General features: G+C 38.2%; 2 protein-coding genes across 4 annotated transcripts; both read right to left on the reverse strand.

The window, feature by feature from the left end:
- Positions 1-92,205: 92,205 nt before the first annotated feature.
- On the reverse strand, positions 92,206-197,623 carry AUH (AU RNA binding methylglutaconyl-CoA hydratase). Of its 2 annotated transcripts, none has more exons than XM_066340055.1 (10): positions 197,356-197,623; positions 188,365-188,432; positions 188,180-188,267; positions 159,527-159,613; positions 143,449-143,541; positions 142,455-142,511; positions 97,964-98,041; positions 96,095-96,145; positions 94,293-94,340; positions 92,206-93,399 (listed from the first exon to the last, which is right to left on the reverse strand). In XM_066340055.1, exons 1-9 carry the CDS (start codon positions 197,582-197,584, stop codon positions 94,312-94,314), a joined length of 780 nt encoding a protein of 259 aa, XP_066196152.1. In that variant the 5' UTR covers positions 197,585-197,623; the 3' UTR covers positions 92,206-93,399; positions 94,293-94,311. The 2 variants fall into 2 exon arrangements, with proteins under 2 accessions (XP_066196152.1, XP_066196151.1); XM_066340054.1 differs by having other exon boundaries at positions 97,854-98,041.
- A 29,467-nt stretch (positions 197,624-227,090) lies between these two features.
- NFIL3 (nuclear factor, interleukin 3 regulated) lies at positions 227,091-241,809 on the reverse strand. 2 transcript variants are annotated; one of them, XM_066339282.1, is made up of 2 exons: positions 241,596-241,809; positions 227,091-231,073 (listed from the first exon to the last, which is right to left on the reverse strand). In XM_066339282.1, the coding sequence occupies exon 2, from the start codon at positions 230,881-230,883 to the stop codon at positions 229,510-229,512; it is 1,374 nt and encodes a 457-aa protein (XP_066195379.1). In that variant the 5' UTR covers positions 230,884-231,073; positions 241,596-241,809; the 3' UTR covers positions 227,091-229,509. The 2 variants fall into 2 exon arrangements, with proteins under 2 accessions (XP_066195379.1, XP_066195380.1); XM_066339283.1 differs by lacking the exon at positions 241,596-241,809 and adding an exon at positions 232,559-232,948.
- Positions 241,810-249,285: the final 7,476 nt, after the last annotated feature.

Consider the following 249,285-nt stretch of genomic DNA (forward strand, 5'->3'; position numbering starts at 1 on the left):
CCAAAATATGCACACTGTTTTTGCACCTAAGTCTTTTCAAAGTGATTTACAATAATACTGTGCTGGATCTGGAACGTGAGAGATGCCAGGATTCAGTGCAGTGTATCAACTAGACAAGAATTTCTGCCTTAGAGATGTCAGCTATGTAGGATTTAAGTCACATTATATGACATGGAGCCTCTGTCCAATGCAGACTGCTGTGCTAGGTATTCTAAAATAAAACCAGCAACATCTTAGTCTTTAATTTAGCTTTTCCTGCATGCTCAGGTTCCCAGGACAGCTAAGGCTAGATGGGTGTGAATGTGACAGTGGACACCTCTTCAAGCAGGTACTTAGGTCTGAAGGAATCAGTCAGTGATCTGTGACCAACCAACTCTGTTCTGCTGTGGTTGTTTGCCTGCACAGCAAATCTGGCCTAATTGCTGCGCCTTCCCACTTGTGGGGCTGCACCACCAGCTGGTATGAGGGAACTTTTTGTCTTTTCGCTGTCTGGATTTGGTTTTCTATTCTTAGGTTAACTTGTCTCAGAAATGCTACTTGGCCCACAGGTGATTGTCATGCCAGAGTTAAGGGGCAGAAAACTACAGCATGTAGTTAGGGAAGCTGGTGGAGAAGAAGGACAACATGCTAAGGTGATAGAGAAGGTGATAACATGCTAAGAGGGCTTTTCACTGGAGAAAAACTCTGTATTTATACTTTTGATTAGGGCTCAAATTTACAAAATCATTGAGTTTTTTGAAGTATGGGAAACGTGCCTTTTCCCATGAAGACACACCCAAACATCTTTTAAAAGCCCTGGTCCACCTGTCCTCGCTTCTAACTGTGCAAAAAGGGGTCTTTTAATCAGACAGTGAGATATACCCATAATTTTCACCCCTGAAATCATCAGTCAGCACTGCTAGTTTGCCAGAGAGCCCATCTGCAGGCAGCCTGGCCTGCACAGCCAGGTTGCTCACCAAGGCAGCAGCTGAGTGTCCTGGCCCCAGCCCTGCCAGGAGGTGGCAATGCCTGAACACGGTTGGAGCCAAGCACTTTTCAGGCCATTTCTGGCAGTCTGCACTCTGCCCCGGCTCTTGTTGTGCCTGCATGTTACCGAGGACACACTCTCTTTGCTCCTTACTGTGAAGCAATGTTGCATGTGAGGACGAATCATCATTTATTTATATGGTGAACAGTCAGCTGTGGATGATTAACAAAGGCTTCTGAGACTCGGTGTCCCCTTGTCTTTTAAGTGATTGCTGCAGTGAGAGAGTGCACGCAGAGTACACCCCACACGTACCTGGAAGAGAGTGAGGGTGGCATATGGATTGAATAACGTAGGGAAACATTAAGCAAGCACTTGTAATTACCAGCCCTAAGTTTACTGTGGACAGAAAGACTGCAAGTCATGCAGAAGAAGAAGAAAAAATAGATTCCTGTTAAAAAAACAATCAGAGAGATGTAAAGCTAATCCTGAGAACAGTCCTCCAATCACTCAGAGCTCCCTAAAGCCAAGCTAGAGCTGTGCATCTATCTCCAAATAAGTATTTTTTTCCTTTTCCATCATATATGTGATAATTGTGACAAAGACCCACGGGGTTTCTTGCCATATAATTAACTATGCATGGAGGATAACGACTGCTTCCCTGAAGCAGTGGAGATATGCACATTTCTTTATAAGCAGAGAAGAGAGGAAACAAGGAGCAGTGGGGGAAAGCATTACACTACTGTCCATTAAAATTATTTATTTCAAATGTAAATAGTCCCTGGATGACCAGTCCACTGTAAACACGCAGAGATCATTAACTCCCCTCTTCTGTCCACCATTGCAAATGCCTTAAAATGTCACATTATGAAACTTTTAGGTCTTGCTTAACTGTGTCAAAGTGCTTGTGGGGGAATGCCACTGCTGTGCACCTGCAGCTACACTGCCGACCTAGCACACTCCACGTGTCAGAGATTCAGTCAGCTGAGTGCCAGGCTCACTGTGCCTCTGCCATGTTGGAAATGCAACACATTTCTACAATGATGGAAAAAAAATAGAAAAAAAAATTGCAAAGAACAGTTCAGTGACGTTTGTCCTGTTACATTGTCACCTGCCAGTGGCTGCATTGATATCAACATTTGTTCTTCCTACTTCCTGCTTTAATAAAGATAAATTGGGTCAGTTTCAGCAACAACAAGAGTGCCAAGACTGTAATTGCATGACTGAGCAGCAGAACAGGTAGCAGAGAACTTTAATCGCTCTCTTCAACAGCTTGAAGATTTTCCTCTAAAAATATTACACACTCATGCACATATGCACATGTATTTCTTGTCATTATTTCATACTTGAGTTCAATTATGACTTGTTCCTCACTTGTTACTGCACAACCATTGTAGCTGTACTTCATACCTTGTTCTAACTTATGTGCAGATTTCACCAGTGTTACCAAACCATTTCCCTATGGCTGGTGTGTCAGGCTCCACCTCCAGTAATCTGAAGCTGAGACCAGCTGGCAAGAACTAGTAATGTCAGTTTTCAGTGATAGTTCTAGAAGATAACAAAACTGCATGGAAGGAAATGGCTGTGGGGAACACGGATACATCAAGAAATGCATGAGGTACAAGCTCACTGAGCTTGTCAAAGAGCAGCACTTTGGGGCATTTTTCACTCTCTACTTTGGAGCAGATGTAAATTGACTGTTTGGCTAGGTTTGCTATTTCTTTTCCTAAAGAGGCATATTTAGAGTAAATGTTTCCTAATTTCCCCCAGTAATTTTTATACCCGTATTTGAGTAAAAACCTAGATTATCAATGTCATTATTTTTAGCAATATTTCCTCTGTTGCCAGTAAGTGCCCCAAACTGGGCTGCTTCTATGCATACAACTACATTTCTGTTCTAGCAGCTTCCATGGGCCTCATTCTTCTGACTACTCTGCAAACACATGCTTAAGTTAAACAGGAGCACCAGCAGAAGGTCTCTCCCAAAGCCCTCATGCTGCCTCTGACAATCAAAGGGCCATGCAGAGAAGCAGTGCACAATAAAGTTCACACCACTAGAAAGTTCGCAACCTCCTCCCAGCATGTCTGTTTTATTTAGACAATATTACCTCTTTAAGACAGCAAATGCAAAATGGTACAGATATTTATTATCAGATTGCAGTTGTTTCAGGACCCCTACACACACCTTGAACTCAAGAGCCACTTCATGTTTTGCAGACTTCTAATGCACTAGAGCACAAAGTCTTTATTTTTTACTTTTTCTTCTGTAAACATGTTGTTGACTCTGTCATAAATACACACATATCTTTGGATATTTAAAATTTGTGTATTCACTGGTATTACTGCTTCCCCAGGGGCATGCAGCAATGAGATACTATTTTTAAACTCCTCAGTCAGCCATGACTTCCTTTTTGTCTGTCCACTCTGTAGCTGCCATAGGGAGTAAGCATGGCATTCCTCATCTTTTTGTGGTTTCTACTTATAAGGAATAAGTAGAACAAGCAGTGGTTCTTGTTGGTGCTGGAGTAATACACAAGTCAGATTACAGGAAAAAGCACAGACTGAATCATGTCTCAGAAATTCACCCTCCAGTGTCATATTGTACCCGAGTTAATGGAAACCAGAACTCCTGCTATACAAGCACAAGTACAAAGCTCACAGTTTGTTCCCCAAACTCCCACAGCTTTTTCCATGCCAGCTATTAAAAAAAAAAAAATACCCAAACACCAAAACCAAAAATTATTTAAGAATATGACACATTTCCATGTTTGTTTGCAAAACTGTGTGTGAACAATTTTATGAGTCATTTAATTACAAGGAAGCCAAGACCTGGACAAAGAAATACACTCAAGGTTTTCTTGGGTTCAGGACAGTCTGTGTCTTTCTTCCCCCCAAAATTAAAAGGTCCCAATGTATTTGAAATGTAGCTAGAAGGAATGAAGACATCAGATGCCACACCAAAACTGGACTCTGAGACAGCTGTGAGACCAGTAGTACCGACATCTTTTGTTGAAAACTGCCTTATATGGTGGTAGTATGCTGCCAGGCCCACAAAGCCAGCATGTCCCACTGCTTGGCTCCCAAACCTCAGCAGGAACTTGCTGATTATTACACATTAGCAAACATTTGTGGAGAAAACACCCAAATACTGCACCCTCTTCACTTAACATAAGCATCATACACTGAAAATGTCATACAAACTGGGACACATACTTGAAAGGAAAATAACATTTATGCCTTTAAATATATTTATCCCAGTAAATGCAGCTAGTCTTTGCTCCTTCTTACCCAAGGAGCTGATCTGCTCCCAGCATGCTTGTGCCCTGGCTAGATGTCATTGCATATCTTCTGGAGGTCAACAGCAAATCGGCTGATTTTGAATCAATTGGTTTTGAAGCAAATCAGCTTCAAAAGCTGGGGTGGGATGGGAAGGGGGACAGATACTATATTCAGACTTGAAAAAAATCCTATAAAACACACTTTCACTCATAGGCTAAGAAATTTAAAGTAGCTGGAAACTAGGTCTTGAACATTCAGGTCACCAATAAGCTCAACGTTTAGCCTAGCAAGTAGTACCATGCCAAGTAGAGGCAAAGTGATAGAGCACAACTCTAAAAGAGCCTTTCATTTTTTTAAAAAATGCCCATGTAAGATTAAATTCATGGGCCTTCTTTGGTTGATTTATTTATTTTCCTTAACCTGTGCTTAGCAACATGTATAAATATGCCTTACTTCAGAAATATTTTATTCTGACCACTAATTAACAGGGAAGTACCTTCTAGTCTTGCTCTTGGTTCCAGGAAGTCCACAGCAGCAGGACAAACTTTGTCCAGATCTTCCCATTTCAAGGAAGAAAACTTGCAGATCCTGCTGCATGCTTACTGCTCCTCTGCTTCTGCATGGCCATTTTTATCCTTATTGGGCTGACCATAACTTGTCAGCAGTTCCTCTGCCACCCAGAGAAACTCCTCTGACCCTAGGAAAGTTGTGTGAAGGGTACTGGACAGCTGCCAACCATAAGAGATTTCTGTGGGAAAATGCTCCAGACAATGGTGAAATGGCAAAGAACACCTGGTACCACCTTCTTCTGCTGCTGGGGAACAGGATCTGGGATCCTGTTCCACTGAGGTGGCAAGAGCCCTGGCACAGCCATGTAGCACAGCTATTCTGCAGTACCACTAGCTGCTGGTGAGCCAGGGACAGAGTCTGAGGATGCCAATGCAAACCTCACATGAAGGGTTGGTAGCAGTTTCTACTGTTTCTGTCTTTTAGACAAGTGCTGATCAGCCTAATGAATTATTTCCTCTTCCCACATTTCAGACAGGCTCTTTTGTGGCTCTCCCAGCAGGAATGCCACTCTACTGAGTACAGTTTACAATGCAAAGAAAGCAAGGGAAGAAATGAGGCTATCGATGTCATCACAGGAATGATGATGTACAGAGCAAGTGTTCATGTTGGTGGGGATCTTTTGTTGTATTCTGGAAATGTGCCTCTTTTCTGTGGCAGAGTATGTGTTTTGAGCTGAGCTTCCCCCCCCCCCCCACCACCCCGCCCTTTTAATTTAGGTTGAAAAACATACATCTAGCTTAGGTGACCAAGGGAAGCTGAAGGACACAGAAGGAAGTCTTGTACAGAATAACCAAGTGCCCATAAATTTCAAGGTACTTTTTTATTATTATTTGAGCTGTAACTCAAAACCACTTCAAATTGGTTCTATAATGCTTATTCGTTTCTGTTCCTAACAGTCTGCGTGTGACAATGAATAAACCAAAAGGTCACTACCTTTAAAGCTCTCCAGGAAGTCCTCCCCAGCCATAAACTCAACAAAGCCACAAATAAAACCAGCTCAAACAAGCCAAGCTTCCAGAACTGCTGAGATTGACAGGCAAGTTGGGGCACACACCTGTAGATCAGAATGGCCTGAGCAGGTAGTCTCATCCAACCTCTCTCAGACCCAAGGGACAAAAGTCCCTTCCAGCTATTCTACCAGAAAAATACTAGGATGAAGTGAGTGTGCAGGAAGCTCACCAGAGGTCACCAAAATTTAACAAAAAAAGAGAACCATGTTATTTCAGTCTTTGTATGCATGCACTCAAACACACACACAGAAGCGTCCCTGGTCAGGGATACTTACCAGCCAACATGCCTTATTGATACAAGGCAAATAGCAAGACCTGATTCTGAATTTTCTTGCTTTCTCGTACTTCTCTAGCAAATCTCTGTTTCTATTGTAATCTGCAAATTTTATTACAAGCAATTTTTCCTGTATTTTCAGCTCTGCAGTAAAGTAATCATAAGGTATTGGGCCTAACATGAAATACATCAGATTCCCCCAACAAAGATGGAAAAGCATCCCCTGTCATCTGTCACTTTGCAATCACAAAACTCATTTAACCTAGAAGAAAGGGTTTTAAAGACCCTAGAATAATAGCACAGAACTGACAGATCACACAACAAAATTGTTTTAATACATTCCAGATGTATTGCTTCAGTGAATTTAATACAAAGACTAATCTGAATCACTGCTCCTATGGTTGTCAATCTTCAATTCTCTCAGGGCTACATGCCAAATTTTTTCTGCTTTCAACTGCACAGCTTTCAACAAAGTCAGGCCAAGGGAGTACACAATTTGGTCCCAAGTAACTAGTTAAGTATTTGAAGCTGTTGCCAGTCTTTTATGAGCTCAGTTCAAAGTGACATTTAAGGAGGTTTGAATTATCTTAGATAAGAAAGATGCTGAAGAAATAGAGGAAAATAATCATCAGAAAAATCACTATCCTACTGAAATAACAGAAATTACATATATAAACAGACATGCACACATGTTATTCCTCTATTCCCAAAGTAAGCATGCACCAACAGAAATTCTCAAATCATGAAAGGATATGCAAAGTTGTTTAAATCCTAAACTTCAGTTGTAGGGAAGTGATTTATTCTGTATCATTAAAATGTTTAGCTGCAAAACAAAGAACAGAATTGGATGTTCTGTTCAAGTACTTACATAAATCCGTAGTAAATTTGGAAGACAGCTCTGATACCATCTTAATGGAATCAGTATTATTTACTTAAAGAAAAACAGTATTTTGAAAATACTAAAAAGGAAACAAACAAACAAACAAACCAAAAACCCAAAACACCACCAGAACAAAAACCCCAAACCAGAGGTTTGGGCTATGGTAATGGTGAAGCAATCCTAACTACCTCTGCAAAAACAGCAGAAATTCAGAAGAAAATATTAATGTCAGAAAATCTTTTGTAGGCAAGAATATTAACTTCTGCTGTTATGAATAAATGAATTCTAAATTATTCTTTGTCTGAAGGTTTTTAAGAAGCATTACTGTAATCATATAAACTTCCTTCTTTCATATAAAGCTATGTGTAGCATAAGACTTCCCTTTCAGTGCCATGATCAGAAAAACCATTTGAATGAAGACATTAAAGCAGTGAGATTCCAATTAGTGTATGAAACATTCTAAATCTGTCAAAATGAGCTGCTTGGATTACTGCTAAACCCAGAAATCCCCAAATGATGGAAGATGAAGGTGAATAGAAACTCATATGTGGAGCTGTACCCATTCTACAAGCCTCTCTCCCCCACCCTCTTTGATCCCAGAGCATGTCTTTTTGCAGCCAGATTGTCCTTTTCCTGGTCTACAGGTAGATAAAGAACAAAGTTTTATTCAAAATAAGAGTCAAGGACAATATGTTACATAGCGCAGGTTTGAAAGGCAGTGACCCTATCTGTCTTGCTGAATGAGTATAATCTGTCTTATGTAGATGTACATGGAAAGAGGAGAAAAGAGAGCAGCGTTGATGCCTGGGCTTAAAGGGGAAGTTTTACATAATAGCTGGAAGAACGAGATTGTTGCGCTGAAAAATTTGAAGCTTCTTATCAGAAATTAACATAAAGCTAAAGAGACCTGACAAACAGCTGTTTCATGTAAAAGTGTTTTATGGGATATCTTTTCAATATCTTCAGTTCTTTACTGCTTCTTTCATGCATGTCAGGCATGCACACACACACCATTAGGAAAACTTCTTTGGACCTATATATCAAATTGTTGTTCAAAGGAGTAAATTAAGACAAATTTACCAACCCTGCACTGAAGTGACATTCTTCATGCCTCAGTGCATCCCACGCAAACTCAAGGGTTGTATCCTTTACTTGAAAACAAACATATGGAAAGTTATGTTTCTACACTGTCCTGGGGTCTCTGGTGAGCCACAGACCATTCAGTGAGCCCCCAGAAAAAATGAAGACAATACCCACTCTTACCCCTGTGCTGAACCACTGACCATACTGAGAATATCCCGCTAGTAAAAATAAATATTTACAAAAAAGCAGATTACTTCTCTCTGAAAATCAGCTGTCTCTCTTTTCAGAGGCCAAGAACCAATAGTGCTGATGATTTCTTCTTTGACCTGTCCAGAAAATACATGCTGTGGGGGGCAGACATGAAAATGTCCTTCTCCTGGGAATTTTTCTGGGCTGGGTGATATTTTGTGGTCGTTACAGTGGGAAATGCCCGCTCCTGGCTGAGCAAGGCTATGTGCCAATGAGGGCAGGAGCCAAGGTGTCCCAAGCAGTGACAGAATGGATGGCAGAGGACAAGCACCAAAGCCCACAGCATCCGTGCCAGGAACCATGTGGCAAAACTGCCTGTCAGGGGAAGCTGCCCCTGTGGCTGCTGGAAGCCCTCTTTGCCTTCCTTGGCTGTCCAACACATGACACTCTGCAGCTGCTGCAGCCACTTCGGCCATAGCAAGGCTGAAAAGGAGGAAGGCCTGGTGTGGAGGAAAGGTAATGCTGCCCAAAGCAGTATTAGACTGCATTTCTTTCACATTTCTCATTCATTACTATTTCCTTAACAGAAACATGCACTCTTTATGTGTTTAGAGGGGCCTGAAGAAAAGTGAAATAACCATTTTTCACTATCTTCCCTTCAGAGATTCTGAGTACTTATGTATTTTTCGTATTTTCTCCATGTTGCTACTAGTCTGCCTGGTAGTCATGGGCCTGACAGCTCATCGTGGCGCTAGGCAAGATCATGATCGGTGCTTGGTACAGACCCTCCAGAGCTTCAGACAGTTCCTCACAGTTTCCAATTTTATCCTATTTTCACTTCAATACACTCCTCAAGCTGTCTGTAAGAGGAAGAGGACTAAAAATGTACATAAACATAAATAGAAGAGTAAACCAGTTATCTTAGTGAGTTTCAACCACCACTCTTTTGTCTTCTTAGATACTCTTTGGATCAATGTGCTGACTGGAATGGACCTTAGCTGGACAAATTCAGAAGATTTGCCCCCAAGCACCATTCCCACATGAGGGATCTGGCACAACCTTCTCTCTTGATTTTTGATCTTAACGTGTTTCCTTCCTTTGGTTTTGTCTGACTGTAACACCAGTGTCAAATCATCTGATGGTGTAGATGCACCTCATAATCTTCATCTCTGTGAAGCTGTTTGTTGGTTTAGATTGAGTAGTTTTACACAATTATCTCATTATTACACATTTTTTTTCAGGAATCACTGTTAAGCCTAGACAATGTATTCTGGTCAGAGCACAAAACTTAATTTTAGGGACACTACAGCTCTACCTTGAAGCTGGTTTTTGTTATGGGGATATTAGCAGAATAATCATCCTCTCTCAAATTAATTCAGAACTTATATGGTCTATAGTATTACTTCAAAATTCTGTAGTAATAAGCAGGTGTGCACTTTGCTGCATTTTTTTTTAAAAATCCTTAGATAAATGCTTTTACAACACACTAGGTAACTCATTAGGAAATATGTCATTTAATAATAGCATTATTGAAAGTGATTACTAACATACAAAATTTTATTTTTCATATATATTGAAAAGGTTGCAGTCATATATCACTTCTATAAGACAAGTTGAGTCATATTCATTGCAGGGTAATATCTACCAATTCCACTGAAGCTATATTACGAATTAATTTTGCTCATGACATCTTGTGCTCCTATTCTATATTAGCTACATTATATTATCTCCCTCCACAGGCACAATTACATGTACATCAAACTTGATTTGATGTAATTATCTAGGAATAAATGATCTGGTTTTGGCTTGTTTCAACAACTTGAGCCATTTCCACTCTATTCCCACAAGATTTTTCTACCTTCAGAACTCTCTTGGCACTTCTTCAACTCTAAAACTCAATCTGAAAAGGTACAAGTCCTTTGTGTGTACCTACTGTACAAACACAGTTGTTACCTTTTATTTCCCTACAGCATGTCACAGTTTTTGCAGGTGGCTGACAAGAAACATTGTTTTAAAGCATTTTTTAGGACTAATACACTTGCATATGAAAAGCAGGGTGTCAATGACACTTCAGGTGCTTGTGAGAAAAAACGCCTTCAGATATATATTGCAGCTTAAGCTCCTAAATCACTTCCATCCTTATAGAAAAAGTATTTGTATGCTGTCGTTAGTGTGTGGTTGTTCAGACATATTCTGGTCTATTGAATTTTTTTTCCCTAAAAAAAATGGGGAAAAAAAAAAAAGGTTAGATTTTAATTACTATTAGGGAAATTGGCAACCTACTTCAAAACACCCTGCAGCTAGCAGAGGAAGAAGCTGTGTTTTCTTCACTGTCAGGCAATGGTTCAGACTTGAAACATCTTGGAGAAGGCAAAGAGCAAAGACAGTGATTTGGGCATCCTTCCCTTTATACTCCTCCACAGGGAAGCTCTCTGTTGGCTAGCATGCAGATGCACACTTCTGCTGCCTTTCTGAAGGTCTAGTACTGGCAAGAAAAGTTTCAGTTTTGATTGAACTAACACCTTCCAGGCATATCAGGAGGAGAAATGAATATTGCAGATACATCATACAAAGGTCTGTACTTCGTCCCAGGGCAGAGGGTGTTTCAAAGTGCATCACAAGTTGTTAAGAAAGCAACTCGTAGTCCTCATTTCTCTGGTTATTGTCTAACAGACGTTTGTAAAACCTTCACAGTCTAGCATGAAATCAGGCATCCAGCTAATATAGAAACAGCTAAAGAAATGTAGGGGCTATCAACAGCACCCACTGAAATCTGCCTGCTCTTCTTCACTAAGTGTTCGAATGGCCAGCTCCAGTGAGTTGAGCTGCCTTTTTGCTGCATTTGCACAATGCAGATCAGATCCAAGACCTTTAGGTACTGCTGGACTAAAACTGATGAATATTACTGATATCCTGGTAGTCAGGAACTCACCTAGGACCAGGACCTGCTGCCAGCCCTCTCTACCATTCTAACCTAGAAGGAAGCTAGGAAGAACATCTACTTAGTAGATGTCACTGCTTCATGGCACAAGACAAATCCCATTCCACCCTACATCTCTCATTTTCACATCAGTACTTGAGGCTGATATCCAGCGGGCTTCCCTGTGCTCTCTGTGCTTCTATCCTCTTGCAGTAGGCTGAGGAATGACAGCACCTCACTCTGTCCTCATTTTGTGAAAGGGAGAAACTCACCACCACAAGACACTTTGTGTAACAGAACTATAAAAAGTTGCAGAAAGACATTAGAGAAAGCCAGGGATGAAAGGTCCTCAAGAAGAGAGGCGACAACCTCCAGCATGGCAAGTCTCTGAGCCTGGCTGGTAGTTAGGAAGCTTTATACCAGAGAATGCTCTAGGGAGCATTTGTTTTTTCTGGCCTAAGCATATGTCAGAGACAGGACATGTGAGCTGATGATTTTTTCTTCTGATCTCATGTGGTGCTTCTGTACAGTCAGTTTAGTTTTCCTGCTTTCCACACCTAGTGAGATATTGCAGGAAGAAAATTAGAAGGTCCAAAGGCCAGCTAGAATTTTATCTGGCTGCAGATGCAAAAGAAAATGAAAACCGTTTCTGTAATACCTCAGCAACACAAGGCTAAGGAGAATCTCTATTCTGTAATGGATGCAGGGCAAAACCACAGAGACTGAGGATGTAGAAAAGCCTGAGATGTTTAATGCCTTCTTTGCCTTAGTATTTAATAGAAAGGCCAGTTACGCTCCAAGTACCCTACCCTCTGGGTTGGAAGAAAGGGATGGGGAGCAGAATGACGCTCCATAATACAAAAAGCAGAGGTCAGGAACCTGCTACACGATTTTCATACACAAGCTTGTGGGACCAGATGGAATCCACCAAATAATAGTGGGGGAGCTGGTGAAGCTTTCACTGAGCTACTGTCAATCAGTCCTGGCCAACCAAGAAAGTCCCAGGTTAATGGAGATTCGAAAATGTGGTGTCCATCTATAGGAAGTTGGGAAGGGGCATCTAGGGAACAATAGGCTTGTCAGCCTGATCTCAGTGTCAGGCAAGGTCATGAAACAGATAATTTTGAGTGCCATCGTGCAGTAAGTACAGGGCAACTAGGTGATGAGACCCAGACAGGATGGACTTAGGAAAAAATACAGATCCTCATTGACCTACATGATCTCCTTCTGTGACATTATCCTTGTGGATAATGGAAAGGCTGTGAGTGTTGTCCACACAGAGATTAACTAGGCATTTTAGACCATTTCCCAGATGTTATCCTGGAGGAACTGGCTTCTGACTTGGGCAGGTGCTGTCTTTGGTGAGTTAAGAGCTATCTGGATGGCCAGACCCAGAGACTGGTGAGTGGAGTTATATCCACCTGATGGATGGTCATTAGTGCTATTCTCTAGGGCTCAGTATCAGAGCTAATCCTGGGTGAGCGAATCACTCTTAGTAAGTTCTCAGATGACACCAAGATGGATGGGAGTGTTGATCTGTTGGAAAGTAGAAAGCATCTGCAAAAGCATGAGAGCAGGCCCGATCAATGGGCCAAGGCCAGTGGTATTAGGTTCAACAAGACCAAGAACCAGGTCCCACGCTTGAGTCACAACAACCTCAGGCAGTGCCACAGATTTCAGGCAGTGTCTGGAAAGCTGCCCAGTGAAAAAGGACCTGGGGGTGCTGTTCAACAGTGACTGAACACAAGCCAGCTGGACCCAGGTGGCCAAGGAGGACAATGGCATCCTGGTCTGTGGCAGCAATAGTGTGGCCAGCAGAACCAGGGCAGAGATTGACCCCTCTATACTTGGCACTGGTGAGGCTGCATCTCACATGCTGTGTTCAGTTCTGGGCTCCTCATTACAAGAAAGACATTGAATTGCTGGAGCAGAGAAGGGCAACAGAATCAGTGAAGGGTCTGGAGCACAAGTCCTGTGAGGAGCAGCTGAGTGAGCTGAGGCTGTTTAGCCTGGAGAAAAGGAGTGACTTTATCACTCTCTACAACTCCCTGAAAGGAGGGTGTAGTAAGGTGGGTGTCAGTCTCTTCTCCCAGGTAATGAGACAGGGCAAGGGGAAATGGCCCCTATTTCCACTAGGGGAAGTTTAGATTGGATAACAGTAAAAATGCCTTCAGCAGACAGGTTGTCAAGCAGTGGAACAGGCTGCCCAGGGAAATGGTCAACTCACCCTCCCTGGAGATATTTAAAAGACACAGTGCTCAGAAACGGGGTCTGGTAGTGGACTTGGCAATGTTAGGTTAACAGTATTACTCAATAATCTTAAAGGTCTTTTCTGACCTAAAAGATTCTACTACTCTATTAAACTACTATTTTTTTTTTCCTGTTGCTCATACTCCCAGTCTTGTCCTGTAGTGCTTCTCATGCAAAATGGAAAAATCTGCTGTGGTTAAAGATTCCTCTGAAAGAAATAAACAAACAGACTGCTAGAACACCATAAAGTTCTGTGTCTTGTAGGCCGTGAAGGCTGTAGAAGCCATGTGCACATGTGGCTGCACCACATTTGAACTTCTCAAGGGGAAGTTCAATCTGTCTGCAAATCAAGAAAAATAGTTTTGTCACACACAGAGGCACAAGGGGGCTGTGATGCCATCACTTTGCTGATGAAGGTGCCAGGTTATTGCTTTTCTGGGTGTGGTGCTTGGCCAATTTTCAGAGCTCAGTTTGACAATACATATCCCATAAAGCCAAGAACAATAAAAACACCAGAGCCAGATTTCAGCCAGGTCTGAAGCCTCCTCTGCAAAAGAACTTTCTTTTCAAAAGCAGCACTTTCGCATGATCTCATTGATTTGAATGAATTTGGGAGAATTCATTATATGATTATTATAGTGAGATTATCTGAAAAATATGGGTATGTGGTGGTCAGTAGTGGTCACCATCTTCAAATTTTGCAAAACACAGCTCTGCCCCCTGGCAAGGCTAGGAAAAGCCACAGGTGGGAGGCACATGACACTGAAAAGAGGGGAATGACCAACAGCAATCTTGACACTAAAAATACTCTTGAGTGTGCAGGCTTCAAATTATCTCATATTCTGCATTGCAAAACACTCCTCTTCTGCAGGGCCATGATGCCCAGACAGTGTAAATCATCCTCCCAGTGCTGCCATCATTGATGTCTGCCAACTGGCATCAGCTATGGATTTGACTATGGGTCCTTATTTTCTTGATGCCAAATACCCCTAAAAGCAGTCAGAAGACTTAGGCCTTGCTGTTTTCCTTCTCCCATCCCTCCTGGTGGCAAACCTATGTGCCAGCAGTGTGCTAGGAAAATGCATGTCAGTTTCTAAAAGCACAAATACAAAAATGAAGGGAAAACTCTCATATATCTCTTCCTTTTCTCATTCCCACACAGAGGAACCTCGCCATCTCATGGACAAAGAAGGCTTGCTGGACAGAAGCCCCAGCCCAGCTGGGATATTTCAACCCAGTCAGTGAAGGGGAACAATCCCATTGCTGTCAGGTCAGAGGCAATGCACAAACATTCTACACAACTATTTTTCTGGTGGGATCTAATGGATTGACATCTGAGACATCCACTGAAAATCAAACACCCTTTGTACACAGCTCAGCCAGCCTCCCACTGCTGGTTGCTGAATCCACAGCTCTGGACTGATTCTCAGGTTTTCTTAACAGCAGAAAAAAAAACGACAAACCAGCTTGCTATAAATTGCTATTAATCATGCTTAGTGTTACTGTGTCAGGTATATTTTGTGCAAAAACCTGCAACATCCCCCACATGTCTCTCTGCTTCCCCAAACTCTACTTTTGAGAGAGGAGACAAAGTAGAAGCATGGTTATGGCAGGACCTCACGACTTGCAGCCTCCAATTGTAGGGGAGTACTGATCTGTATGAACAGGAAAACACCCTGTGCCCCACCACGCCCCCACATGCACACTCACTTTCTCAAATACTATCATTCAAGTGCCAATTTCAGGCACTGGTTCCTTCAGGGAACACAATACAAACATAGAGTAATAGCCTCAATTAATTTTTTTCTTTTTCTTCACTTTATCTGTTGCATTATTTTCATGATCCTTAAGGTCAGTTCTGTGATGTGAAATCTAATACTTAGGTCCCCTGTCCTAAACCAAGGTTCCCATACTTTAAACCAGTATCTGTCAGCATCAATGAGTACTCCAAGCACAAAGGGTTTACAAGAAAGCAGTAAATGTTTTTTCAGATTGACCCACTGTACTTTTGATGTGAGAAGGAAAACTCTATCACAATCTAATTGCTCCACTTCTTGCAGAAATGAACTTGTCACTTGTGCTTGCAGTAAGATACAACACACACGTTTTGTATTCTGAGTAATGCTGTTTGAGACTTTGAGAAGGTAGTGTGCAGTCAAGATCTGTAAGTCCTCCTAAGGCATTTTGCTTTACCTATGGCACATATTCTAAACAAAGTCAGGAGATTATCTCTGTAAGAGCTGGAGCACCCAGCTCTTACATGTATATGAATATTAAGTGAGAAAATAACAATCAAATTCTAAGCTGGACATTTTGTAAAATTCCTCAAGAAAGGGCATCCCAATGTCTCTGCAAAATTCTAGTTGTGGAAGCTATGATTTAGCTTTTCAACATCACAGGGGAACAGTGTCCTTTGGTTTCAGGACTCAACCACTTGGCTTCAAGTGACATGGTTGAAGGGAAGAGTGAATTATGTGGTTTACTTAACATGAAAAGAAGTAGTCTTCCACTTTTTCACGTGCACATCTGCCAGATGAGGATTTGCATAGTCTGTAGATCAGCAGGTTGAGGTATGAAGACCACCCAGATCACAACAAAATTTTGTTTTGTAACAACAAAAATGTACTTGAAAAATCAAAGAAAATTATTAACAGCTCGTTACACTCAAATATCAGCAAATACATGTGAGTCCTCCATAATACACAGTTAATAAAATAGGAGAGGGCAGGCAGAAACTCCAAGGAAATGTAAATCACAAGGAAAATACAAGGGAGGATGGCAAGACTCTGGAAGAGATTTCAAGAAGCCATCCACTCTTTTTCCTAGGACAAAATCACTATCTCTTTAATTCTCTACAATTTTTATTTTATTTTATTTTTTTTTTATTTTAGACGAGATAAGACAAACATCAAATACCAGTACTGGGGATTCCTCAGCCTCTCCAGGAAATCTGTCCCAGCACTTCACTATCTCTGCTTCAATGTCTTGCCTAAGTCTTTCAACACTTACTTTGATTCTGTTCCTTCATGTCATAGCTAACAGGGACAGGAAAATGAGTAGAAATCAATTTAGAGAAATTACACTGTGTTTTGAACAAGGGACAACAAATGGTTTTCCTTTACAGGTTCACTGTAAGTAGTTCTGGTTTACAACTATGGTTTTTTGCCTTTTCTTTCTATTTTAGGGCCAAATTCATTTCCAAATACTGGCAAAATTATCTGCTTCAGAAAACCCATTAGTAACAGTGAATCTATATACAGATGTGAAGATGAGTACGGAAATCTTTCCTGAACCTATTTAATAGTGTTCCTGTTAGAGGTCTGAATCAGTAAGACCCAGAGGAATGTTGGGGTCTTCAATGCCAAAACCTTGAAAAGTGATTTCATAATCTTATCTGTAAGGATATATGCCAAAGTTTTTAGATGTATTCTGGTTGGGCCAGATAGTTCCTCCCAGACAATAGGAGTTTTACCACTGATGTAATTTGAGGGCTTTTAAGAAGATACTGGTAAGAGACAGAGTCTAAATGCAGGCTGTGGCATCATTGTATTGCACTGCCAAAAAGAAACCAGTTCCTATGCAGCACACAGCAACTTTGCAAAAGTTATGGTTTCGACAGTGGTGTTCTATTCCCATGGGAAGGCATTAGTCACTGTGGATGGCCACATTCAGCTTCTGCCACATTAACCATACAAAGACACATTTGCAGAATCCAAAAAAGCAAATCTGCTGCAGGGAATGAGATGTCATAGCTTCACCAACTTCCACTGGGCAGCAGTGAGCCCCGTAATTTAAGAAACTTGTTCCCTAACATCTGCATGTTTGATTTCCTTCTCTTTTCACAGAAATATGTCCACTAAATATGCAGGCTGGTGTCAGCTCTTTTTATATGTGTTCCTGACAATCTTATGGCTGTTCAGCTTGGCATGATTATAAACATTTCACTACTGCTAGTAGGTACAGAACAGCCAGATCTTTAGCAACTGAATTAGAAAAAAAAAAACCCTATGCCTTACAGTCATGTTAGTTCTGCATTGAAAAGAATATATTTAAAGTAGAATTACTACAGTTTGTATGGAACAGTTATAGCAAGTAAACAGTGTGATGTAAATTTTGACATGCGTTTGATACTTTGAAGTGCATAGAATATCTTCAGACTTTAATATATATATTGCATACCAAATGAAGACTAATATTGAAGACATGACATTTGTCTTTTATTGAGATCCTGCCCAAAGATTTAAACTATGGCATAAAGGTAAGACTGCAAGATAAGGCTGCCAGTCTGTGTGCAAACCTGAGCACTTCCGACTTTGTAGATCAAAATTCCGCATGCCGCAAACTCTCATGTTGATGCTGCAAGGTTCAGAGCAGTTGGAGACTCTGCTTGCCAAAGCTTCCTGATAGAAATTTTCTCACACCACCTAAATACTAACTGCATGAAAGTTTGATGGGGCAGGATACAATCTGCTACTAATCCCTGATCTATAGAAACATGGAAGTACATGTACAGCTTACCACTCATGATCAGATCATGTGCAATGTCAAGTCAGTTCTCCTACACAACCCAACCTGAGTTTTGTAAGAGCTGGCTTTTCATCCTTTGATATTGTAAAAGCAACATATCCATCACCTGTATTGCACAATATTTCCCTGGACTGAGATAAAGAATACCAGACACTAAATAGGCCATTTTTCAGAAGCATATATGTCTTCCTTTCTCTTCTCCATGACTTAATGCTATTAACTTTGTAAAAGTCTAGGGGAACATATCCAAAATCCCACAGCCCTGAGAGACCTTTCTAAGCAAACTGCTCCATTTTATTGTTCTTCAGCATATTGTCTCTGTCCAGCTGGAGCAGAATGCGGCCTTGAGTCTCTTACCTCCCATCTGTGTGTGTGATTCCTCATCACACACAGGGAAAGCATTGAAAGGTACAGTCAATGCAGCTTTGATTTTTTTCTCATTCCCTGTCTGACACATTTACAGTGGCAAAACCTCTAGATGCAAGATCAATTTGGCAAAAAGCCAATAATTGTGAACACAGTCAAAAGAAAAAACTTTATACAAAAAACTTCCTTGTTATATTAAGCAGAGGCCTTAGAAGAGGTTTCATTTTTCCTTCGTTTCAGTACAGAACCCCTGTTTGACCACTCAAAGCAGCCAGATGCTCTCATACAACTTCCCAGCTCCATGGAGAATCCCTTGTGCCTGTGCCCTACAGCATGTTGCAGTGGCATGGGACAGCACATGCCCAGGAGGCCCTGCTCCTCCAAACTGTGGTGCCGGAACCCAGACTGGGCTTGGAAACTAAGAGAAGGAATGCCCCAAAAATCTCAGGGGAACTTCCCAGCATTGGTGAGCCCATGGGAAGTTCTGCCAGCCTCTCAGGCATTCATAGCAACAGGCAATAGAAAGCCAGATCTAACAGCTTATTTACTACATTAAAATGCAAGGTTTAGTAAATATGTTATAAGGAAGCAGATGTTGCAAAATAAAAGGTATGAGTTCAGCTCAGTTTAGCTTGATATGGTTTCTCTTTAAATTTAGACAGTAGTTCCAAAGCCAGACTAATCTTTGGGACAACCACTGCAGCTCTAAGCAATATTAAAGTCTTTCTTTATATTACTTTTCTCTTTCGTAGTTTTGTCAGTGCACCTGTTTACACATCCCTAAGTATTTTCTCTAAGTCCCAGCTCCAATAGCTAATTCAATTTGCCTTACTAATGACATCTTATATTTCACCTGGCAGCTCAACCACTGGCAGGAAAATGGCTTTTGAAATATTTCTTCACAAAGGACAGGTGTAGAAGGGTGGCAGGTGTAGAAAGTCATAGAAAGTTAGAGCTCATGTAAGTTTATGTGCATAACATCTCTGAGAAAATCTAGTTATTTATAAACCCACAGACAGAATTAAGAAAGAACCTTATTAAAACTGTATAATGAAGTTTAGACATAGGGCAAGTAGCTAAGGCTTGAAGAATAGTATCACTGGAAAGGTGATTTCCAAACATAATTTGCTTAATACGGAACAACAACTAGTAATAGGCAACATTCTCTTTTATTCCCTGAAATCATCAGGACTTCCTCCCAGGAAACCAGAACAAAGCAATTTCTGACCCATGGATATTCTGTGCTGCTCCCTCTGCCCAGGTCTTAGTCACTACTCTTACTCAAAAGGCAGCAAAACATGCAGTTGCCATGTAACCTTAAACTTGAGTGGTCTTGTATTAAATTACCCGTAATTTACTATCGAGCTTTTCTTTTCCAGGTGTAATCAGGACTCTCTTCTAAAGTAATCAAATTAATTAAGTTCACCAATAATGTGAGAAGTTTTCTAATTTACCTTCCCCACAGCACAAACAAAACATCTTTTTCATTCTGTCCCCATAATCCCTGCCCAAGAGGACTTCAGCAGCATCTTGAGCAGGTACACCTGGGGAGAGACATTGAGCACCTTATTATAATTAATATTTTATGACACTTTAAATGGAGGTCTCTGACTAATGGCATTAACTGCCACGAGGTAAGTGTTATGGAGAGCTAGAGGAAAGCTACGTTTTGTCCCAGGGAATATTGTTTACTTCACCTGAGCAGCAGGGGGTATCCTGTTGCAGTTTGTTTTATGGTTACTGGACTGTTCTGTACTCCCTTGTTTTTTCTGAGTTCATGGTTTTGTCCCAAAAGCTATTTTCTCTGCAGAAGCTGTCAGTTACACAGACCCCAGACCTTTTTCTGGAATGTTCTAAATCAGTCTTTCACTAGACCAACCTCTGTTAAAACCTGTTTCAGGGGTTCCTCTAATCCCCAACACATCATTCGTCTGTATAATTTGTTTTCCTTCCACTGGTTTCCTATTAGCTCCCGAAGTAGGAGCCTCTCCCATGTTCTCCTCCCATACCTCTCCCTATTGGTCGAAAGTTGCTACTTGCCCCTTGAATCCCCTCTGTTCATAATCTGCTGTGCCTGGCACCCAGGGTCTCTCTGTCGCTGCCGATTTGGGGAATGAATCTCTCTGGATCACAGACAGAAGACCTCCCTCTCATTCCTTGTTCACAGCCTGCACCAATCGAAAGACCGCTGAGCCGTAGGGCAGAGAGCGCCAAGCTGTGCAGTGGCGCGTCCCACACAAACCATTCCACTGCAGTGGCTGAGCTAGCTCAAAGGTTCTGCAGTGGCGATAGTATCCTGTGGGAAGCCTTGCCTATAAGGAAAAGAAATCTGAAGAGCGGCCACACAACCTCTTGTCATTTTACAATTAACAAATCACATTTAGATGTTGTCCCTTAAGTCAGAAACAAAGTATAAATGTGCAAGACAGTTTGGGAAAAGGAAGATGTCAGTGCCCTAGAGCACTTGTCCATCTCTCCCTGTCCATCATCCTCTCTTCCAAGTGACACATTGTCCTTTTTTGATCTCTTCTCTGATTTGGAAATCCTTGCATCTCTTCTCTTCAAGAAGAAGGGCCTGGAACGGGAAGGGAAGTACAGGCATATCACTTCTGTTGTGAAGGTGTTTCAAGACATGAAGGAAATGCCAGGCCTTGTCTCTTAGTTTTAAATCTGGGAGAGGTTAAGAGTCTGGCAAATGCCCAAGTGTGGCTGCTACACAGTTGCTCCAGGTACATCTGCTATGTACCAGCTTTATCCAGCCATTGGCACACAGATGTATTGAGTCCAGTTAACATTTCCGCACTTAGCAATACAGGAATTTTTATTTTTTTTTTACTTCTTTCCTCATTGTTCTTTACATTCAGCTGGATGTGTCTATGGAACAGACTCCTTTCTAGTAGTCCATTGCAGAAGACCCTGTCTACCTTAGTCGCAATAGAAGGAGTTGTAAATCCAGTCAGATCCCAGATACCAACTCTCCTTGTGTTGTGTCAGCTTGCATATAAGCAAAACTGACTTCAGCACCATAACCCCACTAGGCTGTTTGCCCAAGCTTAAAGCATCTCCAATCTTTAAGCAGGACCAACACCTGGAGTCTTTTAACAGCTGCGTAAATTCCCACGTTAGCATGACAATGAAGGCAAAGGAGTTTTCTCCAACACAGGTATTCTATCGAAAATTTCTATGCCATGAGTCATTAGCACTATAAACTGTAACCATAACTATGAAATAAACTCATCTGCTGAATTCTTTCGAGAGCATGCCTCCCACACACACACCTTACCTGTAAGGCCAAAGTAAACCAGCTTTTAAGAAATTCTGTTAGTACTTCACAGTAAAGAGTGGTACAATTTTTCAAGGAAGTAATGGCAGCTTTCCCTGTGGCTGAATGAAAAACTAATGTTACTTTCCTAGGAAGCAACCTTGAAAGAACCAGTGTCTTACATGCAAAGATGAAAAAATACTGTGTAAGATGCAGCTGTTCATTCACAGCCTTGTAAAATTTAATGATATCATGTAGAGTGTGGCTGCTAATGTAAACTGTAAATAATTCATTGGAGGCAATTTATCTGAAAGGACCTTCCAAAAATCTTCTGCGGTTTTTTCCCCCCTAGTCAGTGACACTGACTGAGACCAGAACAGTCGTGCACAGGCTTGGGGTTTTACTGGGTTGAGGAAGACAGGCCCAGAAGGAACACTGAGCTACTGATTTTCAGGAGTTTTAAGGACGGGGCTATTGGTGCATTGCAATACCTCTCTGTGTCAGTAAGTCTGTTTGATTTGGGGTTTTTTTCCACTTCTCTTCTAGTAGGGAGAAAAGTGCTTCTAGTAGGGAGAAAAGTGCTGATTGGCCAGCTGCTTCATGCACACATACACAAGACTGTCATCTCCTATTTATCCACCCATTTGCCATGGCAGACAAAGCCAAGCCTTGGCCATGCTAGCAGCACTGATAGCCCCACGACTTCACCATAAAGTTGCTTCACTTTAGAATTCCTCCTTGCTGTTAATTACAAATAACCCTTTCTCTCACAAATCTTCAGTTTGTGGCTATACTTGCCCTCCATCACCAACAAAAGCAGCTCCATGCTGGTTTTAGTTCTCCTTCCTGCTGTGGTATTTATAACCGATGGCAATAAACGTCCCTCTGGAGCATTCTTTATTCATATTTCTGTAGCTGTAAATACCACCCAGCATGCAGTCAGGGCAGCTCTTACCTCACCGTTGCCTATAAACCTCTTAGGGTTTGCATTTTGTGGTCAGAGGAGAAACAGAAGGTGGGATTAGTTGTCTGTGCTGCCATTGTTAGCCTAAATCTTCCTTGTGGTGACCATTAAAGCCCTGTTTCTAAAACTGGAGGTTTTAATAGCAAAAAGAGGTATATTTCAAACAGAGGTGGGTTTTTTAACTTCCTCTCTTCTCCAGAGCAATACGGCCTTAAGATCTACCTTCCCCCCTCCCCAGCATTTTAACCAACAGAACAAGTACAGAGCAGAAGTCAGCATACCAATATTGTTTATCTCTGAGACCATCTTTGCCTTGTAGGGAGACACCTCATTTTTCCTCTGTGCCTGAGCCTCCCCATAATGGCTGTTCAGGTTTCTCAAAGATTTCCTGGGAAAGCACTCTCTGTGTGTTAAATATTATGGTAAAGGCTCTCTGTTCACATTCACTGGAGAGCAAGCTGAGCAGGCTCATCTTGCAGATGGTGCTTTTCATCTGCCTTGACCTTGGTCACCCTCCTTCAGCTTCAGTCCTAGGACTTGAGTCCTTTTGTTTTCCCAAGAGGCCTCATTTCATAAGCAGACTTTATTTCTTAAGAGATGTCACAACCAAAGTCTCAAGCATACCAAAGTCAAAAATGACATTTTGAAAGCAAAAATATTTTTTCCTGCTATGGTTTAGCCCTAGTAGGCAACTAAATACCACACTGCCACTCACTTTCTGTACCCTAAACACCTGTGGGGGAGTGGAGGTGGGTTTACATAAGAACATTTTAATAACTGAAATAAAATATGCTTACATAAATATAACACTTACTGGATTTAAAAGGGAATCAACAGAAACAGAAATAAACCCCAAGAAAGACAAATTATGTACAACTAGGTTGCTCATCATGTGCTGACTGATGTCCAGCCCATGTCCCAGCAGAGATCAGTAGATCCCAGCCAACTCCCCCAGTTTGCACTGGGCATGACATTCAACCAGTTCAGGCCAGCTGTCCTTGACTTAGAGTTAGCACTACCTAGCAACAACCAAAACATATGTGTGTTATCAACATTATTATCATAATGAATTCAAACAGCTACTAAGAAGAAAAATAACTGTATCTCAGGTGAAACCAAAGCATTCACTCATAATTTTAAGCCTCCTGCCTGTGAACAATGAATAGATTTACATATTTCCTTTTGCAAAAGGATAGCAAATGGATATTTCATCTATTTTCAACTGGTGAAACTTAATCACATATACCTTAAATGCCCCTTTACACCCCAACGTGAGGTTAATCAGCTAGACCTATTCTGACAATTTTGGCAGGTCCCAGATGTTCTCAAAAGGATGAACTGCCACATCTCACTTGCCTCTGAACTGGCTTGTTCACAGGGTGAAAGTTGCTCCCTGAAGTCTTCTCCTTCTTTCCACGTTACATCCTCTTCTGATGTTCTTCTCTGCCTCGGTCTGGAAAGTGACTACTCAGATCCCTAGGGCTGTGGCCTCAGCCAGGGTCCTCATCTGCCCAGTCAGTGCCTGCACCTCTGCAGTAAGAGTGCAGGAGGCAACTGTGGGGTAACCTCATTTACTTGACATATAGGGTCATTCAGCAACTGGGGAGAATTTTTAAAACCATGTTTATGTTTATGTATAGTTATATCTACTGAAAGCAACATAAGAAAGATTCTGGCTGGAAGATTAGGTATGTAGAAGCAGGATGAGAGCTGGCAGGAAGAAATAGAGGGAACGTATAGAGAGGGAGGAGAGTAAAGACTTTTCCGTTCACTGTAATGAGCATCCTCAGCTTTTCTGTTTGTGTATGTCTTAATTTCTAAAGCTAGAATTTTGGAAGGAACAGTAATAAACTATTAATGTTGTTTTACATGTAAGTGTTTAAATTTAATATATGCAAGAGATATGTAAAAACAAGGTGGAAGTGTATAAATGTAATCTCATTTGCTAAGACTCAAATCATCAGATCATCCTCAAAATTTAAATATTTTTCACCTCATCAACACTGCTGAGCTATGTCACAGACTGAACATTTACAACAGCAAAATTTAATTCTTTTCATACTTAGGAATCATATCAAGAGAGCTTCAACTACAAATTCCTGGCATCTCAGATTATGTGAAATCTTTCTTCCTAAGTGTACCCAGAAAAAAACCACAGTAATAATTTGAACCGATATTATCCTGCTATATTACAACTCTTGAACCTACTGAATGTGGTACTGACATTATGGGCAGAAAATATCCAGTTCAAGCCCGGATGCTGCAGTCCTCACCATGTACCTTTTTCTTTGATTTTCAGCAGTTTTAAAGGCCATAAATAAGCTTACATGAAGTGCTAATGAAGCTCAGTGCAACAGACCAGATGACATTTCTTATTAAATGAGGTACTGAACCCAATGGTGAGGAGGGGAAGAAAGAACAGGAGAAGGAGGGACATTTCAGACAATGAGTTTGCAGAGAGAAACAAATGCTCTCCATATATCTGTTCAGAAAGCTGCCAGATTTCCTGCAACATGGCATTGATGTGTGGATGGTAAGCAACAGCCAAATACCAAGAAGCAATCTAGAATGGGGAGTCTGTCCTGGTGTGTGGCTTAAACCACCAGATACATCAGCTTTACTGAGGTTAGACAATACATAGGAGAAGCAGTACCCAGCACTGCCCTTATTCTGTTTTCTCCACACATCTGATACTCTTTGCACTAGCGTGGGGTTATTTCTTTGCCAGCATGGTTATGCCCTCAAATGCTGGTGCTCACCAGGGCAGGAAGCCTGGTGCAGAATAGGAAAACTATTCTAGGAGGCAGAGGAAGCAGCAGAAATCAGAGCACCAGCTGACTGATACCACACCTGTGAAAGAAAAGGTCTATTAGAAGTTTAGACAAGGGAATAATTACTAAAGTGAAACAATTTAACATCTAAAACTTAATGCTTAATTCATAACATTGGTGACAATGTTTAGGAATGCCAGTAAGAACTAAATATTTAGAAATAAATATATAAAAAAATATTTCTGCATGAGCAGCCCAGTTAATTAACAGTGTAATTGGGTCAGTAGTTAGGATTTTAGTTCAATAGCCAATGACTGACATTCATTGCTGTGTAGGCTGAATGTCAGTTGCAGATAGCCATGCACCAAACTGTTGTAAAAAGCCCAAATACTCCAGCAGACCCAGAAATAAAGGGAAAAGAGGACATGGGTTTCATACAAATACAGGGATCTTGTTTCCACTTCAGAAGGTCACCATGTGCCTCCAGAATGAAGCCCAGCAGGGCTCCCCTTCTAGGAGGCCATGCAGTGGAGAAGGAGATGGATATGGGGTTTGAGTTACTTGGCCATTAGCTGAACCCTTGCTGTCATTGGCCATACAGAGTTCTGAGCTCCACAAGCTGCCTTCAATTTTAGCGCTGTTTCCATCCAGGTGCAATTCAACACATACAAAGCCTGAGTGAGGCCCAGTGCTGCCTTTACTCACAACTGTGCACCGCCCTTCTCCTTGCACTTCTATGAGCAACTACTATGAGCAAAATGAGCAACATCTATGAGCATTGCATACAAACCTGTCTACAGTGCATGTGGAGACGTTCACGCTCCCTAGACTGATTATTTACACTGTTTAAAAAACACACACACATATTCACAAAATCCTTATTTTTCCCAAGTACAGTATTCAAATTAAATATTCATCTCCCTTAAAAACCAATTAAATTTTAGTCTCTAGCAATTTGCAAATCTAAACAGCAAATGTAGAAAAATAATTAGCATAGTAAGAAATAAGTTATTTCTCTGATAAGCTCATAAACCCTTTTAATTAAAGTCGCAATATTTTTAATTGCTAAAGGGAATGTTTTGTTTATAATAGCAAACATTTCTAAGTTTTAATTTAGGTTTCAATCTAATATTTTGATAACTGAGAAATGGCCTCCAGGGGGCAACAGTACCCACCAAACAAAATAATGCGCATTTCAACTTTATCAAAGGATTTCCTTGCATGTATCTTCTAGGGATACAGGAAAGTTAAGTTAGCCTATGTGAACTCTGTCTGGCCTCCTGTGAGAAGACGCTGAAGAAAACAATCACCACTCAATCAAAACTCCACTTACTAAAAAATACATTCTTAATCAAACGACAAGAGCATACTTCCAGTAACTTTATGCATGCAATCTAAAATTCCTAATAAAATGTATAAACAGGCATTATTTGTTTTTTAAGCTTTTAGACATGCTATTATGAAGTTATCTGAAATATCTTGGAACTGTTGTATTATGTCACTTTCCCTGCTGACAGCAACCTATTGACATGCAAAGGATTTACAAAACTTTGGGACTGACAGAGCTGATGCCCTGATAGAGGTCAGGGCAACACCACCCCATGTGCCCCAGCACAGCCTTTGTGAGGGCAGGGCCAACTACACAAGCAGGCTTGTTCAGCCCTTACACAAACACAAGTGCTATAGGTAACCTTGTCTTGTTCCCTTGCTGGCTAGTTGGGATGACTGTCCCTTAGTGAGAAATATATCCCTGTACACACACAGTATGGATCCTTCCGGGAGGTGGCTCCTGGAGCAGCCATGGGGAGATGGAGCAAGGTCCCTCACAGAGTTCTTGGGGTTCTTCACCACCCCAGCAGCACACTGGCCTGCCTAGTCAGGTTGAGGAGTCACACAGAATCACATAATCTAACAATGAGCACATACAAGCTGTACGTGTTGGATGACAAGAAGCACAAGTGTCAGTGATAGGCCACCAATATTCATCAACCAGAAGGAGGATTCTAAAAAATGGCATTGAGATTCTGCCTTTGAAACTGCCACTCCTGGGGAATTGATCACAAGGTGTTGCTATCAGGCCACTACTTACTGGCAACTTCCAGACAGTAACTTTATAAAATGTTGTCATCCTTATTTCAAGTAACAGTCACATTAAAATCCAACTTTTCTATTACAGATAAAATAAAAAGCTGTTAATTATTCACTATTTACTGTGCTGTTATGCTTAAGCACTTAGTCAAGATCATGCTGCCCATCTTTTTGGGAATTATCCCAGAAAGCCTGTAGACTAAAACTTCAAGAACACACTGGACTGAGAGTAAATGCAGGTGTCACCTTGTGAAGCAGTATGAGACATGAGGTTAGTAGCTGGGAAAAAAAAGGAAGGCACCTAAAGGAGGAAGATTATTGTGATATATCCAGATGCCATTTCTTAAAAAAAAATTAAGAAAAATGTAATTAAACCAGAAGACTGAATGTACAAGGAAATCAAAGTAAACAGAAACCTCACATTCAGGGAGGGAAAACTCCCATCTTCCTTCCAGACACTATCCACAGAGATCTGACTAGAGGCACATGATAGGAGGAGAAACAGGAAATATACTTTAGTCCAGGAATGTTGTCAAATATCACTTTTCTTTTAACTTTTCAAGATGCTTGAGCAATGATGAAATCCAAAGGTAACATTGCTTAGCCCACTTGTTGATCTGTCTTGCTCTGTTTGATTTTTCTCTTTAGTGTCCTCATGGCAGTCAGAACACAATCTAAAATTAACTTAGTCATGTTTAACTTGGCGGTTTTATTCTGGATCTGAGGTGCTGGTGGAATATTTTCTTTCATTTTGATGATAAAGAAGGAACTCTATTTTGACTTACATTTTAAATTTCATTCATCATGTTGCTTTTGTAGTTTACCATGTCCAGGTTTGACAAAGTGTTGATCAATCACCCATTGAGAACATGACTCAGATAGGAGAAAGCATAATGAAAGCTGTGTTTCTCCAACTGCAGATTTTAATAAAAGGAAATTGCTCTTTGAAGGATGCCATTTTTTTCAGCCTACAGCCAAAGGGACGTCCAATAAACCTTAGGAAAAAAGTCAGAATAACTATCTTCCTCCATATGAACCAGTATTTCAAAGTCTATTCAAAATGCCTTCACCAGAAATAACTCAAATGATGTTGGATTAAGCATCAATTAGCATGGTGTTAGTACAGCTGTCCTCAACAAAATAAACAGTTCTTTATTGTTGCCCTTAGCTAGAAATTGAAGTATTTTCATTGTTAAAGGAGGGAAATTCTGTGTCATGTAATTATTTAAAATATTTTTTTATGTTTTAACATAGTTCTGTTTAATAAAACACAAACAGTATTTGTCTTGGGGAAAAAAATTCTACAAGGACATATAAAGGTATAATTGCATTAAGAGAAATGTGGGAGAATAGAGTCACAAAATCAGTATATTCCTATGTTATTTAATCAAAATAAATTAAACTAAAAAATTAAAATTTTAATTTTAATTAATTAAAATTTAATTTAAAAAACCCAACGTAACCATAGTTTTTTCCAAGACCAAAAACATACCGGCCATTTCAGTTTGAGAAGCATTCTATAGCTTTCTAGTCTGGTCAATTGTGCCCAGTGATCTATAATTTGGCCATTTATTTGTTCACAGGTAATATTTCTTCTAGCAAGTTTTGATGAGCACAAGATTTCACACTGAAATAAAAATAGGACTTATTTGGGCATCAGCTATTCATGAACTGTTTTGTATCATTTCTGACCTTTAGTAGCCAGATATTAAGATACATTAACATAGTCCTTCACACATGCAATGAGAAAACCCACACTGTTAGAAGACTAAGAATCAGAAGAAAACCCAGCCTCAACAGCCAGCTAAGCTCAGTAGAAAGATGAAGAAGTGCTGATAAGCAACACAGAAAACCAAACACCTGAAGCTGTGTGCATTAAGGAGGAACTTATCTGGTAACAGCTACAGCTGTGAGGTCATTATCCTACAACTGTTGAGCTGGAAAGTGGAAGCTGAGAACGTCCTTTGCTAGCAGGGCATGTCTGCACATATCACACATTAGTTGTCATGACAACACGAACTTTCCTTGCGTCAAAATGCACCATTACTGTGGGTTTTCCACCTGATTCTCGCCAACACAACACGTCCAATCAACTGTACAACTTGTTTAAGTGATTTTCCACGGACGTTATTAAAGTAGAATGTTTACTATAAATTCAGGTCCTGTGCAAACCTTTTCCTCTGGAGAGTGTTCTCATTCATGTTTATTAATTATACTGGCTCTTGAAGCTCTTATTTTGTTGCTCTGTCCTTACTTAGCAAACTAGCATTGTTGGATAATAGAAGAATATCTATCTGATAGTTTCCTTTTGAAAATCATCAGTCCAATTTAGCGGGTGTGTCCTTTTTTTTTCTTTTTTCTTTTTTTTTTTTTTCTCTTAAATTCTGGAAGCATATGGAATTGTTCCTTAGCAACACTTTTTAGTTTGCCATTTGCTTTTTATTCAGCTCCCCAAAGTGTGCTTTTAAAGCTGTAGTAAGGTTGGCCATTTCAGAGAAGATTTTATTTTTCCTCTTGAATGAATGGTGAGATCACACCCAGATATCACAGCCAGACAGCAACATTCTCCAGTACATTAAAAACCATACTTGATACAATGAAATACTTTTAAACTGACATAATAGGCGAATTACCAGCAAGAATACTGATAACTTTGTCTATTGTGCTTGGGAAGGGCACAAGAGGAAAAGGACAGCTAATTACTTTATGTTCTGTATAGAAAGTTAATTTTGACTAAATGAAAGTTAAGACTTTTATCTGAGCCTCCAAAGGTACTTCTCACCTTGTTCACATACATCTAGCACCTAGCTTTGCCTAGCCACACACAGAGGGCAGTCTAGCTATGCAGCATACAGCAGAGGTGCTGAGATACGTCCGCATACTAGTCAATACCAAGTCAACAGCACGAATTTTACATGTAGTGAGAGGAAATCATTTGAGAGTTGTCCCCTTTGGACACGATGGGTAGCACAAAACATACGCCACCAATACAAATAATGAAAGTCCTTCCAAGTAATTCAAGGACAATATGTTGATGGCTGCCTCTGTACTTTGCAGTCCCACCCTTCATCCCAAAAGAAGAGTTATACACTGTTTCAAAGGTGAGTTTTTTCAGAGCATGCTCAGACAATGGTAAACCTGACTCTTCTATGTTAATTTATAGTGAAATAGCAAAACAGAGCGGAACAAAGAGTGCTACAATGAAAAAATTGTGCCAGCAGAAGTCTGTTCACCCATTAACTTCTGTAGAAAGGCCATGAGACATACAATGGGTTGCTGGTTAAACAGAGACTCCGCCTGCTCACTCACTGCCCAGAGTCCCCAAAAGGTATGGTGCTCTCTTTGCTCCCTGGCACTCCTCCAAGTTTAATCAGTACTACAGACTGATCAGTTTATCTATCAATAAATATATTTCAGGAAAAAAAAATGTTCAATTTCTGTATGCAGGCTTCAGAACATTTTGTGACCTAAACTATTTCTGTCCACATAAGTATGTTACCAATACTCTGCAATAAACAGTCTCTTTGGCTAGACCCTTGTCCTACTCTACTCACCTTCTGCTGTTTAACCAGAAAAAAAGGCACTTCACATTTCTGAGGACAGATAATAAGTTTGCTACCCACTACAATTCTTCGTGTAGCTGCTTTGGAAGTGGTTTCTGGCAGCAGTGTGGAAATTCAGGCAATGAACTCCAGCATGACAAGGAGCAGCTATTATTGGGTGCAATGTAAAATGGCTTTTTGGCATCACTCTTTTGCCCTAACATACAGCATAGAGAAATGCAACTGGCATTTCTTATTTCTTGAATCAAACTGAAATTCAGAAGGTTGTAAGACTGACATATATCTTCCTTCTTTAGACACACTGGTGTGTATGAACAGAAAATCTAAAAATCTGTCAGGAACTTTCAGTCTACAGGGAAGCCAGGATGAAACTCTCTTGGAGGACATCTGACAACACCTAGCTTGTTTTTTCTGTTGAATCTCTGATGTTCACACACACAAGTCTCAGACTTGCCCCCAGGGCAGCTATTAATGTGGTCAGCATTGGGATCAATACTAGCAGAAAAAGGGCCAGAATTGTGTTGTTAAAAGCCATATCTGTAACATATGTTACCTGTTAAGAGGTCCTGTGACACCTTCCAGCCCTGCTAAAGAGAGATAAGGTGTGTCATATAATCATCTGACACAGCACAGACAGAGATAGCTCAGTGTCAAATCTGAGCACTCAGAAGATAAGCAAAATGGAACAGAGAGACAAGCTGGATGGATACCCAGCATTATGTCTTTTTTTTCTACCCCACCAAAGATATTCACCTGTATCAGCTTTTCAGAGTTTGCTCTTGCACTTCAGTGGAATAATAATTATACCTCTTCTTACTCTAACAGAATTCACTGCCTCTGAGATCTCTCACTTAAAATGACAGAATCTAATGGTGCAGTCTTGGTTTTGCTCCCATTTAAGACCTGGGCTTTCATATTCTGCAGGAAGACACTTGGTGGCACTCATTCAACATAATTTTTACTTCCCATACCACATATTCTCTGGGTTAACCTAAAAACATGGAAGAAATCCCCTTAGTAAGTGTATCCTATGAATGCTAATTAGGACCAACTTTTGCAGTCATTACTCACTTTTTGACTTAATCATTCATGATGTAAAGAAATACTTCTTTTTTTGTTATAAAAAAGATTAAATATCATTTTATGATAGTAAACTGCTCACTAAATATGAGCTGAGATGTTTTTTGCCTACCAATTACGTTGCAGAACCTTCATGTTTCTGCTCTGGTGGGTACGTAAAATTTAGTCCCTGTGTAAAGTGCAAATTCTTTGTCCCTTAACATCACTGTTCACTGCAAATTGCATACAGCTCTTTGAAAACAAACAAGACAAACAAACCCTGACTGAACCATCTGGTAACCAGGATAGTTACTCAAAGACAACTGCAAAGGCGGCAGAGAGTTTCACTGGCAGTCCCTTGTAGTCCTTCTAATTTACACTTCTGAGTGACAGCCCTTTGCAATCCTGTATTCATACCGTGTTTTGAGAAAGACATAGGGAAACCAGCAGCACCCTGACCCACTTAGATGAACAAATATCTACAATCCCTCTATAAAATCCAGCTTTTCCAGGAACCACCCCAGTAGTTCCTCATGGACAGTACCCTAACGTGCTGCCAAGGACCACAGCCTTATCACAGCCACCTGGCAGTTATTCTTATCAAAGCTGCTGAAAGATCTGACAGTCAAAAGGGGATTTATTTATTTATGACCCTTAACAGCAGGACAGTATGACATTAGCTAAGGATAATCTAACACTGTTAGATAGCCCAAAGCTTGACTGAAGGTGCCTCTGTAGAAGGGGGAAGATCATGCCCAGATGTCCCTGCAACTCTCCACTTACCACACTCAAAATAAAACTTCTGCGAAAGAGATTACAAATATGTCAGTGGACACTCAGTGGAAATGTAAAGCAATGAAGCACAGCTAAGCACATTCTCAAAACACAGATAATGCTTTCATCAACAGCGTAAGTGGTCTTCCTCTAGAACAGAAACAAGGTTCATTGCCCATCCCCACCATCCTTCAGCAACAGCCAAAAGAGTGACCCACAGCTGTTACTCCACGGTCACAGTGACCACAGAGCCGATTACTCCACGGACACCCATTGGTCCTGAACCTATGAAACCCGTGCTGCTAGGAAACTCCTTTTCCAGCAGTTTTACTTTTGTTCCAAGTCTTACCAGGGAAACTTGTTCCAAGTCTTACCAGGGAAAATTTAACTTTTTTGAACAAAGTGACCATGCCATTATCTTCATATACTTGAAGGCAATTTGGTTGTATACCCAGCAGTGTTGATGTACTGGAGGAAATGTTTTGCTGACAAGTTCCAGAGTTGTCTAATCATCTTTAAAAACCCAGGAGGCACTTTCCAAAGCAAGCAAAGATTTTTGCCTGTGAAAAGGCGTGTACCCAATACAATTTGTTTATTTCAGAACATTTTATTTCTGGCCTTTCTAGAAAGAGTATTATATTTTAAAATGTGAGAGTATTATCTTCCCCCTTTCCAGACTTATGTGCAGCTACAGGGCTTTTGCTCTAATATTCTTCTAAAAAGAGCAAAAGACAACCCACTGTTTTAGCAAAAACACAGGGAGGCAAAGCACAGTCCAAAAGTGAGTTACAATTAATCAGCTGAATATAATACTGAGCACTATTTGACCACATTAGGCACATCAAATACAAAGCACTTACATGTGCTCTTCACACCAAGCCAGTATTCAGCGTATGCTGTGTCAGACGTGTTTTGTCACCATAATCATAGAGCCTTTTCCCACACCAGGTGCCAGAGCATGAGCCACAAAGGGCACAGCCTTTCAAAAACGCTTTGATGACCTGTCCCTTGCAAGAAGGTGGGGCTGCATTGTACAGAAATGCAAACAGCGCCATTTCTGTGAATTCTAGGTACTTCGTATTTCGTTATTATTTGGTTATTATTTTTTTGTTGAAGGTTCGTTAATGGTAGAAATAGGGGAAAATCACGGGGAGCCGAGCCGACCCCGGTCCCGGGGAAGCTTGGGGCAACAGGAGAGCGGACGGAAGCGATGGTTCAGCTCGGTGCCGGCGGTCCGTGTCCGCACACTGCCCAGAGGGTGGTGCTGCGGGCACAGGTTGGTTGGAGGCCCAGCCCGACGAGCCGCATCCCGCGCCCCCGGCTCCCAGCCCCGGGGCCGGCCGGGATCGGGGGCCCGCTGCGCTGCCAGGGCTTAAAAGCCTTCGAGCCCCATGCGTGGGAGGGGTCGGGGCAGTGTGGGGAGAAATGCAGAGAAAGTAGGTCAGGTGCGCCCAGCGGCGGGGCGGGACGGGGCGGCAGGGGCCGGGGGCTGCCCCTTGCCGGGGGCTGCCCCTTGCCGGGGGCTGCAGGCTCTCTCGCCCTGGCTCCAGGCGCCTGCAGACGATTTGCTCCCTGCCATTTGCTGGTACTCACAGTATTTACAACCCGATAGCTCTGCCACTCGGTACACATTTGTATTTTGGTAAATACACAAACACATTCAAGGAATTTCGGAGGGGGAGGGGAAAAAGAGGGGGAGGGGGGGAGGAGGGGAGGGAAGGGAGTTAGAAATTAAAAGTGAAGCACAATTTGAAACTGTGCCTACACCCAACTTTTATAATCAGCTTGTGACATGCTTGGCACTAAACACTGTTTATGTCCACAATTAATGCAGTTAATACTAGGTTAGTAACTGTGGCAGCCAGCCACGTGCGTCGCCTGGCACATGGGTGCCTGCTCCCAGCCGAAGAGGCAGGCTTTGCTCTTCGGTGCACACAGCCAGGCCAGTTCAAGCACATCTGGAGCCAGTTTAACTGGGGCCTCCCTCCAATGCAGTACTCAGCACTGCCAGTGTATTCTTCCACACAAAACGCTATAAAAAGGGGAGATTAAATTAGGACAAAAATGGGAGTAAGAGAGGATTTAAAAACACGGGAGTGCAAGCTCCTTCCAGTGGAAGCCAGCCTGTCAACACGGGGCTTCATAGCCTGCCCGAACAAGATCCAGCATCAGGGAGCCCCTAACGGGGCCTCCAGAACCAGTTTGACCAGTTCCTCTTACTCCTATCTCCATGCAGTTGGACATCTCAGCGAGCATTACACACCTGTAGCTGCTTCTAGGCATCTGTTGTCTCCACCTGGGTGAGGGTAAGCGGCAAGGCTGTTCTTGATAAAAGGTGATTCATATAAGGTCTGAACACCTACAAATCATAAGCACGCAATCCCAAGTAAAGTCTTCCAAAAACGTCTTTCTCAAGACAGAGTCACCATGTTGCAATGGGAAGACTTTATAAGCTGGTTGCAAAATTAATTTGTGCTTTTTGGGTGGGAGGTGAATTTTGAAACTGAGTTTTTACAAAGCTCGAAAGCTCTAACAAGGCTTCTGCATCAAGTTCAGGGCTTCCTCAGGAAATCCAGTAACTTCAAACATTCCATCTTTGTCAAGGCATTCACCTATGGACTAATACACCAGGCACAAAGTGTTACACCTGTAACATGACCTGTTTTTCTTTTGTGGCCATTTACAACTCCAGTGAGAGCACAATATACGTGCAAATCGGTCACGCATTAAGTAATGTCACTATCATCTGTCACGTGTTTGTTCACTTATCTGTTCCCCAAGGAGAGGAGTGTTTGTTTTGAGATTTTACATGCCTCTAAACATTTATTCCAGTAATGTCAAGGTCAAAGAAAGGTGTTCTTCACTTGCAGTAGGAGGTGGTGTAATCTGAGATAAGGTCCCAGGGGAAAGGAAGCCTACTTCACAGTCACAGTTTGGCCATCAAAAACAAATGCATTCTACACAGACACACATCACCCTCTACCTGGAGGGCTACCTCATGTTAGAAGAACATCCCTGTCAACCCTCATGCTAAAAACCCAGTTCTTCATATAGTCTGAAATGATCCGTCATATCAATTCCTGCCTTCCTTGGCATGGTAGCATTAGAGGCAAACTCTGTATCTCATTTCTGTTCAAAACAAGTCCACAAGTACTAGAGTCATAGCTTCTTCAGTAATATTTTAAACAAAATTATTAGTATTCTCTTACTTTTTGCTGAGCAAAAGGGAAAATTCAGCTTGATTGTTATTTTGGGTTTGTTTGTTTTTCATTGGGGTTTTTTTGGGGGTTTGGGGTTTTTTGTGTGTGCGGGGTTGTTTGTTTGTTTGTTTTAAGCTACAAATTCACTAAAGGAAATTAATACTTCTCAGGACACAAAGGAATACAAAGACCAAATGTGTTTGCTCTTACTGTTCCCCAGACTTCTTTCCTTTATTGCATTCTTAGTCACCCATTACTGCTTTTTCACCTGCTGCAAGCTATAACCAAGATGGTAAAAAACACATGGCAATACATGCTTTGAAGTGTGCTATTCTTTCCTGCTTCAAGGTTTTAGAAGCGACTTTAATGCACATGCCTCCAAAATGCACCAAGAAACCCCAAATAACTGTCTTACCAGTAAAAACACTGAAAATTATCTTCAGCTCAGACACTTTCCATTTAGCCATGCTTAAATATCACAGAATCTGCATATAGACAACAAAAGGGTCAGACACTCATCAGCAATTTAAAAAAATATCATCTAGCAATGCAAAAAATGCAAATGTATGAAAAAGGATTGTGTTCAAACAATGCAAGGATTATGAGGAAAGAAACTTCTATGCCCATTGAAGAGAAATGGCATCCTATGGCATGTGCAATCATTTGGTGCACTAGAGAGTTATTTTATCTCCTAAATAATGAAGAAGAGGGATTAGCTGGAGTCCCTGTTCATTGCTGAGTAAAACTATTTTAACTATATTTTCATCAATGCAAACTTGTGTTTAGGAAGACAGCATAGTGTATGACAAATATTCCCTCTCCTTGCTCTTCAGCTCCTTACTATATCAATTCAAGTGGGGAGACTTCCCCTGTTTAAAATGTCTTTTCTATTCATTTGCCTGCTGAGGATAATTAGAGTGTTTAAGCATGGTGCATAGCCCCCACTCCTGGGGACAGGGAGGGGCTGACCAAAGCCAATGGAGGTAGCATTATTTAATGGATTTATAAGTAGAATTCCCTGGACTCACTGCTACTCATATATTTTAAAACGCTGAAGATGGAAAAGCACAAAGTGGAGAATGGACATGGAGTACACCTGGTCTTATCGACTGAAATCATTGTGTGGCAATTACCATGTCCATACTAACTAATTAAGTTAGTCAGACACGCTTTTCTACTTGCAGCTGGAGGGCACTGATTGCTGGTGTAGCTCTTTTGGATAACTCTTCATGGGAAAAAATGTGTGGGAAGCCCTGGTTTCAATACAGGGGTGAAGACTATGGAAGTCACAGCAAACAACTAGCAGAGAGGTCATTTTAATTTATAGCAAAATCTAAAAGTAAGTCTGATGTATTTATGTGCTCACAGGGAGTCTTTCTCTCTGCCCAATTGGCTGCAGCATGCTTTGTTTCTTAGCAGCATGTTCAGGAAGAATCAAAGAGTCGGAGAGTGAGCTGAAGGACACCTAGGCAATGGTCAGTGGAAGTGGAATGTAAATATGGAAGGCAAACAATGCCACCACTCACAGCCAGGTATCAGACCCATGAGTAGTCATCAGCCATCAGAATAAGTACCGCCGGTGGTAGTGCACAGTCAAACCACATTTCACCAGCTGAAAGAGGAAGAAAGTAGAATTTTACTCACTTTCTGCTTCTTCATCCTGTTTCCTTGGACATGCAGGAGTTACAAGAGAAAGGGATCATTTTAAGATAGTTTTGACCCACAATATAGATTAATTGCCCTGTTAGTTACAGTTGCAACTGGGTTCTGCTGTACACTGTGTGGGGTAGAGCTGACTAAAATGTGTGCCTTCAGTCATTTGTTGACAAACCCAGTCTCTGTGGCCAACTAATGCACGTTCCACTGCAAATGCTTTTGATAATGCTGCTGTAATGGCTTGTGAATGTCAGTGTAGGAGGGCAAAATATTTTGAGCTGCTCAGCTTCACTTTATAAATATTTTTGGAAGCCACCAGTGTGAAATGCTCCATTCATATTCAGCACTGAAAAAAATAATGGCTTCTTCTAAAACAAAGACACATCTGTCAGTGCAGTAGAGTATATGAATTTACATAATCTGCAGCACAGAAAAAGTACTTTCTCAAACAAATTAAGTCAAAGCAGGCAGAGAAAGAACAGCATGAAGCTCTCTATGCAATGTCAACAATAATTAACAGAGTACTTTATAGTCTGCCAGTGCTTCCCGTGAATAAGGTACTCTCAGACATTTGGTATGAACAGACTGCCCTCCTGTTTCTCTGCTGCAACCCAAAGCTGCAAGTCTTCGCTTTTACTGGCTAGCCTATCATTAACTTTTAAATGTTGTATGCCACCCAACATTTCCCCTTAGAAGGACAAAGGACAGAGGGCATGAAAATTCTGTTGCAACTGCTGCAGGGATTCATGGGGTTTGATTTGCCATGTCATACTGGGAAATTCAGGGAATGTTCTTCTTTCTCAGATGCATCAAAAGAAAATTAAAAAACAAACAAACCCAAACACGTTGCACCATGCACAGGACTTGTTAATGCCTTTATTCCTCAGTTTCCCTGTTGCTACTTTGGGAGAAGGCAGCATTCTTGTTTCCCTCACATATGCATAAAACATTTGGAAGTTTTTTTCAACTCCTACTGATTCTCCAGGGACACAGACTGCAGACATTTTGAATCATGGCGTCTCTTCTCCTAGGCTGCCCGTGCACAAAATGAAGAACTGATGTGAGCCTTCTTTTGTGCACAGAATAGTATTGTATTGCTCTTGTATCTCTGATTTAATCACACTGGCTTTGCATGTACTTACAGATTAAATTTTCAGAATTGCTACAGAATGGAACACTCCTGACATCTTTCTCTCTTTACAAATGGTAAAACTGCAGCCTTGCTTAGAGGAAAGGATTTCCACAAGTTTTTTCCTTATAGACTAATTTTGACTGATTTCTTCCACGTGTAAGAGTGCTCAGAAGGTTGTCAGGGAGACAACTGTTGACACAGCTTTACCCTGATATTTGAAGGGCTTGGGCAGTTGAGTGCTTTTCAGCAGAGTGTGCATTCATGCAGATGCAAGCACACTGGCAGACTACAGACCTGACTTTTTCATTTGCTGGTCTGAGCTCATGAGCAAGCACTACCTACAAACTACAGCTCTAAGAGGAGACCAGCATACCTCAGCTAGCGTTATTTGAATTGGTGTGAACAGAAAAAACCTGGTGACCAAAAGTCAAGTGCAGTCAGTGTGAGATACAGGACTTATTTGGAAGGTTGGCCTGCACTGTGTACATTGCTGCTAGTAGCTCAGCTAGTTGTTTAAACTCATCCAGACCAATATAAAACACTGTAATAATGCTTCTCTGATGCCAGCATCCTTTGTAAAGTACATCCCTAAGCCCAGAAATTCCCATCAGCCTGCAGTCTGTGTCATTGCCTCCAGCTCCTCTGTGGATCTCAGCTCTTTCTTCCTTTCCTTCCTGTAAGCTGCAACCAAAATTAAATCAAATGCAGCCATCATGTTCCCTGAATTGGTGTAAAGGTTGAAAACAAGTATAATAAACTTTGCACTGATGTGGCTAATTAGCACACAGGCAATCATTTATGATTAAGCCATATAAAATGTTTGTTATTAGCACAAGTGCTGAATGCTACAGTACACAGCAAACGTCCAGGGCACAGAGAAGTTAAGTGACTTGCTCAGGTTGATCCAGCAATTCACTGACAGAGGTAGAAATAGGCCACTCAGTTTTCTCTCTCAAACAGGACTAATCTCTAGATCATACTTTGATCTCCCTTTAGCAGCAGAAAATAAAACCCCTCTGTTCACAGTATAAGCCTTTACAGAAATTACTTTCAAGTTACAGACTCACCATTATCACATCACTGCAAGATCAAACAAAGAGAGGGGCAGTAGGAGAGGAAAATAAGGGTTACTTTGTGTCATTTACTTCTACAGTCTGCTCAACAAAGCCAAAGAGGAAAAACAATATTTTTTTCAGACAGATGTCTTTTACAGCACATCAAACACTTCTCATGGGCGTGTGTCAGAGACATTTTACTACAAAGGCTTTGTCCTTTGCATTCACAGCAGCCCGGATGTTTATCAGGATTTTCCATTCCCTAAATTCAAGATTGCACTAGGATATGTGTTAAGATGGCAGCAGAAGTACATCAACAGAGTCCAAAGTACAAAATTCTTAGTAAAAAGAAAGCACTAACAGAACTTGTTCCTGCTCTAAGGCTGTGGTGGGGCAGTTCTTGTCATCTCTAAAGGAATGTCTGGAGAAGGAAACCGTCTATTTTCAATGCAGTGGCTTGGAGAAAGTCAGTATGAGGGAAAAATTGTCATTCCTAATGGATTTACTTCCAGTAAATGTAAAATTAATAAATTCAAAAATTCAGTAAATTAATCTAAATTTAGTAAACTAAAAAATTTCTAGTAAATAGTCCTCCATGCAAAGCATGTGGCCACAGTAGCATGAAGACAACATCCCATTATTTAATACATAACATCTCATGCATATATTGTGCTCTCAGTATGCCTGCAGTAATCTTCTGATTTGTTTAGTCATAAGGGCAGTTTATAATTCTTTAAGTTATCTAGCACAACAAGAGCATTACACAGAGACGAACTAAATTTAAAATTGCTACATACTCTTCCTCTATTAGGCCAAGACTCAACAGCGTAGTGCATTTCCTCTCTTCTCACCCCATGCTCTGGAGCGCATAATCTCAGTCCACAAATTACTACAGGATCCTTTGAAACACTCTTGTATCCTTTCTTGGTGAAGTGCTCTTCTTTCTAGGAACAAACCAGGTCCCAGAGTGTTGCTCTGAGACAGTACTCTGAGCCTCCCTACCAGCAGAACGGCACAGTAGAGGATGGTGCATGCTCCCCTAGCAAGCTGATCTGCTCCACGCCGTGGGAATGGCCATACCTGAAGGTTTTCAAATCATCAAGAAACATCAGCAACAGTAGAAGCACCTGTCCCCAATCCAAATACTTCACTCTTTTCACTAAGGATGACACTGAGTTCCTGCAAGAGCTGTTCCCTGGCACGACCATAGATTTAAATGCTTCAGTTGAGAGGAAATTTCATTGTAAGCCAGGACAGCATGCTCCAACACTTACTGCAGAAAAGGAGGATACACAGAAATAGCAGAGATGTCTGAGGTGTCCCTTCATTTGCTCCTGTTTGGAATAGAAAAGATCTCACAATCTTCTCTATGCCAATTTTCTTGTAGGTTGAAGTAATTCTTTTCCTGTTTTAGTGATCCTAGTTTCTCAAGAAGGTAAGACATCAGGTAATCCTATACTTTAGTGTCTGCCTACCACCACTGATACTGTGTAGTTTCACACAGCATTTGTGCATTGCCCTTGCATTCACCAGCATGAACAGATCCATCCATCAGGCTCCAGCAAATGTGTATCTGCAGACAAGGGAACTCACATCTATTACTGGTAGCAGTAACTCCTTCCCAGTGCGTCTGAACAGCCTCTCTCTCCAGGTTAAACCAAATGGTTTTGGTTGTCTCCCGGAGATGTGAGTGACTGGATGTGTCACCCCAAAACTCACACCTATAAGATCATATACTACTTATGTGAAAAAAGTGGGTAAGCTTCTGGCAGGTCTTCCTGTTTAAAATGGGCTGGGGAAAAGCAGCATGTAATTTTCTGGCAGCAACACTGGAACAGTAAAACTAATGAGTCCCCACAGCTATTCCCACCTGTTCTTAGAGTAATATATATGTTGGACATGTACCCACCCATTAATCTATCTGTGATGTTAACTAAAACTTTAAACCCGCCCCCGCCCCCCCCCCCCCCCCCCCCCCCCAAAACCCACCCAGACCCCAGACTTTCCTGCATAGGAAAAAAGATGTAAAAGAGCAGGTGGAAATTTCACCTATTTTAACATCTAGCTTAAGTTGGGTCTAAACTCCTTCCACAGGAAGGAATAAAAGCAAGACAGATGTCAGCAGCAGCACCAACCCAAGGGTGATACTGACCAGAGATACTGTAATACATGAATATGGAGCAAGATGAGGGTGAGTCAGCATAAGATGTTTGTCTTCTATGCAGAGTCCTAAAATTTGGCTGTCTGTTACAGGAAATTACATTAATACTGAATCACAGTTCTGTACGCATCATCATCCTGTACAGATGTTTTCCATGGTGAGGAAGTTGTTGTTAGGTAAGTTTTAAAATGTTATGCAATAATTTCATTTCAAAATGTGTCCTAGACCATCCAGTTTTCCTTGTGCATGAAAGTATCTGCAGTATTTATGATATCTATTCTCTCCAGCAAAAACTCTGACCAAGACACTCCAAGGATAGGTGCAACAACCCTTCCATATTTTACAGAAAAGACAAATAGTTTGCAACTATTCTCTAGCAAAATACACAGAAGAGAAAATGAAAGAACTGAAAAGGATCAGTGGAACACTCATTAAAAAAAAGGAGATTGATTTCATGACAAATGCACTAGGACTGCCTGAGATTTTTCTGAGATATTTTTAATTTTTTTCCACATAATTTGTTAGTGGACATATCTTCAGATGGAATATACTAATTTTAAAATGCTTCCATTATGATTAGAATAGGCAAGCTTTCTGTGCTCCAGAAGTCTTTTAAAAAGGTGTGGGAAATAACTCTTTAAGAAGTCTCAAAGATTCTAGAGGTTGACAGGGAGTTCATTTAACTTATCTGTAGCAAAGCATGTTTAAATTTATTTCTTTTAATAGCTTTAGATGTTGACAGTGCAGTAAAGAGATACACTGATAATAGAAAAATCATCGCTTTTGCAAATAATAACAGTAATGAGGCATTATTGCACAAGGGGAAAAAGAAGAAAAGCATTTCATCCTGGATAGTCTTTCCCCTCAGACAATACGGCCTTTGGCAAAACCATGATGTTATCCAGGTCTTTAAATAGTGAAGTTTCCAAACAAAAGATTGGGTAAAAAAAGATTTGAAGATATATTTATAATTAATGATGGAGCTTGGAAGAAATCCAACAATTAAAGCAATTCTTGTTTTCTAACCTGGAGAACAAGCTTTCTATAAACACACAGAAGATTACTCCAGTAAAGAAGCAAAGTGATGAAGTAAAACAGGGTACACATATTATACTTGAAAATGTTTCAGGCTTTCAGATATTCTCAACCGAGATGCAAGCTATCTATCACAGACAGATGCAACATCACTGGAAGTCTATGGAGACAATTTTGCTGCTACATCAATACAGCTCCAAATGATCCTGCTTCCTTTCATAGCTACTTTTGGGTAGAAACAGTTCTACTGTCTTTTCAGTAGCCCTTAAGTCAGCATTGCATAGAGTGAAGCAGCTGAACTGCAGTTGTTCTTTTAGTGTTTAGTGTTTTGTTCTCCTGGTGTGTGCTGTTTTTATAACTGCTAGTTCTCTGATTGAGGTTTTAGCCTAAAACAGCGGGGAAGGGGAAGAGGTGGTTTGGTCTTTGCAACAGCCAAACCAAAGCTGTTTCAGTTCCAGGTTCCATTTTTTCTGAACCCTCAAAGTTAAAGCCGGGATGGCTTGGATAAGTGCTTCTAATTCTAGCATACCCCTATTTAAAACAAGAGGGAGGATGTGTTTTTAAAAAGCTAAAACTAGTATGGCCTGTAATGAAGTCTCTGAAGACATTTAGGGAGGATTCAGATAAACAATTTCATTGCTCTCTCCACCCCTTATATCTTTCATTAATTCTTATCCTATCTCTTCCTTGCTTTCTATCTCTCAGATATTGTTTGCTTCCCCTTAATTTCCAATGGAGCTTGAAATTAGATTTCCTTTACCTCCTTGCTAGTCAACAAACTGTGAACCACACATCCTGGTGAAAGTTAACTCCCAGACTGAGTTCACTGAGTTATCTTCCACCTGTGTACCTGAAACCACACAAAAGAAATTTTGGTGTAGTCCTGTGTCCATCTCACACCATCTTTATTTGATTGTTGGAAGTATAACTCTGAGTTTAGCTTGACAGAAATAGAACCATCCAATTGTAATGGTTTTAGTCTCCATTTACAACAGCAGAAATTGGGCCACACTGTTACTTAAGATAGAAACAGTGCTCATTGTCACAATTTATAACTTCATCAGGAGTTAACTTAGGAGCTTCAAGTTCGCAGCAATAATTCATACGTTGCTGCAAACTGTATTTTCATAATTTCTGTTGATACTGGCAAAGTGCTTGTTTTGACTTTCTGCATGTTGCAGTCATTAGTATAATATAATATAGCCACTCAGATATATTTAGGGGAAGGTCATTTTTATACAAAGTATTATGTACTGGGAAGTTAAATAAACAACCAAGTTAAAGATATCAACAATCCCGTTCCTTGATCCATGCCAAAGTGAATTTTAAACACTAGTTTGTTCAATTGGAGGAAAAGTGAAGCAGTGAATATGTCAGCTGGAAGAGCAAGGACATTGAATTCCCTTTTATTTGAGGACTTACCTGGAATACTACTTGAAAATGGGTAAATATATCTGCAAAGCTAGAGGTGTTCAAAGACAAGCTCGAACACACGTGGTCACTACCCCATTAGCAAGATTACTCATCCTGTACACAATAAGGAAAATTCCTACTGATACTTTACTGAGCAGAAAGTACAGTATCCTGACTATTTATTAACAACTCTTTGGAATGTGTTTCCAAGGCACAAAAAGGACACTGACCTTGAAAATAGTATTTGAGTGGAAGTAAAGGTCCAGAGTTTTCATTTTGCAAGTTTGTAATGATAAAAGTTACAAAACAAGTCACTTTTGAGAAGTACTCATCTTTTACGCTCATTAGATTGCAATCCAGAGATGACTGAACATGATATTTAAACAGTAGTGTTTTTGCCAATGAGTTGCATGATCAACACGAACTGCTAATGTTTTCTATTCTAAACCTTCTCAAAATGTCAAGTGTTCTTGTCAGCTGAGTTTAAGTGGCATAAAAGTAACTTTTGAAGTTGTTGTTGATGAGATACCCTTGAGAAACTCAGTATATATACTAAAATGATATTCACAATATTCTCTAATCTCCCCTGCTGCAAATGAATTAGGCTCCCAACTCACATTTCCATTGCTGGTAATGTGGTACAGTCTGGGTCCTCCTTGCAAAAAGACACTGAGCATTCTTAAATAGCACAGGTCTTGTGTCCTGAATTTTCTCAAATGGCAAGCAAATAAAAACCTAAATTAAAGAAATTTCTTTTGAAAACCTAGACCTGATAAATAACTCCATTACAACCTTTGTAACTGTAGCACTGTTAATTTTTAAATAGTTTTTTTAACACAGGAGTTCACTAGCACAGCAGAAAAATTCACAGTTGTCTGAGTCACAGTGGTTGTAGCAGATTCACAGATTTCTTCAGTCCCAGTTTCTTCTGTGCCTTGAGACATCAGAGAAAGGTAAGGAAACTGGTGCATTACCTAAGGTCCTTGCCAAGGACGTGAAAGACCTGGGCTCACTCCCTGCTATTCATGATTCTCATGTGTGAACCTGTACAAGCCATACAGAACTATTTCCAATTACAAACTGAGGTAGAGCTTTGATGTGCTTGTCCAGAGGTCTTGCAGCATCAGCCAAGCACCTCCAGAGCTCTTCTGGCTCTTGGAGGGGCCTCCTTGATGTCACCCTACTGCAGCAGAAAGGACCAGACTTTTGGTCCAAACCACTGCTGATGATGTTTGATACACCAATTACAGCAAAAGCTATGAATTAATTTGTTTCTGAAGTTCCAATTAAGTCAAGATCATCACTGACGCTGTATTTCCAGTGCCATGGGTTTCATGTGTTGCAGATCAGGTGTTTCTTGGAGTCCCCTTTTAGACTACCAAACAAACTTTTTTACTCAAGGTATTTCCCAAAAGTTTAGTTGGACGGGTGGAACTTTATGGACTACTAGCACAGGGACTGCACACTTGTTGGTCAATTTTTATCACACATCAGAGTCACAGAATGGGCCAGTTTGGAAGGCACCACACTAGGTCATCTGGTCCAACTTCCCGCTCAAGAAGGGCTGCCCTAGAGCACATGGCACAGGATTGTGACCAGAAGGTTATTGAATATATGAGATCTTTTACTCAGAAGGTGCTGAAATGCCTTAAAGTCTCTGTTCCCTTGTTGAAAGGCAGACTGGTATTTTATGTTGTTGCTCCATGCACAAGTGTCTGATTGCAGTAATTTGGACTGGGAATTAGTATTTTGGACAGGGAAACGCAGTTTTCAGTTTTAGCACACCACAACTACAGTGGTACAAAGCATAAGCATTTATAAAGATGAGCTTTTGTAAATGGCACTTCATGGGTAAAGTGAAAATAAGCATAAAAATCTAAAAGCAGGCTAGAATTTTTTATGTATATTTATTATCTGATTTTGTGTCTGCATTTTTCATTTGACCTGTAGCAAGCATTAGTTAGGATATCAGTTCCATTAAATATAAATTTCAGAATTTGAGTGCTTTCAAGTTGCTAACTGCTCATTTATGATCATTTAGTAACACTCAGTGATGATGTCTCTGTAACAGGTAATTCATGTCTAAACTGGCTTTTACACTGCTGAAATGTAAAAGTTCAAGCATGCTGGTAGAACAAGTTGGCCTCCTAAGAACATTTCAGGGTCATTTCACATGTTAGATCACATCTGGTCTTTTAACTATATTATGACACTCGTGGATGTAAAAGCCTGTTTTCACCCAGGTAATATACAGTACTGCAGCCTCATTTGCATTGTATTCACAAACTTAGAGAGTGGGTTGAAAAATGCACAGGGATATTCAGCAGATAACTGCAGGATCAGCAGGTTAACCCACATCCAGAGATATCCAGAATGTGGGTTACGTGCAGGCAGAAGAGGTAGAAGAGTACAGCTGCCACATCCAGGTCAATGAGATGCATCTGGGTTCTCAGCCCATCCTTGCCTCAGCTGGCTTCCTCTGTAAACCAGGCAACTGGGCCAGTTGGTGATGCTGCTTAGCAGCTCACCCTGCAAGGAGGGCACTTTCACTATTAGCCCCAACTGCTCACACAGCCCTGACAGTCATAAAGCCCAGCATTTTGCAGTATCAACTCACTGCCATGAAGTAGGAAGTTAATCTTTAGAACATCACATAAAGTAGGACCTTTCTTAATTACTAACAAGGATCAAAAACTCCTCAGCAATGTACAGAGCCATAAATGCAGCAAAAAATGGCCTATCAGTATGAATTTTTAACAGAAACATCAGAAGCCAGGGGACTGATTAGAAGCAACAGTATACCGGGTTTTGTATAAAGTAATAGTAACTCCAGTGTTTATACTTTTCAGGTGATTTATTTAATCCTCACATATACCCACAATGAAGGATGGCAAAATAATTCTGTCTGTACTACATGGACATCACAAGGCAGCAAGAATACAGACTCTGCCCAAGACCAGCACGAGGAGTCTGGAATGCCTGGCTGCCAGCCCCATTCTCAAAATGCATCGTTCCTTTCTAGAGACAGCAGCTGTTTGTTCTCTGACACTTACAGAGCATTTAAGATTATTTCCATTGAAGTTAATAATCTGTGCAGTCCAGTGAGAACAAAATTGGGTCATAGATATTTCAACTGGCCCAATTTCACTGAAGGCTCCTGGTAAACTCATGGTTACACACAACTCTATAATTATCAAGTGCATTTTCAGAAGCTGAGTGGCACATGTGGAAGACTGGGGCAATAACACAAAAGCTTTTCACTCAGCTTTGTTCTGCCACAAGCATGGCCAGTCTTTTGGCCAGAGCAATTCCTGTGGCCTGAAATGAAGCTGAGGGTTGTATGCACTCTGTGTATCATATGCTATTGCTAAAGGTGTGTACCTTCTGAAAGGAAAATCCAAGCCTTTCCCCAGTCTGTGACCAATGCAGACGCCAGAGATGTGAATGCACAATACCTCGGGCATAAAGGCTTCCTCAAGGATATATCAGCATCCATCTGCATTTCAGTTGTGTGATGGGCTTGTCCCTCCCATTACAAAGAGGGGACTGTGGGGTTCTAGGCTAGTAAGGGTGTATAGACAGGAGAATTGTCCCAGCAAAGCAGGATCCAGATTTGAAGCCCCAGGTAGGATGTCCTTGTCATGCTCTAGTCTCTTTGTGCGATCTTGGGTAAAACATAAGCATTTAAACTTTTTTTCCACAACAAAGCTGAGGATGTTTTTGTTTGTTTGTTTGTTTGTTTGTTTTTTTATGCCATGTTCACCAAAATTTGATACTTTTAAAGCAGCAGAATTCCATTGAAGCTTGTGATTGCAAGAAGTGCTTCTGACTTCCTTAAAGTTTCTGCACAAGCAGGACAGAGAAGCCAGGAGCCATGAGCCACTGACATCTGTATATCAGTAGCATTTAAATGGATGTCAATCTGACTGCTTATTACAAACTTTCTCCTGCGTTTTGTACCAGATTTGGCCCTTACTATATGTCCAGAGGGCATACTGAGACACTACAGGCATTTCACTGGGGCAATCCTGAGTTGCTGCATAGTATTTTGGACATCCTTACTGTCACTGAAGAAATGCAGGTACCATGACAGGATAATTAAGCCCACACCTAAAAATCCCAAAGTGTGTCAAGCAGCTAACACTGCATCTTGTGTAATAACCTACAATTAGTATGTAATGCCCAAGGCATTTGCACATTGACAGCATGGTTTAATCCAGCAATAAAGTAGGCTAAAATGATTATTATAGCTAATAGTATTTTTAACAGAAGTGAAACTACAGAAAAGGAGCTACAGAAACATATTGATTTCAGCTGTGCCTCTCTGACAAGTCTGTATAGATTTTGTTATTTATGGTCCATTTTTTCAAAAAGGACCCAAGGCAAATGTAGAAATCCCTGGTTGTATGAAATGGATGGTTGTGCATCAGAATGAGGGATTTGCATGTTTAACTGCCCATATTTGTATCTTTCTATCCAGTTTGCATATGCAAAGGCAAAGATTGTTATATTTATCAGTGCATAAATGAAAGGAGAAGAGATAAATGACCTGGTTTGCAGAGGTGCTGAGCACATGCAGTTTCCATTTATTTCAACCGGAGTGTGAAAAACAGGCCCTAAGTGACTGGCTCAAGCTCACACAATGCATGATTGTCAGTGCCAGGAAGAAAACCCAGAAATCCTTCCAGTCTAATCCTCCCAGTCTAAATCCTCCCCAGTCTAAACTCCAGACAGAGTCTCTCCAAGAAATAAATAATAAAAATAATAAAAAAATAAACCTGTCCAATAGCCTGACCACACTCTTATTCCTACCTTAATTTGTTAAGAGAATTTAAAATTGGGTCGTGGAAAACTCCTGCATAATCTTTAATGACTAGCAAATAATGCCAAGTAGGGCAAGTAAATATGTGTGAAGCATTGCTCACACACCCATCAACTTGCATGTGTGTCACAGATGGTTTTAGTGAAGAGCCAAAAAGAGAAGGAAAGAAAGGAAAAGGAAAACAAGTCCAGATAAAGAGTAAGCTAGAAAGAGAGACAAAGACATTCTCTGTTATTAAGAAAAAAACCCAAAACAAAACAAAACAAAACAAAAAAACAACAAACAATCAACCAAAACCAAAAAACACAAAACAAAACAAAACAAAAACAAAAAACCAAAAAAACCCACAACCAACCAAACAAAAAAAACCCCTTAAAATGCTACAAAAACTAACGATAAAGAAAAGCACCATTTCCTTTCCTTGATAACGTGTAGGCTAATCTCTACATAAATAGAAATAACAGCCCTTTGAAATGGCAATGATTTGCTTGGAAAACATTCATTAAAAACGTCCTGCAATTATTGACTCTATCATTATTTCTTGGCAGCAGCTGAGTCTCACTACATCTTGTGTTGTTTTTCCAACGAAAAGCAGAGCATTGTTTGGGAAAAAAACCCTACAAAAACAGAAACAAAAAAAAAATCAGACCAAAAAAGAACCCAGAAGGACATTGTATTTGAAATATGTGCTTGGTGACATGAATCTGATTGCCCAAAGGAATCAGGATACAGATATTTGTATTATTGTACACGTGAGTAGCTTGAATCATGTACTGCTCGCTCTCTTTGTTTGGATTATGCAGCTTGGCTGGGCAGCCATCCAAAAGATTCACATTAAATTCTAGCTATATTCAGCACAAAAGTCATCTAGCATCAGAGAATCAAAGTTACATCAACCAACAAGCACTAAGGAATTGATAAGCCACTAAAATTAGGTCATCTCCTAGCAGCTGCTTTTGATGGATGAAGTAGAATTTAGCCTCAGGTTTTCTATTTAAAGATCTGTTACAGCATCTTTTCCTGCAGCTACAATGAGAACACAACAAAGTATAATGCTTCTGATTAAATGTTTAATCATTACTCTTTTCTCTTCTGATTGTTTCTGCCATGGCACAGATTTACAGCACATACTATTTGCAGCTTTCCTAGCCCTTCTTAAGCTAACATTAAAACAGTCAGGATTTTTATTTACTTACTTGAAAAATCTAATAAATTATTTTTAAAAAATGTGGATAAAAATCTTTCTTTTACTTGCCACACTTAAAGAGACAGACTGTCATTTGCTGGAACTGAAAATGAGTATCTAATCAATTGTCCCACCACTGTGCCCTCTGGAAGAATCAACAAATCACTCGAAACTGTATGAATATAAAAGTACATATCTGTGCACATGTACATGGCGGGGGGCTAAGAAAATTCTTACGCTTTTATGATTTTATTTGTGGCTACTTTTTGGGAAATGATCTCATTAATCTAATTAACACATACTTTTAAAAGTACTAGCTAGTGCACTAGGCTATCTCTGGTCATTAGCAACAGGCATTATAATTGCTAAAGTACAACATATGCCCTACCAAGACATGCCTGTGGTATCAGGGTAATATAAATACTGCCTTCACCATTACCATCATTAGCACCAAAGCCATGACACAGCTTTAGAAGAGAGTTCAAAAGGAAAAAAAACCCAAAAAACCTGAATTACTTTCAAATGCATAGAACCTGCCCTTGACCTGCACAGAAAGTTGTCTGGCTGCAGCCTGTGTAAAGCACTGTTGTGTCATCATTTCATAAATGAAGTTAATTCAGGACTTCATTGTGAGGGTTTTCATGTCTGTTAAAATCTTATTTAAACAACCTTGAGAAACAGGAAGGGAAATGAAACTATACCCATCCAATGGAAAAAATGAAGTAAATAATCATCTGCCTTTTCAAGTAAAAAAATGATAGAGGAGGAAGACTGAAAAGTATAGCACATGAAAATGCCACATAAGACACATAACTTTCTACAAATGACAGACACATGCATGCTGCTCTATAGCAGTCATCCTCTGTGTTCCCTTCTGCCAGCCTTGTAAGTGGGCTGTTGCTGGGTAAGTCGTAAGAGGTTGAAACTGTCATTTCCATTCCAAATTTGGTGTGCCCAGTCTTTATTAATTGCGAAAGCAACATTATGCACTGTAACTCAAAGTCTAAATCTAGCTTTTTTCAGCTACATTCCTCTTATTCAACAGCCTAGCTGGGGTGGGGGGAGGGAGGGGGGAATGTGTAATAATATGTCTGGAGTAGACAACACATCTGAAACTTCTTCTTTTCACCAAAGACTCTTTACAGTAAGAATGTAAATGAGTTTAATTTATCAGTTCTACTTAGTACTGTATTCTGCTTAGATCTCAAGCTAATCAGCTTTGTCTTTTGCTTGGGGCCTCAGAGAAAAAGCCAGCCAGGAAGCAGCTTGTAGGTGCCTATCTGGCTCATGGAGTAGGACATCTGGTAAGATGGGGATGCTTTAATGCCACATAAATTTCTGACAACCTCAGCTGAAGGCTGTCTGTCATAACATCTGCTGTCTTACTGTGGTATGACCATGCTATACATTGAGCATATCTGATATTACACTATGTAAATCTTGGGATTTCAGTTTTGACTGGCCTAGGTGGAGGTAGGACAAAAATGCCTCTTCTGTGCTCTAGCTGGCCTCCTTGACATATCTTAGCATTAACATCCTTTCTGTTCATTTGTTTACTAACTGTTTCCTCATCACCTCTCAGTAACTGTGTGCTTAAGGCAAAACTGGCCAAAGATACCAGAATGCAAGAAGAGTTTGCTTAATTTGCGATATTGCATCTCTGCATCGATCTAAGGAAATAAACATAAGGTCCTCTATTGTTAAACAAAATACCCAACCATTTTTCCTGAATAAAATAATGTATTTTCACTAGGTCCACAAAAATTGCTTAACTGAGGACAGAAAGGAAGAATAACATCTTCAGGAGAAACTTTATTATCCTGGTAACTTTTTCTGGCAGTGGATCTCATTTAAAGTTAAACCCATTATTGAATATTTCCTGCTTTCAACTTATTCTTATTCTTGACAGTGACAAACACGTGTAAGTGACAGTGGGAATTTAGTTTACATAGCATACTGAGTCTGAGTAGCTATCTCAAGGCAATGTAACATTACTTAACCCATGACCATACACTAAAACTTGATTGTTCCAAAACGGACCTGAGGCACTTTTGAAAAATCCAATGGGCCAATTTATAATTTCACAGTTTGAAAAATTAGTGGGTTTATTATTGCTTTGAAAAAACTCTTTCTTTCACCTGTTTCTTTTCCTAGGGCCACTTGCTTCAACAAATCATGTGATGATCAGAATTTGGGGATAATCTAAGAAGGAACAGCTGCCCTTCTTTTTTGTGCCATTACCAGCTTTATCAACTCTCAATACCCTTGAAAAGGTAAATGAAAATAGAAATAAAGCACCAGGAAAAAAATTAAAAAAAAAAAAAAAGTCAGTGCAGTAGTTTCTCATATTTTGGGCATTTGTTTGGTACACCACACTTCCTAGTTTTGATTAAATGCTGTGTTTTTAAATATTAGATTTGTCATTGTGATTGTGAGAAACTGTACTTTGTTAAAAATATTGTGAATAACTGAAAACAGATCAAATCACATTATTATGAGCTGTAGCTCTATTCACCAGGTATGAAAGCTCTGATAGTTGTAGCTCTTCTTGCTTACCCACACACGGTTGCTATGCATTATGTTCCAAAACACAAATGCACAAAGCTGCTGGCAAGAGTCAGTAAGAAGAGGAAAATTGTGGTTACACATCTTAGATGAGAATACCTGCTTCTTTTAGGTCTCTTTGCCTCTGATTATGTTGCGAAGAGTTGTGCCATCCTATCTGTGTCTTCTTGGAAGGGCAATATGTCCTATTTCCACTTAAAGGTTGAGGGTTTGGCAAGGAACGTTCTGATCTTCTAAGAGTGAACAAACATTGTGCAAGATCTCATTACAGAGATCCCAAGTTGCCAGCCTAAAATGCTTTACCAGGCAATCACTATTTCCTGGGTATGCTCATGAACCACAAGGAGTTTGATATTTATGCAGCTTGCAGTATGCTCCACTTATAAAAATCAGCTACAAGAGGGAGAAAGTGCTTATGGAAGAAAAGGTTGGTATACACTGACATATTTTGATGGGTCACTAATCTAAACAAGCCAAAGAAAAGATTAATTTTGGTTTGTGGTCATGTCTGCTGAGGAACCAGGTGTACCAGCTGTCTTTCAGAAAGTGTTCACGTTGTTTTCCATACCCACGAACTGCACTGGAGAAGAAAACTGTGAAAAGAATAATTAGACTCACAAAATCAAGCCCTTCAACCTGGGTAAATTAAGCAACAGGATTAAGGTTTTTCTCTGCCTCTTAACTCAGCCCCCCCACCATGCTCCCTAAGCTTAGTTCCCATGGCCAAGTTCAGTTACATGCTTCATACCTACAGACAAGTAAATAATATAAAGCCCGGTCAGATATTCTGCTGGAACCTTTCCTTCTTTCAGTTACTCAACACTTATATCTATCCTGCTCATTCAGCATGAGATCTCAGGTGTCATTTGCTGCATCCTTTTCAAACCCTACAACCAAAAGAGAAATTTTCTCAGGCTTTTATCTGGCTTCTACATCATAATATGTTCACACTGTTTTCTGTTTTGGTTTTTCATTTCCCTTTAAATAAACTTGAATTCATTTACTAAAAGTGTGGTGTCATTACTAGCATTTTTAGATGCACAAAAAAGATGAGTTTCACTGAGAAAAAAAGTTACATTTGTCTGCACTGTAAGCTGATTTGTGTGGCCAGTTTGTGTTGCCAGCTCCAATTCTCAGTACTCGAGAGCACTCCACATTTGCCAAATATCATTCTCACTGCCATCAGTTTCTGCTGTGAGAGTTTAGTATTTCTACATATCAGATCAACACCTCTAAATATGGATATTCCTAAATCAAGAACCTACTGTTCTTTCCCAGCCACCTAGGTCCTTCTCTTCACCTGCTATTTCTTACCTTTTCACTGACTGCATTGCACCAAAGCTGCCATCTTCCCCTCCTACCAGGTCAGTAAGATTTGGATTGCAACAATGTTAGGTAGCATCTTTACTCTTGTGTCTAGTATTTAGCTCCAGATAACTGCTGGCAGCAGCAATTTCAAGGGAAATTTGAAATGAAAAGTCTTCATTTGTGTATGTACATGCATGTGTAGCAGAGGTGACTGAAGTAGAAAATTATGATTTTCCCTTGTCTTTATCTAGTATCTTGTTTAAAAGCCTTTGATCACATCTCTTTTTCTGCCCTGCAGCTTGTTGCTGAAGGTATAGAATGCAGTTTGGGGTGCTCTACCCCTTTAACCTTTCCCCCACTGCTTCCACAGAGATTTGGGCTGGGGTTGCTTATCTAGGGCCAAGACCCATAGCTGTGAGTGGTTTAAAAGATATAGTGAGAATAACATGAACAAAAAAAAGAAAAAAAGAAGAATGCTCACTAAATAAAAAGGGAAAAAAATCCCACTCAGGAATTTGTTTAAATCCAGACCAGGCTTCTAAGTGCATTGGTGGAAGACCCACATCTCAGAGCTGTGAAATTAAATGGACAAAACCCATTTTATGTGTGTTTGTAGGGGATAATTAGAACACATTGAATCAGTCCTTCTCCTGCTAAGATTTCTAGAGTTAAAGCTTACCCTCGTAATGCTGCCAGCAGCCCGTGTAAGCTTTGCCTAGCTGAAGTGGTCAAGAAAGGTACATTCACAGCTACATCAAGGCCTTACCAGCTTAATTACAATAGCAGTAATGAATATACAAACTAGTTTACTTCCATTTTCCTTGCCATATATAGCAATTATTCTGTCATTCATCAAATGTACACAAATTTCTTTTCATATGTAAATAGACCATTTGCTTCTCAGCTCTAGCCAAACAGTTGTGCAGCTCTTTGTTAAGAAGATAATATATCTAATGACGGAGTGCCTTGTTTCCATTGTATAGAACAGGTGTTTTTTAATGGCACAGGCATTGTAAAATTATATTCATTTATTAATGTGAGTGTAAAGAATATATTGTAGAAACATGAATGTACTGGTCTCATGGTTAGGGTTAGTGGTTTCTTATGATGTGGTAAGTGTAGGAGAGCAGCTTAGATTCAGACTGCAGAGAAGCAGGAGTTCATTATAGCAAATCCAAGTGATGTGGCTGGTTTTGGCCCTTGTTCACTTTTGAAAAGCAGAGAATACATTAAAGACTTCATTGAAAATGTGCAAGTTATTTAGTGTGGTTAATTCTACGTTGGCTCCGCTCCCACCTTCTTTCAAGAACTGTGTATGTGAACATGCTTTCTGAAACAGCAAAATCAATCTGCAATGCATTTATGTTGCTCTTGGATACATGCAAAATCCCTAGTATCCTATTTCATTAAGTAACCTGTCTTCAAATATGAGGGAAGAAGTCTTGTAGGTGATCCACTAATGCCATGAAACAATGCTTGCTTGGATAGTGCAGCTATAGAAAGTCGGTTTTTTGCTCTTTTTCACACATGCTGTCACACTTTAAGAGTTTCTGCTCCGAGTGTTACTTCCTAGAATTACTGTTCAGCCAACTGGCAAGCTAGCTACAGCTGCACAGGCAAGTCAGGTGAATGAGTAAAATAACTAAGGTATCTGCGTTTTCTCATTGTGTGAAATTACTAATTTAGTATCTGCCAGAGGGCCAAAGCAGACAAATGCAGATAAAGGCCGGCAGTGTCCATTTGCTTTATGGAGCTCAAATGCCCGCTTCAGTTTCTTTGGACACATCTAATCTTTTTTCTCAAGTGCCTCATGCTAACTTTGATGTCCAATATCACCATTATTCAGTGCCTGTTTTTTAAATCTCTTTTTTATACACCATTTTGGAAACAATGCCTTTAAAAATCAAGGCATGTAATGCAGTGATTCTATTTATTAGAGAAAAGTTAATAAATGTGACTAAATCCTCACCTCTCTAATATATGACATAACTGAGTTTTTGTTTCATCTGACAATTTAATAATCTTAATCATGTTAATCAGTATTTCACTTCCATCCATAATGCCAACAGGTCCTTTCAGAGCACTTTGTATATGTCAGCTACAACCACTTTCCTAGTAAAGCAAATCACAACATCCTATTAAGGATTTTCATTGCTACTTTCTGAACTCCATCAGTTCCCAAAGTTTTACTTTTAGTGAAGGATCAGCATGAAAACAAGGTAGCTATGAAATAAAGTGTTAATGTTATTCAAATATTTTCTTCACTGTTCGTCTGAATCTTCTTTATATTTTTAAAAGCAACTGAGCAAATGCCCCCATGAAGTTGCCCAGCTTTTCTTACTGCTTAAACTGAAAAACATATTTGCCTTATTTTCTTCTCACTAACACAATTTTTGCAATATTCCATTTCCAGCTGCAGCTGAATTTCTTTTCATTTACAACTCAGTAAACAAGAGGACAGATTAATTATCTGCTTTCTAATTTTCTTCCATGAGTTTTGGGATCAAGACATGGAGTTTAATTCCAGCAAGCGAGAAAATCACTTCTGTGTTCATGGTCAGTCACAAACTGGGGAGAGTGAAAAGCCCCCATGTATGATGATCCCTAAACCCTGGAAGCTTAGCCCAGATAACTGTGCTTGAGCTTGCCACGGGTATGTAGTACAGACAAAACATTTGGGACCTTTATTTGAGCCACCTTACAGATCTGCTGCCATATGTTAAGTCAGTTGCAAACATTGTGCCTTTGCTCTCAAACCAGGCTCTGCCCCACATCCCACATCTCATCATATTTCATCCTCTTAACCTGGGCAACAGCATCAATCACCTTGTCCATCTAATTTCACTCAGTCTTCCCTGAAGACCTGATTTCTTCGATGAAAACTGGTTTTGCTGAGCCACCTCCCAAACCTACTGCAGATTACAGACAGCAAGGGAGTCATCATCCAAGGGCACATTTTGCACTGTAATAGTGAAATGTAGTACAGATGTTTATACACTACAGGGGTTCCTGTCTCAGCCATGGCCTATATGGACATTGTAGAAGCACACCCTGAAATACAGCCTCTTCCCAAAGCAATTTGTCTGCCCAGCAAGCAGGATTGGCAATGGATTTGTATTGAGTGGAGGCAAGGGCTATTTGCCTACTTGTTACAAAACACAACAGAAAAATGGGAGCAAAGGCATCTTTTGGCTTCCTGACACAATACTGTATCTGAAAAGCCATGTCAGGCTGTTTTACATAAATAGTTTTTTAACTGAATTTATTATTAACCAGAATGAATTCTATAACAAGATGGGAATAGTAGCCAGCAGTCAGCTGTGGCAGACCACACAGCTTTCCTAGAAGCCTGGCTGTTGCTCATTCCTCTGAGGACACAGATCACAGCACAGGATTGATCACACAGGTTGCATTATCAGCTCCTCTCTTTATTAATACCTGTTTCGTCACCTGCTGCCAGAGATGTCAGGACAGATGCCTGTCAGGTAAATCAGATTTTTAAAAAATCACCCTCTCCAGGGTGAAACTGACAACACAGCCAGGTTTACCTACCAAATCACTCTGCACCTGGAATACAAAAGGAGTGGTAGCAGGGACAATTAAATCTATACATGGCCATGTGGACATTTTTGCTACACATCTTTGCTCAGACATCTTTGCTACACAGACTTCAAGGCTACAATATGACAGCTTTAAACCTGAACTGGAACCAGTGGGCAAAGCAGTTCTACCATCTCTTCCATGATAAAGATAGTATAAAACTTTCAACAGCATCCTCTGAACTAGCTGTCCTGTGAAATACAAACATAATGCATTACATGCCAGTTAGAGACGCATGAGGTATCACATTCAATATTAATTTTTCACAGAGGACACTTCTACCCACATCAGGAGATCACACTGTTATCTGCAGTGAGAGGTTTTCTTAACTGATGGAAAAATCTGATGTTGGCCAAGAGAAACACTACTTCTCTACATAAGAAAATGGGAAGAATATATTCTTAAATGGACAAAAAGAAATCTCTGATTGATAGAAAAAGGCAAATAAATTCTGTTCACAGTGATAGTGGCCAACTTACCCTGAATTGTTGGCAATGCAGTTTAGAGGAAATTTTGACCAGTAACTATGTTGCATTTTTTCTTCCTATAAAAATAATTACTAGCATGTAAAGTGATACCAAATCACTGCAGCATGAAAATAGCAAAGAAGGCAGGTAGGAAAGACAGGTGATACAAGGTTTTCCAGAAATAATTTTCCCTGAACAATAGAAGTTCTCTGTGGGAAGCTTTCTAGTGGAAAGATCAGTATCTTTCAACTATTATTTTGAAAACACTACTCCTCCTTAATAGAATAAACCTATTAATATTGCCCTGGAGCACTCAAGCGACAATAAAGGCATTTCAGTATTTTTTTCTCCAAATTTCTGTTTTGCACCCTAAAATGAACAATATTAGTAAAAAAATCAGTACAGACTTCCTTTTAGGAAACTTCTAACATTTTTTCTTCGAAGGTTTACAAAGAGTAAAGAAGGCTCAAGCATCTGCATAGTGAATCTAGAGCCTATACAGCTGAGGGAATGCAGTAATCAGTGACAGTATAATTCCCTCTTTCTAAAAATTTGACTGTGCCTGAAATGATGTGACATATATTGGTAAAATGCAGCTGTTGTATGGCAGAGTGCAAGGGAGAGTCAAGTCATATGGGTGCTAAAATGATGTCACTAAACATAGCTATCATTAAATTATTTTTAAAGTTTTAACACAGAAACACGATATTACTAGACAGGAGTAACTGGACAGACCAGCTGGGGGGATCTACCTACTAGCAGCATAATTCAGGATGTAGGCATTAAAGACATTGCACACAAGTATACGCAAAAAGAGGGGTAGAATTCCAGAATTATTTTTAAAAACCATTTCATAACAAACCTGTCTCCCATGCCAGCAACTCAATGCTTCAGAACAGTCCCTATTAACTGCTGTGGTCTTGCTATCATGACCTCATCTTGAATTGTCATTACATAATGAGCTAAAAAATAGTATCTTGTTATCACTGCAGAAACACCCCTTATATTCTAAACAGAATTTCTAAACAGAAATGCACTCACAATTTATAGATATTAGTGGCTGTGTTTTCTTCCATCAACTTCCTAAAAAAAACCTACTTGCTAGTGACCTCATGTGATTTAAATTTCCTTCTTTGCCTGTTGACAGCTGCTGGATGGCATACAGGCTAGAATGGGCCAGAATGGAGCACATGGCACAGCAAGAATGATGTTGTATTGTGAGAACACTACTTAAGAAATACTGCTGGTGGTTTTTTTTTTTGTTTGTTTGTTTTTGTTGGGTTTTTTTGGTTGTTTTTTTTTTTTTTGTGATAATAATCATGTTTATACATTCTCACACTACAGACTTCTAGTTAATGAGCTAATCTATTCATCAACTTATGCAACATTCCCATAAGATTTTTCAGATTACAAATGGATTTTTTTCTATGTACCATATTGCCATGTAGCCCGAAATTATCAACTGACCTGCATTAATTCAGAACTTCTGAAAAGTCATTATGCAACATAGCAACAGAGGTACAGAGCAGAGGTTAGTCATTACCATGCCCCTAATTTAGGTGACAGCACTAAAACCACATTAGGGAACAATTTCAAAAGGCTACACCTACAGTGTCTAAGTAAAGAATGTAAATGAAGTGTTAATTGAAAGTCAGAGAAGTAGCAAGTTATGAAAATAAGATAGTAAGAGTTACAGAGGAAAGAGAGACTCTGTTGATTGAAGAGAAATTATTTATAAGGACAACTGTTGTAATTTGGATAAAATCCCTCCAGGAGCAGATAATTTGATATTACCTTATTTATGTTGAATTGAACACCATGAGAAATAATTCCTAAAGATGTTAAATCCATACACTGGAGAACTCACCAGAGAAAACTGACCGTGCCTGACATTTAGCATAAAATGCCATGAGGTTGCACTGCTCTTTTCATTTGCCCTCTATACTCCTCCATTACTGCCTGCTGGTGATATGCTCAGAAGGAAACCTGAGCTGCCCTCTACAGTAATGAAGTGCCATTGTGTTATAACAGCATGCTTAACTTACATGTTTCACTGTTATTTTTGACAGGCATGTGATAAAACCCAAAAATTCTGTGTGTGTGTGTGCAAGTACATTAAATGCAATTCACACGAGCAGCAGGCATAGTTCTTTCCCAGAAATGAGTGTAGTATCAAGGCTTAAGTTTTCTAAAAGTGTTTTTCCTATCTGATGCTTATTTGGGCTAAGAGAAATCTGCTTGTCCTACTGGGAGACACAGCAGCAATTCACAGTAGTACATCTGCCTTCCCTCCCACCTCAACCTTTAGCATTTTCTCAGTGCTGCTGCACTCTTATATGCAAACCACAGTACTGGAAGCAAATCTCAGTCCTTGTCTCATGCCTCCTCTACCCCAGGACCCAGAATAACCTACAATGGATCGCTGGGCTTCAACACAGAGCTTCAGTGGTGCAGAAGGTTTGAAGCAGTGCTCTACACATAAGGATAATGTAATTTCAATTGCAAATACAAGGTGTTTGCAAACCCACCTGCACCAATGCTGAGAAACTCAAGCTGCTAATAAGCGTTCATCCAGACAGGGTAGTATCTGAAGAGAAAACATGGAGCAACTCCCAATTACTCCTCCCCATGGTCTCCAAGCATCCTTCACATGATGGATGGGTCTTCCAGAGAAGAGCAGTATGAAAAGCATTAACTATCACCTGCCATATCTAAGGCAGGTGAAAGGAGCAGGATAATAAGGACAACCTCAAGTTAATTTCAAACAAAGCCAACTCAGATATCAGGCTGCTTTGGTCAATGGAGCTCTCTGCAGGCTGGAGCTCTCTGCAGACTACTTTGCAATTCTTCTTCAGCAGCATGGCCTCATTTCTGGCAAAAACAAAACAACCAGTGGCATTTGAAAGATATTTTCTTTGTCATGGCAAACACACAACAGCCTTTGTGGATGGTAAGAGATCACTGGACTTGAATAGGCAAGGCTCTCCTGCAATACTAAAAGATGAAGATTTAAAGTTCCCAAAGAGCAATATAAAAAGAGGAATGGGGAGCAGTAATATGCCTTGAGGAAATACAGTATTTGGCATGGCTAGGACATGTGGTGGGTGAAAATCTGGGTAAGATATTGGCCACATTGGCCATGACCAGAGCAGAGATTACCCTCTTGTACTCACCACTAATGAGGCCACACCTTGAATCCTATGTTCAGTTTTGGACTACTCACTACAAGAAGGACATTGAGATACTGAAGATTGTCCAGAACGGCAATGGAGCTGTTAAAGGGTCTGGAGCACAAGTCCTGTGAGGAGTGGCTGAAAGAGCTCAGTTGTTTAGCCTGGAGAAAAGGAGGCTCAGGGGAGAATTTATACTGTCTACATCTGCCTAAAAGGAGGTTGTGGCAAGTTGGGGGTCAGCCTCTTTCACAGATTATAAGTAGCAAGATGACAGGAAATAGCTTCAGGTTGCACCTCAGTTTGGGGAGGGATTGGATATGGGAAAAAATGTCTCCAGCAAAACGGCTATTAAAGTTGGAACTGGCAGTCCAGTGGTTAAATCACCATCATCCCTGGAGGTATTTAAAAGATGTGTAGGTGTAGTGCTTAGGGGCATGATCTACTGGTGGGCTTAGCAGTGTTAGGAGTATTTTTGGGCTTGATGATCTTAAGGGTCTTTTTCAAACTAAATGATTAAACAATTCTAAGCTATCTGAACATCTTATGCTGTTGCTGGTTGCTGCTGATTTATTTGGTGCCTTTATGCAAGTCAAAACTCTGTGAAGAAAGTGCCTCAGATTCTTCCCTTTGAAAGCAGAATAATGTTTACTTAGCAGAGTAAACCTCAGAAACACCAAAAGACTGCCCTGCACTTTGAAGCTTACAGATACCATTTTACAATACAGAGTCATTCCCTTTTCTCCTGCTGCTGTTTTCGATATGAAAATTAAATTATTCCATGAACACTGAAATGTAACCTGGTTACTAATGGAGGTCAAACCTTTGTCCCTTCAGATTTCTTTCCCCAGTCACCTGTGCCCAAGCTTTCCTCACCAGACCCCACTGTGTTCCTTTACACACAAAAGTGTGTATACTATTCCAAGGAGTCCCCTGTTGTCTGCCTTCCCCTCTGCAGAGGTACCATGTCTGCCTCTCTTCTTCTACACAGAGAGCAGTTTCTACAAATCTAGTTAAAACATAATTATTGCAAACACTCTTCAAATCCAGCTGAAGACTGAACAAGTTCAGAAGCTGCTTTTGAGGGCAAATAGCAGACAGACAGACTAATCATAAAGAAAGATTGCATAAGCATAATTTTCGTATGAAACCAAGCTATAGTAGAATTAGGAGATTCAACATGATGTTCCACAAGGCCTGTAATTCATTCATCTTATACAATTTATTATACACCAACATTTTTCATTTCACAGAGCAACACAAAATATTACACAGGAAAAAGAAGAGTTGATCCCTCATTGTAGTTGCTCTAGGGGTCATGTACCTCATTATGGGTTTTGCAAGCAAATATAAAAAATTAACTACTGCACTGAAGAATTGCACTTAGAGTTAATATCTACAGAAAGTTGAATAAATCGGGATTTGGATTTATCATCAAATCACTATAAAGCTAAGTTACATTATTTTAACTAACTAAAACATCAGTAAATCAGAGACATCTACAGGAATACTGGTTACTCTTCTAAATCTCAGTAGATACAGCACAGTCTTCCTCACAAACAGCCACATCTATATACCTAAATGTAGTTCCCACAGCTGAGCTCCATTCTCTGGTTGTTTTGCCATGGTGTACGTGCTTTACATTTTGGTATTATGCACATTTCACTTTATAATGTGCGAGCTTTCTCTTTAATTTAGGTTCCTCATTCCATTTGTGGTTACCATCAAAGTATTTAACCTTGTTTAAAACTCACAGAACTGAGGAGTTACTTCAACAATATTGCAGCCTATGCCTTCCTGGTGACCTGCATCCAGCCATTTTAAATCAACAAATATGTCTTTTTCCCTGACCCTTCTGAGCTTTTGTTCAAAAGTTTGAAGGCTGCTTACTGACAAGTGATTTGTTTCCATTAGAACATGCCTCATTCCAGCCATCCGTGACCATTTTGTACTTAGAGCTTTATAACCAGCACGTCTCAACATTCCTAAAGTCCCAGAGTGGATCTGAAAATAGAATAAGAAATGAGCATTTAAATTAAAAGCAACAGCACTTGCATGAAGCTGCCAGGTTTTTATGGTAGATAGTGTCTTTTTGCCCACCCCCACTCTCTCTACGCCCCTTTTTTCTCAGGGTTGTAAGCCATGTTTTCCATAATATTTTGCAATGCCACCTAGGGTTACATTTACTCTATTTATAGGGGCCTGTTTCAAAGTGAAACAGGTGTCAGATTGAATGAGGCTGTTGTCAGCATACAAGTCCTCTTGGGGAGGGGATGGGAGGTTTACAACTTTCTGTACTTGGGGAATTTACAGTTTGATCGCTAATCTCTCTGCAGGGCTCAGTAGGAGGAGGGGAAAAGTCAGAAGAACAGTGGAAGGAAAGGTTAAATTTCTGCTATGTACCGCTGCCTCTCCCCCAGATCCACGCAACCAGACCTTTGCTTTTTTCATGTGCTGAAACTGATCTAAGTGTTTGTAAAAGGGGCCAGATAGACAGCCTGTCCTGAGGAATGAAATCCTTCCAACAGACACAAAACAGACAGACCTCAGATGTGAATGAGACGTGTGAAGACCCTTGTCCCACCTGTATCCCCCCCACCCCTTTCTGTTGATTACACAAGGGACCAGTCCCAGGGAACAAAGATCGGCATAATGCTTCCATGCCTCTCCATCTCATGCCACTTTTGCAATTATTATATCCTGAATAGCAATCCATTAACATCACAATCAGGGACGCTGCAAGGACACAAGCTACAGAACACTGTGCTAATAGTGTGTAGCAGTAAATACCAGCATAGAGTCCCTGGCACACTGAGCTGAGAGTCAGGCCAAGAGGGCAATGAATATGTGAATACATGAAGGGGGTGGCATGGGAAGATGAGGTAACACCTAAAAAAATAGTTTAGAGAAAAGAAGTCACAGCTCATTGATCACCTTCACTTCGTTTGCAGGATAACCATGCTTATTCCTAGGTAGTGATTCGTAAGACTTAAATAGACACTAAGATAGCCAACACAGACCAGTAGCAGTTCATGAATTGTTGCAACTATTCATCATTACCTATATCAAAACTAAGACTCCAGAACATGCCAGACATGCTACAGTGGTAAGGAAAAGAGTTGCTACTTATTCAGGAACACATCCAAACTGCAGTAGTCAACTCAACACACAGATGGAGGACAAAAGGTAACATGATGAAAGTGAGAGAGCTGACATGAGGAAGGAGAATGGAACAAGAGAAAGCATGACTGGTTTTTCTTGCTGAGAACATTTAATGCAGAAATGAGTGTCTTTCTGGCACAGTATAGAAAGCAGGTCTTTGGAAGTGCAGGAATGAGAATCTCACAAATGGCATGAATGTGTAGGAAGAACCCAAGAGATGCCAGAGGCATGGTGTGCACCATGAAGACTGGAAGCAGAGGTGTCAGGGTGAAGACTCTGTGTGGAAAGACAACAACAGAGAACATTTGATGGGTAAGATGACACTGGTGACATTGATTTAGAGGTATCTTGGATTTATCTGGCATCACTTGCATACTAGTCTGATCATATGACGTACATTTTTTTAAGTATTCATAGGTATTCATTAGGAATTGGAACAACTTCTGTAACACCTGAAACTGAGAAGATCTTTAAATAATCCTCTCTTCCTGTTTTTTCTTGAATGTGGGTTAAGTCACCATACTGATTTCCATTGCAAGAAAGTCATCTGTAGTTCTTGGAAAGATGTAAGTCACATAAAACTGCCATATTTCTCCAAGGAACAAGGCGTTAAGGCAAATGGATTTACATGTGCAAAAATCCCAGTTCAGCATGTGTTTGTGGATTTACTGTGATTCATCATTCATTCATGTTAATTGGCTATACAAATAACAACTTACATTTTAAATTTAGTATTTGTACTTGGAGTTATCACTACTGTATAACTCATCATGGTATTTGTGGTTTCTTTTGTGTACTTATTTATGAACACTTGGGTTTAAATATAATGAAAATCACAAAATATGAACAAATAATCACAAAAATATGAAAATCCCATTGCACAGAAATGCAGTGGGACTCTTGTAGAACTATTTAGTTTTGTTTATTAAGCAAAGAAACAAACTCCAAAAATAACAATGAAAAAAATATCACATAACTTCATGGAAAATGGGATTGTGAGAAAACACACAAATATTAAGTACAAAAGGTTACATTTTCAGAAGAGCCCACCAACTTCCATTCCTGAAATGAACACCAGACTCACTGGATGCTGAGTGCTGACAAAATCTAACCACTTCACTGAAGAGCCTAACTGGGAGCTGAACTGTCTTTGTAATCTGATCCCATTTGGGAGATGTGGCATAGCAAATTCTTTGGAAAGAACTAGACCTTATCACTGCCATTCCTGAATTAATAGAACACAGTGATAGAGCACTTTGTGCAATGTAAGTAATTAATTTTAATAATTTGCATACAGCAAAAACAAGCAAACAAACCTCTGAAGAATCTAAGGGGCTTTAGCAGGTTGTTCTTAAATTTGCTAGGGAACTTCAAAACAGACAGCTGGATAAATCCCCATGTGCTCAGAGACCCCGAGCACAACTTCAATGGACTTTGCCCTTTCCTAACCTCCAGGGCTTCTGTTACGTCTCATAAAAAAGAGCGGAGGGAGAGTGCTGAAGACTATTAAAACCACCAGGGCTCTCTTGCCTGCTGCACTATCTTCCAAAGGATGGTGCAACCATTTCTTCCATTCCACCATCGCTGAGGCTGTTGTGCCTAACTCCTCCCTTACAGGAGGATTCAGGTGTGCAGCATGTCCATACACATATATGTTTATTTATATATACGTACAAAAATACAAAAACTGAGACATTGCAGACAGGTTATCCAGATGGGATTACAAAACCATTGCTTCCACTCCCTGGAAAGTGTTTAGGTCTTGAATTCAGCAATAACAATGGAAATGCTTTTTAGGCAAGGTGCATCCCTTCAGCTTTTGTCAGACCTCATACCTCTAAGGAAATGTTAATATCTTGAATTACAGGAAATAGAGATGACAATCACTGTATTCTTTCTTGTCATTCTTAGGTCCTTATCCTTAATATTCTTGGCAACTGAGCACTTCAAAATGATCACTATCTCTATCAACTCAATAAATCTGCTACCTGCTAGCTGTAGCTCTTTGTTTTGCTTTATCCTCCTACAGATTCAGTTCATTTTGCATTTTTTTCTCAGACACAGTTCTTTCAATTATTTCCGCAAAACATCCTTCCTGTCTACAGCATCACAAAATTCTGCATAATATTTTCACTGTGTGACAGGCCTTCATTCTTGAGGGTCACCAAATCTGCATTTGAAAATTCCTTGATGGCTAGAGCAGAAGCTTGTACACACTCCTTGTGCTGTACAAGTTACAAAATAATAAAAGCCTCACTGTGCAGCAGGAACATCACATTCACCTTTCAAAGGGTTTGCCACCCTTATGGAGTTAATTTACATAACATAAATATTCCATTAGTAGAAATGTTATAACATACTTCTCTCTCAAGAGGCATTCTGCAACAAGATTCTTCAACCACTTATGTTTAACTAATGTGTATCACATTTGGATAATATAAAAAGACAACTGAGTTAAGTGATTGAATGCCTGGAGAAATTCAATGTTAATTTCCACTAAAAGCAAAGCACATTCCCTTCATTTTGCCACCTAATTACTACAGTATTTGGCCCACAAATAAAAAAAATGGTTCAAGAAGTCTCCAATAATAGGTTGCTGACGCTTTTTTTTTGCCCTTCCACATACCTCTAAAAGGATTTTTCCATATGCATTATTTCAAGCCTATTCCTGTGACCCAGAGCAAGGCTGGTAAGGTTGAATAGCTGCTTCCCAATATGTTGATGTAATCTGAAACCTTGCAGGTGCTTGGCATGGAGAGGCTTCTGCAATCCCAGGCCACAGTAGTCCCAAAAAATCCACCCAAAGAACATGGAAAACAATGTTCTTCTCATCAATTCTGATAGAATATTCTCCATGGTTCTCCGGAAGTTTTCCAAATAAACTTATAAGTAAACTTCCCCAATGAACTGATCCCATGCTGTTCTGCTACAACTTGTTGGCCACGTACTTTTTAAAACAGTAGCAATGACTTGCTCAAGGTAGTTAGTTAAGATGAAAGATAGACTGTTTCATATAAATTTCAATTCACTGGTATCCAAAATATGTTGAGTTAGTTTTCCAACCATATAAAGGCAATCTTAAAAAATTCCATTAAAATGAAGGCGAAGGCGAAGGCAAATGCAAGTCAGTAAGTACAGCATGAATTAAAAAAAGCTTAACCAGCCTTCTAGTTTATGCAGAGAAAACATATCACTGACAAACTTCAGACAAGCTTCAGAACAAACTAGGGGCCATGAGCAGGATCACTCCTTTTGACTTTGGTAGGATGAGGGCAATTTAATTTATCTGGAATAAAGCAGTGTACAGATGTCTTACATCTTTGCTCAGATTTCTAGTTCAGGCAGCTGGAAACTTACCATAAGAGTCACTTACAGTGTAATTATTCCTACTTTATCACAGTTATAGAAAGTTAACTTGTTTTGTATGAATTTCTGTGAATTTCTAAACCCAGTTGCTAAAACTTTAGTTCTAGAGATTGGTTTTCAAGCAGTCAGATGAGTAAGAGAAAACCGAGAAAGACTAATTTGAGCCTTGTAAAGCTTTAATTCTTTCCTTTAATGCTCTGGCTGTTAATTATTTATTTCTGTAAGTAATAAAATCTTTGATTCTTCACTAAAGTATGTGAAAAAAATCTGAAAAATGGCATTAGCAGGAAGCAAATGTTTAATTTCAACTCAAGCTTCAATGACATTTAAGAAAGAGGGTATATTTCTCTGAATAGAACATATGATCGATCTCCTGCATGCTCAGCCCACCTCAATTCTCTAGTCTTACTTTTGTGTATAGAGTGCACACAAGTGTAAGACTCTATTCAGTCTTACAGGACCACCCTTTAATGCAAGTGGACATTCACCTTCTGGCAAGAGGGAAGAGAAGGGGAAGGGGAAGGGGAAGGGGAAGGGGAAGGGAAGACCTTACAGCAGCCTTCAAGTACCTAAAGGAGACCTACAGGAAGGCTGGAGAGGGACCTTTCACAAAGGCATTTAGTAAAAGGACAAGGGGGAATTATGTCCTTAGGGTGAAGGAGGGTAGGCTGAGATTAGATATTAGGAAGAAATTCTTTACTGTGGAAGTGGTGAGACACCAGAACAGGTTGCCCAGGGAAGTCAGGGTAATCCACCCCTGGAATATTGAAGATCTGGCTGGATTGGGCTCTGAGCAATCTAGTCTAGTGGAGGGGGTCCTTGCCCATGGAAGGGGGAATTAGAAGCAGATAACCTTACCATCCCTTCCACTCTAACCATTCTATGATTCTAATTAAATTTTTATTCTCATGTATAATGTTCACTTTACACTACCATAGACAATTCAAAACAGTGCCCTACTGTTTCACAACACTTCTGTGGACCCCAGATACTTATCTGCTAGCTAGGTAGTAGAAGAATACATATTTTGCAACTGCCTTATTTTGCAGCTGCAAACATCTCTGTATTGGACAGCAAATACAGTTTTTCTGTTTTAGTGATTACCAGAGTCATTAAAATGTTGCCATAAGAAAGAACAATGCTGCTTTCTTCAAATGCACTGAAATAAAATAAAAACTATGATGTGTGTTAATGGAAATAAAAATTGGGTTATAAAAGAAAGAAGTCCTCTATCTGATTTGGTAAAACACAGAGCAGTAGAACAGAGTGAAGGCATTTCTGAGTGTGCATGGAAGTAATCAGCACGAAGCTGCTGTGGAGAACTTCTGATGCCAGTGGGGATTTCTAGCATGGACAGAGAGGATGCATATGAGATCAGAAAACATGATGGTACAGCAGAGAGCTGAGGAGAAATGTGGCAAGGCTCAGAAGAGCCATAGGGCAAAAAGACCTATGCACCCACCTCTGCACCATGAACCACATTCCTCCTTTCTGGGAAAACTACAGTGAGTTCCATGCCATAGTCACAGCATCATCCATCAGCCATCAAAGAAAAACACAACTGAAACATAAAACCACAAAACAAATAAAATAACAATTCTAGCACTTAAAGAGTAGTGACACTTAATACTTGTAACTGCATTCCAAACAATAGACTCTTAGCAGCCAGATGTTCATGGTACACTTGATCATAAAGACCAGAGAAGCAGTGTCAAAAAGATTAAGCCCTCCAGCTTCTTTGTAAGCAAGCCTGTTGAATGATGTCTGTCTAATAGCTATGTGTAGGATTTAAGCCTCAAATTTATTTCAGCAATACATAGAAGTACGCTGCTCTGGAAGTTCCACTCTTCCCTAGATGGTAGGAATGGTAGGAAGCAGAAGCTACAGTTGCTGAAAAAACTATGCACACTTGAAACTTACATGTATATATATATATATATATATTCATTTCTTTCTCTATATATATATCTATATATGTATATAGATATATACACACAGATATACATAAATACATATATATACATACATACATGTAAAACCACCATTTCATGTGTAATTACTCTCCGCTCTGCTCACAAAAAGTGAAGCATAGAGCTACCTTAGCCTTACATAGCGTTCTTTTTACACATCATAAACTTTGTCACTGGAGAACCACAGCCTTAGGAAGAACCACCAAAGTGCCTTCCTAGAGAAAAGTATCTATGAGGAGACATCACCAAGATGTAGCTACCTTCCAAACAGGCATATATGTATATTTTTTTTATTTTATAGGACAAATATATTCTTAGCATTCACAGTAGTACTTTCTCAAAGACAGGTTATATAAAGGAATACAACACGCACACACAGAAGCACGCAAAAATAAAATACGAATGACTCACTGCACTTATGCAAACTAAGTTGCGTAAGCCTGTTTTTCTCAACTCTTAAAAAACCCCAAAACAGCACATACACAACCCTACAAAATTAGCTGAAATGCTCAGTTATGAAAGCTAAAATTGTTGAATAAAAGCAGAACTCCCTCAGCTTCTCAGGGTCCTTCACACCCACATCTGGTATAGTGTTTACTAACGGATAAAAAAAGAAAGTTGAAACTTAACAGATCCTAACATTTATCACAGTATTTAAGAATCAGAACAGAAAACATCTGAGAATGGCATTCACTTCCCAGGCAAAAGAAACCTAAAGAGGAAATATCAACAGCTGCATTTGAAAGGAATCTAGTTAACCTCTCACTGAAATACTACCCTCTAGGTATTTAGCAAGGACAAACTAGAAAGAAAATAATCAACCGTACTTCTTCATTTCAAGAGGTAGGTAATTTTTATTGTAACCTGAAAAGAATTTGATATTTTTAAAAAATCTTGCAGAATTTCCTCTAAACCATTACATTCAACCTGTTGTTGGCAGATGACATCACAAGACATGATTTCTTTAGACATGTACAAAATGCATTTTTCTTGCAAAAGAGTAGGTTATCTTCTTATCTGCCAGAACCAGCAGATGACAGCCTGAATGGTAGAGGTGGGACATGAGCACATGGTCACTGTTCAGGAGTTCACTAACCATTATCTTTACCATGTGCAAGGTATCCCTGATCAGTCTATAAAGCAATAGCTGCTCAATTCCAGATTGGCAAAGTTTGGCACACCAACTTTGAGAGTTGCCAATCATGCTTTTGAACAGATAGGCCACAACATTTAGATAAAATAATCCCTGAATTCAGGAAGGTTTAGCATGAAATAAACCTCCTAGGTATTCTCAGAAATGTGATCCAAAATAATCTAAGAGAGCTTTTGCAAATAATCCTTTAACTGCAGTAGTAGCATTATTTTGGTGAATTATGTCAGGCTAGAAAATTGTATGACTCAGCTAACTCACTCACAGGATTCTGTTCTCTCTCTCCCTTACACAGTACACAGATACATAGCACACTGATGGAGCAGGCTACTGATTGCCCACTGGCTCCTATGAGCACCTGAATGTCATAGAATCACAGAACAGCTTGGTTGGAAGGATCTTAAAAAACACCTAGTTCCAACCTCTCTGACATGAGCAGTGATGTCTCTTATTAGACCAGGCTCCTCAAAATCTTGTCCAACCTGGTTGTGAACACTTCCAGGATGGGGTATCCACAGCTTCTCTGGACAGGTGTTCTGGAGTCTCACCACACTCACAGCAAAGAATTTCTTCCTAATATGCAATCTAAACCTACTGTCTTTCAGTTGGAAGCCACTCCCCCTTGTCCTGTCACTACAGTTCCCGAGGAAGGGTCCCTCCTTGGCTTCCCTGTAGGCCCCCTTCAGGTAACTGGAATGTTGCTATGAGCTCCCAAGAGTCTCAACCTGTCTTCATAAGGAAGGTGCCATTATCAACTTTGTGACCTCCCTAGACTTGCTCCAGCAGTCCCACATCCTTCTTATCTTGGTTGCACAAGTACTGCAGACAGTGTTCCGGAGGGGTGTCAAAGGGCAGAGTAGAGAGGAAGAATCACCTCCCTTGACCTGCTGGTCAAGGACCCTGGACCTCTTTTGATACAGTCCAGGATGTAGCTGGTTTCATCAATCAACGCTCCCAAGTCCTTCTCTCCAGGCTGCTTACAATCACTTCATTCAACGTACCTGTGTCTGGGATTGCCATTACCCAAGCATAGGCACTCTGTTTTGTTAAATTTCATGAAGTTCATGTAGGCCCAGCTCTTAAGCATGTCCTGGTCCCTGTGAATGACATTTCTTCCTTCCGACGAGACTGCATCACACAGCTTGGTGTCCAACTAGCAAACTCACTGAAGGACCACTCAATGTTCATTTTGGCAAGTCTGTGTGACTGCTCAGAGGCTGAAGCACTGCTCAGAGAAAGCGACCTGGCAGACCTGAGTGTACCAGTGTTGTGCCAATGCTGAGCAGAGCTGTAGCCAGGACAGGCAGACCAGAGGGACCCTAGACATGATGGGAGAGAATGCTGCACTGGTAAAGGACAGCAAAGAAAGGAAGAGAGAAGGAGACTGCAGGATGGCTCAGGAGGAACCTGATTCAGGGCAACAAGGAATTTTAAAGGTGAGGCTGCTTTACAGAGGATAGGAAGGAAGAAAACTCTTGGCAAAACCTCTTGTGTTGGAAATTGCAGCTCTATCTCAAGTTCCATCACCTCCATCCCAGCTCTGTGACTGCAGAAAAAGCCCCTGACAGCATCCTAGTATCACAACTGAAAGAGCTGCCTGTTTTGTTCACATGATGCAGGACACAAGTCCTGGTTCTGCGCCCACTGCCTGTTACTTATTCAACATAACAGACACATAGAAAACAGAACAGAGTATATTTAGAGGAAATAAAAACCTAGACTTTAAAGCCACAAGCCACAGCACAATGTTTTGTAAGATATCTTTAGAAAAATACCATTTTCTGTCTTGTGGTAAACTAAGAGTTTCTATTTGAAGAAAATACTGGGTTTTTTTAACTAGTTTGGCAATAAAAGAAAAATCTTGCTCTCTGTGACAAGAGCAATCAAAGCAACCCTGATTTTCAGGAGCTTACGGATGACCAGACTTCCAATTTTAAACCGTTGTCAGTACATCATCTTTGACATACAGGTTTCCAGCACACTGGTAACCAAAATCTGCCTGCATTACTGCCTCAGCCACAGAGACAAACAGCATTCAGGAACCAGTTCTGTCTGCTCTGAAAGACAGCCTAAGGAAGAATCAGCAATTCCCCTGCCTTCAAGTTAATCTCACTTAACAGTAGGAAGGCAAAGAACAACTACATTCAATAGACTCCATTGATTCCAAATGCTTCTGGTGCAAGAGTAAAATCTCCTTCAAACTGAAAACTATCCTAGGTTTGGTTTCAGAAAAGACTCCCAGGTATCACACAGTGTCAGCTGCTGCATGACTCTGCCTTCCACTTCAAGACACTTTGGGTCACTGCAGGGTCAGGTTGAGCCAGAGGTAGTACACCATGCTAGCAGCAGCAACACCAAGACAGCGTCTGCTAAGATCTATCAGTAAAACCCTGATGAACCATATTTCAATAGCAAACCCACTGCAAAATATTCATCCTGGGGATCCAGATGCAGGCCGGTTGTACTGCTGACTGCTTTACCATGCTTGAAGCAAGCTGTTACAGGTATCAGAAACTTCTAGCACTGCAACACAGTTTTGCACGGGTCATTTATGATACACAGTGACACATAGACCAGGTCCAGAAATATATAATCTTGTCAACAAACAAAAAATCTTTCTACTAATGGAACTTAAGTGCATAATCACAGGTAAATCCAGCCTGACTGATATGAACAATACTATGGTTGAGAAAGACACAAGGAGGAGCTGAAAGAAACAAGGGGACAAATCTAAGACCTATCCTCTAATCTTACTCTACCCATTTTGTCCTGTCAGAAATCATATACATTAACTTTCAGATCTTAAAATACTTTTTTAATTCTGGAGAATAAAACAAAGCAGAAGAAAGTTCCAGTCTGACCAAGTGGGTGGTTAACTTTATTTCGACAGTTTGTCAAGTCACATAAATGCAAATTTTTCAGTGTTAGCCTTTTCAGAGAAGAAAACATTCTGAATAACTAAAACACACCAGAGTATTGTACATGTACAATTAACACTATTTCAGTATATTTGGATTTCCATTCAACTTTTGTCTTTCAATAGTGTCACAAAAAACCAAACCAGTTTATTTCCTGCATTTTGTCTTTTAAACAACATGATCGAGGACAAAGACAAAATGCCCTGTCAAATGGCAAAATTTCAGTTTTACAAGAATCTGTTTTACTGAAATCTGCTAAAAATATCCCCTTGTCAGAGTTTCACAACTTCATCCTGACCAATGACAAGGAGTTCTGAATTCCACTGGTGATGGAGAAGATTACATGCTGGTACTACATAGTGCTTACACTGATAAATTAACTTTATTTTTAGGAAGTACGGACTCTACTTCAGAAAGTACCACCACCACTACACCCAGGTTCCATTTTTAGAGACAGGCAAGAATTTACAAATACAAATCTACAAACTATCAAACACTATGTCCCACAGGGCATTTATACTGTTTAAACAGACCCTTTATCTAAGAAGAGGTACAAATGAGATCCATGTACCCAGGTACCCAAGTGCACTGCACAGGATACTCTTCAGAGTACTGCCAGCAGCTTAAGCAATGCTTAAGCCTCGAGCTGCTTGTGGCACTGGTGAATTGTGCAGAGAGGCTGCGACTGAGGAACAATGACAACAGAGAACCCATCTACAGTTTACTAAAAACTTTCTGTGAAACAGTGTTTGCTTAGCATATAAGCACAGATGGGTCTACCTAAGGTAGCTGTGCTACCCTAAGTCAGTAATAGAAGCCTAGTAACATACAAGTACAAACTGGCACAAGAACTATTTTCACCCCTTTTTCTAACCTGGAGAGTAAACTTTAGCTGTGAGTTCATCATAATTCCGATATAAAAGGACTCGGATAACAAAGAACAGCAACAGTCTGTGCAAATTCTGACTTTACAGCAATTAAATAGATACAGGCATTGGCCCAGACAAACCAATATATTATGGGACATTTTTAATATATATACCTATTACATTCTTATTTTCAAGGATGAAAACTCTGATAATATAAACAATTGTATGGAAAGGTGTCATCTATTTGATTATTGAAACAGTTGACAAGTGCAGCCCTACAAGTCAGTTCAAAGAACATTATAAGGGAAGCCTACTCAGGGGAATGGTAATGAAGTGGGTACATGCCTGGCACATCATAGGTGCCATAGAAGCAAGAGCCCTCTCAGTTGCTGCATCTCTAGCACCCTTCAATCACTCACAAATTAAGTCCAGCTGACTACCAGCTGCAGTTGCAACTGCAAGTTCTTTATAAAGACTTCTCTGTTATTAGATCTGGGAACTGACCAGTGCTGTAGTTTTGTCTTCTCCTCTATCTGCAGAGGTATGTTTGTGTTTAGGGTCAGTGAAGAAAGAAAGATGTGAGACACCAGGCTTGAAAGACAAACAGGTTACATAGTACACCAAGTTAAAACTTTGATTCACCTCCATCAAGAGAAAATTATCCTGCATAGTTACACAGATGGAAACCCCGTCTTCTGACTGGACAGTCAGTCAAATATTGTCTTGCAGGTAACTAAGTTGTGGGGGACCTGGAAGGAGCTTTGGGAGAAAGGGTATATGGGGACCCACAAGGTAGCAATGGTTGTAGTATATAGATCAGAGGTGGGGAAATATTTGGATGGTGCTAGCTGCCAGAAGATCATGCAGAACTTTCAGTCATGCACTTACATAGTAACATCTTCTGATGTTTTCACAAGAAGCCTGTGTTATGCAGAAACAGGTAAATGAGCATAAGCACAAACTATTTCCCAGCACAGCCCTGCTAAAGCAGTACTTACTACTTTGAATTAGAAAGCCTCAAGATGGCATAGAGGAATTAAGTCTTGTCCTCCTAGGGTGAAGTACTAGTCTTTTTGCATATTCAATGCAACAGCAAGCTGACAAACATCTTGTGTATCCTGATTGCTAGTGTCACTTGTTAAGCTCTAGGCTGAAACTGCGTACCATAAATGCCCCTTTCTCAACAGACAATTTAGCTGAGGAGAAAGATGGCAGCAGAGCACACATTTGCTCCCAAGTTGCCTTATGACACCTGACCAAGAAGGGACTTCCTGACCTGTGAGGGAATTCCTCTGAGTAACAGTGAAGTTTCCATTCCATCAAGCTAACTCCCTCGTTCCAGCTCAGCAGGTGAGAATTTAAGGCAGTGGAACCATGAAAAAGAAATTGTGGACAGTGTCCTCTCGGCTGTCATCCAGAGCCTGGTTTTCCTCTGAGAGCACTCCCTTGCGCTGCTGTTCCATGAAAGGGATAGAAGGTCCCAAGAATGGCAGAGGATAAAGGGTCCCAAGAAGGACAGACGGATAGAAGATCCAAGTATCACTTATAGGGGTTTCTTTGTTGGTTTGGTTTTTTTGGGTTATTTTTTAGTTTCACTGTATTAATGTAGAATTCTAGAGAGAATACAAGGTCCTAAAAGGCACTTTGAAAAATTGTTTTTAAGACCAGATGCATGTTTTGACTTAAAAATCTTGAGGGTCCATTGCCACAATGTGGTAGACCTCCCTCCCACCAGTACACCAGCCACCACTGTCATCCTTTAGCAGAGTTCCTAGCACCTTAAAGACAGTCTTTTTGTATCTCATATCTCATCCCATTAGGATCACAGAATCACAAAATATGCTGAGTTGGAAGGGACCCATCAGGATCATTGAGTCCAACTCCTAGCCCTGTGTAGGACACCCCAAGAATAAACCACACCATGTACCTGAAAGTGTTGTCCAAAAACCTTTTGAACTCAGACTTGATGTTGTGACCACTTCTCTGCAGAGCCAGGATATTGAGAAATAAGTACTATGCTATAAAAGAATAAGGCCTAAGTGTGTATAAATCCAGTATTTTCCAAATCCTATTTGTTCAAGCAAATTGTGACTCTCAGAGACAAATAAAAAACCCCACGTTACAATCCTCAGAACTAAAAACCCCAAAATGTCCAGCCCTAGTCTGTCCATGAAAACACTAGAACTCTTACAGGATTGTGCTGGATTCTGCACTCCAGAATGACAATTAAAACTGTCTTGATCAAGCTGATTAAGACACTCATTCATGTCTAAGCCTTTATCTTAAACACAGATGCCAGTTGTTCTCCTATCAACCCCTGAAGAGATTGTGTCCAACACAGGTCAGCGTACATCTACTCCACTCACTGGGTCAGGCTGATGTAAAAAATAATAGCCACCACTTTCTCACTTTCTTTTTAAGCACAGCTTCAAGTGATATGCATTTTACCCTCGATATGGGATAATCGTAAGTCATTACCTCCCTGAAGTACTACACGTCTTTATTTCACAGGAAAGCATCCTGAGTGGTGCCTCAGCCTAGAGGCTGAATTTTCAAAACCACTGAAATTGCACTAGTGACCAGTGAATCACTGGTGTGGGTGTGGGACATGCATGAACACATGTGGAAAAAAATGAGCTTACATGGGTAGGAAACTGGGACACCCACCAGAAGGGTGGTGAGTTCTCCATTTTGGTCACTAAATGAAGTATGGAAGCAATCATAGAGCAGAAACAAGAACAAGTCTTCTCACCTGTCATGAAAAAAAACCCACCAAAATTTATACACTGAAGAAATGGCCAATAAATAAAGGCATAGGCAGTAGCCAAGTAATTGTACTATTGCCTTACAGCAAGAAACAAATACGGATTTCAACAGAGGAGACAGGTAACTGAATTAATTTGTATCAGAAGCCAGCAATCCACTTGCAGTCTAGAGAAGGTAGGTTTAACACCAGTGTCTGGATTCCACTTGAAGACCCAAATATCTGCTCTTCACCGAAGTCCTCTGACTACAACCATGACAATCTTTCACGTTGGTGCTTTCCCTCCGAAAGAGCTGCTTTCTCTTCGATCTAAGTGGTCAGTGTAAGCCTAGTAAGCTCATAATAATCAACCATGCTGGTACTTCCTTAGCTTCTGACATTCTTGTCTGTTGAAACTCCTCTGATCTTGAGGCTGTATCCCATGGATCCTGCTTTAATCCACCCCTATGTTTTCCATAATAATGTTCATATACCCCCCCCCCCCCCCAAAAAAAAATAAGCACATATATAGACAATGTTTTAAATAATTAGTAGTTTTCCCTTAAGGGTAAAAATGTTCTGTAATAGTATTTCTTTTGTTATGAAATAATGTAACGACCTTGGTGTGGCAATATTTGGTAATATGTCTGTGTTATGCAATTAAGGCTGTAGGATTCAGATGACTTACATGCACCTGGAGATACTGACAGATAGTGGAGACTTGGAGCTGTTGAAAAGCACTCACTTATCCTTGTGCTTATATAGATACACACAGATAAACACATGAAACAACATACCATCATCAGTCTACATCCTTTAACTAAAAATACTAGATATAATAAGGTCTGTGTAGTTTTATTTCTGCTCATTTCCTGTTTTCTTCAAATGATGACCCCTTTGTAACCTTAAATCCAGGTTTGTGCCTCTCTTTTAGGGAGCTAGATCTCCTGCCTTCTTTTTCGCTAACATATGTAGATCTTGTTGACTTCAGCTACTCTAGGGCAACTCAATATCCTCAACTTTGATTTTGATTCTTTTCCCCAGCTTTCATATCAGCTTGAAGAAAAAAATGTAGAAACTTGACAAATATTCATGTTTGTCAAGCGAATTATATTCTGTTTGTTTGTTTGGTGACTTCTTTCCTTCTTCGAAGATCATCACCGAGTTAAGGTGATCTGAATGACAATATTCACATGAAAAGCAGTTTCACACTTCATCTTCCTCTTTTCATTAATTCCAGCAAAGACAGTGGCTGACTGCATGACCTAATGTTTATCTCAAAATCATCACAGACCATGTAGCTGTGCCTAGGGAAGTTAACCCTCAGTGGAGTTAAGCACCAGTCTGCTTGTTGCCTCAGCACAACCATTACAGTTAATCACATGCTTGTCCGTGGTAGCATCACGCATTTTTTCACACTTTCCATCATCCCACGGATTCTCTCAACCTCAGGATTATGAGATAGCAAATCTGTGTAGGAAAGGTAGGCTTTCAATACTCATGAAAGAGCTGATGCAAGAACAGGAATTAATTTGTTACTGCAGGGAAAGACAACAGAAATATCAGTGTTTGGAGGATATGGAAGACAGTAAGAAGGCTCAGATCAGTCTTAGAATAATACTGAGACAATGATAATTGTGGTCAAAAGTGTCAAGCATGTTCAAGACTAAAAGTAGACAAGGGTTTCTTAGAACAATATTTTACTAGTTCACTACTCTAAAAAGAAATCAGTCTGTTTCCATGTAGTTTCTGGTTTCCCCCTAACTCACAGTCTGTCCCACACAAGTTATAGGGTTCTGTGCAGGGCCAAATCCAGGTCAGGCCACAGTGTGATTCCACAGCATAAGCAACACACAGATATGTGTGGCACCAACTACCGCACAGTTAAAAATCTGAACACAGAGCAACAAATTGACACCAGAGTTTATATATATATACGCCTTACCAGATATGACCATTTCTTGAAATGGTCTGTAATCTACAGCACTTCCATGACCCTAGCCCACTCTGCTGATGTCATGCACGTACAACCTACCTGTCCTTGTAGCAAGCAGCATCAGGCTCCTCTGGGTAGGATCTCATACTGCACTGTACACTCAGCGCTGGGCAGTGTGAGATGTATCTGAAAGGTGAAGCCATAGGTCAAGGCAGAGTTCAGAGTCTTCAGCACAGCACCTACACAGGAGGTAGGCTGTATCAGAGGCTCGTCTCCCACCTTTCCCTTATGTGACAGCCTGCATGCCCTAGAGCTTCTCTCCAGGAGTACTTCCAAACAGGAGTACTGCCAAAATTTCTGATAATGTACCTACAGAGACAGCTTTTCCAACTGAACATTGCAAGTGAAGTTCAGGGGCCTTGAAGAAAGGAGCATATGCTGAACTCCGACCACAAGTACCACACTGCATGGTAACCATACTGTAAGCATGTAACTTACTTGTGAATGAGGACCAAACTATGGGGCCTCCTCAGGAGGCAGTGGAAAGGAGTTAATGCCTTCAGCAGTGATGATCCATGATTACATCTATCTGAGCACGTCCAGATAGGAAGTGAGCAATCACAGCCCTTAATTAGTAAGATCAAGTATTGATCTGGGGAATTATTGATATTGCCAATCTCCAAAGGATAATAAGAATTCTTACTACTTCACTGGATTTGACTCTCAGGAGCTGTACCTCAGATACAAATGCTGTCAGTCAAAATATTTTGCACTAAAATCATTAAAATTAAATACCTACCTTAGTGAGCTGGTTTCGGTTTTCTGCATCCATCCTTTTAGAATACATTCATGTGATATAGAGGTAACACATACCACATTCTTTCACCTGAACCCTTATATTTCATCCTTACAGTAAGAGTTATGCCAAAACCATCTAATTCTGAAATACTCTACTGTCAGTCTCCTGTTATGTCAAACACCAGTAAGGGCACAGGGAATCCAAAAGTCTTATTCCTTTCCCATTCAGTAACTTTGTCAAACTACACTTTAATACACGAGATGTATTAAATTATAAAGCAAACATAAGAGACATATTTGACTCAGATGCACTACCAGTGTTTTTTGGTGTTTTTGTTTGTTGTTTTTTTTTTTTTTTCCCCTGCATGAATAACTGTCACTCTCATTTTCATTTTGGTAATTACAGAAAATGGGCTGATTTTAAATGTCGGTTCCAGCAGACCTGAAATTGTTGATTTCTGACTGATTCAGATTTAAAGTCTAATTCATGCAGTTGATCCAGAACATTAACTGGAGTGTAGGTTTCATCAATTTGATAGAGTGTCTTTTATAACAACGGATAGTAATTTTTTGATATGCAAAGCATTAAAGGACTCTGTCACAAAACCACTTAAAATGCCTTCTTTAAAAAAAAACCCACCAACCAACCAAACCAAAAACCACCAAGAAACTACAAAAATTTCTCCCCCTCCCACAGTGTTCAGATACTTTAACCCAAAGAAATTGCTGACAGATTTGTTTTCAGCACAGCAGAGTAAAGAGCTGACAATGTATTTTTTTTCTTTTTTTTTTTTTTTTTTTCTTTTTTTTTTTTTTGCTGGATATGATAACTCAGGTCTATTTTTAGGTCTTCTTTTCTTTTTTTAAAGTACACCAAAATAGCAGTGGGCTTGAAAATCAACATCTGCTTCTTGAAATTAAATAATTCTCTGAAGAATAGATAATAGCCATAAAAAGCCTACTCCCAACTCTCAGCTCTTTCACTGCAAGATTGAAAGTCACATGTTACTTGTAAACATTTTTTATTTCATGAAACAATACTGCAGGGTCACAACACCCCTGTAAGAGTTCAATATACCTATTATCAGTTATCACCAGCATAAACTGTTTACAATCTAGTCATCAATGAATGACTAGCAAGTGCTAGTGCTATTGCTTTTATGACTCAGAAAAAACCTGCTCATATTACAGCACAATAAAGACTCTCCCCATTTCTTTCTTTAACTTCTATTCAGTTAAGCTGGGAAAGATTCCAATTTTTATGGATTTCTTTTTTTTTTTTTTTTTTATGCCCATTACAGCTACTCTGCAATTAGCATGTTAGCATTATTTGCAAATGTGTGTAAAGAAATCTGAACTCATTTGCTCGTTTGATCCATCTAGTTTGGATCCTGCTAACAACGAATCACTACGTCAATTCAAGATGGCCCAGAACCTGGACACTTGCTTCCTAGCTGAAGCCTGTCAGCGGTTTCCCCATCCTCAGCATTTGTGCCTCTGACAGCTCAGATGACTGCTCAACAAGACAAAACCTGGTCCTTATCTCCTATGCTCTACCTATTCATCAGTAGCCTTAGAAAACAACATGGTTATCAGTCAGTCCTCACTCTTGTACCTTTTGAACCTTACACAATGTAAACTGAGCTTGAAAAAGGTCGAAAAGGAGGATCCATTAGTTTTCCATTAAAAGTGGTTTGATGAAAGAAAAAGCCTCATGATAAAGTCCCTGTTCCACTTCCTTTCTGAATTAAAACTCCCACAATTTGGTCATCACACTTTCTGTGAGAACTCCAGAAACAAACAACATATATCCAAGATTAGATGGCACATATCCCCTCTCCTCAGCAGGGAATACTGGGGAAGTAGGAGTAGGGATTGCATGAAAGAAAGGTCAGAAGGTGGTAAAGGCCAAAGAGGAGGAGAAAATTAGTTTCACTAGTATGTGTGCTGGTTGGGATGGCATCCCTTAGTTCTATAATTTCAGTAGAGATGATAAATTTTCCATTGCAGTATTTCAGTTTAAAACATTTCCCGTTTTGAACCACAGAAGAGCATTTATCTTTGTAGTATCATTTTCAAGAAAGGTAGTTTAGTTTGGTTTTTTTCTCTATGACAAAACAATGTCTTTTTCAGAGAATAAGACTAAATCTTCTAACATAGAAATGAGATAAGATGTTGCAAGACACTTTAAATGATACATAAAGTGAGTTATAACAAACAAGTTTACAAAATGAAGACATTTTGGAAGTAGTAGTAATTAACAAGTACCATTTTTAGCAGGTTTGTCTAATTCTAGTTATTTAAAATCAAGTTCAGAACAGCAACAGTTCAAAAAGGAAGGTATCCATTATTCATATTTATACCTGGTGAATTAGAATTTTTGTGAAATGGGTTGTCTATCATTTAAAAGGCGTGCTAGTGACCACTGCAGCAATAGTGTTTAGGCTAACATTTTGAAAAAACAGAGAGCAGAAAAATCACGGAGCAACATAAGCTTTGTGGTATACCCTGCTTTAGCAGGACCGGAATTCTTCAAAGTAATGTGCAAGAATCATCTATTTCTAGCAAAAAATTAAGAATATTTCATTGTGAGGGAAACTGGTTCTTATTTCTTTCTGAGTCATTAGTCAGTAACTAAAGAAAGAGACTTTTCTAAGAGAGGAAGAAAAAAATAATTAAGGCAAGCAGCTGGTTTGAAACTTTAGTGTTCCTTGGACATTCTCAAAGGGGACCCTCTATACTGAAGAACAGTTGAAGAAAAAAAGGAAGGAACATATTATGAATAGCCAAGATTCCTAGTGATCTCACTGGGAATTGCACATTTATTTGGAAAGTATTAAAGGAATAATATTACAGAAGCAAGACCTGATTCAAATTCCATTATGTAAATGGAAAAAGAAAATTTTGTTTCTTAAAAGGAAATTGAATTTAGCCTGTAGTTCCAAGTTAATGGCATACTAGTATAATGTTGAGAATTGCAGGGGAAGTGATAAAGGAGAGATGCCATTCTGGGTTGGTTAGTTTTTTTCATATTAAATACTTATTTAGGTTGCTATTTACTAGGATTTTTCACAATAAGACTCTTCCTCCTACTGATTACATCTATCTAAATGCCATTCATACAATGGAATGGGGCATATCACAGATCCTAAATGTTTCACTAGAATCTATGGGTGAGCAAGAAAGCTATTTAACCTGCATAGGACCAATTGCTTATTCCAGACAATTTATTCCTTTCCTCAATAGCATACGTTTATTGCTGGTTCTATATGGTATTATATGGTTTGAAACAAACAATTCATACATTCCTTTCATCTTTTACAATTGGGAAATTTTGTGATTTGTTTGATTCCACTAGAGTTGCTTTTGTTAGTGCATAGAATCCCCTAACTGCATGCCAATGGCTGCAAGACCATCTCACAAACAGTTCTCCCACCACTGCTAAGTAACACTTAGGCCACTGCGCTCGTGCCCTGCACACATGTCCTAGAATCTGAACCCAACTCCAGGATAAAGAATAACCTTCTGTGCTGCAAGATTCATAAACTCTTGGCTTTTGTTGGACCCATAATAAGTTCAAGGCACTCAGCAACTGAGTCTGTACAGCAGGACTGTTCTAGCAGCATAGCATATCACAGGCATGAGACATTTTGTTTCTCCTCTGAAGTTATAGGTACACATAGGGGACTACAAATTATGTGAATTTCATGAGAGAAACAGATCCATTTTGATCTATATTCTTTAAATTAATAAACTCAGGCCACGTATAAACTATCCAGTCATATCCTGTAAAGTTTAAACAGTGAAACCACAAGGGAAAATAAACTACATCTCTTCCCTTTTTATCTTAAAAGTGTCTGAAATGAATTGGTTGCTAAAGAAACTGATATAATTGTGACAGAGTGTTTTGAAACCCTTAGTGGAGTTCATCTGAAACCTCAGCATAACAAGTGGCCTCTTATCTGCGTACTATTCCAGGAAGAAATGCATGGCATTTCGTATCACAGCTGAAAGAATAGCTGGCTCTGCACGTAGGCTAGGCCGAGAATAAGAGCCCTCAGCCATAATGAGGGCATGCTGGTAGCTAAGCTTAGTCAGAGGCCATTTCCTTTAGCCTTTGCTACTGCTTGAGGAGTTGGAATGCAGGAAAAAGCTAAAACTAAAGTGAACATACTGAAGGTCACTGTTTACTTTCTGTACCTTTCCTCAATGAAGAGTAATTCTGAAGACATGGCACATAGGCATTAATATGGTGTGACACCCTAAGCCATCCCCCCTATTACAAGGACTTTAAGTTGCTTATTTAATGTGGCAGTTCATGAGCAGAATTACTTAAAGGAGAGGAGAATCATAAAAAAGCAGATGTCTCTTTTTTTTTTTAGTCTGACATTTAAAGGCAAATTACTAAGTAGGAGTGTTAATATAGATATTTCCTTGTGAACACTGATCTTGGATTTCCAAGCAGGCAAAACTGACTTTCTCCTTAATAAAGCTGTTGAAACATAGATAACTTGTAGTAATTACTTCAAAAAATTCAGGATGAATCTTCATCTGTGAGGGAATATGGTAAGGAAGATTTCTTTTTATAGGCTTTTCCTCATCTGTACATCCTGAATATGATAATACAAGTGAGTACTGTCATGATGATTTTTAACGCAGGAATCTGCATAATTTGAAAATGGAATGATTAATCAATAGAATATGAAAATGTTAAATATGAGTGTGTAGCAATGTTGAGGCTGTAAGTTTGCAAGACACTTCATTCGGGACACATTTGCTTTCTTACTCTGCCTGCAGAAACATCGGCAATTATTGTGAATCTAATGAGCTATCACTATGCTGATTTAACTGTACATACTGTACTACTGAACACACTGGACTGAGTCATTTTACATACATGCAGTTGCTGGTCTAAATAAGGGCTAGACTCAACTTGTTCTGTTTAAACTCACTGGCTGAACTGAAATAGTTGGCATAGATTTTTCTCAGGAAATTCAAACTTACACAAGCAGAGGAAAAACATTGCAAATGAGATGCTGCTGTGTGCAAAAATTCATTTTGGGTAAATCTTTAAACCCTAGAAATAATCTTGTTTTCATTCTCACAAATAGGCTTTTCTATTCAACTCTGAAGGTTTAAGCAGTTGTTAATCAATACTGTACACAGTACTAAGCAGGAAAGTGTTAGGTTATTCTGAAACACGTTATTTTGAGGCTATGTTTGAATCTTCCATATTTATGTGATGAGAGTTATGGCACAAAGTTAATCATTCCCAGGATGCTAGCATTTGGGGTAATGAAAAACTTCTGTGCAAGCAGTCATTAATCAGTGAGTCTAACATTGCATAATGCTTTTCTGAAGCATGTGGTTATGTGATCAGAGTACAAGGCTGCATAATACTGCAAAGTGTTTATGCCATATGCTGACCTTTTCTAAAGCAGAAACGAGCCATGTGATGTGGCCGCTCCTGCCAGCATTTGCTTATTGCCAATAATTAAGTTTGATGATATGAAGAAACACAAACTTGTATTGCTTTAGAGTTCTAAACAGGAAGAAGCTTTGAAGTTTTTGGCACTGTAAAGCACAAAGACAGCCAACTTGGCTTGGATACACTACTGTTGTCCATATAGGCACCGCCCCTCAAAACTGGAATCAAGTGCCCTGCTCAAGTGGTTACTGGCATTTGTGTAAAGGAAAACATGTGCATCGTTACAGGACTGCTGTAGTAACCAGAAGAGCATAAAGGTCACAGGAGCAAGGCAGCCAAAAGCATACTTGGTACCTCAAATCTCAGAAGATCATTATTACATTTGATGTTCTTGTGCAATAGTGCTAGTAAGCAGCTATTACTTAATCTCCTACCAGTATTACACAAAACTATACTTGCGAAATACTTCAGATAAATATTCTGTAATTATACAAAATATAAAAACATGTATAGGGCAAAATGTTTTTGTGACTCTAAACACACATACCTGCGGGGATGTGGTTTGAGCGAACTATTTTAAAATTGAATCAATGCTTTAAAAGCTTCTATGAATAACCTGAAAACTATGTGCTGGAAGAAGAGTGGACATATGGACATATATATTTTATGTACTATGCATACACATACGCACACAGAGTGTGATCAAAAGCTCTGTCCTGTACACAGCTGCTTTGTGTCTGTTAGCAGAATCAGGCTATTGAGCTGTAATAACCAGCTTCATACAACATTTTTAGCACAGCCAACTGTTATCTGTGGCATTGTTGCTCCAACCTCACTTCTCGCACTTGCCAGTGTTTTCTTCTCTCTCACTGATGACTGTCTTTTCTGCTTTGGAGAGCTGGTACAGACAGGGGTAGCCAATATCTCTGAGTATTATCACCTGTCATCAATAACTCAATTCTATCATGTGATCTATGACATGGTACTGATGTTTGAAAAGTGATTTCTGATATCCCTTGCTTACCCCGAAGAAGTATTTTTAAGCTTAACTAAGAATCTTAAAGAGTAAAGCAGACTAAAAGCACAATCACAAAACTAAGACATATCTATACAGAGACATAGGTGTCCAAGTTCAAAATTCAGCTTCTCAAAACTCCTGCTGAGATTCTGCATGAGGAAGTGATGATATTAGGCAACTGTACTTAGTTGCCTAAGGTATGTATAATGCTGCATCCAAGGTCTTTTGGGATTAATGAATTAAACCTTCCACATCTAAGGAGTCTGACTCATTAAGGATCTTCATGTTTAGCAGACAGGAGTCTGTACAAAGAAGATGCTGGGGACAAGACTCCCATGCTTGTTACAGCATCTATTATAAAACCAGAGTGATACATGCTGCATGACGAAACTGCAAGACAGGCCTTACCTCTACAAACTATTAGGTGCGGATGTTATTATCTCTACACCCCAATAAATTAACTTGTAGAAAAACTAATTAAAGTAGAGAAATTTCATTATGCGTAATTTCAAAGAATCCAGTGAACAGGTCACTACCATAGAAAAGTTTGGTTCAGGTCAATTAAGTGAAAGGAGAGAGCAGAAACTGAGTTGCTTTGGTGTTTCATGAGTCTTTCAATTACTTAACAGTTTTACATATGGAAGGGCTATAGCATATCCCCTTCACTTTTCAAAAAAGGACTGATGTCAGATAAGATTTGTAAAATCCAGAATTGAGACAGAAATTTCATTCCACCCAAAGTGGAAAAAACTCATGTCCATGTATTCATTTATGAACTAGTAACTTAAGACAGAATCCTTCCTTCTTGTTATGCCGTTTTTGTGGCTCCCACCTCCTTTCATCTGTTATACAGACACTCTAGGAATCATGTTTGCAGATTACAATCTCTACTAGTTTTTTGGGTACAGAATTCAGATGCTGTAACCAACCAATACGGAAAGCAGTACCTTTCAGCACTGCTCATGAGGATACTAGAAATGACTGTGTTGAAATTAACTGTGACCTAAGAATGCAGCCTGAACCCACCCTACAAAACCTCTTTCTATACACTCTTCCAAGAAACACTGCCTATTAAAAGCATGCTCCCTGGCTCTTTTCTCCTTCAACTCTACTTGGATGGACTGGCCAAAAGATGATAACTACAGGATAACATGAACCACTCACTCTGAGGTGCCACTAGCATGGGGATACTCACATGCATTTACAAAAATACTGAAGCTTTGAAGATAACAGTTCCAGCAGTAAAGCCTTATTATACAAAAGATGGAGAGTAAAACTCTTTTCACACAAGCCTACAGATGTATTATTAACATTTATATGTCGTGAAAACACAATCTTCACAACTCTATCTTCACAATTATATTTTTTAACTTTGTCTTTCTAAGCTGCATGGAAGAGACACACTTTAAAAAAGAATTGTACAACTGGCATCAGAATTTTTAACATGTTAAAAAGAATTGAGCCAAAGATGATATCACAAACTCCCTTATGCTTAAGAGAAAATGTTAAATCAATTAGCAGTTGCCAGAATAAAGAAGCAACAATTTAATGTATAAATTCCTTACAAAAATAACAAACTTTCCATGTTCTTCTGAAAGTGGTTATATTATGCAACAAGAAAACTTCACCATATTCTCAGCTCTTGAATGTTATAAAAGCTTTATTAGCATACATTTCAGAAATTATAATCAAAGGATAGTAATCACTAGCCAGAACTTTGAAAAGTTTATAAACATACATGTACAGACTATGCCTTAGAGGGTTAATGTACCATTTTGAACTCAAGTATTGCAAATAGGAGTTAGCTTTGACACAGAATGTTCACACCCTCTGTAATAAATTCTTTTAACATACTTCATATTTCTTCCCATGTGAATGACTGTCCTTGGAAGAATTATCTACTAGATAAAAGCTGAAGATGAAATCTAAGTCTAGACTTATTTAAAGAGGATAGACACTGATCTTATAATCCGTGACAGCGGCTGATTAATGAGCTGCTTATGATTGCTGCAGGCCTCTCCAAACTGCAGGAGCAAATGATATTATAGGACTGGGAGGAATGTGCTATCTGGATGCCCCACCTTTGTTGAAACTTAAGAACTCACTTAGACTTCTACTACATTTATTCTAGCCTTGAACTACCATATGTACACAACCAGATACATGGTAACAACACACGTGCATACTCTCACTACTCGCCTGCTGCTTCTGCAGCAGAATTTCTGTGCTACAGAACACATGGTAAGTATGCCCACTTGGAACAGCTATGGTACGTGCAGTGCAGCGTCCACTCTTTTGCTGGTTTTGCTCTTGCACAAATTCAAAACTTCCTGAAGCAGAATAGTTGTATCACACCTGAAGGGCAAATCTTGCCTCACAGTCTGGATAATTTTATTTACGTGTACACACATACACACACACATACACATACACATGCATTCCTATGACATACTAGTAAACACAAACATATATTATAAAGCATAATGAACACATTGTGTAAACACAGCACATTCTGCATAACTACAGAAACTTCTATTCAACTCTGTTCCAAGGTTGAAAAAGAACATGATTTAAATCTATAATAAAAAAATGATAACACAGTAATTTCTGATTACATCTTTCAAAAACCTTTCAGGAAAAATTTTTAAACTCTACTAAATTTGCTTATAAAATACTAATGTTCTTATAGTGAAAACAACCCATAGATATTTTTAAAAGTGTTCCCTACACATTTTCATGTCCAAGACTTAAAGGAGAGAAAACCCAACAGGAAAAAAGGCATGAATAGAAAAAAAAGTTACTGCAATCTCACAAAGTAGAAAAGAGAAATTGTATTACCTTTAGCTGAAAACAATTCTTCTTTTGGCTTATCTGCCTGCCGTTTTTCTTTTTCTCATTTTTGGAGACAGTTCTCTTTCTAAAAGCGTGCAGAAAAGGTACATCTTAACCATATAATAATGAACTTTATCACACCCTAAGTACACAAACTGTATCAGCCTCAGTAGACAATGAAACCCTATGGCTTTTCAGCAGTGTCATTAGGTTGAAGAACAAGGCCAAAATTCCACAAATGAGACATGAGCACACATGTTGTTCAATGCACACCACTCAAATGAACAATTATTTTTTTTAAGTATATTTCTTTAAAATTGTAAATTAATTCCATCTCTAATCTCAGCAGACATATTTTCAGGAATTTTCTTGCATGAGAAAGGTGTAAGTAAGACTATGCAGTGATAGATTAAGATTTCAACTACTTTTTCACTTTGCATCTATGAGTTTGGTTTGGTATATGAAGTGACACTAGTGGGAAACCCCCTTACTTTACTCTCTAAGTCTCCCAAAACCAGATTCCAAGCAGCATGATATTCTGCTCTCTCCTGTGGTGAACTCTTCAACAACTGTGACTATGATTAAATGCATCAAAGAGCAATGACTGAGTAAAATACGAAGTTGAGAATGATTCTGATGTTTACCATTCTAAATGCAGATGGTTAAAAGCAGTTCTAGAAAAGCAGTGACATGAACTTTGATGTAGAACTAATTTCACATAGACTGACAGAATTTCAAAAATAACTGGGCACCAATGACTGCAAATTTCATAAAAAGGTTCCATAGAAAACATCTCCAAAAGCACTTAACTGTATCATTATATAATCTTAATATTTAGTCTTATAGAATAATAAAAAAACCACAAAAAACAAAACAAAACAAAACAAAAAAAACAAAAAACAAAAAAACCAAAAAAAAAACCAAAAAAAAAAAAAAAAACCAAAAAAAAAACCACCCAAAAAAACCCAACAACCCACACCTTTTTTTTTCATTTCAGGTGATCTACCCAAAAGTACTGAACTAACTAGAGCCATACAGACAATCATGACTTCATCCAGAAATTTAGTAAAACTGAGAATGTGAGTTACTTCAGTAATGCTGAAAATATAAAAAGTTTGTTACATTAAAGGCTAAAATTGTATGAGTTTATATAAAGTGGCACATTAATTTCCGCAAGAAACTGAGAATTTCTAGACAATTCAGTTAAGTTGAACTTAAAAATGTTGAGAAGTTATCAGCTGATAACTAATAATGGATAATGGACCTACCTGTGTTGTAACTTCAATATCCAACTCAGTGAAGTGCAGAAGAATTCACTATCCACTTGAGCTCAGCATAAGCAGGAAAAACGCTTATGTTTAGGTCCCATGAGATAACCTTTCAAAAAACCAGCAGAGACCAGGGTTCACTCATCCCTGAGGTATCGTGGAGAAAAGTATGGCTTTACCAGGAACTGAAAGAGTTGAGCCTAAGTGTTTGAAGGAGGATTTGCCAGATCATACCTTTCCTAAGGAAAAATCAATCTTATATATGAGCATTTTTGTTACAAATAACCCTCTCATGGAAGCAGAGTTTTAATAGTACTATTAAGTATGAACACTGCAGCCATCAAAACATGTCACTTAATAAATCACACAGTAAGTGATCAACACATCTTTTGCTAAAATATTGTTCCTCCCAAACAATTTCAACATCACTCCAAAATACCTTTAAAAACTGTCCTACTGATACTCACTTTCTATCAATATATCAGTAATATTCAAATTTGCTGACTTCAAAGAAGGAACTCAAATTGCTATGATATTACACTATCTTCTCCTGAGAAAAGGAATGCAGAGACCACTGTGACAGCAAAATTATTTTCTGAGATCAAAACTACTAGTTGAAAGCATGAATCTACACAGTCATATGCCACAGTATTTAAAGTTATTAGATGGTTTTAAATTGACCTTCATAGAAGATACTTAATCAGCGCTTGGTAGAAACAGAGGCAGCTCAATAACCAAACTATATCAGTTATGCAACAGAAACCTTTCAGCATACGCTTAATTTTTTTTCCTATTAACATAATTATTTTGTAGTCAGTAAGAAGGAAAATGACATGTTAGCATTTCAAAAACATGAGAAAATGACCCTCTAGGCTTTATTTAACTATCAAAACAAGAACTAGTACTTTATTTGCAAATTATTGCGCAAGAAATTATCAACTCAGCAAGTTTACCAGTCAACAAAGTGTGAGCTCTACCAGTTATAATCAATTTACATGTAATGATATGTCTAAATATGAATTTAAATGAGTTCTTGTCATTTCATGCTGATGAGCTGCTTTATCATCATAGATATGGACAGTGACCATAGCTAATGTTGCAGAAACAGCAAAGCATGCACAAGTTTCATGAGCCAATGGTAACCAGGCAAGAATAAATTTGATTTCATATAAAAGACAGCCTCAGACTGCTAAGCCATGTTTATTTTCCAGTCAAATTAACAAAAAATACTTTCTATGAGGTTATTTCCAGACATTTGCTGCATATGCTGCATCCACTGCAAATACACAGTATGAATCACAAGTTTTCTTACCTTGAGACCTACTGCACTTCTCTTGCAATGTATGAAAACAACTCTGAGACCATAACAAACTAAAGAACCTTTCAACACCATCCCTGTTGTATATAATATACATTCATAAAACTTGCAAAGGAGTATTCTAGAGATTAAGATAATTCTAGGTTCTTTTACAGAACATTGGTCATATCCCCGCACAATCATCTTTAATACAATCATCAAAAATTTAAAATAACTGGGTTATTTAGTGAATATCAATACTGTTCCATTACAATGCTGATCAGATGATATGCTGGAAAAATGCAAGACAAAAACAGGTTTAACATACAATAATGTCTAATTAAAGGCTGGCCTCAAAAATGTCTTCACTTAATACAATTAAATGAATATAATGGCAACAACTTTATCAAAAGGACACCATTAAGTGCTAAAGTTAATTTCATTTTGCTTAAGATGGAGTAAGATAAACAAAGCTTCACATTTTCTGAATTTTCATCTTTTTCATTTCCCCTAGCTTGATTAATTATATAGATATTCTGATAGAATACTGAAATATAATTTTTACTGATACACAGAATCATTTAAATGCATATTTGGTACAATTTCTTATTTTTGGTGTTCAGTAGTTGCTTTTGTTTTGACAAAATGATACAGCAGATTTATGCTTAACATCACAGATACATTTTGTCTATGTAAAGAATTACAGAGCTTTTTCAATTGTGTTATGGTATGTTTCATACATGAGAAATTTTAAAAATGCTGCATGAACCTGTGACTTTGCCAATACACAGATCAACCATCAGGAACTGTAATGAGCATGAGCCGACACACATTTCTACCTCAGCTTCGTACAAGTATGGACACATTCAAAATGTTGTAACATCTGTATGATTTGCTGTTACTTTGGTGACTGTGACACTCCAGGTGCGGATGCAAACTGCACCTTAAATGGTCCTCATAGAAGTACTTTTATCCCCCTGTATTTTAAAGGCATCAGATTCTTTTATTCTCCCTTGTAGCGAGGAGGTCTCTTCTCCTTAAATGCAAGAAGGCCTTCAATTCTATCTTTTGTTGGGATAGTCTGCAATAAGCAGAGTAACAATTCATTATTGACGTCAAAAACAATAGCAAGAAATATATTTTCATACAAATCCTGGTTCTTCAATGTATCCAAGGCACATCAGAAAAATTTTAATGCAGCAGAAAAATTAAAACTATCTAGTCAAACATAGGAATGTATAAGACACTTCAAGGGCATGACAAAAGGTTGATAAACCATTTGGGTGGGGAAGGAGTACCTTTTCTCCAAACAGATGAGTTTACAAAATTTTCAAGGGTTTGAGGTTTGTTTGTTTGTTTTGTTTATTTGGTAGGGTAAGGGAGAGCAAGGTTTGGGTTTTTGGGTTTTTTTGGTTGGGTTCATTTTGGGGTTTTGTATGGGGAAGGAGGTTATTAATCTAATCATCCTATCTTAAATAAGGACATAATGCTGATGCTTCTATTTCCATCATAAAAACTTGTCTCAAGTCCAAGAACATATAATCTCAAATACATCATTCCCATGTTTCATTGGCAAAGAGGTTTGTCTCAAATTTTTATTGATCAGCACATATGCTATTAGTGGCACATGTTAGTCAAGTGTCCTTTGTATTATTTCACATTGAACTAAAACAATGCAAAAGGAAGGCAGTCTTTGGACTGGCATGATAGTTTATGACTGGCTAGGTGCATGGCTGGTACTGCTTCACTGCCTTCACTCTAACAGTACTGGTACAGATGGGTTACAGTTCTGTACTACACCTCCTCCCTTAAATTCCTTAAAAATCAGATGAAGTATATGGAAGTTCAAATAAAATGCCAAAATTTGCAGAAAAAATTACAGAGCAATTTCTAGTTGAATTTCTGCATGTTTCATAACAGGTATCAACCAAAGCCTGTTTTCTGTGGTTTTTTCATGTAATCATATTTACATACCTGAGCATAACAAGCTTCTTCAATTGCTAAGCCTGTTACTAAGTCGACCTGAGGAAAAGAATACAGTGGGTTTAAATTTTTTTTTATTTATTATATATTATTTTCTCACAGCTAACATAAATATTGTGGTTTTATATGCCACATACTAAAATACTTCTGCAAAGTTCTTCTGCACTACTTTAACACAGAAATGCTACACTGACATGTGGTAAGAGTGGTTAGTATTTCTGTAACAGGCTCCTGATTTGGCAATACCGCTAGCATGCAATACATTCAAAAAGTGTCTTCTTTTTACTACGAGTCATCTGGTTAGGTAAAAACCATGAGCTACCTGCACATTTATAATAATTTCATTTACTACAGGGGAAAAGATGCACTGCATGATTATTTCAATTTTTTTCTGAAACAATGTATCTTCAAAATGTCATATAAGAATAGAAAGCATGCCACAAGCACAGATTCAAGCTCAAAAGGATTTAAAACAGAAAAATAAAGAGGCCCATGTCTGTCCTGCATCATCATCATCTATTTTTAATACATTTAGTTTCCTTGTGAGCTGTCCTGAACAATTTAAAAGGCTGAATTTGCACCTCATTATTTCTCCATCTGTCTTAAGCACGAGATGCTGCAGGATTCACTATCTCTCCACTTGGCCACTGGAAGGACTATGGCACCACAAGCAGTTTTCAAGTGGAGATAAGTTGTAGGATAAATTATCAAAGGAAGCCATGAAATCGGTGCCATGGTAGTTTTGTTGGAACAGCTTGGATAAAACATTTGGCTTGACTGGTTTTGATACAGTAGATCTTGTCTTGGGCCTCAAGACTGAACTAGAGATGATCATTCAGAATCCATCTAAGCCTATAATCCCTAGTTCTATAAACATCATTATTTTGACCTTTCTATCCACTATATCTGGTAGTTAGATAACTTAGCTTGTAGCATTTTGAACCTTGCGTATTGAAATAAATCTCAAATTCCACTGTAACTTGCTATGGTAACCTAACATACTCTTGGTGCAATGGCATCTGAGTTGGGTTCTCAGGCCACCACTTACTGATGTTACACTTTGCTGAATTCATTGGTTGCTTTTGCGACTTCTAAGAAAAAAGGACAAATTCACCTTCTTGGATTCAGATGCTGCATGTGGTATGATCCTCTTTCCCTTGTACCAGATTGAGCTACAAGGTATCTGGTGCATAGCCTAATTTTAAATATGAAACACATCTGCTGAACTCAGCATTAGGGTATGTACACCTAAAGTAAAACATATGTCCAGACGGGATTTTAAATGATCTTTAGGGGTCAATGGTATGGCAATGAAGTGGCAATCAGAATCAAACATGAAATCAGGCTCCAGGTACAATTTTAACACTAACTGCTATTAAACTATTAAAAATAGATAATAGACCTTTCAGCCTTTAACTTTATTAGTTACTAAACACCGAGAGCTTGACAGACTTGACAGAGTACGACTTTGGTAATTTTTCCCACCTGAGATTTGAAACAGAGTTTGTTCATAGTAGTTTATGTTTACTTTCTACTATTAATAATTAGCAGAGTACACTACGCTTGAGAGCATTAAGCCTTGTTACAGAAAAGAGCAACTCAGGAGTCTGAGATGCAAAAAAATACATTTCATTCTTTAGAAATTTTGGTCAAATAGACCTTGAAAGGCTACACAATGAGAAAATAAAAACAGTTCTAGAAAAAGAATTTCACCATAGTGAAACTGTCACCAACAGTACAACTTTTGCCAACCTGACTTCCAACCTACTCTCATGGAAAGTACAGATCCTTACCTCCATTCCCTGATTGATAGCCAGTTTTGCAACTCTCATTGCTACTGGTCCCTAAAATAAGAGAAAAAAGTTTATTTACATGTCATTAAAAACTGCAAGATTTGTAACTGAAGAGTCTGCACATCAATATTCTTATATTAGGACAATCTAGACTTTGGACTTCTGTTAAATTTACAGTATGTAAGTCATATATCCTAGATTTTATTATTATAGCAGACATTTGCTTCTAAACTGATAGTTTGAATATTGAAATAAAGTAAACATATACTATTTTCAAAACAACCTAATTAATGTGTATGGTTTATGTTTCAAAGGTACTAAGTGTGTCCACATTTGTCAAACTTTATTAATTTCCTTCAAAACAAGGCTCAGAACAGCCACTCTAGAATACATCATTATAGGTCATTGCAAGGTCAGTCCTAAGCCCTTACTATCACACAATGGAGACACATGAAAACAAGTAATCATGAAATAAAATTAATTGATGCAAGCTTCAAACCTACAGTATGCCATAGCAAAGTCTGCTCTGGTCAAGTGATAACATCCTCCTGTGAGCGACTGAGATCCCCACTGAGCAGAGGATCCCCACACTCGCCTCCAATATTCTGCAGAACTGCAAGACATCTTTGAGAATCATCTCAGTCCTGTGCCTATCCATCAGCATCAGCTTCTGGATGTTCAGGACCACTGATCTGGGAAAAAGCCAAATGCTTATGAGGCAGTCCTAATAAGAAGTTGTAACCACCAATCAATTTTCCAGAACCACTGTATGTTAAAATTTTTACTTTTATTTTTTGCCTTTCTATCAAGGTGCTCAAGACACAAACACCCACCATTAAATGCCATACCTAAGCTGTAACATTTTACATTTCCAATGAAAAATTTTAGCTGTTACACTTGTGATCCAATAAAGCGGTTGACTAATTATTTTCTTTTTCTGCCTCCTATTGATGCCTTGGGAAGGCTGCCCAGGAACAGAGACAGAGCTAAGAGAATAAAGCAGATATTTATTAAAAAGCCCTTAAGGATGCACCTACAAGAGCCTGGCCAGGGCTACACCCAAGGAGTAAAAAATGGTCACAAAATGGACAACCAGTCACAAGGTCTCACACTTTTATAAGATTTGGTCCATTTGCATATTGGGGTTTAATTGTCCAATTACAACTTCAGATTATGAAGTCTAATCCTTCTTTTTTCTCTCTTCAGTCCTCCATTGTTTATAATTTTGGGCCTGAAACTTGGAACAGTTCTCTGTGGTCTCCACCTGTGAAAAGATTCATTTTATCTACCTACTCTTTGAAAAGAGCTCACTAACACTTAATATGAGGCTCAGAACTACACGACTAGGCAGCACAGAATCTGAAAAACATGAAAGCTAAAACTTAAGGCACTATTCTGAATTTTCTACCTAGGACCTTTTACCTCTCTTCTGAGAAGTTCAACAGCAACAAAGAAATCTGTTAAAATAATAGCTATACTAAAAATAAAACCTATACGACATTTTTTTTCTTGTTTAAAAATTGAAAGGCTGAACAGATCATGGCAAGATGAGGATTGATGGAGGTTTTTTCTTTACTATGAAATAATTACCCAATAAGACTATTCAATACAAGAGAGAAAATTTCTGATTACTTGCCACATAACTAGCACAGTTTTTTGATACATAATTTTGTGATAGTTCTCTTCAATAAAGCTGTTTCTTTTTCAGTCTCATTATTTTGTAAAAACTAAAAACCAAAATCAAAATAATTTGTTATACCTGAGGCAAGAATTCTCTCGCCAGAGCTAATGCTCTTCTGTATGCAGCATCCCCTGCTTCATTCTGTTCTACCACATGGCTAATCAATCCTATTGATTTTGCTTCCTCACCATCTACAATTCGTGCAGAGAAGATTAGCTCTTTTGCCAGTGACACTCCAATTGTGCGAGGTAATCTTTGTGTCCCCCCTAGAGTTTGCAAAAAGAGAAAATGCAACTATTAGTTTCCCATGTATCTATACCACAAATGTAGATGCCTTTTAAGTATTTTAATTTTAAATTCCATAAACAGTTACATAAGCATACAGAAATTCAATTAGTACAAAGGAATTATTAAGTTCCTTCTTCAGTTTTTCAGACTACATCTAAATTGAAACCAATCGCCCTGTTTCTTAGAAAGACATGTAATAACAGAAAAGAGGTACTATTAATAGAGATTCTGCTCTATTACAGACAAGTTACCTTACTTGTTTCAGCTAAAAGCCTAACAAAAACTATTTGACAGTAATTAACATATCCAAACCCTCCATTTCTTTTTAACACTACATATTTTTATGATATAGATCACCACTTCCAAAGAACTATACTTAGAAAGAAAATATACCTTAACATGTCCGTTCTAAATCGGCACCTTAGGGACAATATTTACATGTAACGAAACTAAAACCACTACTAGACAAGGTCTCTAAGTACCCATGGTTTTGTCTCCTCTTACTCCTATTATTGCAACCTTACAAAAACTAGGGAAGAACAAAGACAGGAGCAGATCAGTGGAGAAAGGCATCCACTTTACAACAGTTAGCTGTTTGCAACACATTAAAAACTTCTTTGCCTATCAGCATTTCAAAAGTCAGTAAGTGGTAACTACATTAACCAGACATGAAGATTGCTTAGCTGGACTAAAAATAACTTTTGAGACTAATGAAAAATGAGAATATGGGAATAATCATAATCAAATGGAAGATGTAGATTCAAATTACTGAAGAACATGTTTATGAATTAAAACAGTGGAAATGGCCTTTATCCAGGAGAAAGGAGTTTAAAATCACAAGGTCTAACATTTTGACATGGATATGAACAAATAGTCAATTTATAGAAACAGTCTGTAACCAAAAATTTCTTTCCAATAGTTATTTCTGCAAGAGCATGTTAACATATTCAAATGTAAATTATGTATATATGCAAGAGGAATATTATAGGAGTTGTTCAAAGTGGAGTGGTATAACACTGTCCTGGTTTTACAAACACTGCCACAAATATGTGTTCAACTAGCAAATATACTAATTTCTACTACATAATGCGGACTAAGCCACCAGTATTTATCAAACCATTCTCTTACTGATGTTTCCTGAAAACACTTTAAATACATTATGAGATAAATAACTGGCTGGAAACAAACTAAGAGTTTTTGTGATTTAATGATTCAGCTTTTGGCTATTTTTTCTGAACCAAAAGCCTCAGTGCTACTGTATTCCTTTCCATAAAAAGCAGATCTGCCTTTGAACACCTGACATAATACAAAATCATAGACAGTTTTGAGGATTTCTGCCTTATGTCTTTCTAGAATATTAGGAGATGATGGCCTGTAACAAAAACTGAGATAATTTCCTAGGCAAAAAACCATGGGAATGAAAAAAATTATTACAATGATTAAAAAAAAATGTATAGAACAAAAGTATTAGTAAATAAAAATAATGTGATATTCTCTAGGATCCTGCAGTGCCTGAGAGTATTTTAGCAATCTGTCCTAATAGACAAGGGCAACAACAATTTAAAAATTCTGCTAATTCTGTGAATTTCTAAAGCTAAGCCAGTAATAGTGCTAGGTTGTAAATTTTGCCACCAGCACAATTTAGATAGATCCTTTAAGAAAGGCACAAGGGATACACATACATTAAATTAACCCCACATTGGATCTCAACAAACACTACAAACCCTGAAGCACAAGCCTTCCCTTCAGCCTTGGCTTGCCTCACTGGTGACATTCATTGAGAATGACTAAAGCTGTATCTATCAAACTTACACCAGACCTACATGCCAGAAAAATGAGAGCTGTGTTTTCAAGAAACTCGCTGCTTCTGATAGTGAGCTGTACCATCACACTGCTACCCTCACCAAACATTTATTTGGTGGGGTTTTTTTTGTTTTGGGTTTTTTTTGTGGTTTTTGTTTGTTTGTTTGTTTGTTATATTTATTATTTAAATATTGAACATATTTTAATATCTCACCCAAATAAGCTGTCACACTTATCAACATGTATTCTTCTGCACATTTTAGGCACACATTGGAACACAGCAAATGTCTACCTTACTCTCCTTAAAAATATTTTACTCACAAATGATTCCTTTCACTGCAGCCATGGAATCTAGAAAAGAATCAAGTTTGGCTTCTCATTAAGGAAAACTGTTCGTCCAAATCATAAGATCTGAAACCATATGAGGCTGAATTTACTGGCTCTGCATGTTCTGCTTCTTTCTTGCACGTATTCCTAGTATTTTTCTTTACTTAATTCTTGCCCCCTTCCTTTACTGTTTTATCTCTTCTATTACTGCTTTACCAGGAAATGCTGAAAACAAAGTTCCATTGAGCAACAATATTTCATAACTTTGACCAAACAATGGATATGTTGAAGCATGAAATAGTGTTATAGATTAAAAAAAAACTGTTCTTGCCAGTGTCTTACACAATAATGATTAAAGAGCAAAAAAAAAAAAAAAAAAAGCAGACTAAGCAGACTATAGTTGTTTAGCTGCCTCCTACACTGAAAAGCCATAAGCAGAGGAGCATACTCTTTGATTAATATTTACACAACAGAAGCCAACGTCACTGCATCAATCATATATACTCAGTAGTTGGGGTAAAAAACTTGCACACACAAAAGCTGTAGGACCAAATTAATCAATGCAAACAACACACTAAAATACACCCGACACACTGAAGTTACATCATTATGAAGAAAGATGGACTATGCCACAGATAGATGTTCTGTTTTGTAATACACAAAGAACACATAATGTCTGCCAACTATAATCAGAGCTTCAAAGATGTTACTTAACCAAGGCATTTCATCTAAATGTAGTGCAGAATTTGATGGGAGAATAGTTGTTTCATCTTCACAAATTTAATGACATGTTATTTCAAGGACTAGTAATCTGGTATTACTCATGCGCTGATATAAGGTATTTAACACACAGTTGCAATGTAAATGCATTCTTTACCTGAAATGCATAGAGTCAATGTTGTAATAATTGTAAATAGCATTTTAGATACATTAATTAGTATTTAAAGTTTGTTTACTGTGAAAAGACACAGTAAACAAAAGACTGCTAATTTCTGGTACAAAATGTTAAACAGTATTTTTAAAATTTAACAACTAGTTGATTTTATAAGAATATTATTTACTGTGAGCAATTCATCAATTACAAAATATGTACACAACTGGTTTGAATTAAGGGAATTACGTGATAAATGCCCAAGAGTATATCCAACAAGATGAAGCAACTAGCTTACTGGAAATAGATTCATCATTCTGGCAGAGAATATCTACAGTCAGTAGTTTCCCACAGCTGATGGCACTGTCAAAACATATTGGAAAAAATCATGTTCTGACAAAAAAAAAAAAAATCAAAAATTTAATTCAATTATAATCCTGTTAATTAAATCAAGCAAAAGCTAGTCTGTCCTATCCTATCCTATCCTAGCCTAGCCTAGCCTAGCCTAGCCTAATCCTATCCCATTCTATCCTATCCTTTCCTATCCTGTCCTGTCCTATCCTATCCTGTCCTGTCCTGTTGTTTGATTCACAGCAGATTAATTTAACTGACAAATTTCTAGCTTTCTTCTTTTAAAGAGTACTGTGCACATCTTATATTTTATTAATAAGTAGTAAAACCAAAGCCAGTCATCCACAAATATTCTAATTAGAAGTAAAATGTTTCTTATGATTTTTTTTCAGAAAACTCTAAGTAGATTTTTCACTCTTCCATTGAAACTCATAAAAATATGGAAGGCAGAAAGCTGCTGTTTATAATAACGAATCTTCAACAATGTAAGTCCATAAAAAACCTAGTATGGATTAAATTACTATTTAGTATAACAGTTATCAGTCATGTTATGTCCTATTTTAAACGTCTCTGTAACAAACATAGCTTCCACTTTTAAAGTACCTGCCATCTGTTATTAAGTTAAACAACTTTCAAAATACAAAACATGCTAAAGCTCTAACACTGTGCCTAGGTAAAATTTAACACCAATTTTCCAACAGATTATTTCCAATATTAGGTCTTGATCCTGAGAAGTTGTATATGTTTTATTAAACTTAAATCCAGGTGTAAATCTTGATAGGCTCAGGCATCCCCAATTTTGTCTCAGAAGAAAACAGGAAGGGCCCTTCCCCGGCACAAACCATAGAACACAACTAACAACCAAAGCCAGCTTAGACTGGGAAAGATACTCATAATGAAGCAAAAAAATGACAGGGTGAAAACGTGATGGAGAAGAAAAAATACTATTTCTGAAAGAGGAAAGAAAGCATTGAGATGACAAAGAGCAGGGGTAGGTAAGGCCACTCTTATATACAGTCACGTAAGTCATGGAGATCTGAAAGAGACCGAGATAGTGGCCTGAGGCTGGCTGAGAGGTTGCTCCGGGGTCTGAAATGACTGAGAAAATAAGTTTTTTGAGCAAAATTTCACAGTAGGTTGCCTAAAAAACTCACAGATGTCTGGCGTATCAGTGAAGCCAAAAAAGTCCCACAGGCACACCATACAATCTCCCTAGCTGAGGTCCAAGAGGCAGGACAATTTGCTATCTAGCCAGTCTGGCTGTGGCAAACCCCATCTGCAAATCAGCCCACCTATTTGAAAATCAGTCCTTAACTTTCACAATCCATTCTACTCATCTGCATCTGTGGATTGGTTTATTTAAAACCCTATCTGAAAAATGCCTACACCAAACCACCATGCGTGGGTGGCTTGAAGATGACAGCTTGAATCAGAAGAATGCAGTACTTGGCTTGAAGATGTAGAATACTTAAGATGCATGAGAGGAAGTGTAAATACACTTTAAGAATTCCTAGCAGTTAAATAATTACAGCTTTTGTACTGAAAGATGAAGTGGTCATGTAATTTAGAAAAACTAATTTATTTTCAAAATAAATAATTGTCTTGTAGATTGAGAAAATAGAATATAGTTTCCCAGCAGATGGCTGCATACGTGAAATGGACGGAACCAAAGACATTCATCTGGAACCCGAAGTCTATAAATGGACTCCACTTCAAAAGGGATTCTGTACCTGGTGTAAGGAGCTCACTCACATTTCATTCACAAACAAGGTACAAACTCCACTGTCAGACAAAACACTGATTGAGCAGCACCTATCTGCATTACTCCCCATGGATCCCAGACTTGCAACTCCAATGCACACACTGACAGTATGTCTTATTTGGTTTTAAAAAATTATTTGAGAAAAAAAACCCAGAAATGCCAAAGACTGTTCATCTACTTACTAACTTTTGCTTAAGTGTACACAAGCACAACACACATGAGCACACAGAGATACTCAGTAAGACCACCTGCCTTCCTGTTACTCCATATAGAAGCTTGGTATTTTGTTTGATGATGCAATATGTCAACTTAAATGAAATTCAGAAGTTGATACACATTAAAACGTAAGTCTTCTTGCTGCAGATAGATATTAATGGGCCACAAGAAGGCATTTTCCAGCTTCAAAATTACACCCCACATTTATGAAGTCATTACTCAGCTGTAACAGGTAGGTGGTTTACACCAGTGCTGCACTATATGATCATACTTCATAAATCATGAGGGATTTATGCATAATATTAAGTAAGAACTTTTATTTAACTTGTATTTTAAACAAATAATTTTACTAGTCCATATTCTTACACTGTTCAACTGACTGTGACAGCTAATCTTCATTTAATGTGAAAATCAAGACAAGAAAAAACAGGCATGAGAAAAACTTTTGTCTACCTAGCGCAAATTAAAGAGAAAAATTAATTACCATGGTAGTATCCTATTTTACTTATATTTTTAATGAGATCACAGTTGAAATTGGGTCAATTGCTATAGTTTTCAGTGGACAGAACTGAAATGAATAAACAACAAGCAAAGCAAAAAACAGACTAATAAATCTGAAGTCTTCACTGCTTAAAAGCAAGTGACTTAAATGTTCTCCTCATTTCACTGCCCTTTTTATAGAATCTACCATTTTATTCTTCCACACAGCAAAGAAATCTGTTAACCCTACCAAACCAATTCCTATTCTTTAACCCTATTCTCTCTCCCATCCTGACTACTATCAAATTAATCTGCTTTCAACTCTTCGGAGTAATAGGTTTTTAAGAATTTATGTCTGAAATTATTCAACTCTGAAATTCTGTGACTTGATCAGCACTAAAGAAATGAGAATTGGTGGCTAATATGATGGAAATTCAGGGAAAACAGCAAAGTATGAGAGCAGGAGGACATAATCTCACCTGGTTCAGCTACCAAATCCCAAGAAGGCAGTGCACTCTCTCTACTGTTAAATACATGCATAATGGACTTGTACATATGAAGCACATTTTTCATCATAAGTAAAATGTCCTCCCAGCAGAGAAAGCATACACTACAGCTACACTGCAGCTACCTAGTACTTAGGCTGTAATATGTCTACAACAATTTGGGGGCAACTTTGAAAACACAGATTCTACAAAAAACCGTGGCGAAATCTTTCAATATTGGCATGCATTAATATAGCAATATGCAATGCAAAAAGGAAACCCTTACACAAATTGGAACTTCAGATACATTAGTATCAACATTTCAGTTTAAAGCCAGATCCTGAACAACACTGGGCCTACTACAATAAGCATAAACTGGCATTTTAACACTGGCTTCTCTGGGACTACTCAAACAATTTTCCTTAACTACAGCTCTTCCATCACCTTCTTGACATTTTTTAATTCTTGGAAAAAAAAACCGGAAATCAGTATGTGAGAGGAAATCAACAAAGAAAGAGACTAAATAAGCTATTATTCCCAGTCTTCCACTGTCAGATAGTTACAACACTACGGAAATGAAGTGCATTAAGAAAACACCTTCTATGTTCCTCTTACCTGCTGTTGTGACATAGCAATGCAGGACAGAAGTCACTGTTTTTAGCATGTAATGCAACATGGCTGTATGCAATGGCAAGTCTTTCCCCATAGATGAAGAAACTAGTGCTAATTATATTTTTCTGTCACCTAATCAAAGCACACCTGAGTTGGATTCATGGACCTTTACAGTTTTAAGGATCAAAGAAATTAGATACTAGTTTTGTTTTCCTTACATCCTACATGGAAATTCCAGGAAGAAAGACATTAGGGGCTATATAGGCATGAGACATGAAGAAATGAACCCACACCAACAGCAAGAGATAGAATAGCTGCCCTGCATCTATGGGGCCTTGCACGGCACTTATTAAAATCCTTAAAAATACATTTAATTAACATAAATCATTAAGAATAGTTTGATAACAAACACAAATGTTCAACAAGTTACAGAGCACCATTCACTTCTGACTAGCTGCCTTCATCCTGCTCCTCAGGCAGGACTATTCTGAAGTGAGCAGGGCCGACCTGCTCACTGAAACACTGCTTCTGTTTGTGGTTACAGCCTGGCTGCTGCTCCTGGTTTCTGGATCTCTTAGGGCACTCCTACATGCAGATCCTTTGACCCTTCTCTAGCAGCAATCTATCTACTTGAGTAAAGATTCAGTGCTAGAGCTTCCCAAATCCTCAGCAGGTTAGGAACATTTTACTGGAGCCTGGAGACATCAAAGCTCTATTACTGCCTAAGTCCTCAGAGAACACATTGCATTTGAGCAGGAAGCTAAAAAAAATTCTTTAAATAAAGAACACTTTTCTCTTGAAATCTGAAGAATCATGGTCTCTTTAAGGAAAAAAAGAAATTTAAGGAAAAAAAGAAAAAGCTTACAAAAGTGACAAGCTTTGTAAAGAGTCCATTAGCCTGCAAGGCCAGAAATTTGATGAGCAAGCAAAACCCACATCCCTTTCTTGGCCTCAGTCTCTTTCTCTTTCTCTCTAAGATAAAATGGTATTTTTTAACAGACTATCTGTTTCTTTTAAGCCTGGGATGTTTCACCTAGTACTGCCAGTTTCTTCCCTATCCAGACTCAGCTGTAACATTTATTCTTCTTGGAAGTAGACCACTGGAACAGCTCAGAAATTGAAAGCATTTATCACATCTCAGTTTTAATCCTAGTCAAACAGGTTGTATCTTACCACGCATATGTAACTGAAGGTCACACAGAGTTGTAGATGTTCTGTGGAGCTATCTGGTGGAATAGCAAAAGCAAGATAAGCTTGCAATTGTTAGCATGGTCCTTATGCCTTTTTATGTTACAAAATATAAATACAGTTTGAGACACTCTACTTGGATCTCTCAGTCTTCTCATCTATTTCCTAATCATACATCTATGTCTTTAGGGTTTTTTAAGATTCTAAAACAATATTTCTGGTGAAGCAAAAAAAAAATTAATCTGAAACAAAACATTACATTTACAACTTGTTTTTGGTCATCATTAAGTGCAGCCACTGAACTGAACCCTCAAAATTTTAAAGTCCTACCTACACTTGAAAAAGATTATTAAATATTTATTCTCGCCTTCTAGCCAGTAGCTTGTACTCAAACCACTACTAATTTGCACCAGTGAGAACTTGAGTGAAAGAAAACCTTGGTGGTTTGAGCAGACAAAATAGAATATAATCAATAATAATGAGACCAATAATGTGACACTGATCTTACATGGTACTCACACCGAATGTGTGGATTATGCTTGAACAGAAGGAATTTTAATTGTTTTGCATGAATAATTCCCCAGCCCTGGTAATAAGTACATCCTCTCCTTATTGATTCATAACAGAATAGAGGGCTAGGTGCAGTTGTGAGCTCAAACTGCTAGGTTTGAATCCCACAGAAAATCTCACTCTCCTTGTTTGACTAAACACAGTCATGATCTCCCACAATACTCTGGATTAGATCTCTAAATATGAGAGCAATGGTGTTTTCTTGCAAACATGCTGAATGGGAAAGAAACAACTACTTCTCTCTCAAAATTAAGAAATGTTTTCTGCTAACTAACTACATACATATTCTGCTAAAGCAAACCAGTACTATAATACAGCTAATGTAAACTACATACATGATGGTCAAGGCACACGGAAAGGAAGGCGGGTATGGGGAGAAGACATTTTTAAAGAAAAAATACTGGGAAATTGAGGGTAGGGAGTAAGCCTGAAATTGCAGGGAGTTAGAAACAGATGACTGGAATTGGAAGCAAAGTTTCCAGTGACCCTGCGCAAAGCTTCTAAATGTCTCATTTTTGTGCAAGATCATCACTCTATTTCCTAGAAACTGAGAAAATAAGAGCCTCCTTTAGCTTGGTCGTTTTCTAGAAATGTCTAGAAAATAATTCTTAGGACCACCCAAATTCTCTCTGGCCAATAAATATGTCATCATTCTGCATAATGAAGGCAGCCAAGAAGTTATGAGGCCACAGAGGGCCCAAATAAGAGATGTCACTCTATTGATAATGAAAGAATCTCCTTCTGTCAGGTATTCTTCATATTAGCATATTGAACTAAAAGGTCAAAATTAAACTAACTTCCTTCATCCTTTTAGTTTGGATAAATCAAGTTCAATGTAGTTATTCGTATTTCTTGATGCCCAGATGCAAAATAGTGTTAAAATATGCATCAGGGTAGGCTTTTGAGAGACTGAATTCTTGAAACACTCATGTCTATGTCAAGCACATTGTACTCTGTTCCAGTTTTCTTTACAGTTTCAAAACTGCCAGAGCAAGAATTAGCTTAGAATTACCAGAGAAAACTTAGGTTAACTCAGTCATCTGATTAACATTGTCTTCCCAGAATTCAATTTCTTAATAAATATAAAGACATTAATACAGAGTTTGTTAGCAAAAGTTACAAAGGCTTAACAGCTTTTGTTTTCATGATGAAAAATGGAGGAAAGAAAGCGGACAGGAATTTACTATTTCTGGAATAGAGATTTGCAATAGTTGGCTCAAACAAATCTCCAGAGCCAGAAAGGGGGCTGTGACACCTAATTAAGGAAACAGTACTCATACTTTTTTTTAATCATTGTTCAGCTTTGTTTCTGGTGAACTAACGTGTGCAGAGGTTCTTCTGATGAACCGAATCACACTTGCCATTTCTTTGGGGAATTTTCGGTGCTGAAGAAAATGCCCAGACATGAATATATTAGGAGTTTGGAAAACTATTCTTCTTCTCCTATAATACAGACATAAATGAATATGAATGGAAATAATTAGATTCTGTACTCTTATTCGTAATGACAGACTCCAAATAAGTAAACTACTCAACTAAAACAGAGCACACTTTCATAATGTTATAAAAGATATATATTAAATTTCCTTCAAATTTAACATTGACCATAAGAAGAACAAATCTAGTGTTTGATTTATATTGGCCTGACACAATGCAACTTTACTTCACAGTTGTCAACCCCATGGTAGCAGAAAATGGGGCCAAAATAAACTAGAAAGCTGTGCTTCTGTATCAGAGATGTCAGATGCTTCATTATACTTTACATTATTCTAGCTGAGAGATCAGGAGATGGCTTAGTTGTTTCCAAGTACCATTCAGCGTTTCTACAATGCCATGATGGCAACCACACAATATAATTCAAAATTTTTGAACAATTGCATTTATCTTTACAGGAAAATTATGCATTGTAGCAATGTATCTGTATAACAAGCCATTCTGATGCACCAATCAGACTGTAGAGAAGAAGCCACCTGCAGTTTTGGTATTAGAGCTCTCAGGAATTCATCAAGGTTACTGAGAAAACAAAAGGATCAAAAATAACAAGAGAACCTGAGAAATGTCTGCAAAAAATGTAAACCTAGACGGGGAAGCACAACGTGAGGATGGATGCTTGACCAGCTGGATGTCCTGAAGGATGTGCCTGCCTCATGAAGAAGCAGCTCAGCCAACCAGAGATGTGTGCCACGTGGACAGTAGAGCTAGAATCTGTATCTGCTGTGTAACGAAACAATAAACAGATTCTGTTGGAATCATATGTTCTGTATTCAGTGGCCCTTTTTCCCCCTGCAATCATAACCGTATTTTGTATGAGTATCCTAAATTCAGTTACTGCACCCATGAAACAAATAAGTTTCATTTTCTTTTAAGCTTTATCAGGTGGTTTTGTTAATTCTTTCTAGTAAAAACAAAAGACTATCACTTTTAATCTTCTGTTCCTCAAAACTTTAAGTACTTTATAATGCAGTGAAAACAAAAATTTAGCCTAATATTTTCTATTCTATGCCTCAAAACTCTTTAGTAGTAATACATTTTTAGTGCATGCTAATGTGCATGCACTAATGTAGTAATGCTACTTTAGTAGTGCAGCACTTAAACAGAGAAGATGTTCACTTGTAATACTCATAAATGAGTAGTTGGGAGGGTTGCTATTTAATGTATTTTTTGACACAAAAAGTGCTAAACTTTAATGAACTAACAAACCTTTTTCCTCCCCATTTCCTCACCCTTAGTAACAGTTCATACTCTTACAGCTCCCTACATGCAAAGACATGGATTTCTCTTGATTGAACACTAAAATTTTTGAATTCAAACCAACTGCTCTAGCAGTATAAACAGGTTTATTATTCTCAGATTGCTCTAACACATTTTATATATATATATATCTGTGAAAAAGGGAAGTGAGATACTCAGAATCTCTTTTGCAGCTTCTGTGGTCGTACTAATCCAATTCCAGTAACCACTAGTGTAACAGGCTAACTTGGCTTTTCCAAAGTAGAGGGGTAAACGTAGGATGATAAGCTACAGCAGATGTGGAAGTTTAAAGTTTACAAATCTGATTATATCTGTTAAATTTACAAACTACACAGGAAAATACCCCAGTTATCACAAATTGACTAATGTGAGTTTATTTAGAAAAAGTACAGATTATATATTTTGTTGCCCACTTAACATTTTGTCTAAAAATTCAGGACAATTAGGGGATGAAGGAAGACTTGATTTCACCTCGTTAACAAACAAAGCTATTATACTCATTCATGCCACAGGAGTTTGGAAAAAGAAAACTTATCATCACCACAACACAGTTTCCTCATAGATACTACTGAAATCTACTTCCTTAACATTCCTGTAAGACAAATCATTATCACCTTCATGTACTTTTACATGGAGAAATTAATAATTGTGTTCCCAGAACTAGGCTAAAAAACATAAAGGCAAGAAGGAATTATGTTAATTTTACATCAGTGGGAAACAACATATACAAAACACTGAGTATTAGATTATCAAAGCAGAACCATCTATTTTATGAAGGAGGGGGTCAGGGAAAAAAATATCAAGTTTCATAATGTATGAACAAAGGAGATAATTTCAGTCAAAAGGCATTATAGTGACATTTGAACTTCTTACAGTTTCTCTAACAATCATCAAAAATGTGAATTCACCAGTAAATGGAGTATTCAGACATATTCTTCTTTGAGCAGAACACAGGCAGGGCTCTGTTAAAGCAGGTCTGCTTCCTATTGGTTAATGCGTGTAACTCATTTAAGTTCCCAGACTCTTCATTCTGAGAAAGCTTAGCCAAGATGACTGTCTGTCCCACACTGAAAGACTGGCAAGGTTATACCTCTGCAGTGGACTGACCAAAAAAATATGTTAGGTTTAAGAAAAAAGAAATACTAAACTACTGGACAGTTGGCCAAAATACACCAAGCTCTGGCCAAAGTGAAGCCCCAATGCCATCAGCCAAAGGAGAGAAAGCTGGCCAAGATGCCTGGCAGCTCTTCAAAGTTCTCCAGTGGAGGTCCCAGGATCAATGGGCTGCTACATCAGCAGCTCCAAGGCCCCATTTAAGATAATTCTCAGGCTTAGATGTGGTGTGGAAAATCCATGTATGAGGCAGAAAGGTTGCATAAACTAGCCAAAAGTCTAAAAACCCACAGACTTTATACAATTAATTTCTTCTTTTATTTCATCTGCATCTTACTAATTCCTGTCTTATCTTTATGCGTCAAAAAATTTCCTACTTCCTTCTGCCATACCACACTATCATTCTTAGGCTCTTCAGTTGTCTTTATCACTCACCACAAAACAAAATGGGTTCAGTGCATCAGTGCATTATAAACAGCTTGTTTCTCTCCTGGAATTATTGTCACACTAGTTTTGTCACACAAAATTTTGTCACACCAATCTGATCTCATTATGAGATTAAGTTTCCCCTGTAAATTTAGCAGGTGGAAGCTGAAGGTTAATAACTTCCTGAGTTCTGTCGATTGGTAAGAAATGAAATGAGGCAAGTTTCCCACCCTATTCCTCAAACTCTGGAAGTGAATATGAAACTGTATATGGTGATCAGGAAACCGATTATGATAGTCTGCAGAAGAGTAGATGTTAATTATCTCTAGCAGGAGGAGAACTAGCTAAATGCTACTTGGTTCAATTTTCTAGTACCCCCTGCAGGTTACTATAAAGGAGCAGCATTTGGCTTCAAAGTGAATGGCATATATATCCTGCCTAATTAAAATGAAATAAGACCAAAGGTCTTTTATGTTTTATTAATATTTAACAAAATATTTCTAGGCTTCTGTGTGAAGAGAATACCAAAGGGAGTTCTGACTGTATTTCACCCATTCCTCAATGTCAGGAAATTATATCTTTTGACAACACCATAGTACATATATAGGCAGTGCTGGCAGTATCGCCTTTATTAATATCCTAGAATGTTCCAATACAAAATGTTATTTTTATTTGAGCATAATCTCTCAAGTTTTTTAAAATCTATTCCCTCTTTAAGTATTAGAAACAGCCTAGCATTCAGTTCATATTGCTAGACTGGTCACAGGTTATTCTTTTCATAATTCAGCTAAAAAAGTTCAGCTGTACCTAAGAATAATTCATAGTAAAATGTAATTTGCTCAAAAAAAGAAGGAGGGAAGGGAAGGGAAGGGAAGGGAAGGGAAGGGAAGGGAAGGGAAGGGAAGGGAAGGGAAGGAAGGGAAGGGAAGGGAAGGGAAGGGAAGGGAAGGGAAGGGAAGGGAAGGAAGGGAAGGGAAGGGAAGGAGGGAAGGGAAGGGAAGGAAGGGAAGGGAAGAGGAAGGGAAGGGAAGGGAAGGGAAGGGAAGGGAAGGGAAGGGAAGGGAAGGGAAGGGAAGGGAAGGGAAGGGAAGGGAGGGAAGGAAGGGAAGGGAAGGGAAGGGAAGGGAAGGGAAGGAAGGGAAGCCTTTTGAGTCATTGCAACATTTTTACATTAGAATACAGAGTTAAACTTTGCTTGACCTGGGTAGGAGTGTCATTTGCAATTGATTCAACTTATCTGGGGAACTTTCAGTCTTCAAAAAATTCTCATTATGAACTGCATCAGTAAATATGCCCATGAAATGAAAGAATATGCAGAATAAATCATGAAGAGCCAGCTTAAATTTTTACAAACTATATGTACAGTTTTGTGCAAAATTGTATCTAAGTAGCTCATGTTTGGGTACTTCAATTTTTAGTCAGTGTTTGCCAAAATACATTTACATGGTCTCTATAATCCTCAAGATGTTGCTCCTGTTTTCCTTTTTTTCAGGATATGTATGAGGAACCATATAAGGTAGACTTTTTGAGGAACCATGTAAGGCATATTATCGTCAGCTGCAAGATCTTGGATTTCTCTGCTGCTAAAAGAAAACATTAATATTTTCCTACAGCACCACTGAATGCCATGTAGAGCACAGTATATACTGCAGTTGGGTCTCTTGATGACAGAAGAGTAATTTAACTTGCAGGATGACTATATGGGAGCATTCAAAAATATCATACTGATTTATATTCAGGTAAGAAAATCAATGTAATTAAATAAAGGAAGTTCAGTCCATTCTAACTGAGAATCATTTGAGTACTCTCCACACAAAAGCTTAAGCAATACTTTAAACAAATATGTTTTGAAGTGAGTCCCCTCTTCCAGCATAGATAAGTCTTTAAAAAGCACGAGCTTCACTACCAGTTCCGTAAGGGACAGTGTTTTAGCGGGCATAGTCAAATCTGGTACGTTCCCATCCAAATGTTTTTGATGTAACATCTGTCCATTTGGACACTCTGTGCCCTGCCCTTTTTCCCATTTGCTTGCTGAGTTATCAGCCCCAGACGCCTCCTCAGTGTTACAGCTCTTTAGCTCTCTTTCTCTCCCTCAGCTACTAGTTCCTTAAAACCTTGTCCTTTAAGTTCCAGGACCATCTACCAATTTTCTCCACCTAAAAAAGATAATGTAACTCCTCCCAAAACCCCACTGCTTCTCCAATTTTGCTTCTAGTTGAAGCACAGTTTCCTGCTAAGGAAGTCCTGAAATGCATCTTCCTTCCATACAGTCCCTATGAGCTGTGAATATCCACTGGGGTCCTCTGCATCCATCCATCCATCCACTGTAATATGGTGGGCATTGAAAAAAGTAACCAAGAGCATATGAAAAAGCCTAAGATTTCTGCCTTGGTACCTGACTGACTCCATCCTCTCAATACAAGGAAAATAATGCTCAGGCCTGGAGAGAAACAAATAAACATCATTGGGAAGCAGCAGACAAATAAATAGTATGTGAAGACTCAATTTTTTTTGGTTTCGGTCTTCAGTGGTAGCCTCTCCTCCCAGCCCTCTGAAGTGGACAGACCACAAGAAAGGGACTGGGGGACCAAAATTCCTCCACTGTAAGAGATCGGGTTCATGACCACCTGGGGAACCTAAACACGCATATAGGTCTGTGGGACCTTATGAAATGCATTACAGGGTCCTGAGGCAGCTCAGGCTTATGAGACCCTGAGATGAGGTCAGTTGGTCAGAGCTTGATGCTAGTAACACCAAAATTATGGGTTCAATCCTCATGCGAGCCATTCACTTAAGAGTTAGTCTTGATGATCCTAGTGGTCCCATCCAACTCAGAATACTCTGTAATTCTCTAATTCTGTAATTGACAAACCACTCTCCAGGATATTCGAAAAGTCATGTCATTCAGGTGAAGTCCCAGGTGTATGGAAAAGAAACAGTGTATCTACTTGGGAACTACTGACCCAACAGCCTCACTTCTCTGCCTGGAAAGGTCATGGAACGGATCCTTCTAAAAGCTCTGAAGGACACATGGGACAGGGAGGTGATTCAAGACAGCTTCATCAAAGTATAGCTTCATTCAGTACAGCTTCATCAAAGGAAGTGCTGCCTGACCAACCCACTGGCCTTGAATGATGGATTTACTCCATCAGTGGAAAAAGAAAGGTATCATTTATCTAGACTTCTGTAAAGATTTGACACATTCTCCTTTAACATCATTCTCTCTAAACTGAAGAGGTAGATTTGATGGGTGGACGGGTCAGTGGTTGAGGAACTGGTTGGACAGCCACAACCTGAGGACACTGGTTAACAGTTCAATGTCCATGCAGACATCACTGACAAGTGACGACCCTCAGGGGTCATCTTGACATCAGTGCTGTTTATCTTCAGCAATGACACAGACATCAGGATCGAGTGCAACTTCAGCAGATAATACCAAGCTGAGTGGTGCAGTTGACACACCTGAAGGATGGGACGCCATCCAGAGGGACCTGGAAAAGCTTAAGAACTGGACCCGTGGGACTCTCAGGAGGTTTACAAGACTAAGTACAAGGTTCTGCAACTGGACTCTGGACCCCTGGTATCAGCGCAGGCTGTGGGATGAACAGGAGACCAGCCCTGTGAGAAGGACTTGGGGGTGCTGGTGGGTGAGAGGCTGGACATGACCCAGCCATGGGCACTCCCAGCCCAGAAAGCCAAACGTGTCCTGGGCTGCATCCAAAGCAGCGTGGGCAGCAGGGGAGGGAGGGGATTCTGCCCCTCTGCTCTGCTCTGGTGAGACCCCAGCTGGAACCCTGCATCCAGCCCTGGGGACCCAGCACAGGAAGAACATGGAACTGTTGGAGTGAGTCCAGAGAAGCGACACAGGAATGATCCAAGGGCTACAGTACCCCTCATCCCTCATATGAGGAAAAGCTGAGAGAGCTGCGGTTGGAAGGCTCCAGGGTGATTTTATTGTGCCCTTTCAATACTTCAAGAAGGCTTGTAAGAAAGAGAGATTTGCAATAGAACAAGAGTTAATGGCTTCAAACAAAAAGAGAGTTGATTATATATATAAGGAAGAATTTAATTTATTTTTTTTACAGTGAGGGTGGTGAAGTACTGGAACAGGTTGTCCAGGGAAGTTTTCAATACCCTACCACTGAAAGTGTCCAAAGCCAGGCTGGATGAAGCTTTGAACTCCCTGTTTAGTGGAAGGTGTCCTTGCAAGCTTTCCAAGGAATCTCATGCTCTCCTCTGAATATCTTAAAGTATTCAGAGAGAACTAACATCCATGCAAGCTATCCTTTGTGCTTTTTCTGCCTTTTAGAGTAGTTTCTCCATCACATATCCAGTGTTGTTTCTTGCAATAATCTGACTTTAGAGAAGAAACTGAACCACACAGCAATCTCTCTCATCATGCACAGCACTGCCACTGGAATCAGTGTCACAGACATTATTCTGTCAATCAACTCAACTATATATATTTATTTCATCACACCATTTTAACAGTTCAGATAGAAAACGTTAGAGTGAATAATAACTATCTTTAATTTATTAAATTTAAACAGATTAGTCAACTTGTACTTTTCAAAATCAATTTGAAACATCAGTGCCATCGAACATTAGAAAATTTACCTTGTTTTCTAACTGCATATGTCTGTCTTTCCAAATTTAGAAAATCACAACTTCAACCAATATATACTACATACACATTATGTAGATACACATATTTGAGTCACTGTGAGATAGCATTACCAATTAGGTTTGTACAGAGCTCTTCCTGGCTTTCTGAAACTCTTTGTGCCAAGAGGAAATCATAATTTTTATTGACATTCATAAACAAACAAATGGCTTATGTTTAAAGCAAATGAGTGAACATTACAGAGAGAAATGTAATATCATATTTGCACTAGTTAAGAGCTATTACCCTTTGCATTTGCAAAGTACATCAGTGTTTGATATGAGATGTTGGAGATGCACAGATCTACATCTCCAGGAAATCAATTGGTACCTTATATTCAAAACAATAATTTGACTTAGCAATTTGTCATATTGAAGCTTCACAACTTTCCACTCAACAGCACCGCAGTGAAACTGATGAACTGCTTCAAAATGTGAACTTTTTAGACCACAAAAAAGAAAAATAAAAGTTTTCAAAGGCAAAATCAGGAAATTCCAGCTGGAAAACTAAAAATATGGAAACAAATCCTGAATATAATGAGCAATTCCTTTACTCTCCTGAGCAGTCCCTCAGAGTTTCTTCAAAAACCTTAATTAAGAAAAGTTCACTCTTCAGCATGTAGAGATTTGTGCCCATCAAAGTGTTTCACTTTCATTTCTGAAGCTGAGATATAGCAATATGCTCCAAAGTTTTGCTTTCTCAGTGAAGACAAAATAACACATGCTAACGTCATACTTAAATACATCATGTCCCTAGTACAATCTTGACATATATTTATGTAAAAACCCATGTACCTACTGGTATGATAACCTTTCATGTTTGCTGTAGTGTCACAGAATTTGTCAGCACTGGGGGCTTTCCAGTTATTTTATTATTAAAGTGAATGGAAACGGAAACTTAAAAGGGCAAGCTCGACATAACTGTGGGCATAGTGACGCATACGTTAACAGGAGATACTACGTATCTTTCAGAACAAGCTCTACAAAGTGCATTTTCCTATTCAGTACAATCTGCAGCAATACAGTTTGATGATAAAATGTCATCCATCTGCACACTTCTCTAAATGCTCCAATACCCTCCTGCATGTCAAACACCTTCTCTTCAAACTTTTAGCTTCTGTTGACACTTCATTAGGGAACATTTTGAAAATCCCCTTGATTTGAAATATATGCATTTTGAAATACAGGGTCTCTGGAAGGCTTTTAGCAATTCTCTCTTGGTTTTGGATATGAAGTTTATCTTGCATCTTTTAACTCTAGCTTTTGTACCACCAAATCACACATAAGTCCTCAAACAGCAATTCAATGAGCACTCTAGAGCCTTTCTAGTCTCCTTGCAATTCATATATTGATGACAGGACTGAACTAAGGACTTTAAGGCCTCCAAAATCCTTTCCTCTACAAAACCTTGGCATACGATTTTTAGCAAACTCCCTGCTGCAGAGCTAAGAAATTAACAGATTCCACTATGAATTTTAAAAGCATGTAGACTTTAGCAGGAAAATATTTTAGTTAAGCAGGTAGGACACCTAAACATATAATGGTGGGTATTAGCTCTATAAAAAAGAAAATCTGTTAACCGGCACCTTTGATGGTCTGCTACATTTCCACCCAATTCTGATTAGGATTTCATTATTCTTGCTTGCATGACCCTTGCATGTCATTGCTCATTTCAGAGCTCAGTGAAGTTTACAGGAGTACTCCCCTAGCAGCACAGTGTAGGTCAGGATGCTCATGCTACACAACTCTTTGCACAGATGTTCAGGCCAGGAATCATGAGAATCCAGAAGTCAGAGCTGAGTTAAGAAAATTTAAATCTAAAATTTTGATGCATCTAGTCCAGTACCAGTTTTTAATTCTCTGATAAACTTTGCTACAGCTTTTTCCTATGCCACAGATAATTTCTGAAATTCTAAATTCTGAAATTTCTGAAATAATGACACATCATTATTTTCCCCACAATCACTTAAGATTTTTAACAGATACATGGAACATATTAATCTACTGCTTACAAAGAAGTAATTCCTATAGAAAATCAATAACTGAAAGGATATTTTAGATAGCTGTATATTATTTGCATTTTCCATCAGTCTATTTTTCTTCTGGTCATTACTATCCTTGCTGTAGTGTATTTTATATGTCTGAATACAATTTCTAAAACTATTGTAGAATTCATAGATGAAACTGAAATGAAAAAGTATACAAACATCAACTGGAATTCCACTCTGGTAGATGTCAGCATTTTATAATGAATTTACCTCCTAATTCAGAAGTTCCTGAACAGGTAACTGAACAGTAATATTTGGTCACCAGTTTCTTTCTTATTTCATCTCTAAAATTACTTTCCAAAATGAGTTTTTGTGGTACTTTAAAAACAAAACAAAACAACAAACAAACAAAGAAATAAACACAAAAAACAAACAAAAAAACCAAAACCCACCACCCAAACCTAGTAGAAGTGGCTTTTGGTTTTGGGGGGTTTTTTTTGACTTGCATACATATTACATCTTAGGTTCAACCAGAAGCTGAAGAATGAAACAGCACAGTGAAATTCTTCCTCTGCTCTTGTTACATGTCAAATGCAATTTTCTTCAATAGTTACACTGTGACTATATTTTGTTCCTTTATCACTGAAAGATCAGGAAGTGATTTCAATAATTAGTCTAATACACCTGTGCTTTAAGTAGATTACAGAAACAATACATAATTTAAAATCATTGAAATATAATATATCTGCTTCTTTGTTAAAAAAATACAGTATTTTTCAGTTCAGGATGATTATGGGGGTAATCATAATCATTAAAACACTAATTACTTGAACTGCAAACAGAGGACAAGAGTTGTTTCACTTATTCCTACCAACTTCCCAACATGTAGCAGCATTCAACAAGTTACTAAAATCATCATATTCTGAACCACAAGTGAGTCATCATACCAATTCCATTGCTAAGGATCAAAGCAAAAACGTTACTTTGTTCAACATGAAATCATCAGAGTTTAAAACTCATTTTAATTCACCACATAAAGCTTAAAATTGTCATTGAACATCCTATATGTCTGTAAACTATTAAATCAAATCAGTTGAAAACTATGATCTATGCCTTCTTAACTGCTTTATACAAATAGAGTGATTTGCCTTTTCAGATAAGTCATCATCATAAGACAGTATTATGGAAAGTGTTCTTTTAGGAAGAGCGTGATTAAATGGCTTTGGATGCAGTTAAACTCCTAATTTAAAAACCACTGAAGTAGCCCAGTTTAAGACACTGACAAAAAAAAAAAAAAAAACACAAAAAAAAAACTTTGTAATTCTTCACACATCATACAAAATGTAAATACACAATTACTGTACATGATAAGTGCTGCAAACACAGTAACATTATGGGAAAATTGTGATCAGCCCATTAAACTGGTTAGTGAGCCCTGAACTGTGTTAAACACATATCCATTACATCTACAGATTGCAGTGATTAGGCTTCCTGATTTTATTGCCATAAGATAACTCCTTGTGAACAGCACATTTTATAAATTTCTTACAGTGTAATAAAATCAAATACATATTTGCTAATAAAGCCACTGTAAATAAGGATATTAACAGCTATCTTTCTAATTCTCTGAACTGCTGTAAAAACAAATTTACTCATCACAGAATGATTAAATGATTCTTTTTTAAAAAGTGCTACAAAACAGGTACTCAGAGCTGTCTGTTTTTTAATGGAATGTCTCAAATACTGAAAAAAGAAAAGAGAATGAAAACTGCTTAAACGCATACTTGAAACACCTGAATGCCACTCCTAAGGTTTGAACAAGAAGACCTAACTTACAATTGCCTTTGTCCATTTTATGAACAAACTAAATAGAAACAACCATTCTAAAAACCAGAAAAGGTTAATCTGTCTTTACTATACACTCTTCTATAAGTTGATAATTATTGTACAGTTTTGGACTGCACCCTAGCTCTTATATTTCAGAACATACTTCTAGTATCACATTCCCACATGAGTTAGCCACAGCTGCAATTCAATTACAGAACACAGTCTCATGAGAAGAGACTTCAGGTTATTGAACTATTTGTTCAAAGGTAGTATTTCTCCAACCAAATACAATGAAATTTCAGCAGCAGTCACCAAGTAAAAAAACTGGGCATGCAAAAGGTTCATGATAAATTCCCTCTGCAAATATAAATGCAGCAAATACATCTCAAAGGAAAATGAGGAAAAACCCCAAAATGTCAGAAAGCATATCTAAAGTGGAAGTGGGAACAGTCCACTTAAGAACAATACAGAGATACCAACCACAACAGTACAAGTGGAAGTAAGAGCTGGAGTCAGAGAGGAACAAGAAGACCTTCTCTAGGCATGTTAACATTTAAAAATTAAAAGTAAACACGTGAGTCTCTTGTAAATAAGGCATGAGACCACGCAACAAATGACAGGCAAAGGTCACAGAAAGGCTTCAGGATTATTCAGTGCTTACTTTGCCTTGTTTTTCATTGATCTGCTCCCTGGCCCATCAGAGTTTCTCCTGAGCATCAGAGCGGTGTCTGTGAGACTGAAGTACTGCAAACAGTAGCGGATGACTGGGTCAGGGACCAGAGGAGCAGAACTGGACATTTCCAAGGACAAGATGGGATGCACCAAAGGGTGCTAAGGAAATTGACTAATGTCACTGTGATAAATCTCTTCTTCCAAAGGTCACAGCAGTAAAGAATCCTGCAAATCATTTGTGTTCACAGGAGAGGAAGTGCTGACAAACCTGACAAGGAGATGGTTGAGTCAAAAAATGAGAGTAGAGCAAAGAATTTTAATTAATTTACCACAAATTTTGGGAGTTTTTGGCAATTGACCACAGCGTCCTTATTGTTATCCTCAATCAGCTAAATGACAAGTTATCAAAAAAACAGAGACCAACTCATCTCACAGTTGGTCACATCACAGAGCAAAAGCCTGAGACAGAAAAGGCACAAGTAACAGCAAAATTAATTCTAATGAAATAGAAGGAAAAAGGTCTTCACAAGGAGGGGGACCAAACCATAGAACTGGTTGGTCGGTGAGGCTGAGAAATCACCTGTTTTCACGATACATCAAATAGCAACACAGGACCCTGACTAACGTGATCTAACTTCAACAGGTAACTGAAGTATATGGCCTCAAAGTGCCTGCTGAACCTAAGTTACTGTATCATTCTAGAATACACAAGAGAAGTTCATCTTACATGGCATCAACTTTAGTCAACCTGACAGGTCCAGCTGTACCAATGAAAGAGGTTACTGCTTCTCTAAATGCCCATGAGGTTGCTTCTGATCCCTGGACTCAGGATCAGATTCCCCAAGTCTTCTGTAGTAAAAATTAGCCTGGATGTCTTAAACTCTTTTGTAGACCTTTTTCTTTTACTATATAGAGAAGAATTTGAACAGACTGTTCTACAAGTAGATCTAAATGGGTGATCTGGCAGGAGGGCAAGACATGCAGCTGAGTGTATGATAGTAAGCCGTAATCTCTTGACACTGCTGCTTGTAATATGCTGACACCCTTCCATGTAACTACCTAAATTGTTCAAGCAACACATCAGGAAAAAGTACGTCATGACTAGGTCACCAGAGCTAGCATTCAACAAAGCAACTATTCTTTGTCAGGTAACACAGAGACTCAAATAAGCTAGTGTGAGTGAGGTAAGGAGCAAGGACCAAGGGAGCAGAAAATCAAAAAAATGCATGAGTTTTATCAGCAGTTCCCTTACTGCTCAGAGAATCCACAGTTGCAGGCACTGGCAATGATGTAATGGTCTTGAAAAAAAAGTGGTTCTTAGATCACTTAACTATCAGGTCACTGTTACATTAGAACCTAAAGATCCCTCTGTGCAAAATCAGCTCAGTGGTACAAGTTCTGAACAAAGCTCGTAACAAAGCAGGGCTTAAGGGGAGGAAAGATCAGATAAATTCATGGAAGCAAAATCCCACAAGAGTAATTAAAAATATATAAACCTCATCCAGCTCAGAAAACTCTGAATCAAAAAAAAAACCAGAAACTGAGAAAGTAATAAAGTGAAGTTTCATTTATAGATGCTTGCCCTTGTGGGAGACAAGACATGAGACTAGTCACTCCTTTGGGGTATGCAATACAAGCTCTTTAGTTTCTAAAGTCTCACGTGCTCAAATAAGCCCTATCCATAAGCTGGAGAATCATATGTGGAAAACTATAGCCTCTATTCAATCCTTGTACTTCAAAGTTTAAATCTCAGCTTATGGACTTCAACCAGTTCTTAAACTTCTCTGTGGACCAATCAACTGTCACAGAATGTTAGACTGTGTGTACATCAGGAGACAAAATAATTAACTCAAAAACATTTAGTCTACTGCAGTTTCATTAGTAATGCATTTTAAATTTTGAGTTTCTATTTCATTCCTGTTTCAATATATAGAAAACAAGACAAGTGTACAAGATTGTAAATCTGTCAGAAATGAAAGTTCTATTAACATCCTCTAGGCCCTAAGGGATTCATTAAGGACTCAGACAGAAAAAGAAGGCCATTAAACTGTTTGCACAATCACTTCAACCAATGGAGATTCATAGCTCAAGCTGTATTTACTCAATCAAATGTACTCTGATTTCCTTTACTGGTTTCCTTCAAGTCCTTTGCCAGTTCAAAACCTTTTTTCAATACTTCCACTGATCCTCATTTGCAGTATCAAAAACCTAAAAAAGGTTTGTCATAAAGATCGTAAGTAATGTATTGAGAGAGTACTGAAAACAGTTCCTCTTTTTCCACCCAGAATATCTTGGGAGTGTCAGAGGCATTGCTTCTTAGTCCTTTTGAAAGAAACAATCGGTTTAGATACAGTATACAATTATGTACATTCTCTCTTTGCATTTCTATTGACCTGACACTGTTTCTCTTCTAGACAAATAATGATATTTAGGCTTTTGCTTTATCTGTCCATGAAGTCTCATCCTGTACTCTAAGATTTAATCTGCTCTTTGAACTAAAGGAGTAATTCCAGCCTGCACCATTCACTTCACATTCACTCGTATTGTGAAACAAGCACCTTTGTGCCTTCTTCCTTCACACACCTTATGCTGGAGGGTAGTCTTGTGAGCACAGTAACTATCCTCTTCAACTCAGGCCTTAAATTTTCTTTATTCTGATGTCTATAGAAAACTGAAGATGGAAGAGACTCAAAACATTACTCATCACACCTATTACAGTCTCATGGTTTCCTTATATTTTGAAACAACTTATTGCATCTTTTATACATTTATACTTACATTTATATTGTAAATATTTCCCATCAGGAGCAATCACCTTCCTCCACTTTGTACCCTGCCTTAAAATACAGGCTTCTCATCTTTAACCAGGGTATTATTGTGCTACAACAGTAAAAGTTAATGATACCAAGTAATTCTAAAAGTATTCTTTGATACTATAGATTTTAGAAAATATTTAAAATTACTTAGTTCCATTCTTAGTGTGTTAGATTTACAGTTATCAGAAGAAAAGCTATTTCTTTAATATAAAAACAATTGGAAAGTTCATTTAAATCACTCACCTAAATACCACAGAGATAAAGCAGGACATGCAAATTATTTGGGTTTGGGTAGGGTTGATATTTTTTTTAAATCATAATCAAATAATTAAGTGATTTAATGAACTTTAAAGTAAATGGCAAATTAACAGACTGCTGCCATTACATCACTGCAGAACAATTGTCCAGGTACAAATATGTAATGTTTTTCCAACATGTAACACAGCAGCTGAACTCTACTGCACTGGCTTCATGGTATGAACAATATAATATCCAAACACTGATTCATATGACTATAAAACAAGAGGCTGATGTGGATCACAGTTCAATGAGTTTTATTCCACAGAGACGAAGTGATTCATATAACAGACATTTCTTAAACTTCTGAGAAACCAAACCACATTAACCCTTCCATAAAAAAAGGATTAAAGTATGATACGAAGCCTTAACTGGCCAGAAGGCTTGATATACAGAACAGACACTTGCTAGGGTCAAAGTGCTCTAACACAAAGATGCAAAACATGTTTAGTAAAAATCTAAACACTTTATCACTTCTCGTTCTCCTAGTCATAAAAAGACTTTTTTTTTTTTTCCTTCTTCTTCCTTTCTTTTGACTGTGAAGATAAAAAAAAACTTGGATTGTAGTAAAAGCTATTTGTGTTACATAGTCACATGGCTATGTTTCACTGTATGGCCATATCACTGACAACATCATTTTTCAGAAGGTTTACAGAAGGTTTTTCAGGTCCCTCCATTTCAATATACAAGGTTTCATCTATATGGTCTTCTGAAATATGAGAAAACACTTCTGTCTGTTCATGAGATTTATTATAGCTCCCTTTAAGCCTTCTTCCCTTGATGGCCTTCAAAAACTCTTATTTTATCTTTGAGTGTTATAATACTGTATTGTAAGGTAACTGGTGCTGCCTGTTGAGACAGGCAATGTTCCCACTCTATATCATCAAACATTGAATCAAATGTCTCAATCTCAAAGCTAATGCAAAAATGTAACATCACTGGCTTAGAGTCATCCGTAGCATGAACATTTATTACAGCTTAAATGAAAATAACCAGCTGTATGCTGTAATAATGGAATACTACTAACATCCTATAGTACATGCAATACACCCAAATTACTTCTACGATGAATAGTAGTCTAAAAGTAGAAAAAAGGAAAAATAATAAATTGTAATGAACATTACTATCACTTTCACATCTATTTTAGGTTTGAAATTTTCAAAGGTAACACTTAAAGAAATACAAATATCACAGAGCACTAGTCAAAAAAGGACACTTTGCTGATCTTTTTGAATGTTTAATTGTCAAGAATTGAACAGAGTCATCATTTATACTTCAATGTCAATAGAAGCTGATAGTAGCCACTACAAGCCTCTGTTGCGTAAATCTATTTTTTTGCCTGGCAAATCGATACTTTGGTAGCTTACTATTTTCCAAAGTACTTCAGATTTTTGGAGTCCAATGTCATTTAGATTTTTCAAAAGCTGGAATTACACTAAATCATCTACAAAATAAAAGTTTCTAAAAAAATAAAAAGAAAGTTGTAGCTAGTGTAGAATTAACTACCTATTCACTTTCATCTAAAAACATGATTGTATGGATGCATGCACGGGTATATAAGCACTTCACAAGGTGGAAAACAGAAGTTATTTTAAACTGTTAAATCTTATATTTTACAATTACTGAAATATTCTGGGTATAGTAGCAATCCCTTCAACACCATCCTTTTTCCACATTTACCAGTATCACATGAGCTGTTGCAGAATGCTAAGTGCAAGGGAGTAGCAAGACATAACTTATTCAGAGCATTACAAATTTAAACTTCCATATATCAAAGAAAAATTTTATGATTTTTTTATACACTCTGCCCTTCAAACAGAATACTATTTCTAACCAAATCAATATAATTCACTTTCTTTCCTGCACATACAACCTCTATATATCTTTATTACAATAAATCAGTCAAGTAAATACCCACTAGACTTGATCTTAAAAATCTTTTCCAACCAAAGCATATAGTATTCTAGCATTCACTAAGCCTTCACAACTTTTCATCACCTCTACTTAAAGTAATTCAAAAGAGCAAGTACAACAAGCAGTAGTCCTGTAAAATGAGCTGGACATTCTACAGCCTGACCATAAATCAGCCAACACTTGAAATTCGAGTAAACTTACGTATCCAACAACTAAATTACTTAGATACAGTGTAACACTATGTATATATCTTCTTTATTAAGTTATTTTGTAAATCTACATTTAGATTTAAACTCATGAAAATACTACAAACTATGGTGTCAGTTTCTGTAAGTTTACCCTTGGTTCAACAGTTCATCAGAATCTCAGTTCCTGGTAAGCGATAGAGTCCCTAGCTGTGTGAAATTCCATTCTAATTATTTGGAATCATTTGTGTTTGCCTCAAATCACAAAGCAAGGTCAGCGATACCAAGCACAAATAAACAGTATGGATTTCTTCGTAGAGATATATATTCTTGTTTATCTTACCTGCAAAGCTCTATTGACAAGTTTAAATGAAGCTTCAGGTCTGGTTTCTAAGCAGACTGGAAGTAGAAGACTAAAAGTATATCTTTTTAATATTGTAAACATAAACTGGAGCTAGAATAATTAAATAAGTAGGTGACTTCTAGCAAGCTTCTCTGTTTTCTGCAAGCTGTAGGATTTTCAAACTGATGAACTATTTCATTGGTTACTTTCTGCTTTTGCACTATTAAACTACAGTTATGATGGCAAAGCATTATGAAATAGCCTTTGCAACAACAAAACATTCCCCCCTGTATGAAGCCAGATTAACCCTAGTTTCATATTCAGTATCGTATTTCTTCCCCAGAAAGACACAAAAAGGAGTGTGGCGCATTATTGAATCAGTCTGGATTTCCTTAATCACATATTGTAAAAGTGAATTAGTTAATTAGAGAGGTTTGTAACTTTTTTTAAGTATTTGGGAGTCTACAATACAACAAATAAGTAAATTTTTAAATAATATTCCTAACATCTTAAGAAAACTCTTTTGTAAAAGTAAGTACTTTGCTTAATTCTGATTGTTTAGAAGTGGCAGATTTTAAATTTTGACTAAATCAGACACAACTTGATTATGAGACTAAAAATGTGCAAATCAGCACTTCTCACCAAGCATTAACTTAATAAATCATAGTGAAAGATGACAGAGAAAACTGCAAGAATGACTATACAAGTAACAACAAGACAACAAGCGCTGAAAATATTTGTCTCATCCTCATGATGCAACAAAATCAGAATAAGCTTGCTGTTTGTGGTTTTTTGCGGGGGGTTTTGTGTGTTTTTTGGTTTTGGGGGTGTTTTTTAGGTGTAAAGAAACAAAAAACTTAGCAGGCCAATATTCAAGAGATGGAATGAAAGAATGAAAAGCGACTTCTCACAAAGAATGTCAATGATACTAGAAATGAAAATATCAGTCATATGGTGGTGAGCGCTATTAGATTCAATGATATTCAATGTATCTAATTCTTGGGAAAAAATTTCCTCCTACACACATTCTTAAAGTTGAATTTTCATTGTGGAAACAATTACTACTATTGCACACTTCCATATTTCTACATTGCCATCTCAGTGATTGATGCAATTTACTTTAATCAGACATTCAAAAATCAATGAGATACACTATGAATAGTTCATGTTCCAATATCCCACTTCTGTGGCAGTGCAGGTTAGTCTGGAGTTATTTTACATTTCCAAGAATAGGCATAAAAATTCCTACTCATATTTTACTTCACACATATCTGAAGATCAAAATGAATCAGTAACCATTTTTAATGGAAAAAAATTCCAAGTTATTCAAAAACACAACATTTTTCATAACCTATGATTATTTAAAACAAATAACTATGTCATTATACTTTGTTAAAGCTGACCTCTCACAGCTTAAATTCTTTAAAGATATTATGTTAACCTGCTTAAATCTCTATATGGAAGGGAAGGATCAGGAAGAAAATCAACTTGTCCCCAGAAATACTTCTATTTTATTGGGCATCACTATTTTGCAGAGGAAAGGGACAGTAAACACCATGCATACTGCTGCAGAAACTGCCAGACCTGTCTCAGTAAATGTCCAAAGTCATGTTTGATCACAGAGTCAGCCAACCAAACTCCACACTTGGCCTGTGATTATGATTCTATTATCAAGTCTACTAAAAATGTATAACTAGTGTAACCTTACAATCTATTCAGCTGTACACTAAAGATTCACTGTAAAATATTATCTACACTCATTCTTTCAGAAACCTGTGATCTGATAATAATGTTACAGGAACAACAAATATTCATTTTATTATTAAGTATTCATTTCTCTCTGTGACAAAAAAATCTACATCATCACCAGAGGTAATGACAGATCTATGATTTTGAAAACACACCCCCCCTAAGCTAAGTGCTTATTGATCTGTTTGTGTAAATGCCTAACAGTAACACTGTCCCTAACAGAATTAGACTATGTTTATATAAATAAGATATCATTCCTTTAAGCAAAGAAAATTTGACACTTGCATTAGTTGTGGTTTTTTCACATCTGTTTACTTTGGCATTCTTCATGAATTTCAATCACAGTTCTTCAGGCAATGCAGAGTCTTACCTCCATCAATAGCTACTGCAGAGAATGATGAAAACTGCAACAGCTAAACTAAACTACATCCTTGATAAGAAAAACAAAACAAAAACAAACAAACAAACAAAAAAATCTCATTTTTCTCCTGACTATCAAACAAAGCAATTATCTCAACATTATTTTCAAAAGAAAGCCTTTTAGTTAAGGTCATTCTATATATTCTTGGCATCTGCAGAGGCACTAGACATATGCTGAAAGAAAGATTCCTACTGGTGTTTGGTCCTAGTCAGAAACAAATCCTAGAACAACCAACCCAACGTGACCCAGCAGTCTGGAACAACACCCCAAGGCAACTCAGTCAATAATGTCAGACGCGCTAGAGTACAGAAATGATAAGTTCAGATTAATGCTTCTCAGCCATATAAAAGACCTATACTCCAGAAATTCACCACCAATCTCAGAATCCTTCTTAGTAGTCTCTCTACAGTCTGACATTATACTTTGAAATTAACTACTCCAGTACTTATCTTCAGCATATATCCTCAAACACACTCAAATCAGAATTGGATAAGATGCTGTACTAGTCTGTCCATTCCTTTTTATATTTTCTGTTGTGCCACCCACTGGGTCAAGAATCACTGGATCTTATGGATCTCTTGTCCCTTAAATGTGACTGTTCACTATAATCATATTTTCAACAAGCACACTTTTAAGATAATCCCAGAACATATTTTACTTTCAGAGCAGGAAAAGATCTTCAACTCAACAGGCAAATTCATCCCAACCTTAGCTGTAGCAGTACTACTACTTCACTGCTCTGCATCTGCTTGTAAGGATAACTTAATTTTCCTTCCTGTTACTCAAGCTGGCTTCCTGATTTGACAAGCTTAAGCAAAACTCCCTTTGGCAGCAACTCAATAACTACACACATCTTACATACCTCATCCTTGGTTACACTGGAGTACACTAAAGATCTGCAGCAAAGCTATTACAATCAATGAGGAACATGAAAGTAAGTTTACTGTCCACACCACACAGAGTAAGAAGACAGAAGGCAGAAATCACAAAACACTCGTTTAAAAGACTAAACCTCCTTTGTTTTAGACTAAATCATGACGTGAATCATATATCTAATGAAACCTTTGGAGTAGGGGCCGTTGTAGGAAGTGTTTATATGAAGTTCTATTACATCAGGAACAACAGAATGAAAAAACCACCAAATCAGAAAAATAGTACGAGACTGCAATAATATTTGTTCCTTGAATGGTGTTTTCAGGAAATTTCCATTGACACATCATACTTCACCATTGTGAAGCACTACTTCCCTTTTCTATGCAGGGGCAGGGGAAAGGAAAAAAAAAAACCCAACCAGATTATATTCACATACACATTTAACATGTTTCTTTATGTTGTGCTGAGATGTTGATTCTGAGAAATAAAAAATCAAAACCCAAAAGAACATGTTTTTCATTGTATTTGATACTTCATTGAGCTGCTAAAATCACAGAATCACTGAATGCTAGTTAGAAAGAACCTCTGGTGATCACCTTGTCCAATATCCATGAAAGATCACCTAGAAAAAGTTCAGGACCATGTCCAGACAAAGGAATTATGAAGACCTAATTTTTCTAATGGAGTAACTAGCTCCTGGGTGACAGGATGAGCTAACAGACATCTACATAAATCTCCTAAAAAATATGGCACCTGAAAAGCCTGAAACATGTACTAGTCTAACAATTATTTATTTGGCCCAACAGAACAAGAAATGTAAAACATAGTTTTCACTGATTTTCTGTCCTTGTTTTTTAAATAAACACTGATTTTCCTGGAGGAATAAACTTTGGGAGCTAGGGGGACTATTTTTTCAGGGGTGTTGGGGCAGGTACCGTAGGAAACAATAGAGAAATTTTTTCACTATCATTGGTTCCATTATATATAATCACCTCTTCTTTAGGAAAATAAAACGTGTGTTTTTGCAGGCATTCAATCATACCAAACTAAATTCCGGTTTTAAAATAAAAAAAAGGTATCGTAAAGATAAACTCTTAGAAAAGGCCAAAGCAGAGTAGACTTTTAAGATCTGGAAAAAAGGTCTTGTCTAGAGACATTACATATATATTGCAAGGAATTCCAGAGTACCAGAAAATTTGTAGCTACAAGACAATCTGTAGTTGCATTCCATACTCTAATTTAGGACATCTATTTTACAGAACATGGAAACAATTTACTTGGCGTTTAACCCATTTTAAAATGGAGAAGCATCTGAACTGACAACATATGTGCCTTTTTTTCTATTTGGACCTTTGACATTTCCAAGGCTACCTTAAATCCTTCTTAATTCACAGAGGCTTTTTTTTTTTCATACGAACAGTGAGTAAGGACAACAATAGCTGCTTCCTATGCCGCATGTACTATTATTTTTGTACTCCCCATGTTTCTTTCTTCCTCGGTATTTCTCACTTCAAGATTGAAGAAAAGAAAGCTTTTTAATGGCAACAGTGTTATGCTCTGGGTGACCTCCTATTCTGTTGAAGAGATGGATATCCAGAAATCTAGCACTTATAAAGTGTTCAGCATGAAGATTTTTGATCATCTGTAGTAGTTATAAAGCTGGCTAGGCATAACATCCTTTTGAGCAACTTAACTATCAAAATTCAGACACTCATTTCTGCCTCTAATCTTAGAGAAGCAGTAAGATATCTTTCACTGCTATGGGATCAGTCTTGTAGGAAGTGATAGCCCATATAACTGGGTTAAAACTATCTATTAATTTCTTCAGGTGAAAGAACTTTAAAGTACATGCTATATATACATGCCTTGCTCAAACTTATGGCAATTACTACATGAACATGCCATCAAACTTAGGAATTTCAATAAAAGATCAATAGCTACCAACTAATTTTCAGGCAGAATCATTATAGCAGAGAGCATTTGGTCTTCAAATGATCTCATTTCTCTTTTATATCTCTCTTCTTCATACCGGATCAGTCAATTCTGTATCAACTTTTTTTTTTTTTTTTTTCTGACATTTGTTAAATTTTATGTAAAATGAAAACTGAAATGGAAAAAAATGTACATTTACTCTATTTTTCTGACTCGTTGCTTTTATAAAAGAGTTGCTACAATCTTTTATGTGAGCTTTTATATATGAAATTCAAAAGAAATTACTGACTCTTGCCATGCAACATATACTTACTAAATAATTACTCTGATGCATACTTTTTCCTCTTGGATTTTATTTGGCATATTTTATTTGGCCATTTACAATGGCTATGTGCAGACCTATGGTATACCTCTGTACCTGTGTAAGTTCATTATCATAACAAGTCATATACACATAATTGTATACTGCCGTCCCTTTTAATTGAAAGAAATTTAAAAAAAATTCAAACCCAGAAACATCCATTTGAAAGAACATAAAACCAATTTGCTCTTGCATTCTATATGCCACAAGAAACTCCCCTTAAAGCCTTCTGAACTTGAAACCTTCTAACACTGAGATTATTCATAGGATTCAACTTAATATACCTAAGTTTGAAAAGTGCTTTTGAATGTCACAGTATCTGTACAGCTCCTGCACTGACAGCAAGATCACAGAAGTAATCAGAGCCCCAACCAGACACTCCAAGGCATAAGGACAACATGTTTAGGGAACTGAGTTCCACGTCCTCTCTTCTGCTGGCAAGTACAGCCTTTTAGGAACTCCCTGAAGGGAAAGGCTGGCTTCTACTTCAAGGCATGAAAGCTCAGAAACGCTTAAGTCCTTCTGCTACTGTGTGCCTTTGTCCTGACAATTCAGATTAACCTAGTTATTGGATGTCATTAACTGAGAATTGTCCAACCAGGTAGGAAGGTATACAGAGAGAAACTTTAACTTTGTCTTGCCTATGTTTGACTCCAGGTGTGGTGGCACTGAGATTAATCTAGAAAGAGAAAATTATAAAGAAAATATTAGCTTTCCAATCAAAACAGCTACCCTTCTCTGACCTTTTCGAAGAGGACAATCTCTCCCATGTCTATTGCTATACTGAAACAGACTTCCACTACAAAAATATGGTGGGGAAGTCTGTGATCTACGATGAATCTACCTTTTTTTCCTTGTTTTTTTAATTCCACTAATATCTACCTAGCATCTCACTCATTCATACAGACTAGAAGATGTGAGTTTACAGATGTTTATTTTTTCCTTATGTTTAGACAACATGTGAATTAACTGAAATTATAGATGTAATTGGGATCAAGACATCTGAGAATGGCTTGATGATTTTGAAGGCAGAGTTACAACAATGAAATCTTATACTATATGGTGAAAATTCAACACATAAAATGTTCAAACTTATGAAGGCTTTCAATATTTTAATTGAATCTAATTCATCTGCTTCCTGCAAGACCAGCTTTTCCTCCAGCTCTACTGGGAGAAGTATCACCTGCTGACTCTACAAGAAAACAGAATTAAAACAGATATTTTCCAAAGAACCTTCCCCAGTAAAAACAGATGAAAAAAGTGAGCTCATGACAGAAGAGGAAAACTGCACTTAGTTTACGTTCTTGGTAAATGCAAACATTCGGCAAAAGTGTCATAGAAACACATTTAAAACAACCAATAAAGGAGATGCCAAGCTCAGCAAAATGAAAAAAAATTCTATTACAGTAATGACAAAAAAACCAGCTAACCCTTAGCATACTGATATTTCCAAGAAAAATATTCATACATATGTTTAGATGATTAAACTGCTCTATTTATGTATCTTACAATACAGGTGAACTAGTGATTCAGGCTGAGGATTGTCCAAACATGCCAGTTTCAACATGCCAGAACAACTGAAAGTTTAGAAAGCCATCAAACATAACTATATTTCTCTATTTCATGCTGAAATATAAAAAAAAAAAATCCCACCTCTCCCACAAAAACAATCATGTGAACCATGACCACACCACATACTAATAATGTAATAGTATAAGAACACTACAAACTACCAAAAGAATTTTCCTAAAAATAATTTAAAAATTAATACAACCAAAAATATTTCAATAGTATTGTCCTGGGTTGTAGTTTAGGATGTATTCTATCACCATCTTCAGTTAATGGCCCATCAATGCCTTTTGCATGACTCCCTCTGGGAGTTATCTCTCTCTTTAATGAGCCATCAAGGACCTCTTCCATGACTCATCATCCCATTGTGAGATGCTCCGCCCATGGGGAAGAGCCAAGCATTCTCACCTGGATATAAGCTGGGATTTGGGACAGTAGAAGCAGCCCTCACCCACTGGTTTCCCAGAGGACTGGAGCTACCAGACCTTTCACTGCTTCAGGAAGACCACCTCGTCTGGACTGCTTCCATCACCCTGATCAGGTCGTATTCTGACTCTGTCAGTGGTTTTCTCTTTTTTGTATTGTTGCATTTATTTTATTTTATTTTATTTTTCCCTTTTCTTCTCATTAAATTGTATTTCTGACTTAGAGCCTCTCACTTGGTTTGTTTTCAAACCACAACCAATATGTTTTTAAGAAAAACACAGGTTTCAAACACAGAAATATGTATCCAAGTCACTTTCACTTGATCTACTTGGTATGAAAAACGAAGTAAGTATGTCCTGCATTTATGTGACTTATTAGATCAGAATGTTCTTTCACATTGTCCATCTTGAGTTTTTGTTTTATGTTTTATCACATTAGAAATGAATCACTAATAATTTTACTTTGGTTTTACTCTTATTACTTTGGGGAGCAGTCAGCAGACGCAGAGAGTAGAGAATAGCTTAGTTCACTGTCACTTGAAAGAATCTGAAAACAAAGGAGACATCAAAAGATGCATTGGACCAAGTCATCAAAATTTGCTAGCATTCATACAGCAAATCACTGGTTATTATGCAAAGCAGCCAGACCTTTCTTTGTTCCATGCAAGAAAATCATATTGCTAGCAGTCTCATAAGATAAATATCACAAACCAGAAGAGTATGCAGTAGCCTTTTACACAAGTCTCCATTGAGAATACTGGTTTTAGTAAGAGTCAATGAGAAAGCTGCTATTTTTGGCCCATTTTGCCATTTCTTTAATTGAAAAAAATGCATTTCCTATTAAATTCCAGAAAAATAACTAGCCCTCAAATCAGATTTCATAAATTTTCTTCGAGCACTGCAGAGGTATAGGATAATACTTACATATAGTGGATATACCAACAAGATGTTTGGCCCCTCTACAGAGCTCAGGTATACAGCATAAAGTCGGAATTTTCAAAGATATTCCATTTTAACATAAAGTTACTGTTAAAAAGATCTCTAGTGCTTTTCCATCCTCAAATGCCATTAAGACATTTAAGTAAGACTCAGAGAAAATTGGATTAGAAATAAAAATAGTTATTTACTTACACCACCTTTCCAGGGTACTGTGAAGAAAGGACATGTTTTCAACTACCATTACTCAGCCATGGACGTTCAGGCTACAAATTTCATCTGAAAAGTAGAACTCAAAAAACCCCACTACTGATTATGAAACCTGAGACCAAAAAAATGGCAACTCTTTTCATGCTTGCAATGGCAATGATAGCAGATCAGCAGTATGACCTGCTGTATGTTCCATCACAAATTTAACCTCAATATCACAAATTTAACACCTCAAAGTCCCTCAAACCACACCCCTCCTATTACAAAAATAAACCAAAGAAACAAAAAATCAAAAGAGCCCATAAAAACTTCCATTATTAAGCTTTAATCTGTGCGCAACGACCAATTTTGTACAAGTCTAGAAAAGCCTGTATAGGCTATTTATAAGCTATATAGGCTTTTACATATATATATATATATATATATATATATGTAAAACATACATACCCAGCTGTATCTGGGTACCCAGCATCACTACTCGCAGTGATGATGCCTAACATTTTAATCAGAGCTATTTTACTGCCATAGGCAAAATTTAATTTTTTCAAGATGGTGGATTAAGGGCCAGAATGCTGTGCTGCTTGTACCCTTGGGAATGGCAAATGAGGAATAGGAGAAATATTCAGATCTAAAGTAAGGTAAAAGGCTCAGAGCTGGGATGCACACAGAGAGAGGAGGGATCCCTGCAGAGCTAGGTTTGATCCTTCTGTACAGCAGAAATAGAAAAATTGAAGATAGCAGCAGCATTGCTAGGAATTGCTAGCCAGCTGTGTCACTGTCAGTAAGAACTATTTTCTGGCCATTGAATCCTTCTTCCCCAATAGCAGCATCAAGCTTGTCTCTCCAGGGCTCTGGCTCATGTGAGGTAGTGAAGGGCTAACAGCTATTTTGCTCTGCACTGCCACAAGTGACTGCCTGCTGTGCCTGTGGCAAAAGACAATCCTGATTTCAACAAAACACTGTAGAGCTGCAGATGAGAACAAATCTGAAACACCAGTAAATTCAAATTACTAAGCTTCTTTTTATTTGACAACACTATAATAATGTGCTTTTCTAAAGAATTATATATCATCCATAGATGCTGAATTTCTGTACTTTTTTTAACCAGAATAGTTCTCAGATTTTTCTCAGATAATTCAGACTGTCATTTAATGTGGGGTAAAACCACGGCTTCAATCAGTTCTCTCTCCATGTATTTACTAATTACATGTATTTTCCTTTTGATTAAGTTGCTGGTTTGTTTTCATTAACAGTCAGACCCTTTTTGCATGATCAAAACTAGAAATGTTACTTTGAACAGCAGTCCTGTAACTGATCACCTGGTAGGGTGACCATGACTATATCCAGACACTTCCTCAGCCTCTGTTAAGCCAGTGACAGATTGCAGTTATTAACAGGTCAGTGAATAAATTAATTCCAGGGCACTGAAAATGATGTCCATGAAATGAAAAGTGGCCTTGCTGACATTGCATCACTATTTCTAGACAGTGTGCTTGAACACCAAATAAATCTCACAACTTGGAGGAGTGCCAAAAATTAGTGACCTAGTTTCATTAGCGTGGGAAAAGACTAGCAATTGGTCCTAAGAGAGCAGATTACCAAAATAACTTCACACAAAAACATTCCATGAAGAATTTTTTTTAAATCAGACATATTCCAATCTAACAAGTCATTGAAAATCCTCTCTCCCTTGAAATGTCAATCTGAGATCCATTAAATTCTAAAGTTAAAGTGCATTTGTATTACTCATGCTGACATTCCTATACAACATTTCGATTAAACAGAATAAATATTATCTTCTTTCCATCTCATTATCTCTTTCCATCTCATTCATAATAATTTAATACTGTTTTAAATCAAAACAGCTTTTGCATTTTCAGTGAAAAATGTAACACTTCAGGCTTAAACAAAAAGTTTTACTAATAAAAGTAAGTCTATTTTTAAGCACACAGTAATCTGCTCAGTAATCTTCCTTGATTAAAAATTCCTTGGCTTCTCTTCAAAAAACACACTGAGTATAGATGAGCTCAACAGCTGTCAACATAATTTTTAGGAACTTACCAAGTATTGTTGCGTCTATACTAGCCCCCATTTATACACTCCAGCTGGTCCACCAGAGCCCCACTCCCAATCCTTCGCCTCCAGTAACATCTATATTGAGATGAAGACATTTTGAAGAGGGGAATCTTAACAACAATGCAAAGTAAAAAGATACTTCATCTTCTTTTCATCTTTCCAAAGCCTGTTGCTTTCTGTGAATTGCTTTCCATTTGCTAATCCAGCAAAGTGCAGAAAGTAAACAGAATACTATTACAGCACTGGTAAAAGTCCCAGAACATTCTTTCATAAGTCAGACTTGAAAATTACATAAGTAATGCAATTAATTTCACCCAGCAATCCCTGCTCACAAGTCCTTACTAACACATGCCAATGACAAAACCACAACTGTTCTGTGTGTGCTAGGCGCAGTGAGGGTCACTTGCGCAATGACTACACAAGAGGTCTAGAATTCAAAAGGCTGAAAAAATCCCTGATCATTTAATCTCCTAAGAATGTTGGGTTTTCTTTTATCCTCTGGATTCCCTCTGGATTCATGGCTACTGAAAAAATCCTAGAGGATGATCATAGCTTTTGCAAGCTTTATTGTGGCAAACACTCGTGTCAATGGAAATTTTGAGTAAATAATATAATGAATACTGATTACTAAGTTTTGAAAGGACATACCCATCACTTAAATTTCAAAAATGCTGTGGCAGTATCTGGGGAAAAAATAAACTGAATGAAACCTCATACTAATTACTTTCTTCATAATAAACCATTCACGTAAGAGTATCAATAGGAAAGTTTTTACACCTTATTTCTTTCTCCTGAGCTATTAAAAATTTTCAAAGTCCTCATGTTTGTGTCTCCAACCCCATTTGTTTATCTGTCAAGTAACCTCATGATTAGTGTGCATATTTTTTACTCCTTCTCTCCTACACTTTCTGTCTCTGTGCCTATGCACAATGTCTTTCACCCCAAGTGAATATAACCTACTTTGCATGTACATTATGAAACCTACAGTGAATTTCATTCATATTGTTACAGCTGGCCTAGACCATAATTTCTATTCAGTGTCATACTATTCTAAATATGTGGTAAGAAAAGCAAAGCTGCAAAAGCAAAGTTTGGGTTTGCTTTCTTTTCAAAGCTTCATTGCGTAGCGCCCTGCAGTACAGAGAGAGTCTGGAAAAGATACAAATGTGATAGTACAACCCATGCTCAGTGAAAAAGTACCTGAATGAGGCTTAAGTCTACATTATTTAAGGATGATGGAAGAAAACAAGTAACTCATTGCATTTTTTTCATTTTTCTGGCTGTCACTCAAAAATTACCAATCCATTAATCTCACAAAACTATTTTCCAATTCATGAAAGCTTTCTTATATACCCATGGGAAGGTAATTTATAACATTGCTCAGGTTGTAACAACAAATTTTAGTAAAAAAAGTACTCCAAAATTCAATCTTGATATAAAGAACAATGGTTTTATTCTCTCAAGACATGACAAAATCTAAGGAACATTCAATCAATGTTTGCTGGTAAAGTTTGATTTCTCCATTGGTATATCATACCAATCTCAAAACTTTTATGCTCTGCTTTCCAAGATCAAGAAAATTCCCTGCCTCTGTTCTGGCACTTCCTCTAATATTCAACTTGGCTTCTGGGGCTTTCTTTTGTCCTTGTTTTACTTCCTTCTCTCTCTGCAGCATCAGAGGAAAAATCTTAACCAAACACAGTATGTTGCACATGCAGTGCTGCTACTTAAGATACTGAAATTTCTCAAATGCCTGACTGTTAATTCTGCTTTGTAAACAAGGTATCTCCAAATTTAGGTCAGGAAGAAACATTCTGCAACCTCTGCTAGCAAAATAAAGTAGAATGTCAGAAGTGGTCAATTTCTTACATTGAACTTGACATTTCAAATATTATTCTTTGCAATCGCAGTCATCTGGGACACACATGAGAGACTTGGATACCTCCTCTTTCTGTAGGAAGTACTAGTTGAGTTTTTAGTAGAGATTTGGAAAGTGTTCTATGCCTAGCAGGCAAAGGAAAAAGGTTGCTCTGAGGATCCCTCTGCAAAGTTAAGTATTGGAGATACCTGCTTCATGAAGGTACAAGGGAGAGTTTGGATAACAGAGTTCTATCATCACTTTTGCTGTATACAAAACAGTATTGGGCAATATTCTTTTTATAAAATGAAAAAAAAATGTATTTATAATTTGTGAAATATTAGTTTCATGTATGGAGCTTTTGCAGTATTAGTATTGGAAGACATTTTGCAGTTTTGCCTCAACATCACCATTACAACTTATCAAAAAGCAAGGGAGAATATTAGTCACTTGATGACCATCATCTTACTTTTATTAAAGAAAAAGAAACTGTAAGAACCATAATTCTCTTTAACTTACAGAAGCAGAGCAAATTTACCCCCTATCCAGAAATATTCTGTTTATTATGTTTAATTACTTTGAGGAAAACATGGATGTTAAGACACCTCTTTTCTATGCTATTGGCAGTTTCTTATTTCAGGCCATTTGTTAAATACAACTCACAAAACAAACATTAAAAATATTAAGATATAACTAGAGGTATTGAGGCTTCACACAACTGAAGAAAAATAGATGTTGTTAGACAAACTAATTTAGGGTTTTTTTACTCTAACAAATCATAATAGAATTGTTAAATGCTCAACAGTCACTATTAGTCCACTGCAAAAAAAAAAAAAAAAAATTAATTTTTTTTTTTTAATTGTAAGTCAAGAAGAAAAAAATGCATTTTCTTGGTTGTTCCACAGTAAATAAAATTTCAAGCATGGTATTGATGAAAGACTGAAGATGTTGATTCAGGAGCATATTTTAAACTGTTTTCTACTAGTATTTAATATGTGTGCTTTACAGTATTAAAACTCTGACACAGGATGGAGATAAAAAACAGGAGAAGTTATAGAAGTCACTAAAGACATTACAGACTCACTGAAAAAAAGACCCCAGACTCATAGCTAACTCTTCACTTGGGTTTTCCTCCCCATCAGTCAGTCAATTGTCACAGGACCATGAGCTGAACTTTAGAAATTTAAAAAGACTCTTTTACAGATTTCCTTACGTAATTAAAAAAAAAAAAAAAAAAAAAAAAAAAAAAAAAAAAAAAAAAGGAAAAAAAAGTGTATGTAAAAGCTTGGGACACTATATGAAAAAAATAAAAGAGAAAAAAGAATGGGCTAGTGAGGGTAGAAATAAAGATGAACAAGAAAGGTACAGTATTACCTAGGTAAGATGTATGAAGTTATACAAAATAAGCAGATCTTTCATTCTATAATTTGTGAAGATGTATCATCAAGAAGCACCTATACACACAAAAATGACACTAAATCTACAGAAGCTTTCAAGTCCTACCTCAGACATTACAACAAATACCAACACTTTAATTTTTTAGCATTTATCAAATGCTATTCCTATTACCAATGAAACTGAAATACAGAAATCTAAAGAATATCCTAGCAGTCCATTTTAATGCACACTGGATTTCAACTTGAAATGCCTGACATTCAATTTAACCTTTACGCTTGGCTGAATTGGACAACTACTGCTGTTAGCAAGAACGCATTCTGTGTGAGTTTTTCATATGCAGAAATTCCCTTGATATCTTTCTCATCCAAAATAGAAAATGTTTTTCAGCTTTAAAGTAAGTACTGCAACAGAGACCATAAGGATGATTTTAAAAGCAAAGAATTAATACTTTCATAGATAAGGAAAATGCACTATGATTACCTAAATTTCAGTCTTACACTGGTTTTTTTCCTACACAAAAAACCCCTAGTACTCACAGTACCTCACTGTGTCTTGTGATAACCACACTTCATTAAGAATGGAATAAACCATAATATACAACAAGGTCCAAAACACAACAGGTGATAGGCTCTAGATCTATATTTTAATACTACTAAATTCTAGTAACAATCCTCAAACACAGCTCTTCGATTCTAAATTTCGGGGGTTTTAAGGCGGCAAACCCTCACAGTATAAAAATATGTTTCCCACATAGCCTCAAACACCCACCCATTAATTATCACCCAAGTTAAAATTTTACATCTATCACACACTCCTGGTAGCTAACAGAACAGAATAAAAACAGTAGCTTGCCATGGTACAGAGACCTAGTACCATGGTACTAGTACTGAGTTGCAAAAAAGCAACTCAGTTTGCCAGCAGATTTCAGGAGTACTAGATGGCAGCAGAAATCGATGTAGGCCTCCTAAGAGCAACAGCTCACTTTTCAGCTCCACTCAGCAGTTCTGTTTTGGCTCAATGCAGCTTTAAATAAAGACTCTTGGAAAATATTCCATTAATCCATGGAGCCTATGGTTCAAGTGTGTGGCTTCTCTACCTAAATAACATCTGCAAAATTCCTTCACTCACTCTTCACTTTCTGATGACAAAAGGCACAATCAATTACTATTTGGACGACAAGAAGCAAAAAGGGCTGAAACACTGTCATTGCTCACCAGAACTGGTGCAAACAAAGTCTGATCAGGAAATAGTTGTGATTAGATCAAATAAGTGCAACAAAAATAGTTGTCAGAAGGCTGATATGAATAGGGAAAAACATTCATCACTGAACATACTCCAAAACATTGTAAGTTGAAAAGTCAATGTAACACGATTAAATTTGTCACATTTCCAAAGAGCTGAAGACATACACCTGAATCAGTATTTTAGGATGAGGGAAAAAAAAAATATCATCTAACCTCAGTCGTTGAGTAGCAGTAAAATATTCTGAAAAACTGATAATGAGTCAGCTAACTAGCATTTTAAGGTAACAGCACATAGATTTGAAACATCTACAATTAACTGACCACAGGGAAATGAGACAACCTAAACCAGTTGAAAAAATAGATAAAATATATGGAGAATTTGAGCTAAATTTCATGAACTGGAGAGTATGTTTCCAGTACGGTTCTACAGAATTACTTAGGAAAGGAGGGGAGTGGTAGGACAGTGAGCAAAAACTGACAATAAAGATAAACAACAAACATTTCTGTCTTTCTTCACTGGGACTGATTGCCAAAGCATATTATTTCATGACTCCCAGTAAATACATCTTTAAAATCCCCTGCATTATTATCTCTATCCACCACTGAAAAGAAACCAGACATCAAACATAACTGTTTTCCTTATGTAAAATGTAGCTCTGACCACAGGAAGTGTTGATTGAAATCATATCTCAACAATAATCAAAACAATATAGCAATTGAAATTGTCAATAATTATCCAGATTAGTCATAGGATGGGACAGTTTTATACACAAAGTTCATACCACTATGCCCATTATGGTTGTTTTTACTGTTTTTTTATGTGACCTGCAATGGTATCCATTAGAACTGGATGAAGTGCTATCAGAAAAGCTTCCACCCATTATAAAGAAAGCTGGAATGAAGAAACGCTATAAAGTTTCCAAGAACTCCCAGAAATGAAGGCCAGAAATCACAGGAATGCACTTTTTTTCCCAGAAATTGCTCTTTTCCCAGAGCAGCAAATATCTTAATTCAAGTAGCAAGGATTTATACAAAAAATAAAACCAAAAGATTTGTAACAACGCCTTGAAAATTATTTATTATGTAACTTTCCTTCACCTTGAGTCTACAAAAAGTAGGTCAACTGGCCTTCCAAATATAAAAGAAATTTTTTACTCAAAATATCTTGGCAAGATAACAGTTTTATCCACAGCTATACTTTCAGTTCTTCAACTCTTTACAACCAATACACAAGCAGCTTGAAAACAGATTTTGAATCCTAAAGTACCAAATGTTACGTAAAAGTGGATCTGAATTCAAATAATTGTTTTTTTTACAGTGATAGCTAATCCTTCTTCCTTGCTTGACCCTTAGCAAAATTATTCAGCCTTCAGATCAACATATTAAATGTCACTTACAGAATCACTCAATGTTGACTTAGTTAATGAAGACTTGGTTAAAAAACATAATATATCATATAACATATACAATATGTTTTAAAATATAATATATTTATCCTGAAAATAAGAAAAACACTTTTTAATTAATTTTGGTAAATATTGCAAGCAATAAGCTGCAACACATGCTATAATACTTAATACAAATATAAAAATAAGCAGAAATCCATAAGCAATTCAAAATCTATTACTAAGTACATATGTTATTTAGTTATCCGTGGTGACAAAAGCAAAACATTCATACCTGCACCTGGAATGATCGCCAACTTTGTTTCAACTAGGCCCATTTTAGCAGAAGATGCTAAAAAAAAGAACGTAAAGGAGTTCTTACTATAATGTAGAGGCGACAAAAATCTACCAAAAAATAAGTAATGATGACCTAGAAGTTTGCTAATACATTACATTTTCTTCAAAAAGAACAGTAAATCATATTTTAAAGCATTTGTTTATTTAAAAAGCTTCAAATAGATTCAACTGATCTGCTTTAGTGAAAGATCCAACTATTTCCATCAAGGCAAATACAATACTTTATTAATTTTCACATAGCGACTAAGCAATTACAGTGAGTAACAGAGACTTGCTTCCAAATGGAAAGTAATAAAAGAAAACTGCTGTTATTGCTTAACATCTCAGAATGGGATAAAATTCTGTATCTGATTATCTGAATTTTTTAGGTGACAGAATATTCTCTAAGGTCAAATAACTTTATAAATCCTAAGCTACTGACAATTGCTCAGGACGAAGTTTCCATTTACTTTCTATCAATCTGCTTTACAGTTCTGATAGCTTATTAGCTCAAGGTTCCTATTTTCAAGAATTGTTGTCACTTTTATAATTTAATTTCTTATGTAGTAATACACCCACTAGTAACTTTTGTTCTTTCCCTTCACCCTTTTTAGATAAAATCGTATCTCCATCTAGAGCACTTCAAATGCACAAGAATTAAAAAAAATAAGGAAAAACAAAAAGAATTGTATGACCTTTCTGGCAAAACTGATAAAATTAGGTTCGGAAGAATCGAATAAACATTTAATAAAACCAGTCAAGCTAAAAAGGTTGTTTTAAATGAAAGATCACCAAGTATTTAGACAGGTTTCTGCTAAAGTCCTTCAAAATAACAGGTTATAAACAATGTCAAATACAAAGTAAGTTTTCTGAGATTGTCGCCAACAGACAGATTAATCAAGTCAGCTGTAACACTAATAACTGCTCTATTCCATGGCAGCATTCAGACCTACCTGCCACTCGTATATCACAGGCTAACGCAAGTTCTAGGCCACCACCTAAGGCAGTTCCATCTATTGCAGCAATAGTAGGTACAGGCAGATTAGCTGAAAAAGAAAGTATCGATTAACAACAACCTCATAAAGAACACCTCTGGAATGTGATTTCATTGCATTTTGCTCATTCTATAGTCACAGTATGGGAAAAAAGTTTCAGAAAGTACACTGTGACTAAAAATTGATCAGCAACACGTTGGCAAAAAAAATTTAGCCTTACTATGCCTCTGTGCTTGAATACGTTTCCATGTCCTTCTCTGGCTTCTGCTCACTTTTGACAAAAATCTGAAAAGTAAACTTCTAGAACACAGATAGCAGATCTAGACAGAGCAGTTATACAAAGAGTCCCCAGTGAAATAGTGATGGATGTATGCATGTATGACATGCCTGTGATGCTTTCACAGCTAGAAGTTCTCTGTGTCTTGACATTCCCAGACCACCACTGGTAACAGTGGCCACCATTATTCCCCCTTTTCTTCTGTAAAGCAGCAGCTAACGGCTTAATAGAGGTGGGAAAGTCTTAAGTCTGACAAACAGATACACATACTGCCAGTACGTATGACAGGTAGCAGGACTCTAGAGGCCTGTGCAAGCATGGCATGGTTTGTATGTAATTTATCATCAGTGTTCTGACACAGGAAATCCATTTAAACAATCAGCTTAAAATACTGCTTTTCACCTTCTGTGATATCAGGTTCTCTTTATCCCTCCTCACCACTCAAAGTTTAATGAAAAATGCAGTTTCATTTTAATAATAAACTTGTGTGTTACAGCTTTAATTATAATTAGTGTAAGAGTTACCACTACCTACATATTTTAATATATACTCAAAGAGTAGTCCAGTAATACATTGTTGCTATTAAAGTTTCAAAGATAGCCAAAAGTAATTCATTAGCTGTACACTTGGGTGTACAACTTGTTGAAATGTTAAACCAGCTCCTAACAGCAACAGCTTTTTCTGCAGATGTTAAAAAGAACATTTTCTTTGTTTAAATACTTCAGCTAATTGAATTCAGTTACCAGCTCATTCAGTCTTAGCCAGAAATAGAAGAGAAAAAACTCCTCTGTCAACATATAAATGAAAATGATGCAAGAAAGACTTAAAAATACTTATTTCCTTTTCAAATCTAGGATAATGTGACAATATTAATTTAATGTATTATTTAGAACTCTTCCTAGTGAACTACCTAGTTCTAGATTTAGAAATTGTGCTACCTAGCTTACCTTTTTCCTGTCAGACAAATAAACTTCAGATAACTTCATTTAACAAATGAATCAATTAAATATTGGTATACATCAGCATGACAATTCATACAAGCCTGTAGCCTCTCATTAGGTAACAAACAAATACATAATTAAACAAAGGTTATTTTAGCTGCAAATTGACCTGCTTTTATGATTAACAACTAATGAAAATCCAATTGTCTTTAAAAAAAGCACAAAAACTTAGCAATGCTTTTCAAGATTCTAACAGATGCTTTGAAACAAAGGCCCTGGGGTGCTGGTTTAGATCATGATTAATAGTGATTATCTGAATCAATTTCAGCACCAAAAGAGGCTACTGATTACTATTTGCAAGAGTTCTTTCAGTGACTTAAAAGAGCTCAAGGTATCCATTATACCTGCCATCTGCCACAGAAGGCACAGGAGACAGAAGAACAGTAGAAAATCTGCTCTTTCTCTATTTACTTCTTCTTCTTAGTTATGTGAAAAGGCAACTCTCATTTCCAGCAGGGCCCGGTTGCTGACAGAAACTTATAACCCTGTCAACACAACCAATTTGCCAAACAGTCTTGTAATTTGGCTAGTTGATACAGTTAGCCTTTCTCTTAAAGAAATATGGCTTTGCCAGGGGTAAATAAAAAATAGTTTGCCTGAACATGAAGGCAGGGTCATTGTTAACATTAACTGCCGTTTCCAGCAGTTGCCTGTATGAATGTTCCATTTATCAGAGACTAGCAAACAGTATCTTGAGCACTATTTGCATGGCTTTTGCAGTACTCCAAGGCAGAATACTTTCCTAAGATAAGAAACTTCCGGAATTAGATATGGTGCAATTCAAGTAGACTATTACACATGGAATAGTTACATGGAAGTTACAAAATAAGTATTATAAAACAGCTTGGTTTCAAGAATTACAGCCAGCACTCCTATCATGAAATAATCAAAAAATCATAATCTAAGGGGATAAAAAGCAGTTTGATAATGTATGTTAGAATCATTGCTTCCCAATATTAATTTGGAAAGATCGCCTGACATGAGCTGACAATGAATGAAAGGCAAAAGACAAATTCCCTGTAATAGCCTTGTGTCTATCTATTAAATGAATTTAAGAAATTAATCCTTTTAACATGTTCTTGTGAAGCATCAGAAAAACTAGCACAGAAGAAAGCTAGTAATCACTTGTAATCACTCAGTAAACTGAGTTTCTAGGCTACTAGAACTTGTTAACAAGGGTAAAGCTTCTTGGAGAATTAGTATTTTGTAGTATAAGAAACACTTGATCACATTTATCTGCATGACTTTAATGTACAGCTGCCAAAACTGTTGAGCCCATAACAAAACCACACATGATGTTTGAAAAATAATGCCCTGTAGGCTTAATTCAGTTATATGCATGCAAATTTTAGGAACAATAAATTACACATATAGACAGGTCAGTCTCCACGATGATTCTACCTGGCAAGGCTCATTGCTGTGAGTGATAAAAAAAAAAAATATTTAAAGATTTGCCAAGAGGCCTAGCGGCTTTATACATTAACATTCCACATTTTTGTTAAAGTTCAAATAACATGATATAAATTTCAGGCAATTGTTGTACTACCACTTATTAGATCTAAATTCTAGATGTGATAGCAGTTTATTAGGGTGCAATCATGAGCTGCAGATTTGAAATAAAAAAGGAGTTTATATATTAAAGAAATAGATTAGCTAAACTAAATGAAAGAGTACAACACAGAAATTAGTAGATCGTGTATATATAAAGATGAATGTTGTTAGAAAGGGTTAAAAAAGACTAAGTAATGAGCAGCATTACACTTTATTTACAGAATTTCACTAAGTTACCATAGTACACGAAAGTGTGGAGTATGAAGGACATTAAATAATAAGGTAGTTCACACAATTAATTCAGAAAGGACTACTTCACACATCTATTATAATGTCAAACATGCTGCTTATTCTGTAAATACAGTTCTATTTTGCACATAAAACACATCCCAAGCAAATGCCAGTAGTCATATCCTAACGTAAGATCAACACTAAATTATATTACAGAAAAGTAAGGTTCTAAGTACAGTAAAGAAATAGGAGGGTCCAATTCAGTTTCTGTTATGTCACCAACAGAGCCAGAAATAAGACAAAAACATGTCCCTATATTCGAGACCACAGGAGCAGTGACTTCTAGCTGAAGAGAAGACAAATGTGAACAAGCAGACCAAAATAAATTTTATGTATTAAGTTGTTTGAGGAAGAATCTATTAGCACAGAAGCTGACAAAACCTGTAAAAAAGGGTGTTTACCGGCCATTCAAGACATGATATAGGTGGAGTGACCAACAGGTAAACTGAATAACTGCAATAAGGGAAAATAAACTTGGTAACATTAGACAGCTAAACCAAACCCATAAACAGCTCAAACAAAACAGAAAATATGTCATATAGCAATATAAAAAGATGAACCTGTGTGCTACTCTGCAGTAACTGTGAACCTTCAGCTCCACTTCAGGAATACATCCCTGGTAAACAGACATGTCACATGTAGTTTTAGATTAGACAGACAGGCAGCATCTTGTAGTATTGGGATACCTCCTACTTTCCTGTGACTCTTCATTACTTAAAGATGTACTGAAAGAATAAAGTAAACTTTACTCCCACAATTTTTCCATGACTACAGAATGTCACAGGGGGAGCACTTTGCAATAAAGCACATAAAAACACATGTAAGTAATTTCAAAGAATCACAATTGTTCTGAGCAGGTAATTGTTATTTCATCTTCAAGTGACTTTCCACATGATGTCTAGTGCTGGTGACTAACAAGGGATTTCCTTTCTGCTTAGAGACCGTGATATGACAAACAACAGGCCAGCATATGAATATAGGCACCTAGTCTGGAGGACTTGACCACTAAATATTTTCTCAGATGTGTGCCATAACGCCCACACAGCTGATTCATACTATTGTGGATACTGACATTCCCCAAATAGAAAGCAGAAACTGCCTGGACTCTACTGACCTGAATCATAAATGACTATTTAGTCTTCTGACTAATTTATTAAGAAAGTTCTTATAAAATTACAGATACATAAGATAATAGCTGGGAGGATTATATGTGACACTTTCCTTGTCACTCTCAAGCAACCTTTTTTTATTCCCGCACAACCTCAGTTTCTCATTATTGACAAAAAAAAAATGACTTGATCAACAAGGAAAAACCTACTTTCCATAGTAAGGAAGAAGGAAATATGAAGAATGGTAAAACCAAAACAGCAACAATTTACACATGAAAGTAGCCTTGCTTTTATGAAACATTATATACAGTAGATTTCACATAACAGGCAAAAAACCACTTTTTTCAGCTGATGTCCAATTACTCAAAGGAAGACCTATCACTAATGCTCATTTCTTACTGTGAGCTCCTGAAACAGGGAGAGGAGGAATAATATGGTTGTCCAGAATTCCAGACTTTGTGATCTATGTTTCTGATCAACCTGCATGAATTTGTTCAACCTGATTAACCTAAAGTATTCAACATGCAGGAAAAGGAATTATAAATTAAGAATATATGAAATTCAAAAAGACCAACCTCTTTGGAGTGTTTGCCATGCTTGCTAAACAAAATTATACATGCAAGATTTTCTGTAAGCAACTGTACCACATACAGATACAAACGGGAAAAAAAAAAAACATTTCTGAGCTAGACACAAGATTTTGAGATTTAGACTATTCAAGTGTCAATGAAGTGTATGAGAATCACCTGTTTGTAGCTTGGCAGCTGTTACAGACAACCTGAAGAATACCTGCACTACTCCCTTCCTTTAGCTAAGATGAAGGAGTCATCATTAAAGAACTAAAATCTGATAGACAGAATTCAGTTTCTCTAAAAGTAAGAGGTCTTCAATGTTACTGCAGTAAACACATCATGATTCCCATGAATCAGAAAATTCCATGAAAACCCACTCAAGCCCTAACAATGCAAAAATCCTATTCAGACCCTTAGATATAATTAACTTCTATTTTTGAAGCATTTTTTACAGAGCAGAGCAAATATTTTCAATTCAACTAATTATAGCAGAATTTGGTACCTACAAACATTCAAATAAAGCCTCAGTTTAAAGCCTGACTTTTTATGCATTTGATACAAAACATTAAAATGAAAGATAGCCACCTTAACTTCCCTTGCTATTCCTGTGTTGTCCTATACCCAGACAATGTTCAAAAAAGGTCCTTTTTGATCCTTTCTCATCTTAATTCAGGGACCTCTGGCAACCAACCTTCAGAAAGAACAGCTATTCAGATATAAACCAGAAGCTTGTCACTACTTCTAGTACCTACCAGATTCAAACCCCTGACTTGTCTTTAATTATGAACAGAAGAATTCTTTTTTCCCAGAAATAAACTGAAAAGGAATTAGTGAGCATACTCTACTTGCCTCAAAAGCTGTGAGCACCCACCTAAGACAGAAATAGCTATAGAATTCAGTTTTAAATAACAGCACAACTGGATTGCCATAGAACAAAGAAATAGATTGTCCAAGCTCTTTATTCCACATGCGCATTTCTGATTATTTGATAAATAAGGTTGATCAGTGAACATTTTACTAGGACAAGCAACTTCAGGGGACATTTCCAGCAAGTCATTTTTCCTTTTGAATAATGGATTTCATAAAACATAAAGCCAGGAGGATGAATTGTATAAATTGTATAAAAATATCCCTTTAATACTGTCAGTATTAAAGGGATTACTAGAGCAAAGTATACTATAAATTGCAGAAGAAATTAACAGTTCCACAATTTGTTATTTAATTCTAGCAAATTAAGAAAAATGTGGCAAATATCTGCCTATGTCTGCAGCACATGAGAAACCCTTAAGTCACAGAATGGTCAAGGCTGAAAGAGATCTCTGGGGTTCACCTTGTCCAGCCTGTCTGCTCAACCAGCATCACCTTGAACAGGTTGCTCAAGTTCATGTCCAGGTGGCTTTCGACAATCTCTAAAGAGGGAGACTCCACAACCTGTATCAATGCTCAGTCCCCTTCACAGTGAATAAGGACTTTCTGATGCCCAGGGAGAATCTCTTCTGTTCCAGTTTGTGTCCACTGCCTCTGGTCCTGTCACTAGACACCACCAGACATAGCCTAGCTTTGTCTTCTAACACCCTCATATATTGCTGAGATCACCTTGTGAGCCTTCTCTTCTCTAGTCCTTGCTTGCTCAACCTTTTCTCACCGAAGAGATGCTCTGGAGCATTTATCACCTTCAGGGACTTTCACTGGACTTTCCAGTAGCTCTGTCTTTCACTGATGAGCCTAGAACTAGCCATAGTAGTCAGCAGTGGCTTCACCTGTGCTGATGAGAGCAAAAGGATCACCTCCCTCAACTCCTGGAAACACTCATCCTAATGAAGCCCAGGATACCACTCTTCTTCCTTGCCACAAGGGCACAGTGCTATCTCACATTCAACTTGGTGACCCGCCCAAACCTGCAGGGCTTTCTTGTGCTACTGCTTTTCCATTAGTACCCTCATCACGTACCTGGTGCATGAGGTTGTTTGCATTTTCCTTTGTAGAAATTATTGAGGTTCTACAAAGGTTAGTCTATTTCTCCAGCTTGCTGAGTTCCCTCTGAATGGTAGCATAGCCCATTCCTTATGATTTTACACCAGCAGCAAACTTGCTGAGACTAGACTCTATCCCATCATCCAGACCATTAAAGGTGCTGAACAGGACTGAACTCAGCGCTGCCCCTGGGATACACGCTGGCTAGGGGCCTCCAAGCAGACTTCATGCTGCTGATGCACAGCATGCTGATGAGTCTGGACTCATTCATGGAGACAATTTTCGATCCATTTCACTGCCTTTTTATCTAGTCCATACTCACCACTTACTCCACAAAAATTTTACAACTGTCAGTTGGTACTGTCAAAAGCCTTAGTGAAGTCAGGGTAGACAATATCCACTGCCTGCTTTTCATCTAACAAATTACTCATTTCATCATAGGTTGTCAGACTGGTTAAGCAACATTTCCCTCCTCTCACTACATCTTATGACTATACCTTATGACTCTCTTGTCCCTTGTGTGCCCAGTAATAGTTCAGTTTTCACTTTTGTTCCAGAACTTCTCCAAGGACAAATTTTAATCTGCAGATAAGAAAGCTCCCTCTTCATTTCTCAGTACATTTATTTGAATATAGTAACAAGGAAAACTTCAAATTAATAAAAAGAATGGTCACATGCCCCCAAAATGTTTAAATACCATGAAGTGCATATGTGTAGATAGAGTCCATGATTCAAGGTCACCCATCAGGAAAGCAAGAAAGAGGAAAAAAGAGTCATATCTTAAGAGTGAGAATGTCAAATAAAGAATCACAAATTTTAGTTCTGTTAATACAAAACAATGCACTTACTTACATCCCATTTATCTTTACTGCATATTTCAAATAAAAATGGCTCAAACCCATATAACACTGCAAGTCTATGGGCTGATTCCTACAACAGCACTGAAAGCTTTGAGATCTGTTACTTTATAGAGCTTCTTTATGAACCCAAAATGTCCAAGTTGTCTGGTTACAAGTTATAGAAGAATTTTCAAAAGGTCACAGACATAAATAAGAATTTTGAATCAGCAATAATGATTATTTGAAACTATGTCTAGCTTGCATAATAACTGGAAATGGATTTTTATTTTGTTTTTAAAATAATTAAGTTTATACCTAAATATTCTTATTTTGTAACTCAGAATAAATTTCTCTTCCATGTCTTCATTACCCAGATTCTTGATGTCTCTTGGTGATGTGGCTATTGATTATAAAAACTAAGAACTTTTAACTTTAAAAAAGGGTGGAGTATAAAAGGCATAAGCTATGCCCATTGAGTGGCAAGTAAAGGCAGTCCATATGCAGTTCTGATAACTGGAATATTCTTTATACTAGGAGCATTATGATCACAAACTTACATTTAACATTTATGCCAAAGGAAATCAGAAAAATTATTACAACATGGCACTGTATCTTGATTTCATTTTTGGGGACCTTTTCCTGAAGAACAACACTGTGATGGCATATAACCTTGGCAATGAGTTCTGTTTGTAACACTAAGAAAACCAACCAGCATATGCAGCAACATTTGAAAGCAGCTGAGAGAGACTGTCAAATCTTCCTACATGGACTTCAGGATAAAGAAGATTGGTCAAACCATTTTTGCACGGGGCAAGTAATTAAATGTTACAAAGCTTTACCTCTCATAAGTGCAAAAATAATGACAAAGTAATTATTCAATTAATTTCTGTATCTTCACATGTTTCAAAAAGATATCCATCTGCAAAAACTACCACACTTTAAAGTCTGAACACAGAATTCTGTGCCATACATTTGCTAGTTACAACTTTGAAAGGCTTTTAGGTATCCTCTAATTCCTGTGCTTTAGATAAGAAGCTTAATAGACTACAACTGTTGATAGACTTGAACATTACAGTCTTTGCTTTAATACCTTCCTTCAAAGTTCAGGAAGACAATCAATAACAGTAAAGAGCTGCATAAAAATATTCTTAGCGTTTGTAAAGAAATTTTGCTTTTTAATGAAAATGGTTACTGCACATTACAGCTGATTATTAAGCAAAAGGAATGAATAAAGTTTTTCTTCCATTTATTTTGACAGAGGCTAAAGCATCTCACTCAAGCCTATTAATTAATTTCCCAATTTCCTCCATTAATCATTCACTCTTATACACGACATAGAAACAATGTATTTTTGAATTGAAAAAGAAGTTCCAACTTTAATAAAGGAATATTATAGTCTTTATTTTAAAATTTTCTATTTAGTACTTTATTATGGACAAGTAAGAGAAACAGTGTGTTCTACATTGTTGATAATAGAAACAGAAACTGGGAAACTAATGGGAATTAAAGAGGTGGTTTAATTAATTCCTTCAGCTACTGTTTTCTGTATCCAACTCTTCCATGATTTTCTTGGACTACAGGAAATCATTTGGATATTTCAATCATCTCTCAGTCAGATAAATAAATTTTTCAGTTTCTTCTGCACGTTCCCTCTTGCAGTCTTATTCATAAGACAATAATGAAGTAAAAGTAAGACAATAACGAAGTAAAATCTAGATGACAGATTCCACTTTCTGTGCAAATGAATGAAAGCTTTGGATAAAAGAAAAATGAAAATTATTTCTTGTCTTTTTTACTCTTACTAAGTATATTTAAGAACTTATTACTCTCACAAAAACAGCACAGCACATAATCAAGCAGTGAATTTACAAAACACAAAGGATAAAATGAATTTAGTTACATTTTTACATTCTGTTTCTAGGTAAGGTTTTTTTCCTCTCTTAAAGAGCACACAAAACAAAATTCAAACTATAGTCTCTATATAATCTACACAAACAACTACAGTCTCTAGTATAACCTCTGGCTGTTAGGAGAATCAAATTAGATATGGTTTTTATTTTTTTATTTTCTACTTGTCTAATTTACAGTATGAAGATAACACATACTCTATTATTACTAGCACTCTTGTTTGATACAATACATTCTCCAGTCTACTGCTAAAATATTTTAATTCTAAATTAGCATAATTTACCAAGTAATAGTTTCAAGCAGTTCATTTACAGAACACCACAGAAGAAACACTCCCTAACATTTCACAGTAAGCATTTTTTTTACACTAGCTTAGTAATATCATCAGGCCAGTACCTACCTAGGCAACAGGTGCGTTCACTACAAGTTTTGACAATCCTGAAGTCAAAGCTTCGTGCTTGGCCCAATCAGTGAGATTAGGATTTCTCCAGTAGAAGAGAAACTTTATGCTTTCAGTACCATATAAGGAGTTGCTACCCTTTGAATAACAATATGTTCAAGGAACAGAGCCAGAGACGAAGACATGCAAAGCAAAGAGCTAACAAACTGTTCTTTCTCATTCAGCAATTGAAACATGCAATTTCAAACCTGAACAGGGTGAGGAAAGGATACTGTTAGCAACACATCAAACATGTGGCTCCCCTGGAGAGGGAATGGAAGCCCTGGACAGCAAGTGATATTGGAGGCCTGTTTTAACACAGTGCAAACTAGCTATGCTGATCTCAATAAACCATCTAAGTGAGTAGCATCCATCCTACTTTTGATACAGTTACCTGAATGGAAGCAAACTTTAAGAGCCATGTCCAGAGCATAGCCTCTTGTCCTCCAGAACAACATCAGGAATAACTAACGGAAGAAAAAATAAGCTACTGCTGTGGTTATCTTGATTTTTGTCACAGCTGTACAGCAGCACCACGATCAGACACTATATCAAAGGCCATCTTAAATTAATTCAATATCAAGAGAAGAAATAAATCTACCATTGGAAAACAACCAAGATCTTAGCAACACTTAGAATGCTGGCACTCAGGGACTGTATTAGTTATGCTGTACACTTAATCAAAGAGGCAACATCACAGCACAGCAAGCAAAATACTTCGCTAAAATCTATATTTCACAGTGTCAGCAAGACAGAAAGACCATGATGCCTGAGGCCAAATGTTAAGCATGACTCTGTTCTGTAATTTGTCCTTTTTCAAATTTGATAACTATCTGAAATTTCATTCAGCGTCCCAGTAAATGCAGCTTGTATCTCTATTTCCTCAGAGAGAAATCCACAGTTCTTATCAAAGGATTTCCAAACCAGAGTACTCCATCTTTGATGGCCAGATCTATTTCCTGCAAACACAGATGGATTTGGTAAATTCGGTAAATCTTGAGTGTTACTAATAAACTAGGGTTTAAAATGCTAACCAAAGCTCCACAGAAGCCTCAGAGATTCAAACAGTAAAACAAGGCACAGCACCAACCTCATCAATGATAATTCTTGCTTATTTAAAAGCTTTCACAATGGGAAGGAGGGGTAGCAGTTAGCAGACCAGCAATCAAGTGAAATTTTTTATAATCTTGATACCATTCTTGGGACCTCTGAAACCACTTTTTGACAGCTGCATCCAAAATTAAGCCATAGCATATAATGCAGCACCAAAAATGCATGTATGCACAATCTTCAATAGTGAAACTAGGAACTTTTTTGAAAAGGTGTTTGTCTGAAGGATAACAAGTGTGCTCTTTTAGGCAAAAGTCTGATCATGACTGAAGGACAGAAGAAATACTAAAGAATGAAAATAAAATTGTAAATAAAGAACTGTATCTGCTCTGAATAAAATAAAAAGCACACAATTAAAGTTGCATCACAGCTTATGGATCAAAATTAATCGAATGTTTTCAACAAAGACATGTAAGTTTTGTTATAATGCAACAAGACCAACAGAAAACAAGTACTACTAGTATTTTATCTAAAAAATCCAACCCTAACTCAGTTGAGATCTAGATTCTGTCAGACCACAAGTAAGGGGTTTTGTCTCCAAATGTGAAATAAAAAACAAGCCTGACCACACATTAATTTTAAGAAGTAATCAAGAAAGTCAGCCTCCAATTTTTATTCCCTGCTTATGGGATTTGGGCACTTACGCCTACCTTCTTTGGAAAAGCTTTGCTAATCAGTGGTGTTCCTCACTTAATAGAGGTTGGGGCCAAATGTCAATTTGAGTAATTACATGTATTTGCTGAATTGAAATTCTTTCTACAGCTTCAGTTTTTATTTTTATTAAATACGGTGTTTTTATTGAGGAGTGTGGTTATTGCATTCAGCTCCACACATAGCCTCGGTCTGTTTTGCAACTGAAATCCCAAAAGGTAACATATACACACTATCACAGCCCTGACCCCACAGCCAGTATAAAGAACAACGTGGCTTTATTAGGAGGCATAATATAAAATATATATTGAAGATCTGATGCACAATGATAGGATTTTTCCCCCCTTCCCCCAAATCCTCAAAAACAAGGCTTCTGGAAATCACTGTCATTTTACTTAATTTAGTCAGGCCTGTCTTGTTGTGCATCGTTACAAGAGATCTATTACGGCTTTTCTCTCCCAGTTTCCTGAGGGCAAAGACAGCCTTACATCAGTAACAAAGTGCTTCAAGGCAGAATATAATAATGCACAAGTAGTCCTATAATTCTTACTATAAAAAAAAAAGAAGAAAAAAAAAAAAAAAAAAAAAAAGAAAAAAGTACAAAATCCCCAGACACACACAGACAAACCCCAAACAAACCTCCACAATTCTGGTATAATTATATATTTTTGCAATTTTAGTTGTAAAAGCAACTACTGCTAAAAATATAGGTTGTTTTCATTTCCCCCTCCCCAAATTAAAGCTCTAAGGGCCGCAACTAATGGCTTCCTTCAATTTTTTCAGCTCTTTATTTAAGCATTTATTTATAAACAAAGTCATATTTACGGCAGTCTTACTTCCTCACCCATATTTAGCAAGAAGTTATAAATTATTCCCATATAAATAATATGCTTTTAATTTCCAGAAAAATCCCTTCTGCAGCTGTATTCCAAAATGATACTACAGCTTTTTACAAAACAAGCAGTGTAAGGATTTTAAATTTAATGACATTGACAGAAACTAAAGAAAGCCAAAGGATGTCAATTCTGAAGAGCTAAGTTTATCCAGTTGTTCAAGACATAATTAACCTTTACTGTATTTCCTCTGTAAAGCTAAATTAATGGCCTTCTTTCTTAAAATATAGTTTAAAAGACATAACTTCTTACTAGGTCACACATCTGAATACAAATGCAACTACCAAAACATGACCTAGTTCTGAAAAGCAAGATGTAGAATACATTTTAAATGAGATTATAGTATTAAACTCGGATAGAAAAAAGAACAAAATAGGAGACTGGAAATATTGTTCTTTAGCTGCATAACATTCTGCAGTGGTAAATATTAATTTAAAAGTTGTTTCCCGTCTTAACCATCTCACAGCCCAGTTGTTGCTGGGCAAGAAAAGTACTATTATTATTTTCAATTTACAGATTAATTGCAGTGACCAAATGGAAATACAATGTCCCTATACTTCTACATAGACTACATTTTGTAATGACAGATCACCTCTTCAGAAGAATAAAAAAAAAATAAGAACCTCTGATTTGCTGTAAAATTAATATACACTTCTATTCATTAGGGCATCATACAATGGGACATCTTATATACCCAAGTAATCTAACCTCCTATATGTATTTTTTGATACTGTCTACCATTTCCTGATGTAGAGAGTGGCATAATGAGACCCCCCACCTGGGGTAATGCATTCAGCTCTAGGATCCTCATCACAGGATGGACACTGACCTGCTGGTGTGAGTGTACTCTAAGGTGAGCTCAGAGGTGAGACACTAGTGTTATGGATAAGGTGTGCTGATTGGCTCATGCAAAGGAGTTGTTGTTCAGCATGGGGGGGGGAAGACATTCTGTTGAGATTTACAGTTCTTTTGACATGTATTTTTGTTGTTCCAGTACAGTTGTGAACCCTTTTCTGTTCTCCCTTCAATGCTCCCCTCCCCTTTTGTGGTTAGTGCCCAGCAGATCTGGCTGACAGAGCTGTAAAAACACATCAGGGAGGGAGCGTATTTCCCCCTTATAAGAGGCAGCAGGGAGTGGGGACACTGGTTCCTGGGAGGCCTGGCAGGGTAACAATGCACCACCAATCAGGATATGTGAAGGGCTCCAGCAATGAAAGGCAGGGAAGGACTGAGTGACAGGCCTTAGGAGGAGCTAAGGGTACATATATGGGCAAACCTACAGACTGGGGGAGGTGCCAGAAGGACAAATAAGGACTACTAATGAATGTTAATGACATCAATACAATCTCAGTGTATAAAAGGTGGAGATGCTATTTTTGTGAGCGGAGCCTCAGGCAGGCAGAAGGAGTCCCATCACACTCCCAGTGCTGTTCCCTCCTTTGCTTTGTAATTTTAATGGGTTCTAACTGAATTTTATTCACTCATTCCTGCCCAGGTTTTGAGTTGTTTATAATACCAAGTTGATCAAAAGGATGGAGCACCTCTCCTATGACAAAAGGCTGACAGAATTGGGATTGCCCAGGCTGGGAAAGAGAAGGCTTTGGTGCAACATAATTGCAGCCTTCCAGTACCTGAAGGGAGCCTAGAAGAAAGATGGAGAGGGACTTTTTCCAATAATCTGTAGCAACAGGATAAGATTAATGGATCCAACTTAAAAGAGTAGGCTTTAGGAGGAAATTCTTTACTCTAACGCTGGTGAGGCACTGGAACAGGTTTCCCAGAGAAGCTGTGGGTGCCCCATTCCTGGAAGCATTCAAGGCCAGGCTGGATGGGGTTCTGAGAATGGTCTACTGAAACTGACTGAGGCAAATAATTCACTGTAAGCCCTTTAGGTAACACTGAAAATTTGCTCACATATTCAGCAGTTAAATATTCTCACGGAAACCTTAATGAAGATGGAAGCAATCAAACATTTTTCTCATAGTTTTTTTTCAACCCTGAGGCAAAATAAAGCATCAAGTGACTGTGAACATTTTCTCCAGTCACTCAGAGAAGAATGCAAATCTTTAAATCCAAATACTTCTTCAGACTTCAGAAATTTTCTCACTTCAAATTTTGAAAATAATTGATTAAATAAAACTATTTATTTATCATAGGAAAATCTTGAAACTAGTTGCTCATATTTAAACACTAATAGTAGCTAGTATTCCCAGTAACTTCAAGCTAAGGAAGGCTGAAAAATTACTACTTAATGGTAAGAAAGCCTCCCAAAATTCTTACACAGAAAATGAATGAAACAACTTGTTCCCACTTGCTTGGCATTCCAATAAATGGACAAGTACTAGCATGACATACAGTATCAGCTTCAGGAAATTAATGACATATTCACTTCTAGGCATTTTACAGATTTCACTTATTTAAACAGCCGTGAGTGTCTATTTCATTTCAAAGACATGACACTCATTTCAGGACATAAGTATCCCCATGAATTACCTAATCAAAGTTTCATTCTTCAGCAGGTTGTCATTTACCTAAAAAAAACCCCTGTTATCCATTCATAACATTCTCCCAAACCAAAATGTGGCATAGTTTTTAAGGAAATGCATCTGAATAAATTTTCCTAGTAATTATTTATTCCTCAGAGCTGTGTGCCAAATTTCAAGTGATAGAATATGTTTCATATAGAAGTTAAATGTAGAAAATTAATTCCTTAAAACTTGGAACTCTACACTTCTCTTTTCAAGAGATTGTATTGGCAATAACCTGTTGAAAAGTAATTATATTTAAACTGATCAGCAGAGATGTAGAAATATAATTATTTGATGGTAAATTCCTGAAGTAAAACATACAGGGAAATTACTATCCTCAAAAATTGATACAAGTTGATTAAAATACAAAACTATTAACAGGTATTACTACACTAAAATATATTAAACAAAATTTTAAAATACCTTAGTAGTGAACTTTCAATTAGCAACTGATGTTTAACATGTTTCTAAAATGTATTAGACTGTACTAATTAGACAAACCACAAGAATGCAATAGTAAAAACTGAATTCTAAAGTTTTGATGTCATCAATCCATCCCTTATGAAAACAGCAGCGCAAATCACCTCTACTTCAAATCGCCTTTACTTCAACCTCTACTAGGTTGACATATAGCTTTTCTAGCACTCTTTTAAAAAGTCCGACTTAACTCAGAGCATTTTAAAAAAGAATAAATGCATCAGGATTCATATTTATCAATATACTAAATAATCCTTATTGGTTTTTTCAAATTCAAGATCTGTGATATGATACTACACAGTTAGGGATACTCTACTACTTGTCAAGAATTAACTATGCATGTTTATGTCACTCCTCCGATTGAACATTCTCAGGTTAAAGCTACAATAACATTTTTCAAGGGAGAGGTTACTTACCCAATTCATTAATAGTTGCTCTTGCTCTGGAGACAAAAGAACTAACTTCACTTGAGTGCATTTTTGCCCTTTCCTTAAGGTCAGCACCTGTAAGTGACATTTCATATATATATATGTTCGCAAACAGTAATTTAGATACATTTTCAAAAGTAAAATAATTTCATCATTTATAAAAATTTTAAGTCTACTTCTAAACAAGGAGTTTAAATTGGTAATATAAAATTTCCACAGATTTCAAGGAAAACATGAACTATTTATCAAGGAAAAACAAAAACAAAAAGCCCAAAACAAACAAAAAAGAAATTATCTATAACTAGATTTTCACTGAGTATGTTCTTCCCAGTAACATTTCTTTTTCTCTTATTTGAAATAGTTTATGAACAGTAGCATTTATGATTATAGTTCATCTGTCATACTACTTTATTTTCCCAACTGTGTCACAAAGTCTGATAAACATGTGTTTTTCATACTGCACTCTTATTATCCTCTTACTGGTAGATCATATAGAACATACATTGCATGGTTTTACATTAGCAGGCTGTATTTATCTAAATAAAAATACTACAGTGGACAAATTTTTCAACTCACTTTCTACCCATTTACCTAAATTTATTTTGCAATAAGTTACATATACCATCATTTTTGTTAGTCAAAAGAAGTCCCACATCTTGAAAATGTTTACCTGTTTCTTCATGACTTTATAAAAATAAGTTTGTTTAATAAGCATATTGTACTAGACATGGACACAAATGTGTTTTTAAAAACTCTCTTAAAGGAAAAGCTGACATTTTCACTCATGAGTGTATTAAAAAAATAAAATAATTAAAAAAATCTAAATATAGCAGCCTATCTTTCTTATAGATGAAAAAATACATTAAAAAGCAAAACCTGCATAGACACATTTATTCTCTAAAGAAGTGAAATAGTCACAAGACAACTTAATGTGTTTTGCTCCATTTGGTAAAAATTAACCTATTGAGCTAGCTAGCTCTTTGCATGAAAAGTCTAAACAAGACAATAAGAGGGAAAAAAAAAGTTTATGTTTCTCTACCTAAGAACACTATCCATTAGGGAAAATGCACTGAACCCAGATTAAGTGAAGACTGTAGGTCAGAATTTTAAATTATGCAGTCATAGGTTTCATTTCACCTTTTAACCTTCTGGACTTAACTCATGGTAGGCCATCCTGACCCCCTTCACCAAACATAGTTTTAAACATATTTTTGTTCGCATTACTTGTAATGCTAAACGAGGCTACCTCTGTGAAAATCAGTATCTCAATCTGATGTTTTCTGATGGACATCCGCTTATTGCTTTAAAGTACTATGCTTAATAATGCAGTTCTACATCTTTCCTTCTACTTCTGCCACAGCAAAGCTCCTCATTTAACTGTGACTTCTGTTCTCCTTCTTTCTATGTCAATATAAAAACAACAAATCATCAGTCCTGGCTACACTTGCATATTTCCTGCTAAGTAATGTTAAGCCTAATTTACAGTATCAGGCACTTTGCCAGAAACTTCCAAACAACTTTCTAGAATGTGCCCCAACTGAGACAGTAAGACCAGTTGACCAAACAGTACAGAACAGGAATTATTACAGTCAAGCCTGCACTGCAGAAAAATTGCAACTGCTACCTTAGTAATTCACAATCAGAGAATAAAGAAATCTTGCCAGGAACCCAAAAAGCAAACAAAATTTGCATCCATAAATCTGGGCAGAATGCCAAATCATAAAAAAACTGCAAGAACTTTCACAAATCCATTTATGTATAGAGTTCTGGAGCTAAAAGGAGGTTTTGAAATGTCATGTTTAAGAAGCTAAATGGTAAAATGCTTTAGAAGTCAGATCCGCAAGCATGCGAATGAAAAAATATAATTTACTTGATATCAGTTAAAGTTTGGATTTAGCTTCTTCAGCTCTGTTCAAATCACTGCCTATGTAAGAAACTGTATGCTTTATGAACAAAAACCTCTTTGGCTGTGCAATCTGACTCAAAACTTCCACGCACTGAAATCCTGCTCACTGGGCATCCCCTTGAAAAGCATTATAAAAAATCCACCTAGCAGTACTGTGAAGAAAATACTCTGTCAGTATAAGATTAGAGCAATTTTCAGGGTTTGATTTATTCAGATGAGAACATACGCAGAGAAAAATGGACTCAACCAAAAGAAACCTCAACTCTTCTAAAATAAAAAATACACTGCAGACTTTCTTCTTCAGTTAGAATATACATTTCCTTGAAGATATTTTTAAAAATTGATTAAATATTTAACAAAAACCTTGTTTTGGGATGGACTACAATATAGTTTGTAATTTAAAATTAACAGTATTGACTACTGTAAAGAAATTTCAAGCATACAGCTGATCTTAGTGCCTTAACCAATTTCTGTAAACTAACATTTTTTTAAAGTGTTTCTCCCTCAAAAATGTCAAGAAAATGGAAAGGGCCTTTTTGGTAGCCCTTTTTCTATTTTAGCTCTCCAAAGAATAATAATAGTAACTGAAGCTTTCTCAGAGGGAAGAATTTTAGTCAGAAGCCATTCACTGCACTCCAAAAGAACATATGCTTTGGCATCCTCTGGGTCACAGGAGATGGAACTGCCATCAACTTAACACTTTTTTTCCTGTTATAAGATTGGACTACTGCTCAAAGAGTTATTGATGAATTCTGACCCACATAGCAAAGAACTGTTCATATATTTCTGTAAAATCTGTTCTTAAGTCAGAAGTAGAAAAGGTTACGTTTCTGAAGCTTGCCATGAAGGAGAAGGCAGGTTGAACCAGAGTTTCGCTCTCTGAGCTGCTAAAACCAAAGACCCCTCCTATCACCCCAGGTTTTCTACTTCAAAGTAGCTGGAAATAGTATTTGCTTAACTGCTGAGAGCAACAAAGTAGCTAAGGGTATAAAACCACAAGAAGTCTGACACAACAAAAATCTACAATTTTTCTATGGGCCACAGCTGCAATGTGTGGACAGTTTGACCTATCTGCTCCCCCACATCCACTCCCAACAGACTCCAGGGGCTCTACTGTGGGTCCATTCCTTCCCACTACACTGAACACAGAACTCTCTAAGACCTTCAATCCAAGAAGGAAAAGGGCAAACCCAAGCTACCAGGGAGCAGAGGCAAATGAACTGTGGCAGTTTTGATGGTACACTGCAATTATGCCCCCACATCCATCCAGTTTGTACTGGAGCATGAATAGTTGTTTTCTCCATATTAAGCTTCTTTTATATTAAGCAGTCTTTTAGTGGTCAGCTGTGATCTGGTCTTTCCAGATCAAGTCTTGAAACCGATGTAAGGATGACACATGCTGTTTTAAATACTACCTACACTTGTACTGAGGTTGGGCATTCAGAAAGAAAATCTCTGTTTGATTTTGATCCATCACTTTCTCATTTCCCTCCTCCATAATAAGAAGAAAACAGGAAGGTTAGTTTATTTGTCTTTTTTACCTTACTTCCCCTGAATACGAAGACGCTGTTGTAATAACTCTCTTTTGCATAGTTTCAAATAGCTGGCTATTTAATGGTTGGCTGTAATACACTGTCAGTTGAGAGAATTATTGGAGCATGTGCCTGACTTCCACTTTACAAGGATGGTAGAGAAAATGTTTATTTGAGAAAGCCAAGGGCAGCCCAGCAAGATAGGGATATTGCTGTTACCCACCAGAGGTTTTCCACCTACACCTATGTATGACAAAGATGGCTTTTAACTCAGAGAACACACCAAAGGAAAACAACTTTTACAGTGAGAATTCTGACACCATGTCTCCTGCCTTATTTGGGTACTTTTACAAACTTGCTAATCAGAATTTATATACAGTTGAAAAGCTGTATGTTGCATTTGTAAAATATGTTCCAACTATTAGCCTCTGTCCTGGTTTAGGGCAAACTTGGGAGAAAACAGCCTCTCTTTCTAAACAATATAAATGCCTAGAAATCTTCTTGTACAGACTATTCTATGTGAGTTCCAAAACACACCCCAAAATCTCTAAATGAAAAAGGCATAATGTAATGGTTTGTATATGATATGTAAAAATTAAACTTTATTCAATAAATACTTTGCATTAAAAAGTAGGTCTTTTAAAAAGCTGGCAAACCAAAATTAAACAGTGAAGTAATTCTATCAAGTGTCTAAAAGATGCTTGAATTGTCTTTTGCTGAGAAGAGGAAAGGAAGTGACACATGCACAGGCATTTCAGGTAGAAAAAAGCATTAAATTCTTAGTTCAGCAGCAGTGTTATTGTGAGCTTGCCCTTTGATCTTACCAAACACAGATCAACCAGTTCTTTCAACACACCAAAATTTCAATAAGGAGGTGACACTGGGGAGGTATCAGAAGATACTGTCTTGCATACTATATCCAATTCTTTGTATCTTGTCAGCAAGAACTAACAACACTGCAAACAACAAAACACAAAGGCATCACCAATCCACTCAAACAGGTTAAGGAATTTATGAAGGAAACTTACAATGCTTTCAGCCAGAAGTACAAAACACACACTACCTCATGGATTAAAATGCTAAGAATTCCTATGAACCCACATTTTATTCCCACGCAATGCATTTAAGCAGTCCTTCTCCACACATACTGAACTAAATAAATACTGAGGGCAAAGGGCCAAGTCTGACATACATTATAGATTAACTTATAACGACTAAAATAATCCATTAAGGTACATTGAAATATCTTTACTTAAAAGCAGATGTGTGCAACTTCTAGAGAAACCATTCCAAGAAATCCAAGAAATCATTAGCAGAACACCAGTAAAATTCTGCAAGGTTAAGACGACCCCAAAAAGACGCAGTACATACATATATGAGGACAACACTATAGTCAAGTTACATTTAAAAGCAGAAAGATTAATCCACATTTCTTTTTTTCCAAATTTCAAAGAACTTCAGAAAAAAAGCTTTGGAATCCTGAAATCTGTTTAGGACAACTTAGCTCCCAATTTTAAAACTACAATACCTTATGAAATAAACATATTTATTTAAAGACAGTATCAAGTCTAACACAAGTAGAACTTTGTTTACACAACAGTAAATCATAAGTATTATGCTACTGATATATACTTACAATTTATATCCTTAAAATCCACAAAAGCAGAATTTAAATTTGATCGTAATAATGTTGCCACGTAGATTAATGACTTTTACTTTGGTTTCAACATTTTTCTGCATGTAAAGCTACATGCTTGACAAATTATAGCACAAAACAATGTCAGTCACTACTGAAATCTCTTGCCCACGTAAAACATTTTATGCTTTGCAGAAAATAGATGTATGCATACCAGTAATAATTCCATTGCACCTCCAGCTCAGCCAGACCCAGGATATTCAGATCATCAATCTCTAACCATTAGAGCTATTACTAACTATAATCCTGAACACAAATGAGTTCAGGCTGCTCAATCAAGAACAGGCAGAATGTGTCATAATAATTGACACCCCGGAACACATTTCATGAAGTAACAAAAAGATCACCTATTTGATAAAATAATAGAAAAGTCTAGCCTGGAGATTTTATTTTTATCTTTTCATATAAAACCTCTAGAAGTGGCCTGGTCAAAACTTCTATCAAACGCACAACCCTAGATCAGGTCCTAGATCGGGGTCCTTCCAAGTCTTTAGCACTATTGGCAAGGGAGATTCCACCATTTCTCTGGGAAAGCTATTCTTATGATTAATTCTTAATTAATCTTCTCATGCTGATTTTTTTTTTTTTTAATTTAGATGGCATTCTCCTAGAGTGACCTGTGCACACTGCCATTTCTGTTGCTGTATAAATCCTTGTAAATAGAGTATTTTTCTCTAACTATACCTGTCTCAGGAAGACCAGTTATCTTTCCCCTCTCAGCAACCTCCAACCCTCTAATCACATTATTCTGGCCTATGAAGTGCTGAGCAGAGTAAGCACATGCTTTGATGCACTGATGATTCTCTTCCTGATGACACTGTTTGCTTTCTTTACACTGTATTATACTACTAGCTCATGTTAAGTTTGCTGTCCCCCAGAATGCACAACTGCTTCGCGGCAGAACTGTACCCCGCCAGAATGTTCCCAGCCTGTTCTGCCACTTAAGTTTATTCCACTTCAGATGCAGTCTCTATTTATCTTTGTTAAAACTCACACAATTCTTGTTGGTCCAACTTTTAGGCCTCCTAAGGTTTCTCTGAATGAATGGTGGCTCCTCGCCCCCTCCTTCCACTTCGAAGTCATCTGCAAGCTCAGGTTCAGTTCTATCATTACAATATTTACAAATATATTGAATAGCACTATGGGACCCAACATCACCTTTCAAGGAATTCCACTCTAAGGACCACTAACAGACTTTGAGCCACTAACATAACATTGCCCTCTGATCTTTAGAGATAATACACTTTACATAGTCTGTATGTCTAAATTGTACCTTACCAAATTATCAGGAATTCTACAGGAATACCAGAGTGAACATGTCAAGTGCCTTGATTAAGTCAAGGTACAGAGCATCTGTAACTCTTCTTTCATCCACTGAGTAAGTGGTTTCATCACAGAAAACACCATGTTGGTAAAGCACAATTTACCCCTGGTAAATCGGAGCTGGGTTTTCCCAGCCATTTTCTATCTTGTCTTTCACATTCTCGGAAAAAATTTCCACAAACACTCGTTCCACAGTTTCCCCCAAAAATGTAGTGAGACTGACAGCTCTGCAGCTTCCCAAATTTTCATTTCTTTAGATGACTAGAATATTTGACCTTTTCCAGTCACTTAGGCCTTCAATGACCTTTCAAATAAGATAGATGGTGGACAAATTCAGATGCGTCCCACTAAATCCTGCTCATGTGTATGTATGTATGTGTCCAACTGCTACAGCTGGATCTTAACTCAGTCCTACTCTATAATTGTTTTGCTGTTGACTTTCTTGTTTCTTCTTGGCACAGAGACTTGGGACCTGATCTTTTCCAGGCAAAGAGAAAATGGAATACCTCTACCTTTACTGTGTTATCCTTAATTAAGCTGCCACCCATGTAGTAGGAGACCTACATTTTCCTTGACCTTATATTTGGTACTAACATACCTACAGTTTTTCTTGTTATCTTGATACCTGGCAGTTCAAACTCCAGGTGAGTTTTTTCCATCCTAGAGATATTTCTGCATAACTGAGCACTTTGGGAGTCTGTCCCATTTTCCAAGGGTGAATAGACAACTCCTCCAAAAATATAAAAAGGATATTCAAGAGATTAAAAGACAGGAATTTTTAATTTTATTTTGTCACAATAAAAAAGGATATTCAAATCTAAATGTTTAAAAAATAAACTTAGAATGTACTGAATATACTATACTGTATTCCTAAATATTTTCAAGATTTTAGATTCACACTGACTCTACCAATACTTCTAAATCAGTTACTAACTCAGAACATTAAGAAATGAAACATTTCAGAGAGAGAGAGATCTGAAAGTTAAGGACAAAAAGTGAAAAAGCATACAAAAATATTACTAAAAAGAACTGCTAGCAACTTGCTTCTGAGGATCAGCTTCTTTTAGGAGTACTACTGAAAAGGAAGATCTTACAAAACAGTACAACTTTACATTTTCTATGCTCTGAGATTTTATATTTAGATTTGAAATGAAATGTGCATGTAAGAGGTAAAATTTATATCAAAAGATCATATCCTCAGAGAATAATCTGTAAGAAAATATTCTATTGTTGTTAAAACATGGCTTTGCATAACTTTTTATTTGGGTGTTTGTTTTTTTGTTTGTTTGTTTTGTTTTTGGTTTTTTTTGTTTTTTGTTGGGTTTTTTTTTTTTTTTTTTTTTTTGCTTAGTTTTCTAATTCCTTCTTGACTGATAAAAAAAACTAAGAGTGACATTGACTTTGCCCATGCTGTACTGTACTTTGAAATTTTTCAATGAGGAAGGAATCCCACAATATTTATTCTAAGTTTCTTCAAACTCTCACATGTTCTCATACTTAATTTTCCTTTATATTTATTTCTTAATTTGAAGTTAAACAGACATGATCACCAGTTCTATGTGGCAAACCTGACTTGGATCTCTACATTTTAGTACATTTCTGTTGTGGTTTAACCCAAGCTGGCACCTAAGTATACCATACAGCCACTTACTCAACCTCCCTTACCAGTGGGATGGGAATGAGAATCAAGAAAAGAGTTGAGATAAGGACAATTTAATAATGAGAGTAAAATAAGAATAATTATCTTCATAATGACAACAACAGCAACTGATATAACAAAAAAGAGAGAGAAATGAAGGCCAAGGAGAAAAACCACATGATGTACAATGGCTCACCACTTGCCTGCTCCCCAACAGCAATCAGCAGCTCCCAGCCAACTGCCCCCAGTTTATAAAGTGGGCATGACATCCCATGGTAGGAAATATCCCTGTGGTCAGTTTGGGTCAGGTGTCCTGGCTGTGATCCCTCTCAGCTTCTTGTGCACCTGTAAAGCCCTTAGCTTAGGGTAAGCACTACTTAGCAACAACCAAAACATCAGTGTGTTGTCAACATTATTCTCACCCTGAATCCAAACAACAGCACTGTAACAGCTACTAGGAAGAAAATTAACTCTGTCCCACCCAAAACAAAAACCATGTAATGATTTCATCAAGGTTGGAAAAAAAAAAACCCACAATGGTAAAGAAATCAGTAATACACCACAAAATACTAAGCAATTGCTTAAAATCTTTTCATATAGAATGAAATAGAGAACTTCAAAAGTTACATAAAAGTATTCTGAATTCAATTTTCCAGATGCACAAAATTCTTAGAAAGTTAGTAACTGCAAAGATCCAAAATTGTTTGAAACTAACATAATAAGGGTACATATGTTCATGGGAATTAGGAAGATATTTGAATACACAACATGTAAGGAACCAAAAAAGTAAACCCAGAGCACTATCGCTATTCAGCTTTAACAGCGAACTAATATACTAAGATCAGGATCTGAAGTGCAAAGAGCTATAAACAGTCACTGGCTGAAAACACAGACCTTGGCCCTATGCCTATCTAATTAGGTTATCTCTCAGCCTTTGGTACTGTTGCACAAACATACTAAGGAGATTATGACATATTTTTCATAATCGCCTGTTAAATACAACTTAATCTAAGAAATTAGTTGACAATATACGGTTAAAGCGCCTTTCATAACTTAGGAGAAAGCACCTTTCATAACTAAAGAGTAACCATCTACTTTCAGTTCTAGCCATTTGCTTTACTGAAGACCAACCATGAATCCTGTTGCACACCTGTACAGACACAAATCTTTGCAAACACCACCTGAACTGAGTACAAAGGAAAATGCATTTACATATAACAATTATAAAAAGCAAGCCGTATTCTAAATTTCAAAACAAAGTGAGAAAGATGCTTACTGCAGTCATTTCAGTTGACAGAAAAACAGGTTGGCATGAAGGCTGCCATGTATACTTTATACATAAGAAAATAATTTAGATTAAGAAACCAAATTTTTTTCATGTATACTGTATATTCCTGAAGTTATCTAAATGTGGGTGTATGATTTTTAAGCCAAAATGGATATTGATATTCTTCTATGTAACATTGGCTATAATAATTTATTAGCATGAATTGATATCTGCAGTTTCTGCACACATGCCCTCCGTGTCAGAGAAACATTCCTGAGAACCATCCAACTGTGAAAAAAAAAACAAAATGTCTGCAACTCCTATATATTTAAGGCTGTGACAAGATGCCAGTCCTAAACATTCCCCATGGTAAAATGGCAGCATTATAGCTCCCCTGTAAGTTATCTTAAGTATCTCACAATAATTTAGACACAAATCAGCACATTTTAAAGCACAATCTGCTGTATCAGTTATCCCAAACAGGATATTTCAGAAGGTACAACTTCAGGGATAAAGCGGAGAGGATTACCTTTGTTTTTTCTTTAAGCTTTTGAATTTTGAGACTTTCTGAAAAGCCCAGGTGCTATTTCACACAGGTTTCCACTGTGTGAAAAAAAAAAAAATCTAGGAATCCTGAATATAAACAACTAACTTCATATTTAAAGGGTCTACAATCTTCTTCCAATGCCTATGCAAATTCAGATCAGCTATAGATTAAAGTCAGCAGACTCTTTTTTCCATCCTTTGTGTGTCCAGCTCTGAATTTAGACACAAACAAGAATATTCCTCCTGCTAACCTCTTCAGCTGCAAGAAAAACCAAAACAAGTTTACTGAATTCATCTTCACTTGCAGAAGCAGGGAAAAAGAATCATTATAAAGATACAAACTTCACCTCTTAAAAATAAAGTAATTTTTTTCCCCGAACACCAACCAGCTTTCTTCGTGAAACTTCCATCATCCTGTCTCTCCCCAGTCCCTATTCTCTTTCAGCTCCTATTACAACAGGACTTCCTGAAGTTTCCTCCATGAAACATGAAATAAACCAATTATGGCTGGTCTTGGCTGGGGTAGAGTTAATTTTTTTTTTCTTTTCAGCTGGAATGGGGCTGTGTTTTGGATTTGTGCTGCACATGAAGTCAATAATATAGAGATGTTCTTGTTGCTGCTGAGCAGGGCTTACACGGAGCCAGGGCCTTTTCTGCTCTTTGTGCTGTCATGCTGGTGAGGAGACCAGGGGTTGGGATGGAACACAGACAGCACACGTGACTACAGCTGACCAGGGGGTATCCAGACCATGTGACATCATGCTCAGGTTAACAGTGGAAGATCATATACAGTGTGGTGGAAGAAGGAGGAAAGGAAGGACATTTGGAGTGATTTTTCTTTCCAAGTCACTGTCACACTTGATGTGGCCCTGCTCTCCTGTCAAAGGCTGAACACTTGCCAGCCCATGGGAAGTGGTGAATGAACGCCTTGTTTTACTTTTCTTGTGCCTGCAGCCTTTGATTTCCCACCTAAACTGTTTTTATCTGAGTTCATAGGTTTTATACCTTTTGCTCTTCCAATTCACTCTCTAATTTCACTGGCGAGAGTGTGAGTAAGCAGCTGTGCGTGCTTAGTTCCCAGCTGGGAAAAGTATGAGGATAGGACAGTTACATGTTTCCAAATAGTAAATTAAGACCTTATTTTTGATTCTGTGTTATGTCACAGTCCTGCTGATTTCTGTCAGGATAACAAATCAGGACCACCAGAAGACCAGCACAAAGGCTGCATAATTTTTGATTCTCAGATAGATAACAGAATCAATGGGGAAGATCCAGAAAGAGAAAATGGTGGTGGTAGAAGTGAAGGTCAGCTGGTAAGCTGCCAGGACCGACAACGAAGGGCTTTAAAACAATCAAATCGTGACAAATCTGTGTGCTCCAAGCTTACAATAGTAGCTTACAGAGTATCTCAGCTACAGAACAAGATCATGAGTTTACAACTCACATCATGGTAAAGATTAATATCAGCATTTAATAAAAAACGATATATGCTGCAATCATTATTCAACACAGAGCATTTTCTTAAAAACAAAAAAAAAGTAAAGCTGTTTCCTATAATACTGGTATTTCTGTGTTACTTCCACAGCAAGCATTACAGAAGTACTTAGTACTTCTTTAGTCATTGTGATAGTCTGAAAACACAACTTCAACTTCCCAAACAACTTTTCATTTTCAAATTTAACCTTCACTAGGAGAACTTCTACATTAAACATAACTGAATTCTTATACAGAATAGCAAAGTTCAAGTTAGAGAACCACAACAGCTGTTTTTTACCCTACTATTTAGCTCCAAACTAATGGGGCAATTACTACTTGTGATCTCTATTAATTCTGCATATTTCAAAACAAAATCCTCTCCAGAGATCAGCATCAAAGTTATCTTTTAAACAAAAAATTAAAACTAATTTACTTAATAAAATAATCATATATGGCTATTCTAATATTAACAGTGAAAAAATAGCATTAATGTTGTATCACATCTCATTTGTATCAATTGCAATAAAGTCCGCTAACATCTAATCACTATAACAACAATTACACAGAGCTTTCTATTTTCTGATTCACAAGAAAGCATTCCCAAAATTTGCTAGTGGATCTTTCTTCTCAAACCGTAAATGAATGTTCAGATAAAATATTCTTAGTAAATACTACCAAGCCTTTTAACTAAGAAAAAAAAAGATTTCACCCAAAATTCTTAGCAACCTGTTCGCTTGACTTTGGTTTCTAATAAACTCAATAATAAAAAAAAAGGCATTTCATAGCACTATCACAGATGCCTGACTCAAATATTTTGCATATACTGTACATCTGAGCATGGCAGATATGGGTTTTTAATATTAAAAAGAATTGATACTGATGAGTTAATCTTTTTTTGATTAGCAATAAGTAGAGAAATAGTTTACTAGCAGCATACCCAGTTTTAAGGGCTGTAAACAGAAAAGAAGGAAGTGTGCTGTAAAGAAGTCTGAATTTTTTTCTAAAAAAGTCATGATATCAGTATTCTAGCATAAATACTATTTAAGAAAGGAGGAGTTTTTCCTGAGAAAAAACATGGTTTGAATTGCTACAACACTCAAATGCAGACAAAGACATGGGTTAAATTATTCTTCTTTTTCACTACTTTTCATTCCTTCCCTTGATTTTGCAGGCATCACCCTGTATCTCTTTTGGTTTTGTTGTTTGGGGTTTTTTTTTTTCTCTTCCAATGATCTGTGTTAATCATGATGTTGTATTAGCTATAATCTATTAGCTATAAACTTTCCAGAGGTCATGATTCAACAACACTGAATTCTGTGCTGCTATGCAGCAAGTGATACTTTCAGTGGAACATTTAAAGAAGCTGGTAAATAATAAATACCAAGTACTTATTTATTTATTTATTTATTTATTTGTATAATATATAGACCTTCTTTACAAGGTTGTCTCTATTTAGTATGTGGAAATAGAGACAACATTGTAAAGAATGTCTGCAACAATAATCACATTCTGTTGCCCCTGAATTCCAAAACGACCATTCTCTGCATACATCAGACTGCAAACAAACTTGAAGGAAGACCTGAAGTAATGGTCTTAGAAAGACTGTATGAGGTGAAAACTGAGTTCAACCAGAAACCTTTTCAAGCTACACTAGGTAAGAAGAACATGGATTTTTGTGAGAAAATCCAAATGGGAAAAGAAGCACTTTCTGGATTAAAGATACAGAGTTCAGCTTTGGCTACTCTAAGTCTTGGACTTAAATCTTGGACTAAAACTTAAATCTTGGACTTTAAGAAAAACCAAAATACAAAACCCAAGCAGACAAAAACCACACCACCATTAAAAAGGCTGGCATTCCTGCACAAACATCCCTGGACCAAATTAATACTGGGGCAGCACTCAAGTACAGTAGTCTTCCCATTCTACACAGTAGAATGCGTTCTTCTGTGTGAAACTAAGGACAAGTAAGTATTTGAACCATGAACAGGAACATCTCTTAATTATCCTTTGTTCACACAAAACTCAAATACGAAAACAGCAGCTGCAATTCTATTTGTCAGTACACCAAGTTAAGCAGTTCACAAGCAGTACTTCTCCTTACTCCCAGTGTCCCCAAAGGCTTCAACTGCCTCAGAAAAATAAATAAAAGAGCTTGCAAATAGCAAATTTTCCCATCCATTTAATATATTTTCAGCACCAATATTGTAAACTGAATTCTATTTTCTAAGGATTTGTTATTTTAAAATACTTCAGATATATTTGATCTCTCCTATTTTTAAAAGACTTGTCAGCAAATTACTTTAGAGAAAGAAAAGAAAGGAAAAGGAGATCCAACACAGGAGTATTACCTGCCATATGGAGGGGTTTAACAAATTATACAGATTGGTGATATTTGCACCAAGAGCTCAATCAATTAAAAACCATTTTCATCCATATGCATTCAGTAAGTTCCAGCTGGTGACCAGAACCTCACAAGGAAATTTTAAAATACAAAAAAAAAATATAATATTTTAGATCTAAATTTCTTATATCCTACAAAACCCTGATGCTTCACTATTAATATGAACTAGATACATTCAATTCAAAGAAGCTGAAGGAAACTGTAGACAACTAATTATCTACCTGCAGACAGTCAACAGAGAATAGAAATTTTCAGTTCCTTGAAGTAGCAAAATAAAGCTCAAATTCTAATTAGGAAATTAGATTTAAGAATGTAAAATTAGACATACAGGATGTTAAACTAGTAGCTGGAACTAGTGGATAAACAGATAATGAGGAACATAAGTGGTTTTTGCGGCAAAGTTATGTAACAAAAAACGACAGCACACGACCTGAGAGAAGTTCAAGGCAAAGTTGGGGGCACCCAGTGAATATGACGACCAGAGATCCCTATGGATGACCCTCTAGGATCATAATAGGACTTCCCATAGGAGGCAGATGCATGCAAATTAGTTCTAGGAAAAGTGATGTTTATGTATTACCTAGGAAGTACGCTGTAATGAATATGTATGATCGTGATGGAATACATACCCTGTTGTAAAGTTTCATGACACACATTCAGTTAAAGGAAAAAGCCTCCGAATGTGTGCAGACCTGCAATAAAGAATACCTGCTTTCTAATACCTCAGATTGTGTTAGAAGTTCATTCTTAGCCAACTTCAGTGTCAATGCAGCTTTTTATCATTAAATAAGTTTGGGGGAAATGCATTTTGTTACAACAGGAAGGATCTCACCAGAAATCACAGCATTTCTTTTACTTCTCTCATAAATTTTGTACAAGACAATAAAACAGTTGCCTGATATGTATAAACAGAAGCACCCATGTATTCCATTTATTAAATCACAAACATGGCATCAGTGCTTAACTAGGAAAACCAGTAAAAATTTTACAAGGAGAAAATCAAAATAGAAATTTCAGCATTTCTTCTGTGCAGGTTTTCATACCACCTGTATTACTTTTACAAATAAATTTTTCATGTTTTAATACATTTTTAAATGTTCAAAACGAATGTCCACAGATTGTACATTAAAAAAGATCTAACAAAATTAAAACCATTTTCACTACAGACAGGTTTCCACATTTTCCTGTATCACTTCATGAACATATCATATAGGTGATTTTACACATGCATACAAGCAACTCCATGCCACATTTATATAAATTCAGTTACTTTTTTCTCCTTTCAGCTTTCAAGAGCTGCACATTCAATTTAGATGCTATCAACAAAATTTTTTACTGCAGTAAATACACAACAAAGGTAAAATAAACCAGTATCAGCTGCAGGCCAAGACAAGAGAGTTAAAAAGTTAATTATTGGAAGTTTTTCTTCATATTTGTGGTAATTAACACATACATAAATTAACATTAACAATCAACATATATATAGCTGCCTTATGTCCAATCTATGCCATTTATAAAATCAGATGTGAAACTGACTGTTGCAAATTGTCTTAAGATGAAAATGTTATAGATTCAGATATATCTAAGTACTTCTGCTACATGTCTCTTTTGTCCACTCATTTCAAAAGCAAATGGGAAAGAATTCTTTACCATATAATAACTATTTTTGCCATGTGTTGCGCACATGTATTCTATTTCCAGCACACTACCACCAAGCACACAAGATCAGATTATTTTTGCCAGCAGGTTTTCTCTGCCAAGGATATAAATGGCTAAGCAGGCTCAGTTCCCTCACCAATAAAGAAATCAGGTGCTACAGGCACTTAGTACTCCAGAGAAAAGCATTACTTAACTCATACAGCGCACTGTGACAATCTGCCTCAGAAAACTGTAAAGAAAAGTAGCACCCTTTTTTCACAAATCTATCTGACATATCCACAGAAATATCCACAGATGTGAAATGAACATTTCAAATGGAAGTGACTACCCAATTTGACTTAATATTTATGCAAGAGATCTGGACCTTAGACACTGCAGAGGAAAGTCAAATGTTCAGAGGTATATAAAAGAAACAAAGAAGAATTAAATTCCTCATGTAAAAACAAATGCAATTACCAGAGCCTCGCCAAATTTATCTTATTAATTTAGTATGATCAGGGCTAATCAATAATCTGTAACTTCCTGTTAAAGTGTTCTTCACATGGTTTTAGCCCCTTTAAAACCACAAAGTTTTAAACCATTTTATATGGATCATAGATGAGCAAGCTTATTTCTGAAAAAAAAAATTGATCCATGAACATGCTATTGCTCTCTTTTTAACTAAGGTTTGAACAGTGGAAATTACATTAACTAAAATGTAATTGTGTCAAAATCATGTCAAAATAGCTCATGTATCATAAAATCAGAGCATTTTTTAGGCTAAAAAAACCTTTAACATCATTGAGTCAAATCATTTACCTTGCCCATATCCTTAAGTGCCATATCTACATATCTTTTAAATGTTTCTAGTGACCTTAGTGGACTCAATCAATTTGCTCAACACCTCTACTAACCTGTTACAATTGCCAGACCATGAACAACATGCTATTACAATAACACAGAATTCTACCTAATATAGTTCTCTGTGTTTTCCAGGCAATTATATAAAACACTATTTCGAAATATGCAAACTTGTCTTAGAAATCTAAAAATGTATTTATTACAGAGAGTGCAAGTAATTTGAAAAGCTAAGGTTCCTGGATTGTCGTAATGCCAGTTATGATACTAACCCAACTCTCAAGAAATCTGAAAAAAAAAGGAAAAAAAAGTGAAAAAATAAATGTTTTTATTCTTACATATAGACAACTTTTTCTCCATTCCAAGATTTGAAATTAAAGGCTTAAAGCAAAACCACATTGCTAATGAAGGTCTGTATAAAGAAAGACAGTCAAACAATATTTTGTAATTCAGGAATATATCTCAAATTCATAATCCAATACCTAATATCCTAAAGTCTGCAATTCCAGACTCCAAGAAAAAAAATGCAACATGTGAAGTGGTGAAGATAACAATACATGTAAATCATCTCTCAGAGTTTCTCTACCTGCTAACCATGAAGGGGCTAGAAGCACAGAAAGAATCTTTTTCTATAACCTGGGTTTCTACTGAAAGAGTGCCAATAGTACTTTTGGATTAAAAATAGCTAAGGAACACCTCCCTAAACACTAAGTTCTTAATTAAGAATTCACCACTGTATCCTGAAAATGGAATGGGGAAAAAGAATAACCATCTAGGGCTGCAACACCTGTCAGAACAGGCTTAAAGTGACTTCAGCCATCCCTCTAGCAAAGCTAAAAAGGAGCGCAGTAGCACTACAGCAATGTTGGTATTCATTACTATATAGGACATTTTTGGAATTAATCCAGCGAATGATTCCAGATTTCATGTTTCATGTCATACAAAGCCATTGTTTTGTACTGCTTGACTCTGGATCGCAGGTAAGCCTCCACTCAGTTGCTTTCTCACTGCACTTCAGGATGGAGAAATTAAAAGAACCACAAAAGCCATGGGGAGGGAGAGGGGGACCCACCTTGCAGGCTGAGATAAAGGCATTTCAGTAAGTACAAGCAAAAAAAAGGAGAAAACAAACGACGCAAAAACAATCATTCCACACCAGCAGACCAATGTCTCTCCAGTCTGGGCAAGGTCTACTTCAGAAAAACAACCATCTAGTTTTACTGCTAAGTGTGTCATATGTTACAGAATATTCCTCTGCTCAATTCACATCATCTGTGCCAGCTGTGCCTCACCCTGGCCTCTTGCTTACCCTCAGCTGACTGACTGGCACAGCAAGAAGCATAGCAGACCTTCATGTTGTGCAGGCATTATTCCGTAACAACTATAAAACACTGTCTTTTCAACACTGTTCTGGTCACCAATCTTAACACACCACCATATGGGCTGCTATGTGAGAAAGGAACTCTAAACCAGACATGACCAGCAGAAGTTTTAAAGATAAGACCACTAGTAATTAATACATTTGTTAGCACACATATCAACCACAGAGGAAAAAACTGAAATACTTCAAAATAGCTACAGAGAGGTACAGAAATCTGAAAATTGATACAAGCAAGGATATCAGAGGACTCATCTGAACTGCCCTGTGACTTCAAAGTACTTAAAGATACTTACAATGACTACACAGTTATTCCTGCAGGTTTAGATATTAAATTAACAGTTTTCTAGCTTTAATACACCTGCAGGACACAGACTTGCTTAAAGATGATAAATTATACCATACTAAATTTTTTTCTGAACAGGACAATCACCAAGACTTTACTCACTTCCATGGAAACAAAACAGTTCAGATACAGCATCGTGTCCACTAGTCTACCCTACAAAATCAAAGACTTCAGCAGCACTGAATTCCGCAGTCCTCTCACTTCGATCCACACACAAACATCAGAAGTGGTCTGGTGATAGTTATGCAGGTTTTCAGTTAAGTCTTCCTTTACAACAGTCAAGTTCATCTACACATCTCTAACATGCAAGCAATTACAAGAATTTCTTACATGGTGTCATGTATGCCAATAGCCTTCTAATTACACGCTTCAATGATACAAGATAAAAAAGGAGGGGGAAAAGAAGTGTGATGTGAGTAACTATATATGAAATTCAATGTAACTCCCAGTCAAAAGCAGTGCCACAAGGACTATACTCCAAAAGTCAAATCCAACTGTAACAAGTATATGAAATACAGAAATTAATCTACTCATGCAACCTAGAAAATATATGCTTGGATAAACCTGATACAAATAGTATAGAACAACTTTTCTAATCAAAAATTAAAGGCATTGCACTTGCAGCACATACACAGCCATTAAAGATACATTCCCAAGCAGCAAAAACTGCAACAAACCAGTAACATCACCAAAGACATCTGAGGAGCAAGCCCTTGAGAAGCATATTTTTAAAAGACAAACAAATACAGACAAAAAGAATTTCTGATTATTCTCTAAATATTTACATAAAATATTTAAAATATTTTATATACAGAAAACACAGCCTCTTTATAAGAGCAAATAGGAAAACAAGTCATCCAACTCACTAGTGACATCCACTGCAGAACACAGTTTTCCCAATATAAAATGTTCTGCATCATCTGGTATCTTTACCATTTTAATTTAGTCTGTTGTGGTATATATTTACTCCAGAAAAGATTCCACTATTTGAAAACTCATCATAACATTGTAAGTAAGGTCTGTATGTATGTTTCTCTGTTCTAGGTAGCCAGCTGAGGTCCCCCAGTGAGATACTTGCCATTGCTTCATAATCATCTAGATATCACTTTTATTTAAATTCTGGGATTTGCTGTTGTTGCATATCCCAGATATTCACAACAAGTCACTACAAATGTCACTACTCTGGAGACTTCCGTACCATTTCTGTAACAATCCAAAAGGTCTAGAGCATTGCGTCCATTTCAAGCATTTCAAGAAACTTTAGAAGTTCTCCAGTTGTTCCAGATCATTTTTGATTTACTTATTTGTAAGCTATATGGTTACAATTACTTTCATTCATTAAGCTACTTTCAGTCATTTGGTTATAAAAATCTTAGCTCTAAAGTTAGACTCCAATCTTCTTTACCATTATTAAAAGCAAGCTGCACCTCAAAATTTTTACTTGACATAATATAAACAAGACGTAGGGAGGGAACTCAAAAAAGACCAGTTGTTTCCTTCAGACATTTGTCTCCCCAGGTTTTCTGTACAGCTACTCAGAGAATACCCTGAGCATGACTCTGAATGCCATACACAAAGTCCAAACAAATAAATTTATCTTATCACCACTATATTTATTTCTAATTACTTCTCCAGACATAACAAATTACTTTGTACCTAATATTTCAATTTAACATTTTTTAGGCATTCAGTTTGATTATTTTTCCCATGCTTTTATAATTTTTAATGGCTTTGGGAAAGTCATTCTCTTTCTTGTTACCCTCCTCTGGGTAAAGAACTAACCAAATGCCACTACCTCAGAAATATATATTTTACCTAGAATTTATTATTTTTAAAATTTTAGGTGGCTTTCAGTTAGAAAAAATATTTCCAGAAAATACCACATTAATTGTGTGCACTTGTTGTAATGGACTAAAATCCTAAGACAATTTGTTAAACTACTAAAACAGAAAAAAAAAATAAAAATATATTCTTTAATCAGCAGGCAAAACAACACTCTCACTATGTTCTCCAACAGCCAGAATTACATTTTAATCTTGCTTGTATACTTCTCAGAACACATAAGCCAGCTGAATGGCACCAACATAGTATAGCCTTCTGTTGCTCAAAATGAGTTCTAAAGACAGATATCTATCACATAAAATATCGCACACTTCCAGTAACTGAAGTAGGTGCTGTACTTCCACATAACTGTATTACAGAATCCAGCCTTTGGTAAATATAATACTAGTAAAGCACTAGCTTGATCAATCAAATTAGGTAATTGTCTACAAAATGCTGACTTGGTTTGGCAAAGATCACCACACAACTACAGAACCAATCAGACAGATTTGAATCTTTTTCGTCAACTTGAAGTAACAGCATGGATCTCAACTTCAAGACTGCTTCTGTTCTATTGAGGAAGGAGCAAGAAGAATGCTTGCATCATTGGAATAAATAAGCCTTTACATTTCCATTTTTTATCAGATGTCACAAGAGAAGGAATGGTCAGAAGTTCTGTTTCATCAGCTTGAAAAATGAAATCTCAAAATTGCATCAACCAAGGAAAAATACTGCTAAAAAGATGACTCTCTAGCTGGAGCTGGTAATTTATCATTCACTAATGGCCTGATCTTATATTTGGTTTTTTATTTTGTACGCACAAATTACAGTAAGTTATGGTCTACAGCTCATTCAAGACCAAAGAAGGAAGAAAAATGGCATGGAAATATCCACAACTAGCATTACAGCTGAATACATCCAATTACCAGAAACATTTTCTTTTAATTTTATGCTATGGTAATATTAGCTATGAATTAAGTTGTCTCTACTACACCTTTAGAAATCTTTGACATGGAGACAAGTACATAGTGGTTGAAAGTACTTTCAATTCAAACTGTCTGCATTCAGTGAAATAATGGAATCCCTCTTAGAGAGAAATATGGTATTTTTATAAACTGCTTCTGATACTAAAGGAGTAACTAAACTGAAGTTGTCATCAGAGAACTTCAAAACTAGACAAGGACACACAGTATTTCATACACAAGTCTTCAGAGTACACAATGTAGGAAGAGTGAGTCATCTAAACAGATGCCGTACGCAAGCCTTAAGAAAAAACCCTGCACCACAAACAAGAGACGGAAAGAAGAACCAAGTAGCTACAGATTTACTCTCTTCTGTTAAAGTTATTCCACTTTAAAACTTTTGTACCATACTTATTACACAGCTTTGGTCACTACTCATTCAACCGCATAGAAATCTTTCTGACTATTTTTATTTTAAGCCATTTTTTACACTCTCCTCTGAGACTTTATATAACCGATCCACCCTCAATTCAAAGCTCTTCAAGAATAAAGGTCTTGCCTCATCTTACTTTGAAAAATACATAATAACTGGATGTAGTAGGTTAACTTAGGCTCTCCGCCAGTTCCCCTCCTCAGTAAGATAGGGAAGAAAACACAATTAAAAGCTCATGGATCAAGATAAAGACAGGGAGATCACTCACTTGCTACCATCATGTGCAAAACAGACTGGATTTAGGAAAGACAAAATTAATTTATTGCAAATAAAAGACAGATAGTGAGAAACAAAAACCAAAATAAATCCATCTTCCCCCCACCATTCCTTTTTCCTGGCCTAACTTTATTACTAACACCCCCACCTCTTCCCACTGCTGTGCAGAGCAAAAGGGAGGGACAATGGGGTTTGCAATTCAGCCATAACACTTCATCTCTTCCACTTTTTCCACCTCAGTCTTTTTCTCTGCTCCAGTATAGCATCCCTCCCACACATTACAATCTTTTCCAAGACTTCCCACAGGAGACACAGTTCTTCAAGAACTGCTTCAGTATGGTCCTTTCCACAGGGCACAGTACTTTAGAAATAGACCTCCAGCATGGGTGCCCCATGGGTCACAACTGCCAGAACATCTGGTCCTGTATAGGCTGCTCTCCACAGGTCACAACTCTGTCAGAAACCTGATTCTGACTGGGCTCTTCATGGGCTACAGCTTCCATCAGGGTGTGTCCACCTGCTTCAGCATGGGGCTCCTCATGGCCTGCAGTGAGGATATCTGCTCCAGACTGGTCCTCCATGAGCTCCAGGGTGACAACCTGGTTTGACACGGACTTGTCTTTGGCTGTAAGGGAATCCCTCCTTTGGCATTTGGAGCACCTCCTGCGCTTATTGCTACTGATCTGGAGGTCTGGAGGGCTTCTCCTCTTGCATTTTTTTCTCGCTCCTCTCTCATGGCTGCTGCACATGGTTCTTTACAATTTCTAATGAATATGTTATCATGAGGTGCCACCAGCATCTCCTAAATACCCAGCATTGGGCAGTCATGGATCTGTTTTGGAACTGGCTGCAGCTTGCTCTGTCAAGTACCCAAACAGCTCCTGGTCTCTTCTCAGAGAACTCAAGTGAACTAAATACATAAATTTAAAATAGAGTTTAAAAGTTCTATTCCCAACTAGAGAGAATAACTTTCAGAAAGCTGAACAAATGAAAACCAAATTTTATCATTTTCACAAGTAAGGCATTACTTGCAATGCATAAGGCATTGCATCAACCAATGAAAAGACAGACAAGTGATTCTTAGCTTAAAATTCCCTACTTGATTAGATGTGGATTTGAAGACTGCACTGTTAAGTACAGTCCCATCCAATTTCCTACCATATTCTTTGTGCCTACTTCCTCATCTGGAATGGATTAGTCTTTTGAAAATTTAAAAAAATTAACACCATTAGATTTTCATATTCTTACTGAAAAACCTCTTGGAATACTCCTTTCTGCATTTTAAAGCTCTGAAAAATCCACTGTCATTCCAATTTCTTCTTAAATTTAGTATGTGCTGTCAAGGTAGAAGGTAGAGGACCATTTGGAGTTAGATGACTAAGGTACTTACAAAAAAGGACACTTAAACCAGTTTTTCTTACTGGGATTTTTTTCTGTATATTGACTAGAGGATCAAACCACAATCCTAGCTTCACCCTTTATTGCCTCAGTTGTTCAACATGTGCTCTAGAAAGCCATAACAGGAATTAGTCATTCCAGCAAGACAACATCAAAATTAAGAGGCAAAATCATCTATGTTGGACACATGCAAGCTGTAGAATCCAAATATAAGAGATGAGTGTCCACACAATCACAAGACAGAGCTGCCACATGGCTGACCAAACTAACACATTTCATGTCACTGATGTCACTCTAGGGTAAATTAAACTGTTACTGAGACTAACAGTCTACAAGCAGCTAACAGCACTTGGAGTGTGAACACTAGTGGAAGCTTGAAATGAGAAAGCGGGAAGAACCTAGATACAGTCTACATCATAAGGCATTTATTTGAGGGAATGAAGGGTACATGCAGCAACAGAAATTTTCAGAAGACACTATGACATTTTCATGTGTGATATGAATGCTCAAGAAGGAAGAGTGGAGTAATACACAAAACCTCTTCTCAGTTTCTGGTGCAGGAGCTGAAATCTGAAGAACCAAATATGGTCTGTGAAAGTATGCACTCCTCCTTGCTTGCTTAAGAGAGACTGCAGGAAAAAAGACGACTACACCCACAGAAATACCTCCCTGCTACTCCTGCTAGTTCTATAAAAATAAGAGGAGGTCAAGTATTTGAGAGCTCTTATGAAACTCCTCTACTCCTCCATATCAAAACCTCATAAACAAAGAAGTCTTCAAGGATCTGCTCTACCAGGCTTGTCTGCATCATAAACTTCTGCCAGAAAACTGCATCAGCTGGAAGTGCCAGCCAGGAATTAGACTCCAAACAGCCAATTCAACCCTGCTGGAAACAAAATTCTGATGCAGACAAATTATGCCAACAGGAGAAGCATTTGGATTGGCTTTACTCAAACCACAGATTCAAATGGTGATTTTTTCCTGGCACAGAGATTTCTTCTACCTTTCCAAGAAGGGACTTTATTGGCCAAGCTGCTATAACTTGTAGGTCAAAGTGGTTTAAAGAGCTCAAATACTGAAATTTTTCTAACTGTCTTGAAAGCCTGTTACAGCAACAGCAAAAAGTTAACTATCTGATATGTCTCAAAGATCTTTGAAATAAGGTCTCCAAAGAACATTTTTGAAATACGTCAAGTAGAAATTGTTTCAAAGCTCGCTCTCATTGTATGCACACATATAAAACACAAATAACCCATCAACCTCACAACCTCTATTTCATATAGTCCATCTCCCTTTGGAAAAACAATACCGAAGAGAGATTGTTCTGAACACTTAAACTAAACACAGTCACCACAAAAGTATCAAAAAGTAAAAGGTCCAACAGAAAGCTCTCCTTACTCTCCTAGGCAAATCAAAATCCAGAAGCAATGTGTTCCTCTAGTTCTTATCTCCTTTATGAGATAGTAGGGGGGTTTTTTTCTGCATATCAACAGAGGAGGGATGGAGGCAGGGAAACTGACAACAAATCCCATGTGGATTTTTAAGAGAAATTATCTCTGACTGAACTTGGACAGTAAGAGTTAAGCAACTGTCCTGGTTGTTCAGGCACCAGAGGTGCTACTCTGAACGGTAAAACAGTAGCAAGGGGTTTTACTTACTAGCATGAGCTGTAAACTGAATCAGTGGACTATGGGCCAGTAAGTTACTACCTGAGACAAATACATGAAGAATATGTTTTTCAATGCCTTCTTGACAGAACATGAAAAGAAGACTGGAAGAATATGACAGTAGCAAGAAACAACAATATAAGGAACAGCAAGCAAAAATGTAGAAGGAAAGAATATAATCAGAATCCATTCCTTTAATCACTATAACCATCAACACAGAAAACTGTTTAAAAAGGAAATGCTATTACCTGATTCCATAGTTTTCAACTGTAAAATTTAGTATAATCCCTATGTCATCAAACACACTGACAAGGGTGGGTGAGATGGGAAAAAATAGAAGCAAGCAGGAGGCTTAGAACTAGGCAACAGTCTTCAGCTTCAGCCAAAACATACCCAAAGGTAAAATTCTATAATAATTACAAGTTCTACAAATATTATCATAGCTTTTACTCAAAACCTTAGAAAACTGAACAACAAAAGCTTTAAGGTGCAATATTAGCTTGTTTAATTCTTCAAACCAAAGCCATTCTGAAACACTTTCTGAAAAACAGAAAAAGTATTCTTAAAAAATGTATTTTATTTGTACCACTTTTTTTGACTGCATGTAGTTAAAATCAGAAGAAGCTCTAAGATTATCTCCAGAATGACCCTGATTGAGCAGTGAGGTTGGACCAGATGACCTAACTGAAGTCTCTTCCAACCTTATCCATTCTGCCAACATGCCGACACAAAAGCGGATTTTACAACAACTTGTGGATACTGCCTCCTCTCTTCCTCACAGTACTGTATCACTCAACACTATCATGCGTACTTACTTCTAGAAATATTTTGAAGATTAAAAAAGCCTAAAAATCTGCTGACAAAAAGTACCTCAGCAATATCTCTAATATGCATATGTTAAAATAATATTAATAACGAAAAATCAAGCTATTTAAACAGCCTATGTGAATGTAATTTGGCCCCTTGTGTGAACACAGCACAACCCATGACTACTTGATCACAGACACTTTACCCACGGGACGGACACCTGCTGTATTCCATACATAAGCCTATGCCTTCCTCAAGAATGGAACATTGTCAGGAAATAAAAAGACTCCGCTACACTTGCTTTGGGTGCAGAATGGTGAAGTACACTACCATGACTTACATCAACCAGGACTGGTCATACATGTTCACTCCAGAAACGCACTTATTTGGTTTCAGATGCAGAAAAAAATGAGCCAAGAAGTGACTCAGTGCCAGAGTATTTCTAACGAAAGCACAAAAAGCCCTCATGGATATAACTACTCATAGACATAGTTTATGCATAATCACAGACATCCTTAACCCCAGACACACAAGGCTTTGACTTCTGGGTGTCTCTTTTGATCAGTGCTAGAGCATTTATGAGGAACTCTCTGCACCCACAGATGTATGAAGTATGACAAAGGAGACACAAAGAAAAGAGCAGGTAAAAACTCAAAGTGAATTTTTATGCAGAAATGAAAGGACATGATTTCTGGCACATCTCTACATTCTTCAATACAATTCCATTTTTTCCCCTCTCCAATATCACCATGTGAAAATACCATAATTTGAAATCATACCCAAATCTACATCAGTCATCAACAGAGTTTAAAATATTTTAATCACCCACACTGCTACTTCGAGAAAAACGGTTGGATGTCATGTTTTGTGGACTAGGCCTTAGAAGGAAACAAGACACTTGGCTTGTGGTTTTCACAGATATTTGTTGATAGCTAAGGAATGGCAGGATTTAATGATCTTGGACTTCATTCCACTCATAAAAGAGAACTACATTCTAGGACAAAGTTTCCCAATATGTGGTCTGTAGAACATCAGATGGTAGTCCAAAAAATAACCATAAAAGTCTATTCTTAAAAACATACATTCCCACACATTAGCAAGAAAACATTATTGATGAAATACAATAAGACAAAAACATTCCAGGTTTAGCCTAACTAAGTAGCACTATAAGGCACAAGAAAATGTGGCATTTCACAAGATGACCCTTACATTTTTTAAGGAAATTAAATGTTCTTGAAGCAACATACTATCCTTTAACATTTAAGTTTGAAAACATCTTTTTCGGTTCTACTGAATTTCCCGAGTCCACTCCAGAAACTGCCTTCTTACATCCAGTATGTTTCTCTCTTCATCTTACTTCCCTAAGGTAAACTGTTTTTTCCAGATCTCACTATGCTTCTTCTACTATTATTCTCTTTAGAGACACCCATTAAAGTCATCTACTGAAGTAATCCATCCATCCACTGTGCAATTTTTGCCTATTTTCATTAAAAAACTCTGCCTCAGGTATTCTGTTTCGCTCTAAATTTCAATTACCACTGTTGGAACATCTTTTATTTCACTTGTTCAGCTCAGGAATCTCCTTTCTCAGGATGTTTGTTTTACCCATCACTTTTTTAAAATTACAGACACCTAGTTCACACCCTATCTCTACTCCCTAGGTTAAGACCCAAACATAGCTAGAGAGCCCTTGTCTTTCACAGTCTTCTTCTCAGGACTAATTTTCCTTCTTAATGTCCTTGTATCTTCTGTATGTTAATACAGAAGATTGTGTGTTAATACATACTCTGAATTGCTTGGTTTTCTAAGCCAGACAAACAAGCACCAATGACTACGTGAAATTCTTATCCAAAACAGCTTGGGAGAGACAGCTGACATAGAATACTAGAGATGTACTTGGAGCTCCTAAGTATAATAATAGTAGCACACCAGAGATACTCTTCCTCAAAATCAGTATTTCTGCTCTCTTATTTCCAATATACTGCTACCACAAAATTCAAGAATGTCAAATAAAAAAATTGTTAAAAAAAACCCCAATAAATGTTATGTACTTTTTATTTCAAGTACATAACATTTAACTTGAAACACCATTTGCATGAGTTGCTCTGCTGCTTCATTCTTCATCAGTTAAAAACTACACGGTTATTCAAAGCTGACTAAAACTTAAAATTTATTGATTTAAAACAAGATACAATCTTTAAATTAAATATGCTGATAAATACATACATTTAATTTAACACATTTACCTAATCTATATGTATTACTAAGTACTGAATTGATTATTCTCTTTTTTCCAAGACAATTATTTTCATAAATCTTGTAAGCGACAAGCTGTATCTGCTTACAGAACAGACTTACTAAAAGCAACAAAAAGAACTTCAAATTAAAATAAAAGTGCTTAAGTGTGTTACATATTAAAAAATTGGAAAAACTATTTTGCATTTAAAACTAAACTAATTATGTTATTTGGGGTTATCAAGAATAACAACCACATAAATAATCAGAAAAGTAAAATTTCAGAACTGACCTCTTTCTTGACAGTTCTAGTAATTAGAAAGAACAAATTGTTTTACTTCTGTTTTCCATTTCAAATGGATGTAAATTAAATTTGAATAAAGTAAGACCTGCTTGAAACATTTTTAAATAAGAAGACTATTCACCTGATATTCTTAAAAGATACTTCTGTATGAATTGATCTTGACATGTCAGCAAATTCTGTCTCCTAGCATCTGGTAGTTGAGAGCTTTTGCTTTTCTGAGCACTTTGACAAGATGCATGTACTGTTGGATATGTGGGCTGGGGTGTGTGCTTTTTGTTTTGATTTGTTTTTAATTTGAGAATACATTCAGTCTGCAATAATGTGCATATTAATAATGAAATTTTAAATTTACATATGTTTCTTTAATTAAAAGTTCAAGTTAATACATTTAAAACACAGGTTTTATACAGCTTTCTACAAAGACTCTTTACATGGCCTCTAAAATTATTTGCACCTTATTCTGACATACTTGCAAAAGTTTCTACATCAGTTAAATGACTTCTCACCACCATGGTTAAACAATTATGTATTTTGAAATACTTTATGACACAGAAAGAATAAACCCAATATTTGCTGCATGTAAGTAATTGAGGAAAATAATTCAAAAATGTTTTGTTACTGAGATGAATACATGAAAAATACATGTTTCCTTGCAATCTGGGATTTTTTTTTTTTTAAGTGCTATAAGAGAATATGGATTTCCAGCTTCTCAGGAAAATTAAGTTTGCATACCAGCACAGAATATCCCCGGGACTTCACTCCGGAATACAACAGTTCGTACTTTCTTATCAGATTTCAAAGCATCCACAGCTTTTGACATCTACAGAAAAAAGGAGGAAGGGGAATAACCAAACACTTTTTAAAGTGCTTCATTCCAATACTTCACCTTTGTACTAAAAACTACTCTTTTCACTTACCATTTTTACAAGATTTTTGCTAAGTGCATTCTTGGCATGAGATCTGTTTAATCCAAGCACCACAATTCCTGGAGGGGAAGAAAGATCACATAATTGTTAAAAATTCAGTGAAATATATCATCTATGTAAATTATTATTATTATTTAGAACTTATACAAAAGGCATTGAGGACTAAAAAATAAAAGCTAGTGTAATCACTATGGAGTATCTGAAAGAAAATACTCTTTTCAATACTCAACACAAATTACACTTACTTTAAGAACAAAAATACGGCCCTAACATCTTCATGTGGAAACAGTGCTTACAAAGGTTGAATGTAGAATTACACAACTGGATGCACAAATTTCATGTTTGCACATGAAGTGCTGAGGAATCATCATCCTGAGGCATCAGGAAAGATGCTTAATTGTAAAGCATATATTTCCATATTTAGAGTTCAGAGACTTCTTAAAGCATGAAGTGCCACAGAGCAAAGACCAGCAACTCCAACACAGGTAAAAGGGGAAGTGCATACTTCTGTTTAAAAAGGAAAAAAAAACAAAATAAAATAAAATAAAATAAAATCTCCCCTGAAACACAAAAATTAAGCTCAATTCTGGGTACATAGCTCCAAAGACACATTCATAGCTCCTTTAGTCCAGTCACAGATCAGCTAACTGACTGACTGCACTAACTAACCTGTGCATTGGTTTAAATGCTGCAGCATGCAACAAAAATTGTCTTTATTTTGCCTCCCTCACCTTAACAGGCATGATTATCAAAGAGGAAAATTCTGTAAAGTCTATTTTAGTAATGCCTAAGTTTACCACAACTATAGCAATCTTTTAGACATTTACTGCCTGAACCCAACACAACTACTTGCCTGAGTTCAAAACACCAGCACAGAGTCCCCCATCCTGCTCTGGTAACATCTGATCAATCAGGACCTTTCATGCAGAGAATGCAAAGATAAAGGCAAAAAAAGGACTAGGGCCGGAGGAGGAATGCCAGGCAGAAAGTGAGCTCTGTCTCAAACAGAAATGCCCACAACACTGCCATCAACCTACAATATGAAAAAACAAAATTGCAGAAACTCAGTGTTTACCCAGTTTACCCAGTGTTTACCACTCAGCTTTGACTGTACATTCTATACATAGGCTACAGTGGCAAGATTTTCTTGTCATCTCAGTGCATACTGCTTCTTCTATTTCCAGAAAACCTGTCCTCCCTTAGGACTGACTCAGCTCCCTTCCTCTCCTTCCTCATGCATGTATGTTGCACACACATACACATAAGACAAGATTTAGAAGAGCTCCTGCTCCTTCGGCAGTTACTAATTTGAAGACAAAGTCTTCCATTTCACAGCTACCACTCTCAAGATTCAACGAAAAATAGTGCCAAATGCAAGTAATAAAGCACCCATGCTTTCTTGCTCCTAAGGTACAGTCAATTGCTAAGTACAGATTCTCCTAAAAGGGGAATAGAGCCAGGTCAACCCAAATGACCTTCATTCCCTTGTTCTACAAGCCTGAATTCCCACGTTTATCCCTATGGCTAGAGATGCTCATACAGGACTGCCTGCAAAGGCACTTACACAGGAATCTGTTAATATTCTGTTAAGCAAAAAGGAGTTGTGCTGTAGCACTTTTCTTCAGCTGTTACAACTTCTTTTCCAGGAGGAAGATGACTCCAAATTCAAATACTTCATATGTTCAACACAAGTAGATTAGGCAAAAGCATCATCCCACATTAAAGCAACAAAAAGATCCTTTACCCTGACTTCACTTTGATTTTCAGGCACTACAAATCCCATGGTTGAATAAACTAGAGATGTTATTATCCCAAACTATACTTCAGTCAGGAAATAGAGTCTTTTTCAGAAGCATGTTATACTTCAGGGCAATGACACTTAATGACTTGAATTCTTCTCCCCACTGGAGCCCAAAGACTGCTATTCCACCAACAATGTGCTCAGAAGGAAGCTCCAGTTAACATTAAAGCACGTAAAAGATTTTTTTTTTCCTACAAAGGAATGATCCTTGAAGACAAATCACACAAGTCAATTTATGCTTAGCAGTGTCATATCAAGTCATAAACCCACCACTTCTGCTTCCTTCTACAAAAGTAAAAGATAAAGACGGCACCCACTCAGTTATTTTCATCTAAGTATAAAAAAAATATGAAGCAAGAATTGCAAGAAGAGGAGTATAAAAGGTTTGCAAGGGATACCTACATATCGCAGTGATATATAGATACAAAAGACATTCCTCACAGTCACATTTGAGTCATTTTTGTTCTAATATGCTATTACTACAGGACCTGTGCATCCTGAGGATGCAAAGGACCTTGAAGATCATCTAGCTCCAAGTCCCCTACAGGGACACCTTGCACTACACCAGGTTGTTCAGAGGCCTGTCCAACCTGGCCTTGACCGTCTCCAGGGATGAGGTATCCACAGCGTCCCTGGGTAATCAGTTGCAGTCCCTAACAGTTTTGCAGTCCCTAACAGAATTTCTTCCTAATATCTAAACTAAACCTGCTCTCTTTCAGTTTAAAACCCTCTCCATGTTTCTTACAGGATCCCTTCAGAAAATGGAACATCACAGTAGGTGACCCCAAAGACTAACCTTCAGTATGAACAATCCCAATTCCCTCAGACTTTTTTCACAGGAAAGGTACTCCATCCCTCTAATCATATTCATGCCTCCTCTGGACTCACTCCAACAGTCCCATGTCCTGCCTGTGCTGGGACCCCAGAGCTGGATGCAGGGTTCCAGCTGGGGTCTCACCAGAGCAGAGCAGAGGGGCAGAATCCCCTCCCTCCCCTGCTGCCCACGCTGCTTTGGGTGCAGCCCAGGACACGTTTGGCTTTCTGGGCTGGGAGTGCCCATGGCTGGGTCATGTCCAGCCTCTCACCCACCAGCACCCCCAAGTCCTTCTCACAGGGCTGCTCTCCATCTGTTCACCCCCCAGCCTGCACTGATACTGGGGTTGCTCTGCTCCATGTTCAGCTCCTGGAACTTGGTCTTGTTAAACCTCACAAGTTCCACTGCCCAGGCTTGTCCAAGTCCCTCTGGATGGCATCCCAACCTTCAGGTGTGTCAAACGGCACCACTCAGCTTGGTGCCATCAAAAATTTGTTGAGGTGAACTCAAACCCTTCATCTATGTCATCAATGAAGATGACATTAAATCACAGTGGTCTCAGTATAGACTCCTGAGGCACACCACTTGTCACTGACATCCATCAAGAACCTAAGCAACTGACCACTACATTCTGGATGCTACCATTCAACCAACTTCCATCCATCATATCCACCTCTCTCCACTTTAGAAAGAAGGATCTTGTGCAGAATTCTGCAAAGGCTTTCCAGAAATCCAGGTAAATGACACCTGTAACCATTCCCCTATCTACTGATGGTGTGAACTCCATCATTCAAGGCCACTGGATTGGTCAGGCAGGACTTGCCCTTGGTGAAGCTGTGCTTGCTTGTCTTGAATCACCTTCCTGTCCTCCATGTTCCTTAGCACAGCTTCCAAGAGGATCTGTACCAGGACTCTTCCAGGAACAGGGGTGAGGCTCATGAGTCAGTAGTTCCCAGCCTCCAGCTTCCTGCCTCTTTTAAAGACGAGTATGATGTTTCCCCTTTTCTGGTCATGGGGGACTTGACCTGACCCTGTGACTTTTCAATACCTGCTACATTGTCATCTGAAGCATTTAATCATGGTTCATTCTTCCTAAAGCACACACCCATGTATATGTGCTTTCCAAAATCCTTTAAAATAAACTGCTAGAAAAATTGTGAAAGAAAAGATATTAAAAAGTAATCATTAATAAATATGAGTAGAAATTAGTAGTAGTACTAGTAATAGCAATAGTATTTACTTTGTTGGTGTATCTGTATGGTATCAAAAATGTGACAGATCTACTAAGAAGGAATAAGCATTCACTTAATGCTAAACCCAATATTAATGTTATAGCTTTTCCTGAGAGTCATTCCCACATTATTTCTGGGACACACTTCAGCACATAATGTGCATCCATTAAAAATACATCTTCTTACTGAAAACTAACTTATCTTAACTGGCTAGACTCTCCAAGAGACGATGATTCCCAATGTTGTCTAATATAGGCAGCAATATTCCTGTATACTACTTTCTTAGCCAATCATCAGAGGCAAAGCAAATGTAAATATACAGTATGTTCTCTAATTATGAGTTAACCCTGTCAAAAGAGAAAGCTGCCTATGGTATAATTCTCAGTGTTTAAGAGAAAAAAAACCTATATTATAAAAGTTATATTATAAAAATGGAAGTTATATTATAAAATGAAAGCATAGTAAAAGCAAAAATTGTTTTTTACTAAAATAAGGATACATACATATCCATAAGATAGCTTCAAAATATCTGTAAACCCAGAAACATCCTGATTTCATGGCATACACTAAATTTAATGTGAATAAAGTGAAGAGATTAGATACTGGTTTAACTACTGTTTGTATCAGCATATAGGAAATTTTACTTTTAATAATGGTTTTTATCTCTTTTACCTTGCACTTCTTAGAGACCAAAACATTCATCCTCAAGGTCTGATAGAAATATATTTAACTGGTCACTTAAAAATAAATCTTGTCTTTAAACAAATATGAATCATTTTGTCAGAGTTCGAAAGATTCAACACATCTGCATATAAAGTACTTGCAGACTTTTTTTTATTTGTACTTATTTTATCATTTATTTGCAATAAGTACACAAGCACATGTAGTTTTCCATAATTTAAAAATATTTTTAAATGCCTGAATTATGCTTGAAAAATTGAAGGAGGATCAAAGCAAGTTATTTTTAAGTTTGTTTCACTTAACTACTCAGATAAACCAAGGCAGACAATTGGATTTAGATGTTTATTATTCTAAAGTAGTATCTTAAGCAAAACAGGAACATATGGTGAATATATCATGCACAATTCTGGTGGCTTTCATTAATCAAGAAATATTTAAGTGAAAAATTACACAGCACTTTTTACAAGCACCAAAACACTCCTCAAAATCCCCTATCTGAGCCTGTTTTATCTTTAAATTCTGATTTAACTCTTTTCTGCACTTCTTAAATTGGTAGATCTCACCTGCTCAGCCCTGCTTTAAACATAGCAAAAGAATGGCAAGTTTTTCCAATTTATCAGCTAGCTATCAGTTTCTAACCTCTGAGCAAACAACTTCAGCCAAGACTGCATTTGTTTTGCCCAATCCATGTAGATTAAAATTCAACTGATGACGACCAAAAGCTGTCTTGCTCTAAACTCTGAACCAAAACCAGCAGGTAAATTTGACCACAAGGAGTCATTCTAGTGTAAAATCTAAATTTGATAAATATTTATATCACATTACAGCAAGCAACACTCCAACACTGGAGTCAAGACTAAAAATATTTCTCCCAATTGCACCTATAACTTAAAAATCCAAACCACTAGGTTCATTTAAATTTGTATAGGTATCACTAATGCAATTTGGTTAAGTTCTGAAATGTCAATAGCTGTAATACAATTCAGCCCTAGTGATGATCAAATAGAATCTCAAAAAAAGTAAAAGATATATACTTAATTGGAAAAACTAATACACTAACAGTCACTTTCACTCACAGAAAACTGACACTAACTGACACTTCACACACTGCACCATGGGCAGAATATACAGGCATTTTTCAATCACATCTTTCAAAACTCGCATATCTTTTGTGTTCTAGTTCAGGTCAAATTTGGAAGCCAGAAAGCCCTGAGTTAAAATTTCAACAACTAGCCTTTGCAAATATAGTCTCATTTTAGCTCATGTTTAGCAACCTCCCAAGACCTGGTATGCAAATTACATGGAAGTGATATGAAGCAGAACAGTTTGCTACTTTGCCTAGAGGCAAAAGATTTCTCTAGAGCAACAAGACATCCCAGTACATGAGGCAGGTACAGTCAGTTTTCCTTCCTCCCCAGTATTCAAAATACATCTTTCTCTGAGCAACACAGAAAGACTAGGCATGTGCAAAAGAATAACCACAGCATCAACAAGCATGTGTGTGCCATAAACGGTAGTCAGAGAACAGAGTCTGACACTGTGTGGAGTCAAGAAGAATCTAATGGGATGGTGCAGTGAGGCCATGGGGGCACCAGAGTACCATGTGGGAAAGTCTAGAACATGAAATGGTAGATCAAGGAATGTCAGGGCAGAAAAGAGCAAGAAAGACCACAGGGGCGTTTATAGAACTGGTGTCCTCACTCAGCAAAGATATTAGATGCTGTAAGCAGATAAATATAAATGAACGTGGCATATATGGTGTGGAGGAGGTTGTGTGGTACCATTACAGGGAGGAACCAGAGCCATTTTTCTTTTGCAGAAATGTTGCCTGCTCTTTGTCCTTCTGAAGACAGCATATGAAGTTTATGTCTCTTTCCAGCCTATTTCCACATCCTTGTTCTCACATTTTTGTAACAGAGTTGGTTTCTATGCCCTTCTGAAAGTCAATACCAAAGAAAATTCCTTACACTTAAGAGAATTCATCAATTAAAAATACACTGAGTGAATCCTTCGTTGTGATAGTGCCAGTTGCTTTAACATTACAAATGCTATCTCCACATTTTGGGGCATTAGGCTACATATTCAGTATGAAACACCTTCATAACATTACAAAAACAATGATTCCTAGCTAATTCAATAGCTGGAACACACTGCCTAATTCTACGTTTGTTGTGTAATAAAAATAAAAGTTGAGTACTATGTAAGATCATGGTATTTTCTACCACTTCTTGGTAGAGCACAAAATAAACAAGATAAACACTCTTCTAACATTTAACAAACTCTTCTTTGCTCCTGTGTTGTCTCTTCCTTAACTTAAAACAGACCCAAAAAAATCGGAATAGATGTTTTAAACTAATTCCAAGTTCCATAGCTGGCTAGAAAAACACAACTGAAGTAGTACATTTTACAGGAAGTGGAAAGAGCTGGGAACCGAACTACAAGTTTGATGATTTCAGGTTCAGATTGCATCATCTTTACTAACAATCCTAAGTAATGACAAAAACCTGCCCTCAGATGAAAGCACAACATCAGCTTTCCCTTGAAAAAGAAGAATAATCTTCTAAGTCTCATACTACAATTCCAAGTTTTAAAGTTACCTCTCTGTATATGTATACAAATCTAAGTACAAGGCATACTCAACTCACAGGCATTTGCCTGAATTGGCATCAGGTCTGAAATAGCTGAGTTAATGTTCTCAAAGATGCAAACTAAACTGCGCATCTCAACACATGGTGGTTCCAAGATATATTCTCCATATAAAGAGATTAATGTGCTGCAGATAATCAAAACCCCATACTATGTCCCTCTCCATAAAAGCAGATATAACATCATGGCTATAAAAATAAATCCTAACGAACACTTACTACTTCTCTACCATTCTCCACCCTGCTGCATCCACAGGGGAAGGAAGTGACAAACAGGGAAGGAAGTAGAACACCTCCAAAATCCAGTGAGCGTCACAGCAGAAGAGGAAGTACGAAATGTCTGTGCTATGATGCACTGGCTGTAGGTCACTAAGGAGCACAGATTTTCCTCCCTTTCTAAGCAGGTGAGTTAAAATAAGACTCTTGGTACAGCTGAGTAGAACAAGATGACTAGGTTTTAGTTGACGACACTAAAAGCAAAGGGAAGGATGAGATGGTTATTAGGAAAGTGGTATGAGATGAGGGAATACTAAAGCTGTATCTTCCAGCACAGAAATCATGGATCTATGCCCTTCGCTGCCCCTGCACACAAGCACAAAACTGATGTCTGAAGCAGCATGACAAGAAGTTTGCTGCTAAAGTTCATTTTCTCACAATTAGAGCAGCAAATAGATGCCAGCTCAGAGATCTACCTCACAAGCACAGTATATATGCTGCAGTATTCTGGAAGAGTGATGCTGTTGACACACCTCAAGGACAGGATACAATCCACAGTAAGCTAGACAAACTCATGAAATGGGCCCATGGAAATCTCATGAGGTTTAACAAGACCAAGTGTAAAGTGCTTCAACTGGGTCAGGACACCCCCTAGTATCAGCATAGGCTGGGGAATGAACAGATGGAGAGCCGCCCTGTGAGAAGGACTTGGGGGTGCTGGTGGGTGAGAGGCTGGACATGACCCAGCCATGGGCACTCCCAGCCCAGAAAGCCAAACGTGTCCTGGGCTGCATCCAAAGCAGCGTGGGCAGCAGGGGAGGGAGGGGATTCTGCCCCTCTGCTCTGCTCTGGTGAGACCCCAGCTGGAACCCTGCATCCAGCTCTGGGGTCCCAGCACAGGCAGGACATGGGACTGTTGGAGTGAGTCCAGAGGAGGCCAACAGGATGATGAGAAGAATGGGACATCTCTCCTATAAAGAAAGGCAGACAGAATTGGAACTGTTCAGTGTAGAAACGAGAAGACTTTGAAGTGACCTAATTGCAGCCTTCCAGTACCTGAAGGGAACCTACCTGAAAGATGAGGCAAGACTATTTGCAAGGACATGTTGCAACAGTAAAAGGTGGAATGAGTTCAAATTGAAAGAGAATAGGTCTAGATTAGATAACAGAAGGAAAATCTTTACTGTGAGAGTGGTGAGGCACTGGCACAGGTTGCCTAAAGAAGCTGTGGATGTGAATTCCCATAGGTGTTGAAGGCCAAGCTGCATGGGGCTCTAAGCAAATTTGGTCTAGTACAAGGTGTCCCTGCCTATGGCGGAGTAGTTAGAACCAGACAGTATTCAACCTAAACCGTTCTACGATGCTGTGAGGAGCCAAGAGGGATCAAGCTGACCCAGTTCAGCCACTGCCACGCCAGCAGCTCCCAGCACCCTGCGACGCAACCCCGGCCGCGGTGACAAGGAGGAGGAGCCACCGCTCTCTTCCCGCCCCTCGCCGCCAGGCAGCTCCCCCAGGGCCGCCCTCTCTCTGCCCCGCCGGGGTCACCCCGGCCAGGCCGGGATAGCGGGCGGAGGGCCGCCTTTCCCTCGTTACCTTTGTGCTCATCATCCAGGTACCGGACGCGCAGCTCCTCCTCTTCCTTCGCCTGGGAGCCGTAGCTCCTCCCGGCTGAGGGGAGAGCGGCGGCGGCGACGCCTCCCCGCAGCGGGGGCGTGCGGTGGCCGGTTCGGCAGAGGGCGGCGGAGGTCGCGGCGGCTGCGGCTGCGAGCCTGAGCCGGGCGCGCAGGAGGCCGAGCCCGCCCAGCGCCGCCGCCGCCGCCATCGCTGCTGCCGGCGCCGCCTCAGCCGCTCGCGGCCCCGGCCCCGGTCCCGCCGCCCACGTGACCGGCTGCGGCACGCACGGGGCGCCGCTCCCCCCCTCCCTGCGCCGCCGCCGCCCGGGGCCGCGGGGAGGGGGCGGCTCGGCCAGGCCCGGCTCCTGCGCCGGCCCCTTCCCGGCCGGTACTCGTGGCAAAAAAGGCTCGTCGGCCAGGGCAGGTCTGAGACTTGACCGAGAACCAGCCCCATCCTGGGCAGCGTCCAAAGCAGCGTGGGCAGCAGGGGAGGGAGGGGATTCTGCCTCTCTGCTCTGCTCTGGTGAGACCCCAGCTGGAACCCTGCATCCAGCTCTGGGGTCCCCAACAGAAGAAAGACATGAAACTGATGAAGGAGGTCCAAAGGAGGCCATGAAGGTGATAAGGGGGCTGGAGCATCTTCCCTACAAAGACAGGCGGAGGGAGCTGTGGCTGGTGAAGAGATGGAGAAGAGAAGGTTGTGCAGAGACCCCATAGCAACCTTCCAGTATATGAAGGAAAGTTCAGCAGGATCTGTAGTGATAGGACAAGCAGTAATGGGTGTGAATTAAGAGAGGAAATTTAGGTGAGATTTTGGGAAGAAATCCTTCACTGTGACGGTGGATGAGACTCCGTATTAGGTTTCCCAGGGAAGCTGTGAGTGCCCCAGCCCTCGCGGTGTTGAGGTTGAATAAGGCCTTGATCCAGCCTTGTCTAGTGAGAAATGTCTCTGCCTATGGTGTGGGACAGGGGTTGAGACGGAATGATCTTTAGTCCATTCCAGCCTCTTGACATTCTGTGATTCTCACAAGCAGCTTGAGCTATGCAGGTGTGTGAACAAATTTCTCATCAGTAAATGCAGGTGTTTGGTTTCATCAGGGCTTCGTGATACTGCTGGAAGTTTATTTATTTGCAGTGAACATTTATTTGCAGTGAACTTGAGAATATCTGACCTTAAAGGCAATGTGCTTAGGCTCTGTTGTGCTGTGTGTGGTGACACCAGAATGAACACTCATGACTCTGCAGCACTTGGCATCTTCCCTCACATCAGCCATGGTGAGGCCTGAGTCATCGTATCAGCACTGAACAAAGAAAGGAGCTATGGTCAATAACAGAAATCAGGTAGCACATTCTGTACACTGCAGTAAAACACTGCTTGGATTGGCCATCCTCCTGTTTTGGGGTTCTCAGAATTACCATTGTGTTGCAAAACTAAGGATCAAATTAATCTGCCTTGGCGTTTATAGAGTTGGGTTTAGGTCTCTAAGCAACACTGCCATGGTGCCTGCTCACCTTCCATGCATACCAGCATGAAACAAGTCAAACAATAAAAGCAGTAACAATGGCGGTAGGAGGTAATTGCCGCGTTTTGTTGTAAATTCACATGATTCAAGACTGCTATGACCTGTTTCAAAGTGGTTGAAATTTCAGCAATCCAAGTGTCAATACCATAACAATTTAGTTGAGCCAGAATATGCATTAGATATAAGTTGACTAGTTTCTTTGCACAGGACCTGGCAAAGGTTGTTAAAACTGCAGTGAATGCAGGCCAGTAATGAGGCTTTTAAAAGCTGTGAAGTTTGTCTTCTTCAATTTTATTTCCTTCAAATTAGGCCTTGAGAACTGATGAAAACATGCCTTTGAGTCACCCCCTGCCATTTTCATAATTCAGTGTTACTTAATCAGGGGAGTAGAGCTGTACTGCTTTAGAGCAGAGGCTCAGATGGAGCCATTTTGTTTGTTGTTTCGGAAAACTAGCTAATGCATTCCTTCATGCGGTTGCTCAGCAGCTCCTCCATGCCTTCCTTCTTGAGAAACCAAGGTCTAAAAATAACGTCCTATTTGCTCTTGTGAAGCACCATGAAGGCTAAATGTGCCTGTCAGGGGGAATAGGCAGACTATCGCCTTGCGTTTATTATGTTTTACTATTTAAACAGGGCGATAGCTTGTGATTCACAGCCTTTTCCAATAGAGCCACAGTATGCCAAAGACTTCCAGTAGAAAGAAATAAGGAAATTTTGTTTGCAGTTGAAGAATTACAAGAAGAAAATTTGAAACATCATATCCAACTACATCAATAGAGAGACAGCACTATTCTAAAAAATACAGAAGATAAAATGGCATTAAAAGCAGAACTAAATTCACTGCCGCATTGTAATGCTGCCTTGAAGCTGAAGGCAGACATTTAGTTATGTGCAGTGGTTCCCATACTGAAGAACTAGTGAATACATTTCTGAGCAGAGGTCAGTAAGGGCAGTCAAGTCAACAGATTTATCACCGTTGTAGAAACATTCAATCATTTTTAAAATGAAAAATTTTGGAAATTAAATTTTCTTTTACATCCCACTGTCTGATTTTACTTTCTCTGTGTAAGAATTGAAAAGAAAATTTAATTTCTATTTATTTTTCTATATTAATGTGTAAAACTGCATGATATGATATGCATATATGTGTGTTTTATTGCAGTCATTTAACACTACGCTGCATTTTGTCATACTGTATATTCAATTCCTCCCATTCCCTGACATGCAATCATAATTCAGGACTCAGATGAAGGCAAAGTTTTCCATATTCTCTTGTTCCCTGCTTTTTTCACTGTAGTTTACTTCTAAAACACAGTTTTGGGGTCATAGTAGTACATAGAAAGGTAAAGTATGTTGATATGGGGATTATTATTTAAAGGTATATCCTAATTAAAAAAAAAAGAGCAACTGGAAGACAATTGTAACTACCTACCTAAATAACTTGGTAGCCTGATTGCTGCTGCACACAGAAATCCAAATATTGATGCTTGGCGATGGGTAAAATAAATTGATTACAGTATTTCTTGACTCAGCCTCCCTTGTGTCCATAGAAGCAGTGAATGAAAATAGAACAAGTGTAGATGGAGACTAGCTTACAAATTCTCTGTATTCAGCTGTAACTTTTAGTACAGTCCCTCAGCCATCATCTAATCCAAGGGGAAATACTTGAAGGTCCTTCACCCTAATTAATGTTACGTTTGGAGTTGCCTTGGAAAGCCCATTTACATCGGGTTACTGGTTCTCACAGTGTACAGGACTGAAACTGACAGATGATATGTGCAGCCCCTTTTGTAGCTTCAATATGTCTTTTGTTTGATAATCTGAAGCAGGGCGGTTGGGGCTTGGAGTCAGGACAGTACTGTTGCAATTTACACAGCAGCAGTGCAGAGGTGCAGAAATTGTGGGACTGGGAGACTGTTTATGTGGTTTGTGGAGAGAGGTTTCTTCGTAATGCTATTCTGTATGTGCTGGTGCAGGGCACCTGCCATGGTTCAGTTTCTAGAGGAGCAATCTCACTGTTAATTAGGTATAAGAGAATCATGTGGTTTCTAAACTTTAGATCTAAATTAAGTACCTAAAACCAAAGAGTGGGAAACTACTTGTGGATGTTCAGTTAGGGATCTAGTGCTATTAAATATGCTAATAAATCATTTGAAACAAGACAGAAAAATAATTACATGTGTATTTATATAATATGCAGTTTTACAGTGAACAATGAAAGAGTTCAGGCAGTATATACAATGAAACAGGAATGTGGGCAAGGAATCTCACCTAGTTCTAAGATGCTTTAATTTTCTTACATTGATGCATGTAGATGAAGTGTTACAGTTTCATTTTCTCTGGATGAGCATATCAGTGTCAAAGGGTAAAGTGAAAAGGGAACATGTTTTAGAGGAAAAATATAGCACCCAATTTTGGCTTTTCAAACTAAGTCCTTTTTCTGTGTTGGAAATTGAAAAGTATTTGTCTCCGTAAAGGAACTGTGATATTTGAGAGTGAGATCCTTCAGCTATCCATACTCTAAAGGTGTTTTGCAAAGGTTGTTTCAATTTCACACCACCCACCAAAAGCATTTGTCTCTTCTACTATTCACATATTTCCTTTTTATCAACAGCAGAATTTTTCTGATTATTGTGTTATGCAGTTAGTACACTTGCCTTTCCAATCTTGATTTTTAACTTTTTGTAAAACCTTTTTGATCTTTTAAGACTGATAGTGATAAAGACATAACCCTTGTTATGTATTTGTTATTAGTAAGCGTGTAGCACACACAGCGTGTTCCCTTTTTGGCACTGAGCCTATTCAATATGTTTTGCAGGCAGCAGTTTCCTTAAATTGTCTATTTTCTTTCTTCTCAGTGCACCTTTAAGACTGTAATGCCAAGATATAGGATGTTTTTCAACTTACTTTTTCTCTTCAGGAATTACTCTTACTAAACTTAGTCTACTTAGGTATGCTTGCAAGCTTGCTTACTTGACACTTGTTACCAGGCTCCAGCACATGTTATTGAGAACTGTACCTATGTGTCACTCATGTCTTGCAGCACAGAGCAGATTTTGGTTTTGAATTAATGTCAGCCCCATTTACTTGTGCATATACACCTTCATCTTGAAAATAGAGACAACTACATTTGATTAATATAGTGGCAAAGTGCATGGCATATGTGAGCCAATTACAAGGATTTCTTAAAAGTCCTGCTTTCCAAAACTGTCTGCCTGTTCTCTTCAGATCACAAACAAGACATAATGCTAAAACAATTACAGGAACACAAACATGCTGAGCAAGGCGTCTTCCATGAGTAAATTTGCACCAGCAGCCACAGGGCTACAGCTCTGTAATAGTGGAAGATCAGAGGAGGCCCTTAGGTATTTAAAACTGGAATTGAGCAGACATTTATTAAATAAAATGTATAGAATACTTTATTTTGAGGCAGGGTGCACAATTTATCCCTAAAAGACTAAAAAAAGGTATTTTTATTAAGTTAGACATAAACACAGATACTGAAAACAGAGAATTTACAGACAGTGAAGATTCTTAAAAATTGATATATTTATATGTAGTTACAACTCCCAAATAAGTGCATGCTGATATGTCTTCTTTCTCCAAAGCTTTTGAAGAGCTTTCTTATGTTTTTGAAGTAGTTCAACACATCAGGAATTTACTGAGCCAGCTAAATGCATTCAGGCAAACTGCAAATCAACTCTAACATTATTGAATACTTTTCTACAGTGAATGTGCAGGGGGGAAATGGGCCGCTGAATACAGAACCAATACGATTCCAACAGAATCTGTTTATTGTTTATGTTACACAGCAGATACAGATTCTAGGTCTACTGTCCACGTGGCACACATCTCTGGGTCGGCTGAGCTGCTTCTTCATGAGGCAGGCACATCCTTCAGGACATACAACTGGTCAAGCATCCATCCTCAAGTTGTGCTTCCCCTGTCTAGGGTTTACATTTTTTGCAGACAGTTTCTCAGGCTCTCTTGTTATTTTTGATCCTGTTGTTCTCTCAGTAACCTCAGTGAATTCCTGAGAGCTCTAATAACAAAACTGTAGGTGGTTTGATATTACTCAAAACCAGTTTGGCTGTTGCATCGGAATGGCCTGTTACACAGATACATTCCTACATTAATGTACCCCATTCTGTTAAGATTGTTCAAATCATTTATTTTCTTCATGGTCAGGCAAACCTTTGTCTGAAGCAATACTCCCCTTCCTTATCTGCATCCTTCTGAAGAACTTAAGCCAACACTGATGGTAGCTGTGCTTGAGAGAATATTTGCTTTGTCAACAGCCAGGGCAAGTATAGATGGGTAGTAATAGCTGCAGTATAGCTGTAGGTTAGATGGGTCAGTGAAAGCTGCAGAAGAAGCACAGAAAGCAGCGAGAGCACAACTAATGTAATCAGCGTTTGATTTACGGTATTAGACGTGAATTTCTAGCAGAAAATGGATTTCCCAGTTTTACCTGGGTACTCTTATGTGTGGTGAAAGGCTATCAGGGCTGCTGCTAAGGAGACAGTGAAACAGTATTGTCAAATCCATGATATCAAGAAGGATGATATAGAACTAGATACGACTCCACAGAAGGAAGCATTTTGCAACATAATATAGTTGCAAATACTATAGTTGCAACAAATACTATCATCATCAAAATAATATCTAAATGCAGAGAATGGAGTTTTCAACTGCACATGCATTCAGTAAAATGAAAAGGAAAATTCATCTGAATAACATTTTGTTAAAAGTTTTTTGATTGAAGTAATAAAGGTCATTTCAGTAGAACTCTCAGTGAAACAAATTAAAAATTTCTGTCACCATTACAATCAGGAGAGGAAAAATATTTTAATACTTCTATCCTCATGTAATGTGATGTCTAGTTAGAAAAGAAGTTACCAGGAACTCTTCTAACTAGAAGTTACCAAGAACTCTTCTAACTAGAACCTCTGCTTTGTTTAAAGGCAGTACTTTTGTCTTGAAGGCCAGCTCACTATGAGGAGTTAAGAGAAGCTGGTTTTTATGCTCAAGTAATGAAAAAAAGGTAACAGAAAAATAAAAAACCTTACATAGCCTGTTTTTGTTAGTTGTCATACTTTACTACTCTCCATGAGCAAGCCAAGAGTTAAGATGTATGTTACATTTCTGAATAGCATAATTACATTCCCTTTCTGTTTAGCAATTGGCTTTTTTTGAGTGGGGGGAGGGAATTTGTGTAAACACACAGCTTATAGTCAATGTACTGTAGATAATACAGGAAGTTTAAAGTATTCTTCAACTTTTTCCTAAAAACTGCAGCATTTTTAAAGAAGATAATTACATAGGTACTGCTTGAAAAATATGATGCATTATGCACAAATCACTCTAAAAAATGAAAGCTTACATTTTATGATATAAAATTAATTTTTAGTCTTTTATGATTGAAATTATGTTGTGCAGAGTTTTACTGAATATATTGCATTCTTTCTAAGAAATGCCCCACATTGATTTTCACACCATATGGGGAAAACATTAGAGTCTTTTTTGATCTTCTCTTCAATTTCATTAGACTAGATTACTATTTACATTGTAGCCTTAACTATATTTTCCTGCAGTCTTTACATACTGATGCAATTTAAGTTGAATAAGCATTTTCAATGAAAGCCTACTCAGTCCTATATAGAATTCTTCTAATGTCACAAAGAGTCTGCATGACCTTGTAACCCAAATTTGCAGGACAGAGCAAAGATTAAAAAATCAGTCTTCACATCTCACATTGATTCAAGAATGGACGAATTGGGAAACTTCATAAGGACTCTGTTTTCTTCAAATGGATTCATCATAACCTTACTTCTATTTAATCACCCCAGTGTAAGTCACTTGTCTGTGCAAGAAAGCAAGATCTTTAAGATCAAGAACAACGAACCTATCAATTGGTATAGGAAAAAAAAGAAAAATACCTACTAAGTGGCTAGCATGCACTTATGTGCCTGGTCACAGACTCAGTACAGAGTTATTCACCAATGCCAGTGAACAGCCACTTCCAACACAGCATTTTTCAGATCTCTAATTTCTTAGCATTCTGTTGCCTATAGGTATAGCCTTATAAAATGAAGGCCTTGTCACCTTTGTAAGATCAGGCTCAGGCCTGCTACTTAGGCTAAGTAGAAGGGAACTATGGGAGAGTGACTCAGCTGGGATGGGGTAGAGAGACGTGAGAGACGTGCTGTGTGACTGCCGCACGTCCACATCGGGATGTATGGTGGACAGTTGACTTAGAGCTGATAACCTGCTAACTGTTTAAAAAGGCCTGGTTTTTGCAATAAAGCTGCTCTCCTTTGCACATGCCCGGGGACTCTGTGTTGCTTGGCTTCATACAGCATTCCATAAGGAATTTGTTTTTGTAGATCTGTAAAACATAGGATCTCATCTAGGAATTAATTTTGGCAATTCTTTAAAATTAAATCAACTAAAGAAAACATATCTACAAAAAACCTAAAAGCCCACCTATTTGCAAAGTAGTAGTTAACATTTTCTTCTAGATAATATATCTTTTTGTGTATATCATTTTATATCTGGAAGGTGAAATGATAATCCTGTTCCCTTATGCATGGTGAAGTATGTTTTACCTGCTAAGCAGAATAAAATGTACCATGTCTAAGACTTAAAAAAATGTAAACCAAATTTCCAAGACTAGGCCAGTATGTTAAACTAAAATTGCCCACAGCCTTCTGCTTCAAAAATGGCCCCTGATGTTCAGAAACTGCAGCATATGGGCTGTTTCAATAGTGTACCTGAAAAAAAAAAGTTAAGAATATGGTTTGCCTCTTCATTGAAGTCTTTCAGGCATGCCATTATTCTGTGGAAGGTGTAAACTACCAATCGGTGAAAGAAGTAAAAGTTTGAACAAGAATGGGACATTTCCGTATTCTGAAACAGTATTTTAAAACTACTTAGTGAAAAAAGTTCCCAAGATGTTCAGAAGAGCTAGTAAACTGTGAAAACTGAAATACACATTTAATACAATTGGTTATATTGGGACAGTTCTACATATTATTCTTAATCCATGTATTGATCAGGCTCTAATTACGACAATATTGATTTTTTTTTTGCAATGGAGGTACTGAATATCCTTGGCATCTTCTACTATCTCATTGGGCACCCTCTGCCAGTGAAGCTCACAAGGAGAATGTCATACTTCTCTGAATTCATGCATCTTGAGCAAAACAGAATTAGACAATCCTTCCAGTAGCACAGAAACTTAGAGTACCATAACAGCACCACAGAATAAAACTTTTGTAGTTTTCTTTGTTGTTTTGATAATACAACCTCTCTTTTGTCAGTGTTACTATGAGCCTTGTCAGTATAGCTTCAATTGTATGCACTGTAGGATGAGGTTGGAACAAGATGGAACCACTGAAGTCTTCTTTAACCCTAGAATGAGATTTTTAGTAAAATTTCTTATGCAACTAGTAGCTCTTTAAGTCTGGAAAAAGAGAGTAGGAGTTTGACCCAACAGAAATCTACATCCATGTCTATATCTGCATTATACTCAAGGTGCTTCATAACAGAATTCAGCTACAGGGAGTGCCACTTACAGAAGACACACCTTTTTTTTTTTTTTTTTTTTTTTTTTTTTTTTTTTTTTTTTTCACAAAGTGGACTGTGCTGAAGTATAAAGATTCTTTAAAATAAGTGGGGGTTTGACTCATTTTGTTAAACATGTAGAATTTCTTAACACAAACTTACTAAGACAAATTAATCTGCAGTCATATTTCCAGACAGTTGCCTGTGTTCCAGTTTTTCAAAGTTAAGCCTGGAATGTTCCCAGCATGATTTTTTAGAGGTGATGAGAGCCTACTACCTCTACTGAGCCTATGTAGCACTGTGACAAGCCATGAAAACTCACGATGTTTTGAGTTAAGTACACACGAATAAGACTAATGAACATGTCTGAAATTTTTGGCAATGTCTGGGTTCCACAGAGGTTACATCAAATATTATAAACATCTGAAATAAATTACCACAGTGTATGGACCATCACGCAGAACTGTAATGTAAAAAGTGGAAGTATATTCAGCATTTATATTCCTTTCTCCACTTTTTCAACAGCACACCAGAGTCTAATGAAATCTTGCTTGCTCACAGTCTTGTTTCCCTTTTACTCAATCCTGTATTGGATTAATAATAATCCTGTGTTTAAAGTGGGAGTCTATTGTCATGGAAGTGATTGATGTCACAAATTCAGTTAGAACTTCATGACACAACAAGTATTTTTTGAAAAACACACTTGAGAAGAAGAAAATAATTATTCAAATATCAAAGCTTAAATAACAAGCTAATAGGAAAAAGTACACAGGGATATACAAAGAGTAAAGTGTTTTATTACTGAAGTCTACTGGAGGAAATTTCAAATACAGTGTTGTTTTAGAGTTGTATGTAAAATACATGGACAAGCGTTTCATAAAACCAACCTTGAACTATTACATATACCAATGCAGAAGTACATAAAACAGACAAAATAGTGAACAAGAAGTGAAGATGATAGGTGAGATTTTTAAAGTTGACAATTGGAAAATAAACATATTTTGATTAAGAATTGGTACTTACATTCTTTATTCATTACTGGAAAAGTTAATTGAAGTACCATTTAAATATTTATTGAAATTAATGTTGCTATGTTCAGGAAATTACATTTCTCTGAGATCAGATTTTGCATGTCTTTTTAGTAATTTTTACTGTATCCAAGTCTTCAATTACATGTGTTGGCTGAAACTTCTTCCTAGCTCTTTATGTGGTCTGTCAGACTTGTCAGATACAGTATGTCTTCGAGTAAAAATGTGCTTGCAAGATGCTCAGTGGCACCGAGTGAGCTACATTCCCATTCTTACCATAGAATGTAACCAGCTGTTACACTTTCACTAATAGAAAACTAGCAACAAAGGTAAGAAACAGATAATTGCAACAATTTAAAGACAGCAATTTTGAAAGAAAAAAAAAAAAAATTAGTTGCTGCAGCCTTCAGAATATATTTGTTCAAATCCCAGTAAAGGCAAAGCAATTTGTTTCTTCAAGATAGAACCAAACAGTTTCGTGGATAGGAAAAAGTATTTAAAATATTTTTTCCTCAGTATTTCCCTGTTGGCTAGCTTAGATTGTTTGCTTCTTACATTGCTTTTTTTGGCAATCTCAATCTTAAAATGTCCACCTTTCCTTATGGAGGTTCCTGAAGCCTGTAGAGACCAGCAGTGCACCTAGTTGTCCTAAAAATTGGGTGTTGAAATATTCTCTATCATAGTACCAGGCTCACTTTTAGAAAAAACTTAGCAGTAAAGTTCACTTTTTGCATCTAAGATAACTGATGAACATAATATTTGTACAGAGGCCAAAGTGCTTACATTACAGATATGTCATACAGGCAGGCCTCAAAAAGGCTGCAGGTGGAGATGTAGAATGTAGACCCTTTTTGTTCTGTACCTTTTCTAATAGGGGTACAAATGCCCAGATCTTGCCTAATCTTGGAGCTCAGAGACAGTTGGAATGTCCAATTTGATATGAATAGATGGAGAACCACCAGCTACATATGATCTGGGAGATCTGAGAAAAAGGTCTGGATACCCTCTTCTCTTCTGTTCTCCCTCCAGGTTAGTTTTGTACAAGATGGATTAACAAATCACTTCTTGTACCCATTTTGGTGGTATTCAAATACTTACCCTGTATTAGCAACAGCTACACGTCTAAGACACCAATTCAAACCTTGCTGGAATCAATGGAGGCTCCCACTGAAAAAAAATATTGGCAATGTTATAAAGTTAGGAGGTCAGAGGTTGTTGATAGCTAACATAATCCATCTTCATAATAACAAGGAGTTTGTGCTGCCTAAGCTTATCTTATTAGTATTTAATTGGAAGCCAGGCATAAACTTTCAGTCAGCAGTTCATTAAATTTACAAGCATTCCCACACACACTTATGTGTGGGATGCAGAGTAGATGAGAGACATTTGACTATTTGGAGGCTGACTTTGGCATAGAGATATTCATCCAGACACGCTGTTTCTTTTCTGTATTTGAAGAGCAAAAGCAGAAAATTATTTTATGCTATACACCAATGCTGCCTACATTTGTCCTTCTGTCCACACTATTAAACAGTTTACCCTTGTAATAAATGTACCATTCAGATTTAAACTTGGCATGGCAAATATCTGTTTCAGGCTTTGTGTGACTTTAAACCCAAATGGCCCAGTCATTTCTAAGATTTTTTGGAGGAAATGAAGGAGGATATGTCAGCTAGCCCTTTATCATCTCCATGTCTTGTTACACTTCCTCAGTGACATCATTGGAGTGCCAAGGATGTGCCTTTTGCTGACTTTTCATCCTGTTGTCAAAAGTCGTGCAAGCAGGCTAAATTGCAGCATCTTTAAGGACCTAACATTTAGAAATAAGCCACATTGAAACACAAGTGTGTCTTAAAGACAAGTGTTGCCATATGGTAATATTGATGCAGTATCATAAAAGTTATTAAATATATTCAAATATCTGCAAAATAGGTTTGAAATTACTTTTAAAGCTACCTTTTCTTTATATTGACTGTAAGGACTGAAACAAGGCACAGACTGTACACATTTATGGGATTTTCCCCCTTGATAGAAAAATGAACTGCTCTAAAGTAAGTTATTAATTCAAAAAACCTTTTGTTTCATGGTGGCATAACCACCTATATGAAAGACATCAAGGATGGAGGAAAAATAATTAGCAAACTCACTCAGACTCTCAGTTTCTGTCATGCAAACCCACCCATAAAAGTTTTCAAGCAATGTAGTGTAAGATCAATTAAATGTCTGGGGCACTGGGCTTCTGAGTCATAAAGGATCTGTAAAATTTCTCATACAATTTGTAGGTGACCTTGAATTTCTGCTTTATTCTCCCTCTCTAAGAATACCTTTTGTGCAGGAATCACACAGCAACAAGGTTTCCATGAGGCCAAATCAGAAGCAACTGCAGTCTTGATCTCAACAACTCCCCGAACTGCTACAAAACTTTTACTACAAAAGGAGAGAAACATTCTCACCCTTTCCCTAAAAAAGGCCAAAACTGACTGTAAAACCTGCAATTTTCCCTTCTAATAAGCACTAAAGATACAGGAACAGCTTTTCATAAAATTGAACTTTCACCTCTGACCTATTTGTTTTTCTCTTCTAAATGACAAATTACATAAGCGAAATTATGTGCATTTGCTAATGCTTTTTTCCCTTAAATGGTTTCATAGTGTGTTCAGATTCAATTCCTCAGTTCTGCCCTGACATTGCTGGCTACAACTTTTGTTATGCTATAATGCTGCTGAATTATTTTCTTTTATACATGTAGGAGTTTCCAAAGATTTCCAAAGAAAGTAATTCCTTTTACAAGACTTAGCAGACAAACAACAATACATTATTGGAAGAGAAAAAAAAAAAAAAAAAAAAAGAGAGAGAGTGAGCTATCTTTTAACTGACTAAACAGAAATAATTTATATTCTGTTTTTAGGTACATTGGAAACTTGTACTACAAAATACTGTAAATTTTTGTAAATTCATTCAGCTCTCTGAAAAAAAAAAGCTAGAAAACCTCCACAGTTTTTTCTGGTGAAATTAAAAGTATTGAATATGTTTCAAGTATTAAGACCATAAAAATCTTGGTACCACTGAACTGAATGACTTATGACTACATTAGGGGCAGGATTTTACTTTATTTCACCCTGGGAAAAATGTTTTCTCAGTTTTTTGTGTATCATTTTGGTCTGAATTATGAATATTTATTCTACCTCCCCTCCCTTTAAGTTAATTTAGATGTATTTTCTCATTAACCATGTTACTAAAAAGACATAATGCAATTCCAATCGCCTGCAATTGGAAGTGACTTAGTGGATTTTAACTGCTTTGATCTGAGTACATTAAAAAGTATTATTTTTAGAAATTTTCAGTTCCTTGCTCTGAGAATCTCATGCTCCTTTAAAAATAAGGTAGCTGAGAAGGGGTCCCTCATAAAATCAAGGAAGGATACTGAGTCTAGGGCAGATCTGTGTTTGCAGTGGTACACAGTACAGTCAGAAAAAGAAAACTTGTATTTAAATTGTATTAGGAGAAATCAGATTCATGTCAATGAAAACAAGTAAGAGAATTTCTACAGTATGAACAATCCAACAATTTTGACGATTTTTAGATTATCCTGAAAAAATAGTGAAGAGTATGTTTTTTTGCATTGATGGTGGATGTGACTTGACTGGTTTTTCCAACTCTGGTGTCTGTGATTCTGTCCTGCTTTAGGGCAAATTTAGGAGAAAACCTCCAAATAGGGTCTGTCTGGGAAGCAAACCCAAATGGCCCCTCTCCTCAGTGGTCCAGGAGAAAATCTCCTCAGAGAAATGTGGAAAAAGCTATTTATTTAACAAACTGCTCACAAGCATAAAAAAAATAATAATTTGAAACAACAAAACCTCTTGCCACTCTGAAGAGAGATGGCAAATTGAGAAAGTCCTTGACATGAGTGTATCCCAGCTCTCCCAGTCTCTTATCAGTCCCTCTGGCACTGGAAAATGCCATCCTGGGCCCCAGTGGGCCACAGGTGTGGGGTACCAGTGCTCTTCTGGGTTTTCAGTCCAGAGCAGATTTGAACAGTTCCAAGAAAAAGGGACAAAAAAACCCAAAAAAAAAAAAAAAAAAAAAAAACAAACCCAAAAAAAAAAAAACAAAAAAAACCCAAACCTGTCCAGGGAGCTTCTCTGCTCCAGCTAGCTAAAAAATAGCTAAAAGCAAAGGAGAGCTCTCTCCATACTGTTCGTGCTACAGACAACACAGTCCAGAACGTGGAGGAGTGAGTGCAGTTTCTGAAAACAAACTGCACTCTTCTTCTTTCCCTATCTTTGCTCTCAGAACCAGTCTTAGAGGTACAGAACACAATATCCAACAAATAGAATAGACAACTGGGGATACAAGCATCACAAAGTCACTCTAAGACAGATCCATTATCTGAAATCAAAGTAAGGAAAAGGGTCAGAAATAAAAAGTTAATGTCTGGTTAAAGGAATTATAAATGCCTTGTCTTGAGAATTATATTTTCCTGCATTATAATTATAATTATAATGCAGGAAATTATAATTCCTGCAGCCTAATGTTTCAATAACATCTTCATTGGGCTGTACAGATTTTTCATGTCAGAAATATGAGCCATCATTCCTTTCTATCTATCTGCATTTTTTAAGTAAATCAAATTTCTTCTGAGATCTTAGGCAAATTTTCATCCAATGAGCTAAAGTTTTTTTAAAGACATTGGGTTTTCTTGCCAATATAATTTTGATTGTTATGTAATAAAAAATAATAGCAATGATTTGACATTTCAAAAAGGAATTGATGAGGTGAGATAAGTGTTTAAAATAGGAGTCAGGTACAATGTAATAGCAAGTCTAAAATATAATGAAAACAATTTATAAATCAAATATTCTCTTTGAAAATATAATTATAAAAAACATGTATTTCTAGACTAGAATCACAAATCCAAAAAGCATTCAAGTTACAGAGATAGCTGTCTGACCTTTTCTTGTACTATAAGGGAACAGTAAATTTTCAGTAGTGGCTGAACTCAGACCCAGAGCAAGTCATAATGGCTCTATATGCATTTTTAAATGCTCTAAAGAAATAAACTGCCATTCAATGATATTAAATTTCACTCTATAAGCTTTTACTTGTAGCAGTAGTAATAAGCCACAAAAAAAGAGAAGTATTTTATGAAGAGGAGGTGGGGATAAAAGTAAAACACTAACATCTAGTGAAAGACAATCAACAATACAACCATTTTGCCCATCTTAGTAAGGATTGGGAATATTCCTTTTTCTACATACCACTGACTTCTGTGGCATCTCCACTACTACATAAAATTTGGTCATGTGTTTATTTTTATTCAATTATGTGGTGAACAGGGAGTTGTACTACATGATCCTTTTATGTCTCTTCCAGCTTGAGGTGTTCAGTGATTCTGTGAGTCTATGACATCACTGGCAGTGTTAAATCCATGTACAGATGAGCCTGTTTTCCCAAGTAGGGGCACACATAGTTTGTATAGCTGTAAATAACTGCATGAGTTCCTTGAAAACTATCTAAACTTTGATTCTTTTAGTGTACTCATAAAACAGCAATCTGATTAGCACTATTCCCAAGTACATTGCAAATACTGGGTTTTATACATTCATTCTGAGGCAGAGAAGGTTTGTTGAGATAAGCAACTAGGGGAAAGACAAATTACAGAACTGCATAAAGGTCGATCTAACAGAACTTTAAGAAATAGACTATTTTTCCCCTTTCCCAAAAAGCAAAAATCCTGACAGATCCTTATCTAAGGTGCCTTTAAATATGTCCAGTGAAGGAGACTTCATAGCCTTCATAAAGGTCCAGCACTTTTCAACACATTCTTAATGTGAGCTCTTCTTATTGAGCATCTCTAACTTTTCTTGCTTTTGTTGAAGCCCATTGCCTCCCATCTTATCGCCTTTGAATAGACACTTATTGTCCTAATCTTTGCAGCAACATTTTATGTACATGAAGATTCTTGTCTGTATTAGTCCTTAGTTTTGTTGTTTGTTTTTTTTTTTAACTTAACTGACCTTAATTTTCCCAGTTTTTCCTGTAGGTTCTGCATTTGGTGAGCTTTTCATGGCCCTATTATGGGTTCTCTGATATTGTTTTGATTTTGCTTTGTGTTTTTCTTGAAGGCATTATCAAAAACTGAAAAAACTCAAGACCATAATAATGCAGAATTTTTATCCACATCTTTTAAACTGTTCCTCTGTTCGTATGTCCCAATGCACTTTTATTCCAACATCATGGTCTTGTTAACTCATGACCAACTGGTAAACCAAGTCACAGTCACACCCATGGAGGCTTGTTGTGAGGCAGTCGATGCTCATCACATAACTGTGCAACTGAACATTCTTGTTTGAATAAAGTGTCTTGTGTTTACTGTTGAATATCATCCATTCACTTGTATATCCTTTATCCAATTTTGCTGACCCCATTTTCAGTCTTAAACCTCTTTCACACTGTCTGGAATTTAATAAGCACATTATTACAGTTTTGTAATTTTACTGAAAATATTTAACATAGGAAACTAGGTGCAGGCTACTGAAAAATACCATCTGCTCCAGCTTTTGTTTAGATTAAAAAACTGATAACTCACCATGAGGTATTTTCATATAAGTGCTTTTACCATCCTCATCTTAGCAATTTTATCTTGAGCACACATCTCTGGCCTAGTATGCATCTGTCATGCAGACAGATAAAAAAAACCCTACAATAAGTAAAGATATATACCATCTATATATTCTTCTCTCCATAGCCATCAGAGGCTGTGGTCGAGTGAGATAGATTAATGTGTTCATGATGAACTCCTGTGTATTTTTCACCCATTTCCTCACTAACTTGGTAGTGTCGGCAAGTAGATTGATTCATAATTTTTCTGTTTGCCTCCCATTTTTAAAAGAAGCAACCTATTTATGTTTTTCTTCCCTAGAGCTTCACTCCATTGGTCAAAAACAGCTACTGCAAATTCTGAGATATCTTCAGATGGCTGTTTGAGCAAGAATCTCATCAGTCATAAGTTTGAAGCTGTATTAATCCACAGGTGAAATACTTTGGTGGCTGCCAATTTGGAAACATCAAGTTCACTAAATTATTGTCATGCTGTCCTGTACAGATATTGTCTTGACATCAGGCTTGTCTTAATGTTGTTAGAGAATACTAATCAGAAAATATGAAACCTTTGAATTTTGTGCATAATGTATAATTATTACCTCTTTTCCTTGCAACAGAGCAGCAATTCTCTTCTCATCAGTTCTGATGTTCTTATTCCTGGTGATGTATCTCACTAATTTTCAACCTCAGATCTCCATATGTGTTTACATACTTGAACCTAGTTTCCACCTTCTGTATATTTTGCTTACATTTGGTGCCAGTGAAATCCATCATTAAGAAAATTGCTCCCTTCCTACATTTCTGTACTTTGCGTCCTAAGTATCACTGCTTTACCAGCTCTACGAAAACTTCTACTTCTTCAACCTGATGTCCTGATTTCTGCTTCTTTTTTTTTTCAGCCTGCTGATTCATGTTACATTGCACCACCTTTTTTGAAAGTAAGTCAGCCCTCATGTCATGATTGATAAGTTGCTTTACTTTGCACTCTCAGTATTCTCAAACTCCTTGGTGAGAATGAAACTTTAAAGCTCTTTCACTACTGCATACTTCACTGTCTGCACCAAAACTTTATTACTAATGCATTCCAAGAACTTGCTGAGCAGTCTGCATACTGTTCTGTAACTTCCCCAAAGTCACAAAGTCGAATTTCTGCAGAATTTAGCTGAAGTTACCTCTGTTAACCACAGAATATCTTTGTCCTGTGAAAACCCAAATAAAGATAACCATGCATTCCTTGATCTAGTATGTTCTGCACACACCTACATCACCAGATCCACCCACCCCTCCCCATAGCTGGGAGGGTTACAGGTAGAACCATTCTTCACATGTTTGGAATTATTATTTTTGCTTTTTCCATACTATCAGCCCTTCAAGAGGAAAGGTAAGTCAATGTAAGTAAGAAAGCTTTTGTCAAGCATGAAAAGCACAGAGGATTTTTGCGCTCACTTCCTTTCTGGATACATTTTGGATACAAAAAGGAGAGTACAGTGCAAAGTTTAGAAAACAAAACCCCTAGCTCTACATCCATATCATATCTTTGGTAACAGCAACATGAGTCTGAATATAGTGTTCATAGGTCTGATCCACATGTTGTAATGATGGCATAGGAAATTAGACCAGTTGGTTTTTCGCTACAGCTGGAATGTGCCTTACTTTGTAATTTTCACAATAAAAATAATTAGATGAGAGACCCTGTGATTATTTTCTTAACTATACCTCTCATTTAATTCAGTAAGACAAGACTTTAACCTGGGGTCTAAAGGATTATTAAGTGGGCAAAACCCTCTAGTTAAAATGTACTCTTATTTATAAAGTACTCTTAATGTTCCCTAATATATATGCTATTTTATCTAGTTTAGGGTATTTTTCTCTATAAACATCTGTGAAACAGAAGGGATGAGACTTTCTCTTAAAAATTGCGGGAACACATAAAATATACAGTACACTTCCTGTTATAGAAGGCTATTTATTAGTCTAAATACTTGTGCAATATTTGGCAAATGATCACAACTAGTTTCCCCTCGTGTGTTTACGAAGATCTAAATTAAAAGCAAAGCCCATTTTCAAGTGGTATTTGTCATAGAAACTGAAATGTTTCTCTCATGCTGCATGTAGCTGTACTTTCTGCTTGACAGGATTAGCTCCAAATGTTGAACACAAAGATTGCAGCAAAGTTTGTAACAAAGTTCTTGAGAGAATTAGACTTGCCATCTAGCAATTCTTTTTATAAGAGGAACCAAAGGAGTCTTTTCCCCAGTGTAGGATCTTTTTTTCTATGACTGTATGTTTACTTAACTTTCTGCCTGATGCTGTACTTAATCAGCTACACTGAGGGAAATTCTTTTGATTTCATTGCAAATTCAGTTGCTCTTTATCCCATTTTAATGTTCTTTCCCATAACCTTTGAGTGGTAGAATGGTCACAGACAAGTACATAAGAGCTCCCATTTCTCTAGTGAATGCCTCAGAAATGTACCAAGACATAAATTTAGCAGAAGTTTTTAACAGACACTGCTTCTGCATCAAACTCTAAAAAAATAGCTTGGAGAGCTACAGAAATGCACTTTCAGTGAAACAAATATATTCCTCACCATTCTCTTTTCAACTCAGGTTCAAAACCTGATGGAACAACAAACTGGTTTATTAACTATCATAATTGTTATTAAAGGGATTTTGACAAGTTTGAGAGAAAACTGGGTCAGTTCATAATGGCAGCTTTTGAGTGTATTTCACCATTACCTAAGTATTCAAAAGCCGTGCAACACTTAATAAATTGTTGCACAGGAAAAATGTGTTTGGGTCATGTTTCATGTTATAAATAGACAGATAGGCAAACACATACACTGTACCATTTCCAAGAAAAACACCTCCTATTCCAGTAACCTGTCTCTCTTTTTGTATCTCAGATTTAGTAATCTTTTTACTGAATTGCAGACTGCCCTTGGACTTTCAGTCATCCTTGAATTTAAATACAAAATATTGGCATCTGTAGTTTAAATTATTTTTTTCTTTACTGAAGTACTTTAATAACCATGAATAGTCCTGACTGAAATTCCAATGAGACTCTCTACTGCACTTCAGGAAAACTACCATTTGCGATATGCAGTCAACTGGTCTATGGATATTTTAGGACTGTGGCTTCAGCTGAATCAGGATATTTGAAAAGAGAATGAGTAAAAATATATATGTATGCAGCCTTCTAAAAACAAATCTGCTTTTTGTCCAAACACTTGAGTACGTTTCTAAGGAGTACCTGCCTCTCAAAGGAGAATATTTTGCTTCATGAGCTAAAGGATTCAATTGGAGTTTTTTCTGTGAAATAACCATGGCATAATTAACAGTTCTTGGAGCTAAGCATTTACAAAGATGTTGCAGGAAATACTTCTATCAAACTTGAGGCATACAATCCCAGAAAACTGAAATCTAATTGTTACACCACATTGTGTAAAGAAAGACTTGTATAATAAATAACAAATATGGTCCAAGTTGTCAAGTCACACTTACATGATGAATACACTGTTGTTGCTTTGCTTTTAACATTCTCCTCATTGCCAGCATCCCTATTACATCACACAGAAAGATTCTACCATAAAAAAATGAGGTTCTTATTAAAGGCTATATCTCTCTTCTTTTATCTTGTGTGAATACAGTGCAGCCAGAAAATTTATGCCAAATTAAAGCAATAGTAATGTAGTAGAATTCAGATTTCCTAATTTCACAGGAGTCAGAAGAAGATATAGACAGAAAGCACACCATGTATCACACCATAATATTCATCTTGATATTGAGAGATACAGTCTGTAGAACAGGAATAAACAAGGAGGTCAACTTTCTTTAGGATCAACTCAGTATTTTAGTTTTTAAATTTAACTAAGATTACTCATTTATGCTTAGAACCCATAAATGCTTTTTGAGGAGAACCTGATAAGGACCACAAAGATAGCTGAAGAAAGAAACATTTCAAACTGAGCAAGGATCTGAAATCAAGACAATAGGCTTTGGCTAAACTGAGATTTTAGTTAGCAGATGCTTGTGGGACTTAACTAATGACTGTGATTTCCTTATTTCAGGAGATAACTTCAGCAACCTATAAAAAATTTGAGCATCTAACTAGCTACAATAGATGGGAAAGCATCAAGCAGTTCATTACTGGTACTGACAGAAATTTTCTGAGATCTGCCCATGGGAATTGACAGGAGAGAAAAACATCTTAGTCAGCAATTGTGGGGCATATGGAAATCACTCTGGAGCATCAGCAGTGTGTCTAAGCCCATTGTTAGCCAGATAGACTCCAATGCTCTTTAAAGAAAAAAGGCCCCTTCCAGTCAATTTTTGAAGACAATATGTACAGGTGAAAAAGAGAGAGGAGACTGGCATGGAGGTGTTTCTGCAATCTCTTGAGGCTGCACTTGAAAAGAAAGAGAATAGTTTCCTTAAGAAGCATTATCACATGGATTTAAGGTGAGCAAGATTATTAGAAGAAAAAATTAGCACAAGCATGAAGCAAGCTAGTGAGTGAAAGCATGAGATTCACAAATGTCACATCAACAGATTGAAACAGATAGTGATAACATGGAACCAGAAGGCTCTCAGGCTTTTCTTACTATTCAGATTCATTATGTGACATCATACTTACAATCTTCTGAGAGCAACCTGACTTTTTATCTGATTTGTCATGGTACTCAAATGTTTATTCACTTCTCTCTTTCATGTGTTATTCAAACATAACACATGAAAGAGAGAAGTTTGTAGCATTTTAACAAGGGCAGTTTCCTTCTCAACCTGCACTTGTTAAGAAGATGAGAGACATTAAAAAAAAAAAAAAAAAAAAAAAAAAAAAAAAAGAGTGGTTTCTAAAGAATGCAGACTGCAGAAGTGGTTTTTCCTCCCTCTGAATGTCATCTACAGGCCACATTTTTGGGATTTTTTATATGTGGAGAGACCAGTGCAAAGATATTACATGAATCATATATGACTATAGATCACATCATATTCTCAGTATAGAAAGAGAAACTTCCCTATGGACTCTCAGATACAAGCCATTTTTTTGATTTACATGAGTGTATCACTGTGTTGCTAGGATTTGCAGTGAAAATTTTTGTTGATAGATTAATGTACAAACCAAAAGACTATACCTCCCTTCCATAACCATTTTAACACTAGCACTGATGAGTTATTCTATTTGCAATTAAGGGAAATCTTTGGATTTCCTTGTCCTTGTGGGAGACTTCAAGTTCACAGACATTTACTGGAAATGTCATACTAATACTACAAGCAAGTCTGGGCAATTCCTGGAGCTGCTTGAAGATACCTTCTTGCTACAAATTATCCAACTAGAAGAGATGCCTTCCCATATATGTTATGTGTTTATAGAGAAGTTCTCATGCATGTGGTGGTAGGTGTTTGTCTTGGCCATGGTGATGATGAAATGGTTGAGTTCAAAATTCCTAATGTAATGAGAAGAAAGTTCAACAGTGTTTCTACTGTGTTTTTCAAGAGAGCAAATTCTCAGCTACTCAAGTATCTAATTTGCACTGTGCCCTAGGAATATGCTTTTGGGGCCTCCCTGAGTGCTGGTCAGTCTTAAAGAACCCCTCTTGAAAAGTGTGAAAGGTGAAAGCAAATCATCCTATTGTGTCACAAGTCAAGCAAGAGAGACAGAAGATTAACTTGGCTTAACAGTGAACTTCTCTTGGAACTTGGGAAGAAAAAGAGATTGGATGATATCTAGAAGTAAGATCAGAATTTGCAGGAAGGTCATGTATGTTTACAAACACAGGAGGAGATGCCATGCAAGGCCAAAGCTCAATAAAAGTTGGAAATGGCCAGTGTTGTGCTCAACAACAAGAAAGGACTTGTAAAGCATGTAAATAGCAAGAGAAGGCTCAAGGAAAACACTGGATCAATTTCTGTCGAAGATGGTCCCCCGACAAATAGAAATACAGAAAAACTGGAGATATTCAGTGTTCTTTTCTCGCCTCTGCCCTTAATAATACTGGTAAGACCTCAGAGTTGAAGGACTACAACTGCAGGAACAGTGACTCTCCATTTGTGCACAGAAATTTTAAGGGGCCAGCTGTATCACCTGACTGTTCAATGGATCGTGAGACCTGGTGAGATTCATCCCAGAATACTGCAGGAGCTGTTGCATGTGACAGCAGGACCCCACTCAAAAGTCAAGGGTGTCTGGGGACATCCTTGCTGACTGGAAGCTGGCCAGTTGTTACAATTTAGAAAGGTATGAGGGAAGACACAGGAAACTACAAATCTGTGAATCTAACCTCAGTACCTGGAAAAATTATGGAGAATATACTACTAGTCATGAAAGGCATTTCAAAGAAACACAAGCATCAGTTCCAGCATGGGTTCACAAAGGGAAGCCCTGTCTGACTAATCTGAGATGCTTCTACAATTAGGTCGCCTGCCTAGTGGGTAAAGAGACAGAGGTGGATGTGGTTTTCCTGGGTTTTCATAAGGCTTTTGATACTGTCCCTTAGAGCATCCTTTTTGACAAGTTGTCCAGCTGTGAGATGAACTTCTACATTGGTAGAGGTAACTCCAGGTGCATGTACTGAGATGGTGTACCATGGGTCTTGATGGCCCACTGTGATGTCACCTAGAGATGCATTGTGATGCTCTTGAGGAATGGATTGTGACCCAGCATCCCTCGCTGCTTACAGCTGAACACCAAGTTTCATGCAGCCAGCTCACACCCAGACACATCTCAAGGACAGGATGCCATCCAGAGCAACCTAGACAGGCTCCTGAAGTGGACCCATGGGAACCTCATGAGGTTTAACAAGACCAACTGCAAGGTGCTTCAACCGGGTCAGGAACAACCCTCAGTATCAGCAGAGGCTCTGGGATGAACAGATGGAGAGCAGCCCTGGGAAGAAGGACTTGGGGATGCTGGTGGGTGAGAGGCTGGATATGACCCAGCCATGGGCACTCCCAGCCCAGAAAGCCAAACGTGTCCTGGGCTGCATCCAAAGCAGCGTGGGCAGCAGGGGAGGGAGGGGATTCTGCCCCTCTGCTCTGCTCTGGTGAGACCCCAGCTGGAACCCTGCATCCAGCTCTGGGGTCCCAGCACAGGCAGGACATGGGACTGTTGGAGTGAGTCCAGAGGAGGCCAACAGGATGATGAGAAGAATGGGACATCTCTCCTATAAAGAAAGGCAGACAGAATTGGAACTGTTTAGTGTAGAAACGAGAAGGCTTTGAAGTGACCTAATTGCAGCCTTCCAGTACCTGAAGGGAACCTACCTGGAAGATGAGGCAAGACTATTTGCAAGGACATGTAGTGACAGGACAAGGTGGAATGGGTTCAGATTGAAAGAGAGTAGGTTTAGATTAGATATTAGGAAGGAATTATTTAATGTTAGAGTGGTGAGGCACTGGAAGAGGTTGCCTAGGAAAGTTGTGAATGCTGTGGATGTTATCTCTGGAACTGTTCGAGACCAAGTTGGATGGGACTCTGGGTAACCTCTTCTAGTTGCAAGTGCCCGTGACCATGGTAGGAGGGTTGGAACCAGATGATCATGAAGGCGACTGTCCAACCCAAACCATTCTATGAATCTGTGACTCCTACTGAGCAAGATCTGGATTGCTGAGTGAGGCCTTGATGTTGTCATTGTGCAAGGAGAGTTGTTTGTTGTAGCTCTCTGTGTTCAAGTCCAGATCTATTGAAGGATTTTCCCCCTTCCTGCCACGTTCAGGCATCCAGGACACCCAGAAAGTGCACTTGCAACAGCAAAGGTGAGCTGGGAGGTGAAACCCACTGCAGAGCTGAGATGGTTTCCTTCCTGAGGGGTCAGGGCATTTCTGTTACCCCTTCTGCGTCCAGGAAATTGCCATTGTGCTTCTTCCCCTTCTAGAGTAAAACCTACTGCTGAAATGCTGGTGAACAGGAGCAAATCATAACCCCAGAACTCATAACCCCAGCCTGAGGGGTCAGGCCTCTGCAGAGAACAGCATGGCCACAGAGATGGACAACTGCTGTCCCATCTGCCTGGACAGTTGGAAGGAGATTAGCTACATATTGCCTTGCCTGCACCAGTTCTGTTACACCTGCATCCTGCAGTGGGCAGAGAAGACACCCAAATGCCCCCTCTGCAAAAGGAGGATTCTATCCATCTTGCACTCAGTAGGGACAGAAAATGACTACATGGAGCATATCATTGGACTATCTGAGACACCACCCATCATTGTCCCCCAGATGAGAGGAGATCACCTTGACCTCCCTTTATCTGGAGCATCCCAAGCATGGGCTGCAGAAGGAGTGCCCAGGCATCTTGTGGGCAGCCTCCAGCCTGGGGAATGGATGGTACTTTTCCGGGACCACCCATGCCTCCTAGATACTCTGGTGCTCTGGGTCCGACCAAGGCTGAGGCAGATCTTCAGGAACAACTGGATGGAAGCAGACCTAGTGGAGGACACTGTCATGGACATCCTGACCAACCATGGAATTGATGAAGACCAGCTGGTCCAGATGCTGGGGGTCTCCCTCCAAAACCATGCAGCAACATTTGTGCAACAGCTTATCCGTGTTGCTGTGCGATGGTGTAGCAGGGAGGCCTGTCGTCTGCTGGCCCAGCAGCCCTACCTCCCTGCCCAGGTCCCAGCCCTTCTTACAGCCCTGCAAGATGCACCATGGATGAGGTGCCCAACACCTCCTCCACTGCCATGGATGGGGATTCCAGAAGCTACCCCTCTGTACCCATTACCATCATTGGTGGAGCAAGAAGAACCCCAGGAGGAGCCAGAGGAGTCTGTTCCTGGATCTTCCACTTCCAGAGGGGGCGGTGAACCCTCTCCCGAGGAACCCTTGTGATCCCTGAAGAGGCAGGCAAGTGGCCCTGGGGCCTCTTCAGCCACCTCTGCGTCCGTGACTTTGGAGGATGCATCAGAGGTTAGCCAGACTGGGACTGGGCCACCAGCTGGGGCATGCACCAACCCTCTAGGGCTCTCAGTCCCTCAGATCCAGCTATCCAAATAAAACGCATACATGGAAACTCAAAAATGTCTTAGTGTTACAAACAGGACAGGTGGCATTTCTATCCTTGTTATTCTCCCATCAGACAAGAGATGTCCAGCTCCAGGCCCATTCCTGTATCCAGGCCCAAGGCAGATATTTCCAGCAAGGGGGATTTCCAGGTCCAGTTTGTGCCCCACAGCTCATCATCACCCCAGGCCACTGATGAGCTCTTTAAGGCCAGCCTCTGCCCCCACATGCTGGTTCTCTGCTGTCCTACCAGCCTGTGCTGAACAGTGCAGCCTCACTATGGCCGGGACCAATTCCCTCCCCCTGCCTGGAGTCACAGCTTGGAGCTGCTCTCTGAATCACCCCACTGTCCAACCCTGCCAAGGCAGGAGCCCCTGGAAGTTCATCAAGGAGAATTGCAAAGTTCTGCCCCTGGGAATGGACAAAGTCAGACTGGGACCTGTGTCAAGCTGTACAGCTGATAGGCAGCCAGGAAAAGGCAACCATACTGCCCTTAAGCACAGATTTTCCTCCCGCTGGTCCAGATCCAGCCTTGGTGCTGGTATTTCTGCTCTGCTTAGAGAGGGCCTATCTGTGCCAGATGGATGCCAAGCAACTGAAAGCTTTGTGTTTATCTAGTTTGGAGAGAAAGAGGCTGAGGGGTGACTTCACTGCTCTCTGCAGCTTCCTGAGGAGAGAAAGTGTAGAGAGGTTGGCTGATCTCTTCTCCCTGGGATCCAGTGACAGGACACATGGGAATATTTCAAAGCTGCATCAAGGGAGGTTCAGACTGGTCATAAGAAAATATTTCCTTACTGGGAGTATGGTCAGACACTGAAATAGGCTCCCTGTCTGTCAGTGCCTTAAAAGGAGGCATTTGGACAATGCCCTACATGATGGGCTTTAACTCCTGGTCAGCTCTGAAGTGGTGAGGCTGTGGGAGTAGATGATCGTCAGGTCCCTGACAACTGGAAATATCCCATTCTAATACCTGACAATACCAAACAGCATAAAAATGTTTACCCTCCTGCAGTTTATTTTCAGTGACATAAATATTTTTAATGAAAGCTAAAATTTGCATTTCTTATGTAATCTCATTACAGAAAATAAGAGAATGTGAAGAATTCCTTCTAGTCCCATGCAGTACTGATAGTTCATATATGTTGTGTTATTGTCACTTGTCTAATTTAGTTTTGCCTACACAAATATTTTTGATGTTTGCTTGTTCACATTTTTAACCATGAGGCTTTTACAGAACATATGCCACCAAGTCTTTTATTGAGAATGAAAAGTTTGAGTACATGTACTGTCTATTTATGTGTATAGTGTCAAGAAAACAGAGAAAGGAAAACAGTGTTTTGCTACAATGGCCCTCATAGCATTTTATCATCTTTTCAGGTCTTTGGTGTGGTGCAATATTATGCTTCGATATTTTCCGATTTTTATACAAAGCATTAACATCTCAGTGTTCAAGGTTTCATAACAGAACTGCCATGGAAATGAATGCATTATGTTCTCAGTATACTTATATACCAAATTTAAGATAATTTTTGGAGGTCCAAATTGTTGGAAATTAGTTTAGCATCATGCCTCAGAATGTAGACATAATGGATATCAACGCTGGCACATACAGATACCTGGGTAGCCTGATTGTTTTACAAGTGTTAGTTATTAAATTAAAAGCCCCTTTGCACATCTAAGAATCTGAATAACATGAAAAAGTCCAACTGGCTAATGATTTGGGTTGTGCACTTACTTGTCAGGGGAGTGAGGGACAGTGGTGGAAAAATTGACCTTGCTATCTGAATGTTGGTAATATTAGACAGTCATTTAGCTTCCTCAGAATATTAGACTGATGCGGGCTTTTTTAGATAAGGTCTCTTTCAGACGCACTAGAAGCCAGAAGGATGCTTGCATGCAGGAGACAAACCCACATCAAATCATGGCAGAATCCCATATCCTGTGTTTGTTCTTCCCAGGCACTCCTGTTTGTAATTCTGTGGAGCTCCATAGTGTTCCAGAGGGAATTACTATAACTCTAGTGACAGCATTGCAATCAGTGCATGGGTAATAGCTGGTCAACTCATAAAAACCATAGAAGCATTCCCACTATTTTTTGGAGTCCTGAATGTCCTTTGACACTTTCTCTTCCAAGCAAATAAACACTATGCCTCTACTCTTACCTTTTGATCCTAATTCACCAAGTCCTTCTAGAGCAGTCATCAAATAATAGTTGAGTACCTGGCTACCTTCTCTTTCATAGTGAAGAAGTTCTCTATGCCTCCAGTCATATGGATAAAGTGACTTATGTATCACTGTTTTGTCATGAGAGTTAGCCTTAGAGATAGGACAATCAGTAGGAGTCTGTGGCTGGAGGGAACTGTAGTGTCTATCCTGGTGATGTTACTCATCTTGAGTGAGTCCCTTATTTTACACAGAAAAAGTCTACTTCATCAAGGGAGGTAGAACTTAACACTGCATTAAAAGCCCTAGGATTCTGCTGGTGTTTTTAACTTTTGATTTGGCACTGAAATGGAACAATATGTCACTCATTCTTATGCGAGAAATACCAAAAATTCTTTTGTTGTATTCTTGTAATTACCGATCTTGTATTGTGCAATAAACTATGAAAGTATTTTTCAAACAATATGGTAATAATAAAGGCCATGTTAATTGGATTCTTGGAGTTTCTTGCTAAATTCATTGTACACAATTTCCACCAGAATGTTCATGTACTAGCAAGTAGAAAAGATTTTTAGCAGTTGGCATTTTAACCAAACTTCAGTAATATGTTTATTGCACAATTTTGCATTTAAGTTGCATAGATATGGTTTTGGTCTCATCAACTACTCAGACAGACATTAGGGAGAAAATTAAAAGGGAAGAAAAATCAGGAATTGTTAGTTACCTATCTCCTATTTATGAAAAAGGGCATATTTGGCTGTACAGAATAATAATAAAATTTAAATATACCTCATGCGATACATAAGTTTTGCTGAAGACAGAAAGTTAGAGTATTCAGAAAATCATAATATTTGGGCTAAGTATATGTATGGGAATACCCACAATTCACCTCTGGCACTGATAGAACATGAGGCTGTATTACTGTGTTTATACACAAGTTAGGCAAATTTGACAAAGAGCTGTACTCCCACTTTGCAGTTTTAATTAGCCAGCAGTTGATATCACTAGGATAAAGTTTACCTTGCTAATCAACAGTCATTTTTCAGGCTTCTCTTAAAACTTTCCATGAAGTCTTTCACACTAATAATTATCATAAAAGAGAATTTATACTGATATGTCTCAGAATTACCAGTTTTTGTATGTGGCCTTCCTTAACATCTGTAATTGAAGATACACTAATGTGAGAAAGACTATCCTTTTGCCGTATTTCATGTTTTGTCAATTGCTGAGTTTACGAGTTTTTGTAAGTTAGAGGATTTTACGTGTTTTACACATTTAGAAAAATCCCATTTTGTGCTCAAAACCAACCTTCTGATGTCCCATTGAGAGACCAGCCAGGGATAATCTTTCCATGGAGGATTATTCTGTTTCCTGCAGTGCAAGGAAGGCAGGTTGGAAGAGCATGGCTGTCTGGTCTTACACTTACATAACCGTGTACCAGCTGAAGGCTGGAGCAGGGCAGTCTCACTGCACTCTCTCCCTTCCCACCCCCACAGGGTGACACTCCACCTTTCCCATTTCACATCCTGATGGGAAGCAGTCTAAAGATGGGCAAAGAGGGAGAGGGCTCTGCATGAGGCCATCTACACCTCAGTTACTGCAGTTGAGCAGTTCAGTCCACAGCTGTAGCCAACAATGGGGCTTTGCACGCATTGTTGTCATGTACTACCAACACTTGCAGTTTGTACCTTCAATAGGTTCATGAAAGATATTCCAAGTATTAGATGGAGAAACAGCAACTTCAGCAGGGAAGCTTGGTCATCAACCCAAGTTAATGCCCCTGTGTTAGACTATGACGATGAACATAATAGAAAAGCATGTGGTAAGTTAGATCTGGTTTTGAACAAAAGACAAATTATTTATTTCTTTCTTCAAATGAAGCATAACACTAAGGTATAAAGGGAGTATAAATAACATCTGATTGTGCTCCTAAGCTCCATGCTATAACTTTCTTGCAATGACATCCTTCAACAAATTAACTACATCATTACTGTTAAGTATTAATTGCACAAAACAGATACACAAAATATATAATGAGCTAGAAAGAGGACAACATTCTTCCATTATGACAAACAATTCTAACAAGAAATGGAAAAAAACCCAATAGGCTTACACTGATGGCAACACTGAGAGTTTTAAGTCCTCTCCTTGAACACATTACATGTGATAAATAATATGCAAAATATTTAAAGAATTTTATTGTTGCTTACAGAAGATACTTAGCAAGCAAGGAGACAGTAGCAATCACTGCCTCATGTCTCATATCCCCATCATTCAATGCAAATTTTTACATTTCATGCAATAATCCTGAGCTTATTTTCAGTAACATTGAAATGTCATCTACGTTAATTACCAAATACATACAGAGCCCAGCTATGGGGTCTATTGTATTATTAAGGCATGAAAAAAGAATAGCAGTTTATCAACTCTGAATGCCACAAATACAGCACAGCAGTTAGAAGGCTCAAAAAAGCTCAGAAAGTACCAGTGATTTCTGTGCGAAGGTCCTCCCAGAACACAACTGAATCATCAGTTCCTGAAAAGGCACAGAATCAAATCCTGTCCTCACTGACATCAGGGAGTTCTGCCATTGCCTTGACTGCTGGACCAAGCTTCAGAGCTATCAGGAGTGACTCAGACTCCTCTTCATATCCCCAAAAAATTGACAAACTTCCTCTCACTCAAGTCAAGTATTAATTGAAAAAACAATACCTACATATTGTTTTGTTAATTAGTATTTTAAGCCTGTGGAAAGGTTCAATTCATTATACAGTATGGCAATTAATAAAAAGCCTTTTCAGAAAAAGCTTAGTTGTTAGTCTGATTTATTTGTACATTAAAAGAAGGGGGAAGTCTCATGACGAGAACCTCTGCCAAGTTTATACTATATTTATAAATTATGTTTAGTTTTAAAATGAAAGATTTTGGTAAGCCAAACCAAGGATACATGATATACAATTCTAGACTCCATGGTTCAATGGCTCTTCTGAAAGGCAAAGAGCACCACAGCCCGGTCCAGTCATCAAATGAAGAACTCATTATCTGCATAAGTTGTAAGGAGCTAGCAGTCTCTAGATCGTGCAGTTCTTCACACAGTCTCTATTTTATGTTTGAGAAATTCTTGCAAAATGCCCTTTAGCAAGCCAAGGTATTCCAGTTCAGTTAATTAAGCCATTGAAACCAGGGACAAATTGCTGGCAAGACTTACTTCATGCATAATTGCATTATGTCCCACTCAGGGAACTGAAATAGCAGATGATCTCCTTTAACTCTACAACTGCTATTGCCTAGCCTTTGTGTAAGTATTTACCTAGCTGAGCTCAGAGTTTAGAAATCCTGTAGCCTTATACTTCATGTACAGGTGGCCCATGGTCTGCCATGGACAGAATGCTGGTATGCCAGAGGGGTGGACTTTCCTTACCTGCACCCCTTGCAGATGCAAGCCACCCCTTGGCAGAGATGGTGCCGTCCAATTCTGTCACTGCAAGGCTCTAAAAACTTTGCAGATGCACAAATCTGACTTAGCTAATTTCACCTAAAACACCAAGTTATAATATTGAAAAATTGCTTGTCACACTAAACCATTCAGGAAACTCATTACAGTCTCATTTGAGATTGAAGGAGAAAAAAAAGGTTGTTGATATTAGTTACTGGGTTAGAATTTGCAGGGGTTTTGGTTAATTTCTACGAAGAAATAAGTTTATGAAGGCTAAGGCTATAAATTGGTACTGTTTCATTTATAAATATTTACTTTACTTCTCTTCTAAAAAACATGTTAAGGAAAAAGGTGGCCAGAAGGATCACACATGTTGTAAATTGCAATTTGGTTGTTAGGCTGTAAAAACCAAAAACATAAGTGAAGTTGAGCACAGTGTAAGAAAAAACCCAGTTTTTAATTAACAACTTATTTACAAGTTCATAAAATCAGCTGAACTGGAGTAGATGTTCTATGTTTGTCACCAATATTTTATTGTAACTGGTAACTTGCACACTTTGTAGTAGAACAAAAAGAAATTAAAGTCCACTATATACAGCCTTTGTACAGGCTACTTGACTATACTCAAGGCATAGTGATCATAGCACAACCTAGTCTTCATAATAATTTGTGCACAAAAAGACACCAATCAGACATTATGTGAACATTACAGTGAAATGACATCACAAGTCCAGTGAAAATTCAGCATCATACAAAACATATTGATCTACTGCAAATGACATCCTTTGAAACAATAAGCCTTTTTCAGTAGTAAATTAACCAGAGTCTGATGCAGAGATTTGTGTAGTTATAAGTCTTTTAAGTGAAGCAACCTCTGCAGATAAGTTTGCTATGCCCTGCTTCAAATAGAGGTTCTCTGACTCAGAGACATTGTAGATATTGTCTTTTATTTCAACAACTCCAGTTTTGCAACCACTCTGAATTTTAACATTGAGTTCCTTCTGATGCCAGAGCTCTGGTTTAAGTGACCAGTCTTGGATATTAGTCACTTGAACCGAGAAAGGAGTGTGAGAAGAATGCACCAAGTTTTGCGCACCATGTTTTTCAAGCTCAAAATGTCTTTTTGAGGACATGTCAATGGGTGATGACAACTTCTGCGTTGCATCATAGTCATTATCCATTGCTTCCACTTTAACTTGCATGGCTTTGGCTTTGATTCGAAGCTTGTGAGGCAAAGCTGAAGAATTCACTTCTGGAACTTTAACTGTTGCATGAACATTTTTATGTTCAACTGGGGAATGAATTGGACCCTTAGGAACCTGCTGTTCATCTTCTCCATCAGATGACTTTCCAACTACTCCATCATCAGTTTCTGACGTTCTCGGGGAATTACTGGAGGACCTATTAACTTGCAAGAGAGGAGGAGAATGTGAGTACACATTAAAGGTAGCTCCCATGTAGTTTGGATATATGGATGCTTTATATGAACCTCTGTCATCTCTTGGCTCTCTTTCTAATTCCATGGGCTCCTGCTTTATAATCTGGAACTTATTTTCGGGACTTCTACAGTTGCTTTGTATACGACTTGGTTGGGTATGCTCTACAGTTGATGTTTCAGACACATCAGATATTGAGCTTTGAGGAGAATGTTTAATGACAGAAATACAGCTGCTACCAACTATAGATGGTTCATGTTCATCTACAAATGAGTTAATATTTGATTTGGAGCTCTGATAATCTTGAAAATACACAGTTGTTGAGCTACTGAGTTTCTGTATCTCTTGGGCATAGGCCGCAGAACTAATTAAACCAAACTTTAACTTCAGTGAAAGCAGTTCTGCCTTCAAAGTGGCATTTTCTTCTCCCAGTGCAATTAGTTTGTTCTCCAAGACAAGGTCATTCAGTCGTCGCTTTTCACGAGATCTTTTGGCAGCTTCATTATTTTTCCGCCTTTTCTCCCAATACATAGCATCTTTCTTTTCATCTGGAATGAATTCTCGCTTTCTCCGGCAAGCTGAAGATTTGCTCTTTCCACTACTTGCTTCAGTAAGTAGAATATCTTCATTTGTAGATAATTCATCAGATACTTCTGATAAGGTCGACTTAAGTACCATGATTTTGTCCACATTGCTACTTGTGTCAACAGGTCCGTGCTCCTTTTTAAGGGTCTGCATTTTTCTCAGCTGCATCAGCAACAATTTGTAGAAGATCTACTATAAGCAACAGAGCAAGCTATCTCCACAGTACTTCTCACTCCACAACTCGATAAATACAGTAATTTTAAATCCACGCACATGCTTCCTTTTCTTTCATAATCTCAGACGGAAGTGTCTGTCTAGAACAAATTTTCTTAGCAGACTCAATAATCTTCTTAAAAATCTGAAATAAATAGAGAATTTTATTACTACTTAGGAATTGCTGGTTCAAAACACACAAAAGTAGCTACTGACAAATAGTTTAGACAAGAATTTGGTTCATTAGACCTGCTGTAATATGATGACAGCTCAACACTGGAACTACTGATAGTCTAAATTTCATGACACCTAGAGGCAGCAGATTTGCTTCCAAAACAAATATTATATGATCCAAGGAAGAATCAGTTTAAAAGTATTTGAGTTTTGACCCTACAGTAATGCTGTCACAGAAGCTTCCATGATATCACTGGCCAAACGAAAACCTTCCACCACTTTAAACTGCAGGACACAAAGTATGTTGAAGAGCAGCACTGCAAAGTATCCCGTTCCACATTAAAGCATCTCTTCTTAAAACAGCTGTGGTGTATGACTTAGAAATGCAATATATTTGGGTCCTTCAAGGATTAAAAATAACATAAGCTGATTTAGAGAAGCTGGAGTGATCTCCATTGTCTTAAAATACATGCTTAATAGATATAGTCGATAATGGTGGTAACTGCTGCTTTTTAATCCTGTAAAAATATATATCTAAGTATTTGTATCCATTGTATTAATTCAAACTAGCAAGTTCACACACAAAATTTGGTCAAGTACTTAATGACTAAAAAATATTGACAACAAAATTATGTAATTTTTTAGTATCTTGCAAAGAAAACACTGAAATCAGTTTTGAAAAATACATGAGAGAAATAACATTTAATTTAAAAATTGCATTTGACAAATAGTCATATTATGTCAGAGTAAAGTTTAATACCATTGAGGCATGTGCACCTCCAGGAAACAGTATTTGCACTGAAGTAGAAGTTTAGACCCAGAAATCTTACCATTAACACAGAAAAAAAGCTTAACCTTTAGCTTCAGACATTTTAATCATTAAATTTGAACTTAAGAGTGTAAATTGGCCCTTGTTTTATTTAGTCCCTTTTAATGCAAAAATATTTATTCTCATAAGATTACTGGTCTTGATCTTAAGACACAACTTCTCAGTATATAATTTTCCAAAGTCAGTCATGTTCCTGGTAAAACAGAATGTAGCATGCCAAGTGCTTTTATAGAACTGACTATTGAGTCAGCAATCATTCTTGCCTGTATAACCCTCCCCATCATCCAAAAAAAATCAGCCACTTCAGATTAATGTCTCTATTTACTGGGAGTGTTTTTACAATAGCTAATGAAATTAATTTTAACATTATCAGTCAAGAAAGTTATAAGAGAATTAATTAACTGTATTCTGCCAGTTTCTCTTGTCTTTTCTAGACGACAAAGTGAAATGAGTGATGTAGTAACAATTAAGCAGGGTCATAAAGACTAAGGCTTCAAGCTGGGTTCTGTTCCATCAAACCATGCCAATTCTTCTGTCATGAAAAAATTAATAGAACAACTAAGTAGAATTTCCTAAAACCCATGGTTAATTACTGACATGTAACAATTTGTCTTTGACAATACATACCTAATGAAAAATAGTTAGACGCCAGCCACACCAAAGACAGCATCTAGTATTTTAGTGTAAAAGAAGCATCACAAATTGTCATGTTTGAAAAGAAGAAATGTACCTCTAAATACACAAACAGTTGCATAGTTAGAGCCTGATCCAAAATTTCAAGGAGTCAAAAGGGAGCTTTCTGTCAAGATTGCAGGAGCTGGATCAGGTTTAAAACCAAAAATTAATAACAAAGCAAAGCAACATTTGTTTCTCCAAATTTTCAGTACAGTTTAATTTGCTGAAGTAGGTGTATAGACATTTTGTCCATTTCACTGATACAGGGAATCAATTATTTAATACGTATATAACGGCAACTCAACACTTAAAAATCATTGCTAGAACTTTAAAACAACAACAACAACAAAAAAGAGAAGACAAGGCCACTTGACCATTTGTCACATTTGTAGACTATTCAGTCCCTGTAGCATCATTTTACACTAATAGAATGCTGGGATTTTAATTTGTTATCCTATAGAACTGGGAGTACAATTACTGATCCACAATTGTATTGATCCACTACAATCACTGTATTCACCTGTACCACTGGCAGACACCTTCCATGGCATGCAGCAAGAAGTTGTATTATGTACTGAATACCTATGAAACCATCACTTGCCTCTTAGCATGTATCTCAGCCAACTATCACCTAAGCAAAAAGTGTTCAACTTTTGTGAAATTCCATGTCCTTACCAGTTCACAGCTCTTACTGAATTTAACAATACTGGAGAGCTACACTCAAACCCAAATATTTGTTCTCCCAGAAAACACACACTAATATGCATATGTCATTATTATTATTTTAATATATATATATATATGTGCCATATAGCTTAGAACATCTACATTTACTTGAAGTGGTAGCAACAGCAAGGATGTACTTATAGAATCATTGGATATTTTAGAAGAATGAAACCATACCTACACAGATTAAATACTTTTCCCCCTATAATACTTACATCTTTTATTTTCATGTAATATAAAAGCAATGTTTAGTCTTGAACAAGATTGTATCAGGATAATAATTCAGACTCTATGTTCTCTAACTCAGAGTTATTCCACTTCAGTGTTTGTCCAACACTGTGATCTAGGAAAAATACTAATAATGCTAATAATAATTCGCAAAAAAGGTTTGGATTGTGGGTTTTTTTTTCCTAAATGAACGTAAACGAACATAGTTCATCAATATGACCATATTGATGGAAAAAAACTTGACTGCATGTCCAAATATCCACCTGCAAGCCTAGAAGTGGCACTGAGGTGCACTTAGCCCAAGCAGCTGCAGAGTTCATGTCCCTCATTCCATGGGACATCTGCAGATTGTACACTGGAATGGCCCAATCTGCTCATTGTAGCACTGTTAACTCCCGTTTTGGCCAGCCTCCCTGCTGTACACATTGTTCCTGGCACAAACAGACGGAACATAAGTAGCATGCAATCTACACCAAATATTAAGTATGTATCAAAATGACCGTGTTTTTGCGTGCAATATTCAACTTTGCTCTCTGCCAGAGTCCATCAGTAAAGCTGTCAAGACAGACATGTAACCCACTGACATACTCACATGGGTTTGCTATTTATGCAGTTAGACCTATGCCATTACTTTTGCGAATTAACAAAACAACAAAAGATCTTCAACTAACCCTTCCTATACCTCTTGAACACGTTTATTATGGTAACTGAAATTGTGACTTTACAAACAGGAGTCAAACCCCTTGTTTAGTAATACTTCTCCATGTGGATCAGCCCAATGCTAAGTCTGTAAACAAATAAAATTCCATCTGATGATAATGGCAGCATGCCTTCAATGGAACCAGCCATTTCATTTCACTTCCCTTGCATTTTATAATTCCATTGGAAAATATGAGTATTTACACATAAATTAATGAACTATAATGATTCCTCTGACTACATTTCAAATTCCAATATTTTCCCTTATGATTAATTTTTCAATTGCTTTATCACTCCCTCATAAAGTGTTATAAAACCAACATTTGGTTGGTTGATGTTAATGGCATTGAGTGCCAATTCTACAATGTAATAATACTCGACCCTATTAACTTAATTACAGAGCCAGTCTTGCTCCCACAGCAATTTTGCCATTGGCTTCAACAGAAGCAGAATACAATCCCAGATCCAACTATTAATGGGACTGTTGTATAGGACTCATGCCGTTGAATCAAAAATTATGTATGCAGAAATCACAAAACATTAATTTATCCATGGGACTTAAAAATACTGAAGTGATAACATGGCACATTCAAGAGCTGATCCTCGTGATTCATGTATTCACACTGTAATAATTGAAAGGTCTCAAAGTTTGGAGGACAGGACCACAATCTTTCTCTCCTCTGTGTAATTTAATTACATAAGTAACCTCTGTTTTACAGAATGTATGTGGGCCTCCTCATGTACCTAAGCTTCCTCATAGAATAACAGGATGTTTTCCTTTATACTTTGCAAAATAATTCGTGCTATTTCCAAGCATAATTTTTCAAACATATCCTAGGATAAAATGACTGTTTAATTCTACATCTCTAGCATTTTGATAGCGATTCTATCAGACTGAATGAAATGAAATCCCATTTCTAGCACTGGATGCCTAAATGCAATTCAATTCTGTATCATGATGTCTAACAAAAGAATATCTATCAGTCCTTTAAAAATGGAAGAAAATAACAGTTATGTATAGCTTCTTGTTCTAGAAAAAAACCATGCCTCTATCATCACCACTACTATATGGCACACTCCAGAAAAATAACTGCACTTTTATTAATGTCTCCCCTTATTTTTAGTTGCTGTTGTCCATGTTTTGCATAGGTATCATTTAATTTTATTACTGCCACCATTCTGCCCCAATTTATCAATTTTGAAAATCTGTCTAGATACCAGATGAGCTGCTATACAAATTACTCATTAATTCATAAGTCACGAGTTTGCATTCCAAATTTTGGAAAACTGAAAGATATATTTTGTGCTTTATCTTCAAAGTATTCTAAAAACAGTTGCTACCTATCTGAATACTTTTATGAGGTACAGAAAAAATATCATTCTCACCATGCACATGGGACAGGAAGCTGAGTTTAAGCTCAGGTGGTGCATGCACAGCCTCCCTAAACACTGCTGAAAAATTTTGGAGGTACTCTACCTCAACTGGTTTCCACAGGCAAAAATTATGCCATGAAACTCTGTACCTATCATTATCTATCATAATTCAGATATCCTCTCCAACAGAGAGTATTTAAACCTCCACTGAAATCCTCTAACATACTTCTTGCCCTTTACCTACAACAGCTTGTGAGTTTATGTTCCTGTTGAAGAAAAGATTTAATACTAGCTACACTAAAGGAGTCATATCCCTGGGACAGATTTGTGGGCCAGAGGGTCTAGACAACATAGAACAAATGAAGTTAAGACTTTTTGAGAAAACCTAGGTGACTGCATTTTTTGATGGATGATGGACAGGTTATCCACAGTCACAAAGGGGAAAAGCACTTACAATACAAATATTGCCACCAATTTCTGTTGTTACGTAGAAATGTGCATAAGGACCATAAATATGTTACAACAGCATGAAGCAGTGCAGAAGTATTGATCCTGTACACAGTTTCCTTTTCCTACAACTTCATGTTGTGCTTAAGTGCTTACTGTTTCAGGACCAATGTGTAATTAGGTCAGTGGAACACTGATGATGATAACTTTGTACAAGATGACCCACTTTTGCTAGAATGTTGATCCTGTTATTGAAAGAAAAAAATGGAATATGCCACAAATTATATTTTATCAGACACATCAGAAGCCATTTTTCACGACACTGTTCAATCAAATTTAAGAAAAAAAAAAAGAGTAAGATTGTCATAGACCTTGAAATGCTATTGCAAATGCCTATTACCCAACTCCACATTGTACACAGAAAGCTGATGTCATATGTAATTTTTACAAAAGGCTTTCATTGTTAGAAAAATTACTTCAGTTACTGTTTATCTTAAAGACTACAAATTAACTCATTAAAGTACAGCTTGCTTACCAAAGGTAAATTACAGAAATAAAATTTCTATTTAGAGAGCACAAAACATATGTTAAGGGTAGCTGTTGCTCAGAAAAGGTCAGTGAAACTTAATAAGTGCAAATTTGCCCCACATTCTCTTTCATTTCCTTATGAACATAGTATGAGTCTGCTAGATCTGTTCATTTTCCCCAAAATAAGCTGTTCATTGCTCTGGTTCAAATTGTAAAAAACAAGATCTAAGAATATTACTGATAGCACCAGGAGAAAAAACTGAGAAGGAAATAAATATATCTTGGGTAAATTTTTAATTCCATATACATAATATATATAGTATACACATGTAAATATGCAACTTAATTAATATCGTATCAATTTCCAGTAATTTTATTAAAGCCTCAATAGAAACAATTGTTACTGAAGTTACAGTACTATGACAGTGTGTTTCTCATTTCAATAGCTACCTGACAGCAGGAAGAACTAGACTATGAAAAGCTATAACTTAATAGCAACCATGTTCTGGAAATACAATCTCAGATTTCCCTTAGTTACAAACCATAAAAAAAAAAAAAAAAAAAACAAAAAAAACAAAAAAAACAAAACAAAAACCAAAAAGCCCACAAAATAAAATATTAATTATTCTGACAACAAACGGCTTTCTGTTACTGAACTGTGTTCTTAAAATGCCAACCATGGACCAGACCTTCAGCTGACCTAAATTTATATGGCTCTATTTAAAGGCAGCAGAATTATGTCAATTAATCCCAGTTGATGCTCTAAACATGCATCTTGTTATATAAGAACTGAAGTAAACATATGAAAAAACACTGGCTGTAAAATGTTATCTACCACTCACGGCAGACGGAACAGAGAAATAGCAACCTTTAGAGATCCAATTCTGTGAGAGAGTCCAGACCACTGGCCATGCTGAGCATTATTTTCTTTGTTGGGTTGCATTCCACTTACAAAGAGAAGTCTTGCAGCACTGGCATCTATATTGTCAGCTGTTGTACAGACACCTCTGTGGCAAAAAGGGGTTAATTATTCAAGTGCTGCAGGACAGACTGAAAATAACACCAAGGTGGAGCAACTCAGGAAAGGGAAAAAAGCCGTGTCTTAAATACGGCATTTTTTCTAATAGAATATATATTTAGTATCTGTCACAAAATTCAATCTCATAGTAGGGTATTTTGGACACGGACCAATTCAACAAGTGAATTAGAAAAAAACATAGGGTATCTAAGGTGGCCTTAGATTTATTTCAGATCTACCTTATAATATAATTTTTAAATGACATTGCTTCTACCATATTTTTGGTCAAGACCAAGTATTCCCTTGTTTACACAATCTTGGTTTTGACAGTCATGCTTACCAATATTAGACAGTTACATTATCTTGTAGCTACTAAAAAAATATTTTCAAATACTGTAAGGTAATGACTTAGTACTGCAAAATATTAACATGGAAATCAATTGTCATTTTCTTTTAGAATGGACTGCAGGAATTGGCCATCTATTTGCACTTTTTTCTATTACATAGCCTAAGCACATTTATATCTCATAACTGGCTGTAATGATCATGGCAAGGTCACCTAGAAGAGTCAATTAAGCTGATGAGTCAGATACATTGCTTAACAGTGTGTAATAAGACTCAAACAGAGGATTTTATTGTTCACATTATTGCATCACAGTGATGTTATAACAGCAGCGAGATTGCAGTCTGGAAAAAAACTATTGCATAAGGGTAGTTTGCATAACTATTTGTTAAAATAAGTCAATTTTAAATGAGCTAAGGTTTATTTCATTTAAGAGTTTTATTTCAAAATAAAGAATTGGAAAAAACCAGCATAGTACTGATATCTTTCTCACACTCTATTTTGACTCTATTGCAACAGAAAGAATGTCTCTATGTTCTATAAATTTTGTCCAAAGCAAGGTGAATGGTGCTCCTTAAGACCAGATAAGCTGTATGGAGGTCATGTCAGTTCATACTGCCTATGGGAAGACTCTTAGCTTTTCGACACCTTCACATTATTTTCTTAAAAACCAAAACAAACAACCAAAAAAAACCCCTCCCTAAACCTCAAAACAAAATGCAGAACAACCCCCAGCAAAACAGCAGAAACTTGAGGCTTTGTATGCAAATTCAGAAATCTGGATATTTTAAAAGCTAATAACAGCCCTTTGGAGCATGAGTTAAAAATATAAAGTAAATGAAAGTGGAGGCAGAATATTCTAAAGCATATTAGCATTTTAACAGTCAAAGACATCTGTAATGTGAGAACTTTCGTAACAATAACTGTTGGTGCCAATGTTGTTAACGATCCTTATTCAGTAGTCCTTGAACTTGTTGGTTTAAATCAGGTTTTTGGACCAAAACACCAAATCCTTATTCATTCGAGTTTCCCATCAACATTTTGTTTGAATAAGGGTCATAAAAGCAATGCACATAGCAATATTCCAAACGAGACTCTGGATTTAATTAATTACTGAGGAGGGCAAAGATAACTCAAAGTAGGTTACATACACACGGGAGCAAACATAACGAAACTAAGTGCAATCAATTCAAGTTGCAAGGACGACAACAACGAAAAGAAAAACCAAAACAGGGCCGTTTTTAACACTCCAAAAGAGCCTCACTGTCAAGGCTGTACTTGGCCCCGACAATCAAGTAGCAGAAAAGTTTATGCAGTTACCAAGAATATTACATTTTTAAAATACTTTGCTGCCACTTCCTACAGCAGGTACAACGAACATAAAGCCTGTGGCTTGGGGTACTGTTGGAAGGTTTTTGGCCAGAAGCACGGTGATGTCGGTTTCACCAATTGGAGAACCGTTTAAGTAACCAAAAATAAAAAAAAAAAAAAATAAAATCACCTCATCTTGAAAGGCAAGTTATCGTCAGCAACTTTCAAGCTACGTTCCCATCGAGGACACAGCACAAGCTGGTCCCGGAGTACAAAACATACAGCCACTGCGGAGCCGAATTGACTTGGGGGAAAAAAAAAAAAAAAAAAAAAAAAAAAAAAAAAAAAAAAAAAAGAAAAAAAAAAAAAAAAGAAAAAGATTTTGAGAACTGGGCAACGATGGTTGTGTTATTTTTTTTTTTTTTTAAACCTTTATGATGTTGTTGTACTTCGTTACGTAAGAAACGAAAGAAAACGCTCATCTCGTGCCTACCTGCGAGGGCCTTTGTCTGGCGATCCCTGCCTGCAGGCGACGGTGGGACTAGGGGGGTGATGGGCAGCGGGGTGGGGACGCTCCGCGGGGCGCGGTGTGGGGCCGAGCTGCGGGGAGGCGGCGTCCGCCGCCTCCCCGCAGCTCGGCCCCGCACCGCGCCCCGCCACAAAGGCTGCCCGGCTCGGCGCCGCGGCCCCCTACGTGACCGGCGGCGCATGGCCCCGGCCCGCTCGGCCCCGCGCTATCAGCCCGCCGCCCCCCCGCCGCCGCCGCCGCCGCCCCAGCCCAGAACAAAGGGCTGAGGGGGAGCGCCAGCGCCCCCAGCCCTCGCTCGCCCGCCGCCGCCGCGCCCCGTCGGCCGCCGGGGGAAGGGAGGCAGCGGCGACCCCCGCCAGCCTCAAGGAGGAAGAAGGTGGGCGAGGAGGAATCGTCGGGCTCCGCGCACCCGCGCCGTTCCCCCGCCCGCCGGGTCTGTCACACTGACCTACTACCGGCGGCCGCCCCCGGAGCCCGGCTCCGCTGCCCCACGGGGGCCGGCGGCACCTGGCCCACAGCCCGCCGCGGCCGTCAAGGCACGGCCGGGACGGCTCGCTCTCCCCACTCAGCGCGGCCGAGATCTCCAGGAAACGCCCTTCTTCCTTAAATTAAGCCATTCCCGTCTGTTTTGGTTTGTTGTTTTTGTTTGAGGCTTTTTTGGTTTCTTTTCTTAATTTTTTTTTTCTTTTTACCATCGAAAGCTCGTGCCGGAGAGATGGCACGGCGTCTGAGCGAAACGCCTTCCCTAAAAAAAAAAAAAAAAAAAAAAAAAAAAAAAAAAACGCCTAAAACGCCTCCGAAAGCGTAGAGTTAAAAATCCGAGCAAATGCCTCGAACGTCTTACACACGCACGGCTCTGGAGAAAAGACCAGAAATAGCACATGAAGCCACAATTGCTAAAACGCGAAGCGTCTAAATATAGACCCAACACAAATCTCGTTTTAAGGCACCCGGCACGCAGCCGGCGAGCGCGCCTCGCCTCTCCACTTACCCAGTTGTCTACTTCCCTTAATAAACACACTTTAACAAAACCTGTTATAGTTACGGGTTTGGGGGGCTTTTTTTTTTTTTTTTTCGGGGCGAGATTGTCCTAGTTTCTTTGTAGGGAGATTATAAAATCGCATAATTAGCTCCCTCTTCCCAGCCCGGCTGCCAGCAAATTTTGTGGTTACATAATGCAACATTTCCAGGAACTATTATGCGATCGGTCCCGCAGCGCCTAAAAAACAGCGACAAAAAGTGACGGAAAGGGCTGGCTGAGACAAGCGCAGCCCCGGTCCCGGGCCGCTGCCATTGATCCCGACTGCCCGCGGGCAACATGCCCCTACCCTGCCCGAGAGAGGGCTCTGGCCGGCGGGCTCCGGCAGCAACTCCCGGTGGTTTTGTGGCCGACGCACGGCTGGCGTTGCCCGGGACCCAACCCTCCGCCCCGCACAGCGTCCGCCGTGGCAGCTCCGGTCCCCGCCGGCACATTATGCAACGCGGGAGAGCCGCTCCGGCGGCGCTGCCCGAGGACACGCCGGGGGCAGCGCGGCACGCCAGGAACGAGCACGCCCCGACAGGGAGAGCCGTCGGCCGGCATCTCCCGGGCTGCCTCCCGCGCCGCCACCCCTCTGCCGAGCCGCCCGCCGCCGCGCAAAGCGGGGCCATCGACGGACCCCTCCCCGCCCGGCGGCAGCGGCCGGAGCCGGCTGGGCGCCCCTTAACCAACAGCCGATCCCCAACCGTAGCTACAGCGCAGCACCGGGCGGGCACCCCAACTTTGTACGCGCGCCTTCTTTCCTACCTGCAGCGCACCGCGGAGCGCCGAGCATACCCCGCCCCGCGCCGCTCCTCGGGCTAGGCGGGCGGCAGTGCGGAGCGGTGCGGACGCGGTGCAGTGCCGCGCCGTGCGGGCGGCGGCGGAGCGGCGGGCGGGAGCGCGCGGCGGCGGCGCGGAGGGATGTGTGTTAGTAGGTCAGGGCTGCGCGGCGCGGGGCTCATAGCCCGCATGCCGGCCGCGCCGCGCCGTGACTGGCGGCCGCGACTCGCCAATCGGAGCCGGGAGCCGCCGGGGGCCAGCCAATGGAAAAGCTCAGGGGCGGGGCGAGGCGGGGCGCGGGGCGGGGCGTGGTACAGTAGGTCTGTGTGCTGGGATTGCATAACCTCTGGCGGGGGGGGGGGGGCGGCGCGGGGGGTGCCCGTGCTTACGTAACTGGCGCGGCGGCAGCGCGCTGGGGGGCGCTCGGCCCGCGCAGCCTCCGCCCGCTGGGGCGCGGCGCCTCCGCTCCGGCGCGGCGGGGCCCGAGCGCCGCCTCCCCGCCCCGCGCTGCCTGCCGCCTCGGCTCCCGCCGCGGTGCCGGGATGCGCGGCGTTACGGGGGTGTGTCTGCGCGGCGTGCGGGAGCCGAGCCCTCGCGCCCGCCGTCTTCGCGCTATCGAACAAGGACGCGGGAGCCGCGCTCCCGAGGCGCGTATCCGCCTCTTCGCCACGCGCAAGGGCGATCCGCCGGCGCATCGCGCTGTGGCTGGCTGCCGTCTCAGGCGGAAAGCAGTCGTGATAATCGTGAAAGGACGAGGAGGAGAGAAATGGCAAGGGGAAAGGAGCCCGGTGGCGGCCCTGGCCTCCGCGGGCGTCAAGGTTTGTCCGCCGGCCTTCGTGGCCGTGAAGGCTGAAGGATTTCGGTGGTGTTGGTTCATGTCCGCCTCGCCGGCAGCGCTCAAGCGCTGCGCAGAAGCGGGGACGCACTTTGGAGAAGCTCGGTCCCGCTGGCCCTCCCGGGGCCATCCCCGCCAGCAGCCCCCCGTCCCCGCAGCCCGAGCCTCGCCTCCCAGTGAGCGGAGATGCCGTGGAGAGTCCGGTGCTGGTGTGCCCCCTGTTTAACTCCGCTTTAGAAAGTGACACATGGCCAGCAAGAAATCCAGTTGTCATCCCAGAATGGGTTTGAATGCGTCTGATTACGTGTGAGAAATGAATCTTCCTCTTTTTTATCCTCACAGAAGGTTTTGTATCTCCATCTCTTTTTTTTGTTGATGTTTCAGAAGTAAAATTTATGGAGACAACAGAAAATTTTCTTTATTAAATACTAGTTTCAGAACATAAATGATTCCTGATTTCATTCTGTTAAACATTTACTGAAATAGTGTAGTCCTCACCAACATTATCCTGGTGTATTACTCTGTCATCCTGTATTTATATGTCAACAGAGATAGCCCTCTGGAGTAAAGCAAACGTAACAGAAAGCAAATTCAGAGTACTTTTTTTTTGTTTATCTCAGTCCTCAGTCTTTTATCACATGTACCCATAATATCCCTCCACAATAAAATCTAAGTTCCTTAAATCCATTTCTATCTATCTCCCTGGATTATTTAATATGAAAAGTCCAATAACCTTTACTCACATTGGTTTATGCTTCTTCCTTTCCTATTTCTAATATCGGGCATATGGAGCTGCTGTTAAAGGCAGCAGACTATGGAGCCCACTGTGACAGAAAGCGGATTCAAATGCAGCCCGTGTCTGAGAGATCAACCACTGCCTCCACCTGGATGCTGCACAGTCAGGTGTTTTTTTTTTTTTTTTTTTCCCGTGCTTCCACTTGCCAGTGGATAACAGACGTGCAGAGACACTTGGCATGCTGCTGGAAATGTCAGATGTGAGATCCAGCAACAAGCTTGAAGACCTGCTTGCTCATAAATATTGGTGGCTTACTTAAGGTTTTAGGCACAGAAGAACCTATGTAAGGAATCTTGTGCAAGCACACATTATGTCCCACACATATTCTACCAATCCAGTGCATTGAGTACTCAGAACTGTCAAAAGCCAAAGTAAATCCTTAAACTTCCGACAGCTTTTAAAATTAAATGGTGCATATTGTTTTCACCATGACAAATGGTTTCTGATGAATCCTGGGCATACACTTTTAACAACTTTAAGTCTCATATCTAAAAAAAAGAAAGCAGTAGTTCAAATTTGCCTTCATGACTCAGGTTCTTCAAATTCTAGAATTCTAGAAAGAAGCCTCCAAGGCAGATAATATCCTTCTTATGTGGGTGGACAGTCTTGGAAATAATATTCCAGATGGAGTTTGGTCGCCTATTTGCTTATATGTTTGTCACTAATTATAATCAGCCATAAAAACAGACCTGATCTTTCTCCCAGATTAGTAACAAGAATGTTTTCTATGTATTATAATACTTCTACTCTGTGGAGGTCAGGAAAGTTAAAACCTTTTTACTGTAAAATCTGGTCTTACTCTCCAAATCTTACAGGGCGCTTGACAAATTCAGGAATAAGGTGGCATACGGGGCTGAATGTTGATGTCGCTGAAGGAATGTATTCACTATTTTTCCACCTCTCCTGAGGTACAGAAAAAAATCCCATGAATGAAAGACATAGCTTTGTGCATTCTGCACAAAAGGAGTCTAAGGCTTTTGGGAAAACTGTAAAAAAAGAGAATCATTCTATGATTATCCACCTCTGCTGGTTTTCCTGTTGGAGGGATGAAGTAGGTCATGAAGATCTTCAGCTAAATTCTCAGTTGACTCTAGCATGGTATGATTTATACTTGCTTTTGGACAGCGCAATGTTAACTTCAACTCCTTTAGATTCATTGGTATTTATTGCTATATGGCTTAAATTCTCTTAACACTACCTCTGATTTTGGTTTAATGAGAATTTCTAAGCCTACAGTGAGTCATAGTACTACATGCAAGTCTAGAAAAGGCATTTGAGAAACAACTAAAAAAATATAACAGAAGCAATGTCTGCCATCTCTAACATTGGTTAACACTTTAGCATTCAGCTGTGTCCATGCTTCTTAGGCCTTCCATAATATCGCCTTTGAATATGACCCAACCTGAAATTTAGAATCAGATGGAAGTAAAAGTTCCAGTGCCTCCAAAGAAAAAAGGCTTTCATTCCTCACATTTATTACTGTCCACATACAGTATTACAAAATGTAATAATTAAAATAAATCTGGAGCAAAATAAGAATAAAATGTTTCTTAAGATTATGCTTTACTAAACACAGTTTAATGACTTTATAAAATGTTTCTTAACATTATGCTTTACTAAACACAGTTTAATGACTTTATTTATATATTACACACACACATACTCTCTGAAATCTACTACAAAGATGGTGACTTCTGCTATTATCCTTGGTTCTCTTGTATTGCTTTCTTTATATCTGTAGGAGGTTTACTACATAGCAATGCAATTACAGAAAACTATATTCAGCAATCTTTTTATATATTTAGTATGATCAGTGCTCAAAAATGTTTAAAATTAACTGACTCCTCCAGGACTTCCTGCTCAAGAACAGCAGTAGTGGAAGTTCCATAAAATAGATGATATTGTGATTTTATAAAGATAAAAGATAGGAATAAAATGCATTAAAGAAAAAGGCTAGTCATTTGACTACAGTTCAAAGTATTAATCAAAATATTTCCATGCATCTGGGAACATTTGTGGAAACTGTTCTGGAAAAATATTTGTGCTGTAATGTACTCTTGCTGAAAGCAAACCCAAGAGAAATAGATGTTCACATTGTAACTTAGGCAGACATAAGTGAGGCAATGTTTACTGGAACTGTTAAGTGTGAAGAAACACCAAAAATTTCACAATAAGTGCATAGACTAAATAAAGAAAATTTACATGATACTTTAGCACTGTGGCAGCCTACTTAAGGCTTCATGGCTATTCATACGGCAAACTAAGAAGGTTATGGTCTTCAATTATTTTAAGCAAGTCTAAAAGCAAACAAAAATGTCCTATTCTTTAGATCTCAAATGCCAGTTCTGCCCATAGAACCACTGGCTTGTTACCCACTTAGATTGAGAGACAATATTGGGAACATCAATATCCCAAAGACTGATAGAAGTATCTGATTTCATCTGAATATTTTAAACACAAAAGAGTACTTTCAAAATGTTCTTTTCATTAATGAACACATGTGCTGCTAATATGTATAACACTGCCTTTACTGAAACTCTTGAGATAGTGCTACCAATGTTGTGAAAAGTAGAAACATGTAATACCACTCATTTTCAATACTGGACTGGGAAAAAAACTCACTGGAAAGCCCTCAAGAATGTGAAAATGTGCCATTTTATGAAGTGAATAGTATGCATATAGAAAGTGGGAAATGCTAGGAATATCATTGAAAAGAGAAATAAAATTAAAAAAAAAAAAAAAAAAAAAGAGATGAGTCCAAGCTTCCCTCTTCCTATGGCTGAGTGGCAGACATGATCAGTAGGAAATCTGGAGTGCACCATATAAAAACACGAGAAGGAAAGCCAGCACTATGAGATAGCAAGGCACACCTTATATCCACATTAATTTGGAAGGAAGGTAGGAGAATCAGCAATTTCTCATGGCCAACAGCACAGGAGGGAGACAAATGTCAAGTCATTGCCTTTGGGAACTGTTTCAGTGTGGTGAAACAAGCTCACCACACTTTGCGGCCCCTTGCTCAGAAATTGCCAAGGACCAGTGGGGTTTGATATGTGTACTTACTCAGAGCTGCCTTGCTGTTGACTTTTGAATCACTCTGATTAAATGAGACAGGACAATAATTTGGAGGATTTTGCTGTGAAGTGGGAATTTTTTGAGAAGTAAGATCAGTTCTACTAGAAAAGACTCGAAGATCCTTCATGTCCAGAGGCTCTCTTGGTTTGCAGCAACAGAAGCAAGAGCTAGCAGGATCTTGTCTAAAGCCCCAGCAGATGAAATTTTATCACTGAGAAGCAAAAAACAACTCCCTCCAAGACTTTTTCACATTTTCCCTTTAAGCAGTTTTCGGTCCACATGGATATGAGCAGTCTTACCTCCAAAATAAACTAAAAGTGTCTTGTGTAAAAGTTTCCCAAATGACAGAATTAACGCAAACCTCATTCAGTTAGTCATCTAAATGAGATTACTCAAAAATTATAATAAAAGTCACAGAATTTACTGCCTGGTCTCCAGCAGAGCCAAGACAAGGGAAAGTCAAAATTCTTAGTCAGTCTTTTCAATATGACCTAACACTATTCACTGCTACTTTTCTAGTCATCTACTTTTCTGCTTCATTTGTCATACTCCAAGGTGAGAAATATGTGAAGAAACCAGTGGCATGGGGGGTTTTGGCAGTCATTTCTTAAACACAGTTGAGACTTGGTCTTGCCATTTAATCTTTTTTCACATTAGTCATCCCACTGACTTTGGTGATTTACATTTGTGATTAATCCTGACTTAAATTACAGCACTAAATCTTTAAGAAATATACCTCACTTGATTTACCAAGATGTTTAGAAATATGTGTGTTTGACCACTGCAGGCAGAAAGACACTGGGGACAGATAGTTTTCTATGATGTTATGTTTTGAGATAGGACACTGAAAACAAACATCTCACGATGGGTTTTTACAGCCACCATAACAACTAAGAATAGTAAAATGTGTATTAACATACTGAGCAGTTGGCTCTCCTATGACAGTAATTATCAGTGAGTCATTTGGTGAAGCCACTATACTTTGCAAAATAGTTGGAGATGTGTTCTATTGAAAAAAATTGAATAGTAAAGTTAAAGACAAGAAGAACTATAAAAAGTTTGTCACACAGCAGTGATTATCAGAAGGGCAAGAAGAAGCCTTTGTTCTGTGCAGGGAATGATTCTGCTACTGTTTCATGGTTATTGTACACTAAAGCTGTGCAGGCACTGAACAGGTTAATTATAGCCTTATGGACAGAACTGAGTGTAATTCTTAGTCCTAGACCTTTCTCTCAAGAACTTAAAAGAGTCTGCAAAATAGCCTTAGCAGAGATCACTGAGAATCATGCTCTTGGCTGTTCAACAGCTGTTGTTGCATGGTCTTCACCATTTAAAGACTGGCAGGCAGATGGCTTAATTCAAAGTTTTGCTCTTGAAATTCTCCACTCTGCTGCTTGGTAACATAGGAGGAGAAAACATTACATTGCTCTAATTCCTTTTCACCCTCAACATATTCAGGTGACTACAGTTTTTCCTTCTGTGAATACAAGAAGGGAAGTATCTTTCTTCCCAATGAGTCCAACTGGGACCTAGAGATGTGGGAAACTGGGACTGCAAGTACTCAAGTCCAGAGGGCTTTGTCTGATAGACATCTGAAGAAATCTCTACCAACTACTGCTGGTATAAATCTCTTTTGCACTGGTGTCTTCCTACATTTTGTACTGCAGAATTGTAAATCTGGCATCCAGAAGGGTGGGTAGAAAGTGGACTAATATGCAGGAAAAGATACAAAGAGCAAAAGTGATCTTGCCTTTTGTAGCATAGCCATCAAGATGCTCACCATGGAGAGAAGGTGTACTTACAGGACAGTTTATGCATTGTTGCATTACCTACAGGACATTTTATATGATGTTTCATTACTTACAGGACAGCTTATGCATTCAGCTGGATGGACAATACCCTGAAGAATGTCCTGTGTTAATACATGTACCTGTGGTAATAAACAGTCAGTCATCATGAATCTTGAACTATGGATTCATGCAATGGCATTGTGGGTGACCCTGGGTGGATGCCAGGCACCCACTAAACCCCCTGTGCCTCTATCACTACCCTCTGCAACTGGGCACAGGAAAGAAAGGATTCATGGGTTGAGATAAGGATCAGGAGAGATAACTCACCATCATGGGCAAAACTCAAAACTCAGACTGGGGGTAGTAGTTGATTTTACTGCTAGCAAAGTCAGAGCGGGATAATGAAAAGTAAAATAAATCTTACAGACAATTTCCCTTCTGCTCCTTCTCACTACCAGCTCTACCTCCTCCCTCCCAGTAATAGAGGGGACAGAGAGATGGGGAATGGGAGTTACAGTCAATACATCACATGATATTCCTACTGCTGCCCAGGGAGAAGGGTCTTTCTCCTGCTCCAGTGTGGGATCCCTCCTACTGGCGATAGTCCTCCATCATCTTCTCCAGTGTGAGTCCATCCCATGGGCAAGCAGATCTCCACAAACTACTGCAACATGGATTGCTCTTCCACAGGGTGCAGTCCTTCAAGCACAGCCTGCTCCTGGGAGTCCCCCCACAGGGTCACAAGTCCTGCCAGAACACCTGCTCCAGCTGCTCTCTCTAGGTAGGCTGCTCTTTCTATGAGTCTGCAGGTCCCTGCCAGGAGCCTGTTCCAGCACGGGCCTCCCAAGGGGTCACAGCCTCCTCTCAGGCATCCACCTGCTTCAGCCTGGGGCTCCTCCATGGGCTGTGTTTGGATCTCTTCATCCCCATGGACTTCCATGGTCTGCAGGGGCACAGCTACCTCTCCATGAGCTGCACCAGGGCTGCAGGGGAATATCAGCTCTGGTGCCTGGAGCACCCCCTGCCCTCATTTTCCACTGAACTCAGTGTCTGCAGAGTTGCTCCTCTCGTGTATTCTTTGGCGCAGATTACATCTGCCTATTAAGGTGGGTTTTTTTACCTCTTAAATATGTTATCCCAGAGGGTTACTATCTTTCCTGACTGTCTGGGCCCTGACCA

Source organism: Sylvia atricapilla, chromosome Z (genome assembly GCF_009819655.1).
Source record: "Sylvia atricapilla isolate bSylAtr1 chromosome Z, bSylAtr1.pri, whole genome shotgun sequence".
Lineage (NCBI taxonomy): Eukaryota > Metazoa > Chordata > Aves > Passeriformes > Sylviidae > Sylvia > Sylvia atricapilla.

What these genes read in the sequence shown, in the direction of transcription:
- AUH (XM_066340054.1), bottom strand. Translation starts at nt 197,584, where the DNA reads ATGGCGGCGGCGGCGGCGCTGGGCGGGCTCGGCCTCCTGCGCGCCCGG. An exon ending in AGCAACTATTAATGAATTGG is followed by an intron (nt 143,542 to 159,526) that starts GTAAGTAACCTC and finishes TTTCTTTTTCAG; the next exon opens with CTAATCTGCCTGTACCTACT. An exon ending in CTATCAATCAGGGAATGGAG is followed by an intron (nt 94,341 to 96,094) that starts GTAAGGATCTGT and finishes TCTTTTCCTCAG; the next exon opens with GTCGACTTAGTAACAGGCTT.
- NFIL3 (XM_066339282.1), bottom strand. Translation starts at nt 230,883, where the DNA reads ATGCAGCTGAGAAAAATGCAGACCCTTAAAAAGGAGCACGGACCTGTT.